This window comes from Brienomyrus brachyistius, chromosome 5 (genome assembly GCF_023856365.1).
Source record: "Brienomyrus brachyistius isolate T26 chromosome 5, BBRACH_0.4, whole genome shotgun sequence".
NCBI classification, from domain to species: domain Eukaryota; kingdom Metazoa; phylum Chordata; class Actinopteri; order Osteoglossiformes; family Mormyridae; genus Brienomyrus; species Brienomyrus brachyistius.
In genome coordinates, this window is record NC_064537.1 from 8919982 (window position 1) to 9205631 (window position 285650).

The window sequence follows — 285650 nt, forward strand, 5'->3', positions numbered from 1 at the left end:
AATTACCTAGTCTACAGACTAACTGATGTACTTTTTAAACCCACACCTGAGATAAAGACAATAAAAAGAAAATAGCATATTAATTTTAGGAAGTGCCCTGCAGGTGGCGCACATCACCTCAGATGACACCAGTGTCCGCCAGTCCTGGAGTCCACGCTCTCATTCAGCGGGAGACCCTTCTCTGTTAAGCGGCACAGTTTCAGCCAAACAGCACCTCTATAAATACATTGTGGGCAATCTAGGCTGGGGCTTCAGGACAGGTGAGAATGAAATCCACTGAGACTCTGCGAATAGCTTGACAAATTGGCCCTCTGTTCTTCACGTTCAGGCTGCATCCCTCCGCCCACAATCCCTCCCTCTGTTCTCACTTCTTTCACCCTTTGTTACAAATAACTATGGGGAAATTCATAAAAAGAAATCTTTGGCGGGATACACTAAGTATTTAAAGTCAAGTGTTTGGTGGACGGCTGCAGAAGGGATCGGCTGACGGATTCGTGACGTTTGCTGTTCACTGCTCCTACTCTTCTGAATGGAGGAAGGAAAGTGTATGCTCTGCATGTTCGAAGGAGGCAGAGAGCAAACTAGATATTCCAGAAACTCACCAGCTACCTAAGCAACTGCCTCCATATTCACCATTCAAAACTGAAGTAATTTCCGTCTGCTACTCTCTCCTTCATCTTTGTAGCAACCGTGTTAACATCTGTTGCATGTTATTGCAAAATCACTGGTCTTAGATGATTTCTTTTAAAATAATGTACGTTGCAGTATTGCTACTTTCAAATGCGTTTCTACGTTGTTTGGTAGCACACCAGCATTACCTTGCAACGTAAATATTCTCTGCTCGCAGTAATCTAAAATCAAACTACACGTATCCCAGTTCAGAGGGTGTTGATACGAATAGAGGTCGATGCACAAGTGACACCTAGCGACCATACATGGCAGTAGCAGTTTAGGGGCACTAAATCACTGGCATCGAACGTATCGCATGGACGCAGCTTTTTTTTTTTTTTTTCGCTGCTACCAATTAAAAAGGTGCCAGCCTTTATGGCGTCATGTCAGGTATCGCGTGACCAGCTCTCTACCTGTTTTAACGGGCAAGCAGCAAGACCATACATTTGAAGAAATTCACACGCAGTTCATACCTATAATTATCAGGCTAAATTACATGATTCATAGAAACTTTCCTTTAGAATTCCGTCCAATGTATCCCGTGATGTTCATATCCTTATGAAGAAATTAAAAATAAAAAGGAATCCCTATTTTTCATCCATCCATCAATCCTATTAATCATGCATCGTTGTATAACATTACAATTAATGGAGAAATTAATAAACACCATATAAGTGTAAATTGTATGCTTAATGCTCTATTGTCTAAATACTACAACTCAAAATTGAAATGTTCTCAGAGAAATTATGCAATCAGTGAGGTGATAAAGAATGCATCGCTCCTTCAAGAAGAATGCAACAGATATCTCATCAAAGTAACCTTCCAGAGTTCAGATGCCCTGAAAATATTTTCCTAAATAATTCAGATAACTATTGTACTCTTTAATAACCAAACCTCCCAGTAGGATCTACATATTACCTAACATTGGCTTTACTGGCCAGGAATGGGTGAACTTTTCTGAATAGACTTTGGTTCTGAAGGGAGTTAAATGCATCCCATGATCCTATCTGTCTGGTTGTTGATGGACTAGATTACTGTACTTCCTTACCAGCCAGACTTATATATATGTGCTATGAACATCTTTTTGCCCTTACATGGAGTCACTATCCTTATCGCCATGAACTAGCTGCTCCCAGGTGACAAAAAAAAAAAAAAAAACATTCTAAGGCCTTGATTCTGCCCTGTCGGTGGTTCATGCTCTTGATGACTGCAGGATAATTCACTAGAACATGCTAGAATCAGGCCATCTCCAATCTTGGAGTGTTCCTGTACATCTCATCTAAAGAGCTCCACTGTATATGACCAGAAGAGACAAAATATCGGATGTAGCTTTTTATCAGCACCAGAGTTTTGGAAATATTTCTTTGTATGTTTCTAAATGTGTATTTAGGCTCCCAGGCTGGGGAAAATGTTGTCTAAGAAATGCACATGTTCTCAAACCTCATGACATTAACACTTCCATCCATCTGTCATCCATCCATCTGTCTTCCACCCATCCATCCATCCATCCATCCATCCATCCATCCATCTATCCAATTTCCATAACCAAGTACCAAACAGAGTCTTACAATGAGCTTGAAGCATATCGCAATAAACACAGTGAAAATTCAGAAGAGGCACACAATCAACTTAAAACACGACAGGCAATTTAGAGACAAATTCACTTAAATGCTCATCTTTGAACTGCAGGAGGAAACTGGAATAATTTAAGAAAACCCCTGTAAACATAGGCAGAACATACACACTCCACAGATGGACCGGGGCTCAGAAATCAGCATGAGGGACATACTATGACCTTATAATAAACTCAAAATCATTCCTTCTTAAATACTATTTGTGCACAATTCACACGGATAAAATAATTGTTCTCATGGACTTTATCTAATAACATAAGGACAGGAAGCTGGATGTTAGGAGATAATATCCTGCATTGGGGACAAACGGTATGTCTTTTGCCTTGAAACATTGTCAGTGATGCTCTGGAGGTGACCGGAGCAGTTTGCCACGCACAGAAAGCATTTTGTCATGTGAACTATGCATTGGAAAAAAAAGTCATAACATTTTTATTATTTGATACCACGTTTTATACAGAATGTGGAAATTTCATATTATTAATGAGTAGACCTGTTCACTCTTTCCTGTGCACATTTACATCCCCGAGTGAAATTATTAATTTGACGACAGCTACAGTCTCATAAAATGAAGACAAAACATTCCGGTTAACTTAATTTGTGGGTCTGGGGTCATTATTGGGAGAAAGGACTGGGCTGAAGAAGCTTCTTTAGGCAGAGCCTAAAGGTCTCCTTCTCTCCGTCGCCATCATTCAGCTGGAAGCCGGCCACTGCGCCCCAGTCCCGGCAGCCAGCAGCCCCACAGCGCTGCCAGAACAGTGGGCCGATTCTCCGCTATCCCCTTTAAGGGGGTTTAAAGGCGAGCAGCGACTCCGATTTCTTTCGGCCAACTTTTTTTTATATAAATATAGCGATGAGGAAGCCAGACTGAACCGCGACCGCCAGCCACGTCACCCACCTACTTCGGATACTTCTAGTTGTTTTTTTAATAATATAACTGGAAGGAAAGGAGCAGACTTTCTATAAAGGATGCATGCATGTTTTTCAACACCGAGTTAAGAGAAAATAACAATTGCCGCATGTTAATGAGAACTCGGAAAAATAGTTTAGAAAAACCTGATTAACTTTGGGGTCATAAATTTATTCAGGCTAAAGATTAAGAAAGTTCTACGGAACTGTGCATAGTGTTTTAAATCGTATTCGTTTTTACCGCGACTTTGGTAGATCATCCTGAAAAGCCGAGGCGTCTTGTTGGTTAGAGTTTTTAGAAGGAAAAATCTCCTGAAAACTACTTTGCTGGCTTTGCACAAAATGAATATTTTTCGTCTTTTGGGGGACGTGTCCCATCTTGTGGCAATCATCATATTGTTCCTTAAAATCTGGAGGTCTAAGTCCTGTGCAGGTATGTATAATTTGTTAGTCTGCCTTTCTGTTTGATGAGACCCCAACAGCCACATACCGAAAAGTTTTGTTAGCTGAGATGTGCTTTTGAATCTTTTTGTTGACAGTCTTTGACTGGTGACGTAAATGTTCAAGGTTTTTAGACTCCGTTTGTTTTATTTTACTGCAATTTTAACTATGCACTTTGTTGTTACGCTGAATCGAGTTAACAGGATTGCATACGTTTCTCTTTAGCACTGATGAGCTGTTAATGCATTTGCGCTATTTAAAAAAACTCAATTAATTCATGTGATGAAATTCGGTCACACTACTTCTCCTCCTCCTCCCCCCCCCCCCCCCTACAATACCCGTCTGTGCATTGATTAGTTCTTCACTTCCACGTTTGAACTCTAATCAGACGGAAAGTAGTGTACCATTAGTTTACTTGCCAATGTTCCTCATATTTATGCTTCCAGTCGTTTTATTTCGAAACTTTACATTAACTTCCTTTATCTGGATCCATTCATTCAACGGTCTTACGTCCATTTTTTTTCCCTTCGAATACTTTCAGTCACAATCCCGGGTCTTTAAACACATTTGCAATAACCAATCAGTTATCTATGCACGGCAAATTGCACACTCTGTCAAGCTGACCATACCAGTTACTGGATTTCCTTATGTCCGTAGGTATTTCTGGAAAAAGCCAGATGCTGTTCGCTTTGGTCTTTACCACTAGGTACCTGGACCTGTTCACCAGCTTCATTTCAATCTACAACACGGTCATGAAGGTGAGGAACCTAGAATGTCTAAGAGCTTGCCCCCTCTGCAATAAGGTACCTTAAATAATAATAAAATAATAAAATAAGGTACCTTATTTTTTTTTTGCATGTTCTCATGCTATATAATAGTTCTGTTGAGGCACTTTGCACCCTGCATTTTGGCTTTTGCAGGCCTCACCTGCTTAGGTGTTCTGCAGAATAAAGACATACAATTACGCTGATTGCCATTTCTTTATCACCCACAGTGTCATTTTGTGTGTGTGTGTCTGCGTGTGTGTGGATTAAGTTCACATTACATCGTGGGGACCAAATGTCCCCTTACAATGTCATAAAACTTATTATTTTGACGTTGTGGGACCATTTTTCGGGTCCCCACCGATATCTGTGAAAGCAATCGAGAAAGTAAAAATGCCAATAGTCTTTGTATTTTGTCTGGTTACTTTTGATTAAAGTTAGGGTTGGGTAGAGGTTGAGGTCATCATGTTGGTATTAGAGTTTCCCCCCATAGAAATGAATGGAGAGTCCCCACAAAGATATAATTACAAACCTGTGTGTGTTTAAAATTCTGCTATCTGGGAAGTTCTCCCGCCGATCCTGATGAATACAGTAGTTTGCTAATTCTATGCAGTTTTATCCAGTTGTAATCCGTTAACTCTGGGGGGGAAAATGTAGAGATGAATTTCAGGTACGTCATGCACAGAATGATTATGAAAGAGTAGTAAGGATAATACTAAAGGAAGTAATATTTTAAAAGGAGAACAAAATCAAACGATTTTGTTAATATCTGGCCCATGGAGCTATATTTACCAGCCCATGCGATCATTAAAATCATTTAAAAACAATGAAATTAAAATGATACTTATGGGATCATTGACTTGTGCCATAATAAACTCCACCATGTTCTTCACCACAGGTGGTGTTTCTGATTTTGGCGTATGCCACTGTGTACCTTATCTACATGCGCTTCCGGAGCTCCTATGACTCTGAGAACGACTCATTCCGCGTGGAGTTCCTCCTCATTCCTGTGGCTGGCCTTTCATTCCTGGAGAACTATGACTTCGCGCCATTGGAGGTAGAGGAGTTGTTGTCCGTCACCTGTGAAGAGAGAAACTGTCTGCCCTCCCTTTAATAGATCTGATGTGTCCTTTCTGTCTCGGCTGATCTGGAATCAGCGGAAACTGTCACTTCAGTCTCTTTGGGCATTTCTGAATACCAAGAACGCAAAGATCGTACTTGTGGTCTTGGTAAGACTAGTTTTGCCAACTTGTCTTCCAAGAACGAACTTGTAGTGCAATGAGTCATGGGATTAGTCTTGTTCGGCGAGGATGCAAACGATGTATCTTTGATATCTGGGGCAAGGCAAAGACAACATCTGTGGATTTTTACCGTCCTCTGTACTTCTGTTCTTGAGTATTTGAACTGGTCTTCGGCAATGGAAGATGAAGTAAAACAGGTACATGAGAACACAAGTACGGTCAATTATGCATATTGAGAAACAGCCCATCATTCATTTCCATTGCATGTTCACTTTTCCTCTTCCTTTGTTCCTTGTTGCCCCACACTCCCGTATGCATAACATATGCTTCATGTAGTCTTTCTGGTGCGTAGATCCTGTGGACCTTCTCCATCTACCTGGAGTCGGTGGCAATCCTGCCTCAGCTCTTCATGATCACTAAGACTGGAGAGGCAGAGTCCATCACCACGCACTACTTGTTCTTCCTGGGCCTTTACCGTGCCCTCTACCTTGCCAACTGGGTATGGCGATACCACACGGAGGGCTTCTTCGACCAGATTGCCGTGGTGTCCGGTGTGGTGCAGACCATCTTCTACTGTGACTTCTTCTACCTTTACGTTACTAAGGGTGAGTGTCCAACAGGGGAAGCGTGGAGGATGTTATGTCAGTTCTGTATTGTTGCAGTTGGTGTGGAGACTGTGGTCTGCTTTTCTCCCATGTTTTCTTCTTGTCTCTCTCTCCCCCCCCTCATCTTTTGCAGTGCTGAGGGGCAGTAAAAAGATGACTCTTCCCATGCCAGTCTGAGCACCACCGGAAGACACTCCCCCACCCTTTCCCCAATCCTCAAATTACCTCCATCTCAATCAAGTATCACACACTTCCACATAGAGAGAACATTGTTGTACTCCTCTTAAATACTAAGGCGATTTGAGCAAATAAGAGGTTTCCTTTAAATGTTTTGATCGATGAGCAAAAGTGAGAGGATCTTTATTATAATACTCCTAAGGTGCGAAAGAATTCACGTCAATACTTTGAACCTGGTTTGATGCTAGTTCGGAACTTTTGTGCATATTTAAATCTGGAAACTTGGTACTCTACACTTTTGTCAGGTAAAATCTGCCATATAAGTGTATTGTAGGTGTTCAATGAAATCCCATGGGTAACATTGTATTGTTGAATGTTGTCATCCTGTTTAACATTTAATGTTGCGTGTCTGAGCAGAATAGATAAGCATAAGCAGTATACAATGTAATAAAAATGAGCCCTCATCTTTTGCAATGGTGCTGCAGGCCAAATTATCGGTATAAACTCCAAGTAGCTATACATGTGTAACAAAGTAAACTCGATGAATACAGTGTTCATGAGCATATGAATTAAATATGCCCTGTCTTCTTTAGTGCAATATATATTGTCCAAAGTAACATACAGCTGAGTAGAGAGCAGGATTTGTCAGGGTCCCTGGTGCAATTGGTGAAATAACTGCTGTAATGGGAGTAGAACAGACAGTATTTACCTACAAGGAGCACATGCCTATCTATCTGGTCAAATATTGCTTTGGTCAATTACTCTTTTTGTCTCATTTTTCTTGTTTAATATTGTTTTGGGCTTGTGATCATAGTTTAAAGCCGTTTTGATATAAGAAGATATCATTTTTATGTTGAACATCCTCAGAGTTTTAATAGAAAAAAATTCTGATGACTTAACAGTGTTTACTGACTTACACATAGTAAGCGATATGTAGTAAATGTGTGACATGCGAGACTGAAATGCGTATGGAAAAATGTCATTGTTTTGTCCTTGACCATATAACTCCATACATTCTGGTTTAGGAGATATCGGTTGGGATCGTGCCTCGTGTGAACCTTTACTGATCTGCACACATTTGTAGATTCAATTTTTAAAACGTGACTGGCCAATTTTTTGTTTTTGTGAAATTAGCAGAAATAAAGGAATGCAAGGGAAAGACCAGGTTGTGATGTATCCCAGCTTTCTGAAATCCTCTATAGGGCAGGGTCCAATTCCCCCCCCCCCCCATGCCCCTTACCTGAGTAAACAATGGGAAGATGGATCATATTTTCTTACAACACCTGAGAATTAGCTATTTTGCTTACTTTACAATGAGCAGGTTTGTAATCTTTTATATATTTTATTACATAAATTCCAGTCGGGAAAGTAGAAAATCAGTGTCTAGCATAGTCCAGCATATGTTGAGTATTTTTCACTTAGATGCATATGCATCAAGGTGGCCTGCAATTGACACTGTTAGGTTTTATAACATGTCACCCATAAGCATGATGGTCACTTTATATAAAGTTCAGTTTTACTGGGTACAGTTGGTGTTCATGCCGTCCCCTACTGGAGGTCGGGTGCTGCTTCACTTTTGTTTCTCGTCACGTGACTCAGTCCATTTTTATCTCATCTGTCCGAAGTGTGAATCTTGTGAATCATTTTCCCAGTGATTGTTTCGTTCTGGCTAATTTAGCCAGTGTTGTTCTTGACGAGTACTTTGTACATCTTCAGCCTTTCAAGAGCAATTCTTCCTTAGATAAAATGTAAAAAACACTATTGAATATCAGGCTATAAGCAATATGTAGTAATACAATAAAAAGAAACAAGATTTTTATTCTTTTCTCAATGTTATTGTTATTGGGTGGCTAGAAAACACAGCTTTGGTTCCCAAACCTTGAGGTAAAACCCTTTCCCAGAAATACATGCTGTCTGTAATCAAAATGCAGTTAAGACCAAATTGAGAATTTTGCTATGACAGCAGCAGGCGGCTGTAACATACTGGACTTTACTTATGATTAATCAAACCACTGCTTACAAAAAAATGAAATGATGGAATGGTCATAAAAAACTGTGACTATTGCAGGGAACTTACTACATTTGTGAGGATTGTGATAACTTTGTGGAACTTTATATTTCTAAACCAGTACATCTCACATTCTGTTAGTTCTGTTCTCAGAAAACACCCACATTTTTTTTTTTGTAAATTACTGCCAATGAGAAGTGCAATAAAGATGGCTTTTTACAAAAAAAAATCTGCCTTTGAAACCCTTAGTTTCATAGTCTTGTAGCGAACAAATGTTGCACTTACACTGAAGTGTGAAGACAGAACAATATATTTTTAAATCTGAACAAGAAGTGAACTGAACATAGGCCCAAAAGTCATGAACTGTACAATATGAATTTTGAGGAAACACAAAATGACAAAATATATGTACATTTTATTCGGCTTATGTAAAAAAAAGTATCGTTTGTTTGTATACATTTCTGTACAAGGAGTTTGTATAAAACGAACCTTCCATTCAACCTCTCAGCCAGTGCAAGTGTCCACCAATGGCCACGCGGTATTTTATTTTTTCATAAGGAAATGTCTCCTACCAGTGGTTTCATCGAGACATTGCAGATATGAAGATGAAACCTATTTTACCATAAAATGCTAATTACAACAGTTCTTATTTTGCTAGAGTTGTATTATTTTAATATTTTGTACTGCGGGCTCTTTTATGTTGGGGTACTGTAATCCTTGGTTTTCGTTTATGTAACGCTAAACCTGTATGAAAATCTTTGTTAATTGTGTAAAACTGATACATGAAGCATAAATGAGGGTTACAGGTGTCCCAAATTGTTTGGTAATTGTATATAAATATATTTATAAACAGTAGATGTAGTGGATTCCTATAGCTATATAGGCGTTTAATCAGTATTTCTGGTAATACATTAAAGTCTCTCAGAAAAGTTATCGCCCACAATTTGAGCAAAATCGACACACTTATGTCAGGCTTAGTAGCAAACGATTTTTGTGGAATATAAATTTATTTACAATAATTCTCTCCCTCCCTCCGGTCAACTGGAACTCAAAGAGTAAATGTGTTTAATAAATAATACTCCAGTAATAACACGAGATACGAAAATGTTTTTATTACATTAGATTTACTTAATTATGCAACGTATTAGCCTCCAATTTAAGGGGCAGGAAGAAAAGAAAAGGTTTTGTAACTAGAGTAAACCACTAAATCCAAGTTAGAGTCTAGCTGAAAGGTCGTGCGCGCCTACCTCACCTGTAGGATAGTAACTTTATGGTTAATGCAAACATTATAAACATGCTGTTTAAGTTAGATTAAATACATAATTTAATTGCCTCCTAAAGCAAGACGTTATTTCCACAGCACAACAGACACTTGTCGAAGTCCGGCCGGCTACTTTCACGGCAAGCGAGTCAGGGTGAGCTAAAAAAAGTGCGGAAGTGACATCATATTTTCCGGCCGTATTCCGTAGACCGCTCAGTTAACCGGTTAAAAAAGTCCCATGATCCTTATAAACCTCGATTACAAGTTTACAAGTTACAACACGATGGTGCCCGGCTACGACTAATGAACATCACCCTTTTTTGGTGAGACCGAAAAACACTCCTGCAAGCTTCTGATCAATGACGTCCAGTCGGACCACGCTACTGGGGGTGCGTCGATTGGCCAGTGGCACCTGGGCTCATGACAACAACTGTCAGGTTTCATCCAATCCCCAGCCTCCCTGGTTTCCATGCACTGTTTGTGAATTACGTCATAAGCAGAGAATTAAGATCGTATCTGTCAATGGAACCTACAACACTGTCAGTCGCCACCTTGAGGCAGATTTGCAACATCTCTTCATTCCCTGTCTGGTTTCACACTTCTACAAAACACAAAGAATGTATAGGTACACCCGCCCCACGTAATGTACTTTCTACAAATTTTGTATTGCTCAACTTTGCATCAGCTCACGACAAAGTAAAATGGACAAAAAGCAGTACTTATCATCAATGGAGAACATGGACCCTGCGTTATCGGAGCTCGCAGAGGAATTTTCTCTGGGCGATATCGATGGTGAGTGTTATTCGCTGTGCAGTTATCGTAAATGACCAAATATCTAAGTTGCCGGTAGTCTGAACGATGCTACCACACGCTTTATCCAGCAAAATACATTCAGTGCTTATTTTAAAATTCGTTGCAATGTTAAATCATTCTAAGGAATACCATTTGTCATAAAAGTTGCATTATACTCAAAAAATACAACGGATCTTCTGTCTTTATACTTATACAAATTTCAGCATTTGTCTTTCATGCACAAATGTAATAAAGTGGTTCTAATATGTGTCAGGGCAAATATTAAGATGCACCTTTGCGTTTGTGCTTTTGAAGTATTTTAAATGTATTTTGCTTTAAAATAAATTCCAGTCTAGCACAGCACTATGATTTACCGAGTGCATAGAGTATACTTATCTGGGTCACACTTTTTAACATCTGAATACTGTGTTCCTAATAATGTGCATTTGAGAACCGGGTGTCACCGGTGGGGAATTTCACGAGTAGAAATCGCGTGGCGAACAGGAATAACAACTTTAGATCAAATATTGTATTTTTCTTCCTCATTTTTGCGAAGGGTATTCATGGGATGCAATTATAAAGTGTTTGACCTTTAAAGTTTCTAGATTAAGGGGATTTAACCGCTGTCAAATTTTGAAATAATGACTTAAAAAGTAGTTGCATTCATTAGTGACTCCAGCAAAGTGATTCAGAAAAGAGAAAATTAAGGAGAATCTGATATCCATTCATTTTCTATCCTCCCTGTAAACTTAATCCTGGAATAATAACTCGTATAATAACGATTCACAATAACACAGAGAAAACAATATTGTTTTGAGTTTACAATCTATCATTTTTGTTGGTTTATTTCGAGGGTCACAGAATTGTGTTTAACTTGTACTCTGCACTCGCTTTCATAACTTTCGTAGGTTATTTTATATGCGCCCCGTGCTCAAATTTTCGGTGTCACCGTTAGAGCGGGTTTGGATCCGACTGCACTCTTGCCAACATGGTGTGAAGTCTCCATGTTCTCATGATGTTTGCACGGCCTCCTCTGTCCTCTCAGATTTCCTCCTACAATTCTAAGAATTGCAGGTTAATTCAGGTGTTGCCTGTTACCTGCCCTCTGTGTGGGTGGGAATGTCTCTCGATTTCTTACACCCCACTTAGGGTGTATTTCACTTAAATGCAGGGTTTAAGGTTGACTCTGAAGTGATGAATACTGATAAAATCCTGTGTCTTTGCGCTGCCCATTCTTCCCGATAGCAGTCGGACTGTGTTGCACAGTGCTAAATGGGAGCATATGTAAATTTTACTGCGATAAGCACCCAGTTAACTCCTGCAAGGTGTGGCAGGGTGTAAAAAAATCCAAAAGTCTTTTTAAAATTAAAAGTTTAAAAATACATAGAGTAACAAGTATACCCTTTAACCTAGCTCTGCAAATAAATAAAAGCCACATTTACCAGATTCACTGTTGGTACTGAACTTCTATCAATATTACCTTGAGGTGTATCACCAACCCCTATATGATACAAGGCTGTCGGGTGGTTGATGTTTCAGTTCATATGATTCTGTCTTTATTGTATAGATAATACATTTTAGCTGTTTTGATGGCTGTTTTGAACCCTCTCCTACGTTACATTACCTGTAGCTTCGACAATGTCACACACAAACATCCTCTAGTGTAAACAGTGGGTCATGTTAGTCAAGATAAGACCTTGTTGCATCCCCATCTCCGATGTTTGGTTTTGACCTTGCTCCAGTACCCTTGACGCGCCGATTACCCAACTTCTATCAGTGGGACTCGGTGGGGTTAAGTAGAAAACCCACGAGATCCCAGCATTGGCCAAACAGCTCTCCTTTATATCCCCACATGCTACCTTGAGTAGAGAGGGAAGAAGGAAAATCGATAAGCAGGAGAATATCTGCAGGGCTGTAACCTGACAGGAATGTACAGCTGCTGGAGTCAGAATCGCCACTCATGGGAGTTGCCCGGTACGCCTGCATTTATGTTTTGTATATGGGGATTTTAAGGCACTCCCATAATTCCACCCTCCCCCACACCCACACTATGCAGGAAACCCTTTCCAAGGCTAAACTTCAGAATCAACCAACTCAAAACTCACAAGATATAATCTGTATGAAGACGAGAAACACACCCTCTGCATAAGAATTCCTCAGAGGCCCAACAGACTAATGGCCGAGGTTGTAGAAGCACAATGGTACCATCAGGGACATGCGCCAAGATTGCCGGCTTTTACATCATCACCAATGAGGAACCCTGAGGAAAGTTCCTGAACCCACCTGTGTATTGCATTTTTACTATATAATGCTGAAAATCAGGCTGTTGAGCTGTACAATCACCTTCTGTGTTTTTCTTTTTTGTTAATAATTATTTTGGCATTATTCTGACTCAATGAAAAACGATTGTAAAATTGATCAAATATTGCCCGTATGTTTGACTTGGAGCCTGCAGCTGGAAGTAGGTCAATGTGAAACTCTTATGGAACTCTTTCCTCCTTCTTCCTGACTTTTGCAGTGGTGTCGGTGTAACAGAATTCTGCGGAGGTTGCATAAAGACCTGTCTTTCCTCATTTCTTTACAGTGACCTCGACAGGGTTATAAACCCTGTCTTTTCTCACTGGTGGCCATTGTCTTTTCTCAGCGATAGTCTATGATAATGTCCCAGACTTGGCACTGAGTTCATCATTTCAAGGCTACTGCACCTTTCATTAGGTTAATGGATACTCCGGTATGCCAAGATCTACAGGAAGGTAACTTAATTATCAGTGGAATGATACATTGGGTGTTTGCATAATGTGATCAGTACACGTTGTTTTTCTCTCAACTATAATAGCAGGGATCGCATAAAACGGACAAATAAAACTACTAGCCAAAATGAGTCCTAACTGCAATGTTTTCAGAGTATAATAAATTGGACAAAATAACATACTGTAATGAAAATATTATGTTTAATTGGAACTGAGGGTATTTTCTTTTTTGGTCCATTTTAATGGGAATTATTGGAATGTTTGTGTTCAGAAGCTTCCAGAAGGCTCCAGCAGTTCCCACAGCCCAGTTGCAATATTTTATTTACTGGCAAAATCACATATATATATTTTTGAATTCTATGAAGAGAATATTATTACAATGAGAAAAACATAAAATAATATTTTACTGAATGTTTAGCCGGGGCGGCATGGTGGTGCAGTGGTTAGCACTGTTGCCTCGCACCTCTGGGAGCTGGGTTCGAGTCTCCACCTGGGTCACATGTGTGCGGAGTTTGCATGTTCTCCCCATGTCATCGTGGGGTTTCCTCTGGGTACTCCGGTTTCCCCCCACAGTCCAAAAACATATTGAAGCTAATTGGAGTAGCTAAATTGCCCATAGGTACGCGTGTGTGAGTGAATGGTGTGTGAGTGTCCCCTGTGATGGGCTGTCCCCCCATCCTGGGTTGTTCCCTTCCTCGTGCCCATTGCTTCCAGGATAGGCTATGGACCCCCTGCGACCCAGTAGGATAAGCGGTTTGGAATGGATGAATGTTCAGCCTGCGATGGGTTGGCGCCCCATCCTGGGTTATTCTGTTATGGGATATTCTCTGGACCCCGACAATGCTGCACAGGACAAGTGGGTATAGGATAAATAGGTTGGTTGGATAAATAGATGGATGGATGAAGACATAGATGAATGAATCTTTAGCATCCAGTAAAGGTCTGAATTGCCACATTGTGTTAAAATGGATTCTTTTCTTGCTGTCAAGTTACTCAGCTTACATTTTGTCCCCCCACCCCTGGTTCCCTGGCTCCCATAATAATATGTTATTTGTACAATAAAGGTGATGCCACAAAGACATGCATTACTCTGCAAAATATTGTCAGTTTATTTACTGTAAAAAGAATGTGTAACACCACAGCGGGCTACACTGGGACAAAATTAGTCTCATGCTGTTTTTTTTAACAAGACCCCTGGGAGGTGCGGTGTCTGTGTACACAAATGGTCTCCTTGTTTTCAGCTATACATAAGTGCTACTCATTGCCTTCTCTCATTTACGGTCACCACGGTTACACTGTCCAGCTGTTTCTCCTAAGCTTACTGTCACTGATGCTCACTGTTTGAAGTTCACTTGTAATTCTGTCGCTACACTTTAAGTAACCATGCTAAGGAAGAATGCTATGTTAAAATGATATTGCTTAGAATTCAGTTTGTAATTTGGATGAATATGAAAACGTTGAACAGTTAGGGAGGTGGCATGGTGGTGCAGTGGTTAGCGCTGTTGCCTCACACCTGTGGGACCCGGGTTTGAGTCTCCGCCTGGGTCACATGTGTGTGGAGTTTGCATGTTCTCCCATGTCATTGTGGGGTTTACTCCGGTTTCCCCCCACAGTCCAAAAACATGCTGAGGCTAATTGGACTTGCTAAATTGCCCATAGGTGTGCATGTGTGAGTGAATGGTGTGTGAGTGTGCCCTGCGATGGGCTGGCCCCCCATCCTGGGTTGTTCCCTGCCTCGTGCCCATTGCTTCTGGGATAGGCTCCGGACCCCCCGTGACCCAGTAGGATAAGCGGTTTGGAAAATGGATGGATGGATGGATGGATGAACAGCTAGGGGCAGGACAAGAATGATAATTAAAGACCAGGAAAAAAGCCTGAAGTGCCCTCTTCAGGTTGACTGACTGTCAGGGTTTATTTTACAGAGATGCTTCAGTTTGTCAGCAACCAAGTAGGAGACTTCCCTGACATCTTTGAAGATCAGTATCTCAGAGGCTCTGCTAAGAATGGGGGAGCAGATGCTCCACAGCCAGCCACCCCTGCTCCTCCTCCAGCCGCTCCTCCGCCCAGCCTCACAGTGACCACCGTCCAGTGCCTCAACCCTCCCCAAGCCCCCGTCCAGGTCGTGGCCCCCAAGCCGCTGCCGGTGCGGCCCTCTCCTGTCCTCCACCCACGGCCTCAGTCCATCCTGCGCCTGCAGCCTCAGCAGATCCACAAGGTGGCGCTCCAGACACAGACAGTCCCGACTCACAGCCCAGGGTTTGCTGTGCAAACGCAGCCTGTGCCACTTCAGGGCCACGCCCAGGCTCAGACGGTGATGTTTGCCCCCAGCCTGACCACGGCCTCCCAGCCCCAGTTCATCCAGAACTCTGTTGTCTACCACCAGAGTCCCACTCCTGGTTTCCAAGGTGGGCAGATATTTGTGCTTAATCAAATGAGCCGTGTATGAATTGGGGATTCATGCATCCATCCGTTTGCCCTAGACAGGGTTACGTGGGGCGTACCCTGGACAGGATGCCAGCCCAAATATATGAATAAACTAATATACTAGCTCATATTTTGACTACCAATGGCTAGAAGATCATCACGTTTATGACGTGCTCCAGGGTCGTGTTGGGCTATAGCGCCCCTCTCCCACAACCCTGACCCGGAATAGTAAGGAAGATGGATGGATCAGTGGATGGATGGATGGAAGAAGAAATCTTGGTCTGAGAGAGATGTAATTTGTTGGGTCACACCTTAGCTTGTAGGCAAGAGCTTCTTTAATTAAGACTGCTCAACTTTCAAGTGTTTAATTACCATGGAGAAGGGTTTAGGTGAGATACATTTTCCCAACACTACTTAGGTCCACTTACATCACGATCCTGTCACTGAGAAAAACTTCTTTCCCAATAATTGAAATGTTACCATGAAATTTATCTCAGTTCAAGAATGACCATGGTTTGATGAGCATAAATGACATAACCCATGTGCCACGACCACCCCAGCGATCAGCGATGTGAACTAAAATGGATCGTTTATGGAGTTGAATATCACCAACATTTCTGATTTAACAATGCATCGTCTCAAAACAGTCGTTGACGTTTTTTTTTTTAGGCTTTTCTGGTAGATTGTAGTTTATTTTGCTACTTGTTGAAATGTCCTGTATATTTTTGATAAACATATATTTATGTATATCATCATAAAATCTTAAATTTATTTTTAAAATGTTCACACTAATTAGTTCTTTTCATTTTCGCTGAAGTTCTACAGCCACAGGTGCAGAACATCGTTGCATCACCACAGGTGCAGCAAATGGCATTCCAGCATCAGGGAGTCCTGACTCCGGGCGCTCCGACCATCCAGACTGTGACCTCAGCTCAGCCGGTGCTACACGCGGTACCACAGCACATACAGCAGCTCCCGGTCAGTCAGACACGATCTTCTCTAAGGCTCAGCTGTAATTTCAAGTGTCAAAATTGTTGATGTTGATGTTGCTCTATAAAATGTTTCATAGCAAATTCCACGTGCCTGAATCCAAATGTCAGAACCTCTAAATCAAGAAAGCAGAATGGAGTGTTTATATAAACTCCTTCGATGTGTTTTCTTCAGGTCCTGCTGCACCAGCCCCAAATAATAAAGACAGACTCTCTTGTTCTCACAACTCTGAAACCTGACGCAACACAGGTTTTACCCACCATGCATAACCCACCTGGTATCACTGCACTGACTACCCCCATCCAGACCACCTCCCTGCAAGTTCCGGTGAGTCATTTAACGTGCCGATTTAGACCCAAAAGGGAGATGAGGCTTTGAAATGAGCTGTCATTCATTGTCTGGTTTAATGCCACGGGAACCAGTAAATCCAGTAAGAACGGAATCAAACGGTCTGTGGTTTGCAAGAGTGCAGTAGTTCCACCCCTTACAGATTGTGACACCTCGCTCCACCCAGCACTACTAAGACCTGTGCATTACATTCTGTGTAAGAGCTGCAGCCTTGTCAGATTAATCACTTAGTCTGCTCACTTTATTAATTTTTTTATACCTATTTTCTCATTGGTGACCTTTTCAGGCATTCAAGGATACAATAGTTTTATTGTCATTTGTACAATGAGAAATAATTGCTTGCCTGCTTCCCTGCAGACATAAACAACATATAACAATAAAGTACAACAAATGACAGAATCCTGAACAATAACATACAATGTACATGCAATATGCAATATATGTGTGAATGGGGGCGTGTCCTGTGACACCCCAGCCTTGTGTCTGTGGCTTCTTTGTATAGGACAGGTGGATATAGAAAATGGATGGATGGATGAATGGATGCAGAAACACACGAGTAGGACAAGATGCCGAGGTTTAAAGTGACAGTGATTAATAAGTAATGTTGGTGATTAGATAATATACTGGAGGGGTCTGGATGTTGGGGGTCTTTCATTGTACATCTTATCTAGTCTTGATCCTTTTCACCAGATCTAAATCTAATTGTTTTCTTAAATTTATATTTATATGTAACCATCGTGGGGCGCCATGGTGGTGCAGTGGTTAACACTGTCACCTCATACCTCTGGGATCCGGGTTCAAGTCTCCGCCTGGGTTACATGCGTGTGGAGTTTGCATGTTCTCCCCATGTCGTTGTGGGGTTTCCTCCGGGTACTCCGGTTTCCCGCCACAATCAAAAAAGATGTTGAGTTACCATATTGCCGTAGGTGTTCATGGTGTATGATTGTGCCCTACAATGGGTTGATGCCCCTGCCTTGTGCCCATAGCATCTGGGATAGGCTCCAGACCCCCCACCACCCAGACTATGCTAAGCGGTTTCAGAAGATGGATGGATTTAACCATCTTTTTCTCCTGTCATTCCTTTTGTTCATTTAGACCCTAATGAGTAGCAATATCCTAACCACTCTACCGGTAGTGGTGGGCGGTGGAGACAAACAGATGTCACCAGTGATGTGCCAGGGTGGGAACATTGCCATGGCGACGCAAGACCAAGGATCTGGGCTGGGGGTGAGCCTAGGGTCAGGGGTCGTGATGGAGGGCGAGAGGAAGACCACGCACAACATCATTGAGAAGCGGTACCGCTCCTCAATTAACGACAAGATCATCGAGCTGAGAGACCTGGTTATGGGGAACGATGCCAAGGTGAGCAGGAAGAAGAATGCAAGGAGGGTGAAGTTTATTGAGCAGGAGCTGAGCATCGCTAAACAGACAGAGATGGAGTGGGGTCGTAGCTTGAGGTTGGGCGCAGCATGACCCACGACTGTACATAGTTATTCACATCACAGTCCTGTTCCTCTCGCTGTCTAGATGCACAAGTCGGGGGTCTTGCGGAAGTCCATCGATTACATTAAGTACCTTCAGCAAGTCAACCGTAAATTACGCCAGGAAAATATGACCCTCAAGATGGCCAAGCAGAAAAGCAGTGAGTTGTTTTCTGTTTTTAACACTTAAATACAGCCAGGGGACATATGTTCTTGTAGCAGGATAATACTTTGTTAATTTAATAACAGTTTAATGACTATTGATGTTATTCAGGGTATTCAGGACACTCCCACCCTCACTCTGGGCCATGTGAACCTGAGCACTGGGCCATGTGAACCTGAGCACTGGGCCATGTGAACCTGAGCACTGGGCCATGTGAACCTGAGCATTTTGTACTGACTGTCCCCCTCTCTACTCCAGAGTCAATAAGCCGGGTTGAGAATGTGCTGATGAAGCCAGAAAGGGTAACAATGTCCCCACCTTTCTCTGACTCGGACTCAAACTCCTCATGCCAGTTGTCCCCATACTGCGTTGACTCTGAGTCAGGGACTCCTCTGTCGGAGCACGATCTGGTGAGCATCGCATGACCCCCTTTGTGGTATTCCCTTCCACCCCCAATTCTGAGGCACGACACCTAAAATATAACCGAAATGACCTTGTGTTTCGCCCCCAAGGTGAAAAATGAGCCAGACTCGCCGGCCTCGCTGGCAGTGTTGGACCGCTCTCGCCTTCTCCTCTGCTGCCTCACCTTCCTCTGCCTGTCCCTCAATCCTCTCCCCTCACTCCTCAGATTTGGGGAGCAGGGTAGGGTGAGCTGGCCCTCATTAGGAGATGGGCACGGATCCTCTAGGGTGGTACTGAGTCATCCCGATCAAAACCCGACCTTCAGTAAGCCCTCACGCTCTCCATCAGACGTTACACTTAGAAGGCAATACCACGGGGCGTCGCCATTGGCCGTTTGAGTGAACAGATTCATTGCTCATCTTCCTTCATATTCTTGGCCAAAATACACAGTAGGTCTAATTTGATCCTCTTTCACTGTGCAGTGGAATTCCTGCTGTCAAACACTGTGCGTGTGAGTCATACCAATGTACTGCCTCGGCGATTCCATCTAACCCAACTAAGTAAAATAGAGCTTCATACACTTCCCTCTTACTTTGTAGCACCAGCTCAACAAGCAAACTTCCATCAATTCATCCATTCACTCATCCATCCATCCATCCACCCATCCATATACTGCCCACCGAGTCCAGCATCGTAGGGCCATATGGAAGCCACCTCCAGCTGAATGTTCTCACATCTCCCCTTCTTACTGCGTCGATGGGAAATGGGTTTTCTGTACTGTGTAGTTTTGAAAGCCCTTTCTGATGTGACACTTGTGGCTTGAGGCGTGTGCCAGCATCTGTCTCTGCCTGTCCCTCACAGCTGGCTGGCTCTGGAAACTCCTGCCCTGGGTGTGCATGTGGCTGCTGAGTGGCGTGGGAGCCGTCTGGGGCTGCGTCAGGGTGCTGTACCTCTGGGAGCCGGTCACCCCCCTGCACTCGCCCAAGTCCTTCTGCTTCTGGAGGCACCGCAAACAGGCCGACCTGCACTTGTACAGGGTAGGTAACACGTCTCCACATTTGCATTATTTTCTTCCCTGCGTTTAGTGTGTAGGGCAGCAGGGGGAGCGATAGTTAAGGAGTTTCTGGCCAACAGGCTGATTAAGACCGATGGAGTTGGAGGTCTTTGGATAAAAGCACATACTTAAAAACATGTAAAGATGGAGGATTTAATTGTGTATTACCTCAATCTTCCTGACCAGAATTGGTCTTATCCTCCAGACATGTAGTAAACTCAGAGTAATGTGGCTTTGTCTCTCCTCTCCCAGGGCAACTACTCCTCCGCAGAAGCCAGCTTACAGACCTGCCTGTCTCTCCTGTCCAGGACCCTTCCAACTAACCATCTTGACTTGACCTGTTCGCTCTGCTGGAATGTGATTCGCTACTGCCTGTTCTGGCCGCCCCCCTTACGTCAACTGGTTCTCTGGATTGGAGGGGACCGTGAGTGGGAGGAGTCTCAGACCAGCTTCAGGGACGCAGCTCTGGTGTATCACAGTCTCAGCCAGCTTCAGCTCACAGGTATGTTCATTTGAATAGTCCAGTTTGTTGTGATTGAGAGGTTTGAAATGACACGTATATGTTATATATTTAGACTTTGAAGCACTTTTCAGCTCCAGGTGCAATGTGTGCAGGATTGTCAGCTGTCATGCGTCTGGTATGACGCTTTCAGACTCCCACGCAAGAAATCTCGCTGCAAATATATATTATTCCATTATAAACCTAGCATTAGCTACATAAAAAGCACTGGGGTAGTTTGCAAACCATACAAACTATTTACAAGGTAATGAAACAATATAAATAAATAAAAATAAAACAAAACAAAAAAATCTCACACCAGCCAGCTGCCCACAGTTGGCAATCCTGTACAACAGAAATCCCCCCTTGTAGGCTTGAACTTACGACCATTGTTGTATAAAAATCATGAATAAGTTGGCTTCTCAATACCCCTTAAGAGTAGTAAATCGGACAGGTAAACCCTTGCTCTCTTTCTGTGAGTGTCTTTCTCCCTCTTTCTGAAAGGAATCCCCCCTTCCCACCCCCCACGTGATCTCTGTCTCTCTCTCCCTCCCTCCCCCTCTGGGCAGGCATGCTGCCCCAGCACGGTGCCTTGTGGGGACTCTGCCTGTCCCTCAACGCTGTGAATCTGAGTGAAGGTGCCCAGGGGAAGGTGTCTCCGGGCCAACAGGCAGAAATCTACGTCAACGCGGCCATCGCCCTCAAGGCCACACTGGGGCGCCGCTGCTCCTTTCTGCCTGTGAGCCCCTTCCTGTTTCATCACTTCCTGTCACTCGTTCTTCTTCTCTCCTTATACATTAAACCCATTGCCATGACAGTTGTGCTGACGTTAACGTCTAAGACCTGGCTGTGAGGTACTTTCATTGTACCTACAATATTGTAACAGTGGATTAAAGGATCAGTTAAATATAGACACAGTGAATCATGATGCTGTGTTTTGTACTTTATATTTACTTAAGTTCTCAAGTATCATCATGATTTAACCCTAAAATAATTCTAAAATCCATCCATCCCCAACCGGCTTGTTCACATTAAAGGAGAGGCATAGTTAGGTTTCACTGTTCTGTCTGTTTGATGTTCTCCCTCCGGGTCTTAGGCTTATATGCTGAGCCGTGCACAGAACACGGCCTGTCAGTCAGACTCCAGGCCCCACCCCGATTGGCTGCACTGGCTCTTCACGCCATTGGGAAGACAGTTCTTCCTGAGCTGTGATTGGTCCGTCAGCTCCAGCAGCCTGGAGGACATGTATACTTCTGAGAGAGGCCCAGGTGATTATAATCTGAGGACCGCTCTCTTGAAGGCCCGGCTGGAATCTCACCGCACCAGAATAACAGCAGTGGCTCCATAGCAATTTACTGGTAAAGATAACAAAGCCCATTGAAGAGCAAATTTCCAAAACTCCATAAGATCCGTGGATGGGATGAACTATTTCTGTGGTTTTAGTAAATTCTGGAGGTTGGATTAAATTTGTTTGCTGGATTACATGACGACTGAGTGAGTTTTGGTTCCCGATACTGTAACATGAAGAGGAAGCCTGACTTTAGGTCAAACACAACAAAAAATAGCTTGTGTGAGTTTTGGAAATTTGCTCTTCAATTTCTTTATAGTAAAAACTGGTGCTAGTTATTGTGAACTATTTAGCTTCTTAGCAGAGCCCACACACATCATAATGCGACACATTTACTCATTTGCACGGCAAGACTTTTGTCTGAAGTTAAGTTACATATCTGTAACTTATAGGTCTAATTTGTTTCCGGCTGATTCTGGTCAGTCACCTGACCTGTTCCCATCTGGCCTGTGGTTAGAGCTACGCTAACACTTAGCGCGTCTCCCATTCGTCACCCTCAGCGGACTCCATTTCCCAGCTGCACCGGTGTTTCTGTCAGAAGCTTCTGGAGCGAGCTGTGTGGGCGCTCATCCAGCCCCGCCCCCAAATGGCCGTGCAGGAGAATGACAGCGGGTAAGGTGGCAGAGTTAGACTGCCTGGCGCCTTGTTGCCACGTGTCCCGCATTCAACCTTCCCACCATGACCGTCTGTTTTTAAGGGAGACCTTCAATGCCTTGGAGCATCTTCAGCTGCTGGACAGCTGCACAGAGGAGACGCGCACATCCTCTCCAGCCGTCTCCTTCTCACCCGCAGGTACACAAGTTAATAGGCTGCCGGCATCCCTCTTAACGAGAATGAATGTATTGTTTGTGTTTTTGTCGTGAAATGTCTGTACATACGTCTTCTGATACTGACATCTTAAATTGCCTTTTATTCGGCACTTATTACACCACCACAGGTTTTTACCTCTTGTCCTTTTATTACATAAACTGTAGATTTTTTTATTCTCGTTAAGCATTTGAAAAGTTCAGCGAACAACTATAAATGAAAATGTAATTCAAATAAAACAAGTTACCTTTATAACATGGACAGAGTATGTAACAGTGCATGTCTGACATCCTATTAACTGGTTGTGTGGTGATGGCAGAGTCAAATTCTAGGCTGTCCTTTAACTTTAAATGCACTTGTTAACTTTGCAGTATTTAATGTCAGGGCAGTATTTAATGTCCCTTGCAGAAAGGATGCCTCGAATTTTAACTGCTATTATAACTTTTGCTAATAAAGGTACTCAAATGGTGAGCATACTAGAAGTTTATTTGTTAGCAAAGAATATTGGGTGCGTTTTTAGTAAATGTTGTAACTGTAAAAAGTGAGTAACATGCAAATGTAGAAAATCTCAATGTGCAAAAAAAGCTTTGACTGATAGTGTACATTTTGTCAAACCATGAAGTCATGCTTTGGTTCACCTGACTACATAGTTTATATAGATCTACTTGTTTCCCTGCTTAATTCAGTTGCAGACCCTGTGTGCAGGTGGTGGGTGGCTGTGCTGAAGGCGGCTTCCCATTGGCTGCAGGGTGACGATGTGGCCGCGAGCATGTCCCTAGCAGGTGCCGAGCGCATGCCCAGAGTGCTGCACGAGCTCAGGTGGGTTTCGGGTGCTGCCTGGACCTGCCGTTGCCCTGGCGATTTCCTTGAGCGCTGTGTGATCTTGCTCTTGTCCGTTGCAGCCATCCTTTACCCAAAGCCGTACTGCAGATGTGTAAGGCTGCACGGCTGAGCCTGACCGTGCCGAGGGGCAAGGGGGCCCTGGCGTGCCTGTCCCACTGTGATCAGGCCGGTGGGCATCTCTGGGCCGGCAGTTCCGTGTCTCTGATTCACACTGGCGACAGGCTCAGTAAGGTACCCATCATGCCTTGCTGCTGAAGCACCCTGGTCACATGATAACTGGGACATTCCCTCTCTAAGGTGCATCTTTGGGTACAGGGGTGAATTTTGGAGTTTCCAGGTGCCATGTTGACAGGGGGCAGTTACAGATAACGTGCACCTACACATTTATTTAAATGCTGAAAGTGCTTGCTGAAAGGGGGAGTGCATGCATGTGGTTTTGGCAGTGGGGGTGGCTGTGGTGCATTGTGGTTGCATTGCATGATTCTTGCGGCCCCAATGCAATGTATCTGCAGTGCAACACAGAGACCTCTCAAATGTCATTCTGAACTGCAGAGCTCCCCCTGCTGCCCCGGCTGACCCAAAGCACTGTGTGTGGCCGTTTGTCATGCTCCTTCTAGTTCCTGTCACAAAGGCCGCTTTGTATCTTTGGAAGGGGGTGGAGCTCCTGGTGTGTGACTTCCTGCTCACCCTGAGGACCATGGTGTGGCAGCGTGGCTGTGTTCCTGGTGGCGATCCAGACCCTGTTTCCTCCTACCAGCTTGCTGGCTTCCAGAGGGACCTCAGCTCAATGCGCCGACTGGGCCAGAGCTGCAAACAGGCACAGGGCAAGGTACTACCAGCCAGCAGGCACTGAACACGTCAGCCGCGTTCCTATCCAGCATGACGTTGTGCAAATACAAATACACCTGATAGTAGTCACTAAAGCTGGCGAATTATGCGAGCACGAATGCTTAGATAAGCTTTTTTTTTAATGAAGGTTGAAACCTTGCTCAGGGCAGCTTGCTATTAATTTGTCGTTTGATTCTTCTTTTCCGCAGCTGTTTCTGCACGAGACGACGGTGCGGCTGATGGCGGGGGCCAGTCCCATGCGCACTCACCGGCTACTGGACCACACCCTGAGGCGGGCTGCTCCCTCCTGCAGCTGCGGTGCAGGTCACCAACCGGAAACTCGCACGTGGGTCCATGTCACATGGGCCCATGAGTGGTTAAAATCACACGATGAACATGGTCTGCTTAACTGGCATCACCCAGATCTTCAATACACCATGTCATGAAAGCAACTAGTAAATGAGCAGGAGCAGATCAGGGCAGGAGAAATAGTAAATTAGAAAAAACTACTAATACACTAACAGGCTACTGAGGCTAATGTTATTCAAATCAACGGTCCTCAAGGGTGGAGCCCTGCTGATTTCCCAGCCTTCCTTTACCCGTGAGCCAGTGAAGGAGTGAAGCCTCTGGCCAATCAGAATCAGTAATTATTGAACTAACTGCCTGGGAGAACTGAAAACAAGGCCCGGATTTGGAATGCTGGGCACAACGTGAAGAGCCCTGGTACACATTAACAACAGCTTTCACTGAAAGACTGGCACGATCATAATACTGATGCTGGTTGGTCACTAACACACACACACGCACACAGGTGTAATCAAAATTAATTCCTATGGGGAAAACTCATAGATCATTGATCCCAAAAGTGATATCCATAAGTAAACAAAGAAAATACAGGACTTTTGGCATTTTTTGTTTTTTGGCTGCATTCACAGATCTTTGTGAGGACATTTGGTCCACACAATGTAATATAAACCTAGTCCACACACACTGCAGATGTATGCAGTATGTAAGCTGAGTTTTGTTGAACTGGTCTCTGCTGATATAGATGCTTGCAACTCGCCGTTCCTGCCTCCCTCTGATTGGTTCTTTGCAGCTGTCTCCGCCCCCTTAATCCTGCGTTTCTAACTCCCCACAGAGGGTGCCCTGGGTGAGCAGGAGAGGGCCCGTGCCATCCTACTGGCCTGCAGCCACCTACCTGTGCCACTGCTGCCCCCTCCAGGGCAGGGAGCGCGGCTCCTGGCGGAGGCCAAGCGCACATTGGAGCGCACGGGGGACCGGCGCTCCCTGCGCGACTGCCAGCGGGTGCTGCTGCGGCTGGGGGGGGGCACCGCCATGGCCGCCTCTTGACTTCTGCTTCAGAAGAACTTCCTCCTTCATGACACTGCAGGAAGTGTTGCACTCACGACACCATCAAACTCACTGTGCATATAGGCTTGTGAACACCCAAAGGACGGGTGGTGGTGGTGGTGGTAAACGGGTGGGGGGGGCACGGGGGAATGAGTAAAAATCATTGGGAGGTCAGAAGACTTCCATCGCCCTCCCAGTGGTCTCTGGGAGGCTCTCAGTTGCCCAGGCTTCCCCCCCCAAACACAGCTCAGATTCCTGCTCACAGTCCCAACTGATCATTCAAGTGTGACAAAGCAGTTTGTCCATTCTGGTCTGCAGCCACAGAAATTCAGCTCAACGAAATTTAATTCGGAGTAAAAAACTTCAGCTCAAAATTACTGCACTAAGCTGTCCGAGTCATTGCATTAACACATATCAAAGACATGGCATAACAGCCATGGATACTGAAGGCAGATTTATAAAGTTGGTAAGTTTAATTATATATGAAAATGCAGGAAAGTATTACAGGGGAAGAGAATGGATCACATCTGCACATGTCTGCCTGGATAATGTTCTGTAACCTTCTATGAATTACGGGTCTGCTGACCAAACCAAATGCACTTGAATGTCTCCATTTTGGTGTTGACCTTAGACACCCTCATTTAAATGATCATTTAAGGCCCGACAGTGTTTCAATCAAATGAGAAGGATGTTCTAAAAAATTAGGTGACAGTTGGAGCTTCGTGCAATGTGTAGTCTTCCTTTTTGTATCATTAAAGCAGATGTACCAGGCTGTATAGTTGTAGCAGAATATCATGGGGGGTTTTGCAGTTGTCATGTCCTTTTCTGTTTGATTTCTTGAATAGCTGAATTTGAAATTAGAATTAAGCACTTGGATTTGATACAAAGTGTAAAAGTACTTTTTTTATTATCCAATATATTTTGATTTTGGAAAGAGACGAAACGTTAGCTTTTCTGTGATTTTTAAAGACAAACGCTATACTTTTGTAAGCTGAGTGTAACCCACCTGCCAATCAGCAGTTTACTGGAGACAACATTATTTTGGTTTAGTGTTTGTGGCGGAGCACTGACACCTACAGGCAGAACTGCCACAGTGCAGTTGTGCTTCTTAAACCTGCCTCTGGTGGGCGCTGGCCTGTGCAGGGTTTGCAGCTCTTTTGTATATACAAGGTATGAGCAATAACAGCATGAAGAGCAGCACCTAAATGTCATATATTGGCATAATAATTACAACACATGCTTCAGTGCTCAGACACACTGAAAAACCAGGCAGTCACTGTAGCCACTAGGGGCAGGGTTGAGAATTACAGGGCTATAGAATCACAGGGCTCTGTTTTCAGTTTCCCTGTCTGTATGTAATTGTTTTGTGTCTGTCTTTTATTCTGATGTTATTATTTAAATTGTTTTTAAATAAAAACGGAAAAACTGGGTGACAGTTACCCTTTTCTCTCACAATCCCTGATTCTGGGGAGAGCAGTCTCAGTCATATGCGGCACGGTGCCAGTCTCAGTCATCTGCGGCACGGTGCCAGTCTCAGTCATCTGCGGCACGGTGCCAGTCTCAGTCATCTGCGGCACGGCGCCAGTCTCAGTCATCTGCTGCACAGCGCCAGTCTCAGTCATATGCGGCACGGTGCCAGTCTCAGTCATCTGCTGCACGGTGCCAGTCTCAGTCATCTACGGCACGGCGCCAGTCTCAGTCATATGCGGCACGGCGCCAGTCTCAGTCATATGGCACGGCACGGCGCCAACACGGCAGCTCTGAAACTGCAGAGGTAACATCCTCTCCTTCTTCTGGACACAGAAATCCTCCGTGTGTCATGTGATGATCCGATTGACCAGGCCAGGTTCACTGAGTTGTCTAAAAAGCTGACAGACTGAGAGCCCTGGGAAATAAACTGACATTTAGGGAGGTTTCGCAAAACAGAGAAAACATGAGAGAAGGGAAGGGGCAGAGCCTTTGTCATCGAGAGGCTGATTTCAGTTCCCATCTGGAATTCCCTTTAATTCTCTATTGTTTGTGCCCCTGTATCAGGTAACCAAGAAATCGGCAATTATACTTCAAGTATCAGAAGAGAAGCCATATTTTCTTTGCTATCCTATTATGGTTTATACTTCTACCCAGATCTAAGAATGCTTTATGCCAGTGTTTCCAAGCTCCGTACCCAAGAAACCTCAGACAGTGCACATTTTTATTCCCTCCCAGCTCCCGATATACCTGAACCACGTACTTGGTGTTTTTGATTGTCTGGGAGCTGGTAAGGAGCAAAAATGTGGATTGTCTGTGGGTCCCTGAGCACTGGGTTGGGAAAGCCTGCTTTATGGTATGCTAATGCTTAATGTAGTGCCAGTAAGTAGTTTGTATGTAAGCATATATTCCATCCATACATCATCCATTCATCCATCCTCCAACCACTAATCCCAATCAGAATTGTGAGCCCAGTACAGGATGCCAGTCCATCACATTTCTTCTATCTGCATGTCTTTGGACAACCGAAGGAAAGCGGAACACATATCAAACCTGACGCAGTCAGAACATGTTGATGAACTGACAAATTCAAGCTTGATTTGTAGATTTCTTTCCTAATATAATGTTTCCTCAAGAATAGAGGTTGTCCCAGAATCCGTATGCCAAGATGTCAGTCCACCTGAACCGCATGAGGACTTGTGGTAGGAAACCCGCAAGAGCATGAAGAGAACATGCTCTCCACACACAGAGCAGAAGATGAGAATCAAATCCATAACCCTGCATTTGTGAGACCACTACTGGGAAGTGGTCAGTCATCTGCTTTCTCCAAAGACATACAGCTAGACTAACCGGTGTCTCAAAAATTTCCCGTCGGGCATATGCGTCAGCCCTGGACTTTGGCGTCCCCCCACAGTGAATTTTGACGGCCCACATACCAGGAAAATACTTGGCATACCAGATGGCCCATCCAGTCCTGATTTTCACTAAAACAAAAGCATGTTTTTGCTTAATATTTAATTTGGCTCTCAGACAACAACTTCACTTCTTATTGGTGACGTATTGGCAACAGAATTAAGTTGGTAACAGAAAGATGAGATTTCACCAAAAACGAGATCCAAAATGAATTTGTCCCTGCTAGTGTGATGGTTATCTTGCCTTGCACTCAGCCGGTCATATTGCACCGTGACACATAAGACCACAGATGTAACGCTCCCCAAGTGCGCTGGAAGTGTGACTGAAATGAGATGAGGTGGGCAGGTCTTTGGTCTGATGCAGTTTCTTTTACATCCATCATACCTACACATTCCTATGGGTATGGAGGGGCTGCTGTGAAGTATAGTTAAAATACACGTGTTATGTTATTTTAAAATTATTTCTAAACTGTAAAATATACGGAGGCATTTGCCTTTTGACTCAGTTAGACTGACACAATACTTACAGTCATTTTATGATGTAATAGCGTGTTATAACCAATGACATAATCACAGCCTGGTTTAACTAGGCGGAAATAAATGAAGTTGTCAAAGGGGCGAATATTTACCCGTTACTGACTGTCTTTGAAAGCATGTCCTTCATCGCTGCACAAAACCCTCGAAGCAAACACAAAGCAGTACAGCACCTTGGCATGAGATTGGATGCTGCAGGTACGCTATTCGTCAAAACTTTTTGCACATATTGAGACTATCTACATTTGCACGTTACTCACGTATCATTCACTTAACATGCACTCAATATTTTTTGCTAACAAATAAATTTACAGTATGTCCACAGTTTGAGTACCTTTATTAGCAAGAAAATGTCACATCTTTCATTCATCAAAGTAACCTCCTCTAGCAGTTATAACAGCGGAGAAAATTCGAGGCATCCTTTCTGCAAGGGACATTAAATACTGGTCTGTCTCATGGGATGAAACACTTAACTAGTGTGTTTAAAGTTAAAGGAGAGCCTAGAATTTGACTCTGCCATCATCACATACCAAGAGGTCAGACATGCACTGTTACACACTCTGTCCATGTTAAAAAGGAAACTTGTTTTATTTGACTTATATTTTCATTTGTTTATATTGCATTGTTCACTCAACTTTCCGACGCTTAAGAAGAATAAAAATCTGCAGTGGTTAAAAACATGTGGTGTGCAATAACATGTGACTGGTAGTGTACATGGAGGTGAGCTGCGTATAAACATGACTGAGAGGTGCAGGAATTAGCCTGGCCTGTGAAAAGCCATCAAAGAAATTAGAAAGATAGTACAGAGGCAGCCTGAAATTGATATGGGTAACATTAGCAGCAAGGCTGTGAAGTGTTACCAGATGAGAGGGGTCAGGCCCTCAAGAAGTGGATCCAGCAAGTGTGTTTATAAACTATAGATGTTTGTTTGTCTCTGCCGAAAGAGTCGGGACTCACAAAAGGTGCATCCATGCAAAATACGTTTTTGTTTTATACCACAGGGTGCTCCACACAGGTGGAAGGAGGAGCAAACACAAGGTACGGGGGCAGGAATACGGCTCAAATTACTAATTAATGGAAAGATCCTTTACAAGCCTTTCAGCATATCTAGTAACAAAATGTACACATGTCTAATGCACTTCACCCTGGCTGGAACCGGAACGCATTCAATTCATTGAGTTCCTCATTCAACTGGGAATACGTTACTATGATCCACATACATTCTCATACATTAAAACGGGGTGTTTTATATTACGTATAACTTATTAAATTTGACAAACACTGCCGAACGCGCCGATTCGGTAACTTGTAGATGTCCATTATATATGTTTTTATTCCAGACAATTTAATGGCTAAATGCACAACATTTAATAGACGTGAAAAAGATACTGAGTACATTGTATGTTGCAATTGCATGTGAAAATGGAAAAACAAAAGGACGATGAAGGAAGGGGCAGGGGGGGAAAGGGTCGTCACTTTAACATAAAAGTGCAAGAGTGTTAAAATAATCATGACCGGCACCACGGCTTGGGTTGAGTTACAGAGCTGTAATCCCGATCGCCCGGCCGAGCGAGTGAGAGAAGGTGTGGACGGACGCCGAGGCTGAGAGGGCTTCGGACGGAGCGAGCTGCCCGACACACTGCTGCATTTCACTATGCTGACCCACAGTCACCACCGCACAGACCGCGTCTGGGTAGGTCTATACTGCTACATACCACAGGGCCTTCAAACAAGCTAAAGGGACAGTGTGCCTGTGTGTGTTTTAGGTGTGACGGTGCTTCTCAGTGTACATTGGTGCGGATGTTATTTTTTCGAATTCCATATTCCGAGAAGAGTGTTTTTCCTTTCTTTTTGGAGGATTACATTTGCTAGCTTTTTTTTCTGCGCAGAAATCATCATTGTTAAGCTAAGTGGTCATTGGTGAAGTTTTTTTAACAGCATTAATGAACAAATGATAGCAAGTCTGCCCTTAATGGTCATCGCTAGACGGTGCTTTTTGGCTAATTTGATTATGGACTTTATTCTTGCTCAGATGGGTCAGTATTATGTCTTTTAGGGGAGTTCTGAGCAGCCATGATGTCAGTAAGCAGCGGCTGGACCTTCCAAATATTCTGATATCTTACTGTATGCTTTGCACGAGGGACATCATCATCAAGGCAAGGTAAGGCCATTATAAGCATGTGCGTCTGTCCTGCGAAGAGCCTGGAATGGTCTCTTCCGCTGTGGCTTTTGTGTCTCTGTACATGCGACGCTTCTACAAGAGCTGGATGTAGACTTAAGGTTGTGTTGGGAGATGCTGCCAGCTCCTTCATGCAGCTTAAATCCACCAAGCTGCTTCCAGAAGAACATACAAAACACATTGCATGAATTCCCAGGCACTCTCTCACATTTTACGTGTCCGACTTCCTTCTTCTGCCGCCTCCATTACCGTCCAGTTTCCATGCTCCTCCAAACATCTCAGTGGACCACCATCCACTTCACCAGTTCTGCTCCTCTCTCGTATTCTCCCTACATCCCCTCTGCCTGGCCTCTTCTCACACTTCCATTCCCCAAGACTCCAGGTTAGCACCTAGGTTCTCGTACGATCAGACATGCAGGGAAGGCTGATCACCCTCTCTGCGTTCACCAGTAAATCACGCCATGACACGCCTGGATCCTGCCCCTTGCAAACCGTATCGTCAGAGCTGGATGGAAGAGAGCGGCAGCAGAGACAGTTTTGGTCGACACACAGGTTAGAGACAGATACTCTAACGGCGATACTCTAACCATGATTCTTTTCCAAGATTGTGATGCTTTTCGTATATTGTGCATGTAGGCAAGTAAATTCGTCAATAATAACCTGCAATACGGTCTTCGATAGCAATGTGGTCTTTACATTTTTATAGCCATAGTTAAAGCTTTTCTGAGCACCTCCTTTGCTTTTGGTCTTATTTACCTTTTGTTATCTGTAGGGTCTTTAGCAAACAGAGGACAAGAAGCTGGACTTCCTCTACGGAGGGCAGGAAGCTGTCAGTCTCTCCGGGAGAACAGCCCGTCACCCCCGTTCCGGCACTACGAAGTGGGCCGCCCCCTCCCTAGCACCAGGCTCCCAGAACCCAAGGCCTCCATCCCCTTCAGAAACTCGGAACTTGGCATGCCCTCAAAAAGGCGGGGCTCGGGTGTTGACCCATTTGGGAGGAGTCCCTCTCCACCCAAATACTCGCTGCACTCAAACTTCAGAGTAGGCCCCCAGGGGAGACAAGGCCCCCGTTCACCAAGCCCTTGCACGCTAATCCCCACCCCTTTCAAACAGGCAGAGTTGGGCGCCTCCCAACAGTGGTCTTTTGATGGCTTCTACCCAAAAGTACAAGTTCCCTCTCGCTCCTCATCTGGAATTTCAAAATCATCCCCCAGACACGGCTCCACTTTCTCACTATCCTCCTCTCCCTCTCGGAGCCCTTCCCCATTCAAACAGAACGGAATCCCATTCTCTAATTACACTCCTGCAGAAGAGAGAGAGGAACCCAGGAGCCCATCAAAGAGCTCAAATGGTCCAAAATTAGATTCTGAATATTTATGTAAAGATGTTGATACAACCATTGGGATGACTGCCTCATGCTCCTCTGCATTCAGTGAAACGAGCAGCAAAGCTGAGGTGGACAGCTCCTCTCGTTTCTCTGACCAAGATGACCAAAGTCATCCCAGCAGCCACAGGAACTGCAAGGCATCTGAGAATTCTCCATCACAGGCAAACTTCATAGCACTTACCTCCAGCCAGGATGCAAGTATCCTCAGACCAACATCGTTATCGGGATCCTGGATAGCTTCTGTTCACTCATACCACGGCACCACAGCATTCCAAACTTCCTCAAAACCTGGGCAACTTTTGGACACCAAACCCACCATTCAGCTGTCGAAGTCTCACACTGCTGTCATGGAAACGGATGACTGGGGTCAGGGTACAAGCAGCAATGAGAGAGGCCTAGAGCTGCGGAGCCCCTCCCCAGAGTATACACGGTCATCACACCAGAGCCCCTCCCCTCAGAGACAAAGGCATACTATCTCTCAAAGCTCCCTGGAGTCCGAATCCAGTCGCGCTTCCTCAGAGTCGGGTGTTGCATGCATGAAAATGGAAGATTATGTTGTAATGGCTGACATCCCCAAAACCAAGATCATATACCCGAGGGAAGCACTTTGGGAAAAGGGGAGGAGTCAAAGCCACAGTCCCATCAGGCCATATAAGTAAGGAGGAATAGCAAGTAAATTTTCATATAAGATGAAACAAATAAAATACTGCTAATAACCATTCAGTTAAATAAAACAGTACCTGCAAGTTATATTTGATTATTTGCCTACGTTTTTAGGCAAGAAATATGAGAGTATGCTACATTTATTAACTTAGAAAAGAAACCAGATTAACAATGTTTTGTAATGTTAAAATCCTTCTACCCTGTGGACTCTCGTTTGTCCACATTAAGAAATAGTTGCCAAGCAGAGTAACTGATGTAAGACAAACATATTCTAGTTTTTTCCATTTCCTCTGTTAGACAAAATACAAGTTAGTAAAAGTGTTGCTCATTTCCGTATTGGTCCATTGCAGTAAAAATATGAATGCTAATGCTGCAACTTATAAATGTACGATATACTGGCATATGGTGCACTGTATTACTTTATATGGTCATATGCAGTTAGTCTATATGTCAGTTATCTAACATCCTTTATTCTGCATCACTCTGCGTGGTGGTCAGGCAAATTTGCCCAACGGATGGCCATCAGGAGTGGGGCAACTCGGTGGAACGAGGTAGAGGAATGGAAAGAGGTAGGACTCGGCAGAAGAGGAAAGGCGGAGACAGTGAAAGAGTGCCTTGTGTCAGATCCACTGCTTCACTCAGTGCTCAGGTAAGCCCTGCTTCAAACTGTTTCAGGCGCAACATGCACATCAATTGGGTGCTTGGGAAATCTACTCTCCAGAAGTGTTTTCTGCAACGGTGCCCATTCTGCAAGAAAAGGCAATAAAAGCAAACACTGACTGAAATCAACATACATAATCTATTATGCATTCCATTTAATACATGTGCTTGTTCCTACATAGTTCCAGTATATTTTTACATTACTGCTTGGTTCTCAGATCAGTCCATCCATCCATCCATTTTCCAAACCGCTTATCCTACTGGGTCATGGGGGGTCCGGAGCCTATCCCGGAAGCAATGGGCACAAGGCACGGAACAACCCAGGATGGGGGGCCAGCCCATCGCAGGGCACACTCACACACCAGTCACTCACACATGCACACCTATGGGCAATTTAGCAACTCCAATTAGCCTCAGCATGTTTTTGGACCGTGGGGGGAAACCGGAGTACCCGGAGGAAACCCCACGACGACATGGGGAGAACATGCAAACTCCGCACACATGTAGCCCAGGCAGAGACTCAAACTCAGGTCCCAGAGGTGTGAGGCAACAGTGCTAACCACTGCACCACCATGCCGCCCCTTAGGGTATTTGGGTATTTCATCTGTCCTAGGAATTGATTGGTAGTGTTGGGAGAAATGAGGTTTCAAAATGCACAGTGAGTAGGATTACTATTTATATCGTTTTTGGGTTAGAATGGGCAACACAAAACAAGAATGCTGCTTTCGTCAGTAGTGGTTGGATTATGTTGGCTGTGACTTATTACAGGGTGACCACCGGGAGGAGACACTGACAGAGAGTGACACTGCCCGTCTGCAGATGGTTCCAGTGGAAAACCGACCAATGGAAAAGGCACGTTCGTCTGGGTTTGCCTACAAGTTCCACAATAGTTACTGCAGAACCTGTGCACTTTAAGCATGTGTCTGGGTGTCTGTTAATTCTTTCTTCGCTGTTATGTTTCCGTTACCTTCGTATACAATCTGTCTGGCCATGAATCTGCCTGTTAACTCTGAAAGGACTGAATCTGGGTGTTTTTTATTTATTTATTTTTTATTTTTTTACGGTAAACGTTTATCGTGGGTTGGGCTACATGATAGCCGTGTTCCTTATTCGTATGATCCTTTTCTGTAAGCATTCCTGCCGGTGCTGTCAGGGCTTGTACTCAGGATTCCTGACACCAACTCACGTCTAAGAACATGACAACTCGGGAAATAAAATTAAAAGCAGTGAGTGACTGCTTTACTAAGCAAAAGACTGGACTGAACTGAACAGCAAAATACCACTCCTTATCTTATGTATCTCAGTGTCTGCTGGGCTTGTGATCAGTGTGCATACATGGATTTACCTTCGCGCCGCCTTCTGCATGTGCTGGAACGCCCTTTACTCTCCGTTTATGGGCTTAATATCGCTACGTGCAATAGCCCTTGGTTCACTGCGAGGGCCTGCCTACTTCACCATGTGGAACCGCCCAGGAACTAGTCACTTGTCGGTGGCTGTAACTTCTCAGTAATTATGATATTGAAAATAGATGCATTTTAAACCAACCCATGATTTTTTTAAAATGCATGTAAAAGTCAAGGAAATCTAAATGTAAACGTTAGAAGTTAGGCTGTTATGTGGGCGCGACTCGCAGGGGCTATCACTTTGCTATATTAATTGAGATGACATATGCTAATCAATCTACAAGCTGAAGCCTGCGTTTCTCTTCTCTTTCGCCCCTTGGATCTGGGATCCGGTGACAAACATGACGGTGAGTGTTTACCTGTAATTTTAAACCGTGGAGTTTTCGTCACCATTAAGAACATGCTTTGCTAGTGAAGACTGCTGTTTAATTGACCAGTTTTTAAATTGTTGATGGGAAAACAAGTGTGTAGTTTGAGTAACATCGCAGCTGAAGCGTGTGACGGGTTTCTAGCATCTCACGCATACTTAACGATAACGATAGAAGCTCTAACGAAAAATAGCTTTTCACGGGTTTTTCTGTTAGAAAACGAAACCTTTATAACCTCTTTTCGGTGTTCGATGTATTTCAGTACAGGCTCTTCCTGATGTGACTTTGCTCTTTGACATTTTCATTATGAATTACCACTTTCGGTAGCATAATGTATAACTGACGTTGTCATGTAAACTTTCGATTTCATTTAATTCTTCTGTTTGTGTCGGATGTAGTCGATTATTCCATATGTACAACACATTTCTAGACACTTCAGAGGTTTTGGTCAATGTGTTTTCTCTACCTGGTTTAGGAGACTTTTTTTTTCCTCCTGTAAGAATAAAATATTGGCCGGTATAATAACTTGTTTTGATTAATCGTCGGCAGGTATTATCTCTCTTTCTGTAATCTCGGCTTCTTATTAACTACAGAGCTAGTTTTCCAACTTCCATTACAGCTATGCACCAATGAATATTAGACTTCAGACTTATTTATATAGGACATGTAAATTCAAGGTGAATGATCCACAGCTAAGAGGCAGTCTGATTTCTGGAGCATTCAAGCTTTAACTGAAATTAAACCGAGACTCCATGTGATCATCTAGTGTTCAGCCAGTGTGTGCATCATGGACGTCATTATTTAGAAGCATCATTTTTAAGAATATCATAGACAAAGACACATATGCAAATTCCACATTGAAACGCCTTGTAATGTTTATAATGCTGCAAGAGTAATTCCTCACAGAATTCGTTTTTAACGTTGGGTACGATTTGTTTGGGGCCCCTAGGTGTAATTTGAAATACATGGCTGTGTTTCATCCTTATGCTATAACTATGAGGACCTGTATCTCCGATGCATTCAAAAACGGAGCCAGTTAAACCAGATATTGTCACAATGGGAAACGATTCACTGGACAAAAGGGGGACGTTTGAACTTTTGTGTAACTACACTTAAGAGCATTTTCATTATTTCCTGTGTAGCTCTTGTTGCAATGTCCTTCAGTGTTCACCTAGATCGTTTTCAAGAATCCTACCGAAGGTCTGGCTCTCCTTCTGAATTCCAGTCACTTACTGGTCTGCAGCTTGCTTTTTGGATGATGTGCGGAAAAAGAGATTAACTAGAGCAGAAAAAAACTGAAATATTTGGTCTGCAATGTTTTTGTTGGTGAACGTGGATGAATGAAGCCCATTAAGCCGTCTCTCTCTGTGTCTGCTAGGGTATCTGCAGTGGCTGCGTATATCAGTCAACGTCTCTCGTTCCTCTGAGTGTCTGACGTGCTTCCTGGGGGTTGTGGCTTTAACATGTCAGCCTCGGTTTGCATGCATACAATATTAAAATTAGCTATGAAAATATACCCACATATTTTCAATTGCTTGCCATTTTAAGCTACTCTTGTGCACTTCACTATTTACTGATGTTAATGATGCATTGACATGTCACTTCTGTGACCTGAACCATGGTACCGACAGTAATCAGACACATGTACATAGATGTAGGAAATGCATACTGAGACCATTGTTAATGTGCTTCTGCTTTTTCAAAGCTAAGTGCTGAATAATGTTCTCCTATTTCCCTGACCATATTTCTGCAGCCTGATCTCCTTAACTTCAAGAAGGGATGGATGTCGAAGCTAGATGACGATGGAGAGGTACTCGGCCTTTCTGCTACTGCCGTTTTGCTCAGTTATTTTTAGAACGGACAAAACTCGCTCAAAGGCAGAGGTGGTAGTTGCAGAGTCCCTTGTTGCATCAGCAGGTTAGCTGATTCTTCCATTTGCCTGAGCAAGCCTGCCTGGATATTTGGCGGACTGGGGGTTACGCTGAAACATTTTAGCATCGTGACACACCATCAAGGAACTTCTTTCCACTGTTGTTTTTAAATGGGAGCTTAGAAGTGTCCCTGCACGCAGACTCTGTCCTGCACTTAGACACTTAAAGTTTCAAAGAGAGAAACACTAAAGTCACTTGGAGTTCCTGCAAGGATTGGGACAGCCCTTGTGTGCTCTTAATAAAATTTCTTTCTGATCATACTGGCTCATTTGCAGTCTCAGCTAGGATTGAGCAGGTCCTGGTCAGGTTTGCTGTGTCACATGGTGTCTGGTGTGTCTCCCCAGTGGCGGAAGCACTGGTTCGTGTTGACGGACGCCAGCCTGAGGTACTACAGGGATGCCAGAGCAGAGGAGGTGAGATGAGATGCCGATCGTTTTCCTGAACTTTCATCCTCACCGTGGTTCCGTACCATGGCTCCGGGTTAAAATTATTTTAATCAGATACTCGATTCTTTGCTGAGTGTTTGATTTGTAACTAAGACACGTTTACAATTAATAAAGAAATCAATCATTGTAAAAAATGTAAGCAGAAGAAGCCTTTTAGAAACTCACTCAGATTCACTCAAAATGTAAGTGCATGGTAAAAGAGAATGGTGTAACTAGAGTTATTTTTAACTCTTTAACCTAAAATTGCATATGGAGCCTGGGACTCACTCCCTTCACAAGCAGCCCTTTGATCCCTCTCTATCTCGCATGCCGTGACATGTGGCACGAGATAAACATCTCAGTTGAGCTGCATGTGTCAGTACTGATTTGCAGATAGTTTCACTGAGCGAAGTGACTGTGAGCTAAGCAGCGAGGCCAGGAAATGTCGTGGGAGGACATAGACAAATTTTACTGTTTAGGAGTGACGTATACCCAGACGAACACAAACTCCTGCTAATTTAAAATACTTGGAATGGTGTAAATTGCTAACACTCAGCTTTGCTACTAAGTCACTGAAGAGTGATGGTGTGTCTGTCATCTCTTTAATATCATGTCAGAAGGAAGATCTGGACGGGGAGATTGACCTGAGGTCCTGTGTGGAGGTGTCCGAGTTTGATGTGGAGAAGAACTATGGTTTTCAGATCCAGGTGGATAGTACTGGAATCTGTTTTGAATTTGAAGGCGTCCAGTAGTTGCTGTTATGTATGATCACAAAATGTTTCACCTCACTATTGGTGGTGAAAGGGAAGACAGAACCTTCAGATGTTCCTCAGAAGGTCGAAGCTTGTACTATTGTGTGTATATCTGGGATTATATCCTCACATGCTCTGTGGATGGAGTGTTTGTTTTGGAATGTTTGCTTTCAGGTTAGTGTTTATCTCAAATGCTGACTTGTAAGGTCCTGCTCGTCCACTCTTTCTCGTCACTTGCGCACAGACCCAGGGGGCTGCGTTCACCCTGTCTGCCATGACATCGGGGATCAGGAGGAACTGGCTGGAGGTTCTGAGGAAGAACGTCCTTCCCAGCAGCTCGCCCGACATCATGCAGTAAGTTCCTGCTGCTGTACTTGACTCTGTTCAGATAGAGTTTTACTTCACGCCTCTGGTGTGTCAGTTTAGACAGCTGCAGAACCAGCTCCCCGCAGTGGGGGGGGGGGGGAGGGGTGGGGGTGGGTATGCCTGACCCAGCTGGTCTTGAGCTTGGTCCACACCACAGCTGGGCAAATGCCAACCAGTCACAGAACTTTTCCATACCTGTGAACCGGAAGTAAGAAAAACTAAAATTTTAAGATGCACATTTTGGACTCCTCCACCAAAGCACCCCATGGTCCCACTCAGGTGCACCTTACAGCTGGAGTGTGGTCCGTGTAACAGTGTCATACGACAGCACTGACTTAACAAACCTGATTTCCTCTCAGACGCACACACCCACACACACGCTGCTGCTGATATGCTGTCTAAACCAGGTTTGCTGTAATTTGTACTGTGTTCTGGGCCTCATTCATTACTATTCTTCCTGTTTTCCAGGCTGTCAGACAGCAGGACTGACAAGATCCACACGTCTTGTCCCCTTTTGCCTGGTCAGCTTCCCTCTCAGCACGGTCACAGGGACTCAGGCTCTGAGGTCATGGCCCCCACCCCGCATCAGCTAGACTACGTGGAGCTTGCACCGGTGATGGACACACAAGCCCCCACAAAGCCCATCAGCACGCCCGAGACCAGAGAGGGCCTGGACAGGGAACAGGCCCGAAGACTGGAAGACAGGGCCCGGTGGTTCCAGGCTGGGGTTCCTGCCAAGGAGCCGCCACCTGGCAGCAGTCTGTGGGATGCTGTGCACCTGAAGAAGGGCACAGGCTCCGCCTCCAGCTTGGAAGAGACGCTTGAGAGGAAGTGGGTGGAGTTTGAAAGACTGCCCCTGCGAGAGATGAGGTCGCTGCCCCCAGTTGGATCCTGTGGTAGCCGGCCTGCCAATGAAGTGCTGTTGAAGGAGGTAGTAGGAATGGAGATATTGATAGCTGAGGTTATTTTGTTCTGCTGTTCTCCAGCTGTGCGTTAGCGATGTCACCCTCTGTCCTCTTCCAATCCCTATCAGGTGGCCTTGCTGAAGGCTCAGGTGGAGCAGCTACAGAAGGTGAGGTTTGCAAGAGAAGGTGGGAAGTGTGGTCTAGAGGCCCCCTGTGGCCGTAGCCTGGAGGCAATGGAGAAAGCGCACGGGGGGGCCCTGGAGGAGCTACAGAGGCGGCATGAACGGCAGGTGAGGGAGCTGGAAGTGGAGCGTGACCGGCTGCTTCGGGAAGAGGCCCAGGCCACGGTGCAGGGTGAGTGGGCGGGGATCCCCGTTTGGGTGGTGAGATGCCAGGCGATGCTGCAGCGGACTGGGCTACTAAGCGTTTACGTCACTACCATGGATCGACATAACTGATACTCACGTACACATTCTCGGTATAACGGATTAAATATTTTTTAATTTCTTGCCATAACAGAGCAAATGTGTATTCATATTATGTACATTTGCACTTTTATGACAAGAAATTTGATCTCATTTAATCCTTTATACCGTAAATGTATACTTACATTCTTGCATTTGCATTTTACGTATTTAGTAGACGTATTTAGTAGACACAAGTGAGTGGAGCACATTACAAACGTACGTGTTGTGGAGGAGTCGACTAGGCAGAACCTAATAAGGCAATTCGATGACCAAATTTGCAACATTAAGATTTGCAGACATTCAGAGGACATACAGAGGTATCAAGCTAGTGGAGGAATTCATGGAACAGATGGGTGTTGAGATGTTTCCAGAAGGTAGAGAGGGAGTCTGGTGACCGTACATGGTTCAGCAGCTCATTCCACCATCGAAGAACATCACAAGAGAACGATCCGGAGTGATACTTCTTGCAGGGTGGAGGGAGCTTCAAATAGCGTTGGTTTTCTGACCGAAGGGGCTGAGATAATAACCCCCCCCCCCCCAATTCACACCCCTAGCTATGGAGGTGCTGAAGACGGCCCTGAGGGTGGAGCTGGAGGAGGAAGTGGCGAGAGCGAGGCGGCTGGGTGGAGGGACGGCCGAGTTGCAGGCCATGCCGCAGACGCAGTGAGTCACGTGAGCTGTAGGTCACACGCACACACTGCTTCGGAGGTGCCAGTAGTGGGATTATGGGTAAGCGCTGTCATTTGTATACAAAGTAGGTCTGGCAAGCTGAGATGAAAGCAGCCGCCCAAACGGCACAGCTGACCCGCCGTGGGACACACATGGCGCACGTTTAAGCATCGCTGATCAAAAATCAGTCCCATTATTTCTCCGGATTTATCTTTTGCTGGAAGCCAAACGAAGTAGACATGTTGTGACTTTGTCTGGACTCCCGGACCCTCGTGTGCTCGGGTGCAATTCGGATGCGTTATCTGACTGTGAAGAAGCGAGTGCATGTGTGCATGTTTACAGCTCATTGGACAGCATGCATCCGGTGCAGGTTTTGCTGTTTTGGCCGCATGATCAAAGGTGATTCGTGAAATGCAGGCCCCGGGCATTAGGGATGTATGTAGAGTGCTGCTGATATGTTTAATTTTTGGTCAGTGCATAATTCTATATATATATATTTTATAGTGTGTATATGTCTTTATTCTAAATAGTAAAATAATGGCTGCAAAAATATTGGGGCGAAAAAGTGATGCTCATGTGGAAGAGATTTATTCAGGTTTTGAAAAACAAATTCCAATTGGACTGGTTGAATCGTGTGGTACCAGTTAAGATGGGAGATGGAACCATGGACAGTGTACTGGGAGACTGCATCTGCAAAAGTTCTTAATGGAAAAATGTTGTCGGTGGTTTTGGGCCTTTTTCATTTTGGGGCACTTGCATCCCTGAATTTTAGTTGTGGTCTAGCAGGATGTGTATGTTGAACAGTTTGCTTCCCTGCCTTGCAGTTATCTTATCGAGTATCTCGCTGCCGTCGCGTCTGAGTGTCACCGTCGAAAACCCGTTCCAGGTCTGAGCGGCAGGCCCAGCAGAGGGAGCTGGACAGCCTGTCCGAGCGGTACTCTCAGAAGTGCCTGGAGCTGAGGAGGGCGGAGGAGAGACACAGGGAGATGGAGAGAGAGGCGAGCCGAAAGGAGACGGAGCTGGAGCAGCTGAAGAAGGAGAATCGGGTGAGTGAGTAATTGTGGGTCTCTGTCAGCACCTGGCTGGCTGGAATACAGGTACATCGGAATGCTTCCTTTCACGTATCCCTTCATGCTCTCCTTTGAGACGTGTGTGTATACAATTGAGAGTGAAGCTTGGGGTCTGAGTGTAGGGTCAGGCAATTTATCTGATGCCCCTGCAGCAGGAGATTCAAGGCCTGGGTCCTTTCTGCCTGTGCACAGCTTGGTGACTGAGCTCGCCAAGCAGAACTCAGTGTTTGGACTGTGCCATTTCTCACGGCAGGGTTTGCTGCTGTACGTCGTTCTGCTGTAGATCGTAGAAACGTGGGAACGATGTATGTGATTATTTCCTCTCTGCCGTCTGTTTGCACCACTCTTTGTCTCTGACATTGACAGTTACTGTAGAATTTATCTGGGTGCCTGAGTTTGCTTCAGTCATTGTAGAACTTGGAAGTTTTAAAAATAAAAAGCAAGCTTTTTTTGCCAAGATAATGATTCCAGGGAAAGCTACCAAACAGAGAAAGCTTCCCTGTTAGCTGGTTTATCTTTCTTTGTCCTGTGAGTGACGTGTCTCCAGGCTCTGTTAACTAACATGGTGTCCACATGCCCCTTTGCTTGTTCAGTTTGACCTGCCCTGGTGTAAGTTCTTCTCTCGCTCTCTCTCTGTCTCTCTCTCTCTCTCTCACTCGCTCTTTCTTCACAGGATCTGCAGTCTCATATGATGAAGGAGATAAGCCACTTGCGCTCAAGCTCTGAGTGTGAGGGCTCAGACCGCGTCCTGCATGACGGCCACGAGTGCAGTTCCTGCGAGTTGGAGGTAAGGCAGAAACGATAAGGGAACACTGCTGCAATTGATCACTGTCACCACCTAGTGGTCGCTGCCTTTGAAATTTGAATCTTGTGATCGGCCGTCTACCTGGTTGTCGACCGTAGGTGTGCTTTCAGCTCGTCGGAGATTTACTTACACAAAACTGTTCTGAGGACAGAACAAAAAAAAATGATTGATTCTGAGAGATAACCAGTCAGATTGTAGAGGACGTGAGACCTAGACATCTGGGGTGCGTTTCCCAAAACCATAGTTGCTAACGTGGTTTGAACTATGCAAGTACGACGCAGGTGTTTCCCGAAACCACAGTTCGAACGAACATCCGAAAACACTGTCGTTAAGTTGTGTAGTTCGAACTACATTTCTCGAGTTGTCGTTAGAAGCTTAGTTCCAGGTAAGTAAATCAGCGATGGTGGAAAATGCAGTCTAAGAAGGGTGTAGTCATTGTGTAAGTAAGAAATGTAATAATCTTTAATACCTAGTATGGAATAATTTAGCTCTACGATCACATATAATGTGAAGTGGCCTGAAAATGTAGTTTGAAACGTAATTGTTGTGTGGGTCTCGGGTCATAAGAACGGTAACTGTCTGTGGTGAGTAAAAGGGAGAATTCTCAGACTGCAAAGTATTGTATTAGCACAGGGGTTTTTATCCAGAAAGGGCCGTTAGGTATGCAGCCTTTCGCTGCAAATCCCTACTTGGAGTAGTATGTAGAAGACTGATCGACTGAAGAGTTCGCACATATGGGTTTGAGCAACTGATCGAACGGTTATCCCAAAAAAACCTGCAAACACACCAGCCCTTTCTGGGTAAGATTGCTCGCCCCTGTAGTAGCATATACAGTTAGTGTGCTGCTCGGTAAAGGATGTTGTACCCAGTGGTCATTGTGCCATATGGCACACTTTGCCACATATAGTAAAAAAAAATAGAGAAATAAAAAAATTACTAAAAAAAAGAAAAGAATAAAACCCAAAAATTAATAATAATAAATCATTATCCCTTGTATATATACATGTATGTATTTGTAGCCCTATGCAGACCATTGGGTGTTGTGCGGTTTCTTCATTACACCCTTAACTTCAGAGGGACAACAATCACCTTAGAAGAGAGTGCAGCACTTTGATGAGGTTCTCCTTCATCACTGACAGGTGTCATTGTCATAATGGAAGAGTAGAATGACACTACAGCGGTCAGATAGGAATCCATGCGTTTGTACTGGGGAAATGCCACCTGTGACGTTTGGATATTACACACACCTGTCTATTCCAGTCAGCCACTAACATTCTGTACGTTGGACCAAGAATTTGTAAGTGTTCGTAGTGTGATTGAAACACAATGAACTGCAATCAACGTAATTACAGATGGAGCGTCTTTCACAAAATGCAGTCATAGCTAACAGTTCTTCTGTCTACCACGCCAAGAAGCGTCTCATTATTTTAGCACTATATATCGCTATTGTGTAAAATGTATGTGTGTATGTGATTATTATTTATTTATATATTACGCAGTTCGCGAGTTTTTGTACGCGACCGGCTGTGAAAGTTACACCATTCACATTATAAAGTTTGCTAGCTTTTGCTAACAACTCGCCGTGAGTCTGACCAATCAGCGCAGGAACCACTGTAGTTCGAACTACGGAAGTCCCAACTAACTAACGTAGTTCAAACTACTGTGGTACGACGGTTTTGGGAAACAGTCATACTTCGGATGTTGGTTAGTTTATACTACCATAGTACGATGTGTCGTCAATGCTAACTTCCGTCGTCGTTTAGGAAACGCATCCCTGCTTAGTTGGTCCCTCAGAACATTTTTGCGTAAGTAAAACTCCCGTGGGCTTGTTTTCAGGCAACGCCTATGTACCAGCCAACACTCGCTATTTTTCTTCTGGCAGGTGCTGCTCCGAGTGAAGGAGAACGAGGTCCAGTATCTGCATAAGGAGATCGGCTGCTTGAGGGACGAGCTGCTCTCCCTCAGCAAGGTTTGTAGATGATATTTATGAGGGTGCACCTTAGGGGAAACTCCCACACCTAAGCTGCTCAGCGTCTCCATCAGGCCTAAGGATGTATTATAGTAAGACTGAGGATAGCATCTATTTTTGTCCTGTTCTCCTTCTGGTAGGAAAAGCGCTTGGCGTACGAGCGGTGTAAGGAGGCCAATGTGGAGCTGAACGCGGCCAAGAGCCGCAGCGAGCGGGAGCTTGAGGCCCTGCGTGAGCACCTGAGGCTGGCGATGGCCGCCCTGCGGGAAGGCCAGGAGCTGGGGAACAGCATGTCCCACTGAGACGTTGCAGCCAGGTTGGAGAGGGAGGCTGGTCGGCCCAACCCCCTTACCCAACTCCCCCTAGGAGAGAGAAGCTCTGTGGCCATTGCCATTCTGACAGTCATGTTGGCTTGTCTTCAAAAAGCTTCATTTTTAGGGGCTCCAACGTGCTCAACGCTGCCCAATGCCGGTCAACCCAATAGGTAACATAGAGGGCGCTGGTTTAGCTAGCCAACTTCACTCTGTCTCGTACAGAGGGGGCTGCACTGGCAGTGAAGCTATTCTAGAGTGCCACGTTGGCTTTGGCCGGCACTGACACTGCCTGTGGTGACACGGAGATTGGCAGGAAGAGGAAGATACCAGGACACGTGATTCTGCAGCGAGGGAACGAGTTTCCTCCCCAAAGTACTGGCTCACTCTTTTGCATTTCCTGTTGCACATTTCAGAACTGGGCAGTATCTTTTCAGAGGGACAATAGAAGAACTTAAATGCTATACCACTGTAGTTGTGGCAAAATACTGGAGTATAAGGTCTATTTAAACAATTATCACCCCATTTCTCCCTTGGTACCCAAGGGCCCTATGAATGTGGATAAAAAAAGAATGGTGGTTTTCACTTACATTTTCTCATACTTCCTTTGAAATCTTGCATTTTCTTCTGTACTTCTACTTTTCACCTTCCCTTGTTTTGCAGTGTCTGCAGGCTATTTTTCTAGAATTTTTTTTCAGACTTCTTTAAGCATGTATGAATGTCACTGACTGGGTCATGGGCCAAAGTTGATTAAATCAGATGGCTGTCCACAGAGTTGCAGTGTTCAGAATTTCTGAGATTGCTGTATGTAAAAATTCACAAAAACTACAAATCCCCACTCTTGGGACTCCTTGGGCCAAACAGAGAAACACCCGCAAATGTTTTATGCTTGTTTATACTACATTTTGAATCTGTACATTGACATGCACCAATGTTAATTTTGCTCAAACACTCTGTCAGGAGGATCTAACTTTGAAAAACCTGGAAAATGCTTTTGTTTGAACACTCATTTTTCATGGTGCTGCAATATTTTTGTGTTTGGGAGTCAATGGGTCAGCGTTTCACCACTTGAGAATCAGATTTTGTAGCAAATACTGGATTATCTTCTGTTTATGATGCAGGCTGTGAAAATGTTACCATTTTAACTTCTAAAGAGCCACTTGTCACAAGATTAAGAAACTAATTAAAGTGTTTTAAATCATTTTAATGACAATTTGACATCAGACCTGTTTTTTTCAACGTTTTATTTTTCAACTGAGTTTTACTTTCTTGTGACCAATAATATATTAAGTTTTTTTTATATTCAATAAACTGGTGAATCATTTTTGCCACATGTTCAGTACGTTACAGTTGCTATATTTTGACACACCAATACAACAAATGTTAATAAACACTGATGATACTGCATTACTTTCTGTTCTTCTGTTAATAAATGTGAGGTGTGAATTCTGCTGGGTTTCTAAGACCTCTTTTTGGAGATACTAGAATTCTTCTGTGATTTGTTGACATTGATGTGCCCCTCAACCTGAAAGGGGAGAAGAAGAATCAAATGGTTATAGAGCCAGAAACACAAATACTGGTTCAGTGAAGTATTTTTGCGGCATGTTCAGATCAAATGGTGAAAATGAGGCTAGTGTACAGAATGTCAGCTTTAATTCAGGTTCCTATTTTTCTTTGCTGAACTATGTTGTGTGAAACACCCCTTAATTTCCACTGAGCATAAAGTGTTATTACATGCTGAATGTTCCGGTCCCATTTCAGTTACAACTGCTTAGCTCATACTTTAATCTGAATGTCTACCCTGGGTAATTTTAGTACTGAAATTCCAATTTCAGGTGCTTTGTCCATGGGCTACACTTAGAACCAGCTATCAACAAGAGTGCATTGTGCACACAGCTCTGCTGACTGGTGGCCCATAGAGCTCAGTGGTGAAGTTCCTGCCTGTCACTTTGTAGGTTAATTTGCATAAAACTATTTCTAACATACAAAATGGATCTGTAAGAGCTTTTGCCACTGTCTTTAAGGTGTTTTTTCTTTTATAGATTTACATGGCGGACTGAAAGAGTGTGGAACAGTCTAGAAAGAAAAGACATGCAACAATGTCCAATGGCGTTTTCATATTTTCAATAAAATGACCTGTAATCACGTTCTAACGAGTGATTTAACATTTTAAATAATGTTAAATTACTATGTATTATATATAATGTTAATTTATTGGGGGCAGTGTTTGGCTCTGGGTTACGGCACTATGATCAGAATCCAATGGTCAGTAGAGTGATTCACCATTGGGCCCGCGAGCCAATCCTTTATAGTGTCCCTTAAATAAATGTAACGAAATTTTACTATTTACTAATAAATGTCTTAAATGACGGTTTTATCAATAAAGTTGTACATCCATCCAATGGTTGATACAGAGAGTAGCCGATAGGTGTCCCCAAGTTAAATATTGTTGGGCGTATATGAAACTCATTACCGCATATTTTTAAAAACATGCTTAGATATTTACGATATGTGACCGCGAGAAAAATACAACTATACCCTACTAACGAGCGACGAAAAACTCACACAGAATTATGGGTACAATTTAACATAACGGCAGTCGAAAAACGTAAGAGAGGCAGTTCCAAATATTATTATACACAATAAGACAAAACAATTCGCATTTAATGTAATTAGCCAAAATGATGATTTAATTCAAATCAATATCTTTTTTAATAATATTTTTAATCTGAATAAGTGGGCCATCCATAGATCCACCCCTACATTCATCTCACTTCTAACCATACATCCTGGTCAAGGTCTTAGGGTAAAAATTACACATGTATTAAAACTTCTGTTTCACCAATATGTAAAATAACCAGAATATTTTTTTCATATGTTAATCTATCTGGACGAATGACTTGACTGGCACTAAGTTTGAATGGTTTTGGAGTAATGACCGATTCCTTTCGGGGGACTGACATACTTTCTGTCTAATAAAAAGCATTCGGCTCTGTCGCTAAAATAAAGAACCCAATAGCAGCAGCGGTTGTGGTTTTGTAGGAATGAATAAGACATGGTGGGACTTGTGAGTAATGCCTGATATTTTTAAAAAGGAAACTAGTTTTTTCCTAAACAATCTAGATCATAAATTATGAGACTCACCTTCAATGCTCCGGTCACTTTGACAGATATTTTACTTTTTAAAAATGTATGAAGGTGACTAATCTGTGATACAGGTGGTGGTTTGTGGATGCTTTGTCCCCATTTATACAATTTAATAAGTCCGCATGGCCTGGGTTTTGATATCACCCGATCTGTATGACGTCAGCAAAACCCTCCTCGATGTAAAGGCCAGGGCTATACATATGTTGACAATATCGTATTTAAAAATATTCAAAGGAATGCAGTGTTACCTGCAGAGCCAACGTCAGCTTACGTCAGAATCATAAAGGCTACAGGGAGTGTCGATAGCATTCATAAATCCAAGCAGTGGCAGCCCTGTAAAGTACGTGTTTGTTTGTTTTGGGGGGTGAGTACGCTAACACACACGCATTTAGGGGAGATGCAGAGAAATGACAACGCAAAATTTTACCGCATCAATATAAAGTTCGAATATAAGTTATACAGGAAGATTACTGTACCGCTTCGAGCAACGGAGCCCCATTCCACAATAGTCCCCGATCCCCCCCCCATCCATTTACCGCAACCTTTTTGCGCACATGTATGGCATCTACAAACCTTTGTCCAGGGTTTAATCATCGTCATCCTCGGGAACAAAGATGTCGTTTTCTTCAAGCATAATGGCAAAGTTCTTGCTTATCTGAGTTCCAATAAGTAGAAAAGGGACTACGACAATCATAATGCGAATCATTCCGAAGGGGATCTGCGAATTGCAAAACAAATAAAAAAATAAATCACATATAGTTATATCATACAGAAAGATCATTAGATATTAGCATTTAGACACAGAAAGGTGTATGAATATAATATGAACGCATGGCAAGATTTAATTTCACAATCAAGTACCTATGGGGTGAAATTACGGGAGGTGGCGGGATGGTTGTGCCCCCCAATAATCACCCTCCCCCCCCCGAAGTTCACACCAAAGCTACGCCCTTGTAAGTACCTGACTCTTGATTAGAGCTCATTCCACCTGAGACTTCCTGAATATGTACGTTTCACTGTTTATATTGCGTATCAGACTAAACGAGTGTTGTAAATTACAAATATATCGTTAAAACAATTCACATACTTGTAACGTTTACGGGGTTTTAATATAGGCCATAATGTTTTAAATATAAATTTGAATATAGATGTATTCTCAACTCATAGTGAACCAAAACCACAGATTTAACGAACAAGCCAGGCGCCGACTTCCACTGAGTTGAAAAAACTTCCTTCTATACCATCGGCGAAACATTTACAGCTATGAATAATTTAAATTACTATTATTTCCCGATAGCTGCTTAATGAATCCAGAATGGTCCCGTCATGAGAAATTGCCGCTTACTTATAATCTCCCCCAAACTTACTTTAGTCGGCTTAGGCAGAATGGCACCGGTCGACGTCGACACGGCGTTTCGAGACTGAATAAGACGCGATGTGTCCATAAACCTGCATGAAGTGCTACGTTTTAGGATTGCACTGTTTTTTAATGCATAAAACCTAAGAACTCCGGCGACTGCTGACGCCATCTTCCTGGTTTCAATGCCCCTCTAGTTTACACTTGAAGTTGGGACTCCTTGGTTTGCCTTGTAGGTGGGACTTTGACGTTAACGAGGCGTGTTTAAAGCTCGTTTTGAAAAAAAAGTACACGTTGCGTATCAAGTATTTGAAAGTAATACTGTAAGTCCAGAGTTTTACTGCAACAGGAAATACATGTTGATAAATAAACCAGCTGGATTTTTACAGTTTTTAAGTGTCCGTGTTATGTAACTTTTAATTACTTTTTAGTGAAATAATGAATAGCACTGCTGTGCATGGCACTGTTGCTCACTGGGTAGCACTCACACCTCCAGCTGGGGTACGAATCCCACCCTCACTCCATATGTGCAAAAATTACGTTAGTGATGAATGCCTGGATACCTGGCCCACTTAATATAATTCTGTATTTTTACCTAATATTCCCGGATAATTCATTGACGATTAGAATTTAGGGGAAATAATTAAATTAATCTAATTAAATGAATTCTGTAAACTTTAACTTCACGCATTGATGCTCATTAAATGGTTGGGGTCAGAATATCTCCATCCATCTATCTATCCACTCATCCACCTATCGATGTTACAACTGTTTATTCTGATTAGAGTCACTGAGGTGGCCAGAGCCAAGCCAGTGAGCACAGGGCACAAGATTGGGGTAGACAGACGGATAAATGAATTATTAACATCCTGGATGGCATGCCACTCCATCACAGGGCACACGAAATTAGGGAAACCACTTAGCTTAAGCGCTTGTCTGTGGATTGTCAGGGAAAACCGAAGTGACTGGATGAAGTCCACATGGCATGTTGGATTTATCAACAAAGAAATAGAAGAGGATTATAGAAGTCTGACGGAGATCGTGGTGTAAGAAAAGCTACCAGCAACAAAGCAGCAGGTGGTAGACATTGAAAATCTGAATAATATACAGTAGGTACCATTATTATTATGATAAAACCGTATGATGCATAATCACTGTGTTCATCAACACGTCTCTACCCTCCCACAATCTATACCCCCTCTGAATAGCAGAAGAGTCATCCATTACATGCATCCCTTTCTCTCAGCACTGAAACTTAGTGAGACACCAACACCAAGCTAAATTTGGTATGAGTTTGTAGGTTATTGAGGCTGTTGTGTGACTTAAACCACAAAAGAGAGCAGAGATTCTACCTGTTTGCATTTGCTGGGCATGAAAGCATAGAGAAAATCCATCACAAGTACGAGAAATACACACACACACACACACACATATACGTATATGTTGTTGAACAAAAACAAACGGTACTAATATTACTGGGATTTATACCCCGGCATGGAAACCCTAGTTACTCAGGCAGGCAAGGTTCAAGGTTCAGGGTTACTTAAATGTCACCAGCAGCTTGTCCATGGCCCTGGTGCAAACATATACTACACTTATCATTACAGTAACAGGGCATGCAAGGTGCAAACAGGCAGGAAATAAATGACGCAGAGATAATAAGTAAGTAGTGCTGGGATAATAAATAAAAAGTGCAGAGATGTAAACTATGAAATTTCATTATGAAATTGTGGTTTTAGGCTGTCCTGCCTGCTGCCTGCTGCCATCTATCAAATAGGCAGCCTCCAAAGTGCCTGAAGAAGGCGTGTTTATAAAAAAAGATACAAACAATTTTTTTGCTGATTCAATTTAAAGAAATGAATTTTCTTTCTGTATTTTTGGAAGAAATAAGTCCGAGAACATTTAGTCCTTGTTTACTGAGCACAATTATGAATCGCTATGTATCACATCAAAGGAATCATACATGTCCATTTTCCACCTGCTCCCCTTTGGTGGCTCTTATATGATGTGTAGCAGCTAACAAACAAAAGTAAACAAGAGGTTGTTTCACCTAAAACTAATACGGTACAAGATCCCCACAATCCTGATATCAAGCATTTCAGAAGCAATAAGCTTCCCATATGTCATGCGCCTAAATGATAAAAGGTACCTACTCACATACTTGTGACAGTTCTCACTGCTAGGGGTGTTTATGCGGAGGATACACCTAACGCCAGTGGACAGAATCGGTTCAGCACAAAAGCGCATGAGGACATATACTGCAAATAAACACTGAAGCAGTTTGATCTGGGCTCAGCTGATTAGCTCTAGTGACTCACTGGAGGCAAAAGCACCATCAGAATTCAATATACAAAACTGTAAAATAAATTAAATCTTTTATCAGTTACTGCTTCTTATTAGGGGGCCGCATGGTGGGGCAGTGGTTAGTACTCTCGCCTCACACCTCTGGGACCCGGGTTCGAGTCTTCGCCTGGGTCACATGTGTATGGAGTTTGCATGTTCTCCCCATGTCGTCGTGGGGTTTCCTCCGGGTACTCCGGTTTCCCCCCACAGTCCAAAAACATGCTGAGGCTAATTGGACTTGCTAAATTCAATATACAATTCAATATGTGAGTGACTGGTGTGTGAGTGTGCCCTGCGATGGGCCGGCCCCCCATCCTGGGTTGTTCCCTGCCTCATGCCCATTGCTTCCAGGACAACGACAACAACAACAAATTAATTTTTATATAGCGCATTATCACAACATTACATTGTCTCAAAGCGCTTTACAGTATCCTCACCCAAAGCCCCGAGTGAGTAAGCCATAGGCGACAGTGGCAAGGAAAAACTCCCTAGAAGGAAGAAACCTTGAGAGGGACCAGACTCAAAGGGGGAGCCCATCCTCCAGGGGCCGGCAGGGATAGTCAAATAGAGAGAGGAGAGCAAGGTAGATGATAAGCCAATGCCGAAGCCAAGTCTTCTTCCAATTGCCAGGCAACCAGAGGTAAGGCAGCGGGTCATACATGGAAGATCAGAACGGCGAGCTGGATGCAGGGACGTCACTGGTGGTGGTCGGGTGTGCTGGATATCTTGATAGATTGAGGTCTCCAGGCATCACCCCCCAGGAGGAGTAGGGGAAATAAAACGTACAATTAGGCATAGTAGAGGAGGCTATTGGCAGTGCTAAAAGCTAGGTGAGTACAATATGAAGTGCAATCTGCAAGCTCCGGCAGATATGGCTATGGCAGCATCAGTAGGAGGGAGAGGCAAGTGGGAATGCCGGCATGGGGAGTCCCTGAAATGTCAGCACTCCAGTTCCACAAGAGATTGCAAAGCTAGAGTGACAGTACTGACAATCCAGTTCATCCAAAGCCAATGGCACCGATCCCCACCCAGCTCTACACCTCACACTACAGGTCTGACTGGGAGTGAAGAGTTAGCTAGGGCTAGAACTAGTGTCCCTATACGCTAAACTAAACAGGTGTGTTTTTAGTCTGGACTTGAATATTGAGAGTGAACCTGAAACCCGCACATCCGGTGGAAGACCATTCCACAGCTGACGAGCTTTGTAGGAGAAAGCTCTGCAGCCTGCCGTAGCTCTTTCTACCCTAGGCACTAACAGATATCCCATGGCTTGAGAGCGAAGCAAGCGTGGAGGGTTGTATGTGGTCAGCAGTTCACTAAGGTATTCTGGTGTAAGGCCATTTAGTGCTTTATAAGTTAATAGCAGTATTTTATAGTCAATTCGAGACTTAACTGGCAGCCAATGAAGAGAGGATAAGACCGGTGTAATATGATCAAATTTTTTAGTGTTTGTTAGAACTCTGGCTGCAGCATTCTGTACCATCTGAAGTTTATGCAAGGATCCAGACGGGCAACCCGATAGGAGGGCATTACAGTAATCCAGTCTGGAACTTACGAAGGCATGTATTAGTTTTTCTGCATCATTAAGTGAGAGCATCTTACGAAGCTTGGCTATGTTCCGTAGATGATAAAATGCAGTTCTAGTAATACTTCTTATGTGAGCATCAAAGCATAGATCTGAATCGACAAGAACGCCAAGATTTCTAACTACCATGTTAGGTTGTGTAGGAAGGTTACCAACGTTGAGGTGGTGGAACTTATTTCTAGCAGCCTTGGGACCAATTACCAGAACTTCTATTTTTTCTGTGTTTAACATAAGGAAATTTTTTGCCATCCAGCACTGGATATCTAATAGACAGTCTTCTAACCGAGATAGCAGTGATATATCATCAGGGTTAACAGATATGTACAACTGTGTATCATCTGCATAACAATGAAACCCAATACCATGATTTCTAATAATGTTACCAAGAGGTATAGGGTAAACAGTAACGGGCCCAGGATTGATCCCTGTGGGACACCATATTCAACTTTAGTGGCCTTGGATGATTCATTGTTCACATGGGCATACTGATAGCGTTCAGACAAATATGAGCGGAACCAAGAAAGTGCTGTCCCTGTAATGCCAACTACACCTTCTAACTGGTCCAAGAGGATATTATGGTCCACAGTATCGAACGCTGCAGTTAAATCTAGCAATACCAACAGAGATACACAGCCACGGTCAGAAGCCACAAGTAAATCATTCATTACTTTGACTAGAGCAGTTTCTGTGCTATGGTTTGGTCTAAAGCCAGACTGATATAATTCATTGGCATTAGTTTTTTGTAGGAAAGAGGACAACTGATGAACTACAACCTTTTCCATGATCTTTGAAATGAAAGGAAGATTTGAGATAGGTCTATAGTTTCCTAAAACACTGGGTTCAAGATTTGGTTTCTTTAGGACGGGTCTGATAACAGCCATTTTAAAAGGTTTTGGAACATATCCAAGCCTAAGAGAAGAGTTTAACACATTTAACACGGTAGTGCCAATCTGTGGTGCAATTTCCTTGAAGAATTTTGTAGGAATTGGGTCTACAAGGCTAGTAGAGGATTTACAGGAGAAAATTAAGCTCAAAAGTTCTGAGTGTGTAATAGGAATGAATGATTCAAAGGTCTCATTATTGGTAGGCATAAGACTAGCAGGAGGCAGGCAGCCGTAAGTAGGTAAAGGTGTGCACTGTATAGTCTGTCTAATTGTAGTTATCTTACCATTAAAAAATGTAAGAAAGTCATCACTCTTAAGAGCTTGCGGGATTTGCAAGTTTAATGAGGAATTCTGTGTTATCCTAGCCACGGATTCAAATAGGAATTTAGGATTGGTTTTGTTCATGTCTATTAATCTGGAGAGATACACAGACCGAGCAGTTACTAGTGCTTGTCTGTATTTAGAGAGGCTCTCTTTCCAGGCAGATTTGAAAACTTCCAGTTTAGTTGAGCGCCATTTTCGCTCTAGCTTGCGTGATGCCTGTTTGAGTTCACGTGTATTATCAGAGTACCAGGGGGCAGGTTTGTTATTGCTATGCTTTATACTCCTAAGTGGAGCCACAAGATCTAGAGTGCTGCGAAGGGATTTTTCCATGTTTGAAGTTGCCTGTTCAAGTTCATTTACACACGATGCTTCAGATGTAAGGCTGAAGGACTGTGGAAGTTGTTTCATAAATGTTGTTGTAGTTAGTGCCTTAATAGAATGTCTGATTCTATACTTTGGAGTGGTGGTCAACAGGAGGCTATACTGGATTTCAAATGTTAACAAGTAACAAGGATAGGCTCCGAACCCCCCGCGACCCAGTAGGATAAGCAGTTTGGAAAATGGATGGATGGATGGATGGATGGGTGCTTCTTATTAACGCAACCCTTTTGCTATTCTACACAATACTATGCAGAATTCTTAAGCAGTCAAAGCAGATTACACTATATGGACTAAAGTATTGGGACACACCTCTTAATCATTGAATTTGGGTGTTTCCTTCAGACCCATTGCCACAGGTGTATAAAATCAAGCACTCAGCCATGAATGTCAGGTTTACGAACATCTGTAAAAGAATGGGTCGTTCTGAAGAGCTCAGTGAATTCAAGTATGGCACTGTCATGTGATTCCAACTTTGCAATAAATCAGTTTGTGAAATTTCTTCCCTGCTAGATATTCCACGGTCAAGTGGTATTACTGCAAAGTGGAAGCTTTTAGGGAGAGCAGAAACTCAGCTACAAACTGTTCCAAACTTCCTCTGTCTTTGGTGGTTGCCAGGAGAACGTTACCTGCTTCACTGCATTGTGCCAACTGTACAGTTTGGTGGAGGAGGGATAATGGTATGGGGTTGTTTTTCTGGGGTTGGGCTCGGCACAGCGGCCTTAGTTCCAGTGAAGGGACCTCATAATGCTTCAGCATACCAAGACATTTTAGACAATTCTATGCTTCCAACTATATGAGAACAATTTGGGGGAGGCCATTATCTGTTCCAGCATGACAGTGCCCCACTACACCATGGTCCATAAAGACATGGTTAAGTGAGTGTGGTGTGGAAGAACTTGACTGGCCCGCACAGAGCCCTGACCTCATCCCCATTGAACACCTTTGAGATGAACTAGAATGGAGATTACGAGCCAGGCCTTCGCATCCAGCATCAGTGCCTGACCTCACAAATGTTCTTCTGGATGAATTTACAAAAATTCCCACAGAAACACTCTAAAATCCTGTGGAAAGCTTTCCCAGAAGAGTGGCAACTGTTACAGCTGCAATGGGGGGCAACTCCATATTGATGCCTATGGATTTCGAAAGGGACATCATAAAAGGTCCTGTAGATGTAATGGCCAGGTGTCCCAATACTTTTGTCCATATAGTGTATGTTTATATATGAAGACATGATAGTGAAGACACAACAATAACATTGAGGCAATAATAATAATAAATGCCAATGGTGATGTAAATCGAAGGATTTTGAGAAAATATATTTGTGCTGAGGAAATTTCTTTGCAATAAAGTTATAGCCATGGATTAAATACATATTCAATTTCCTTATTTCACATGAGCATCCGGGCTACCGATTTTCAAGTATTTGATTCAGATTATTTTCAGTGGGCAATCATTACGTTTCTTAACCCCTTTTACGCTTTGCTTTGAAACGTGGCTTCCTATAATATTCGACGGCCATAGCCGCTGTGAATGAACCCTCTGTATAATGATAGCACCCTCCTATGCTGAGCACGCAAAGTGGTCCACAAGAGAGAGGATTGACACAACAGAAATGTCGTTAGCGTCGTTGCGGCAACGTCGCTCCCCACGGCGGAAGAGAGGCGATGACGTAATCGCTAGCAGCCAATCACAGCAGGGAATGGGGAGCACTTCCTTAAGTCACAGAAACAGCCGAGCGCGCTTGGTGAGAGGGAAGTGCAAGACCTGAAAGTGCATAAGAAAGAAAAAATATTTACATATAACAAAGATATAGGATGTACAAAAATTACTAGCGATCGAATGAGATTTATTGCTATCACTCCCAACCAACAAGGCATATATTTTCATTTCTAATAAATATAGTCTAGCTAACTTTCGATAAGAGTGTAGCTAGCGCGACGGATAGCCAGCGAAGTATCGCGCCACACCGCTGCTAGTTTCAGAAAAGGCGTCGTGTCGGGGGGTGAAAACAGCAAAAATAAGTGAGGGGGACACGTGCACCTGGTGAATGGTGCCGCATAACGCCGTTTACACCATCGCTAACCGAATCGGAGGGCTTGCGAAGTGAAATAAAAGTTGCTCCCCCCAGGCCTGTCGGGAGCGACTGACTGTCGTATGTATAGACAACCGGCGTGGGCTGTCTGTCAGAAAGAGGAAAGATGTCGGCTCAGGCGCAAATGCGAGCGATGCTGGACCAGCTAATGGGCACGAGCAGAGACGGTGAGTTCAAGGAAGCGAGAAATTAATAATAGTCAAGCTGATCGAAAGCCACCAGGGGAAATGGCTTAACTGCACTGCTATCTGTGCGGGGAAAGGAAACGCGCCTATTACCGGCCGCTCGATGGCAGTGATCGAGCTCTTCATTCTGCTTTTGAAAGCAGCATTTGATGGCTTTTTCAACTCGCTGCTTACGGTTTGCCTGCGAACGGTTGGGGTTTCATGTTTCTTTGTTAATTGGCAAACGGGCCGGTAAATTGAAACCGAAACCCGATGCGCTTCAGAGTTTCGGATAGGCAATCTTGCTGCTCGCTCCATTGAAAAATAACAGGGAAAAAAATATCTAGCTGTGATGCATAGCGGTGCTTTTAATCTTGCTTGCATGTGCTCATGTAACGAGTCGAAGTAGCTGCATTCAGTTAGGCCATTACCATATTTTACAGCCTTTATCTATTCATGTTATGAAGTAGATCTCCTCAGATACCGCAAAGTTTTACAGTATAACTTCATTTCACACAACGTTAACCATGACATTTATTTTCATTTTCTAGTCATTTATAAATCTGTTATTGTACTTTGACATTCATCGGTAATGTTCAGATGTAAATTTGACATATCTTGCACGGTTGGTCCTGTTTTGCCTTTCCTTGACTTAAATTCTTTTCCCTTAGGAGATAGCATGCGACAGAGGATCAAGTTTACAGATGAGAGAGTGTGTAAAAGTCACCTGCTGGACTCCTGCCCCCACGACATACTGTCAGGCACTGTGAGTTTCTGGCCCTTTTTCACTAATTGGGTTATGGGATGCATTTACATTTTACTTAGATTAGTGGCCGCAGTCATACCAGAGGATCCGCTATCGACGCCTGTATGTATAGCAGAGAATTCATAGCATACCATTGGCTCCGAGGTCATAGATGCATGAAGAGCAGAGGGAAATTGTAATGCTGTTTTCATACGTACTGAGATGCGCCGACGTTACAGCGCATGGACCTGGGGGAGTGTGTTAAGGTTCACGACCTGGCGCTCAGGGCTGACTACGAGATCGCCTCCAAGCAGCAGGAATACTTCTTTGAGCTTGACGTAAGTCCTGTGCCATCGTATGGCTTACGATTGATTGTGTGTGATGGAATCCCATGTCTGTGTTTCTGTGTGTATGTACATGTGTGTGTGTATCTGGCTGTCTATGGATATTGACAGTTCTGTTGAACCCCACCCTCCCCCTCCCACAAAGGCCGCAGAGCACCTGCAGTCCTTCATCGCGGACTGCGACAGGAGGACGGAGCTGGCGAAGAAGCGGCTGGCGGAGACGCAGGAGGAGATCAGCGCGGAGGTGGCCGCCAAGGTGCTCCTCTTCGCCTGCCGCGCTTTTTGCGGGAGAGAGCGGCCGAGGAAATAATGTTAATGACGGCGCCGAGCCGTTTCGGATCTCCGCTGTGTGTCGTCCTGATGCCCTCGTGCGCTTGCAGGCGGAGCGAGTGCACGAGCTGAACGAGGAGATCGGTAAACTGCTGGCCCGGGCAGAGCAGCTGGGAGGCGAGGGCAACGTGGAGGAGGCGCAGCAGGTCCTGGAGAAGGTGGAGAAGACCCGGGCCCTGAAGAGGGAGGCAGAGGTGAGATCCTGGGTTGCTGTGACCCAACGCTGTAGCATTTCATCTCGGTTTCTCCGCATTTTGCAGATGTTAACATTTGAACGAGACCTCCTTCAACACCTGAACTCTGGCTTTTTGTTCCAACACACTTCGTGTGTGTAGTCGTCGTAACTAACTGTCGGAACTGTTTGGAATTTCACCTGGTTTATATATGATAAAGAAATGATGTAACTTGTGCCCATCTAAGGTACAGTTTTTGATGAGAAAATTTGCTACGTTCTGTTCCTGTGCTCTACCATACAGGGTGACTGTTATTTGTTTGTTAGGATATATACAGGAACTCAATGCCGGCTTCCAGTTTCCAGCAGCAGAAACTCAGGGTGTGTGAGGTCTGCTCTGCCTACCTGGGTCTCCATGACAACGACCGCCGTCTGGCTGACCACTTCGGGGGGAAGCTTCACCTGGGCTTCATCGAGATCCGCGAGAAGCTGGAGAGGCTCAGGGTGAGAGTGCCAGTAAAACATCCATGCCATTCGTGCATGCCTGCCTGTAGTGTCCATCTTAATTGATTAACGGTGTGTTCACCATGAATCAATATGCAATCATAGCATGTGGGCTGTGCAGGCTGTAAAGAGATCAGACAAGATTACACTGGATCCCTAGGGGGCTCTGCTCCAACAGTTATATAATCCTTCACCTATCCCATGGAGTGTGTGAATATTTAAACATTTTTATTATGGTGCAATTTTGGTGACGTATATTTCTGTTGGTGTTATTCTTCCCATAGGGATTACGGCTCCCAAAAAGATGCACTTATTTGCTTGACGGATTTCCTTTTGAAAACCTTGTCTTGACAGAAAGTTCGAGAATATTTTTTTAAATTTGTTTTTATATCTATTGAGGTGGGTTGTGGGTCGCTCTATACTAGCGGTGTGGAAGTGAGAATCGATGAGTAAAATGGATAGAAATTCCATTCATAGACATTCTCACGTGGCGTATTCGCACATTCCTTCGTCTGTTTTGTAGTTTCTCCTTGTTTAGGATCAGCCAGGATTGAGAATTCTCTCCCCCTTCCCTTCTTTCCCGAAGAAAGTGGTTGCTGAGAAACAGGAGCGGATGCGAATGAGAAGGAGAGAGGAACGAGATCGGGAAGAGGAGAGAGAGAGGGAGTGGGAGATGGAGAGAGAGCGGGAACGTGAGAGGGAGCGTGAGAGAGAGAGAGACCGAGAAAGGGAGAGGCGGAGGTGAGAATTCAATACTGTTACGGTACTTATTTACTGTAAAGACTTGGTTCTACAGTACGTGGCCAGTCAGGGTACACTTGGATATTTATGACTTGCTGAAGACGATGGTTACTTATAAAGCAATTATCAGTTTTAAATATTTACTGCACAAATTGGTCAAATGTGTATGGAAATCTTAACTAAAACGATGGGATTCTCACTAATCCAATGTACTTAAAATGAGTGGTACTATTTTAGGTGATTCTAGCGAAATGAATTAAAAAAAAAAATACTATATAAAATATCCAAACTCCCCAGTGTTACCTATGCGTATTGATATTAACTTAAGGTGATATTTTATCTTTAAAGGACAATCCAAAACCCATTTATAGTTAGCCTGTTTGCCATGGTCTGGTGTAGCCCACTGGAATGCTATTTGCATAAGAGCACACGATTGGTCCTGTGTGCTTGTGACATTCTGATTGGTGGTTCACCCAATGGGACGCATGCTAACCGTTACCCAAACTCTTAATAGTTGGAGTAACACAGCACAGTAGAAAATTCGTTTTCATCTTTCATAATTCTTTTGATGTAAAACCGTAATTTACTACTTTATATAACTTTGTTTCTTGGTTGTAAGAATGGAACGTCACAAATGCAAGATTATTTCCACTGAAGCTGAAGTTGTGTTATGTAATAATTTATCATTGTCAAAAGGAATTTAACTCACAACCAGGTCGTAGAGGTGTTAGTGACGAATGTTTCGGTCGCCCTGGAATTGCATGATGAACTTTGCAGATACATTCAGATTGATTAAAAGATTATATTCCTGCCTTTGGATTTATGGCACAGTATGACAGAGTATTTGCAGTATTTGCTGCACTGATTTTTGCGTGCGTTGAACACTTTTATGAAATCCTGTGCCATGATTGGTAGCAGCGAATCCTTTGAGTGATTGATTTGTGATTTTACAAACGAGTAGCTCGCAATACTGTGAATATCTCACTTGGAAAAGATCACGGCCAACGAAGGCAAAAGTATACGAGACAAAAGGGGTTTGTTTCTGAAGAAGCTGTTCACGTTGGTCCACGTTCTGCTCATACAGCCTCATAGGTGACTTCAGAGCTGGAGGAGCTCATTTTTCAGATATTTACTGTTTTCATTTCTGAAATTTTACTCCTCATAATCAGTCCCAAAAAAGTTCCGTAGTGAGCATGTTTATTGTTTTAATTCTTTTTGAATTCGTCTGTATTACATCGTTGGTCTGTGTTTTGCAACCTGCTTTAAATGAACCTTTACCCTTTGTGTGTTGTTTTTTTTTCCCATCCCTCCCCAGAACAAGGTCAAGAAGCGGAGATCGATACAGGTAGCTGTGCGACATAATCTTAACGTAGACTTTGTGTTCATTGTATATCTTAGTGTTGAGATATGAAAAGTCCTGCTCTTGCAGGGATGGAGGGAGCTCATCAGCGCATCGCTCCCGGCGCCATCGCTCCTCTCGTTCGCGAGAGGAGGGGGCTGAGAAGGACAGAGAGAGGAGACATAGACATCGGGAGAGACATCGCTCACACTCTCATTCTCACAGGAGCAAGAAGAAAAGGTATTTCTGCTGGCGATTGTAGCTGCCAGTGCTTCAATAGAGAAATGCAAAATGGCCAAGCTTGTCCATTAATTCTGAAGGCTAGAGATGTTTATTCAAACATATTTTTGTGTGTTTTGTTGATTTTTTTTTTTATTCAAGCATAGTACCGAACTGGCAGTTTGGCAGTTACTGTCACTAGGAAAGGGCAATCGGTAGCTGACTTGTATTTACATCTCTCATCATCTTTTAGGTCTTCCAGAGACAGAGAGTCGCACCCCAGCGAGAGGGATCAGCCACAGTCATGGGAGAGAGCCAAAGATGGAGGATTCCGGGCAGGGGAGGGCTGGAGAGATGAAGAGCTGATGGAACGAGGGCAGTCAGTTTCACCTGAGATGGCGAGGGGAAAAGACTGTGCTCAGAGGAAGAGATCTGTGTCTCCGGAGAGAGACAGACACTCCAGCTCTGAAGAGAGAGAATCTGGGGAGATCTAGATGCAGACAGTGTGGACGAGAAGTTGCCAGATGGGGTGTTGTGTTGTACATACGGTATATATATAAATATAACAACAGGGAGGAGGAGTATAAATTTGATGAGAGGATGGGGGACACTGGGAGGTGGAGTTATGTAAGATGCTAGAGCCCAAATGGGGGGTGGGAGTTGGGGGTGGCAGGATGAGACCACACTGGAATTAGGGAGGGAGGGGGTGGTGTAGTGGGTTTGAGAGAGGAACTGATCCAGCTCTGTTAGGATGTGAGATTATCAACAATAAGGCAGGCAACAAAGGATTTTTTTTTTACTGAAAAGATTCTACGCAATGCCTGTTTATTTTTATTTTATCATTGCTGTTGGTTTTTTAAGATTACCTGTTCTGCTGATTCTTTTGACATGGTGACTGTGTATATGCATTTCAAAACATGGATTCCAAACCATTAAACCCCAGCTACAATTTCTCTGATGTGTACCCACACATCCCTTTGACACAGACAAATGCAAGCTTAATATTACATTGTCCGTGTATGTTAAATATGTATGCAGAATAAGGTACGTGTGGTTATGAATGCATTTTTCATTTCAACAAATAGTGACAAGCATTTGCGTAATGGGGAAAAAAACACAAGACTTTGTCCTGGTGCAGTACTTTTCAAGTGTCCGATTTATCTTTCTACAGTCCATACTGATTAAATAAAATTTTGGGTTCCACTAGATGATGGCTGTTTTATTTAATTCATGCTATTGTGCGTGCAAACGGACCACAGAAGTTTGAAAATGCCACATGTTGAAGGGAAAATGTGATGCATACAAATTTCATTTTCAATCAAAAGTTCTGTGCATGCGGTGTGAAAATATTAAGTTATATAAGACGGTAGGTGGTGGGTGTCTGTTCTACTTGACCTACTATACCAATAAAACGCCTGAAATGTATGCTGTCCCCTTGTGGTACAAATCGAGAACGGCATGCGAATATTTTAAATTATGAATTGACAAACGAGTTTTACACAACAGGTTATTTCAGTCAAGGAGAGCTACGCTTACCATAAAAATTAAACGCTCATCCAGTTTTTCCGCGCACCCATATAAAGATGATTGGATTACTATGAGAATGAAATAGCAGTATATTGGCAGACGACAGTTTAATACAGTGTTCATCAACTGTACTCACACGAACAAGACCAGATGAATACCGAGTGATACTTTCGAGACCTACTTCTGCTTTTAAAACATAAGAAGGGACGGGGCAGATCACGACCTACAAGGCATCTCGCAAAGTAGGCGAGTCACCTCAGACAGGGCGACCTGTACCCTTTCAAAAATTCTTCTCGCATAAGCCAGCGAGGACACGGGCGTCACCCCGCGTCGTTATTTTCCTTACTCATCAGTTTAAGGCATACCGGACATGTGGAGTAGGAGAGTACACGGTGCCGGCCATGTAGAAAACCATTCAGGGTGGGAGAGGCGCAATATTTCTATGCGATTGGTTTGTCTACTTAATTTTCAGTTGACACTAACATTTGAATGTAGTACATTCACCATTCTAATAAATTGTTATTATTGTATTAAACGCGACGGGGAAATGACAAAATTTATCATTTAAACACATTCAGAGCCCGCAAAGGCTTCTGGGCTTGCGGTGGGCGTGGAATGGAGATGGACTCAATTGGTGGCGATGTAGTTTTATGCAAATTTATAGTATTCATTTTGTTCTTGATGATATAAATAAGTTAAAGTATGGTTGTAAATGCGTTTTAGGTAACAGATAAAACAGTATGTTGGGACCAGTCTTTAAGGCAAAGTGAGAGCAGCTTAATATCTTTTGTTTTAATATTTTACGTGGTTATATGAAGTTTGGTCCATTACGACCGCCATCGCCGTCACTCCCTCCCTTTTTCGCGTCACAAGCTTTTCAGTCTGGTTAGAAAGGAGATGGCGGATCTGTCTTTGGACGAATTGATTCGCCGACGCGGATTAAACTCTAAATGGACCGACAGCAGGTATAAAATCTATATTGGTGTTTTTAGTTTGTGTACTAAACTTGAATATACGGTAGATAAAATTAAGTAAATTGGTTTGTTGGCTCTCTTAAAGAAAAGAATGGACTGGTTTAGTTTCCAACGCACGTAACACGGTAGGACAGGCCTACATTTCGCTTTCCTATTGGCCAATCTACGGATTCCGCTGATAAAACGCGTTTGTGATTGGTCACTATGGTAGTGGTTTACAGGCTCTCCTGTTCTATTTCGTCTATATTTTGGCAGTCCTTAAAAGCATTAATAAACTCCATCTGAAACAAACAACGTCTTATTAGATACCTTTAATCCGTCGTGGTATCAGACTACAGATACATGTAAGATTATAAACTGACTCGTTCTTCTATTCTTAATTTTTATATGTTTAGAATTACAACCGTGTTTGCTATCTGTTAGGATTGCAGCGCTGTATTTTGCTCGTTTGGTGTAACTTTTAAGATGTTTGCGAAACTATACGAATGTGGAATGTGGTTAAATTAATTTGTTTGAGATAACATTGTGTACATATGAGCCAGACGTATGTATTTGGGTGTAAGGATTCCATGTTGGCCTTAATACAATGTGTTCGTCCCAATCTTAAAATTTTCTTCCTAAACACGGGACGTTAGCCAGTAACATTTTGGGTTATCATTTTATACCAGACTTGGTATCAAAATACTCAGCATACATATGCACCAATTTAATAAAACTGCGAAAGAATTCTAATGTTCTTTATTTGCACGATGTGCATTGTGTGTGTTAATTAGCATATTTGTGGACGCTCTCGAGGTCTTTCTCGGACTGTTGACTAGCATGTGGACACCGTTGAATTCGTTTTCAGATACTGGGCATTAGTATTTGTCGTTAATGTAGTCTATATATAAGACGTATATGTACCGGAATTCATACCCAAGACTATACAAAACCCCGTTTTAAATGGCACTGATCTACCCTGAACCTAAAATCGTGATGTTTCTCACCAGGCCTGCATTTCGGCGGGGTGGCGGCACCGTCGGCAGGACGTTTGATGCCAGACAGAAAATTGGAGTCGCCGATATCAGACAGAGGATTGGTGGAATTAGAGGTAATCTGCTAACCCCGACACAAGTTTTGGGTATTTGTTTAGCATTTTTAAAGAAATTGTTAATTGGTTTCTTTTTGGCACTACAGAAAAGACTACGACAAATCATTGTATTTTGTTACATGGCTAGTATTCCCCATCTCGTCAAAGATTTTGTCTGCTTTTCCTAAAGTGTGGCTTTCTTTTGTTGCGTAAAGCTTGTGGCTTTGCAGCTGTGATAGGTACAGTAGTGGGTGGGCTTTGCTTTGCTGGGTGGGTAAGCTTTGCATAAGAACAGTACCTGCTCCACACTTCTCCAGGAACGTTGTTTGTGACCACCTTGCCGGAATATTCTTACTGCCCCAGTAAAATTTCACGTTTAACAACAAAGTAGTTTATCTGGCAGTGCATTAATTTAGACTGATAATATCGAGAATATAATGGATGTTTTCTCTACTCTGGAGTGTAGTGATATAAGAGGAAGATGTAGAGGTATAAGCACAAGTAGAAGCAAAGCGCGTGCATTCTGTGCGTCTGTGCACGCGCATGCATGCAGCCGCGCATGCGTCTGTGCGCAAAACAGAGTTCAGTTTTAGAATTGAGGGACAGTAACAAATCATGACGAAAGATTTGTTTTTATATGCATTTTTGCTTTTGCCGGTAGTTGCTTCAGTAGGAATATGGCCGTGGTGATAGTAAGTTAAGCAAGGGAAACAACATACTATAGCTCATTTCATATGTAGCAGGCTTTAAAAAAAAAAAAATCATGTGAGTAATGGGGGGTGGGGGCCTGTGACCCAGTGGTGCTTATGTCCTGTAATGCGACTGGCCAATTGTAATGTCTGGCTCTTTTTTTTTCCCCAGGCATGTCATATAGGTATTACTCTGATCTCACCCCCTGCCATGTTTGTCTTCCTGTCTCTCTCTAACCTTCCTGCTAAAAGATGCCCGCGAGAAGCTGGTCCAGAAGGACGCCCGCTTCCGCATCAGAGGGAGGGGGGCAGGAGGGGCCGTGCAGGATGCCAGGCAGATGATCAACTCTCGCAAGCAGCTGCAGCAGTCGCAGAGCGTAGCGCCGCTGCACTCGCAGTCGGCGCAGTCGCACGGCAACAGCATTGGCGCCAACTCGCATGCCACCCTCTCAGGCCTCGCTTCCCCGCAGGGGTTAACCAATAGGGTGCTAGGGTTGGAGCAGGGGGCAGGACCTAAGAAGGTGGTGGATGCACGGGATAGGCTCAGCCTGAAGAGGAGTGTAGCTGTAGCCTTGCCAACGGTTGGGTCTCCTTTACCTATCAAAATTACAAAGACCATCCAGGTAAGACAGCAGTAGTTATGGTTTCAGGAAAATACCGGTGCAGCAGTGTAATGACAAAATAGCAAAAATGCTTAAATGATTTATATGCCATCGATCTCAAATTATAATAATTTTCTTCCTTCCATGAAACTCTTGTGATTAATGTGCTGTCCATAGCAGCAAGCAGGAGTTCAGTGTAATTGTGTGCCGAGTCCCGAATTCTGTCTAAATGCCGCTACCCTCTCTGTCTGCCAGCAAAAGCCGGTGGGCATGACTAGCGGGGTCCGCATCAACATACCGAACCGGAACACCGAGGTGATACCAAAACCCCTTTTTTGGCACTATTTTGATTAAATGGCCAGTGCACAGTCTGTCATGTGGTGATTGTAATAATTATCATAGTTACAGTTATAACATTTTCGTCTAATAAAAATTCTAATTGTTACGACCTGGGCACGAGCTCTCCCCTAAACATGTGACTGGGGTACAGCTCTTATTGGACGATTGCTGCTCTGAGCTGACAGCCTCGGTTAATATTTTTTTTTACCTTGTTCAGTCTCCCTCGAGTGAGGATGACCTCATCCCCAGCAAGCACAGTTTCCTTCACACAAAGGTGAGTCGTGATTCATGTCATTGATGATGTGCGTTGTCTGTAAATCACATTCGTGTGCCACACATCAGTGCACTGTACTATCTCCGGGCACATTGCTTTGGCCAAAGTGCTTTGGTTAACAGATTGCAGTGTTGGTGATCCTCCCCCCTCCAACACACACACACACACACACCTTTTGAATGTCCTTCATGCAAAACTGCTTTATCTGTTAAACACGTTTTATTGTATTGTCATTTTTTTAACTCCCTTAAACCAAGATACCTTGTTACTAATCCTTTAAGAGTGAAGTTAAGCTAGAGACTTAAAAGCTAATCTTAAGTATCTTTAGATTTTTTTTAACTGTTTGTAATATTTCATTGTTTGTGGCTTCATAATATAATATAGCCAGACCTCTTACCTTCTTTGCCCCCCCCCCAGCCTGGAGCCATTAGTACTCCCTTCTCCCTGTCCACCCCCATCACCAAGGTTGTCCAGAATGACACCTACACTGCGCCGGCCTCACCCGCCACACCCCCCAGAGCCGCTCCTGCCCAGCAGGGCACACGCACGGCCCCCGCTGCCGTGCAGCCCGTGTCGCGCACTCTCGTCACTGGCCAGGGTCAGCAGGGGGCCGCCAGTGGGGGCTCCGCTGCACCGCCGGCTGCTGCGCAAGTAGGTGATGCGTTTTGAGTGCGTTTTGTCGATGTGCATAAATGCTGCTGGTGTTAGTCGCTGTTTGTGGGCTTAAATTCGGACGGTTGTTTACAGTATGCAAGAGTTTGGGCATCATTGGTCAAATTTCCTTGTTTTGTGTGTATCATTTCTAGCCGTACTTTGACGTGCATGTGTACCTTTGTCTTGTAAAAACAGAAGGATATTATCCTTGAGGAGTTATAAAGTGACATTTTGCTGGCCTGTTTTTGCTTTCTGAATGTTGCGTAGGGTGCTCGTTAAATCTGCCTGTAGTCCTCAAGCCGAAAGCTCACCCGTCGTGCTAAAGGCGTCTCTGATGTCGTTTTCTCTTGGCTTCCCTCCACGCAGCCTGCGTTCAGTCCTTTAGAAGGGACCAAGATGACGGTGAACAACCTGCACCCCCGTGTTACGGAGGAGGACATTGTGGTAGGATTGCCTTTCCCTCTGTCTGCCTGTATGTGGGGACGCCCACCTCGCGCTTTAGCCCAATCGTTGCATAACGCCAGTGTTGCTGGGTACAGTAGCCCATGTGGCAGCGTGGCCTGTGAGCGCGCATATTCATCCCCGGCACACCTGTACAGGAGCTGTTCTGCGTCTGCGGTGCCCTGAAGCGAGCCCGGCTCCTCAAGGTTGGCGTTGCTGAAGTGGTGTTTGTGCGCAAGGACGACGCCATTAATGCCTACAGGAAATACAACAACCGCTGCCTGGATGGTGAGGCGCTGTAGGCGGGGTCCGCTGCGGCCATTTTGATTGGTTGTTTTCAGGGTGATGTCAGATGGTACCCCTACAGACTGCTCGTTCCCTCCTGCATTACTGTATTTTGGGTAGTGCAACTTTAACATAGTTGCTCAAGCCTGTCTAATGTTGTACCGTCTCACTGTACTACTGTCAGGTATTTACAGTATTATATAGAAGAAATAGATTTTCACGGTTCCCTGTTACTGCCAGTTTGTCTTTATTATCTCGAATGTTTGGTTTGGTGTTTCTTATGGACTTGCACTGTTTTCATTCCACTGAAGCCGCATTGATTGGATAATTTGTACATTTTATGTAATTTGTCTCTTCAGGCCAGCCAATGAGGTGCAATCTACATATACAGGGAAACGTGATCACCTCAGACCAGCCAATTCTGCTGTGAGTCTCCCTCCATCTTCCTCTGTTAGTGTGAGGTCCTGCTAGAATTCTTTGCTGAACATCGAGAGCAAGGCAGGCGGCATAAGTGTTAAGGGTCCGGGTGCCTGACGTAAAGGCTGCAGGATTAGATCCCAGGGACGTTAACGCTGTGTTGTTAAAGCTGTTCAGGATGAATTGCTATGGGGGGGAAAAAAAAAACATATGTCTCATGTACTTGGTAGGAATGTTTTTGTTTCCAGAACTGCTTCAAAGGGCAGGCGGGTTGTGCTCCAAGATGCCTCTGTGCATAATGCTGATGACCTTTTCGCCTTCCTGCTAACTGGCTTTCTGGCTGATTTTCAGCCACAGACCAGATGCTTTTTTTTGTCTAGAGTTCACAGAGAATAATGTGATAGACACTGTAGTTTGTGGAAATCCCAGGAGGGTGACTGTGAGGGTGAGCGCCGCATTCAAAACCAAGATCAAACGGTCTCCGCTGTTCTAATGCTTAGTCAAACAATAACTGAATTCCTTGACACTGTTCAGATGCAGGCTCATGATTTTGAGAAGCTGCTTGCCTTAAGAAACAGGTGTCACCCCCAGTGCAATTTTAGCCCCCTACCCTACATGTCTAGCCTTTTTTGTGATTCTGTGGTGATGTGCTAAACACAGTTCACATTTATTTATTTATGTCTCTCTCTCTCTCTCTGTCTCTCTCTCTCTCTCTCTCTCTGTCTCTCTCCTAGGAGACTAAGCGATACTCCAGGAGGAGGTGGCCGGAAGGAAGGAGCTCGCGCCTCCCTCTCTCGCTCGGGCCGTAGCAACTCCTCTCAGCCCACACCGGAGGTGGATCCCCAAACCATCTTAAAGGCACTTTTCAAATCCTCGCCTCAGGTGGCCCCATCCAGCGATGCCACTGGCGCGCAGTCCGCCGCCTACCGCGTCAAGATCTGACGGAATCCATGGCTTCCAATGCAAGACAGACACGCACGCACACATATACATACACAAACAGACCAATGAACATGCATGCATCATGTGACACTCGTGTGACCGTCCATCACAGAATGGAAAAGGAAAAATCTCCGGTCTACATACTTTGTACATGTGCACTGCCTCACACACACTAAGCACAAAGATACTAATGCATACATACCCACTGAACAAATAAGGGTGTGACAAGAGAACAGTTTCTACTATTCTGCAAGGTTCAACTTACCTTTTTGAATGTAAGTTGCTTTGAATAAAAGCCAAATGTAATGCAGAACACGACCCCCTGATACAACACATCCATTCAAAAATGTAGGACTGGGTGACTTTAGACTTTGTACAACTCTTCATCAGAAAGAGTATCTCTGTAAGGTTTGTGTTTTTTTTTTTTCTCGTTTTGTTTTTTTAAGAAATGCTGCAGACATGGCTGAGGGATATTCTAAATGGAAATGTACGGTATTACTGAAATTTTTTTGAAACCACAAAACAACTATTTGAAAATGGCTGATGACACAATTTGCAGTCATATGCTTATTCCCCATGTTAGGTTCACTTGAGCGCGTTCCAAGTTGTTCATATTGAACATCCACCTCTTCCAAACCATACTACAACTCCAACCACACATCAGGGACTTGATGAATAAAATCTAACGGTAAAAACTTATTTTTGTTTCTGATGCTATGAGTGTACTCTGATCATTTTTTTTATCTACACAAATATTAATTTGTACAAGTCTCTCAATGCCCGTAAATACAATTCCTACCGTTGATGCAGAAATGATCCATCGTTCTCTGCCCCATTCTCTTCCATCGCTGTTAGTCGTCTGTTGTCTCTTCAGTGCCTCCTGCTGTGTCTCCAGGTTCGCAGGAGGGCTAACTGTTGCAGAGAAGCCATTTAGCTTTAGCATCATGGGGGGGGGGGACCTCTCAGCAGCCTGGCAGTTATTTTTCAGTTTCAAATTTCCACAGGTAAATTGTTTTTTTTTTTCTCTTTTGTTCCCTTTTGGTTACCGCTCTTACCCTCCATATGCTTAATTAGTCCCTGAGCTGTTCTGTCCTTGTCATTCATGCTGATGTGGTGCAGTCTGTACTGGTGAACCCATAATAAATATGTTGTAGATTTTCTTTTATTGTGCTGGTAGTTTTCATTCTTATCCTTAACTCCTGGATGCATCTCCTCCTCCATACTGGTTCAAATTCCAGGCAGAACCCCTCTTGTTATGCTTGGTTTTCTCTGGTTCTTGTTAAGGTCGTCTTGTTCTCTGTGCATCTAACAGGTGTATCTATATGTGCCTCCTTGTTTTTGGTATGACTTTGCGATAGAATGATCGCTTAGCAGGTAAACACTGTTCTGAAATGTGTGCCACCCGGCAAGTGCTTTTATCATTTAATGCGGGGCGATGCACAGACGTTTGTGCGAAAACACCCATGTATTCAGTGATTTGGAATTTAGATTCGTGAAATATGGTGCCGCGGTGGACTCCTAATTAGCGTGTGCTGTAAACACGTGCGTTGCAGGGCGCCTGCAGTTATGTCCCAATTCAGGGGCTGTATCCTTCGAAGGACGTGGATTGCGTAGCTTTTGTAGGCCGCGTCCTAAAAATCTGCGCGATGAATTTTGGGATAGGTTGGTTGATGAAGGATCCATCGAGTGGATTCTTTGCTGTTTGGAAAATGAAGGATGTGTTTCTAGGCCACGTTCGAAGAGCCTTCGAAATGGGACCTTGTGAACCTTGTTGTGCCACTGTGATGCATTTAGAAAGCTATGGTCCCTGAAATGGGATATGACGTTAGTTTTCTGTGGTTTTCTTTAGGTATTTTATTTTCTGTCCCTCTGACAGGTGTACAGTCGTGAAAAATAAAGTATACCCTTATTCAATTCAAAGGTTTTAAGTTTCAGGACATAAAAAAGATCATCTGGTACTCAGCAGATCTTAAAATACTACCTCAGATGAACAACACCACGTGACATATTACACTGTCATTATTTAACAAAGTCTAAGACAAAATGCTACTGCTAATCAGATGCACTTGATTAACTGATCATCAGCAAGTATGACCACATCTGTACAGGCAGACGTTTTGGCAGTTTGCCAGTCTGGAGCATTCTTGGTGTGTGTTAACACAATACCAAGAAGGAAAGACATCGGCAATGGTCTCGGAGAAGCAGTTGTTGCTGGGAAGGGTTATAAGGTAACTTCCAAACAAATTGTAGTCCATCATTCTTCAGGGAGAAAGATTATTCACAAAAGGAAAACATTCCAGACAGCCGCCAGTCTGCTTGGCAGTGGATGTGCAAGCAAATTCACCCTGGCAGACTGAAGAGAAATTGCAAAAAAACCCAAGAACTACATGTAGAACTACAGCCTTCAGCTAACACACTGAATGTTGAAGATTGAACAAATATGGCTTCTTCGGAAGAAAGTCAGGAGGAAGCCTCTGTATGGCAGCACAACCTCGGTTTGCAAAGTTGTGTCTGAACAAACCACAAGACTTCTGGAACTTTGTCCTTTGTACAGAGAAGACCAAAGTGGAGATGTTTGTCTATAATTCATAGTGCTACATGGTGGTGGAGGGATGATGATTTGGGCTTGTTTTGTACCTGGGCACCTTGCAGTGATTGTGTTGACCATGAACTCCACTGTATACCAAAGTATTACAGAGTCTAATGTGAGGCCATCTGTCTGGCAGGTAAAGTTTGGCCGAATTTGGGTCATGCAACAGGACAATGAGTCCAAGCACACCAGCAAATCTACAATAGAATGACTGAGTAAGAAAAGAATCAGGGTGTACCAATGGCCCAGTTGAAGTCCAGACCTCAGTTCAATTGAAATGCTGTGCATAAATGAATGCCCGCAACCTCAATGAACTGAAGCAACTTTGTACTGAAGAGTGGGCCAAAATTCCTCCACAACAATGTCAGAGACTGATGAAGTCATACAGAAAACGATTACTTTAAGTTATTGCTGCCAAAGGTGGTTCTACAAGCTATTGAATCACTTAGGGGTATACTTAGGTTTTCACACATGGCTTCTCCATTTTGACTCCGTTTTTTGTTAAATAAATAATGACACAGTGGAATTTCTTGTGTGTTGTTTTACACCTTAAGTTAGATGTAAAAATTTTTAGAAGCTGGTAAAGACCAGGTGCGTTTTAATTAGGCCTACATCCTGATATGTAAAACCACGGAACTGAAAGAGGATGTACTTTTTGTATGGCATTTTACAATTAAAAAAAACTTTAATTAGGTAAACAGAAATGGGGGCAGCGTGTGGCTCTGTGGGCTAAGCCAGTGTGCCTGTAATCAGAAGGTCACAGGTTCAAACCCAGCCTCTACATAGCTGTGGCCCTTAACCCCCAGCTCCCTGGGTGCCCCAACAGGTGGCTGCCCTTCGCAGACAGCTTACTCTGCAAAGAGCAAGTTGAGGGAGGCATAAAGAGAATTTCCCCACAGGGATCAATGAAGTATCAATTATCTTTCTTAGAAAAGTGTTCTGAAATGAGGAATTCAATGTGCCACACAACCTTAAATACATCTAGCCATATCCAGGGCTGGACTACAATTAAAAACCAGCCGTGGGCCTTTTTCTGGCCCACAAACTCATCGACCCACCAGGAAAATCCCAGGTACGCCAGATGGAGAGTCCAACCCCACTCATATCAGTGGGAATCATTCTTATGTGAGTTTATGGGTAGTGTGAGAATTTGATGGCTACTCATTTTAAAACCCAGAAAAATTAACACAGATTATAACAAAATTTTAACTTTATATTTACAAGGTTAGATTTAATGATTTAAGTACATTTCAAATTCAAATACTTGATTATTTTTATTATTTAAAATGGGACAATGCACGGACTACACTTCCCAGCGTTTATACATAGACACGCGTATATTCAGTCATTTAGAAGTTAATAATTTGGTCAAACATGGCGCTGCGATGGGCCCCAAATTAACGTGCGCTATAAACACGTGGTTTGCTGTGCGCCTATGAGTGCTTTAAGTCGAAATACTGGACTGGAAGACTCTGCTTTTGCGCGGTTGAGGGAAAGCTCGAGTATCTAGGGTGTCCCAATATTTATATGGCGAATGCGTGAGGACTGGACCGAGCTCTCTTCGACCCTAAACAGAAATCCGCTGTCGTCTCTGGCTTTGGCAAAGGGAATTACCCAGAAGTCTTCTGTCTTCAAGCCACCGACCTATCAGTGTATCCAGAGGACCTGGCCGGAAGAAAAATGAAATAAAAGAAAATGGCGGATAATACTCTGAAATGTAAGATATTTAACGCATTTTCTTGTTTCCGGTAAAAAAAAATAATGTCGCGTTAATGTAAAGCAACTCCCATTCCCATATTAATGCAGCGATTGAATTGAATGCGACTGACGTCCGCCAGTATTTGGGTTTGTGTGTCATATACAGTTGCGGGCTAGCAGTGTGAGTGTCCCAAGCCGTTAGTGGCACCAGTGGCAAGGGCGCGTGTGTGTCCCTAAGCATTGGAAAACGCCCTAGCTGGCCGGTCCACTTCGCGTTCTTGTATTTCGGAAAAATTGCGTTTGGAGCCGTGGGATTCGGTTTTAAGAAATACGGTTCACGTTAAATAAGACCAAAACTAAATAAAAACTGCCTCAAAAAATACTACCCAATTTTAAAGTAATTAAACTGAGCGCATCATTACTAAGGTCTCTGTAGAATACAGCTAATCACATTTACTTTACATCTGATTCAGTGTTCGTGGTCTTGTGTACATGCACAAACCCTGTCAAGTCGGGATAAACGTAATATTTGTAAACAACTTTTGATTCCTTTATTTTCTATGCTGTGTTTTAATTAAGAAAGTGAACTGTGTCCAAACAGCATTTTAAGTGGTTTTTACGCATTCAAGCGCTTTACAGTGGCTGCAGTAAATTTGATGAACCGAAATTCGGTTGGTACTAGTAATTAACGTAAAAAAAGTTTCTGTTTTCAACACAACCATCACTTGTGTTCAGTCCCTGTTTATGAATTACAGTGGCCTCATGCATTTGCTGGACCAGAGTAGAGTGGAGTTTGTGTCCATCGATAAAACAACCAGGGATGTGCTGGTTAGTGGTAGAAACGTGGTAGAAATTATAAAACAAATATTCAGCTTGCAGTCGCCATAACGGTCACTTGATGCCTAAATCCATCTGAAATGTGTGTAATTTCTCAGGCATATTTTGAATGAAAGATAAAAACCTAGTGACCTATAGTAAGTTAAGTGGATTATTCATAAAAAGGATCACAATATAAACTAAATCTTAACACTTTTATAAAATGTAAATGTATATTTGGACATCTTCATTGGGGTCATTGTGATTTTTAAGTGGTTCATTTTGTTTTTCGAACCTCACACAGGGACAGATGAACAGACGCTGCAACTGATCCAGCTGCGGATAGAAAACGAGCATCTTTTCACAGGGCACCGGAATGCGTCTGTGAACGGATTTGAGTAATGCTGCATAACATGCCTTCCTGTATTTTAACTGAACCATGAGTTGGGCAGGAAGTGATCCTTTACCAACAAATATTAGTGTGTCCTTTACTGCTGTGACAGTGTCAGGTGTCACCTGCGTGTAAACCTACGTCGTACAAATATGTGCATTTTCAATGTCTACGCAGTGAAATAATCAAGAAAATGGACTTGGAAGGGAAGATGACCGCCAAACAAGCTGCCAAAAAATGGGAAAACCTAAAGAAAAAGTACAAGGTATATTATCAGTTTCTAAAACCTTGCGATCCTTTAAATCAGAGCTAGATAAGACTTTACGCTATTAGTTGAATTCAAGTGAGCTCGTTTGTAAACTTACGTTATTTTTTTATTGGAGGCAGCAGGTGGCGCTGTTGCATTATAGTTCCAGGGTATTGGTATTTGGATCCTGTATGCAGTGTGTGGGGAGGTTGTATGTTGACTTGAGGGTCCGTGCCATGTGTTGGACTGGCATCTGGGGTTCCTGGGACAGCTCCCATTTGTTTTTGTTATATATGAATATTATTTTTTTTTGTTACTGTCAGGACCTGATGGCAGCCATGGCAGATCAGTGGCCGTTCTTCTCTGCCATGCATGCCGCTGTCTGCCAGAAGCCCGCCACACAACCTTTACATGTAATCGCCTCGTGCACCAGCACGGAGCAGGCCACGTTGCCCATGGCGACCTCCGACACAGACGACACGAAGGATCCCGGCGAATTCAGCGCGTGGACCTCCGCCACAACCACGGACAGCTGCGTGGCTGATGACAGCGTGGCGCAGAGCGAGCTGTCGTTCGCCGGTTCCATTGGGCAGAAGCGGAAGAGGAGCAGCCTGTTGGACTACCTGAAGAAAGAGTCCGAGCGGGAAGAAAAGCGGTTCAAAGATGCGGAAGCCAGAGAAGCAGCCAGACATGAAGAGAACCAGAGGCAGATGAGCAGATTGCTTTCTGCCTTTGAAAGAATGGTGGAAAAGATGTAGATTACACACTACACTACAGTACCAATATTGTTTTTACTTGTTTCCCAGCAGTGTGTTAAAATATCAGTCCTAAAATAGTTGCGTATTGATTGTTTGTAAACAAAGACAAAGAAATAGGTAAACCTTTGTTTAAGCCTAGATCCTCAGTTGAAACTGTGGGGTTTGTAAAAAAAATTGTTAGGTCTACATATAAAAATGGCGGCAAGCCTTATAACTGGTGACAGGACACTGGTCTTGTAGGACACAAACTAGCACGAGTAGTAGGGCTGAGTGGTACTGATCCTCCTCTTCCTAATAGAGAGGGCAGACGTCTTTACCTAGTAAATGAGGTGACTAAACCAAGCAGGTTCTAAGAAAAGGACTTCCACTGGAAAATGTCAGAATTGAGTCAGACAAACATTTAAGATGGCGTCATGTGGCTCATCATGTTAGGACTCTGTGCCCATGACTGGAAGGATGCTAGTTCAAATCCCATAGTCGTCAGAGTGGTTGTGTTGTTGGTCCCTTGGGTAAGGCCCTTAACCCCAAGTTCTCCGGGGACTGGCTGACCCCGCTTTATCACTTGTATGCCACTTTAGATAAAAGCATCTGTTAAACAACCGTTTAGGCAGAACAATTTAATCACATTTTTTGACACTTTTCATTTACTCATTTTCCGAAATATTTCCAAAGCAACTGCCTTTCAGTCTTGAACCAGAATAATTTCTGGAAAAACGTCGACATTTTGGTTAACAGTAATCATGATCCTGCAAGTGAACAGGAAGAGGAAGCGGAGCATGCACATCTGCTGCCAGACGGTCCCTTATGTGTGACCCGCTCCTCTCGTGGGCCTGAAGCTTTTCAGGAGGCGGTACCAAGTTCCTGGCTCTTTCACAGTCGTGCTCCGGCCTCAGAAAGTCCCCATTCATCAGGCAGACGTTGTGCAAGAAGGCACACGCTGTGATGACATCTGAGCAAAAGGCGGTGCTCACTTCCAGCGGCTTGGAAAACGTTAACCTCCAGCGGGCTCTCATCATGCCGAAGGCCTGCAGAACACCGGAGTGCGCCAGGGAGTGACTCTCGTTGAACTTTTGCTCAGCCCTCACCTCGGAGGCCATTTTGTACGGCGTGATCAGGCATATCGGTGTTACCAAACATGGGTATTCCTCTTCACCTAGAATAAAGTACTCTGGGGGCGGGTAGCTAGCATTTTGGTAAACGGGGCTATTTCGCAGCACGGTAGAGACATGCACAGACCCAGGGTAGCCAACGAAAATGTCCAGAAATTTGCCTTGGGAATCACATATCGCCTGCATTTGAACGGAGTGGAACTGCATGTGGTTAAAGTAATAGGCCTCGTTTTGTTTCGGAGGCTTTATCCGGAAGTGGCAGCCGTCGATGGCACCGACGGCTTTTCCAAAAGCCGAGTGACGGCCCACGTGTGCGAATCTGCCGGCGATGGCGTCTAGCTCCTCCGGGCTGGGCAGTGACACCACTTTGTGAAGGTTCTTCTTGATTTGCTGGGCCATTTTGTGCACTATGCGGTAGACCGTGCTCTTGGGCACGCTGAAGGTCTGCGCCGTCGCCCTGTACGACAGGCCGTGAGCCAGCCAGTATGCGAACACCAGCACCTCCAGATGGTGGGCCCAGCCATGGTCCTTTTCCTGATGAGTGACTTGCATCAGCTCATTCATGCTTCGCCGCCTCAGTCTGTAATGCATCCAGAGATCTTGCTCCGGGTCGAAATACACCTGCAGAACCGGAACGTTCCGGTTCAGCTTGGCATAGGAAACTGAGGGGTTTGCCTACAACAAGAACATTGTTACTCTTGATAAATATTTATAATCACCTACTTAAAGTTGGTTCTAAAACCAGAAACTAAAAAAAACATACTTATACTTACATTTTTAATGCCTGGACTCACTGCTACATCACATTTACGGCATTTGCCAGACGCCCTTAGCCACTTATATAAGTGCTTAGGAATCTCACCAGTGAATACATCCTGATACTGGTTCAATAGAACCCGACTTACTATCTATCTAAAAACCTCCCATCGCAAGTAATACATTTTTTTTAATGAATATAATCCTGGAAGGCCTAATCCAAGTACTCCCAAAAGAGGTGGGTTTTTAGTCATGGTTTGAAGACACAGCTTTCAAATGCCATGTCATAATTGGAATAACCATTTCAAAACCATTTTAAATGTGCTTTGTAAGGCTGCATGATATTACAATGGGATATATGAAATTGCTACAAGTAATGAAATACTGAAAAAGAAGATAAAATTACCTGAAATTATTATTGACAGTTTATCGATCCCTGTGAAGAAATACTCTTCATAGCTCCCCCTCCCCCACAGATACCCCCCCCCCCCCACCTGTGGCAGCGCCTAGGGAGCTGGAGGCTAAGGGCCTTGCTCAGGGACCCACAGGTGTGTTGAGGCTGGGCTTGATGCCGACCTTCAGGTCTCGGACACAGGTTTAGCCCACTGGGCCACATACCGAGCCCGTATAAGCTTAGCTTATAGCCAAGCAAAACTTAAGTACCAATAGAGTATCAAATAAACTGGTGGTGTTGCCGCAAGCTGTATCAACAGACCCAAAGCAGTGCCAGCAGCAGCGATGTGATTATCACACACGTGTACCTCAGTATGACGACACTAAAGCGATATATCGTGCAGCCCTACTGGTTTATTGCAGCAGTAGGAACCGGCACCCTGACCTGGTTGGCATGAAGCAGCTCCAAGAACCGCCTCCGCTTTCGCAGTCTGGCTAAACTTCTCAGTCTGGTTTTGTTCAGATGTTGGAACAAAAACAAGGCGAAGGCCACTGCAACAGGAAAACCGAGATTAGTCCAACAGCAGAAAACCCAGCGGACCCAGCGCTAAGTGGCGAAAACGTGACATAATGTGTAGCTACATGTACAACCTAAATTCAAAGGGTGATATGTAATCCAGTGTGCAGATCTGCAACCCTTATCGAGAAAAGCAGTCGGAAGAAAGATGGATGGAAGAGCATTGGGAGAATTGCTTACATTTACAGATAAAGTATAAACAGAGCAATTTATGCAGTAAATACGTTAGGCCTTATATTTAACTTCAGAATTAAACTGGCTTCCCATTACCTTACTCCTACTATCATTACTGTAACTAGCGCATCTATCAATTCCGATTGCGTTTTATTTTTCTATTCTACTTCCAACTGCTTGCATCAGTCAGGATCACTGGGGCGGCACAGATGATGAGTACACTCTGGAAGGGAAGCCAGTCAATTTCAGGGGGCTTGTACTATTTGGGAAATGTATAGACGTCCTTAACCTGCGGCACAAAATCTGCATAACGAGGTGAGACCGCTAGCCCTGGAGGCGTGAGACAAATATGCCACTTACGTTGGACACGTAACAAAAGTCAGATCATACCTTTCTCCATTGTGTTTTTTACCATATTTCCTCTTCGTAAAGACTTAGACTGTAAACACAGTACACGCGTCGGGCATTACAAATGACTCAGATGCGTCCCCAGTCAGGTTATGAATTAAACACTTGTAGAAAAAAATCATTATATTGCAATCTGCGCCCCATCTATTTTGAAGCCGTAAATGGGTGTCACCTTTTTCGCGTGAGCGTCCACGCGCAGCACACCAGAGTCAGGGTCGTCTTACGTCTCTGTGACGTAAGACGTATATTTCACGCACGTTCGAATATTGTTGGCGCGCTTTTCCTGCGCTTGACAACAAGAGCTCGCTGACCAACGGCTATTTAACAATATTAAGACGTTGTCCTTATGTCGCCTCAGTAGCCGGGTCGGTGGCTACCTATAATGTGTTTGTTTTTGTTGTCCTGATACATAGCAGACGGAATGTCTTCGATTAAACCGTTTTCTAAATTGCCGCAGCTGAACACTGCAAACGTACTGGTGAGTAGTACATTTTTACAGCGGTCGTTTATAAGTGTATAACAGAGGCGGCCAGTCTTATTCAGAAAAGACTGTTGTGTATTCGGATTTTCGGATCTGAAAAGTTGTCACTGACTTTAAATTAGTGACATAAAGGTTATCCTAAAAACTAGCCTACACCCTTGGCCCTTTGTGGATAAGATTTGTCACTCCGGTGTGTAACTATGCATAACAGTCTTATGTGTAACTGCTCACGAAAACAAATTGAGCTTATCTGAGGATAAACTCAGTCTTTGACATCGGCGGTGAAAGTAAAATGTTCGATCGAGTTTGTTTTTCCTGGAGATAAGATTGTATGTCTTCATAATACTGAATGATCTTGAATTGGTGTCTGAAGGCCACTGCGTTTCATTATACTCTTAATGCGATTGATCATAGCTGGTGGAGAACGAAGGAAAGCTTCAGAATGACTTGGCAGATGCTATTGTTCGGCAAGAAAGCAACATCAACGTTACAGTGTAGGTTTTTCTGTTTGTCTCCTTGCTTCTCATCCCTAAATTCAGTAACCCTGCATCCCTACACATCTTAGTGCTTTTGTCCAGGAGCCATACCAGTCCAAACTTTTCCCTTCGCTTTGTCGTTTTGTGCCCTTTCCATCCTCTGTAGTAACATCAGTCATTTGTCTTTAAACCTGAGTACTTTTATACCTGTTTTTTTAGGAGGCTGGCTCGAGGGCTGCCCCTACCGGCTGAGAACGAGGAGAATAGACCCCGAATCGACTTGGTTGTTTTCATAGTGCACCTCTTCTCTGAACACAGGTACTTGGTTTGCATGCAGAACAGTGTTGATTTTATTTTTATGTATTCTCTTATTTAATGCCAAGTGACTGCTGTCAATGTTAAAAGCTTTTAAAATGTCCAAGGAGTCTTGGTTAGGAGTGTCAGCCTATTGGCAATGAAATTCGGGTCATTTTCCAGCCAAAAACTTACATTAGTGTCAGAAGTAGGGCGAGATCCCGTGGGTAGTAGATGTAGAAGGGAAGTATGCTAGGGTTTCATGAAGCTAACCTGTGTTATGGCAGTCAAACCTACGGTCCTCACCAGAAGACACTTCAGCCTATTGTGCAGTTTTGGTTGCTGCCCTTTGTGTGAGAAACTAGAATTTGAGCCCCTCTGCTGTTCCTTAGTGAAAGTACAAGAGAATTAAGTAAACAGTATTTGCAGGGGTGAGCTCAGTCTGCCTCCAGTGAGTTTTTCAGGTGTCTTCTGAGTTGTGAAGGGTTAATTGCATAAGACAGAGCCTCAACCTGTCTTTGCAGGTATTGCATTTTTAACATAAGAATTCAAACCTTTCAGCCTTGTTTCAACGGAGAACTCTCTGAAGCAGTTAGACACTGGTTACTTTCTGGGCAAAGTCTGTTTCCTAGTGACTGGTGGTAAGTGATTTTTTGTTTAATTATTTGATTTCCTCCTGCCTTGTAAATATGAACAGTTTAATAGGTCTGAGATCTGTGCCCAGTCATTGGTTTAAATCCCCTGAGTCAGCAAACTAATCATATGAGCAAGGACCTTAACCCCATTTGATTCAGTGGCACCAGCTTCCCCTGCACTGTGACCTCATCGACATGCCCTCTGCTAAATACGTACCATGTGCTATTTGCACTAAATATGTAAATATTCATCCTTCTGCAGCAGGAACACAGAGGCTTGTGTTATTACTGTTCACTTGTTTTGTGCAATGAAAGACCTGCGATTTGTATACCTGCACATTCCCTGAAGTTATTATTATGGCACCTGGCCAATGGGTAGAATAACAGTTGCCCAAATGGGATTTGACCCCACAACCTCTCTGCTGTTTCAGTGAATTAACGACAAGCAGGTATTCTGAAGGTTTCTTCCTCTTTATGTGTCTTTGTACCTGTTAGCGCGTTGTGGATTAGTCCCTGATGAGCGACTGGTCTCCCTCAGGAAGCTGGCTGCTTCTCTGCACTGCCCCCTGCTGTTTGCTGAGCATCAGGTGTGTGTTTCTCTTCCCCGGCATGGCATTTCCTTACATAATCCGAACTGGATCGGGAAGACACACGATCCTTGTGTGAGGGTTGTGAGATTCATCTGTTAAATATGCAGCATATGATACATGTACTTTGGATCTGAATTCTGTGATAAGCTACAGATTCACCCTGTTCCATTAATGGAGATGAGTGGGTATTAAATTTAGTGTAATTATTATTGGTATGGATTAGTATAAAAAATAGTAGTGTGTGTTTAGTGGTGTTATTAGATCATAAATAGTGTTAAAAGCTAGGTATGTAAGCAAAGATTTTAGATTAGCTATGTTCTGAGTGCTGTAATGCTTTGCTAGCTTACAGCTGGGCATTTCTTAAAGGACAATGATTTTTTCCAATAAATCAGAGTAAGTGGTGAATTGTGTGTATGAAAAAGCGATTAACAGTACTATATCTCACTTTCTAGATATGGCTCCCCTTTGACCTACCTCTTAGATAAATTGCTTAAATTAATGAAATGAGATTTACCGTATTTCCTGAAGTCGTACCTGGGTCTTTTATTTACTGAAGCCGCAGAAGTAACTGGCCTTAATTAGAGGCAAGCTTGTATTAGAGGCAGGCCTTTATTTCGGATTCCCTCTGTTACTGCATTACGCTGTTAATACATATTCTATATATGAATGACCCATATGCCGCTATTGTGTCAGTTTGAACCCTGTTAAACACACTGGGTACATTTACTGGAAAAATTAATGTTACTCCAAACATAATCATTAATCGACATTCCTTTTTTACAACACAGTTAAACATCTAATAATAATCATATGTAGCTACAAGCAAAATCTGAGAAAGTAGGATCTTTCCTAAATTTAAACAGTTTACCCTGACAGACAACAAACATTCGGCATTTGTTTTATCAGATAAGACTTGTTCTGTGTTTATTAACATGCGTTTCATAAAACGCTCACACTGACTAAATGCAACTTGGATGCACATTTTTAAGACATCTGAACTCTAGGTGTCTCTCTTTCCTTCAAAACTTACGACGCTCTGATTACACTGATTACTAAGCTACAACAGGTCGATTCCACCTAGTCAATTCATTTTTAGCTTAAACCGTCAGATATCTTAAAATCTTAAACTTTAAGATCACTTTACAGCCCCATTCCCCCCTTATGATGGACCGCTATGCCATCTGGAATATCGGCACATTATTGCAACTTGGTGCTAAGTTAGCACATCTTTCCTTAACTGACCGCTACGTGGTCCTCTGCTACTGGCTTTACTGCCGGAGTTTTGGTGGCCCTTATCTCGGATGCATTCCAAAGACCTGCTAAAGACAGCCAAAACCGCAGATAACAGCAAACAGTCTGCAGACCCCATATATAGTGTGATATTTTTATTTATTCCCCCCCATGTATATACATATGGCAAAGTCTAATTGATAAATTACGCGCAGTAACACATTACCCATGTTACAGTAGTGATAAAGTACATTATTATACTGTACTGTATTGTCTCAAATGAAAGGGATTCTGACATTTTAGCTTAATTCTCAAGTGAAGATGGAGCAGTGAAAAAATGATAATGATAACAGACTAATGTAAATAATGAAACCGCAGATGCAGAGGGACTATAACTCATTCCCACGTCATATATATAGTATTTATGTCTTGAACGAGGCATCGTACATTTTGCTTGCGTAAGAGCAGCCATATGAATTAAGTTTAGTTATAACACTGGTGGCCAGTGAAAGTTAACAGCTTGACTGTCATCTTAAAGTTAGGAGAATTTAAGATTTTGGGAAGTTGGGGTGTAATATAGTGTCAGGATGGTACAGACGATATGCTGTTATGCCAATTGAGTCAACTAGGTGAGATCTGTCTGTCGTGACTTAGTTTGTAGCATAACCGATGAGATGTTAAATTTGTTTTGAGCTCACCCACTGACTCCAACAGCTGATTTTAACGGTTGCTAGTATCATTTAAATTATTTATAACTATTTATAATTAATAATTAAAATTTAAATTTCAATGATGTTTGTTTATTGAATAAAACACCCTCAATATAAATGTGCGTACAAATGTTTATCCCCCCCTGGCCTGTATTTGGGGCCCGGCCTTTATTTGTTCATGTGGACCACACCCCGGACTGTTATATGAAACTCTGTTTTTAATTGAATCCTAGTTTTTATCTGAGGAAATGCGATATTTGCCATTTTGTATGAGTACCGGTACATTGAAATTCCTCTTTTTTGCATGTCCCAGCTTGCTGTCCTTTTGAGAGACAGATAAGTTTGGGGCCTGTTTGTTGTCGGGGCATTTATCTGGTACTCCTGGAACTCTTATGATATGCATCTGTAAAGCATCTATCATATAACACGTATATCATATCACATCTTGTAGTGATACCTGGATTCTCCGAAGGCAATGCAGGTTATGTACTTTGCTGAAGGCCAAAACGGCATAGACTCTCCTTGTTCTTAAATGGCTGATCTTTATGTTTTCTCCTCCAGTTTCCACATTAATGCAGTGCAATTTTTCTCTCCCTTTCCCACTCCGGTCCTCCTCGTGCAGACGAGAGAAGGAGTGAGCACTGCTGCTCAGAGAGTGCTGAAAATACTGAGGGTGTCAGCAGGCTTGGTTCCCATGGTGACCGGCTTGTACCTCTCCAGTGTCAGCCGTTGCACTGTGCCCTTGGACTCAGATGGCAGCGTTCAGGACTGAGCCGGAGATTGACAGAGATGGTGGTCGTCTGGATCTCCGTGGCAGTTGGTTGACCAGCCATGCTGAAATATTGCTCTGAGTTTTTCAGTTTTCCTGTCCACTGGTCTCAGTAAACTTTTGACCTGCATTTATTGACTGCATGATGACCTGAATACCAGTTAAGGCTGCCTGCCATTTGGTTATATACAGTGCCCTCCATAATTATTGGCAACCCTTGTAAAGGTTTGTAAAAAGGATTTGAAATAATCCACCCTTCGGTGATGTAGCTTGATTTCACGCTGGGAATAATGAGGAAAATCCAACCTTCCATTGGTATAAATTTATTCAAAGAAAAACAAATCCTTCACCAAAAAATAATAATTTTTAACCAGAACACCTGCCACAATTATTGGCACCCTAGCAAAATATATTGAACACAATATAACTGAAGTGTTTCCCATGTTAATTGTATTCTTTGAGTTGACTGGGGTTTGTGGGGATCTTCAAGTTATAATCCATGACTTCCTGATTAATTGGGATACATATATGAGGTAAGGAGGAGGCCAAATTCCCTTGGTCATCCATGAAAATTGGAAAGGTAAGAGAACACACAAGCCAAAGGAGGGAGGAGTGTGTTGACCTTCATCAGTCAGGGAATTGGTAAAAAAAATAAAAAATAGCTACTTGCCTGAAATGCCCATTTCTACTGTTATAATAAAATGTGAGCATCAACTGGAACTGTTACAAACCTACCTGGAAGAGGACCCATGTTTACTTTGCCCCCAAATCCACGAAGTTCATTGTTGGTGAATTAGAAGAAAAAGTAAAATCTTGGGGTTGCCACGTCTCCAAAACCACCATCCGACACCACTTTCGCGCTAACAGATTATTTGGGAGGCATGCCAGAAAGAAGTCTTTTCTTTCAGTTAACCACAAACTTAAGCACCTGGAGTTTGCGAGATGCTACTACAACTTTGAAAGGAACCATGTTCTATGGTGTGATGAAACAAAAATGTAGCATTTTGGCAATAAACATTCAAGGTGGGTTTTGTGTAAAAAGATGGTTGGCTATAATGAAAATAACCTTATCCCAATTGTAAACTATGGTGGAGGTTCTGTGATGATGTTGCCTGTTTTTCCTCTAAAGGCCCTGGAAACCTTGTGAGGGTATATGTTGTTATGGATTCCATGAAATACATGGACGTTTTATTTCAAAATTTTACTGCCTCTGCCGGGAAACTAAAACGGGACCATCATTGGATCTTCCAGAAGGACGGTGATCCTAAACACATGCCTAAATAACATAGAAAAGGTTAGCTGACCACAGAATCAAGCTTCTGTCATGGCCATCTCAGACCCCTGACCTGAAAAAAAATAGAGTTGAAAAGGAGAGTGGAGGAGAGGACCTAGGACCCTGGGTTACCTGGAGAGTTTCTGTGAAGTGGAATGGTCTCAGGTGCTTTGCTCTCCACACTAATAAAATGTTATACGACTCTGAGTGCTGGTATACTGGCAAAGGGAGGCAAAGTATTAAATGCTGGGGTGCCAATAATTGTGGCACGTGTGTTTATTTATTGAAAAATATTTCTTGATGAAGGATTTGTTTTTCTTTGATGAAAATTTGATGTTTTTCTTTCTCTCTTTTTACACATCTTTACAAAGGGTGCCGATAACGGCGGAGGACACAGTATTACTCTTATATACTGTACATGTAAATAACAGGCATGTCAGATTCAGCCCCTGACTAAAATTACTCCCATTTCTTTTCAATGTGTTCACGTCTGTGGTCTAGATAGAAGTTGGTTATTTTTGCGGTTTGTACCTGCTCCCTGCTTGAGCTGTAAATATTTTATTTTGTTTGAATTTTAAATTGTGGTTTCAAATAAATTTTCCATCATCCCTTTTAAAAGCCACATCTAAAAAAGGCAAATGTTATTTTCATTGTGTCAACACCAGGTGGTGCAGTCAGTCACCTTTTTATTTCAAATGAATTTTTTTATTTGTTATACGAAGTTTTTCTTTTCCCTCTTTATCTGTACCACTTTTTGTTGTATTGTCGGTTGTAGTTTATGCTTCGGTCTCCTTTACAGGAGTGCAATAGCAGTTTAACCCAAAGGGCGACCACCTCCATACTTGTTGGGCTTGTAAAAACCACCTTCCTCGTTTCTATAACCCATTTTTCCTGTTACTCTCTGGACAGAGAATTTGGAAAATATTGGTTATGGCAAATTCTCCCGAGCGAAATGAGTGGCAGAGTGGCTCCTGCCGCCTCCCAATCTCTGACCTTGCTGAAGTAACCTTCACATTGCCCTTGGATCTTACCGGGGTCTATCCTGTTGCCAAATCTGGTTCCAAAGTGCACACGGCCGTTTACTGAGGGAAGCTGCATGCGCGGTGACACGTACTTGCAGAACAGTTACTGTGCCTGGTTTATGTAAAGCAACTTTATAAATGTATGTGAATAAACTGAATATTTGTGTGATTAAACTGTACGTCTGTCTGACTAAATCTTGCAGCAATATTTTAGTAGTATATATTTTTTGGTTTAATATTTAAATATATATTAATTACTTATATTCATCTGTGGGGTTGCAACTGGATATATAAATTAAATTAATAGTTAACGGTAAGAAAAATCTAGAACATGACGTTCCTTAAGATTCCAGCTCAAAAACAAATGGTGAATAAAATATATATATATTTTTTTTTTTTTTGACGTGGCCCTATATATGTTTAAAGTTGGTCAAGGGTAAGTAGTAGTTTTCTTCTGGTGGCCTTTTAATCAGCAACCGCTTTGGGCCGGAGTCCAGCATGTTTCGAGCCTAAATCATTCAGTATGTGCCTACTGACCAGCTGTTTGGCGCGAAGAGGGAGCGCTGTGCTGCTCCGCTGTCTGCACGTACCACATGGCGTCAGCCCTGTCGGAGGCTGGGAGTGTCGTGGGTGACGGAAACAGTGGCGTGTTAGCGCACGCGAGTTTGCAGATAGCTGAACGTGCACATCAGGGCGGTGGTGGTGGTGGACAGGGGGGTGCAGGAGAAGTTTGAAAATCTGAACCGGGGATTTGAATTGTTACGACTGTAAGTGAGAATTTAGCTTCCGGCCTTTCTGTGAAGGTGATCCAACTCCCTCCAAGAAATATATGTTTTTTTTTTCTTTATTGTACATTTTCCAACTTCTCTTTGTTATAGTCAAATTTATGATCAACCGAAGCTTATTAGATGATGCCATGAATTTGAACTGCTGGGAAGCCCATTTCACAAAAACCGCAGAAGTATGAAACTGGAAACTCCCTTCAGAATCTCAAGTTTTCCAAGTTTTTATTTCTTCTGTTTGTTTGTTTTTGATGTGCATGATCGTTTGTTTTTGAGAGAAAGAAAAGGGCTGAAGAGATGTGGATAGCACTTAAATCAAAGGGCTTCATGGGTCTGTCCATGTGCTTTTGCACGTTCAGCTGTGGCCTGCAGGGACTCCCCAAGTCCCTCGTTTCCTGCCATTTGCCTCGCAATGAGTAATGAGCTTCACAGCTGGATGGGGTCTGCACGGGGGCTGCACGGAAGACGATAATGCAGACCTGTGCAAACATTGCGCTGCATCCTGCCGCCAGTGTAGAAGGGTGGAAAAGGATCTAAGACTGTGACCAAGGAGATGCATGTTCAATCCCCATGGGGAAAGCTTCTATTGTTGGACCATAAATAGATTTCAGTAAAGATCCTGCAGTATTTGCTGAAGAAAAAATTAAGTAAGAAACCGTAGATGCCGGCTTTCTTTCTTAACTCCCTGGAGAATAAGGAAGCAAAATGGTTGCTTCATATATTTTTTTTTTTATAAAAAAGGGCAAGTTTTGGGCTGGCATGGGCCTCTTTTCAAATATGTGTAACTAAAAACCAGTTAATTTGGCATGTTTCGATGCGTGCAATTTCAACGCTCCTCAAAGCTGATCTTCTGTCCTTTGCCCCTGAATGGTCAGCTGAGAAACACAGACAGGGTCTGTCTGCAGGCTTTTGCTATTTGTCATGCCCACAGTGACAGACCCCGACAATCCTATTAATACACCGACACCCTGGCACAGCTGAATACCGACATCAGCGACATCCATGAAACGCGGCGTTTCAGGGCTACTTTGAGTTTGCATGAGCTTGCCTTTGAACTGAATTAACCCATGCGCTGAAATATGAGGAAATATTCTTTGTATTTTGAAACCTGTTATATTTTTCGGTGTGAAAATTTGCCACGGCACACAATACAGCCCTGGATTGTTTTGAGTAAAGCAGATTGTATGTCTAGGCTGCATTATAATTGGGATTTTGCGGCTTGAATGCTGTGAAAGGCACTGTTACTCAAAACTAGCTTACAGTCACGAGTGGACACAGGTGCGTCACATGGTCTAATATAAATTTGCATGGTATGGAGCAGAAAGTACGGAGCAGTTTGGCATTCTAGCTGATGTGTGCTGTGTCACGTCCGCATATACAGATAAAAGGGCCATGGAGATGAAGGGGGGGGGGGGGGCGGGGGTTGGGTTGGGAGATGCTGGGTTTAGATCTGGAATGCATAAAACAGTCCTAAAGGGAGCAGGGTGCAGGCACTACAGAGAGAGGGAGTTAGAGACAAGGCGGGAATGTGTAGAAGAGGTCAGGACTTTCCAAGAAACCCTTCAGATCAGTGCATTCAATTAGCCAGTAAATCCAGTCTGACTTTTTTAACCAGTGCGAGGGGAGCTTTCTGCGTTTTGTTTACTGCAGCGCCGCAAGTGTTTGTAAGCATTTTCCGCCATTACTCATTTCCAGCGGTAGTGCCAAAAAAGTAGTTTAAAGTAAGGAGGTTGCTGGCAGGGAGGAGATTTAGACAAGTTGACCAGTGGCTGACCTGCTTGTGGGAGGGGCCAGGCGGGCCTTAAGAATGGAGGGCAAGCAAGGTGACGGCCAGAATAGACCCCACACTGTGCGACAGATGGACAATTCCGGATGTTCCAGAGGCAGAGCTCTGGAATGGTGCCTTACCACTAATGCTACAAAGCAGATGAGGTCACCAAATACTTCCCCTCTACTTTGTCCAACTGTCATAGCTGTTCCATGGTGGAACCAGTCAGAATATATCACCTGCACGGGTTGCTATCTTCCTGACGATGTAAGAGTTGATTACGTTCTTTGGAAGAGTTTGTTTTTCAGTTAAGATGCTTATGTCAGTAGGGTATAATCAGACAATCAGATGATACCAGAATAAGGTGATGGGACAATATGATGGAAAGTGAGATGAAGAGTATTGAGTGTCAGAACCACATCAGCTTTGAAGTGATATTAAGGGATCATGGGTATAAATGTGATCAAATGAAATTTATAGCTAGATCCTGATGAAGGGCAGCAGACGTTCAGTGTTATCTGCTCTTATGTTTCATTATGGCAGTTTTATGTTGTGATCATACATGAAAAATGTATGAGTATAAAGAACCATGAATTAGGTAATGATTTCAGTAGTATAGACTCTGCAACAACGTCTCACCTAAATGTGCAAATGATGAGACAAGAACGAGGCAGTTCTCTAAAAGTACCTCTCAAAAGTTCTTGCAGACACCGAGATTCTCTACATTCTCTACAGTTACTCACGTAACATTTACTAAAAACACACTCAGTATTCTTCGCTAACAAATACATTTAAAGTATGTTCGCAATTTGAGTATCTTTTTCAGGAAGAAAAGGTCGTATCTTTCATAAATCAAAGTAAGCTCTGCAAGATATAACAGCTGAGAAAATCCGAAGGCATCCTTTCTGCGAGGGAGATTAAACACTGCTCTGTTTCATGGGATGAAACAGTCAACTAGTGCGTTTAAAGTTAAAGGAGAGCCCAGAATTCCACTCTGCCTTCATCACACAACCAGGTAACAGGATGTCAGACAAGGAAACTTGTTTTATTCGACTTATGTTTTCATTTATAGCTGTTCACTAGATTTTTCAAAGTTTATCAAGAATAAGAAATCTGCAGTTTATGAAATAAATGGAAACATGGTATCCCTAACCCTAACCCTGAGGTGTGCATAAACCTTTGCCTGGTAGTGCAGTCTGCACCAACCTCTCACCTAAATGCAAATGATGACAAAAAAGTAAAAAAAAAAAAAATTCATAAATACTTCTTAATGATGGTTATTATGCATAAATCAGAAAAGAAATTCCCATCATCTTTCCGTGTCACATAAAACCCCAGTTTTCTTTAGTAATACAGAAATAAAACAAACTGGAAAGATCTGTTATTCACTTTATTTCCCAAATACAAGACTCCATCATTACAAATATTTTCAGTTCAATTCAGAACAGCATCTGCCTTATGTTCCTACAAAAGCCTCTTTATAAGAGCTGCCTTCTCTGTAAGCCATGTCACCTGGACTCTTGCATGTGTTTGGTGACAAGCGTTCCTTTGGTCCTGCATCTCATACCCCCCACTTAGGCTGCTCAGACTTTTAGGGGGTCCTGAAGCCTTTTCCAAGCAGCGTACAGTAGACTGGGGTACACCCTGGATGGGATACAAGCCCAACATACATAGGGCGGAGGAGGGAATGAACTCCTATCCTTGCAGGTGTTGAGCAACTGTTAGGTAACAGTTCGAGCTGATGTGCCAAATATGAATTTGAGAAAAGAAAAGGCGTGATCATGAGGGTTGGTTGCAGTGCGCTCTCACGTTCGACTCTCTGGTGTCTTGTGGGAGTCCCAGCCTCATGACAGCGGTGTCTGTGCGGATAGAGAAATACTGCAGCTGGATGCAAATGGCGCAGTGGGTGGCGTGCTGGACAAGTACACAAAAACTCATTTCTGTGCCTGCATCCAGTGCTGTGCGTTGTGATGTTGTGCATTCGATAAATAAACTTTATTTTGATTTGATTCGATCTTCACACAAGTATGCAAAAACATTGTGCAATGCACTGGCTTCCTTACCCATCTGTCCTGCCTCAGTTGTGTAACACAACTATGCAACGGCATAATACTCAAAATGAAATAAATATATCTATAAATAAATAAGTAAATAAAGAAATATTTCAACAATTAAATGCATCCTTTTATTTTTATATAATTCAATAAAAAAGTATTATATTTCATAATGACGTTTGTCTTCTGCGTATAATCTTTAAAATGTATTTCGTAATAACTTTGTGGTTTTCATTAGGCAGACATTATTATAAAATATTATTTTCCATAATACAAATGTGACTAAATAATTCAGACTATGGAGTTCAGCTTTTCACACTGATGTATTTCTAAATGACAGGTTTTCTGAACTACTCCGCTTTCCCCCCACAGTCCAAAAACATTCTGAGGTTAATTGGAGTTAGCAAATTGCTCACAGGCGTGCGTGTGTGAGTGAATGGTGTGTGATTGTGTCCAGCGATGGGCTGGCCCCCCATCCTGGGTTGTTCCCTGCCTCGTGCCCATTGCTTCCGGGATAGGCTCCGGACACCCCATCACCCAGTAGGACAAGCGGTTTAGTAAATGGATGGGTGGATGGACATCATACTACCATACTACCATGCCATACTACCATACCATACTACCATACTACCTCATACTGCAATTTTTGCACATTAAGCTATTACACTTCAAAGTATTTATTTTCTGTTTTTCCTGTTATATTGATATATTGGTTAGACAGCAACGTAAGAATTTCATCGCACAGAGAAATGCTCTTTCTACCGTACATATGACAATAAACGTTTTGACTCTTGAGTCTTGAATTATTTTTTTGATGTTGTAGGGGAAAAAATGCCTTGCTGTTCACGAGGCAGTTTACTACACAGTGACCCATTTTGCACTGACATGCCTTCTGACATAGATCATATATCGAATTCCGTGGATATATAAGCAAAACATATCATATTGGGTTTAGTCAGTAGCACATCATCAGCTCATGACTGCAATACATGGAAGGTCAAAAGGCTCAGTAATATTGTGCGCCATGTGCTCTGAAATGTGCAGAGTTGACCGCATATGCTCCAACGAAGCTTAAAACATATGCAAGTTTTAGAAACATCGCTGGCTGAAGTCTTTGAAGACGGGCATTTTTACAGTGTCTAGGGGGTTAAAATGCCGCATCGAAACACATTCTCTCTCACGGTTTATACCCCGATGCCATTCCATATATCTGATATATCTGTAATGCAACTAGTTCTGACTTCAGTCACGTTGAAAACATGTAGGGAGCACTTGATCCAGTCACAAGCTTGATCATTGATCAAGAGATTAACAGTGCACCATCACTGTGAAAGAAGCATTATGAAATGAAAAGCTGGTTCGAAAAACCGTCGTTCGGAAATACATCAGAGTGAAAAGTTGAACTTCATTGTGAAATAGAATTTGAATTATTTTATGTAGTCACATTTGCATTATGTAAAATAATATTTTTTAATAATGACTGTCTAATGAGAATCACATCATTAATGACAATACAATTTAAAGAATATATAGAAGACACATGTTATTATGAAATATATCATTTATTGAATTATTTAAAAATAAAAGGACATGTTTAATTTATTAGTGAAATATATATTTATTGATTTATTTACATAGATATACACTATCAGTCTTTGCACACCACAGGCTTTTACCATGTTTTTATTTATTTCATAAACTGCAGATGTATTTAATCTCCCTTGCAGAAAGAATGCGGCAAATTTTCTTTACTGTTATGACTTATTATTTTCATAAATGAAAGATATAACCTTTTCTTGCCAATGAAGTGAAATAGTGAACATTTACATTGTAAAGGACTGTACATTTATTTGCTAGCAAAGAATATCAAGTGTATTTTTAGTAAATGGTAAGTGAGTAACATGTAAATGTAGAAAATCTCATTGTGTACAAAAACTTTTGACTGGTTGTGTGTACTGTATTTATATATTTCATTTTGAGTACTATGGAGATCCATACATGACAAGCATCTAAACCTTTTGTACTAAATTGTTTTAAAACTCAGTAGCTCCTTCCTGCTAAGTCCATTCCTTCCTGGCCTGCCCATGCTTTCCTGCCTTGCCCTGCCTCTCCATTCCTTCCTGTCCTGTCTGTCTCGTGCTCCCAAACACCCCACGCTAGCAGTCCTTACACAAGAAAACGCTTTGTGGAGAGACACACCCTTCAAGCCTGGAGCTGCATTGTAAAAAGTCTCAGATCTCAGATGCGTCACTAGTTCCAGAACATACTGTATATCATCAGCTGTTGCGCTCTCATGTTGAAGTTACTCTGGTTCGTCTATAACCAGTCTTGCCAGTCACTCAAAACTAAAATAGTCAATCTGGACACCCATGCCACAAAAGTCCTTTATAGCAGTATGAAAAAGGACCATTACTTTTTGACTATGAAGCCAAACTGCATGTCCCATACGCATACAGTGCGAGTGTACTCCAGTGCACACTGCATGCTGCAGTGTTATAAAGTTATGATGTTGTTATCGTTCAATCGCTATTTAATGCTATTTACCGTATTTATCTTGTCTTCGTTGTCACCAAAATTTACTCTACGGTCTGCAAGAAGCGTGCAAGTAGGAATTTCATGCCACCAATGCAAACATGATCATACCAGCCCTTCTTACCTCACATTTTAATATTAATAATAATGCAAGTAAAAACATAACATTAAAGACAATACATTTAAGTCATTTACATATTCAAGTAAAATGCATGCTGTTTGTTATTATTCTTATAGTTTTTATTTGCAGTGGCGGTAACAGCAGGATTCATCATTATCACTGACATCAGCAAGCTTTTATCTAGTCTCAGTGTCTCTACCTGCATAAGACCTGTCGTTTGCGAGTTGCTGCTGTGCACCAAGTCACGTCCACAGCCTGCACAGCGGTAGGAGGAGACTCAGGTTGGGTTTCATGTGCCCCGAGCCATTGAAATGGCTGAAAGGACAGGTGATGCCTTCACCGTGCTGAGGGAGTCTACACTTTCCAAGGAGCGAAATCGTCCACTGAAGTGGCTTAGATCACTTTACAGCCAGGGCGTGGGAGTCTGCCATGGGCACCTTTTGTGCGGTTTTAGTATTTAAGAGTTTAGCATTAAATAACTGCCTGAAATCAGGAGGGGAGCGGCACTGGATATAAGCAAATTAAATGGGGGGGGGGGGGGGGGATTAAAAGTAAAAGGCCGGTATTTAAACCCCTCATGGACGAGATGGGACAAGTATCAAAAATAAAGAGCAAGGAAGGTGAGAACCAGAATAGACCTCACACAATCTGACAGATGGGGAATGCTCAGTGTACGAGGGCCAGGCCAGCAGAATCCAGGTCTAGGTTGTCTGAATGGTGATTTATACTTATGTCATGGAGCAAATGCGGCTCCTACCCACTCACTCTTCATTTTATCTGTCGCCGGTAGCTGTGCCTCGTCGTTGTATTCAAGGCTCCCGCTCAGACAATACTTCTTATATGAGACATGGGGTGCGCTGATAATACCTTAAGTGTCACTTGAACTCGAATGGCCCCCCAATGGTGTCAGGGCCTGCTTCCTACGATACAGAACTCACGTATCGCTTTTAAAATTCTGGGACAGGAGCAGACTGGGTCTGCTCAGACGAGCAGATTCACATGGGAAACCCTACCCTGTTTCTGAATCTTCTCGGAATTCCTGTTGGCCGACGGCTGTATCCGTCTGCCGACAGGCTCAAGTTCCTACGTGCGCATACTGTCAGTGCACTTCCTGTAAACAGCCTCATTGTTTACTCTGTGGTGAAATGGCTTCATGTCATGGGCCTCAGATGAGACCATCAGTAAATAACAAACGAGAGGCGCCGATGTGAAGGAGTAAAGACTGACACAGTTTTGCAAATGATGTATATAATTTCCCTTTAATTGTGATCCTCAGAACACAGAAAAAAACAAGTTGATTCTTTATGAAAACAGCAATCAAGCTTACATAGCTAAAATCAAGAGGAAAGATTGCGTTAGAATAGTGAAAGTAATAAACTGTTGTCTATATAAGGCCCCTTTAGAAATGTGAAAGCAAGTCATGTCTCCGTTCAGACCCTCTCTCTTTCCCCGCTGAGTCTTTCACCCGGAATCATAGCTACTAGTATTAAACATGTTCTTACCAGCTCTTAGTTAATAGCCTTGCAGTACAGTTACCATATAATGTGGTGCCTGAGTCATTTACCATTTATGTCTATTAGACGATTAAATGCTATTGTAAGTTGCTATTAATTTTCACAAAGTCTGCAATTCTGTTTACGGTGGGGTTTTTCCTCTTTAACCCTGGAAACCGACTTCCTTGTAGACAGCGTCTATATCCGCAATGACCACTCCCATCACGTTCCGCAGGGCTGTCTGTCCTGCCGCGTCCATCCCGGCTTTCTCAGCCATCACCTTCGCGAGGACCTCGGTGATCAGCTGAAACGGACCAGCAGAGAGAGAGGTCAGTGAGGGAAACACACAAACACACCAGCTCACTGGACATGACCTTCACTGTCAGCACAATGGAGACGATTATAATCGGAGGTGGAGAGAGTACAAATCCAGACCAAGATTTTGTTTCAACCAACCAATTGAGTATAAAGAGTCACAGACACAGAGGACTCAACTGGTTGGTAGAAACAAAATCTTGGTCTGGATTTGTACTTTGGACCTGAAATCGCCACCTCTGATTATAATCTTTGTGCCATTCTTGAGTCAAGTTCCCAATCTCTTTCTGCTGTGTAAGATGAGTATAAAGAGAATATAACTAAGCTACGAATGTCTATTGGGATAAAAGTTGTTTAGAATTGGATTTTAAATAATCCTGTGCTACTGTGAGAGAAGTACCGCTTGTGTATGATCTCCCACCTTGAAGTTGTTGAGAGCAATTTTGTGTGTCTTGGCATGGTTGGTTGCCAGTGGCTTGAGGATTGGGCCGTGATTCCCCCTGGCATTCAAAATCTCCGCCAACTTCTTCAGCACAGTCTCGCCGTGGGCCGCCACTGCTGCATTGCCGGCCAGTTCGCTTTGCGGAATCCCGACAAACTTAGGGAACAGCTTCTGTGTGTCGGGATACTCCTTGAACAGACTGGAGGGAGATTTACAATCTTATCAGCTCATTTGTTGGTTATCTCTTTGTAAATGGCAGTCATAGGCAATAAAACACCAGGCCAGGTAATATTTACTGATGAATTCCCACGTCTCCGTGAATAATAACGTTATGGGGGGGCGGGTGACGGAGGTATTAATGCCGTTTCTGGGAAGAAAAGCCTTCTTCAAGATAAAGGAATGAATGACCTCATCAGCTCCATGAAATATAATGGTGCTTAAACGGGTTTGTTCTATTTAAAACACACTTTTCAGCCAAGAACAAAAATCCCCACTTAAGATCTACATGGAAACATTCTCACTCATGACAAATTTAATGCATGGAAGACAGATTGCTGAGGACCAGTGAAACATGATGACTGACCGGGTCAGAACCTCGCCGCCAACTCCTCTGTAGTCCTTCTCGACGGCGGGCCAGTACTTCAGAATCTGGTCAAAGTCAGACATCCTCTGAAACGAAGCAAAAGAGAACCGTCAGTGTGATTAGTGTTCGCTACTGACCCTCTGTCTGCAAGCGTCAGAAAAGCGTAGACTGGAGAGGTCAAACAAAAGATGGAAAATTACTTCCTTGAGAGGGCCATTTTTAATATTAATTATAATTAATTCTAATTCAATGACACCCCCCCCCCCACCAGGAACCATAAACAATAGTGAGGCTAAGTAGGTGGTAAGCTTGCTGAGGGTGTGTCTCTCACTAAAGGTTGATTGGGTAACACACGGTAATAGACAATGTCAGAGGCGAGTCAGCAGTCAACAGGGTCATTACGAAATATGACGGATTGAAGGCATGTGGGGACAGCGCACAGCTCTTCGGACCATGCTACGTAACGCCATGTGACATGGTGAGAACATTCAAACTCCACACTCATTCAGAGCTGAGGTGGGATTAACACTAAATCACTCTTCTGCATTATTTGTAGCCATTGAAATCAATTAGAATTAAAAAAAAGCAGCTATACCTAGAATATATCAGAGCAATACCACTATATCTATCTCATAATTCCTATAATTTTTTTTAGTTATTTAGTTAGTTTGTTAGCCTGCTCAATGGTATAACAATAGCAATCTGTGACCTTGACCTGCTATATAATATTCAGATAAGTATAAAAGAGTCTTTGTGGTTATTTATATCAGCTGCAGCTCTGACAGTCTGTACAGTGACCTTTCTGCAATGCTAATTATTTCGGGCTCGTTCTTTGAATGCTGACTGCAGTCAGCTGACCTCTAATGTTTGCCCGCTCAGTCAACGCTCGGGAAACTGAGGCGCCCCAGACGAGCTGCGCTAACAGACACGTCGCCTAGCCGCGATCTGGCTTCGCCTGGTTTCCCTTCACTCAGCACTCTAACCTTCACTTCACATTATCCTTACGGCGGGAGCTTTGCATCGCGACGGTAATGTCTGTAAATGCGTGTTTAAAAAATCCTTACTCATCATTGTTTTGCAAGTATTTGTATCTTGATAAAACGATTTCTTTTCCCCCCACACCGCACCAGCGACGTTGTGGTTAAAAGAGCAACTTTGCTGGTTTAAAAAAAAAAAGGCGGTTTAAAATTGCAACAGTTTTAAATTGCAATTTGCTACTGAACTCTATTGAGACTTCTAAACCTGAGATGCCTGGGTAAATGTCCATCTGAGTATAAAACATTTCCTCTTCTTTCAGCCCCCTCTTTCTCCGGGCAGGGGAATAATGCAATCGGATCCCCGTGAGTTTTACACAGAGCTACACTTTCGCTAATGGGTTTCTTCTTTGTGTTTCTTTCAAGCTCATCGTATCCTCTGTTTCGCTGGTCATCGTCTAGATAATGATTATAACGATTAAATGATTAATTCTTGCATTCGCCTAGGATCTTACATTGCTTAATCATTCATTATAATTAAGCAAATTAAAATGATCCTAATATTCAATTAAAAGTTCTTGGAAAGAGAGCCCCTCGCCTTTAACAATTGTTAAAGGATAACCTTTGAGAATCTTCGCCTGTTTGAATGTGTTTTTGGATGCATATTTAAGCCAGATACTGTCTATCGTTTAAATCAATGCAATCCCAGAAACCTTCCTAAGTGGTAACTCAGTGGCTAACCGTTACATCTCCATAATTGGGGGTTCAAATCCCTATCCCCCCGTTCTGTGTGTGAATCTTGCCTGTTATTGCTGTGCACAGTTGTGCGAGTATCCTCCTGCAATTCAAAGGCATGCATTTAAGCAAATTAGTGCCCTGTGATAAACTGGCATCTCATTCAGGGTGTGTCCCTACCTACCTTGTACCCTATGATGCCCAGAGGAGGCTCCAGGCCAACCCTGCAACGCTGCACTGAGTAAGTGGTTAGAAAACTTTTCTGTAGCATTTAAAAAGCGTGCAGCCGAATGCATGTCCTCGTTTGCTGAAATAGCTTGAACCAAACCACGAAAAATGCATTCACCAGTCAGCACCACAATAAGTCATGCACTTACTCAAAAAATCTACAATGAATCAATGGAAACATACCGTGCAAGATAATCAGGTGAAGTCCCGGGTTAAGTTGTTTGTGAATTGTTTAATGTCTCAGTGCAATGTTCCAACTCCCAAACCTTACCTTTTATACCCCTCAACTTGACTCATGAATTACGGCCCAACCATCAATCCCTCTCTCTCCCCCCCCTTTTCCTGTCTTAAGAATTAACTCCACCTCTTTTCCTCTCTCCCTGATACTATTACAGCATTGTTCCACACTTTTTTTATATATGCCATATACATTTTGTTCATCTTATTTTTTATTAGTTTTTTTTATTTAAACTAACAGGACTAGTTGCATTCAACTTAAGTGCGTCGACTCTTCCAAGCTGTACGTTTTGCTTGGAATAGGTTCGTGGTGTAAACATTTTGCCTTCGACTAAATAATTCATCACTGTACTTGCCTCATGTTCTTGGTCACAAGCTAACCAACACAGTGCAAAATGGTGAACTTTCCGTGTCTGACTGCTGACACATTCGACAAATGGCAAGTCGCGGCTCGTATGTGGCCAATGTCATTGGGGTGTGATTAGAGGTTATCGGTCCAAGGCGAGCCAGACTGCTAGCGTGACCAGGAGGGATTGTTGCCAAAGCATACAAATGAAAAAAAATTACAAAAATGGTCATAGATAGAGGGAAGATTGTGATGTCCTCGTTTGAGGAGAATGAGGGGGCAGCTTTCAATGGAAGCCTCTTCAGGTTTCCACAAGAGAGGTGAAACTCTATAAAAGGAATTTACCTCTCTATCTGGATCATTCCCTGGCCTCTCCTTTTGGCCTCACTCTCTTCTGTCTGTTGTTCACTTCGCCTCACTCTCTCACTTTGCCCAACTGCTGCACGAGTTTGCATGGCTTCAGCAGCTGCTTATTTTGTTCCAGTCTTGCTAACGCATTCGCTCACAGATAAGTTTAGTTCAAATACAATTTCCCTCTCGCCTTAGGTTCCAAATGAAAGCTCCAAATGTTAAATAAAATATATTGGTGTCGGCAGAGCCAAGGCAGTCGGTGCTCATAATGCTTTTAATTAATCCACATCTTTGGCAAAGCCATCAAACAAAGTGGATTATCCGGCTTCAGGGGATAAGCATGTATCTGAACAAGAAAGATCAAAGTGTAATTTAAAAAAGTAAAGAAAAACACTTTTCTGCTCGTTTTTTTTACAGGAACACTGCAAAACGTTTTTAGTGCAACGGAAAAGTGTATGGTGCATAGTTTATTTTTTGAAGTAACTTAATTTATTCATTTATCTTTATTAATTTATTAAGTGGTATAGAATTCCTCTCTCACTGACTGTGCTCTTTTGAAACGGACACCAAGTTCCTACACTGGGCATTGTGTTCATTGAGGGGACAAGAATGTCATCACTAAAACGCATGACGGGCCAGTCTCATTTCCCTCAAAAAATTATACTTTTTCATCCAATACCACTCGCAGCAAATAATTTATCTGCAAAGTAAATCATTGCCATTAACGGTTAAACATTGAAGGTGGCTTTTTGCATCACATGACTGGTCATGGACTGTATATATCTTAGGGACCCTTCATCCCAGGGGAGGCTAAACAAAAATATCAGACGCAAAGCCTTTCCACCACGACAATGTAAGGAAGGGAAGGGTGTGGGGAGATGATAGGGATAAACAGATAGGAAGATAACAGCAGTCCAACGGCATCTAGACAGAGGATCTCAGACAGTCTTTCAGCCTATGCAAAGGGAAAAGGCCACCGACCAAAGATAGCCTTTGGCACTACCCAGAAAAACAGACTCTCGGCAATCTCGTTAATCACAACTTTGTTGATGGGAACTTAATGATACAGCCGAGGTATGCCACTTCGAGTTGGTATCTAAGTGTATATACAATTATTCCAGAGAGCCCCATCGCAAATACTCAAAATGTGCGTGGATTTAGCAGTTTCACTGAAATCATTTACATGGGAAATACCTTAGCACTATTTCTGTAAAGTATATATGCTGGGACATTTATGAACGATTAAAAAGCCCCCGTGCCTGGAGGACCCCTCATACTCTCAGTCAGTCACGTACAGAGGCGCGCACCCAGTCCATTCCAAATGTAATTGAGAATGGAATTATTTTTTTTAATACAGTGCGCTTCCCCCTGGTGGCCATTATGGTGAAACACATCTGAGGCGCATGCAGAAATTCTAGGCAATGCTCTGACGTCCCCTGCTGGCCTCATCCAGAAATTACAGATGATAGCAAATGCTACCTGTTTGATTTGGAAGGCATACGTGTGATTTCAAACCGTGACCTGATATTAGAGCCTTCAAGTTGAACATGTGTCAGTAGAGAAGGATCGGCTTCATCATGGTTAGTGTAGTTCAGTATAAAGATACTCAGAGATGCAAGGTCAAATACGACATCTGTAAATGAAATTTCATTCGTAATTTGTAATGCCTCCATTTTCAATGTAACTGTTTTCTTGGCAAATGTAAGGCAGGTAGGTGTGTAATCTAATATCAAAGCAGTAATATTTTAATATTAGATGTATATACTTAAAATTATATGGTGGAATATAGCTCAGCAGGTTAGGACTGTCAAATGAAGGTCACTGCTTTAGATCTGCTACCTTGGGCCCTTAACCCCAGCTGCTCCAGAAATACTATCTGACCTTGTTCTCTAATCCTCACTTGTACATTGTTTTGGACAAAAGCATCTGTAATATAAATTTTATGTAAATAAAGACCAAGGACTCACAAATCAGGGCCTTGATTTAAACATGCAGTACGAATAACTAATGGAGTTTAGCTTTGACTTGGTAGCTTGTTCACGTTATTTGTTTGAACTCTACCTATGGAAAACGTTGTCATCTCTGTGCCTTCATTTAGGCACTGCTACCTTGTTCGTTAAAATATTCATATTGAAATAGTCATGCAGTCTTATTATTCTTGTTCCCTTGAAGGTCGTTTAAAAAATGAAAGTTATTTAAAAAATGCAGAGGTGATTGTAGGGACTCAGGGGGGCCCCTAACGCCCTCTCCCCGGGTATGGTAAAATGTATTATATTTTACTGTGAAATGTAAATTTAATAATATCAACAAGGAGAATTTAATAAGCACAAAACCTTTATTTTCACTGTGAAAAAAGAACGCACAAAGCAGATTTGTCGATGCAATGTCCTTTGTAATCGGCCTTCCTCGGGGGCCCCGTCATACCTCGGGGCCCGAGGCCATTGCCTGCTCTGCCTATCCTGTCGCTGCAACTCTAAAAACACCGATTAATACTATTCATGGGACAGGGTTTGTCTATTATTATAAACTTGGTTGTTGTTTTTTTTCTTTAGCAAAAGTTGTTTCATTTTTGCCTGGGATTGGTTTTCCCGTGTGTCAATCAACCCGTTTTACTTCAGCGGGGCTCTGATTGGTCGGGTTGCTGTCACGAGGGATATTTACCGGAAGAAAGATCAGGTAAAGTCTCGAAGGTTGTATCTTGGGGAAATCGGGCGATTGCATAGAATAATAGGGTTTAAAGAAGTTAATCTGAAAGCGGAATGCGCTGTTTTCCCTGATGACACGTAAGCCTTTTGAGCGACCTAAAGAGCGCCATTGTTTATTTCAGTCTCTGTCGTTCCCGGTTTGTTACAGAAGTTTGACATTAAAACACGTTCAATCGGCTTTTCCAGTACCGCAGGAATCGCGGTGGATGTCGTTGACCGTACATGCTTATTAGACTAGGTTCAGTATTAACGCGTAGTGTGCCTCTCTCTCACTTCACTTTTCCCAGGCTGCAAAGGATGATTGCGAGCCTAAGAAGTGTTCGACACTTTTCTACAACAGCGATTATGAAGCAAGTTGGTGAGGAGATGTCATACACATGCTCGGTCCGATAAGAGTGGCAGAATGACTGTCATAGCAGCGCGTCTACCATATCTTCGACTACCACCAGCCACATTTAGAAATACTTTTCTTTTACCATTTTATACCATTAGTTATAAGAAATAGGTAACGCGAAAGAATTGACGTAATGAAGTTTCCTTCTGTTATATTATCATTATTATTGTTGTCGGTGATGATGATATGGCGTACCTCTGTATGCGTGGAGTTTTCACGTTTTCCCCGTGTTTGCCAGTGTTTCCTCCCATGGTGCAAACATACCACTTTGCAGTTAGGCGATCCCTGTGATGGACTGGTGTCCTTACCATGGCCCTGTACTGTATTAGTAGTTATAGAAGATTCAATACAACTTATTTTTATATAGCGCCTTTCACAACAGTTGCCCCAAGGCACTTTATATGGGTGTTTTGTGGTACATCACAGCATCATTAAGACAACGGTGGGTTCTTACTGCTACTATTAATAGGGCTCCAAGCACATAGTGCTGCAACCCTATAATAATAATAATAATATAACCAAAATGATTTTAGGACAACAAATGGTTAATGTTGTGGTATTCCACCTACGCAGATAAATGCATCTCCCTGTGTACAAGTTTCCACAGGTTGAAGTCAATGAGAAAACAGTCATCTTGACAATAGTTAAATTTACCTACCAAACTGAGTGCATTTCCCCCCTTATTCCCTTCCTGGACCCCTTTGTTTATTAATGAAATGAGATCAGGACCTTTTCATGAAAAACATCCAGCTATTCACATCCATCAGTGTTATTTTTCCCTCTTTTTCTTAATGTAACAGTTTCAGAGCTACATGTGTCGGTGCCATGGGGAGAAATAAGGGGCCAAGCTTGGGGTCCTGATCATGGCCGTCCAGTACTGTGCCTGCATGGCTGGGCAGACAATGCTGGGTCATTCAACACCCTAATTCCATTTCTACCAAGAGGTTCAACTAATTATTATTATTATTTATTATGATTTGTATTAGTGGTGGTAGTAATAGAAAGGACAGTTTATAACAAAAAATGATTTCTGTGCGACTACTACTATAATTACATAACATGAAATTTACCAGAGAACATAGTTTTAATGATAGAAACTTTAAAAAAAAAAAACCGTCAGGCTGCTTTTGCTCTAGTTGTGATGCCAAGGTTGTGATGGGGGGGGGGGGGGGACTGTGGGCGCAGTACTATGTCCGCTTTATGCCATGCGCCTGTGCTGCTCCCTCTTCCCCATCAGACTGGAAGTGTGTGGCCGTGGATTTGGTCGGCCATGGACTGTCCAGCCACAGGCCGGCAGGAGTCTTCTACACCTTCCCCGCGTACGTGTACGACGTGCGGCAGGTCGTCGAAGGTACGAGTCACCCCCCCCCCAACCCTTTGGTATGATGTGGAATCGGTGCTGCTTATTTAGGGGTAACTTCTGTGGATCCCAATGTCATTTCAGCTCTGCAGTGGAAACGCTTCTCCATAATTGGACACAGCATGGGTAAGTGTTTACAGTGTGTTAATGTAAACCAGAATGCCCCCCCCCCAGCTGTTTCTCCTCACCCTTGTCTTTTTTTGTCTTTGAATGTTGGTTCCATGGCTTCTGTTGCCCTCTCTCCATCTTTGGAGCATCTCAATTAATCATTTCCTTTTATTTTACAGGAGGCAACATTGCTGGTTTGGTGAGACTTTCCTTTGGTCGCTCTCTGCCATCTGTCATGGTTGATTATACCTTTTGATATTCCACTTATTGAATCAAGGCAACAAGTAGCATGTCTGAATATTTCCTGTGTGCTGGGTTTATAATTATTAACGGTTACAGCCCTTAGTCATGCTGGGGCCACTTGGCCAGCATGGAAGCTACTGGGAGGTCCGTTGTGTGCAAAATTAACCCCAGCTGCTTGCTCTGAGCTTGACGGGATTGAATGTGTTTAATTGCAGTTCAGCGCGTTATATCCCGAGATGGTGGAATCTGTCGTGTTCCTGGACTCGTTCGGCTTCCTCCCTACTGAGATGGTATGGCTGTGGTGACCCTTATTGTGGGAATCATGGGTATTGACATCTTTCCTGAATCTCCAATGTTATATCTCAGATGTTCTCTCTCTCTCTCTAGAAAGAGATGGCAGGACTCGCAAGAAAAGGGATCGAGGAGATGATTGAGTTTGAAAAAAAGAAAGATGAGAAGAGAGAACGGCTTTACACTTATGAGAAAGCAGTAGAAAGGTTATTTCTGACCTTCTAATTGGGTGACGTAAGCTAGGCGCGTTGGCGGTCTCTCGGCACAGAGCTGAGCTTCACTTGAATAAATCCACCCTGAGAGTTTCCTCTGTAAAGTATGTTTGAAATTCTCAAGACTTTTATCATCAGTGTCCCATTAAGTCATTAAATTTCAGCCCGTAGTCTAGTTCTGTTTTAGTAGTGTTGCCTTCTCACTCTTTGCTGCTTTACATCTCAATGGTAAAATGATGCCGACTAAAACTTATACTGTCTCTATCTCAGGTTGATGACAGCCAATCCGTCTTTGTCTGAGAAATCTGTTCACGTCCTTTTGGAGAGAGGCAGCGCGCAAGTTGACGGAGGTCAGCCCCAATCCTTCTTCTCTTCTCTCCCTTAATACATTGACTTGTTTCCTTTAATGGCTTTCAGCAACGCTCAAATGAGTCTAAAACCGGTGCTTAGGGATGCTGTTACATCTGAATTGCTTCTGCTTTTCCTGCCCTTCAAGGGGGACGTGGGGCATCTCAAAGGTTTATGGCTGAAAACAGGACTTCCATATACAACGAATGATGTCATTACATAAGGTGCAAGACATAGCTTGTATTGTTTAAATTGAACTGAGTTGTATTGTCTCCTGTGATGGACTAGCATCCAGTGTGCGGCATCTCTGTCCTTGTGCCTTTTGCTCCCCGCAATAGGCTGCAGTCTCGCCATGATTTTGTATTGGATGTGGTGATAGAGGATAGATTTGCATTGCTTTCCAAAGTTGGTTAAGCGGTGACGATGGTATAAGGACAACGTGATAACAATTTGGATAAGCGATAAATGAAGATGGATTTGTATTTCTTTATAAAGTTAGATAAGCGGTAATGATAGTATAATTACGACAATATAAGAACGATATAATGATGATATAATAACGTTTTGGATAAGTGGTAATGATAGTATAATTATGGCAATATAAGAACGATATGATGACGATATAATAACGTTTTGGATAAGCGGTAATGGATTTGCATTGCTTTACAAAGTTGACTGTAGAGTAGAGGGTTTCTCTGCTGTACTTGATTTGGCCAGTCTGGGAGCTTAAATTTAATCCACTTTAAATATATATTTAATGTAGAAAAACACAAGCATTTGTAAAATATGCATTTTTTAATTTCCCTCCCTGGCCCCATTCACAAGTCAGTGCATCATGGGATAAGGGATAGACGACGCCAACCTTGGTATCAAAAACAAACAAACCGTGACTGAAGGGTCCAGTGTGACAGAAGATCATCCAGGGCGTACAAACAGTACAGGTGTAATGCTGGAAAGTGGAGTACTGACTGTCACTGGTGGCCAGTGTATTAAATAAATAATCCTTTCTGTCCTGTCGGCTCTTCTTTTAGACATGAGGAGGCCTGAAAGTATTGAATGGCATTTATGAAATGGATCACTGCTTCCACCTGCTGGCTAATTAATAAAACAATTCAAAATATTGCATTGCACACTGGCTGACTTGTAAATGAAGTCAAATGGCAGTAAAATGAACAGAAACTAAAAATATGGACTCCGTTGAAGGGAAAGGAGACAATTCTTTATGAACAGTAAGGACATTTCAGCTGAATTAGCTAAAAAGGTAAAAAGGGGTTTGACCAATTCAGAGAAATAAGGAAACCGTTGGTTGCACTGGTTTTGCCGGTTTAGAGACACATTTTATATTCCTGTAGCGCCCTCTATTGACTGATCGGCATCAAATCTGTAAGGCCCTTCCCCAGTAACTGTCCTACAGTACATATGTTTGATGCTCATTGGCCAAAGTACGCATGAGATATGGCTGTTTGATAGCAGTGGGCGTGGCACAGGTACGGTCTGGATTTGCCTGGTGGCCGCACCTTACTGAAAGGTTAAGATTTTTTTAATAATCATTTTCAAGGACACTCTGATTTGAATGGTCCCAGAATTACATAGGGTGGGTGAGAATCCTAGAATGAGTTTGAAAAAATTGTTTTCAAATAGGCAATAATTGAGGTAACCCAAGTTCTATAGGTTGTTTGATTTGGCATACCATCTGGAATACTCCTCGCAACAAATCTCAACTATAAGCTGGACGTTTCAAGAGAAATAGGCAGAAATGCTAAATTTGTCACTGTAGCACCCCCTTTTGGCAGACTTGGACCAGGATGGACTGAGGGTCTGTAGAGTAATGGATCCTCCAGTTTTGGTTCAGATTGGTTATTGTTAAGCCTGTCAAATGGATGCTTGATTTTGATTGGCTGGTGGTGGCCAGCATTTATGACTTCTGACTTTTGTAGTATGTCTCTGACCTCAGCCTTGGGCCTAGTACAAATCTCCAAAATTTCACTTGGATTGGCCAAGGAGGTCAGGAGATATTGGCAGCAGGTAGTTGTAGCATCCCATATTGATGAAATGCAGCCAACCTTTCACTGTGTCCCCAAAACAGTGCTGGGAGATAGGATTTCAAATTTGGTTAACATAGGTCAAGGCATACCCGAGTTATAGCTGTCTGACCAAAATAGGCCGGATTAAGGTAGAGTTTGAATGTGGCTAATAGCCATGTGGTAGACAAGTGTCAGTCTTTTTAAATATTATTACATTGCTCAGGTCAGGGGTCTGAATGGTCAGATGAAGTTGGACTGGTAGGCAAGAGTAGGTTTTTCAAGTCATGCAAATTAGCCAAAAATCTTCCAGGCGGAAGTTAATAGTTTCACTGGCAGATTTGTAAGGAATGGCTGCCTGTATCTGCAGAAAAACAGAATTTGACTCTAGGACTAACTGGTCAGGAGATATCGGCCGAAACGCACGGTCACTGTCTGACTTGGGTCGGATGGTCTGAGTAGTGGGTAGGAATTTACATCTTCCTACCAAGTCTGGTCAGTCTAGGTCTTACGGTTTAGGCTGCCCATTTTGTTTTAGGGGAGAAAAATAATAACAAATCCTACCAAATGTAATAGTGACCTAGACGCTATAGACCCCAATAAAGCAAATAAAGGAAGGACAGTACACAATTTCAATGAATAAGTTTAGCTAAGTTGGATCATTGAGCTCATGAGGTCTTAGGCTGGCAGTCAAACCTACTAATGGTCACCATGGTACGGCATTAAATACCCCCTCTCTTTCCCTATAGGTGTGGTTTTCAACAGAGATTTTAGAATCAACTTGGTGAGTGTTGGCTGTATTTCCTCCCCTGAATGCTGGAGTCTGCAGGTTATAGTCCAATATTCACTCCATCATGTCTAATACAAGTTATGTTGATGTCATTCTCTGTCTTTCTCTCACTTTTCCTCTCCGTCAGACGAACATTGTGCGCCTCAGCTTAGAGCAGAGCCTGGAGCTGCAATCCAGAATACAGGCTAAAGTTCTTGTTGTCCTGTAAGTCCTTCTTCCTGCTGTGGCAGGGCGGGGGGTGGGGGGCGCACTGTTTCCCTGTGTAATCTGGGAAATGGAGTTTCTGGGCATCACATGGGCTATAAGCGCCATTGATACAGAGTTGTGTATTTTCTGTTTATATAAATCATTGGAATATAGAAAATTTGTCAGTTTTGTTTCACGTATTCGACGAGAAAGTGCTTCTCCCATTACTTGAATGGTTTTCAACTGCTGTAAGACGTGCATCAGAGGAGCAGTAAAGTTTGTTTTTTGAGCGTATAAATAATGGAGTTGGATGTTGGGAGCCAGACGGTTGTTTTACCGTGATTTGTAACCTATGTAAGAGTCTTCCGTCAATCATTTTTTAGGAGTGCTTAATTGTATTAGATTTCTAAGCATAAAGAACGAAATTCCAGTGTAAGATGGACCATGAATAAGGGCTGTTTCCTGTCTCCATTCTCTAGGTGATGGATTTGCAGCCTTTGGAGGTTTTTTGTGAATAATTGCGTTAAGTAATGGGTCACAAATGTGCCGTCAATCATTCGTTTGAAAGCTGTTTTGTGCAGTAAAAATAGTTGTTCCTGTAATTGCTCTTTAATGATTACTTTAATGATCGAGCAATGAAATTCCGTGATTTTGTCTCAGCGCACGTTGACCAGATTCATGATTTTGTCACTTGTGCCACTCAAGAGTTATTTATAACAGCTGCTGTCTCCAGTGATGTGGCTTCTGTTAATGTTTTTCCGACCTCGACTGATTAGTGTGAACTGGGAAAAATATTTCTTTGTGATTTAGGCATGGTTCCACATCACTTCATGTTACAGTCATTAATGAAACCGCATTATTACAGTAAGGAAAACATCAGTTAGTCTAGGTGTTTATTAGCATAAGTATTTATGAGCTTGTTATTTCTATATGTACTTTGATGTTACACATTCAGTTTTGTAGATGTAGAAGTTCTCACTGTTATTAGTGTTGTCAGAAAGTAAAAACAAAGGTTTCAACTGGCAGGGGAAAATAGACTGGAATTCACCATTTTCTTAGGTCTTATGCTTAGGAATTAGCTAGTTTTTCCACATTTTGGGAATGAAGAGATTTTTAAAGCACCTTCTCTCCAGGGCAGAGGATGGACTTATGAAAATACCGTCTAATCCAGAGCAGAAGAGGTACTTCTCTACCCTGCTGGATGGCTTTAAAGGCCTCGGGGTAAGTGTCCACACCGACATGCACAGCTAGGGGAACACGACACACACACACACAAAGACACATGTCCATTCATTTCTGTGGGCATAACCCTAATCCCAAGAATGACACGTTTAACCCCTACCCAGCCTTAACCTTAACCACAAGTGACCAAACAAAATATAAGATTTTTGGCATTTTAGTTTTTTGATCGCAGTCACAGAGTTTTATAAAGTTGAATTTTGCCTTCTGGGGCCTGAAAAAATGGGTCCCTGCAATGTCAAATAACAGGTTTCTATTACATTGGGGGGGACATTTGGTCATAACAATGGAGTACATACATCACACACACACACACACACACACACACACACTTGGACAAGCACAACTGCACACAAAAAGGCAAGAACAGACAAGGGACACAACCAAAGTATTGCCTACTGACAGTGACACAGGCCTACTGACACAGGCCTATTGACAAAGGCACATGCAACATAGCGACAGCCCAGCTAAGACAGATCACAGTCAGTTAGGGGACTGATAGCTAGTTTGTAAATAGATCATCTTCACTCTTCCTTTCTCTCCTCCCGTGAGCGTATCAGCCACCCGGAATAAACGACATACCTCTCCTCTGCAGGGCCGCGTGTTGACGGTGCCAGGGAACCATCATGTTCATCTGAATGACCCCGAAACCGTGGCCTCCATCATCACCGATTTCCTGGAGGGCGGAGCCTCAGACTTGGCTGCTAAACTGTAAGAGTCAGGACCTCAGTCGCTGGCACAGACATCATTCTACTTCAGATGCACAAAGGTCCATTAACACACTGGTTCATCACTGGGGATCTTCCCCACCGACCCACACCTAACTTCAAGGACTGGATCCACAAAACCATGTCAGAATTAACAGCAAAAAAATCTGGAACTCTGGGATTGTCGTTGTGTTTTTATAAAGACGCATTAATTTTGAAGGGGCTTTTCTAAAATGATTGTCTAGCTGGGGTGGGGGGGGCGAGTGAAACTGCACACGCATGCATACACACTTAGTGAATCACTGTGCTGCTGCCGCAGACTAAAATGTTTTAACATTAACTGACATATTTCAGGTATCGGTGCATTTATGTGGTACCAATTTTGGGAGTTGCGAAAATTACTATTGTGAAAATTTTAATGTTTAACATCTTGAGTCAAGGCGAAGATGAAATCTGTTTTAAGATGTTATATTAATATATATAGAGACAGTATTTATTGATCATGTGTGGCATTGTACCTCTCCGTTGTGCCTCTCAGCGTGTCAGGCTGCCGATGTTGTGGCAAAGGAAATAAAATCCCACCAAACTCACAAACGTTTGCGGGTGACTCTTTGCTCCCTCCCATTAAGATTTTGGCTGATCCTGAGCTGGTCGATTTGGCACAGACCTGGTCGAGTGCTTCTGGTAACCATGGATACACATGTGGCAAGTGCACAGGTTTTCCTTGTGCCTTTTACCAGCATCCCCCCCCCCCCCAACAAACCGAACATCTGCAGTGGGCAGGGTAGGTGTGAGCTTTCCCACCTCGGCTTGGCACAGCAGTACCTCCCCCATGTGATCTGGGATTACTCGCGTGTCCGTTACAGTGTGAACTCCCCCCTTTGAGGGCTGGACAATTCGCCGTCATTTAACTTTGCTTACTGGAGCGATGAACTCCTTCATCTGCGGAAATTATCAATTGAACTGGAAGCGAATCACACTGGGCACCTGACCCTATTTCTTTGCGAGGGCTTTTGACAGAAGCGGTTATATAAATTTTTCTCTCCCCTCTGGGCTCAACATCACCAGGCTGGTCTCCATGGCAACATCTCACCCACCCCTCCCCACTCCCCCCCCCCTACTTCCAAATATGACGTCATAAGGCAGAGCAAGCCAAAACGGCTGCAGACTGTCACACGTCAGGGAAATCTCCCTTTGAGTAGTAGTTCTGTAATCTTACGTTGAGGAATCAACGTTGCACTTTGAGTCGCTCACCTCCGATACCTTTCGGTTACGATAAGAACGAGGAGGCGAGGCAGCCGAGATCCCCGGTAAGTGAGCGTGTGTGTGCGTACTTGTGCAAACCTCTCATTCACAGTGTTATTGGCATGTCTGTGTCGCTGTGGACTGAATGAAGCGCACATCTTTGGGGGTCGCTGAAAACCATCCCCATTACCCCTAACGAGTCTGCCCAAAGCGTTAATCATTAGCATCAGTGTTAGGATGCTGTTCCCTCTATAGGGACCAATGTTTATGTGAATCAGCACTGAATCTGTCCAAAGTAATGTATTCTCTTACTGATGCAGATGAGCTAATTTGAAATGTTAATGTAAGCATTTCTGTTTTGCACCTCTAGGACTTCTCCGCAAATCTAGAGCAGCTCTACTCCATTCCAGCAGGTAACGAAACGTGTCCTTAGATGGTTTTCATTCAGATGCCTTTTAACATTTAATGCCCTCTGTGGATCCTCTGAGTTGAATTAGCGCGCTACTTGGCTAGACATGTAGAGTATGTCTGTTTGTTTAGGTGACGATATGCAGGTCACTCTTGGAATGATCTTGTTACTGTCTGTCCTGGAGGACTGTCAACCTCCTCCTCGTTAATTATTGGTTTTCTGTTTTAAGATTTTTTGTCATTAAATTCCTTTGTTCGGAGCAGAATCACCAGCAAGTGGTTGAGAGCATGATTATATGGGACAGTCAAAGAAGTCATCAATCCTCCTGATTCATCATGTCATTCATCACATGCGTTTACAGTGTAGCTACCAAACATTTACAGCCTGGTGCATGTATGGGTCAAACGGTGTTTTTACATAGCAAAATTGTGTAATGAAAATAGGAATCTTCATTGCTGCGGCAGTGAATTTAGGTGATGGTTTGCATTTTTAGATCATTATTATATTATTATCTGTAATTTTTCTAGTTTTTATGGCTGCATTGATAATGTACAGTCTCTGTGGCAATAATAGTACAGGGATAACTGTGATTTAACAGTTAATTATAATGACTCAAACAGAATTGTATGTTATTTAGAACAGAGGCAGGTAGAGGTGATTTAATAGGATATGTAGTGTAAAAATAGGGGACTCTGTGACCCCCTGAATGTGGAAGCACTTAATCCTCACTCTATTTAGATTAAAACATTTCTCTCTGGATACTGATAATGTTCTAGCTTGCTGAGGTTGAAGCCTTTATTGTCTCCCCGGTACAGTATGAATTCCCCCATTTTGTCTCACTTTGAATTCTTCCATTCCATGTTCGGCACTTAACTGTCCGTTCCAATTATCTTCCAGCTACTCCCCGGAAACATGCCTTGGCTGTTCCCCTCTACCTGCTTGTGTCAGTCCTAGTTCTGGCGGGGTTTGGAGCTTGCCTGTACTTCCTCGAACCAGGACTGCAGGACGCACACAAGTGGAATGCCCAGGCACCGCATAGACGCCCCCTGGTGGCCAATGATGAAAACTACAGCAAAGATGATGATAGTGTTCTGATATAATAGTAAAGGAAAATTTCACACACTGTATTACAATAAATATACTTGATGTTTAATAAAAATTTAAGGAAGAATCCCATAGTGGTATTTTTCCTATAGTTTTCCAATAGATTCATATAACACCAACTAAGGTAGAAGGGGGATTTAAAACATCATCCTAAAATAATATGTAGGAGTGCTCTTATTAAAAACAAGAGCACTTGTGCCAATCATGTTATGCAAAAGTGAAATTTGTGATAAATATGTGTTTATATATTTTTCAATAGACTAGAAAAACTGTAATTTATGTTATTTCAACAACTGCATAGGGTTAGCAATGCTAACACAGTTTGTCTCCTCTGTAACAAAGCTTTCTAGATGAGTAATGCAACACACAGCCATGTACATTGGAAGTTAATGCTGTGTTCTTCCAAAATTTTACTTTTGACTTTGTATTAAAAGATACTGCGAGATTTATGTATTTCAAAGTGGAAAAAGTGTCCTGGATCACAATGTTGTACTAAAGCTGAAGACACGATGCAGATATATGAATAAAATTCCAAATTATTTTATCACCAACACAAGTATGCCTGTTTTAAGCATAATGTTGCTTATCTGAAGTGGAATTGTTGCTTTTCCGGTGAAGACTTGTCCCACGTTAGGTTTTACACAAATTTCATGCCCTTTCTGATTACGCTTTCAGGCAAATCCTCTGTACTGTTTCTGTGCTCTTGGGACACCCTAAAGATCACAGAAGGAATTTAAATCTGTTAGCGCTGTGATCAAATTTGGTAAAGCGATCCTTCAATGAAGACGAAGGACGAGTGCATACAAGGACCACAGATACATATACCAGAGGTCGTCCTAAAATTAACTCTGTATATCAAACCAGTAGCAGTTGCTATGACAGTTGCTCCAATAAAGTCTAAACAAAGATAGTCTAACCCCTAGTTGTTGAAGTTAATGGATATATATGGAACCTGGAAGAGTTGGACCAGTAACGCTTGCTATGAAGGTCCCTCAAGCAGAAACTAAATGCAAGTAATCTACCCCTAGTTGTTGAGGTCAATGGATATATGTGGAAACAGAGAGGGGAGTGGTACTGTTCAGTGCTGGAGTCTAAGTTAGGTGACTGTATAGATTTGTGTAATTGTCCTTCCACCAAATCTTTGTTTCCCCCTGTTTTCTTCAACATTAAGCCTTATCCCAAGGGAAGTGTTCCAGATGCCTGTACTGTGAGCTGTGTAGTACAGTTTTTCCCATTGCATTTATTTAGCAGACACTTATTAAAGCGGGGTCAGTCAGTCCCCGAAGCATCTGGGGTTAGGGGCCCAATAGTGACATCACTGCTGGCCAGGGGATTTGAACCAGCAACCTTCTGATCATGAACTTTACACCGCAGAGCTGCACACCACCAAATCTGCAATTTCCAAGCAGTTTCAAGATGTCCTTTATTATGTTGTTTTGCGTTGTACCATCTATTTGTTAAAGTTCAAACCTTTACAAAAGCATATTTACTGATCACATTACTATTTTTGTAAAACTTTTCCTGAGATGATATTCTGTCCTTTAACAGCTTTCTACAAAAAATACCCACTGCCCATATCCTTATTTTTTTTTAACTTCTTCCTTATCTGTTATCGCTTACGTCCCCAAACTGCTTCTTGCCATCGCTCAGTGTCCCTGATGAAGAGACCCAGTGCCAGTGGGCAGGGAGATGAGCGTGGGTGACTCCAACAGAGCAGCCATAGATCAGAAAAATGGAGGGAATGCACTGGGAGCCCACTGCTTCCTTATGTTCACTGTCCTTTTACTCATTTGCTTCTCCATTTAATAGGAACAACAGACAGACGCGGAACCCCAGGTTAGTCATATATATTTTTGTTTTATCATTTACAGAGCTCATTTTCAAAGGTGACATTTTCTAAATGTGTGTGGAACCTGAGGTGTGGTTGTAGTAGAGAAAATGGGCCAAAAAGGCATCACTAATCCATCCAGGCATCTTCCAACCACTTATTCCAGTCAGGGTTGCAGTGTCTCCTATCCCGAGCATCACTAGCTCAAGGCTGGGATAGCCCCTGGACGGATTAATAATATATCTCGCAATTACATTTGAAGTACAAAGTATATTTTGTCTTCCGACACTTAACTTCTTCCTTTACACTTTTTATTCCTTCACTCTGATGATGTGGCATGTGTTTTTGCAGTCAGCATAAATACATTTGCGTTACCTAATATGTGATTTATGTAACGGTGGTGCAATGTGTCCCACTGTCCTCTTTACTAACTTCTTCTGCAGTGCACATGTCTCAAAAAAAAATCCATTATTCTTTGGCTTTCAGTCTGTTTTATTATGTCTCATCCATTCATTTTTAATGTCATGCTTTGTTTATTGTTTCATATCCATTTCTCCCTGCTCATTTTCATGTCGAAGTCACCCTACAATGAACAGTGACATTTTAGAACGCACAGGAACCCCTTCACCCCCAGTTCCTGCCCTCTCCAGTCCCCTTGGGTCACCTCTGTGTTTGCCTCAGCTTCTTCCGCTGTCTTCTCCTGTCATCAAAAAGAGGCCCATTCAGATCACTTCCTTCGACAGCAAGGGTCTCCCATTGCAGACGTCGAATAAGCCGCCGTCAGTCACCGTGAGGTATGTGCCCCACCGCAACAGCCAATCATCATCGGCACACAAAATATTCATGTATTTTATTTTATTTGAGTTTTGCTTGTGTTTTTTTTCCTTATTGCTTTTTTCCCCCCTAGCAAAAAGCCCACTCCATCCATTTCCATTGCATCTGAACCCTTATCATTTATTTCCCGTCCGTTGGTTTCAAAGCCAAGCGCGAGGCTTTCAAAACCAACTTGGGGGATGACTAGATCAAGGCAGACAAGCAAATCTCCTGACCTGCCTGGTCCAGCTTCCCCTCTGGATCGTGATGTTGGAAGGAAAAAGATTAATGCACCTGTCACATGTAAACCCAAAGCAAACTCCGGCACGGTGATAGGTCAGAAAAGGCTGCCCTCAACGGACAGGAGCCAAGAGCCGATATTAAGTCTGCTTCCATTTCATATGAATCGGGGCCCTACAAATCTTACTCACACCGAAAGGGGCCGAGGGGGGCAAAGGTCCGGGCATCTTTACAAATCTCCTGGCCAAAGGACAGTGAAGAACCAAACTGCTACGGCCAACTTTACCAAACCATGGCCTAAAGAGAATATGCAGGGTTCCAACAAGATCATCCCTAAATATTTATGCCATAATCAAAAATATACAAAGGGAATGAATGCCTGGCAAAACAGAGCTCAGGATTCTGGGTTATATGGAGCAGAGTTTGAATTAAAGAAAAGTACTTCTAAATCCAGCTTCGGCATCTCACCTACCCAAAGGGAGTGTTCGAAAGAGCCAGACCCTGGCAGGTTGAAGAACAAGGACCGACACTCATTTTTGAGGTTTCAAGGGCTCAGAACTTCAGCCAGTAAAGGACATGATTTAAATCTGGCTTATTCTCTGTTTAATGAACAGAAAATTGCACTGGAGTGCCCTGTTACCAGTGAAATCCTAAAGAACGCACCACAGGAAAAGAATATTCCAGACAGACCTCTGCCCCCACCCCCTCATAACTTCAAAGTCTACCTCAATCCTCCTGAGCCTGAATCCTTACAAGGAAATAATGGAAAACAGGGATCTGATCTAACCGCTCATTACGACCAGCACAGACATATCAACAATGCAGACAATTCGAGAAACGTCAAGCTGCTCAATCGCAGTGCCAAAGGCAACACACCGACTTGCACTGATAACACAGAATTCTGCACAGAAAGGCAGCAATACGGGGAAGTGTGCCGAACTCGAACTCCTTGCCTTCCTCCATCGAAGCTGGGATCTCTTCCCACCTCCAGTAAAATGCTTTCGCTATCGAGAAAAAAGCCGGAATCTTTCAAGAACCAACTGTGTCAGTTTTCTAGCCAGAGTAACAATCTCAGGCATGGACTTCAGTCCCCAGATATTGTGAAAGAAGACGAGGGTGAAATTACTGTCTCTAGAACAGGTAATATGAATGTACGTAACTATAGTGAGAATCAGCTAAAACAAGCATATCCAATCAGCATGTGCCCCACTGTGGTTCGTCAAGATGATCTCTGCGATGTTTTACACACAGCCGCTGCTTCTGAGCTGCCTTGGAGGCAGACATACACCGAGCTGAATCCAAGACCTTCAAAACGTCTGACAGACCTGAGAGACTCTAACCTACATTTAAGATCAATTCCTGCTGGCATTAAAAACAGTACACAGGCATCCCAACCCAAAACTGGCCCACAGGACTCGGGGGGAGGGAAAAGCTCAGTAATTGATATGTTGTCCCCCAACAAATTGCCAAATCCATCAAATAATCTGAAGACCGATTTATGCAGCTGCCTTGGGAATGAACCAATAAACATCACAAAAGTGGGCCTACAGCCTGGGGTCAGACAAGAGTCTCCTTTTATACCATATGCTCAGAAAGCAGGCCTCAAGAAGAAAGAAGAATGGGATAATGACTGTAACACCTTTCTAAAGCGTGGACTGACCTTATCTTCATTGGTGCTTTTAAGCACCCGTGAAGACCCCAAGCACTCTTCTGAATGTACCGTAACAGGTGAGTGCAGGAAACTGTGATGCAAATAGCTAAAATTTATTGAAAATATATTTATTGCTTAATGCTATATGAGCCAGAGGCCATGGAATGGAGGACTGGATGCAGACGCAAAGATTGTCGAAGGTAGTCGCATCCAAACATTTAAGCACATGACTGTAGATGAACGAGATGACCAGGCTGCCCGTGTCTTATCACCTTGGCTCCAGGCAGACAGAAACAGGGGGAGATAAAAGAGAGATGAGGGACAGGAAGTGAAGGAGGGAGGAGGAGCAAGTCAGAGACACTCAGAGGGAACTACAGACTAGACACTCGAATGTCGATGTAGGTCGCGCTCAGCAAACTGTACACTACCGGCGAACAACAACCTTGTAAGTAGTAAACAATTTCTCTTTTAGGGTCACTATACTGTACTTAGCAATATTTACAGACAAAATAATTTGAGCAAAATGACCTGATCGCTGTTCTAATCTAATTAATTTAAAACTAAATTAACGAGCACACACACACACACACACACACACACACACACACACACAATCCAAACCATAATAAAAGAAACCAATAATATTATTTTTTGATCGGGGCTTAGGAACTCGGGGTGGACTGGGGGGACGTGTACCCCCCAACATTTAATTTCATCCCCCCTAATAAAAAGACCTTTTTATGAAAATTATAAAGTTGTTCACCCCCCCCTAAACATCAAACTCTCTACCACGCCGTTGTCAGTGAAGCGCTTATAGATTTATCGCAAATTTAAACGGACCGTAGACTCGTTAACGACAAATAAGCCTGATGTGTTTAGCGGAGAGGTGAAATTGTTTTGAACATGCGCGCTGCATCCGTCGGTCCTCTCTCCTCTCGTTGCTTTGACAACCAGAAAAAGGGGGCGGGGGGTTAGTGGGTGGAGGCTTGTCGACTGATCAGAGAAAGAGAAGAGAAAAGGTGGCTGATCACATGACACTCATCGTACATCCTCTATCCATCTGTATTAGACATCACCCGTATATTTGTTATTTTTGGGCAACAGGAAACACACGTTCCTTTTTTGTAACGGTTTTGGATTAAGCGCTCATAACGAACAATTGGTAAGTCGCCAAGCAGTGAAAAACATTGTTAGCAATGTAGCCGACAGATTAATACTCTGAAGTGCATTGTTTTATTTCAGTTATCAGACAGGACAATAGATGGCAAAAAAATACAGTTTGGGAGGGTTTACGGGGGACGCGGTGCATAATGCATGAATGTAGACTGGTATGAATCAAAATAAGTGTCCGTTGTGCACATGCAGTGTGGAATTTGTCAACATGTGATGTGTTGTGTTATTAACAGGGATTCATTGTCAAAAGAAACCCTTAATATCGAAAATCAATCAAGAGTTATTTGGAGTAACGGGTCAGAATACCGAAAAGGTGCGGACAGCATAAGGCGAGGAAGGCAGTCCATAAAACGCTGCATATACAATATGGGCTAGAATGAGACGTGGACGATACCTGAAGGACATTTCTCTGCGATAAAATAAATCAGAAATGTCACTGAACTATAAACTAGCGTCGCGTTATACAGATTAACGATAATAACAAGGTGGTACGTAAAATCATGGGATTGCTGCTTGGTCGCTGAAAATTGCCTAAACATTCAATCACCACCGCATTTGGCGTGAAGTGCATTTTTAAGTATGATATGAATCCCTTACCGTTTATATGTATCTGCACATGTATTTGCGTTTATGTAATCCCGTTTTCATGTGACGTGTGGACGTGAGACATTGATAAACCGTAAATCAAAACACTGTATCCAGCAAGAACTTTTTCTTCAGTTAATCATATTGCTTTTTTGCGGTGTATCGTTTGGGAATCGTGCTGATGTGTCTAGCTAATGCCCGATTATAGTTTCTGATCACCCACTCCACCCATTTTACCTGCAGACATGTCTGAAATTGTGCCCCCAGAAGTCAGACCCAAACCTGTAGTCCCTGCTAAACCTACCGGGATCTCCTCAGTCCATGGCCCTCAGGGGTCGGGGGTCGGGGGTCAGGGGGCAGGTGGAGGGTCGACGCTCTTGGGATACATTGGGATTGATACCATCATTGAACAAATGAGGAAGAAAACCATGAAGACTGGCTTTGACTTCAACATCATGGTAGTGGGTGAGAAAGATTTATTGCAAAAATTCTATATGACACTCTGGAGTTAATGCTTTAGTGTTTTTTAAGCCAGTAAGTGTATATTGAATCTGTAGGTGTTTTAGATTAAGCATTTAGACATTATATATAATTATAATATTCTTATGTTTGTCATTCTATCAAGGATTCAGCATTACATTTATATATGATGGGTTTTTGTGACTTATATAATTCATTTTTTAAACTGCCTGGTCAATTACATTGAAAGTAAATCATAATTATGTTAATTTGGTTTGATCTTAAATAAGCAACATACCTCCAGCATAACAAGGGGTGTAATTGTTAAGGACATGTGATTCAGGGGCCATAACGGACTCCACTGCTGCTTTGTACCTGAATTACACCCTCTGAGAAACCCGGCTGTACAAACTGAAAGGCATTCAGGAGCAGCAGCTGATGTCTTAATCCTTTCTACTTGCCTCTAGGCACCAGTGGCCTGGGAAAGTCCACCTTGGTGAATACGCTGTTCAAATCTCAGGTCAGCAGAAGGAGCACAGGGTGGAGTCGTGACGAGAAGATCCCCAGGACTGTGGAGATCAAAGCCGTGTCCCATGGTAAGGAAAGGGTTTAGACATAGGTGCCAGAGAAAACCCTGTGGGAGCAGTTACTGCAAAGATGAAGAAAGTGCAGAGGTTTGGGGCCTTGACTTACACTCAGTAGGTTGCATGTTCACATCCCAAAATGTGCTTGTGGCCTGAAGGTGTTTTCCATGACCCATTTTAATAATAGCATCAACTTAATCTTATATCGTTATGAACGCAACACGCAGGCTGCCGCAGCAGTAAAGATCTTCGACTCTCAGTTGTCAATAATTCATGTGTGTGGCTCAGCAGGTTAGGACATTGTGCCCATAACTGGAAGGTTACCGGTTTAAATCCTGCTGTTGACTGAATGATGTCACCATTACGCCCCCAAACAAGACCTGTAACCCCCAGTCGCCCCAGGGACTGTCTGCCCCCACCTCCTCAATCTTATGTCGCTCTGGATAAAAGTATCTGCTAAATAAATGTGATTTTATACTGCCTTGATTTACATATTTTATATAATAAATTTCTAAGTAAATTGTCTATTCCCAAATTTGTAGAGCCATACGAATTCTTAATCAATGGGCTTGGGATTCAAGAGCCTTGAAATTGGGAATTTGGGATTCGAGACCCTTGAATTCGGGAATTTGGGATTCGAGACCCTTGAATTCGGGAATTTGGGATTCGAGACCCTTGAATTTCCTCTCTGAGTTGCCTTTCCGAAGGACACGGTATCGGCGCAGTAGGGCTTCTCACACGTGTATCGCACATGTTCCGTGTGCTGAATCTGTGTTGACTCTCTTGTAAAGCTTTTCTATAAAATGTAAATCGGATTGCTTTGTCTGAGCTTGAAAGTTAGATTCTATCAGGTTTATATTTAGTGTTGTAAAAGCTCTTCAGAAGACTGTCTATAACATATTTAAGTTTCATAGAATGATCTGACTTGTGGACTTGTCTGTAAATACGTACAGTACGATGCTGTATATTTATTTGGGGTTTTTAAGATTGGCTGCAGCTTCAGTTTTGATAATCAGTTTCAGGTACTTTACCTTCCGGAATTCAACAGTCCTGACTGAAGCCTGTGGAAGCTGCAGCCGGGTCTTCTGAATATGTACCAACGTTGAATATCAGGCCTCATAACAGGCCTAGTGATTTCAGCAAAGTCCGCCTCTACAATGCTCTTACCATGGTACAGTTTTGGCCACAGTTCTTCTTCAGCCTTCCGCAATATGGCACTGAGATTCTGCTGCCTGGGCTCCACAGGCCCCTGTCACATGGCCAAGTGTGACTCCTGTAGCTCACGGTTACTTTAGGCCCTGAAACCCTAGAGGACACCTTGTTAGCCATTTTAAAAGTCCAGCGTTTAGCATTCCCTCCTATTCTGTATCGGAGGCCCAAGTGTGGGGATATCAAACAGAAAACTCAGGCCACATGGTTTGACCCCAGAGCCTGGCTCAATGCTGAAGGCTGTCAGAGCTGATCAGGACTTTCGCCATTTACCCTGGGCATCTGTAAGAGCTGATTGTGAGAGTCTGAGTAGTTTCCCACAGTAATTCTATCCTCTACTGTTGTGCCATTCTGGGACTGCAAAGCAAAACTGAACTTTAGTGTTTTTGTTTGCTGGCAGCTGTAAAGTGTAAAGTGAGAAGTTCAGAAAACAGTCTGAGAAGCTTGTATGTCACCCACTCAAATGCGTAGCTGACATTAGTGGTTATGTCTCTGTTCTCGGCTGCCTGAGCTGGCTTGCAAAATGGTCTTAAGCAGCTCTTTCCTGGTGCTAATCTGCGCTTTTTTGATTTCATGCAGTGATTCTGCTCAAAAACACTGTTTCCTTTTACGCGTCCATCAGTGTTTCTGAGACTGGTCCAATAAACCGTTCACGTTTTTGCTCCCTTCCAAAATGGCAGGGAGCTGGGAGGGAGCAAAAACATGAACCGTCTGAGGGTCCCTGGGGACTGAGTTGGGAAACACCGATTGACATCATTCTACAGACCATACTGGTGCTTTGTTTTCCTCAACGAGGCCTTTTCATCCTAACTGAGATCTTACAGATACAATGTGGAGCCTAAATGGCACTTGATGTGATCTTGGAGTGGAGTAGAATGATGATGGACTTATCAGCTACCTCAGTTTTATTTACCTCACAACTCAATTGTCCATTTGACAAATAAAAAGGCTGTTTGGAGGAATTCCAGGAATTGTTCCCCTGTGTTCGTTCCTCCTCGAGTCTGCGAGTGCAGTGAAGGTTTTCTTCAGCTTTCGCCTATCCACTGTAAAGTTTTCATACATGTCCAAATTACTTTATATCATCTATACCCCTGTTTTCAGGTAACTTTTCTCTTTTTTCATATCCATTCCAAATGTAATATAGAACTAAAAAGTCTAGCAGAAGGAGGTCATTTGTCTTTTAAACATTTAAAGTGAATTCCTGTTCATATTTACAAAAACCACCCCTAACGCTTATTACTTTGACTTGTCTGGGCTATTGACCTTTGACCTTTGCTAGATCTGGCTCCCACCTATATTGATGTCCTTCTGTCAGCTGCTACCTTGCTGCCTACACTGCATTCAACTTGCTCGAATAACTAAGCAATGGCTGTGGTCAGTGTAAACATGCTATTCCTCTTCAGGATGAGTGACTCTTAACTCAATTTGAGTTGCCTCCTGCCGCAGACAGGCTCTCATAAGGCTCTCACAGGGTTTAAACTGGATAATTTGGGAATGTTTATGGGCAATTATTATATATTTATATGCAATATATTATGAATATGGGGCGGCATGGTGGTGCAGTGATTAGCACTGTTGCCTCACACCTCTGTGACCCGGGTTCGAGTCTCCGCCTGGGTCACATGTGTGTGGAGTTTGCATGTTCTCCCCATGTCGTCGTGGGGTTTCCTCCGGGTACTCCGGTTTCCACCCACAGTCCAAAGACATGCTGAGGCTGATTGGACTTGCTAAATTGCCCATAGGTGTGTATGTGTGAGTGAATGGTGTGTGAGTGAATGGTGTGTGAGTGAATGGTGTGTGAGTGTGCCCTGCGATGGGCTGGCCCCCCATCCTGGGTTGTTCCCTGCCTCGTGCCCATTGCTTCCGGGATAGGCTCCGGACCCCCCGCGACCCAGTAGGATAAGCGGTTTGGAAAATGGATGGATGGATATTATGAATAATTACATATATTATTAGACTTAATATAATACAATTTTAATCTTCCAGTCATCGAAGAGGGTGGAGTGAAGATGAAGTTGACAGTAATTGACACTCCTGGATTTGGAGACCAGATCAACAATGAAAACTGGTAATAGTGCATTTCTTTGAGAGTGAGAATAATGTCACACATATGCATATGGTCACACAAACTGGATTATGGGTAAAATAAGGTAACCATTAATCCATGAGTTTCCCTGTGGGATATTTTACTGAATCTGTAGCTCAGTATATAATGAATCATTGAGCGCTGAATGTATTAATGCAGAGTGTGTGAGTAGATTTATCAGTTTATTTTTAACTGCAGTTCTCTCACTGTTCCTTCACCCCGCAGCTGGGATCCCATTGCAAAGTACATCAATGAGCAATATGAAAAATTTCTGAAGGAGGAGGTTAATATTGCTCGCAAGAAGCGCATTCCAGACACCAGAGTGCACTGCTGCCTCTACTTCATCTCCCCTACTGGACATTCGTAAGTGTAAACTAAATGCATCTTCTTAAATTGGCTTTTTATTAATCCAAACAAGCCTCAGTAGGAGACCTTCCCTTTATGACATCACTGTGAGCTCACATTTAGATGATGACATCACAGATATGTCTATTCAGTCTACACCTGCGGGAAAGTCATTATGTGGGAAATGCATGCAAAATATATTACAGCATGGTTGGTTGATAAAGGCAAATACAGCATACAGGAGGAAGTAAAAACTTCCCTCTCCTCACAGAGTTTTGTAGAAAACTCTTGGTCTTTGGGACACTGTAAGAGCAGCAGACATTTGAACAGGACCCCAAATATACGTAGTAGAATGAAAGAACTTAACAGTTGTTTTAAAGGTTACCAGTTATACATCCAGGAGGACTTCTGAGTAGCATTGCTGTTGTCATGAGGTGCTATCACGTTGGTGTTCACACCTGGCAGCTGTCTAGATAGAATAGAATTTAGTGATCAATTGTCATTGTTGACACACCACAGCACACAGCGCACAACAACGAAATGTGTCCTCTGCATTTAACCCATATGTGACAACGTGACATAGCAGGGGTGCAGCTAATTCAGCCCCGGGGAGCAGGGCTTGGGGGCGGTACCTTGCTCAGGGTACCTCAGTGGTGCCTTGCTGGTCGGGGACTCGAACCAGCAATCTTTCAATTTCAAGTGCACTTCCCTAACCATTAAGCCACCAATGTCCTGCATTCCTCCAGAACGCGCCATTTCCTATCTGGCTATACAGGCTTCCCAGTGGCGTGTTCATTGCTGTAATGCTCCCTGTGGTTTGGTTGTCCTCTTCCTCTGTTACCTTAAAGTTTGCCTTAATGCATTATGGTCTTTTCCAATGTGCAGTTTTCTCGCAATATGCTCAAAATAGGATAGTCTAGTCATTGTGTTTCAAGTGAAAGTCCAGGCTTGATTTAATCAAGAATACACTTGTTTACTTTGCATTGCACAGTAGTCTTGAGAGTCTGTGATAGCACTAGAGTTTAAGGTCATCAAAGGTACCCATTTCTTCACAATCATGCTTTCACAGTTATATACAGTTATATAAATTAGTCAAATTTTAAGTTCCATCCATCCATCCATTTTCCAAACCACTTATCCTACTGGGTTGCGGGGCGTCCGGAGCCTATCCCGGAAGCATTGGGCACGAGGCAGGGAACAACCCAGGACGGGGGGGCCAGCCCATCGCAGGGCACACTCACACACCATCCACTCACACATGCACACCTACGGGCAATTTAGCAACTCCAATTAGCCTCAGCTAATGGGGGGGGGGAACCAGAGTACCCGGGGGAAACCCCACGACGACATGGGGAGAACATGCAAACTCCACACACATGTAACTCGAACCTGGGTCGACTCGAACCCGGGTCCCAGAGGTGTGAGGCAACAGTGCTGACCACTGCACCATATTTTCAAAATAGCCACAATATGTGCATCTTCAGGCTTTGTTGGCACCTCATGTTGCCTGACTGTACAGGCTTCAGCATCCACATCGTTGCAGAGGTGTGACACTGCGGCTCTTTCAGTTGAGCTTTCTGTAATGTCCGTATCAGTGGCTGTTGAGTTTTGGCATCATCCTGTCATCTTCTGACTTGTCATTGATTGGTTCTCGTTCATTCTCACTTACCTCTAGCCTGCGGCAGCTGGACACAGAGTTCATGAAGAATTTGAGTCGCATGGTGAACATCATCCCGGTCATTGCCAAGTCCGACACGCTGACAGTGGAGGAGAAGATTGAATTCAAACAGAGGGTTAGGCAGCCAATGAGAAGTCAGAAATACTAATGTATCGATTTATTGTTAAATATATCTGACATGTTCATAGCTCGTGACATAACTGATAATACAACAAATGTCTTCTTTTAATAGGTAAGGAAGGAACTAGAAATATCTGGCATCGAGTTTTACCCCCAGAAAGAGTTTGATGAAGACATGGAGGACAAGAGCGACAATGATAAGATCAGGGTAATTAAAAAAATCTTTTCTTTGAGTGAATTTATGAATTTTCTTTAGTTCTCTTAATTTAGCATCTTCTCTGTAAAATTTCCCCAGTGTCAAGTAATTTCTTCCCATGCTATTCTGTTGTAGAGCACTACTGCGTTACTTTACCTGACCAGATATATGACTAGCTTTTCGTTCACTTGGCAGGAGGCCATGCCCTTCGCCGTGGTGGGCAGTGATAAGGAATACCAGGTTAATGGCAAACGAGTCCTGGGCAGGAAGACCCCCTGGGGGGTGGTTGAAGGTCAGTTCTTAACAAGGTTTTTTTTTTCTCTCTAACTTATCTGCGCAAATTCTATAATGTTTGGGTCTGAGAAGAGCATTTCTGATGTCTGAATGACAGAATTAGGATGTCTTTGTACTTTATTCCCACTCTGGATTAAGTACTTTATGTGTAAGATATAAAAATCTTTCATGTGAAAATATAGAAATGCAGTATATTTTTTGGGTAGGGCTGAATTCTTGCTGCTAATGTGTTATTTTTCGATTTGGATTGTGATATTATTATGATACACATGACTATATATGACACTAAAGTTGCTCTTTTGCACAAAATATCCTCAAATTCTGGGTGTGTATTACAGCTGATTTTGTGATCACTTTCAGTTTCCAGCTGATTGCAGTAGACGGCATTTTCCTGTTTCCTTTCATTATTAGTGGTTATTTACTTAAGCAATACCCACACTGTGCAGTTATTCTATTGGTGCTCAGATGAAAATGACCATGCAAAGAAGTCCAGTTAGTCAACCAGTTGTGTATCAAACAATTTCAACATTGCATTAAGGTCACAGAGAATTTAGTCACCAAAATGTCCCTAAAAAAATTATATAAATGCTTATAGTAATTATTATATTGTACTGTCTCAAAATACATATTGAGGTTCCGTTATCCTGGTACCTAAATAGCTTCTGAACAGGGAATACATATTGTTAAATGTTGACAGGAGTGTAAATTTCCTTCTTGGTAAGGCTTGTAGTCTTGTATAAAGGGTGCATGCACTACAAAACCGTTTCTTTAGCAACTTTCTACTGTCATGACAGTCATTACAAGGAACCGTTAATAAGACAGATAATCAGATATATACAGATATCGCACATATGAAGAATGCCTTTCTCAGAAAACACTTCATTGATATATCATTTCATCGATGACAACGATACTGAGCAAAATCTTTTAAAAGTTTAAAGAGATCTTTCCTTGTCGTGATTCAGGATAAGTCTAGTTATTCCAATACTTTATCACTTCATTTTGAGATGAGTTAACTGCTTAATTGACGAAAAGCCGTATGTGAGTGCCTGTATCTCTGTGTGTATGTCTTTAAAAAGGAGGGAGCACAAGATGTACAGAGGGCAAGTGAAGCTTCATTTCAATCATCAGCTCAGTCAATAAATAATCACAGCATTAATAGGGTTGTGTCACCATAGAATTCCCTGTTAAAGTGTTTATCCTTAGTCATGTGGAAATCAAATGATCGCCACACGAATCACGCAGCTTTCCTCTGTTTATTTGTAACCTTTTTACTTCTGAACTTACAGTACTTTTGCTGTGTATTTATAGTAGTAATTCATTATCGCTTTCTTTTGTTTTGCAGTTGAAAATCCAATTCACTGTGAATTTTCCCAATTGCGAGACTTCTTGATCAGGTGAGCTGAGGAAAAAATAATATTTACAAAAATGTTTCCAAATTCTCATTCAGGTTAAATATTTATCTAGTGCGCAAAGGTCTGATGGGGAACCAAACCATGTAAGATGGCAGTGGAGCATTGAATAACAAGATTTCATTCAGACTTCTGCATTGGAGGGACCAATAAGGGGTGAGGATGGGTGATTTAAGTGTTTTACTGATGTCTTTGTTGTTGCAGGTCTCACCTGCAAGACCTCAAAGAAGTGACTCACAATATCCACTATGAAACATATCGTGCCAAGAGGCTCAATGATAACGGAGGCCTTCACCCCATCTCTACTGCCCCCCCTGGTGACACACAGGAGAGCAACTTGTGAGTGAGGGTGGCAGAGAGCATGTAGTGCTGAGATACAGAAACGGTGATAGAAGTTTGTATTGTCATGCCATCACTGCATGCTTGGAGGGTCTCATACCACTTAAATGTTCTGTACCTATATTTTTACTACAATACACAATCTCTCCTCTCACAACCTTGCCAAATGCACATGAACTGACCTCTTAACCAAGGGAGACAGATTATAAATCTGTAAAAAAGGGACCATAGACGCTTCTCTACTTACGAATGAGATATGCTCCGAACGGCCGTTCGTAACTTGAAATGTTCGTAAGTCATTATTCAGCATCAGTTTAAGGGTATACTCAAGTACTAAGTACAAGGATGCTGGGAGTACGTACGTCACGCTGCTGTGCGGCGGGAGTAGCGGCCAGAAAAAAAAACTGATATTGCGGACAGGAAACGGGAGCCCAACGAACACAATTTGGACTTACAGTCCTCTTCGTTCGTATGTCAGAAAGTTTGTAAGTTGAAAGTTCGTAAGTAGAGTAGCGTCTGTACTTGGTCACATATTTATATTAACTAAATGTAATTTTCCTCAGTCAATTGAAATTTAACCTAACTCTCTTTAGTAAGCCATGGAAAAACTAAAAATATATAGATTTTTAAGTCTTCCATTACTTACTTCAAGCCTACTGCAGTATAATTATTCCAGTAAGTTTGTGAAGTATATTACTAATTTGTCAGTTAACTGAATGCACAAAAGAAATCTCAGAGCTTGTGTTACACTGCGCACAACAAAAGTTAATTCAGTAATAACAGTGTTGAAATAAGAAAACTGCTCATTTGTGTACAGATCACAATAGTAAGTACTTGAATAAAAATATTCTGATCTCTGTATATTTACGGGAAATTTTGTTTAAGGTCAGCCCTGAAAGAATTCTTTCACAAAATAAGGTTTTTCTCCTAAGAATTTGTACAATCAAGTTATATGTATATATGAGAGTGAGTGTAAATTGTGTCTTTTGTGTCTGAGAAGTACTTCGTATTGTAACAGGTAGTTGTATAATTTATTTTGTCAAAAGTGTAATAGTAGTTTTTTTGGACAATGGTACAGGATGGTATTGATGGTAATACAAGTTTGGGGAAATTGTACTTCATAGCTAGATTGTCTGTATGTGTGCATGCAAGAATGTCAATGAATTGTTTCATTTTTACTATTATTATTTTGTACATATTATATATTACCACCAACAGATTTTTATGAATCAATTTAATGATTTGTAATCTTTCATTCTTATCAATACATAATTGGTTTATATGAACATTTTAATAATTGCATTACCTCTGTATCACACCATCTATATATTATATATTATTATTATATCAATATCTTAAGGTAGATGTAAGATAGGAATTTCATGTTTTTTACCTTTTGTTTGTTACATGTCATACCAGATCGATACTGTTGTAATTTACTGCATTGTGATTTCAGTGTTACATTTTCTTTATATATTGAAACATAATTTTTCCATTAATTTTCTTCCTCTTTTTATCAACCCAATTGTCCTATACTTGCCAAATACCACGTGCTAAATGAAAACCAAGAACTACACGGATAAAAAGTATGTTTTGCGTGTGAATGGTATTGCTATTGTTGCCATTAATGTTGGTATGATTATGATTTTTGTAAATTAAAAATAAATCTTGCGCCTCTTTAATGACCTATGCTGTTTGAGAAACTGCTTAATTGTGCTATTACTGTAGGTATAGGGCAACTTCTGTGATTACACTCTTTAACAATTAATGTGAAGTGTCTTATATAGATATAAGATCTGAGATCAGTTATATTGATGCCTTTTAATATGATTGCAATAAAAAAAACCAGCCGCGCAGGAGCTACAGCAATTTGAACTGTTGAGCAACGTGATGACGTAGCGGATTGCACAGAGAAGAGGCTTCAGGAAGGAGTGCGGTGCAGTTTTAGCGATAGGTTTTTACCACATTATTTAATCGAGAACATGACGCTCAATAGAAATCACTCTCCAAATGGTGGTATTTTAATTAATAACGGCGAAAGGTAGGTTATAGTAGTAATTCGTACCGGTTATTTATATCGTATGTGTAACTACTTTGGTATTTATAGTTAGCCAAAAGCCTAATAAGTCGCATAATTAATAGTAGATTGACAAAAATAAGTAATTTGGTTTAAATCTTCCCCTTGCCCGGTTTGGTTAATACGGAATTACAGTTTGCTGGCTATTTTGGGTGTAAACGAGCAATAAGGAGTCTCATGCGAATAAGTTCACATCAGCTAGTTTTTGCTCTTATTTAGTGTAGTATTTGTTTGCACATTAACTTTCTCTTCCAAGTATATTAATTAAACTATTTCGTTTGTTGTCTTAAATTTGATGGAATTGCTTTGTATTGTAATTGGCCTAAATAAGACCTTACTTTCAACAAATACCTTACTGGTGGTTTAACGACTTGTTTTTGTTCATGCCTTCCATCTATTGGTTCTTTGAATTCTGTCAATCTGATGTTATTTGTTAGTCTATTGGCTGTTCTGGTTTACGTCTCTCTAATCGTCTTTGTATTGGTTCAAATTATTCCCGGCCGTGGCTGAACATGCGGAAACGCCTAGTCACTGACTTACGGTTAGTTTTGAGTTAACAAATTAGGTCAAAAATTAAGGGCCGTGGTGGAGTAAACTGATCTGACATCAGTTTTGACGAATGGAAAGTAACTGGAATATCTGATTAATAAATAAACACGTCAATGACTAATGTCATGAGACAGAGCTAGCCCAAACATTATTGCATTGTTTTATTTATTTTTAATTCAGACTTTGTCCTTAATTTAAGAGTTTTTTGGTATTAGTTAGAATTCGGCAGTACGATCGAAACTGACATTTCATATACGCAAGCAGATGTGTGTGTGTGTTTTTATATAATATTGTCCATACTTAAACCTTTAGTGGGCCAAATGGTATCTTTCCTAGGTATACTGCCCGGTTGTACAGCCTCAGCTAGCATGCACAGGGGCATTATTTTCCGTTATCATACTAAGGGAGGGCTGCCAGCTCTCACGCATCTGGCGTGACTCTCACGCGGGCACGCAAGACATCTTACGGCAAATCTATATTATTCCATTGTAAACCTAGAATTAGCTACACCAAACGCATTGGGGCAGTTTGCAAACCCTGTAGACTCTGTACAAGGTAATAAAACTCTTACATACATGTAAATGTGTGTGCAGACTTGTCTCAAAATGAAAATTACACTCCAGCCAGCTGACCCAACCTGGCAACCTTGACTAAGGTTGACCTACAAAAGGGAGCCCATACTGGGGATTTGCCTCCAAATCGGTGTTAGTTTAATGTAATTGTGTAATTAATTGCATAATTTAATTAGGTAATGAATATGTATTTAATATTACATGATTTGAATCATGTTTTATCTTGTATGTATTGTAAATAATACAGTTCAATTTGAAAACAAGCCAGACATCAGCATGCTGTGAAGATCCTTTGAGAGTATTGGATACGAACTAGATCCAGAGCTTTTCGGTTGTAGCTATATGGGGTCCAGTTTTTTTAATGATGTACGAGATGTGGAAATACATACTGCCTACTGTACACATATTTAAGGTTATTGTTATGAGACGGCCAAGAGATTTGAGGCTGGGAACTGTGGCTTTAGCCGAAGGTGTCATGAAGGTGGTGGCCTGGCGCTCTGCTGGCAGCTGACCTTATCTCGTCTGCATGCATCAACACCAGCTGATGGCGGTTTTAAGTTCCTCTGGAATGTGGGTTACTGTGGCTGTGTTAGTGACGGCTCACAGCCTTCTGATTCTAAAGATGCTGTCATCAAGTCCAAAGTCCACAGTGACCCCTGTCATGTGTCTCCTTGACTTATCTTTTCTCTCATGCGGACTGAATATTTAAGGCCAACCCGCAATAAATCTCTGTTGACAGTGCCAGTTACTTTTAGCAGGTCCACAAATGCGAAACCAAGTCCCTGTTGCATCCAGTGGCCTTCTTGGACCCGTCGATGGACTAATGTCGTCACGTTACACATTGTGAATCTCGAATTAAAAAGCTTGGATACTGAGGAAACGAAACCCTTGAGCAAGACTGGCTAGCGACCATTGTCAATTCTGAGTCCCTGCTGTATTGTGGGGGGACAAAGACAGATCCATCAAGTAACTGAGTTAAATCCGTCCTCTCGTGCAGCCCTGCATGATGTCATATATTGTACATATAGGCCGCCGCCCATTTTTTCAATATTGACTGTATACAGTCTTTGTTTTTAAGTATATCCATTCTTTGAAATAGTCGGCTCCAAATTTTTTTCCCCTCAGTCTGTAGTTTAGATGAGAACTGAGCTCCCCCGACATTTTTTTTTTTTTAAAAAGCAAAGTCTGGGAAAATATTGGGTGGGACAAACGCTGTTGTTTTGAATATTGCGTGAGCTGTGTCCCGCCCGGCTCCCCATGAGTAATGCCTATGCCTGGTGATAAAGCAGAAGTCGCGAGTTCAAAACCCAGGACTGGCAAAGTACTAGACTGGTTGTTATCGACCACTGATGGTTGAAAATCCTTTATACTTCTTTGACAATCAGTCGATAGGTTGACAGTGAACAGCGGCGGAGTCGCATTAGTAAGCTGACATGTTTTTTGCAAGATGTTTTTAAAAATGAATGTTTAGAGCCTTTCACATTTGACTGAGCAGTGCTGTCTGACACCATTCACCAGCGTAGCCATCAAAGATGCTAAAAACATGATTTAATGCAGCGCATATGCATTGAATTTTAAAAAATGCATTTTTGGTGCATGTCCAGTTAAATGATGGGAAAACAAATCAGTCATCTTTTTCATAATTTTAATGATGGCCATTTGGGATATTATGGGGAAACCTGTACCTTCAACGACAGCAATCAGCAGGGCCTGTAACACGTTAGGGTTAGCAGTGGTTTAGTGCGATTAGTAAGAAGGAGTTAAATATTATTTTTTTAGGAGTCTGCTCATGGGATTGCAGTGAAGACTCTATGAAGACGACCTACCAAAGTTCATTACAGTTGTGGCTGATTGACAGATCCATCAAGTAACTGAGTTAAATCCGTGGGATGATGGGATTTTCTGTTACACAAATGATGTGTCACTTGTGAAGGCCGTGGCTGTGTCTCTGTGCCTATGAAACGGTTTCTCTTGCTTTTGGCCCACTAGAGACCAGCTGAGAGAGGCTTCCTGAAAGTCTGACTCATTTTCCCACCACCTTATCAGCTGCAGTAGGGAGACGGGAACGCGCTGCTCCGGGTACAACTACAGCCGTTGTGCAGGCTTTCCCATAAGCATAACCCTAGCTCTGGTGTGGTTACTGCTGATGACCGTGCAGCACCAATGCTGGATTTATGGAAGTCTGTATGACGGCAAAATGGCAGAGATGAAAGTCATGGGGATTCAGACCACCTGAGTCTCTCTGTTGCCGTGCCATCTTAGTTCTGTTTGTGTACGTGTGTTTCTCAGCGTGCTGAGGGAGTATAAGAATGTGGAGCTGTCCTTCAGTGATGTGACCGGCAGGGGGGAGTTGTTGAGGGGCACCAGGAAGGGCACCGCCTACTTGACTCCATACAGGGTAACTGAGCTCGCACCTCACTGTCGTTTTTGCATTGCTGTGCTTGAGGGTCCGTTCGCGTTACCCATCATGCCTCTCTTCCTCACTTAGATGGTCTTCGTTTCCCACAATGCCAAGGACAGCTTGGTCTCTGTGATGTTCCCCTATTATCTGATGAAGGGCTGCAGCATCGAACAGCCTGTCTTTGGTGCAAACTTCATCAAAGGCACCATCTCGGCTGAGCCTGGGGGTATGCTTCTCTTCCTGCTGCCGTTGCTGGCTGCCTGCATTTCTGAAATGCATTCCCTGTAGCGCTGATACTGTTTCACATCAGCCCATACAAGATTGTTATGTAATACTTATCCTGCATGCCAGTTAAGTCGGAGGTTGGAATTTCTAAGGTGAAAAATAAAACGAGTTGGACGCCAGATGTAAACAATCAGTATGGCTCGCTGCCATGGTATAATTTTACAATATAATAAATCTATGTACGAAATAATATTAATAATTATCTTATTAGTTTATGAATTGTAAATCGAGAATAGTATACAGTAGTGTAAGCATAACACTGAAAGGTTGATTAATTAAAAATTGGCAGCCTGAAATTTTAATGTCTGTATAGGCTAGAACTAGCTGTAGACAGCTACCATATAGCTAAACAGCAATATTTGGAATTAGTTTTGACATCGATCTACATACATAATTGGTTTTGTTTTGCCTAATGTTTTTATTGTAAGGTTAGACAGGGAAAGTCACTCTATAAGGCCTTTGCTTTGATTGCCACTGTGGAGTTTGCCATGTTGTCTGACATCACAACACCCGCCATCTTGGTGAATTCGGGGTACGTGATGTTGGTCCGAGTTTCCCAGTTGGTGCTCCGGCTTCACCATTCCATAGTACTTTTTCAGGTAGGATGTAGGATGCTTTCAAGTTCAGAAATCCAATGTGTGTGGAATGCAACGTTAGTCAACGGTATAAAATAAGTAGTGAAGTCGCTTTCCATATTCATTCACAACATGCGATAATAGTGCGTACTATGTTCCGACCTGTGCAGATTTAATACTTTGCCCATTGCCCCTTATAGAGAAACCCTTTCTTTTCTCCCATCTCTGTCTGAAGGTGGCTGGGAGGGACATGCCGCTTTTAAGCTGGTCTTCCCTAGTGGAGGCGCCATAGAATTTGGCCAGCAGCTCTTCAAGCTGGCCTCCAACGGTAAGAATGCGGTTGGCCCCATCTGCTGCAGGTCATATCGCGGTGTCTCACTAGGTGTTTCTCAATATGCGTTCTTGACCGTACTCGCGTTCCCGTTTTACGTTGTCGCCCATTGCCCAACACCAGTTCCAATACTCGAGAACAAAAGTACGGCGGACGGTAAAAATCCCCAGATGATGCCCCTCCCCCAATTTCAAGGATACATCGGTTGCATCCACGCCGAATCCCATGATTCTTTGCGACTCAAGTTTATTCTTGGGAGGCGAGTTAGCAAGACCGGTCTTACCAAGCCCACAAGTAGGAACTTTGCAGTCTTGGTATTGAGAAACACCCTCTGTACTGCATGAGTGTCTGCTGGCGGGACCTTCCTTTGTATTTAATAAGCTGTAGCTTTTGTGTTTGGTGTAATTCTGCCGTCTTTTCCGTATTTTGTTTCGCTCAGCCTCACGTGCGCCGCCTGTGCCCAGTGGAGGTGCTTCCTTTGGCTACCCCTCTCCTGGAGGCATGAATAATTATGGGCCTGCTGTTCCTGCGCCTGCTCCTGCTCCACCCCCAGCCCCATACAATTATCCCCAGAATTACCCCTATGTGCAGCCACCCCCGAGCAATGGTTACTATCCAGGTGCACCTCAGCCGCCTGCTGGAATGGGGTATCCCTGCCCACCAGCTTCTGCAGGTCAGGATCTGCTTCCTGGAACAGCTAAGAATGGATAGGAATCTTACCTTTGTCAAATATTACTTGGCGCATTAAGCACTTCATTTTTGTTGTTACTCCAGAACCACTAGATGGATGTTCCTTTTACACTCGAGTCCAGTCTCTTAGTTACACCTGCTTGTTAGCACAGCCTGATCCGGCACGCTGAATACACATGGAACACAGATAGGGTCAAGAGGTTCAGTTACTATTCACTTTAACATTGGAATAATAAAATAAATAGATGCTTGATCTGAGTGATTTTGTGTGATCGTTGGTGCCAGACGTGGTTCCAGAATCAGAAACTGCCACTTTCCTGGAGGTTTTATACAGCAGCTAGAATTTACATGGAACGGCTCGATGGACGAAAAAACAGTCCCACTAATGGCATTTCTGTGGCTGAAAATACCGTGAAAATACCGTTTTAATGAGAGTGGTCCGAAGAGAATGGGTTAGGGTCATTAAAGCTAATTGGAAGACTGCAGTAATAAAAATGTCAGCTCAGTATAACAATAGTGTGTAAAAAGACCCGCTCTGAATACACCACTCATTTACACTTGAAGTGGTTCTGGAGGTAACCACGGTTCCTGCCTGGTGTTACTAGTAGTACCTAATGTAGTATATAGTATAGTATCTGAGCATATATTTGCAGATGATTAAATTCTGTCATAATAAGACTTCTCTTGTTCTTTTGCTTTTGGTTGCAGGGGTATACCCAGTTGTCCCAGCAGTCCCCAGTGCCCCCCCTGCCCCCAGTGCCCCTCCCTACATGCCGCCTCCTCCACCATACCCTGGACCTCCCCAGGGCTGGCCAGCTCCCTACCCAGGTAAGGGAGCGCATCCCGGATCTCCATGTCTGTCACATTGCATAACCATTCTTCTGAGAGGGAGTGTCAGCTGAAGGGAAATTGTGAAATGAAAATCGAGCTGTTATGGGGGGGGGAAGAAAAGCAGGAATTCATGCTAATTAAGGCTTTTCATTTCAATTGCGGTTTTAGTCTTTGTTTTTAAACATAGTCATTCTTGGAAAATGCTCAGTCATTGTTATTCACAATTATGTTTTTTTTTTTAATTTTCAAAATAATGAGTGGAGGTTTGTCGCTCAGTGGGTGAAGAATTTGTGCCTGTGATTGGATGGTCACGGATTCGAATCTGGGGCTGGCAGATTTATGCCGATGTTGGACCCGTAAGCAGGGGTCCTCAACCCCCAGCTCCATGGGTGCTGCATGCTGGCTAACAGACAGTTTATTCATCCCCATGGAAACTATCTTCTATTCTATTCTATTCTATTCTATTCTATTCTATTCTATTCTATTCTATTCTATTCTAATTCTTCTCTATTCTGTTCTAATTCTACTCTATTCTAATTCTACTCTGTTCTATTCTGTTATAATTCTACTCTATTCCGTTCTGTTCTATTCTAATGTTTCAAGCAAGTTTCCCAATTTGTAAGCCAGGAATTTTGGTTATTTTGACTATGTAAACATAAAGTACAGATATGGTAGCAGTAGATACTGTATGGTTAATGTGTCTCTGTGTCACAGTGCAGAAAATTCAATTTTTTAATGGTTTGTTTAGGTCACATCACACAGATTTTTAAACACCATTTATTGTTGGTATAATGGAATGAATTTATGTTACAGCCGGACCTGCACAGAGGTGTGGAGAAGACTGTGCTCTCTCTCTCTCTCACACACACACACATATACACACGCACACATTCCCTTGCTCTGGTTCTGTTAAATACAAGCAACTAAATTTAGCATCACCTGACTTGTTTTCATTGGTCAGCATTCTGAAGTTAAGGCCGTGCAGAATAAATGTCTAGATAAGTGGTTTTGCCTGCAGATGCGCTCTGTGACATACCAGCAGCAACTGATTCAGTCCAGCCTTGTCTGTCTGCAGCGGCTAATCAACACGATCATTTAATGATTGAGGACAGCTCAATATAACAAGCTATGTATATGTTAGAAAATTGGTATTAGCCATTTGAATAAGTTATACAGTTGAACAGCTGCTCCTTATGAAAAATATTCCATATTAAAATAGGAATAATCTCTGTACATTAGCTCTCATTATATTCTTCTTATTTTTGTTTGAGCTGTACCTTTTAACGGATGATTTTAATTCTTCAAAATTCCTTTTCCAAATATTTTGCTGCAGTTGGTTATAAAGTCACCGTGATGTGGTATCTGTTACCTGGTTACCGAAGGTTTATGGGTAGTTCAGATGTCAGTAGAGACGCATCATATATTGGTTAGTATATCGGTGTCAGGCAATACTAAAAGAGTGGAGATGATTGTATCGGATGATCAGCCATTTTCCATAGAAGAGATGAAGGTTTTCACTTACCACTCACATGTTTCTAATTCACAATCTGGCCTGCAGATTGACCTTCCATTTTCAGCAGATGAATAGATGATGTAATGTGATGTTGTAATTCCACTAAAATATTATGCACCGGCAATCCACCCCCCCCCCAGTTTGTCAGTGGCTCAAAATTAGTATCAATGATATTAGACAAAATTATATTGGTTTTCGGTCAAATTTTACCATATTGGTGCACCATTAGTTATCAGTTTTGTTTGCCATGTAGGAAAACTATTGCATCACTGAATTTCCTGTCCCTTCCTGTTCTTGCTTCATTAAAATGCACTTCCTATTTTCTGTGTCATGGCTCCTAAATTACTGTTTGTAGTATTAATTTTGAATATTACATGGGTAAAGTGGATATTACAAACAATATTATTGCTATTCTTTGCTTGCGTCATTCGGCAAAAGCATGCGATGCATTCAGTGCCGCATTTCCACCGTCTGGTGTTTTCAGGTCCCGTGCCAGCGGACGCGGCAGGCAATGCGTTCTATATCCCCAATAACCCTCACAATGCATACATGCCCGTGGTAAGTGACCCCCTCCCTTCAGCCCAGAGCATTTTGTTTTGATTTGCCTGGCCCCCCAAAGTAAGACATGCTGACCTTCCCTTTCCTTCCCCAGGAACAGCCTCCCCCCTATGCCCCATACGCCCCCTATCAGGACAAGAAGAACAACTGAGACCATTGAAAAGAAGCAATGTTCCTTAAGTAAGGTGTCTCTGACCGACCCCCAGCTGGTAGCACTCATGTACAATGATGTGCTTTTAACCAGGCCTTCTGTGCTGTCATACATATCAGAATACAGTCACCATTGATGTACCAAAAACCAAAATCATGGATTTTGGAAGAAACCAAAAACCATGTGACATTTGATGAAAATTAACCCCCAGCTGTTTCCTGTTGTGTAATAATATAAAATAATCGATTGGCCCTTTTTAGACAAATACTTTTTTTTGTGCAATCCTGTGAATTTTTTGCTGGGATTTTCGGTTTAGCCATTAAGAATGAGGAAATGATCAAGCCGAAAGAAATCTTGTATGGGTATTAATTACAGAATTGAAATACTCATTAAAATACTTTTTTACAAAGTATGTATAACTAAAACACCGTATTGGTTCTTAGTAAGTGATAACGTTATTTTGAAGTGAGATTACTAACTATATGCACATGGTATATAAATGCTATCAGTAGCCATTCTCAGAATAGTTTGTTTGCCGTCATTGTCATTTATTTGTTCATTTTCATTATTAGTGTGGTAAATGTTACTGACCAAACGCTTCCCCCCTCAGTTGTGTTAATGCATCTATTGAATTGTTACTCATTCTTACTGTCACAGCCTAGAGACGTAGAACAAGTTGCAAGGAATCCTCAATGTTATATAATACTAAGTCAGTCATGAGAGGTTAACGTGACCATATTTTTTTCCTTTTACTTGATGTGACATTAAGTTATGGTTTTTTGTTACATTCATACGGTGTTTAGTACCGTTTGATTTGTCTGCAAGTTACTAACTGCATTCGTTTTGTTTTTTGTTTGCATGTTTGTGTCATGTGGTTTTCTTATTATTAGTACAATAGTAAAACTATTGATAAATTGAGTAGAATATAATAGTGATATTTAATTAATCCCCATAGGGAAATCCTCTTTTCACCATCTTGCCCTCCCGAGACATGCAGACACATGTTGGTTGAGCACAAGCTTGGGGGTGACATTGCAGGGGCAGGCAGTGTACAGCACCCCCGGAGCTTAGTGTTAAGTGCCTTGTGCAGCAATGCTTGGCATCAGTCTTCCAGCACTGGGATTTAAACCGACAACCTACCGTTCATGGGCACAGACTCCTAACCTGCTGAGCCACGCATCACCCCTAAGGGTATACCTAAGGATAAACCAACTCCACATTCTTTTTAATAGCATCTAGAAGTGTTTTGTGTTTGGCTATAGACCAGCATAAATTGATTTAACATTTCTGTCCAAATTTTAAGGGTGTTGTTGAATATGCATTCGTTTATATTCCAAAAGAAGTTAATCCTTGTTGGAATATTTCAAAATTAGTTATACTCTACTAAAGCATTTCAAGATGTTATTTGAGGTGTGCTCAAAGATAAATTTAGCTCTAGTCGCTACGGACATTTCACTTGTAAGTCTGTGTTGGCATTGCACTGTTCGCCTGGATACTGATTGAAAGACTGCTTAACCGATCAGTGAGAGACAAATAGCTAAACCGCAACAACAAAGTGATTGTGAGACATGAATAAATTAGAATCTGGAGCCATTTGGTTTACCGGAGACCACAAGGTATTCAAATAACTCTGGATTTCCGAACATAATACATTTAAAATATTCTGTAGTGATGACAAGGAACCCATTTTTGAAAGATGCACATACGGTCAATCATATGAAATGTGCTATATGTCTGACAATTTTTTATGAATATGGAACAATTTTCCGTGCATACAGATGGCAGTTTGTGTGCACACAGTCGCTTGGTGCTGTTCCGGCTCTCACGATGCTCTTGCCGGTTTCCAAGGCTTTCGGTATCTTAAATCAGTACCACAGCATGATTTCATCATTTTGACTGTGGATTCTTTTCCCCTTTTCCTTTAATTACAACCCAATTGCTATTCTTTCATCACGGGTTAAAGTTCATGTGAACACATTGACTATGTGACTGTACCTGGACAGACCACGTTTATGCTGTGCATCAGGTAGCTACACTCTGCTCACTATCCAAATTTGTCATAATTTTAAAGACACATATTCTGTCCTTTGGCTCGGTTCATTCGGACTAGGAAGATGTATTTCGGTCTTGAAACCCTGGACAGGCAAGTCATTAATGAGTCAGAGTAGCATGGATTGTGATACCATGGCAGTAACAATTAACAGCTATTAATGCACTCCGCCTTTAAGCTTATTTAAGGTTTTAAGTGGTCATGGAATGTTTTTGCACAGGGGAATTGTTTGTATTAGGATGGACAAGCGTAAATGTATCAGTAGTGTTTCAATATTGTTCCTAATTTGTATCTATGTTAAAAATATTGTAAATAAATACCTCTGAACCATTATGTGTTTTCTTCTTCTTTCAAAAACAGCCCTACATGGACCGCATCCTTTGATCTGTGTTGTCATGGCAACTTATCAAGTTCTCAAATGATGCATTCAGGTTCTATGCCACCTGCTCCCTGAGCTACATGGGGAGACCCTGTACACTGAAATCTGGATCATACACAATGGAGGCGTCATATTTCCATGTCAACGCGATATTTATGTCATCGCATTAAAAGTTTTTTAATATGGAAGAGTAATAAAGTACATTCTGCAATCAACTTAATACAAGTATGTAGCCTTACATTTTTTCCCCTATAATATTGGTTTGATAATTGATAACATTTAAGATTCCTTTCATACCCTTTACATTATCAGATCTGTCGATGAGGGTGACTTTTTCCATTGTAATTTAAGCAATACCAATACCCTAGCCGAGGCTGAACTGCACTCATGAGGATTATGTTTAATTATTGGCAGCGATAAGAGGTTATTAGTCCCAGCAGATCAAGTGCTAAACTTCACAACAACTTACATATTGATCTTATGATGACATCCATTTATACAGGAAGATTATTTAGTTGAACTATGACTTACAGTAAGGGGCGTAATCAAGAACCTTTTCCGGTTTAATAAATCTTATTTATAGTGGCCCAATGCTGCTCCCTCAGTGCTCCTCTTTTATAAACCACACCTCGTTACGTCTGCCGTAGGGTTTCACCGGGGGGTCGTAACCGCAGCAGAAGTACTTGTCCTTCTGGAATGTGGTGCCTTCACCGAGCATTTGGGTCAAGCGGGCAGCCTCTGTGCAGTACTCCTTCTCGTGAGCGTACCCTCCAAACCTCCTGGTTATTAAGAAAAAACAATGGAGATAGCAGGTCACTAACATAGATGCTGGCGGTCATCAGCAGCAGCGTCGGACGCAGCCCACGGGGGGGCGATATAAACGCAGAGGCACTTACGCCACGTATACAGTCAAGGCCTCTCTATCTTCGAATTGGATGCTGCTGTCAGTTGGGGTGGGAGGATTCTCCTGGTAACGTTCGGGAAGGCGTAGCCCAACGACAACGCGATCCTGCAGTGTGCCATCGTCTTTGGGATAGACCGTTATGCAAACAGGTGCGGTCATTCCCATTCCTTCTCCTGAAGCAAAGGGAGGGAGCAGGTACACGGTAAGGCGAGGATGACATCGTTCCAAAAAATCAAACAATTAGAAGGCAATTATCTTTCTTTTGAATGACAGTAAAGGATGAGACACACTTCTGTCATTACTGAGTTACACATAGGCGACGCCCAGTCTCACTCTCACCTTTGTCATTGCTACCCCCAACATACAGAAGCATCTTCTTCATACACTCCCCTGTGGACTGGTCAAAAGGCTTGCCCTCGCTGGTCAAGGTGGCATAACGAGCGGCTTTGTACTTCCGGATCTCATAGGTGCCCTCTTCCTGGCGAGGAAAGAGTGTCCCCACTGCGTTTAATGCGAGCCAGAATATTTCACCGAAGAGTCAAATTAGCATGGCTATGAATATAGTGGATGTTGCTTAAAACTGCCCATGGAGAATGATTAGGCAGACAATAAAGACTTTTGTATATTATTATTATTATTATTATTATTATTGTTGTAAAATATTGGCATTGTTTAGAAACATTCCAGCTGCATTAACCCATCCTTATAATCCATGTCAGTGTAACATGTGTAAGGACAGGTTAATTGTTTTTGTACAACCTTACACCCAGACAAATGACAATATTGCACAAGAGCTCTGTAAACAGAAAATGTGAACGTAAGCTGGGACAACCTTTGCTTTAAATGAATCAGCAACAATCTTATTTGCAAAATAGCATATGCTTTTATGTTCAAACAAACAGACCAATAAATTAGTCTGTATATTTAGTATTGTGGTGATAATGGAGAGAGGACAATGTACCTCTAATATCCCTGACCACAATTCATGCTGAACTCTAGTGATTTGGTGAAACGTGATAAAAAGAGGATGTGGAATTCTCTTGACTATAGTCGTGCATGAAATCAGAGTCCGTAAAATTCACATGATTCTCACATCTAACTTGTTCTCTGCTTATGTAACTACAGACCAGGGGTGGATATTATTGAGGCCATGCTGGAAAATTGTGATCTCTTGGGAAACATAAATACATACAGGCTTACTGTGTATTATCAATAAACAAATGAAAGCGTGATTTAGTTCAATTCCAAGACTTGCAAAACAAAACCTGCAGTCGGCTTAGAAACCTGTGGATTACAGTAAGAAACCTGTTCCACCGATACTGGATATGAAGTCTAAAATACCACATTGTATGCTAGTGAGGTAGTTAGCTTTAAACGAATACCTAAACAGATTTTTATCTGTTTTAATAGAGGGTACAGATCAATTTTGTTTAAACTAGTGCCCGATCACTTTTTTTTTTTTGGTATGCCGAGGGAACCTTCCCCCAGTCGAGCACCTGCCAGTCTAATAGTCTCTGCGCAGCCTGTTAAATTGTATTTGTTCCTGTGCAAATGTATGCTTGCTACCCAGATAAACACACACAGATCACTATATTATACCACGTTTAAGACAAAACCTATATGGATGTAGACAGAAGTCTCAAATGAAACTGTGAGACAGGAGACTGAATACGAACTGAGGTCATGTGATCTCAGCATGATCATATGATAGTCACTCGGTAATCACATATTTTGTAAAAAGTGATAGAACAACGTTATAAGTTCATCCAGACTAATTGTATGCAGATTTTGAAAGACAAGGTATGTGAAAATACAAATATACCGGTGGCTTATTTCATGGCTCAATCGGAACTCATCACACAACCAAAACACACTAGTGCAGTCTCAGAGTCTGGTTTAAACAATGGACTATAGCAGCGTTACCGAAAAAAATTCGGTTGACTCCCAAGTTTCACATATGGCCTAAACTGGCTTCATATTTATATTTAAAGGAAAATCACGCATCAAACAAGATTCGCAAATTTCATCAAATTAACAGTTTTCGAAGTGATTTTATGATTTGATTTGATTTTTGTGTGCGAGCGTACTATTAGGTTGACGGTATAATCAGTGGTGGTGAAAAACTTAATTTGTTACACACAGAACAAGTGCCGACAATATATATATTTATTTATATGTGTGTTTTATGCGAAACAGCTTGATTGTGTACTTCTCAAAAAATAAATAAAGCGATAAAAACAACAATATCGGCGTTTCATACCTTGGTCTCGTTACTGAGAACATCGTATTTGCTTTCCTCGGTTGTTCCGAAAATGGAGTTTTTGATTATTCCGAACATCTTGCCGCCACTTAATCGCGCTGCTGGCTGTCACGGATGGCGCTGCAGTCGCGCTCGACACTGGACGAAAACTCAAATATCTCACGCAGACTAACGTCGCTTGAAACTCTATTTCGCAATTCGCGTCGCTCCGTTTGTTTAGTCTTTCCCCGTGCACTGTTTTTCTGGCTTGCCTCTTTCAGCTGTACTTATCTTTGCAGAACAGCAAAAAAACGCCTTTCTCGCCGCACCCCTATTTCCTTGTGAATTGTGTCATTTTGCTTTTCTTGTCCCATTGTTTCTGCGTTAAAACCTCGAGGTCAACCCGTATCTCATCAAAAGCTAACTATATACGGGAATTTTCGAAATAATTTTTTTTAGCGGATTATGACAATTTGTGATCCCTGCAACCCTAAAAAGTCACTGTTTATGTCATTCAGATGTCTATTAAGATGTCAACGTCGGAGTCAACATAGATAAGGAAAAGAACTGTCAACTCAGTGTAACTGTTAGGTTGACATGTCATACCTTGTACGCTGTTCCACATGATGTTACAGGTGATTATAGTATCGTCTCTTCACACCTCAAAAACTGAGGGTTGCTATCTATGGCTGGGGAGTTTGAACAGTCCCCTATGTTGTGTGGGTACACTCTTGGAGATCTGTTTTCCCCTTTTAATCCAAAGATATACAGATAATTGGATCAATAAATGGCCTATTGTGTAAGTAGGAACATGCTGATCATTATAAGCAGTTAGAAGATGAATTGATGTTTGAACAGCTGCACAAACAGCCAGATCAAATTTGGGCTTTTGTCTGTGGTAGAGAGAGAAATGAAGCCGATATTTTTATTCTGAGTGGGTGGTCAATTAGTAACATCTTAATTGTGATAGGACACAGCTTTATATGTCTGTTTTACATGCATTAATTAATTAGATACTGTAATCCCATACAGGTTAAGCAATTAGCAATGTAAGAAGGATGGACATGTTAATTGGAAGAGTTTTTGTGCTATTTAGATATTTTTAAAACAGACAGGAGTCTTCCTCGTTGTCCATTAATTCTTTTTTATCTATTTCAGTTGGATTTCTGTACTTCAATTAATGAGTTGTATGAAAATATCTGTGCGGTATGTGCTGAGTAATAGTATCATTTGATGCACTGGAAATCACAATATTAAAGGAGTCTGAGATGCGAGGATTTGGGTTAGTGGTTAAAGGCCTGTATTCTAGATCCCTACAGAGGAATCCTGTTGTGCAGTTGGTGAAGATTTAAAACTGCACAATAGTAACACTGAATGTGAAGCAGGCTGCTTATGAATAGGGGACTGCTCAACTATGCAAATTAATCATTTAAAGAAATAGAGGTCGTTGCCCGATAGTTGTTTTTTTAATTACCTTTCCCTCACAAGAATGACTAAAAAAAACCGAAGGGAGTCTATGGGAGAAAGAAAAAAAAAACAACTGCCACATTAATTTTTTTGGTCATGCAGATCGTTATAATGTAATAGCTACGCTTAGAGATACATACAATATGTATCTCAATATGCAATATATAATTTACGAAATCCATTCAGGTGCTGTTTCCAACTTGAATGTGCAAACTGTTCTTTAAATTCCATGCCCAGTACTAGCATTTACTCAGTATGAGATTTATCGTATAAGATGTAATGATTGCTCAAGCTCGCACAATGGCGAAGTGCTTAGCACTTTGTAGTGGTTTCCCCTTTGCCCCCTTGTTGTGAGGGTTTCTCCTGGGTGCCCTAATTTTCTCCTTCAGTACATAAACGCCACAGACAGGCATTCAAGTGAAACAGTGGTCATAAATTGCCTGTAACATGTGATTCTGCAAGTCTATGCATATGCATTGGAGTGTCCTGACTGGTAACTCATCCGATGTGTCCTGTGTTTTGTGGGATATGCGTCAGGCCACCGGTTAACATCTACTGGAAACTATGGAGAAAAAAAAAATTACATTTATTTTACATAGCAGACACTTTTGTCCAAAGCGACTAGCGGATTACAAACATACATTGCCAAAGTCAAGATGTATCAATATAAGAGCCATTTTTAAGCAAGTTATTGAAATTGGGTGTCTTGCTTTCGGCTACAAAGTGAGGATTTCGGCCTTTTTTATGGCAAGTTTATCAGCATAAAAAGCACACTGAACATTTAAAGAGTCTTAGCGGACCATTTTCAAATCGATGTTTTGTGGATGTGTAACCAAACGCAGAGCAGTGGAATAAAACACTTTGTTCCCAGAGAGGGACTTGTTGAAATCGGCTGCAATGGAAAGCATTAACCACCAGGTGGAGATTTAACATTACATTTGTCGTTCTTTTCAAACGTAATCACATGACGGTACTCTAATCTTCTACTATTCTCGACATTAAGCTATGGATTAAAATAATTTTGTGCGCTGTTGAAGCCTGTATGTTTCTCCGTTGTTTATTTAGATATCAAGACATTTATGTTGTATTATCTTAGTAGAACACAAAACGTGAGTGTTTATAATAGCATGATAGTAATACTCGACATAATCGTAGTTTTAGGATTCAGATTTACCCATTTCAGGATTATAATCTTTATGTAAATATATCAATTTTAAAGGAGAATCATGTAATCAATGGAAAATGGTGAAACATAAAACGTATAAGCTTTATTTATACTTGCAAATTTTGGGATTTTCAAAAATAACCGTCTGACATTTTAAGGGGGCTATTAAATGTCACGTGCTTTAGGCCTTATTTTCAGGATTATAAATAGTATTGTTGATGTCTATATCATTCTGGTAAAAAAAAAAAAAAAAAAAAAAACATCACCAAAATGAATTCTAAAATGGGTCCATGTCTCCAAGAACATTAGGGCATTTGATGTCCGGCAATCTTCCCACCTCCCCTCGCCAACTGCTGCCGCCGATGCCACAATAAACGCACAAACAATTGGAGTAAAGTTGTATATGCAGTTCATTGTTTAATATTATACAATAACGCTCTAAATAAATAAATACCGTTATTAAAAAAATACATAATTAGGGCTGCGAATCAATAGAAAAATTAATCACACTAATTAATCACACACTTTTATGTGATTAATCGCACCTAACATTAAAACTCATAAATATTTATTCAATAAATCCACAAATTAATGTAAGATTAAGACAACGGGGAGTATATATATGGGTCATATCCACACAAACTCATTACCGTAACATGCCAATTTTCTGTAATTGTTCAAATTAGATTGAAGACAGACTCAAGTTGTACAACTTCTTTGTTTAAATTGTTTGATTTCAAATGTTAGATAGTAAATAAGTTTTCTTATAATTTATTGCTGTAATAAACAGAAGTATTTAACCAAATTCAGGGCAAGAGTTATGGAGATTAATAAATGTCACTAACCAAAAAATCTTATCATATAACTTGATTGTTTATTGTGGGTTACGTGCGATAAAATTGAAATGTTTAAAGACATTTTATCTAGTTTTTTATTAGATTTTTTTTGGCTGCGTATTCAGGGGGAAATGTTAGAGCTCGCAAGGACTTGTGTAGGCACCAGAATCGCATCTTCCACATGCCTAAAGCACTCTCTGCAGCCGTGTGTGTTCTTTGGGGTGTGGCGTTATACCTCCCCTCAGCCACGGTTTGGGGATTCAATACTGGAATCGGCAGATATTGGCTGGTAACCAGCCACCAGCAAACACACCATCCTTTGCCATCTGACTCACTCCAAAGCTGGAGCAGATTTTACAATGTCTGTAAAATGTCCTTAATGGTTGCATATCATCTGGACATTTAGGCCTAGTGGCAAGAACTCTTCTCGACAGGCGCAGGTGGGATTCAAGAAGCAGCGAGGTTGAATAGGGTAGAGCGTCGCATCCACTGCAGCTACAATAACAGGTACGCCAATTTGTTGACCTTGGACCCCCAGAGGTTTTTTTTTCTCTTCCTACTTGTAAGTTTGTGATTCCTCTTCTCCGTTGTCTTCTGTCTTTCTTCTTTCTTTATTCAATTTCTTTCTTTCCTTCTTTCCCGTTCTGTATCTCCCTCTACTTATGTTGTATGTATCACAATACAACCCTGTAAAGCGCTTTGGGACAACTTTGTTGTGAAAGGCGCTATATAAAAATAAATTGAACTGAATTGAATTGAACAATTCTCTGCCTTTGCTGGTGGTGTGGAGTTATTCACCTTCCCAGTTCAAAGGACGTGACTGAACACATTGCAAGTTTGATTGGTTTGCTCATTACGCAGCCTAACAGGATTGTTCAGAATTTATGAATTGTGCCCCATTCTATTAACGAATTGGAATTTGAATTAAATTGCCCACGTCCTATAAGTTGAATTGAAATGACAGTAGGAAGAATTTAATTAATTTCAATTCAGTGCATTTCCATGCAATCGCACAACACAAGAATGGGTTCTTCAACAAAGAATATGTTCAAGCAAAACATAAATAATAACATAATAGATTTACTTTCAAGATGGTAGATGTACTATATTGCCTTTATATAAACTTAGCACAAAAAGTAAGGAAATTTGTGTTTGGTAGATTATTTCTTTGTTGTGGCAGGGCTTCTTGGCAATAAATCTTATACCGTTGGAAAGCCTGTTTATATCCCTTTTAAATGGTGCCACATTTCTAAGGAAAATGCAGCCTATTTTAATACGCATTTTATTTGTGCTCTCTGTCGTTTTCCATGATAGGGTTGTGATATGGTTACTTGTATGACTGCATGAAGTGCTCTTCTACCGTGGTGCACAAAATGATAATTAAATTATTTATTGTATAACAGTGATATGCACAGATGTTTTAGTACTGTCGCCTCACGCCTCTGGGAGTTCCCACCATGGCTCCATGTGTGTGGAGTTTGCATGTTCTCCCCATGCCGGTTTCCCCCCGCAGTCCAAAAACATGCTGAGGCTAATTGGAGTTGCTAAATTGCCCGTAGGTGTTCATGTGTGAGTGAATGGTGTGTGAGTGTGCCCTGCGATGGGCTGGCCCCCCATCCTGGGTTGTTCCCTGCCTCGTGCCCATAGCTTCTGGGATAGGCTCTGGACCCCCCACCACCCTGAATAGGTTAAGCGGTTTCAGAAACTAGATGGATGGATGGATAATATTAATAATAAAATAACACGTTATGATTTTAAAATTAACGTTATACATTAAAGCAATAAATTCCCCAACCCTAAAATAAATACAAATAGCCAATAAATACATCAACCATAATAATGTATTTTGAATAACTCTTGCTTTGAAGTCATACTGCGTTGTTATTTCGTTGGTCATCTTAACTTTATTTGAGGTAATTTATATACCCCAATGGAAGAAACATTTTTAACAGAATTTCCATTTTTACACTGAATATATACTCCATATATAGACTATAAGATCTTTTATGATTGTATTGCAACATGATTGTATGTAAGATTAATTACCTAGGTGTGCAGTTAATCTTGATTCTAAAAAAACTAACCGCTTGATTAACAATAAGCTTGACTGTGCCACCTTTGGGATGAACTACAATAGAGACAGCGAGCCAGACCTTCACATCCAACATCCATGCCAGACCACACAAATACTCTTCTGGATGAATGGACAAAAATTCCCACAGACACACTCTTGTGGAAAGCTTTCCCAGAAGAGGGGCAACTGTTATAGCTGCAAAGGGGGGACCAACTCCATAATGATGGATTTAGAATGGGACATCATAGAAGGTCCTGTAGATGTAATGGCCAGACGCCCCGATATTTTTTTCCATATAGTGTAAAAGGCCCTCAAAGGCCTGGCACCTGCCTCCCTAACAGGACCAGTTCAAGTTTACATGCCACATCGTACATCAGATCATAGAATGCATTGTCATTTCACTTATAAATAACAATAAATAACAGTTGATTTCAGGCATTCAGGCATAGACCCCTGAGTCAGGGTCAGCACCCGTTTGTCCAAGTCTTTCGTGTCTTCTCCCTGTTTGGCCAGCAGGTGTCGCTGGTCATCCTGTCCTCCTCATTGTCAGTCTTTAGTGTGTTTGCCCTGCTCCCCAGATGGCTCAATGAGTTGAGTGTGTGGCTACCTATAATCCACTCAGTTGTGTGTTAAAATCCTGCCTCCGCTGTTTTTGTATTATTTAGATTTTGTTCCCTAGTGTTTCATTTGTATCAGTTTTTCTAGTTCCTGTGTTTTGTGACTTCGGTATTGGTTTTCTGCTATGTGCCCATGGTTGTCTTTCAGCTTCTGATTGACTGAACACACCTGATCCAGGTAATCAGCAGTGTGTAGGGCAGGGACAGCTGGGAAACAAGCAGGGCAGTGGGTCCCGAGGGCCGACTTTGAGAACCACTGATATAGATAAATACTTGTCTTATAGTATATTTATGTTATCAAGTTGACTTTCTTGTGCACTACATTTTATTGTTGCACTATATTTGTGTTCAGTTGCAATACACTTTTATTCATTCAGGCAATTTCAGCATTTAATTGTCAATTATAAACATTGATATAATATGTTTATACATGTAAATGACTTGCATTAAACTTGTATTAAATTAGTAAAAAAAGGATTATACGCTTAGGGCTTGAGATTTGACTCGAGACATTGGTTTGTTGATGAGAAATGCAACATTAACTACAGTCAGAGGACAGAATGAGGCATCAGACTAGTAGAGGAATTCCTGGAACAGATGGGCTGTGAGGCATTTCTTGAAGGTGGACAAAGAATCTGATAACTGAGTGTGGTTTGCAAACTTTTTCCAGCATGGGAAACTCGCATGACAAACCTTTGGAGTGACACTTGTCGCGTGGCGGAAGAAGATTCTCCAAACCACATTAGCTTGCTGACCTTGAAGAAGACAGGTGCCTTCTCATTGATGGACCTGAAGACTAGCACCAAGGAGTTAAACTTGAAGCAAGCACCTATAGGGAGCCTATGGAGACATTTAGGCTGATTGAATACCAGACGTGCTGCCGCATTTTGAGCCACCTGCAGCGATCTGACAGCACAAGCTGGTAAACCTGCAATTTGAGTTGCTGTAATCTAGTTACGAGAGAACTAGTGCCTGGACTAGTAGTTGAGCTGCATATTCAGACGGAAAAGGCCAGAAATCAGCAAGATCAGGAGAATGCCATTACATGCTCAGTAAAGAATAGCAGGTGGTCTGTCATTGCCCCAAGGTTCCCAGTGGACCTAGGAGGCAACGTCAATGATCAAGCTGATCAGTGAAGCAATGATGGATGGTATGGCTGGCAGGGAAGAGTTAAGCTCCTATAATTTCACTGCTGTCACACATTTCACATGGGATAGGGAAGAGCTAGCTATTTTCTTTGATCATCCGCCCGTTTCCACTTCAGCTTTTATTGAACATCATTATTTGAATATTATTTTATTAGCTAATCTCTGTGTGGGTGAAACTGCGCGCTCTCTGTCTTCTAATGCACCCCTGCCTTTTTTTCCTCTTTGACTTATTTATTGACCTTTTCTGTCATATTTCACAACCATGTGTCTGGAAAAAGTCAATATTCTCTACTACATTGTTCATGGTTATTTGCATAAAATCACATTACAAGTAACATTTTAGGCTACGAGTCTCTTCTTTTGACCTTCCTGCCAGCTGAAGCAAAAATGAAAAGGACCCATTAGTCCTTGACAATAACTGCCCACATAAGACACACAAGGTGAACTTCTTGCAAGATGGAGTTAGTGGTTTATTAGAACAAGTTTGACTTCAGCCAACAACCAGTACGGTAACATGGAGGGCAAGAGCAAGACTTGTAATCAAAGTTCAGGCGAGGGTCATTTCCTTAGGCGGAAGGGTGAATGTATAGGTGGGGCAGGCAGAATCGAAGTCAAGAGGTTAGCAAGGTAATCGACAAACAAATCCAAAACATAATCTGAGAGGCAAAAACTGAAAGCAAGGAAATAAGACTGAAAACCAGAGATCAAGCACAACAAAAATGCTTAACTGCAGGAGGTAAACCAAACTGACAATATCGCAACGAGCAGACAGAACAGGCCACTATAGAATAAAATATAAGGTCCAACAGGTACACCTGATTTAACAAAGTTATAACAGACGCTAGAACAGCTGGTAGTTTCTAGAACAGGCAGACAGGAGCAAGGAATTCTAGGTAATATAGTCTACTCACTAAGACCGATACCAGACCATACCCCATCTCCTAGGAATTCTACATCTGTGCTAAGGCCTTATGAAGGATAAACCGAGATGGTACCCATGACCTCTCTTCACTACTGTATTTTTCCCAGTCCACCAGCTACTGGACCCCTCTGCCTCACTTTCTGACATCCAACTATTTCCTGACAGTAGGCCTCTATTGTCTCGCTACCATCAATGAGCTTAGGAGAAGGTGAGTCTACTGATGAATGGCAACTGTAGAGAAGGGGCTTCACTTTCAAGATATGGAACTTTAGGTGCATCCAATGCATTGTGGCTGGTAGGCAGAGGTGAACAGTAACTGGCTTATAACCTTGGAAATGGGAAAGGGTCTGATGATGATGCTCTGACCCAAGTGCTGCTGGGTCAGGTGAGTGTGCAAGGGATGCAAATCCCAGTGTAAGAGAGGTCCTGGTGGAGCCTTGGGATAATCAGGTTGAGTTAGTCATTCTGTTATAGACGGGTCTGGTGAAGAGAGACAATTCACGTTGTGGCCTCAACAAACAAGGAACTTAAAAGAACAAAAGAAATCAAAGGAACTACAAGGGGGCTAAAACAAAGCAGGTAAAGCAACAAAAACTAAAGCAGAGAGCAAAAAAGGAACAAGAATGGAGCAACACAGGAACAACAATAACATAACCGATCGGATCACAACTTAGTGCAAATTTTCCCAGTGTACAAACCTTTAGTGCGCAGGGAACCAACAGCCCCCTGCATAGTGAAAAGATGATCTGTTGAGGCTGAAGAGGCTCTAAAAGACTGTTTTGGCTCTACTATGTGGGATGTGCTCTGTGAGGACGAGGAGGAGGACATTGACAGTCTGGTGCACCGTATAACGGACTATATCAACTTTTGTGTAGATATTGCCGTTCCCTCCAGGACTGTTAGGTGTTTCTCTAACAACAAACCATAGATCACTCCAGACATTAAGACTCTCCTTAAAAAGAAAAAGAGAGCCTTTAGGTCAGGAGACAAGGATGAGCTGAAGAGTGTTCAGAGAGAGCTGAGGAGGGCGATCAGAGGAGGGAAAGTCATCTACAAAAGGAAGATGGAGGATCAGCTGCAGCTAAATAATGTAGGTGGAATCTGGAGGGGTCTGAAAACAATGTCAGGCCACAAAGAGCGCAGTTCCCAACCAGTAAGGGACAGTAAGTGGGCGAATGAACTGAATCACTTCTTTAACAGGTTTGATTCATCATCTGCCCCTCACCATGTCCTGCCCTTTGTTCCTCAGTCACATTCATCCGAGCCTTCTAGCCACTGCCCCCCCTCCCCCGCCTTATCATCACTTCACACCTTTACCACATTCCCTGCATACTGTCTCTCACCCCAAGCTACTACTGCCACTACTCAGCAACTTTGCCCCGACTTGTATCTCAGTAAAGACAAGGTAAGGTGTGAACTCAGAAGGATCAAAGTAAGGAAGGCGACGGGTCCAGATGGTATTAGCTCAGGAGTTCTGAAATCCTGTGCAGAACAATTGTGTGGGATAGTTGCGTATATATTCAACCTGAGCTTGAAGCTAGGGAAGGTACCACAGCTATGGAAAACATCTTGTGTGATACCAGTACCTAAGACATCGCAGCCTAAAGACCTCAACAGCTACAGGCCGGTGGCGCTCACATCTCACCTGATGAAGACCCTGGAGCGGTTGGTCCTGGTCCACCTTCGACCCCTAGTGAGCCCTTCACTGGACCCACTTCAGTTTGCCTACCAGCCTGGCATTGGGGTAGATGATGCGATTATTCATCTCCTACACAGATCCCTCTCTCACCTGGAAAAGCCTGGGAGCACTGTGAGAATCATGTTTTTTGATTTCTCCAGTGCCTTCAACGCCATCATACCCACAAGACTGAGGAACACGTTACTGTACACAGGAGTGGGCCCCCACCTCACCTCCTGGATCATGGACTATCTAACGAATCGACCGCAATATGTGAAGATACTGGACTGTGTGTCTGACACAGTCATGTGCAGTACAGGGGCCCCACAGGGAACAGTCCTGGCCCCATTTCTCTTCACTATATACACTGCGGACTTCTCACACAACTCGACCAACTGTTTTCTGCAAAAATTCTCTGATGACTCCGCAATTGTTGGCCTCATTGCTAATGAGGATGACAAGGAGTACAGAGAAATGACCCAAGACTTTGTGGAATAGTGCCAACTGAACAACCTCCATATCAATGCTGGAAAGACCAAAGAACTGGTAGTGGATTTTCGGAGGCACAAACGTCCTCCATCCACACCAATCATCATCCAGGGGATGGACATTCAGATTGTTGACTCCTACAAGTATCTGGGTGTTCATCTGAACAACAATCTGGACTGGACCCACAATACAAATGCCATTTACAGTAAAGGTCAGAGCAGATTGTATCTGCTACGCAGACTGAGGTCCTTTGGAGTGCAAGGGCCACTCCTGAAGACCTTTTATGATTCTGTGGTGGCGTCAGTCATCTTCTATGGTGTGGTCTGCTGGGGCAGCAGCATCTCTACTGGGGAGAGGAGAAAACTGAACAGGCTGATTAAAAAAGCCAGCTCTGTCTTGGGAGGTCCTCTTGACTCAGTGGAGGTGGTGAGCGACAGGAGAATGTTGGCTAAGCTACATTCAACAAACAACAACAAATTTATTTTTATATAGCGCATTATCACAACATTACATTGTCTCAAAGCGCTTTACAGTATCCTCACCCAAAGCCCCCAGTGAGTAAGCCATAGGCGACAGTGGCAAGGAAAAACTCCCTAGAAGGAAGAAACCTTGAGAGGGACCAGACTCAAAGGGGAAGCCCATCCTCCAGGGGCCGGCAGGGATAGTCAAATAGAGAGAGGAGAGCAAGGAAGATAAGCCAATGCCGAAGCCGAGTCTTCTTCCAATTGCCAGGCAACCAGAGGTAAGGCAGCGGGTCATACATGGAAGATCAGAACGGCGAGCTGGATGCAGGGACGTCACTGGTGGTGGTCGGGTGTGCTGGATATCTTGATAGATTGAGGTCTCCAGGCATCACCCCCCAGGAGGAGTAGGGGAAATAAAATGTACAATTAGGCATAGTAGAGGAGGCTATTGGCAGTGCTAAAAGCTAGGTGAGTACAATATGAAGTGCAACATTCCCTGTTGGAGGACATCTCCCACCCCTTACAGGACACACTATCAGTACTGAGCAGCTCCATCAGCGACAGACTGGTGCATCCAAGGTGTGCGACAGAGAGATACCGCAGGTCTTTTCTTCCATCTGCCATCAGACTTCACAACAAACACTAAGGCACATACCATCTTGTATTGTATTGTATATATTGTATTGTATTTTATTTATATTTCTTATTTCTATTGTTTGATACTTGATGATTTATTTTTTCCTGCATTATGCTTATTTCTGCTGCACTGTCCACTTTGCTGCTGTATAACGCAAATTTCCCACCCGTGGGACTAATAAAGGCAATCTTAATCTTAATCTTAACAGCAACAAACCCAGGGCAACAACAGTTACAAACACAAAATGACCAACAGGGGAACAAGGACAAGCATATGTAAATATACACTATATTGCCAAAAGTATTGGGACACCCCTCCAAATCATTGAATTCAGGTGTTCCAATCACTTCTATAGCCACAGGTATGTAAAATCAAGCATCTAGGCATGCAGACTGCTTCTACAAACGTTTGAGAATGAATGGATCGCTCTAAGAAATTCAGTCAATTCAAGTGTGGTACTGTGATAGGATACCACCTGGGCAAGAAGTACATCCGTGAAATTTCCTTGCTACTAAACATTCCATGGTCACCGGTTAGTGGTTTTATAACAAAGTGGAAGCATTTGGGAACAACAGCAACTCAGCCACGTAGTGGTAGTCCAAGTAAAATCACAGAGCAGGGACAACAGATGCTGAACGGTGTGCAGAAGCTGCCAACTCTCTGCAGAATCAACAGCTACAGATCTCAAGAGCAGTGTGTAGACAATTTCATGGAATGGGTTTCCATGGCTGAGCAACTGCATCCAAGCCTTGCATCACCAAGTGCAATGCAAAGCATTGGATGTAGTGGTATAAAGCATGCCGCCACTGGAATCTTGAGTTTTGGTTTGCCGTTTGCCAGGAGAAGGGTACTTGCCTGACTGCATTGTGCCAAGTGTAATGTTTCGTTGAGGGGGGATTATGATGTGGAACTGTTTTTCAGAGGTTTGGTCCCTTAGTTCCAGTAAAAGGAACTCTTAATGCTGCAGCATTTGAAGCCATTTTGGACAATTTCATGCTCTCAATTTTGTGGGAACAATTTGGGGATGGCCCCTTCCTGTTCCAACATGACTGCATTCAGCAGTGCACAAATCAAGGTTCAGTGAGTCTGGTGTGGAGGAACTTGACTGGCCTGCACAGAGCCCTGACCTCAACCCAATAGAACATCTTCAGGATGATTTAGAGCAGAGACTGAGAACCAGATGTTCTCGTCCAACATCAGTGCCTGACCTCACAAATGCTCTCCTGGAAGAATGGTCAAAAATTCTGATAAACACACTCCTGTACCTTGTGGACAGCCTTCCCAGAATAGCTGAAGTCGTTATAGCTACAAAGGGTGAGCCAACTCCATGTTAAAGTCTATGAATTAAGAATCCATATGTGTGTAAAGGCGGGTGTCCCAATATTTTTAGCGATTTTTACTGAACCAGTACAATTACTAGGAACAAACACAGGTGAGGGGAATCAACAGATAAAGAGTCAATCACCAAGGGAGACTGGATTAGTCTGGCTGAACAATAATACAACCAAAGAACAGAGAACACCAATGAGGAACTGTAACAGAAACACACACCCACTTACCACAAAAACATAAATGTTTGAATAATAACTAGTTAAACAACAGTTATAACTAGTTGAACAATAGAAGGGGAAGCCTGGATAACACATCCACCTGCTCAGCTCATAAAGCCTTGCAGCAGCACTAAGGAAAAAGAATGGTAAGGAGTTAACACCAAACAGGTTGGCCAGCGGCACCTGCCAACCAAACGGGGAACTTGTGTAAGCGAGGACAGGACTGGACAGGACAGGACGAGGGACTGATCCTGACATAGTTCGCACAATGCAGTCAGGCAGGTAACGTTCCCCTGGCATCTGTCAAACCCAGACTTGTCCATCAGACTGCCAGAAGTGCGATTTGTCACTCCACAGAACACGTTTTCACTGCTCCAGTGGTGGTGTGCTCTGTCCGACACTTGGCATCACATTTAGTGATGCGAGACTTGCATGCAGCTGGTCGTCTATGGAAGCCACAGGTTTTTGTGCTGGGGTTAATGCCAGATGAAGTCTGAAACTCTGTAGTTACTGAGTTAGCAGAGAGTTGGTGACTTTTACATACTATGCCCTGCTCTGTTACTTTATGTGGTCTGCCACTTCATGGCGTCATTTTTGTTGTCGCTAAACACTTCCACTTTGCAATAACACCACCTATAGTTGACCGTGGAATATCCAGCAGGGAAGAAATTTCGCAAACTGACTGGCATCCTATAACAGTAGTTAACTTGAATTCACTGAGCTCTCAAGAACGACCCATTCTTTCACATGTTTGTAAATCTGACTGCATCTAACTAGGTGCTTGATTTTATACGCCTGTGGCGATGGGTCTGAATGAAACACCTGAATTCAATGATTAAGAGGTGTGTCCCAATACTTTTGTCCATATAGTATGTATCACATTAATGACACTTTATTCTAAAGGAATTAGCATTTTTCAGCTTGAACAAACGGTTTATATTCACGCAGTCTTTTCCAAACGTCACAAGCATAATATCAATGTAACTAAAGGTCCTTGGAGTTGATCAGAATGTCATCCAGATAGATGAAGACAAGAAGGTTTAAGCAGGTCATGAAGTACATCATTGATTATACTGTGGAAAGCAGCTGGTGTGTTTGTTAGCCCAAAAAGCATGACCAAGTATTCATAGTGCTCACTAGATGTGTTGCAAGCAGTTTTTGATTCACCCGCCTGAGGGATGTGAACCAGATGGTAAGCGTTTCTAAGATCCAACTTAAATAATCCTATGCCCCCTGTAACAGCTGACATACAGATGACAACAGTGTCAACAGGTAAGAGTTCTTGAGTGTTATGTCATTCAATCTTAGTAACATGGTTGAAGAGACCCATACTTCTTAACAACCAAGAAGAATCCTACCCCCACCGATGAAGAGGAAGGTTAGATGAGTCCCAATGCCAGACACTCATTGTTGCATTTCTCCATGGCCTCCTGCTCATGTTCCATCAGGTAATACGACCATCCCTTTGGGGGAGATGTTCCCAGGAACAATTCAATGGTACAAACATAGTGGCAGTAAGGAGGTAGTGAGGTGCTGAAAACTTCCCTCAGTTTATGGTACTCCTCCAGGACTGAAGACAGATCAGGTATTTCCTCCATCACCATTCCACCAGCTAGTCCTCCATTATGCGCTGCCACCATGCAGGACCCTGAACAATAACTGATCCACTCTAAAACCTAACCAATCTGCTAGTCAATGTAAGGGTTATGTTTCCTAAGACACAGGCAATTCTGGGTAATGTAGTGCACAAGGACCGATCTCTGACTGTAAGCCTGTTTTTATTAAATAAGTCAGAGGTGCCCAATGCATCGATCGCGATCTACTGGTGGATCGCAAAGGTAGAATGGGTAGATCGCATGGCATAAATAAATAGAGGATGGATGACACGTTCAACCATGCCAGCTGCTGCCAAACTCCAGCAAGCGACCGAGTCACCTCCAATTTTTTTCTACTAAACTTAAGAAAGGGTATAAAAATGAATGGGGGAGCTGGACCAAGTAAGAAGCCAAAAACCTGCCACTTCCATACAGAATGGGAGGAGGAGTTTTTTCACAATGTCATATTCGTGGTGCATTTGCTTCATCTGTCAGTCTACCGTTGATATTCCAAAGAAGCGGCATTTTCAGACTGTTCATAAAAACTACGGCATTAACTTCCCTCCGAAAAACAAGCTGAGAAGTAGAAAGGTGAAGGAACTAAAATCTCAGTTCAATCAAAAATGCTTTATTTATCCCAAAGGGAAATTATTATTATTATTATTATTATTAATAATAATAATAATAGAATACTCAGTATATCTATAAATAAATATATGTTTTACATTTTTATAGTAGGTAGATCATTTTGACTTGGTCATTTATAAGTAGCTTGCAAGCTGAAAAAGTATGGACACCCCTGAAATGCAGTAAATTAACCCAAACACATTAAGGATTCTGCTCCATGGAGACTATACCACATATGATACTACGACCTAGTAGCAGTTACACAACCCCTGTGGCTAAATTTGTGGTTCTTAAGCACCTGCCAAACGTGTTCCTCTACTGTAGATTCAAAGGTACTATGATAACCCCCATTTTCTCACTTAATGCAACGAGGGAAGATCCATGCTTGGATGTCATGTTGTAAAAGCTGTACATCTAAAGTTCAAGATCAAGTGGTCCTCTACATTGCTCCTTCTCCACATACAATGACAAGATGGCCATACATGTCAATGGCACCAATGGTTTGGTGCTCCTTCCGTTTTGCCTGAATTTTGGTGTAAATTGCTGTCAAACACAAATCATTTACATGAAAGAACTCCTCAATATATGAATCATGGTTACATTACATTACATTTTGTTCCTCTTTTTTCTTCAAATTCTAGTTCTTTGGAATTCTTTAGTCAAAGGTGCTGCCATTCTATCTTGAGCACTGAAACACAGCAGAAGTAAATGCACTGGGGTTTTGATGTGATTTTGGTGCATGGAACCATGTACTCCATGTTTATTGTAGTTGATCAACAAGGTTTCGCTGAGCAGATAGCTGGCATTGAATGGAACAATCCATGGAAGATTCCCTGCTTATCGTCACAGGGGACGTTAACATTTAAGCAAGGACAAATGCATCACATGTGTTACCGGGAAAAGGAAAACACTTGACCTTTACTACACCATAATCCACAATAAATTCTGCATACTATTAACCCCTTTGCAACTCTGAAACATTTTAACTGCACCACGGTCCACGTCCTCCTGAAATGCAGGCAGAAACTTTTTTCATAAGAAACAAAAATTTGAACGATTGTTCCTTTTTATGATTATTAAGTACGTTTTTAAAATCACTTAAAAAGTACCACTGCTCCTTGTGTATGACTGCTGCATGTGCATTTCAATAATTTTCATCCTTGCAGTTTAAATAACCTACAGATGTGTTTGTCAGAAATTTATTTTTGAAAACTTTTTTTGCTTTATAAATATCCCAGTGTTTCTTACCAAAAGTACTATGCCTGGTGCAGTGGAAAAGCCCCCAACATGTCCTGATACAACTGCCAAGGCTGTCGTGTCCAGAGTGGAACGATGGACCAGGAAAGCTAGACAAAATTACAGAGTTGTTTTGGCAGATTGGAAGGTTCTGAGTGTGGCAACCAGCAACTTAAATGAATACACAGACGCTTTGACGTCAGCATTCTTGAAGACAGCTTTATTTCCATAGGGTTCCAGGTTATTTACAACAAGAACAAGTTGAGAAGAACTCATGCACCTTCATAAGGCACCTGAGTAAGTCTATAGGAGAACAGATCTTAAACACTTCAAGACTTCAAGTAAAAGCAAGAGAAAGGAATCAGAGCAGTGAAGCAACGGTAGGCTAATGACCCAAACAGAATCTACTGTACATTTTACTAGTCTAATACTAACCCAGAACGTTCCGTCCCTATTGCTCAAAAACCTAGAAAGTACCAGGTCCAAATTCAGTCTTTCCTGCCTTGCTGAAACACCGTGCATATCAGCTGGCACCGGTGTTCAGAAATATTGTCAATAAAACTTAGTACTGCGCCCATCTTCTTCAAATACACCATTTCCTAATACTCAAAAAGCCAAGAATACATAAAATTTGAAAGACTTGTGGTTACCTACCTCAAAATAATTGTAAACCCTTTGGTGGACACCTTTGAATTTGAATAGATATTCATGACCCACACGACAACATGTGATCGACCATTTATTTTACTTACATCTGTACTTCTGCAACTCTCCTCTTACTGGCTTTCTCACATACGGTGCCTGAAGATTTTATTGGACTAAAACATCAAAGCACTATCTGGTTTTAAAACTTATATATTTTTTATTTAAAGAATTTATTTTAAAAACATCCTGCATTGTTTTCCTGGAACAAAAACATCAAACATTCTTCTACAAAAGCCATAAACTGAAAGAACTGGCAGAAAATAATCACGTAGGTTTTGAGGACAATGGATCAGACTGTCACCAGTCAATAATGCAATAACATAGCCAGACCTTAATATATTCAGACTAAGAATAAATCAGTTTGTAAAGATGCAAAACAATGACAAGACAAATAAAAAATAATACTAGCAAAAAGCCCTTAATAACTCTGGTTGTAAAGTATAAGGCCACCATTACTAAAAATATATTTTTTATAATTTTCTTTTATTTTTACAGGCAAATTGCAATAAAAAGAATATACTGAACATGACCTGTGGATTAGCTGGCAGCAGGGTAGTGGTATAGAAAGGTCGTGTGCATTATTATAATGGTTTCTGAAAGTAGTCTAGCTTCAAGAAAAAATATGCCAAACAACGGCTTCCCTTTAGAGAATCTAAATTATCTGTGAATATGTACCATCCATCCATCCGTCAATCCTTCATCCATCCATCATCCATCCTTCATCCATCCATCCATCCATCCATCCATCCATCCAATTCCCTTAAGCCAGTAGAACTGTTGTCTCACACTTGCATGGCTGAGGGCTCGCGTTCCACCTGACTCTGTGTGTGCAGTCTACATGTTCTCCCTGTGCTACAATGAATTCCCCCACCCCGAGTACTCCACTTTCCTCCCCCCAGCACCAAATATAGTTAAGTGAACTGGCACCTCTGAAAATGGATGGATGGACAAATCTCTGAATGATAAATCTCTAATAGCCCATTTGATTACTTTCAGAAACTGAGTTGCTGCAGTTGTTATGTTGCTCCTTGCTGCAGTTTGACTTTACTCAGACTCACATAGCTTGCTTACAGAAGTCCAGAATATGAAATATTGTCTGCAGTGATTCAGCTAGCAAGTTAGATTACTTCCAGGACTGTTTTGAGATAAAAAAGGAAACCAGAAAATGCATTTTAAATTACCTGTTCCGTATAATGACCGGTATAAACCAACAAGTTAGTAACCTTCTTGTTGCTTCTGCTGGATGTTGTCATTCGCATCTTAGGACCCTCTCTCCTCACTAGCGCCCCCTGGGGGGCAGCAATCGCACCGCAGTAGACTGCCAACGAGAAGCCGAGTAACGTGGGAGGGGGGTAAATGCGCAGGCGCATTGGCGCCTCTTCGAATTGTTACCACGTGGTTAACTCGAGGCTGGCGGGAACATGTTATCTCGCAATCCAGAGTTAAAGAACAAGGAGACATAAGAGAAACCACCGTTAGGACGTTCTCAGATAACATTATTGAAAAAAAATTGGTGAGGAGCGTTAGTTGGTACAACGACCTTGTAGAAGATTTTGAAAGTTGCAAGAAACTGTTTGCGTTTTAGATCCTGTTAAATACATTTTTAAATCGCCTTTATTTTAAAAAATATTATCGACATTGAATTATAGCTTTAATTTAAAGACTAGAGGCAAAAAGCAGGACCACTCTATCAAGTGAAATTGCAAATTGTCATCCAAATTCGCGTTGGAGGAGTGTTGGCTTCAAGTGGGCGTGTAAGGTGAGATACTGGTGCTTTGTTCATGCTGATTCCTCTCTCAGCCATTCACTGACTTTTGATCGTGAAGTTTTAAATTACAACCGACGACTTCGACAATTTCTCCTATTATGGTTCTGGGCAAAAAGTTACGTGTTATGGCGGATACCGACCATAGCTTATTCCTGTTAGAGGATGATTATTGGCATTGTTTATTTGATAATTAAAAAACGGTAAAATGCATGATTGATTTTGATATCCCTTTAATGCTCCGTTAATGAATCACATCTATGTGAAATTTAAATTGTAATTGGAGCAACGGCCTGCAACCAAAAATGGACAACTACTTGCAGGAAAAAAGCTATTATTGTGAATGTGATAAAGTCACGAAAAGTATATAAGAAAACAAATTTTGGACATGGCAAATTTAATTAAACCTGTCAAGTCACACTCTTTATGGCTGTGGTGTGAAATGAATGAGTGCTCTGGACAATGGGTGTCTCAGTTTTTTTACCTGGTATCCCGGGGAATGTAACCCTCCACTGCCCCTACCTTATCATTAGGGCATTTTGTTTCATACGTTCTGTAGGCTGCTACCCTGTAGGTTTAGTTTAATTTTGAAAAAAATCCCATTCATCAAACAGAAGTTCACTGGAATCAGGGTTTGAGCAATTGGTAGCAAGCTGTTTATGAAGACCGTAAGTTCAGATAAACACTTGAATACTGCTGGCATTATGTAGCTATATAGGTCATGATCCCCTGCACCGATCACCTTACTGTTGGCTTTTTAAACATGTGTATTACCTAATGGCTGTTATCTGTTAGAACCTTTAATAGGTGCTTTCTCGCCGAAGCTCATGAGCCCGCTTCATGGTTCCGAGTTTCTGGACCGTCTCGACCTATAACTTTTGTAAAATTTTCCCACCGCACAACATGAACTGTGACTTCTATGCTAAATAAGCATGAAAGACGCAAACCACTCGTAGGTTCAACTTAAAAAAACGCAATTCCATACCAAACTATACCACCACCCCATTACGATGGAACTACTCGTTTTGAAACGAGACACAGCCGTTCATTTATATTTTATTTATACAACTCTGATCAGATCCATATTTCGTTTGCTACAGAATAAAACATGATACAACATTATTCCGCTAATAAGCGCTGGCAAGTTTTACCGTCGCCATCGGCGATATTAGACAGAAAAATACCGGTGAAATTTTCCGATACAGAAATGTGGAGACGAAAGCAAATAGCTATTAATGCATTTACTGTAATTGAGGTACACAAATAATTTCACCTGCTCAATTTTGCTCCAATACTATCTCATTCCCGTATAACTTCCAGGTTAGAGCCGGTGCTTGTGGTCAACCAATCAGCAGATTGGTAGCTATAAGCCTCATCTAAGTAGCTCGTGGTCGAACGAAAAGTACCTAGGGGCTCATTTATAAAGGCTTCGCACTAACGAAATGTGCTTACGAATGTTTCGCGGTTATGTGCACGAAAATTTAGAGATTCATAAAGGAACAACACTCATAAAACATACCCTGAAAATATTTGCAGATTTACGAATGGTCCAGAGTAGTCCTTACAAACGTTTTGGAGGAAACGCAAAAAAGCGACTTTTCGAATTCAAATAAAAATGTCCATCAAGTGGCATTTACAGTTTAACGCTTGGTGAAATGGCCATTAATTACAGAAGCATTTATATCTAATACACAACTATCATTAAGCTTTTTTAATGAATGACTTTTTATGCCCAGAGTGACCATATTTAGGTTTTCAATAAAGAGGGCACTGGGAGCAAAATGGCAGCATATGGCAGACAGACACCCTCAGTGGGTGGAAGGTTGGTGTTTAAGTAATTGGTGGCACTATGACAATTTGAATTTTTAAGCTGTGCAGGATGTCTTACTGTTCACAAGCAAGCTGCTGCTCTGACTCTTGGCTGTTGCTGTGGTGCTGAGGGTAACGATTGGGATGCAGTTTGACCCATGTTTGTGTTGAGTGTACGTGACTGAGCAATGGTGGCATGTAAGAAGGTGGCACCAGAAGAGGAAGGTTAAAAAAAATGCAAAAACGTGTAGAATGAACGACTGTCGAAAGCAAAAGCCAAATCCCGGACATTACGATTTTGGAAATGCTAGCAGGACATATGTTTTAGGCCCCAAAAAGAGGATGTGTGGTCACCATATAAACATCAATAGTATAGGCACCGATGTGTGCACCTTCATGCACAGTAATGTAATACGTATAATACAGCTGTTTGTAAGCAGCATCATCATGACATAACTAGCTTTGGTGGGGAATGCTGTGTGACTATATATATATATGAAGAGAATGAGTATTTAGAGATCACAATGATTGCTTTTCCAATGATGATTTGTGGCTTAGTTGTCTTAGACTGCCAGGAGCCATTATGATGGAATTGTGTAATTGCTGAGTCATCTTCAAAGAAAGAGTAAAAACCTACCTATTTTAGAAGTACTTGGATTTACACTTCCAGGATTATACTTTTATTTTTTTTATTGTATTACTTGCCAACAGTTGCCAAGAGTTTTTTTTTTTTTTTTTTTTTTTTTTTAGAGTAATAGTATTATTCTCAGGTAGGTTCACTTGAACCTGTATCAGAATGCATTCACTGATGAGACTTCTAAGCACTCACTCTGTCTACGGACATTTGCCAAATGTAAATGTAAATTGGCCCCAGCTTTTAAATAACAATCAGTTTTGACTTGGAAAAACAGAAGTAATACAGGAACTTGGCTTTAATTATGCAGAACTTGGAGGCAATAATGTATTTAGTGCTGAAAGGAAGAGAAAATTCAATTACCATGTTCATGGTTAAAAAATCAAATTAGTTGTCTAACCTTAGCTAAACATAGTTTGTGTCTTCCTAACTGCCATATCCAGCTGTTGTTTTCTTTCCTAGAATTCAAAGCTACTGCCAAAGTCAGAAAACATTCATAAAATAAGGAGAAAAGGAGTTGCTTAACCTGGTCTGTGCTTGTAGGGGTATGATATTAAATCGTGACCGATTTAAAATGTATCCATGATTTGCCTTTCTGGAGAGATCATTAGTATCGCACTACAGTGCACATTCTATCAGTTGCAGTTCTATGGCTCATACACGCATCTAAAGCTGTTTTGTCAGCCAAATCCTTTTTGACACACCAATAAACCAGCAATAGCAAACAGTAACTAGTACCTTGGATTTCTTCCTGTCTCCCTTTCGTGTCTGGGTAGTTTATTGTAGTTTCACTGTTGTATCTCGTTGGCTAGTGTTTGGCAGATTATCATAAGCTTTGATGAGTCTGTATCTGTTTCTGAGAGAGAATTTTCTGTGCATGCAGCATTAGCCTCGGGTAGCTAGCCAGAAGCAGACAGGTTACCACAAGGCAAAGTAAACTTATCAAATTGAAGGAAAAAAGACTTACAATAGTTTTAAAATTTTCCGTATGTTGTCATGTATTAAAAGACCCAAAATGAACACTAAGCAGACTACTTAATTACTGCAACTTATTTATTTAAACCGCATTTGTATAAGAGTGATTATGTCCCCAGCTTTTTGATCCATATAAGCAGTTGGTCGCTACGACCGTGATCACTATAAGCGGGTTCTACTGTAATTTACGCCATCTGCTGTTGTATAATGACATTTAAATTCTAACCCTTGAAAATAAGGCAACCCCAGTTTTTTTAGATGTGTGTTTTGGGGAAGAAACACTTATATTTGCACTAGTATATAAAAGGATAATGACAAGTATATCATGATACTGTGGTTCACGTGTGCATATTGAGGGATGTACCAAGCGTTTCTATACAACACCATGTATCATTATCCCCCTAGTAATTTATAGTGGTAAGGTGTCAAGTCAGATGGTAACATGACAAACCTTTTTAACCACCTCAAACAAAAACACCTGAAGGAGTATGCTATTATTTTTTTGTTTCAGGTTTTGTTACCTTTTAAGGTTACATTTTTTTTAAATAAGGGAATTAGATGCTCCTCTACTTACGAACTTTCTGACATACGAACGAAGAGGACTGTAAGTCCAAATTGTTCATTGGGCTCCTGTTTCCTGTCCGTAACATCAATTTTTTTTTTTTTTTTTGCGTGCCAGTTCAGCTTGGTACGACTTCTGGCCGCTACTCCCGCTGCACAGCAGCGTAGCGTGCATACTCCCAGCATCCTAGTTCTTTGTACTTGCATATACCTTTTAAAATGATGTTGAATAACGACTTAAACATTTCAAGTTATGAACGGCCGTTCAGAACATTTCTCATTCGTAAGTAGAGGAACATCTGTAGTTTGGTTATACTGTTTAGTAACTTGCAAAAATGTCTTGGGAAAACTAACCTGAAAAATAATTGCAATACGATCGTGATCCTGTCTGAAACAACTCGTATATTTTTACCATATCAACCACTGTTACATGCTTGTACAATATCCACAGTATCCTCAATAACCATAATTCCAGAGAATGTGTCTCTGTATTTCTGCGGAACTTCATGGTACCCTTCTCATGATAGCAGAACACACAGAACAAGAGGTGGAATAGCAAGGGGAGATTGTTCTCTCCATTGGATAAAAACATAAAATAGCCTAAAATTGTAAGACTTTAGCTTACAACACTTGGATTTTTGGCTATAGGAACATAACGATGGGAACTGGCTGACAGATCAGGGATATCCCAGGCCATTATTCCTGTAGTTTATGGTTGGTATTAACTGACTGTCAAGACAGTATATGATGTTTCCCAAGTGTAGATATACAGGAAACATTACAATGCATTTTTCAGAAATATCCTGCTTTCCTAATTCCCAACAGTGCTATTTTATATATAATACACTACATGGACATAAGTATTGGGACACCTGGCCATTACATCTACAGGAACATCCCATTCTAAATCCATAGGCATCAATATGGAGTTTAGTCCTTTTTTGGAGGTATTCCATTCTACAGGTAAGGCTTTCCTCAAGTTTACGGAGTATGTCTGAGATTTTTTGCCTGTTCGTCCAGAAGATAATTTGTGAGGTCATGCACTGATGTTGGTTATGAAGGCATGGCTCCCAATCTTCATTCTAGTTCATGAAGGTGTTTCATGGGCTGGAGGTCAGGGCTCTGTGAGAGTTCTTCCACACCAAACTGACCCAACCAAGTCTTTATGGACCTTGCATTATGCGCTGGGGCACAGTCATGCTCGAAGAGAAAAGGGTCTTCCCCAAACTGTTCCCTCAATGTTGAAAGTAAAATGTCTTGGGATGCTGAAGCACTAAGAGTTCCCTTCACTGGAAGTATGGGGCCTAGCCCAAACTTTACAGGTGACGTAATGCAGTCAGGCAGATAACGTTCTCTTGGGATCCGCCAAACCCAGACTTGTCCATCAGATTGCCAGACAGAGAAGAATCAGAATCAGAATGGACTTTATTGCCAAATGTTGAGCAGGTTTACAACATCAGGAAATTGCTGCGGTGTTCAGTGCGATATTATGCAATACTTAAACAGAGGGAGACAGTCAGTTAGATAAATAAATAAACTCAAGTGCAATATTATGGGCAGTACTTAAATAAACATAGAGTAAAAAAAGTTCCTTTGCTGAGCAGATTGATATATTTACAAGAGTGCAGGTGAAGTAGAACCGGAGCGACGAACACGAAACAGGGTCATGTGTTTGGCTTAGAGAGAGTGGTGGCAACAGACTTGTGCATATTGTTCATGAGACCAACAGCAGAGGGGAAGAAACTGTTCCTATGGCGAGAGGTTCTGGTCCGAATGGACCGGAGCCTCCTGCCTGAGGGGAGCAGGTCAAACAGCTTGTGTCCAGGGTGCGAAGGGTCGGCTGTGATGCGAGCTGCACGCCCCAGTGTCCTGGAGGTGTACAGGTCCTGCAGAGATGTGAGTTTGCAGCCAATCACCTTCTCAGCAGAGCGCACAACACGCTGCAGTCTCTGTTTGTCCTTGGTGGTGGCCCCAGCGTACCACACAGTGATGGAGGAGGTGAGGATGGACTCAATGATTGCAGTGTAGAACTGCACCATTGTCCGTGTTGGCAGGTTGAATTTCTTCAGCTGCCTCAGGAAGTACATCCTCTGCTGGGCCTTCTTTATGACGGATGTGATGGTGGGCTCCCACTTGAGGTCCTGGGTGATGGTGGTCCCCAGGAAGTGGAATGAGTCCACAGTGGTGATGGGGGTGTCAGACAGGATGATGGGGGGAGAGGGGCTGTGTGCTTCCTAAAGTCCGCAATAATCTCCACTGTCTTCTGGGCGTTCAGCACCAGGTTGTTGCGGCTGCACCAGGACACCAGACGTTCAACCTCCGTCCTGTAGGCAGACTTATCACCGTCCGAGATGAGACCGATTACAGAGGTGTCGTCTGCAAACTTAATTAGCTTGACAGACTGGTGGTTGAAGGTGCAGCAGTTCGTGTACAGGGAGAAGAGCAGAGGAGAAAGAACACAGCCCTGAGGGGTGCCAGTGCTGATGGTCCGGGAGTCCGAGACATTCTTCCCCAGCCTCACATGCTGCTTCCTATCTGTCAGGAAGTCAGTGATCCACCAGCAGATAGGATCAGGCACATTCATCTGGGAAAGCTTGTCTTGGAGAAGGTCTGGAAGGATGGTATTGAAGGCAGAGCTGAAGTCCACAAACAGGATCCTGGCGTAGGTTCCTGGGGAGTCCAGGTGCTGCAGGATGAGGTGTAGGGCCATGTTGATTGCATCATCTGTTGGCTCTGTAAGCAAACTGCAGGGGGTCCAGGAGGGGGGCTGTGAGGGATTTGATGTAGGGGAGGACAAGACGCTCAAAAGACTTCATGACCACAGATGTCAGAGCTACAGGTCTGTAGTCATTTAGTCCAGTGATCCTTGGCTTCTTGGGGACAGGGACTATGGTGGAGGACTTGAAGCAGGCAGGCACGTGACATGCCTGCAGTGAGGAGTTGAAAATGTCAGAAAACACTGGGGCCAGCTCGTTTGCACAGTGTCTGAGAGTGGCAGGAGACACACCGTCTGGGCCAGGAGCTTTCTGAGCATTCAGTCTCTTAAACTGCCTCCTCACATCTGCTTCATGAATATGAAGGGTTGTGGTGGGAGAAGGTGGTGTGAGGTCCTCACAGGTGTGGGGTGAGGAGGGGGGTGCTGTGGGTGATGTCTTTGATGGAGGTGATAGCTCTGTGGTGGGGGGAGCGGGGAAGGTGGGGTGATGGGTGACCATAGTGTCTCTATTGTTGGGGCTGGTGGAGGTGTGAAGGCTGTTTGATGGCTCATCAAAACGACAGTAGAAGTCGTTGAGGGTGTTGGCCAAGAGCAAGTCGTCAGTGGAGTGGGGGGTTCTAGGTTTGTAGTTTAAAATTTTTCTAAACCCTTTCCACACAGAGGCCGAGAAGCATGGATTTGTCACTCCACGGAACATGTTTCCACTGCTCCAGAGTCCAGTAGCGGTGTGCTTTACACCACTCCATCTGACGCTTCACATTGTGCTGGGTAAAGTTAGGCTTGCGTACAGCTATTCAACCATGGAAGCCCATTCCACAAATCCCCCTGGTGCACAGTTTATGTGCTGGGGTTAATGCCTGAAGAAGTTTGGAACTGAGTCAACAGACCGTTAGTGACTTTTATGCACTATGTGCCTCAGCGCGCTCTACCCCTGTTCTGTTACTTTACATGGTTTGCTACTTTGTGGCTGCGTTTCTGTTCCTAAATCCTTCCACTTTACGATAATATCACTTGCAGTTGACCATGGAATAAAATTGGAAGAAATTTCGCAAACTGACTGACATCATGTAACAGTACCATGCTTGAACTTACTGAGCTCTTTGGTATTGGCATCGAACCATACCTATGAGACGAATTGGGTGTCGGCCACATGTGACTGATCCAAGTCCAATACTTACTTATGTAGTTTTCAGCAGTCTGACAAAAGAGCTCCTATTTCTTGTTAAATTGATGTGTGCAATCAATCGCACAACAGCTCTGTCTCATTTTACTTGTGCCTCCTGTGATGTCATTCATACCCTTTGCCGCAGTAGGAGCGCAAGAACATCGAGTAAGTGGGGGATGGTCTGGAAGTATTTTATGCTTTTAACAACAACTCGCACAGCAATTTGCAATCTTTTTGTTTAGTGAAAAAACCCACTAAATACAGTGCACGCAATTGTGTGAGACAACGCGAGTAATATGAAAAAGCAATGGATGATTTGGGAGTTGCTAACTTGGGCTGTTGTGTGCACTGTCTACATTTTGTGATACATGAGGGGCTGTTATCATAGCAAAGTGTAAATGACACTATTGCCAGTGGGAGAAGAATTGTGGGTCATTTTAAGCATTTGCGTTTTGTCAGCCACTTGTGTATCCTCTCCTGGAAGATATTCATATTGAACTGCAAATATGTCAAACATGCTTAAAACAAGATCTACAAATGAGGTGGGAACTGCACTTTATGTATATTAACAGTATCCTAATTAAAGCTTTTTTTGGCAATTTTTTTAAATTTGTATTTACTAGTTAAAAATATGGAATATACCAAGCAAAAATATATATTTATTGGATTAAAGTAAAAAGAGCTCTTGTATCTGAATCGGTGTTGGCAGTCGTATCAGAATTGGATCGGAACTGAAAAAATGTGGATTGACCCATCCCTAGCAAAAAGTGTAATTTAATGTTTTTCATGTTTTTTCTAAGTTCCGCAACAAAAGGAAGATTGAGCCTGAGAGATCCAGACATTATTCCATTACACTAAAACAGGACTGCCCGTATGCCTTGTCATTTGGCCATAGTGGTGGAGTCCTGATAGTTGTTGTGTTGGTTTAGTAGACCAGGGAAATTCTGCTGTGAAAGAATCGGAGAACACAACCACAACTAGGTGTGGGATTTGGCAGAGACCTCTTGAATCGATATGATATTGATATTTGTCTGCAAGTTTGATATGTGCCACGGTATTTGGATAATTTTTGTTGAACACTTCAGGTCCACAAGTAAAGACAAGGTTTACAACAGAACACATATTTTGGTTTGGAATGCACGATGAAGGTTTTTTCTTGCAATTTCTTAACCCAGGCAAAACCTGAATTTTTAGGGGTATACCTAGTGCTGTTACAAAAACCAAAATTTCAAACTTTGATTCAATACCAGGAGATGTATTGAGAGTCAGTACCATTTTCGATATTCAACACAGTATAATGTAACTCAATTGCAATTGGAATAATTTTTATTTTCAATAAAAACAAACTTTTCAAACTGAAGTCACTATCTAAAAAAAGTTTGTGCCCGAATGATGAACATTATTTCACATGCCCTCATGAAATTGTGTGGAGCCGAACGCAACCCACAGATAAAAATAAAAAAAAAAAATTTGCAAGGGTTAAATAAAAATAATTACAGTTAAGACTGTGCTTTTAACGTGGAAATGTTTAGCGAACTACAAAAAAATGTGTTAACCCGTAGGGGATAAAAATGCATGCCAACATCTCTACTTCAACCATAATTCAGAGATGAGACCTATCTCTCAAAACCCATTGTATTGCAGCTAAATTTATGATGTTTGCCCTCTTAATATTCAATATTGTATGGTGGCGCAACTTGCACACAGATTTATATATGTCATGTGGTTTGTCTTTATTTGGTACAATGTCGAAGTATTTCCAGACAGCACACTGGCTACAATCATTAAGTAAGCGCAGTGGCGAAAGCTCGGACACTTCTGAACTAGTCATCTTGGTAACACCCTGTGTGTGAGACTGCACTTGGGTCTAGGCATGGGCATTGATAGCTTACGAACCTCAGTGTTTAGATTGAGCAAGAAGTGCGGGCTGTAGAATTGATGCCATGATAAATTAGTATTGAAGCTGTTATATACATGGTAGAGTCAATACTTCTGGTACTTTTGAATAATTTTGACTAAGTGTAATGATTCTCCAAATCCATGGTTCGGTTCAGGCCTCAGTTTTTACTGGATTTTATTAATCACCAACATGTTGGGGCATTTTTGAAGAGGGTTATGTTCCGCCTTGAGCTAATGATACTAGCCTATCTTTTACTGCAGATAGCATCACACAACCATGATTGGACCAAAGCAGTCATGTGATGCATGCAGTTAGAAGACAAATAGGTGTAATGTGTAATATTTACAAAATATACTGCTTGGCCTCACTTACAATAAGGTTGTGGTTTACGTGTTATAGTGTTAACTGTGAGGTGAAAAATGATTTTTGTAAGCTGGTAACATTAGTAATATATCAAAAGCTCAATAAAATGCACCTGCAATAGGATGGGGTTGGGGAAGTATTGAGGTTCCATCTTACAGAACAACTACATGAGATTGTGAATGTTTGCGTCGCAGTTTCGATCTTGGTTTCAAAACTGTTGCATCATTGCTAAATTTGGAAAACATTATGCTAGTTTTGGCTGTGAGTTGGCTACACCTAGTTGTAGAGAGTTCAAAAACCTTCCCACGTCTCTTAAATCAGTACTTTTGGAACATTTCGCTTCCCTAATAGATCACGCCAATGCTAGAAAAAGTACTTGATAAAACCAAGACCAAGATATGCTGCTGGAATCAGGTGTTACATGCGAATTCAATTTAGATGATGATATCCGAGTGGATATATGACTGGACCAAGGCAGAAAAAGCCTCTGCAAGTTAGTTTCCCCATATCATTTTAAGGTGCTTTTGTCAGAAATATCCGATTGGGTAGAAAAAAAAATAAACACCACTATAATGTTGGTTATCACTACAGGTATGCCACCATACTTTGCAGTAGAGAACATTATTACAGTGCAAATGAGTGTCTCGCATTTTGTTATTCAGTTATATTGACAGACACATTGCCTTGGTGTAGCAGTGTTTCTATACAGGTTTCCCCCACTATCCGAAAGTAAATTTCCTATGAGACCTTTCGTAATGCAAAATGAAGAGTGGAAGCAATATTGCTGTTGTGAGAACACCATAAAATGTACTTGCACAAACCTAAACTGCCTACCTACTACATACCTGCATTATATTCTATAGCATAAATAACGATAAGTACTGTAAATACATAAACTATGTACTATAACTGTACTTTATATACTTTTATATGACTAGCAGCAAAATAGGTTTGTTTAAATCGGCATCACCACTAGGAATGGGGCGGGAAATCGATTCTGTTACAAATTGTGATTCTTCAAAACCGCGGTTTTAATATCACTGTGACTTAAAATATCTCAACTCCAGAAGCTCGAAAAATACAGTGATAGAGACAGTAATACACACAGTAATAGAATAAAACACAAGAATTGCAGATGTAGAGGGTGTGTCTATGGATGCTGTGCAATGGTCAATTTCTTGAACCTGTACAGGTTAAAGCTTCTGTGTGAAACATTTAACTATTACAACTGCAAGTGTATCAAACGCGCTCTTTGCACCCTTTTTAAACTCCTCCCTCTGGTTTCACCTCACCCTATGTCTTGTACTCTCATTGGCTGTAGCCCTTCACCACATGTATTGCTGTTCAGAACACTTTTTACACTACAGGATCTGGAGTTGCTGACAGGTCCAATTATTTAGCCTGCTACATATCTGACGGGCGTCTGCGATGCATCGGCGACCCTTAATTCAAAGACATGACTGAACAGCGAGTGAGCACCGTTTTTGCTTGCTTCAAGGGCTTTTGTTGCTGTTCTCCAAAGACTTTCCGGAAGCAGGAAATCTGAAAATAATCGTGTAGTGTGAACATTAGCAAATATTTTTTTGCAAAGCCTGGTCTGAATTTCCTGGCAAAAGCACACTCGGGTGATGTCGTCTAGCCTCCTGAGACCCAGAAGAAAAAAGGTGTTTAGGGTTTTTTTTAAATTTTTTTAAGATAATTCAAGTATTGTAGCTGAAAGAAACATCCATCCATCCATTTTCCAAACCGCTTATCCTACTGGGTCGCGGGGGGTCCGGAGCCTATCCCGGAAGCAATGGGCACGAGGCAGGGAACAACCCAGCATGGGGGGTCAGCCCATCACAGGGCACACTCACACACCAGTCACTCACACATGCACACCTACGGGCAATTTAGCAAGTCCAATTAGCCTCTGCATGTCTTTGCTGAAAGAAACATATTTCTGCAAAAAAAAATTCAAAACTGTTTATTTTTTAGCATCTGTCCTTGTAGTGGGCATCGTGTTTTGTTTGATTGCAGAATGTAAAGATTTAATTGTTTTAATTTGTGTGGATTTCTGATAAAATTTCTTTTCAACATTTCATGAACGTTGAAAACGGATGAAGGAAACGCATCTGAACACAAACATTTTAACAAATAACATGTCATGGTCAAGCTTTTAGACTAAACTACATTCTGCACACTTAAGTCACCTAAAGTTCGGATGTTAGGTCACATTGCACATGGAGCTAACAACAGATGACGCTCGATATTACAGAAAGCAGTTTTTTTTTGTCTTTGACACACAAAAACATGTTACATTTAAACATTTGACAAATGTTTTCCCTTTGCATCCCTCTCTCCTGCACCATGATGCATGTGCTGCCTCCATCATCTTTGGCAAATAGAGTGCTGTGTATTTTTTGACATCATCATTGGACTGTGGTTCAACAGGTCTCTAATTCAGTGCTCATGTCATCATCATTGATGACCAGTTTATCAGCCTGTTGTCCTGGACCACCCTGTGCCTGAGCAATCATTTCTTCAGCCAGTAGCAGCTTGAACTCAAAATACTGCAGCCTCTCCTTCTCTGCTCTCCCAGAGACCTGGCAGTCTGACTTGTGCATGATCCAGCTGTTTGTTGCAGTCTGGTCAGAGAGATGCTCCATTTTCTTGTGCAACTTGACATTGGGCATAAGCTGATCATGAGGATGCACAAATCAACTCCACCCATGTTTTTGTTGTTATCTGCCTCAACAGCAGGTCTAGGCAAAGGAACATGGTGCTTCTCTCTCTCCATCTCATGCAGCTCTCCTGGGGCTCTATCCTTTGGACACTTGATGCCATTAGAACCTACTTATTGCCCTGCCACTTCGTCACAGCAACCTCTGATGGTTTTCTTACAACCATGTTGGATGTACCTCTTGTTTTTGGAGCTTGGCGTTGTCTGACATCTTTGACTTGCAGAGATATTTATCACAATGGACTCTGTTCCCAAGAGTCCATTTTCTTTTGGCATATTCAGTATGTTGACAGAGGTGAAATACCTGTCAAAGTACAGGTGCGTTCCCCTTGGAAGAGACTGTGCCATCCAAGCGACTGCATTCCCTCCAATTCCCAGCTGCTGGTCACTAAATGTATTCAGAACCTTGTAAACCTCAAAATCCACCACCAGGCCATCGGGACTGGCAAGCACAAATGTTCTCAGTCTTGTGGGATTTCATTTCTCTGGCACAAACTGCGTACAGGACCTCGGCCTATGAAGGGAATCATCTGCTGATCTGCACAGACCTTCCTTGGTCTCGACAGATTAAAGCTGCTTTGTACTCAGTTTAAGAGAGGTCTCATCTTCCCGAGGGCCTTGTTGTTCTTTTCCTCAGACATCAAGATCATTTGTTACTTTGCACTGCCTAATCTCAAAAAATCTGTTTAGATTCATTGAACTGGCTATAACTGGGATCCTCGTCTTTGCTGCCCAGTACATCCGGATCGATCCTATGGTATGAAATTGGTCACTTGCGTCCCTTGTTGCCCTAAAATGTGGCGTCACTAGAAAGCCTATGATGTCCTCTTGACAGTACAGTAGGACTCAAACAAATTGCGTAAATGGTGCTTCACTTAAAGGTCCCAGACTCATGTCCCCCACAGAGGACAGAAATTAATTGCTGAGTTTTCGGAGGCTAGAATGAGCTAGCATGTTGGATGTGTTCCCAGAAAAATATCCGAGTTCGGAATGACAGAGGTGACAGGTATTCTTATTCTTATCAGCTGCTCGCTCTCTCTCTGGTGTTGCTGTAATTTATTGGGAAACCAAAATCTTCCCAATGTACTGACTTAAGTGGGGGGTGGGTGGGGGAGGGGGTTCAGCTCTCTAGCACTAGATCTCAAAGCCACAATTACCATAATGTTTTCCATGTTGAACATCAGATGTCGTTGTTTCTCTTCTGTACGGAAATTGCACCGCACCTTGATCCCATACTCCTGTCTGTGACTGTTTCCTATATAGAATTTTTCCCAAACTTTGGATTTAAACTGAGTTTTGGCAAAAGCTTTAAATGTTTTCTCATTCATGGTATAACTGGGCCAGACTTGTGCATGTCAGATCCTTAACAAAATCCAGCCATGTGCAACTGGGGAGAAATGTGACGAACATAATTATTAGTAAACCCTGTTTAATATTTAAAATCCAATTTTTAATTATCATGGTGATATAGAAGTTGCTGCTTCGAAGAAACATTATTTGTAACTGAATCATTTATTTATTTATTTTCCCCGAACCATGACCTTTGCTCCAGCGAAAGCTCAGTTGCTAATTGATAACGAAGTAAGGAGCGCAGGGTTGGGGTAAATCCCAAAATTGCTTTGGTAAATTTCCAGCTTTATAGGTTGAGTATTGCCTGTGGAAAAAGCTGTTTGAGGTTTAAATTGGGTGGAAATGAAATGGTAGAATAAATCCATTCAATTGTGGAGCCTTCACTTTCAGATCGAAGTAAAGGTTCAGTAATGGTTGACTTTCATTTGTTTGTATTTGGCTGTTCTGCCATGTTTGATATACTAAATCAGGGCACGATGTCATTGCCTCTTTCCGCTAATCATATTTATTCCCTCGTAATGGAAATTTTGTTGCAATCTACAGTATTATAAATTTTACGAAACTTCATGATAAATTGCATTTCTGGAAAATAATTTTACACCTGACTAACCAACACTTTAATTTAAAATTTAAATTCAAATTCATTTTCAAAACCATAAGATTAGTTGACAATCGCTGCATTCAAAATACTGTTAATGTGACTATGAGCCACTCAAATCACACACACACACTATGGGAACAGTTCCGTTCAAATGGGAAGACCTGGAAGTGGCTGAGATCATATTTTTTCCTGTGACACGATAAGGCATTAAGTAGCTTATAATATGGGAGGCAGATATATTACTTAAGTTGAATCCAGAGTACACATTTTAGTGGATTTAGAATAGATGTCATGCCAGTACAAAATCTTAGTTCCGAAGGTGACCAGAAGAAGAACCCTAGTGTCCATAAGTAGGGTTGATGCCGTGGACTATTAATGTTCATACAGATTTATGTACCAAACACCATAAATGGAAACTAGCTGGAGGCCAGTTTCAGAACACATACGGGTAAGGTTTTCTAACGACCTTTTTTAATTTAAAAGGTCACTTTCCAGAATGCAACCTATTAATTCGATTAGAGTATGTGTAGTCTCTTAGACTCTTTCACTGTTACTGCACGTTGGAAAATACAGAAGAATGGAGTGCATTGGCACGAACAGAAATAGGTTTTGTGCAGTCTGCCTTTGTTACAAAAGGCCATGGCACACAGGGTCCGGTTCTCTGCGGAAAAAGTAGAGCAAATGGAAACGTAACTGTGTGGTACGGCACAGGCACAGCTGAAGACGTTCGCAGCGTTGACAGCATTAGCGCTGTATTAATGTAATGTGGGGCTGTGTCTGGTATAGCATTACTGCCAAGTGTCTCTGTTTCTGCCTCACGTGGCCGTGAGCAAGAGTGGGGGAAGGAAGGGTAGGGCAGAGGCGGCGGGGAGCCGAGTGGGGGATGGGACTGGAGGAGGAGCTTTAAAGACTCTCACTCCTACCTCCCTTCCTTTTTTCTCGTTAGCTGTTTTTCTTCAATATTCTCTCCTTTTTCACCTTTATAAAACGAGGGTCACAAAATAAATCAAAATGTCTGCATAATGAATATAAGGTTATTTTTACCTATATATTTTGAAATACTTGTGCATTAGCACACTTGTAGAAATTGCATTAGCAGACATGTAATTACATTCGTAGCTATATTTTGATCTTTCACTATAAAGGTTTTTTTTTTAAATAATTTTTGCTGTCTTGTCATGCCAGCAATTTTGTTAGCTAGAGAAACAAAAGATTGCTATTTTTTTTTCCTCTAAGCATTTCTGTTCTAATTTTGGTCTTTCGGTGTGTTATTACCGTGTATTAATTTCGTGAGGATTCGTATGGCATTGAATTCTTATGCTACGTGGTATTTCTTGCATATTTTATTTTTGTTTCGGTGCTGATATTTTGATGTAATTCTTCTTGTTTGTGCTGCAAGTTAGCTTTCGCTCCTATGCTTTTGGGTTGTGAGAATCAGTGAACCTTACAGAGCTAAGGTCTACGATGGATTTTAATCCAAGTGGGAATTTAGTTTTTTTAAGGAAAACATGGCCTGACTTGTTTGAGCCTTTTTGAACTTTTCCAACTTAGAATGTTGTCTTGTTTTTTGTTCGATAAAATTTGGTAGTTTTTAAATTGATTCAGCTGGAGTTCTGAAATGACAACAATAAAGTGATTTACTCCTAGTGGTCGAATGTATATTTTTTGTATCGAGTTGCTCAAATAGGAAAATGTATAACGAAATAAATTTATAGTAAGATTGGAGTTAAATTTATAACTACTGTTAACTATTAGTATTATTTACTATTTAGTGACTAAAGCTTTGGTCAATGTCTGATAGCTTATCTGATTTAAAATGTATAGTATGGCTTGCTTTGGATATCATCGGTTAATAACAGAAATATTATTTGCCGTCACTGCCTTTTGGGGTGGGTGGAGCCAAGAGTTGCTGTTGTAGGAAGTATTGCTTTTCCAGACGAATTCGCAGTAGGCCTGTGTTACAGCAAACCTTTTGACATTTATGTATTCTTGACTCTGGCAGTGGTTGATTCCAGAGTGACTTGGTTTTCAGAGGTGCTCTTGCTCTGCTGAAAACCTTTTGGTAAAAAAAAAAAAAACCGCTTGTCGTGTGCAGCTTTTGCTTCTTCCTGGTGTGTGAAGTGCACAGCTATCATGGGGGGAGAGACTGCACATCATTTCAGCGATGAAAATGTCTGGGATCGCTGAGCTAAATGAGCCACCTTTCCTTCCAAGACAGTGATTTTTCAGTCAATCTTTTTGGGCTTGAACAGTTTGCCTGTTTTTTATTTTTAATTTTTTTTTTTCTCCTAAGTGGAGATTTTATATGGGGCCTATCATATGACGATCTAGCATTGCCATTTGATTTAGCTATGTCTCTAACTTGTATAATAAATGACATGGATATTTTTTTATGTAATGTTGAGGTTTATTTTCAGTTCTGGCTTGTTTTCATTAAAATTCAGCCTAATGTGGCAAGAATGTTGTGCGATAATGAGAATCAGCATGAGATTTTAACTACCTAAATCACTAGCAGTTAAAATGAATTTGATGGAGCTGCATGTTATTTTACCATTTGCTTTTACAAAAAAGTCCCCAGCTACCAAACTGATTATCTTCAGAATAAGCTGCAATTGTCAAAGTGCCAATGTTTTCCCGCGAGTTATGAATAAATAACTTAATATGCCTGTATTGTTTCACATAAGCTAGTGTGTCTCATAACTGAATCTCATCATGCTGGGTGCTTGGAGGGCACAAAAAATATGGTTAAAAAGGCATTACTGCAAGAACTTGTTACCTATGTTTTTGTAGCTATGAAATTCCTCGCTGTCATTTGTTAATTAGCTGCTCTGAAAGTGTCTCGGTCAAGTACTCGGGCAGTCTCTGTATTCAGTTGTATTCATTATGGTATGTGGCTGGCAAGCAGATCAAATGCTGCTAGAGATCATTAAAATGCAGGCCTGACCCTGCCTTACCATGTTTACTTGTATACTGTTAAGTCATCTTTCGTAGTTCACAAATAGCACCTTGAACTAAACGGTAAACTGAAAAATATACAGCCTGGCTTAAAACTGGTGACATTCCTTAATGAGAAAGATTACATAAATGTTGATTCCCTTAACATAGATGCAAACTTACCAAATCTGTCTAATGCCAAATTCTCTTGTGTTTTTTATGTATGTTAATATTATAATACTTCGCATAAGCAGACTTAATGACGTAATGAATGTTTGATTCTCCTTTTATTGATGTTAAAGAAAAAAATCCCTGACAGAAGTCATTGTCAGATGAATATTCTGATCTTTAGCTAGCTTAAGAAGAAACTGTGACATAATGGAAACCATAATGAGATGAAATTCTAAATTAGAATGTTTAATTTCCGTTTAACCCAACATAGTCTAGACTAATAGTGTACAACTGGTTGACATATCCTTAGACCATTGAACTGTAGACATAACTGATGCATCTTCAATTTTTTTTACATGATTGGCCTTGTTTTTAAGCCATTTTTGCTAATGTGTTGGTACTAAAGGCGTAATTTGTAAATATGTATATTTTCTGGTCTAAGCTAAAGAATTTTCGCAATCACTTTTCACGCTGAAGCCTGTGTCCTCCAGTCCATAATATCGGGGGAACATGCGCTAGTTTTCACTCTCACACACGTCGTACGCGGTCACCTACAGACGCAGCCTGATGACACACGCACGCACTCTCATTTTCTCGCCTTTCTGTTCGCATTTCTTGCGTCCCTTTGATTACGCTTCTCCCTCCCCCTCTTTGTTTTACAAGCTGTTGCAACACAGTCTGACTGTTTCCTCTGACTGTAATGTCTCATCTTCCCTCGCTTTTTTTTTTTTTCTCTCTCCTCTTTGTGCTGTGGCTGTAGCTGTGGCTTCTTCCCTCCCATTTTCCCTCCCCCTTTCAGAGCAGGGAGGGAGAGAGGGGGGAGGGGAGCGGAGCGGAGCAGAGCGGGGGGGGAGGAGGAGCCAGTGAGCGAGACAGTGGTGTGCTTTCTATTCCCAGCTCTCCTTGCAGTGCACGAGATGCACCGCAGCACTGTAGCTTGGCCTAGCTGCCATTGACCTCTTTTAGACTTTCTCCAGGTAGATGTTACCAAACTTATATTATATTTGTTTCTTGCATATGTTATGAGGAACATAGGCATATACAGGCTTTGATTTCAGAGTTTTGTATTGGTTTAAACTGAGTGTACAGGTTTTAGGTATGAATACTTGTTTTATGGGCTAACGTACTTTCAGTCGAAACAGAGTACAAGACAAATATGGACCCTTATTTTTGTCTCCCTGTAAGAGTAACCCTTAAAATTAATTTTGATTTAACCAAACTTTTATTGTATTTGGGTCAAAATGCTCTGAAGATGAAAACTGAGAACTGCTTAATACTGTCAACTGGTAATCTGTAATTACAGTTAGTTATAGTTGTAACAGGAAAGTTTTACATAATGCAATTGCTTTTCTTTTTGTGAGTCCTGGTGTGGAGCCATCTATAGGCCAGTGGTGGAACTCCAGGCAAAGCAGCAGACATTTTAGGTTCATTGGAAGGTGGTTTCAAGGGAAAGAAACACACAAAATGGCTGACCTGGAGACGGATGTGCTGTGCTTTTTTTAATTCATATTTGTTTTGTGCATTAAATATGAATTAATTATTCTTGTAAAAAATCCCTTGTCATAATTCTTGTGCAGTCAGGTATTATGTTTGTTTAATTAATTTGTTCATATGATAAATTTTGTATTCCCTAATCATGTAGTGAGAAATGCGAGCAACAAGAATCAATCGAAATAGAATCCATGAATATTAAATAATCAATAAGGTGAATTATGGTTGAGTTTAAATTTAAAATGAGATTTTTTTTTTTTACTTGAACAGTAACCAAAAATCATATGCAATGCTCAGTAGTTTCTCTTAAGACAACCATTTAGCTGGACTAAAGCTGGTTATTTGCAGTGATCTGTAAAAGTGCTGTATTTGCATTAGGTTAAGGTTTGCTTATGCAAAATTGTTGTGCAGACTCCACCCATCACACTTCTAATAAGCTCCTCCTCCACTGGTTTTTGCTCCCCTTACTTCTGGTCTATGGTTTACCTGTCCTCCTAACTCTATTTGCCATATCATCCCCTGTTTCCCTCTCCCATCCATCTCTGTGCCGGTCATGTGCAGTACTTCTTGTCGAGTGGCACTAGCGTGCAGAATGGATTTAGCTGTGCCCTGTGAGTGTCAATGAATTTCAGCCTGCTGTTCTAGCGATGATGATTAGTGGGGCATGTGGGAGGAACACTGCTCTGCTTTTCATTGCGAGCCATTTTGAATTGCAGCGAACACGAACGGTCAGGCCCGAGTCCGTCTTTAAAAGTAGCACAGCCCTTCATTTGACCTTAAATGCAGGTCAGTACAAGTTAAACTCACAGTAAAACATACAAGACAAAAGGGGATATATATAATAAAATATATACACAGTATCTGTGTCACCTGACTTGAATTTTCATTCGCATTTTTTGTGATCTGATGTGGGTGTGTCCATTTAATGTGTGTTTTTTTGTGTGTGTTCGTCTGTGTTGTTACTCTGTCATTTACACACAGTGGAACAGATGGCACTCAGGTGACCCTTTATTCACACAGGTGGGTAAAGCTGGAAGGCAGCAGGTAGCATGGCGGACTTCTTACCTGAAGGTTCTCTGATTAAGTCCCAGTGGGATCCTACCGTATGGTTCCCAAGCAGAGTCCTTAACCTGAATCCCTCGAATCAGCTTTATAAAAGGGTAAAAGCTGCATGCTTTGGGTGGAGACGCCAGCTTAGCTAGAGAATGTAATTACAGCAGTAGGCTCTCTTTCTTCAAAGAGCATGTGTGTGATATGGAGAAAATGGGGCTGAGGTGAAGCATGGAGATGGAGGAAGGTGGGAAATGGGGTGATGGGTAAAAAGAAAAAAGCAGGCTGTCCTGTGAATTAGTAAACACTTGAACTGTGAATTGAGAAATGTATCTAATTAGAAGTAACTGATGATTCAGAGGTATATCAGGGTATATACATTGTGTTTGAAATTGTGGCCTGTTGGTATACTTTACATTTGCCTTTTAATTGTAGTTCATTCCCTGTGTATGTTTTCTGTTTAAATGATTAATTGGGGCATGACAGACAATCGTTCTTCCAGGAGATGGCAGGGGAGAGAGAGTTTGGAGAAGGAACGGAGGAGGGTATTCAGAATACTCTATCTGCAAAAGAAATGCAGCATATATTTTTCAGTTACCAAATAACTCAAAACTAAAAGTCCTACGTAAGTCCTGTAATGAAGAAGCATGTTTTTGCTGGTGTATCTTAAAGCTGCAACAAAATAATATGAGGGCTGACAGGCGGTGCTTACAGGCATGAATCATCACATGTGTCTCAAATGTAGAATCTCCAAGCTGAAAAAGGGAAAGACGACCCAGTTAATTTGGTGTCTGGCTGTAGCGTGTTTGTAACATGAGACAGCTGGTGGGAGGTGCTTATTTAGTCTCTCCCTCGTGCGCATTCCCCACCCCCCCCCTTTCCTCTCCCTCTAAGCCCTGCCCCCAACTGCCTTGCTGCTTTGTGCGGGAGAGAGGAAGAGAGGGGGAGAGTTAGTCTGACTGTTGGCTGCTGAGAGCGAAGGCGCGCTGACGGAGAGAGGCCTTGTGTTGTAGACCTTGGCGACACCATTTCTGCGTGTGTGACTACATCACCCTCACGTTGATGGTACTTAGTCAGCTGACTCACTGAGCAGAACATACAGGCACAACGTGAAGCTAGCAAAACGCTACGAAAGAAAGACAAAAGCGGATAATTCTCGCTTACTGGCGATTCGCAGCAGAACGGTGAGTTTTATGTATTTTCTGCTTAATGTATATTAATAAAATTACGAATTTTTTTGACTGGTACAACATCGTTCTGTGTTCTCGCGCTGTGAGGTATGAACTGACATGTATTTTAGTAAATAAATTTATATATATATATATATGTATGTCTGGACACTATGAATTGATTCATTTTTTTTTTCTCCTTGAATTGTTTTTCCCTGGGGAATTTGCTATGGGAATAAAGGTGTGAAGAGAATGTTAGAAGAGTTTTTGTTTGTTTGTGTTTCTATGGTGGCCTGCTTGAAGATCAGTGGTTCGCCCATGGGTCCTAAGGTTCTCAAGTCTAGTTTGTTTCATATGGTTATTGGTTAATAAGAAACTATTTACGCTTATTACGCTATCACTATTGTCCTAGACTATCTATTCTGTATACCTTCCATTTGTGCAATTCACCTATTTAAACTTTATTTTTCTTTTTTTTGAGATTATAAATTCTTAATTTGCCAGTCTATAATGGTCAACATTCCATGCTTCATGTTGGTCATCTATCACAATAGTAAGTTTTGTGAAAATGGCACTTGAGAGGACAGCATGTTGTTATGCCTACAGTCACTCTGTAAGCTGATTGGTTTACAGCCTGGTGTATTCTGGAAACCATGGGACCCAGACTACAGCAATCCCGGTCTTCCTTATTGTCCTATGAGCTGTTTTAACTGTAACTGTTTTTCCCTCTTGGTGCACATCAAGCTTCACTTCCTTTTGGTATGTTTACAACTGTAAAGTTGGTAGATTCTGATGTATGCTTCAGGTAAATTCAGCTGATATTCATTTAGTGGAGAAAAACTATACAAATTTTTCTTGATGACAATAAAATCCTTTTCTGACAATGAGGACAGTATTATGGGTTCTTCACATCCGACAGCAGATCAGTGCCTTTGGACCTAAATGCTCTTCAACTTTTTTTCTACTCCCAGGAATCATCACCTAGAGATAGCCATGATAGCTAAATGTTGCAAACATATACAGTGCCTTGAACATTTGGTATATTTAAGCTTCAAATATACCCTGATTAGCCTCATGCCCATTGCTTCCGGGATAGGCTCCGGACCCCCCGCGACCTAGTAGGATAAGCGGTTTGGAAAATGGATGGATGGATATACCCTGATTATGGTGGAGATACTTGCATGCTGGTATTCTCTGTCTTGCGTGAACCACTGGAAGATCAGCATTTGATCATCGCTTGCCTGGTTCTTCTGCTCTACTTTAATGACCTTCCTTGACATTTTATTCGCTATTTAATTATTTTACACTTGATGCGTGATACTTGTCTTGGTTTTTACCACTGGTTTCTGTGTATACAGAAACTGTTTATTGTCCAGTTATTTTTAAATGTCTACTTTAAGCATGATGGATTCAAGGGCCTACTGAGAATCACCCCTCCCTCTGATAGGCTTGCGCACACATTTAACCCACAATGCCTGGGTGTGGGGGTGGGGGAGGGTTTAGGAACCTGAGGCTTTGTGAAGCATTGCCACTGGATGCAGTGCACACTGCATGACTCATCTAAATGCCAATCCAAAACTGAGATCTCTGCATTTTTCTCATTCCGGTTGTCGTGGTAACTGCTGACATCTGCACTGCTGTTCCAGTGGGTTTGGAATGTAGGGGCACAGGTGCTGACATGTTCCACTGCATTTATTTATGTCATATATCATTTTGGCCCCACTGGCAACTAACTGCTTTATTATACAAGACATGTTTGTGGCTTTGCTCTACCTGATGCAGTTTCTTCTTTCATTACTGAAATCTGTATGCCCAGCAGTATGTGTGGCGTAGGATTTAGTCTAAGTTCTGTATTACGGGGGGTACAGTAACGGGTTATTTGTGGCCATAAATGTTCCTTGACCACTACACTCACTACTGAGCGAGATTTAGTCGGATAATTAAATGAAGTCCTGCTCAGATGGACTTTGATACAGGCTCTGGTATGTCGCTTATCATAGATCACACCAGGTGAAATTTCCAAGCATTTTCAAACCATTTATAGTACATCTTGCCTTTTATAGATGTGAAAAATAAGAAGCTTGGTTTTGTTAGCATTTACAAAGCGCCCGCCTTTGGTGGGTTGACATTCACTGCAAGTTATCTAACATTTTTTTATTTTAAAATATCTACCTTATGGGGTTACTTTAATGCACTCTTTATAAGGAGGCATTTTCAATGGTGTTGCAGAATGACACTACTTTCCTTTCTGTTGTGGAGCAAGAAGTTTGTCTTTTTTCCTGCACAATCCTTTTACCAAATTTCATGAAATGGCTGAGCCTATGGATGGGCTGCCTGCTAGACACATGAGTGTTTCTCGCTGGTTAGTTACCAGTTTGTAGGTAATAGTCTTCTGTCTTTCTGCTTGTTACTTAGAATCAAATTATCTGTATAGGCAGTGTTGTGGATTAATCAGTTATGAGCTGGCATAAGAGCAGGGATTGCAAAAGAACTCTAACGGAATAGCTACAGTTGTGGTTGTTGACACAAGGGATCCTGGGAAATGTCTGTCCTCCCCTCGAGGATTGATGATCACTTCACATCAATCCATTTCCTTTAAGGATCAGACTCAAGTATTAAAAAATCAACAACAAATCCTGGGGTCCTATGAATAGCTTCAGTAAACACACGAAACGCTCCCTTTCACGAAATGAGCCTAGAATGAGACAGAGTATGAATTAACCCACAAAAGTGGGCAACTTTGAGCATTTTTTTTGTATTGAAATAACTAAATGTTATAGTCTACATATTGTTTTGGCTATATTTCTGCCATAACAGTTGTGGGTGAGGGAACAAACCAGTTGCGCAGAACCACAACGCTAAACAAAACGTTACTCTGGTCTTCACACTTCTCCAGTGAACTATAGTCAGCTTGTCTTGCCAGTGGCTGAGCCCCTCAGTGCAGCGCGCAGCTGCTGGGGATCAAGCCTGGCTGCCTTCAGCTGTGCTGGTGGCCATTTTGAGTCTCTGCAGGGAATGAGTCCAGGTGCCGTCAGCCAGCAAGAACGGGGGTGGGGGATGGGCACTGCTGTGGTTGAGCACTGAAATGGCAGTGCGGAGAAACCTTTCACTGCTAACCTTCTGTGTGCATGCGCATACTTATATTTGAAACATTTAATCAAAGAGGCAGACAAGGAGATAAAATGGAGATTCAATCATTTAACGAAATGCAGTATTAGAGATAACAACCAAGTACTAATCTTTTAGAGGGGTGTTGGGACGCTACGAAAATCACGCAAACATTTTCCCACCTTATTGGTCTGCTTCTTGATCCCTTCTTAAATGATATTTTCAAGATCCTCTAGTTGTAGTAAATGGTATCTCTTCTTAGTGGATTCAGGCTGATGTTTCGCTTGCTATCGCACTGCACTGGGTGACCAATGCATGCCAGGAATGTAGGCCTGAGTGTTTGTCCCGTTACAACACTTCTGTGTTTTCTGTAGTTGGTATGTTTAATTCATCCATTTCTGTGCAATTCTAGAGGTGATGCATATGGAATCCCTCCCTAGTCACACTAATGAGAAAATAAAATTAGTTTATAATTATGCTGTATCACTGGTAACGTTGCTTGAGAGAGTAACAGGGTGATTGGCACAGGGCTATTTATATCAACCGCAAAACTGCAACTGCAGTATTTTCTAGCTGCAATGCACCAGCGATGCCACTGCAGTTATAACTGTTAGGCCTGTTTTTTTAAAAAAAAAACTGGCAATTATGACTTCTATGAAAGAGTGAACAAAATCGTGCAAACGAAGAAGGAAGCTTGTAATGTGCACAGCCAGAAAATCGCTTGTTTGCATAGCATAACTGGCCACAAGCACTTTTGGTCATATTCTCAGCTACTGGTTTCTGTGCTTTGTTTTTTAAAATGAATTCCTTTTTGAGGAACAATCACAGAAAAGGCAGATATGGAGGAATAAAATCTCTTAATGTATTGTGTTAAGAATTCCTGGCTAGCTATCTGAATAGTAATGCACACTTCCTGGCTGTTTCCCACGTCGTTCAGCAATTTTTATTTTCAATTTTTCTTGCATGGTCAAGAAGTTGACCTCATTTGTGTGTTGTCAGAATTTGAAAGAGATGCACCTCTTCATGTTTGAGGTCACCTTTGAGTATAGAAGTACTGTATAATGTCTTTTATTGTACACTACTAGCCAAACTATATTCCTGGCAGTAGGGTTTGTATTTATATATTTAAAAACCGGTTTAAAAACCCAATAATTTAACATTAACTGAAAAATATTTTGTGTAATGAATTACAGCCAATACCTCTCAACACAATGTAAGGATTTAATCTTTTGTAAGTAGTGTGGTGGTTTCCTTCCTGTGGCCTGCAGTAGTTTTTTCCTTTTTATCAGGTCCTTAGTAAAATGACTGTTAGTGCATTGTTTTTTCTTTATTGGTTATTTTACATAAAGATATGGGCATGTCTTCTGACGTTTTTTATTGCCTGTTATGTTTCTTATTTAGGGAAAATTTCAATAATAGTTGAGTCATTTTGCAAGTTATACTTTTTTTAATTTTGTTGGCTTTTTATTTAAGCCTGAGATTGAGAAATGAATACAGGAGAGTACTTCGAGAAAATTACACTGCAGTCCCCCCTCCCCCTCTCAAAAATGTGAGTAATGCAGCAGGCTTAGACAGGACTGAACCAGATTAAACCGGTTTACTTACCCTTGCTTCCTGATTGGCTGACAGACACAATAAACAGACTGGTAGTTCTTAGTGTTCAGGAGCAGCTCTGAAACCTTAGTATAATAGAATCTCTCTTATTGTGTTGTGTGTGCTTCAGCCACCTGTTTTCCAAATCAGATTGGTTACAGTTGCATATGATATCAATATAGGATCAGGAAAGACAGTGGCATTATGCATGCAGACCATGGATATAATGTCATTAATAATACCTCTCAACTATTGTTGAATTATAACTTCTAACATGAAGTGAATAGGGAATTCAGAATCCTATAGTATGTTTGATGATTTTTCTTTAATTTGGGTAAAGAAAACCTGCAAGAATATTAGGTTATGCTTGCAATTATCGTGAACTGGAAATGTTTTTAATATAACTTTAATTGCACTGCTTCTACTATGTGGGGGGTGTAATCTGTAACAGGCTCTGAGAAAGATGAAGCATATTTTTTAATTTCTCTTCAACAAGCTTAATTTAAAAGGACAGAATTGTTTCTTCTTAAATGGCTAACGATAAAAGTAGATTTAAAGCTATTGGCATCCCATGTAGGATATATCCTGGCCATGAACCATGTTGTCTGGGTTAGACTCCTGGGCCCCACAGACCCTGACCAGGATGCGGTTTGGAAAAGGGTGTATTTCTAGATTTTTAAGGTATGAGGACGGCAGAATTGGGAGTACTGTCAGAGAGTCACCTGTGACTGCTACCACATGCAGGAGTATTCCCTTACTAAATTTCATGCAGAAAACCAGCTGGTCTATGATTTCGTGTTGAATTCATGATTCTGAAATGGGCAAAACCATCGAGTGAAAAGGCCTAGGCTCTACATTTTGTGGAAGGGCAGTGCAATTCTTGCCTTGAAGAATGTCATCAAAATTGGCAGATGATACAGTCCATGACTTCTTTTATGCTTTCCTAAAATAGCTGCTGTATTTTAATTGATTATTTGGTTTTGTTTAGACATGTAGATGGCCTTATCACAAATTTTGACTTCCAAGCATTTACGATATCCATAAATTAGAGATTAAGACATTCATTTGCTGTATTTGTAGACTAAACAAGACTGGATTGTATGAAGTCCTACTCCCCTCTGACAGTGTGGCTTGCCTCAAATTGGTACAGTCCATGTTTAGCATTTCCCACCCACTGTTGACTGTTGGTGTATGGGCGTTTGGAACTGTTGGTTGCTTGAGTGTCAGTTCTTTGTAAGGATTTGGTTTCCACATATGTTTGTAAACAAAGGAGGCTGCTTGTCAACTTGTAATTTTAAATAAGCTGTAAGTCCATGTATATTCATTCAAATGTGCATGGACTTATATTTTGGTTTCATCCTAAATTCAACAATGGGCATGTCCTCCTTTATGGACTATTGAACTGACTTTTTTTGTTGATACTTTTTTTACAGTCTGTATTTGTCCATGTCTGTGTGTGTGATTATTAAAACTTCTGCATTGCTCCTTTTTGGTACAGTCTTGTCCTTTTTGTGTGTCCCCCCTCCCCCGCAACACCTCCTTTCTCTACGCATTTGTCATGTTTCTTCGCTTACACTAGTCACGCTTCAATTATTTTTTTTTTTGCTGAAAGTTGAGAACGAATGACTCAGAGGAGCATGCTTACGCAGACTGCAAAACTCCCTGTCAATTACCTATTTGCTTAGGAAATTTTACAAACATTTGTATCATGTTTTGCTTTTAAGTCAAGAAAACTGATCATTATTCTGCCTATGTAAAGCAGTGATCTTAATTTGTTTCCGAGAGTTAATGTTTTTACGTAAATATCAAATTTGTTGACCTTCTAATGTTTTCAGCATATCTCTTAATTTTAAAATCTTGTGTTAATTTTATATAATTTTGCGTTTTGACTATTTAATGTGAAAATAAAACCCTTATGGATGTACAGAACTCACGGAAATAAGCAGCATTGAGAATTTGCGGTTATGTTATCTGCAATGATATGTTAATTGGAGACAAAGTGAAGGGTCTGATACTGAAAATCGTAATCATTTGTAATCTGTGAATTTTGGATAATTATATGACTGTCTTTGAACAATACCGTATATTCATTTGAATTCTGCTGTGGGTTGTAACTAGACTTCTAAGCTAGAACATAGTTTATAACAGAAATGTTGTTGGTTTTTCATTATTCTTGTTTGAGATTAAATAGGACAATTCATTAAGATATCATGCATATATACATGTAAAATTCTGGATTGTTTTATTTTAGTTTGTATTGACCAGAACAGATAGGCATCTACCTTTAGGCATTTACCTTTTAGCAGCTGTGGGAGAGAAACCTTGAAGTCTTTGCCATAGGACTGGAGTCTTAACTAGGAAACAACAGCCTTTTTAAAAATCATTATCAGTGTACTTCCTGCCTTGCCTGCTTTGGATTTGTTCTGGTTTCAAAGTGCAGTGATTTTAGCTACACACCATAATGAAGTTACTTTTAGGATCCATATGTCAGGATTCAGGATCTTCAATTCTTGTTTTGGTTTCCTTGGAACCAAGATCCACTTTAAAGCGAATGTATGAAAACAGTATGAAACAAACAGGAAAAAAGGCTAGATTTTGTGTTGTTGACTATTGGGCTTGTTTGTTTTTTGTTGGGCTTCTCTGTTTGTAGAGATACTGGAATTGGTTGGGAAGGGAAGAGTGAGATTTATTTCCTTCCATGAGCATTAACTTCTTAGCATTTTTAAAAAATATCCCACAACTAACTATCTGGATATTGGATATAACTTAAGGAATAGAATGTATCTTGCATAGGAAGCATCCTGGAATGACTTTCATGGATTGCTGGATATTTATATTATACACACGTTATATACCGAAATATTAAACAAGGAGTTGAATTCATTCAAATCTCATTTTGAGTTATTTTTAAAACCAAGTTTTACCAGTTTACCAAAGCTTGGTTTGACATATGGGACTTGCTTATTAAAACTTTGTTGACATTGGTTTGTGCTGGTTGAGGCAAATGTCCTTTGCCATCAGCATCTAGCAACACCAGTCTGTGTGTTACGTAAACTCCATTTGGAAGAGGAAAAAAAATAGTTGGTCAGTCACAAAATCAGGTTGACTGGTTGCCGGAGGTTATATAGCAGGGTTGCCAGATACGGTTCCTAATGGATTGTGTTAAGGTCTCTCTCTGCTGGCTATCATTTACACCAATTCTGCTAGCTTAATCATTAATAACTGGAAATATGTTTTTTTTAGTTTTGCGTAATGAAGTAATCCAAGTGTTCCAGAAGTACAGGGAAACTGAAATGTGGTGTTAAAGTGACTCCTATTCCTCATGCTTTCTCAAAAACTTGCGTGCTTGATTTGGCTATGTTTTTAAATGAGGTTAGGTTTGTTTCACGCTGATTTAGGCCTTGGTGTGAGAGCAATTTAATTGGAAAATACTGCTTTCACAGCTTTAGCAGTCTTGTCATCGCTGCCATCACACTATGACACCGCAGAATAATTCCTGAGCGAAACTATGTTTGATGGTGGATTAGCATTTATCATTTGAGACAAGGGAGCGGCGTTTAGGCTTTGCCGTTATGCTGGGATAGTTACATCAGACATTTGATTTCATGTTTGTGATTACAATAAGGTGGGGTTTATAAGCAGCTACAGGAGAAATGTCTGGAAAAAAGGCTACAGGAGTAGTAGCTGCATCATGCTGAAGTGTTGTGCCGAGGGGAGCTGATGGGGCTGGCTGTTTTGGAACATCTCTTGGTGCTGGAGAACTGATTTAATGCCACAGAATTAATTTAATTGCTGGAGATCTCATTGTTGGCAACTATGAAAGCAATGCAGCATGCTCTTGATGGAAAAAAAACAGAAGGCAGAAAAGCACCATTTTTATCCATCATCCGTCCATCCATCTATCCTTTTTCTGTACTCCTTTGTCCTATGCTGGTTCGCAGGCGACTGGATCTTATTCTGGAAGCTACAGCCCAAGGCAGGGAATAACCCTGGATGAGGTGCCATCTAGGGCTGAGCGATATAAACGATATATCGACTTATCATAAAACGTTTAAACGATGAAATGAAAATCTTCAGTAAAATATCGATAAGGAGCACCGTATATTATCATATCATCAGCCTACCACTTTACAGAATCACAATTCCGACTAATTTTATGGTAATCTTTTAAGAACAGACAACCTATGCCCAAATGCACGGCAAGGTTGAGATGGCAAAGCATGTCACATGCTACTGTTTTGGAATCATCAAAGAAGAGATGTTCTTCCTTAGAGGAAACTTTGGTGGCGAAAGTAATGGTTCAGCTACGACAACATCTTTTAAAAAAGGAGATATTTTGGGCAAACTAGGGTGATGGGATAATCCATGTCAAGGAGGACTCTTTTGAGCCAGGACAGGATATGTAAGCTACCATTTCAATTAAAAGGGCCTGGATTTCACTTAAGCACAGAGTTCTTGCTGAGAACTGATTGGTCGGTTCAATAATCATGCATGTGTCAGGAATGTTAATTTGAAACAGCTGAGAGTCTTTCCGTCAAGGAAATAAGTCAAAGCACAGGAACCAATTTAGCGAAGCACATAAACCTTTCAGTTTTAAAGTATTTTGTGAAACCTGAAGTAACTGTGTCCTCCCTGATATGGATTTATCTGTTCGCCCTAAGGTAAGCAGGTGCTGTATACTAATAACCCCACCAAAAACTTGTGCCAACTAAAACTGGAGAAACTACAAACTTATTTCACCAGTCTAAGCACTGCCATTAGGGATGGGCCGATCCGCATTTGTTCAGCTCTGATCCGATTCACAGCTGCAATACTGATATAAATTCTGATACGAGCTCTTTTTACTTTAATATTTTAATGTAATAAATGTATATAATTATGTGTTATTTTTAAACCAACACAGATTCAATTGTTTTTACGCTGCAAAAGGGTATGCTCATGACGTCACAGCAGGTGGATGTCACTGCGCTCGCACCCACCAAGTAGCAAAAATCTGAGAGGCAGCTGGGAAAAAGCTGTCATGCGATTGACTGTACAAATAGTTCATATTTCATGTTAAATCTATCTTTTTAGAGACTGACAAAATCTAAATAAGTAAGCATCAGACACGAATCTGTCAGTTTAAGTCAAGGGAGCTGATGCTACCGTTATATAACACCTAGAACATTGTGTGCAGGTTAGGTCACCATACCTTAAGGAGGACATTGCTGCCTTGGAAAAGGTTCGACGTAGTGCGACGAGAATGATTCCTGGTCTTAGAGGAATGTCTTATGAGGAGAGGTTAGCTGAGCTGAATCTGTTTAGCCTCGAGCAAAGGAGACTAAAGGGGGACATGATCCAGGTGTATAAAATTCTAACAGGACTAAAAATGCTGTTTGCCAAATGGCTACTTCAATATTAGTTTAAATACTAGAACTCATGGCCACAAGTGGAAATTAGTGGGGGAACATTTTAAAATGAATTTGAGGAAGCATTTCTTTACACAGTGTGTAGTTCGAGTATGGAATAGTCCTGTTAGTGCAGTGTAAGCTAAAACCCTGGGTTCCTTTAAATCCAAGCTAGATAAGAGTTTAACAGTTCTGAGCTATTAGTTAAGTTCTCCCCAAATGAGCTTCATGGGCCGAATGGCCTCCTCTTGTTTGTACATTTATTTTTCTTACGTTCAATACTTGATACGTTAAATAGGTGTGGATTGGCGCTGATACCATCCACACATTGGATCGGTGCATCTCTAATTGAATGCCAATAGAAGATGTATAATGCAAGCTCTTAAAGTCAGACGTCATTCATTAGTGTTTCCACTTTCAAACTGAGAATGGGACAAATTGCAACCCATATTGGTGAGCAAGTGAGGAAAAAATCCAGCAACAATCCGTACCGTCTGCATTTCCTAGTGTTACAGCTTATGAGTTTATTTTTCCATGATTTATTTAAATTAGATGTAAGTTTAAAGTTTGTTCAAATAGTCATATTTTTTATGTTCTGAATCTGTTAAAGGTGAATGCTTAGGGGATTTCAAGCAAAATGGAACCTTTGAAGAAAAGAAATACCTTGACTTGTGATAGTTATTGATCTTGACTGATATGAAAACAATTATCACGATAAAAAAAAAAAAAAAAAAAAAATATATATATATATATATATATATATAATTTTACCTTTTGCGGCCATTCATCACATTTATCAAAATCCAGCAAGCCAGTAATATTTCAATGGGTACTAAAATATTAGCTATGTAGATCTGCGTCACCCATTAGAGCTGTCATGATTACTCAAATTCACCGTGCCTTCTTGATTACTCCGCATTATGGCAGAAGGAAGACTGAGCATAGCAGATCAGGGTCCAAGTAAAGAGCGAAGGTCCCAGTTCTGTGGGAGCACTTCACATTAAAAGTGAATGAAAATGCAGTCATCGTAGAACTCACAGAAAATATAAGAGCATGACTTCAATGCAACAGCATCTTTAAAGAAGACATTCACAGACCCAATAATGCAAGGTTAGCCATAGACAACTGCAAGCTATGTGCTCTTCAGCCTCTTGCAGTAGCCTGGCCATCCTTTGTCGTCATTTTGACATATATTTAGTTTAATTTACGTTCGACAATTCCAGTAATTGTCACTAAAATGAAGTCTAATTGTCGCTTAGTCTTGTTTTTTTTTATGAATGTGTTCAGTTTGAAAGATATTGAAATGATGTTGGAACAAGGTCTCGTTATTTCAAATTTTTGCAATAAATATTGTGATGGTTATGAAAGGGAAGAAATATATAGTTAATGTATCAATAGTGTCTGTCAAATGACTTGGTGGTGTTGCCAAGCATTGCGCCAACAGACAGAAAGCAGTGCTGACAAGTTACTTGCTTTTGCTCAATATGGTCTCAAAATATTTCCATAGAGCTGGAGGCAATTGTCTTTTGGTAACCACTTTGCTTTTCTCCTTCTCAATCATTTTTGTTAACATGGTACATTTGTGAGAAATTTATCAGTGAGTGAGTCAAACAGCAAGGATGAGTGTGATTCTGATTGATCTGAAGAGAGCATGCAAATGCATTGGCAGTAAAATTTCGACTTTATTTTACTCATGTACTAATGGTGAAATAGAACAAACATTAAAACCTTAAGTTTTTTTTGTCTCCTGTGCCATGATAAAGATGTTTTGGCATAACATTGATGGTCTTAAATCAGCTGACTCGTAGTTCTTTTGATGTGACAATCTTGTGCAAAAGCTGCACTGTCGATATTCACAGTGCACATTATGCAGACCTGGTGTTGAGGACAGCGCATTGATGCACCGGGTAGCACTTTGTGTGTGTGCAGTTTGTATGTTCTACACGCGTGTGTGGATTTATGCTAGATTCTTCGGATTCCTCCCACAGCCCAAAAACATGCAACTGAAGTGATTTGGGCTGCTGTCACATCCTGGGCGGGTTCTTGCTCTGACCAATTGCAATATATATTGATTTTGATTTATATATGTATATATTATATATAAACGATACTTGATTAGTTATCAAATTAATCTGTAGATTACTCAATTTTATATAATTGGTAGTGACAGTTCTGACTTTCAGAATTCAGAGAGCTTACTCAGTCTTCAGTATACCTTCTCATATTATCACTGTGTTTTATATACTTAATAAATTTTCTTTCTATGAAACTTGCGCAATCCCTCTTGTTCAGTGCATTTTTCATCTATTCCTGAAATCACTGATACCGATGTGTAGCAGTTTAGCAGATGTGGCACGCTGGGGGAAAGAATGTTATTTGAAATTCTATTAATATTTTTGTAAGTTTATTTTTGCCCTGAAAGCTTCTGGTAAGTGGAAATTTATGCAGACTTTAACTGGAAGGAGTGTCAAATTACAACTCATCTTGTAGGATCTAGAAATGCGTTTAATGGCAAATGGAAATATCTATCAGAATGTTGAGTATGTGATCTTGTTCTTTACCTTTGAGTAATAGAGTAACATCAACTTCTTTTCTGTCAGTTATTCAGTTGAGAAATCCCCCCCCATTCTTTGTCGTAAATGGTACAGTCAATGCTCAGCTGCAATTTTCCACTCAGTCTGTTTTACAAAGAGGGGGATGGGTATGCACAAGACTGTGCTTGTGTGTTTTAATAAAGGTGTTCTTTACTATGTTGTAACAAAGTTAGGGGGGGTTGGTGTGTGTGTGTGTGTGTGTGTGTGTGTGTGTGTGTGTGTGTTTGGCAGCACTTGTGGTAAGTTAGCAGTAAGTCTGGTATTCAGTGTGATAAAGGCTTGAAATTTGTCCATTTGTGTGTGTTGACACTATTTTGTGTCTGCTTGGGAGTTGGACCAAATTCTGCTGTGAGTGTCGGATTGTGAACACGCAAGCAGGTATATAAGATTTTCTGCGTAGCTCTCTGCATAGTACGAATGAATCTTTCTTGGAAGATGTGCTTGTTTTACTTCCAGAACGTTTTGGATGGCTTCATCTTGGATTATTCAGAATGGTCTCCCACCAAACAATATTTGGTACAACCCTATTTAAGTCACGCTCTCCAGCCAAAGTTCCTTTGTTCACCACAAGGCTTTTTGCACTTATTTCTCCACTTGTCCAACTGACAATGAAAATCTCAAAGTTCTATATACTTACCGACAGCAGTCAATGGTCCTTACTGCACCTACCATTATATACAGCTCTGTGCATGGTGTCATGCAAAAAATGTGGTATTTATCTAAATTATATGATCAAATGATGATTGTATTATGATCTGTTTTCTGTTGGGGAATGTCGAAAGACTGGATGTTATTTTCCAATTTGCTGTGCAACATTTTCCTTATGTCGTATGATTTAAAGTTAATATATATTTATTTCTTAAGGAATCTTAAGTAAAAATTAGACATGCTTTTTTGTGCTTTTAATTTAAATGAAAGTTTTTTTCTAATTGAGCTAGATGGAATTATGGGTGATTGACTACTCCGGTCTGAAAGTAAATGCATGTTCCCTTTTGTACAGTCATAAGAGTACTTTGGACTTTACTTGTACTTTTTTGTTGGAGATGTAGAATGACCGAGAGTTTGCGTGTGATTTTTGGGTAATGTTCAGTGGTATTCTATTTTGCTTGAGTTGTAAAAGGCAGTGGTAGAAAGTTCATTAGTTGGAGCTGCGTACTTCTTAAATGGTAGCTGGCAAAATAACTGTAAGTTTCAAACTGAGTTAGGGAGACCAAACAAAATGAACAAAAGCTTCGCTTCCTTCCTGAAACGAGCTACATCAGAAATATTGTTTTTTGGTTCCGCATTTGCCTGTGATCAAATAAAGTAAATGGTCTCGAATGGTTAATGTTATAGATTAGAACAGCGACCTCCAACCTTTCTTACAGTAAGAGCTACTTTCCCAAAGAGAGTAGTCTGGGGAGCTACCGAGCTGTGGGGTCCCCCTCAGTAAGCGCTGCTAAGTGGGGGTGGGGTGTTGTCGAGATGACTGAATTATTGTCGCAGTCCATTAGGAATATCTTAGACTGACCTGTCGAGCGCAATCCAACAGTTGACAGCTACTGAGTTGGAAGAGAGGAGAATGTAGTCTGGATGATTGATCTGGTCAACTTTGGCTGAAAGATTGCATGTCAGCAGGATAAGATATTTCGGGTTCGAGGAGCAGTTGCTGTTTGAGCCGATGTCTCCATTTTTGAACTGATCTGTATTTTCACTTGCAACAACTTATTTATATTTTAATACCGATGGTCCTTGAAAGTGCTTGGCCTCTCATGACATAGCGATCTTCACTTCTGTCCCTCCCTTCCCCCCCCCACACACACACACACACACTACTTTGAAGGAGAAAACCTGAGACAAATGTGCTGGAGGCTCCTGCCTTACATTAGCTCTGTGCTCGGAATCACAATCACTATGCGCCTCGCCTTTTGGTTCTCAGTTAGCTAGTATGTCCCATTTATCAGCACAGCAGGCTTTGTACTGCAGTAGCTATGCTACGTATTCCTTGCTGCGCTCCCTGAATGCGTTTTGGTCACCCCCCCCCCCCCCCCCCCCATGTACAATGATAAATAGAGCCACCAGTACAGTATAATGACCTACTTTACCAGTGGATATAAGTACAGGTGAGTTTGATTAATAATTTAGTTAAGATTAAAGATGTTTTATAAACCAGGTGCAGCAATTGCATTTGAACAACTACTAGTTCATTCACACCCAGTATGAATAACCCACTGTGTGTGTTTGTGTGTGTGTCTGTTTGCAGTGCACTCGGCATATAGTTATTTTGAATGATTTAATGTTAATGCAAAATGATTTCTTAAGAATTCTTAAGCAAAAACAACTATGCATATTAATATATGTATATACATATTTATACAGTAGAATGTTAGATCCTTTAATATGTGTGGGGAGGTGGCTGACGATGGGTAAGGACTGTGCTCCCCCTCAACCTTGCTGTGGTACTTTGGTTGGCTGTATTACAAGACAAAACGAATCCAATTCCACATTCAAAGTGACACTCGGGCTCTTTTGTATTTATTTATTTTTGCTCGTTTTATTAGGTATTCCTTAATAGTGCTTCTGTTGATATCTTCGTGGGTGAGATGCAGTAACACTGGGTTCGAGAGCCAGGAAATTAAGGGAAACTGCACAGAGGGAACTGCTGTCTGGGGTTTGTGGACTCGGATGATCCTGCTGCATGGCTCTACTCAAAGTATATTTATTTCTTATAGTTCATCCGTTTTTGCAGCCATGCCTTTTGCTGAATACAGGTTAAGTGCTTTGCTGAAGTCTAAGGCTCATAGCTCGACATCATTTTTGTTACGAGTGTAGGTCTACATTTTGCTGTTCGCTATTGCTTAAAATAGGCGTGATGATTTTTGAGTTTTTCCAGGGGTGGCTTATAGAAGAGTGCAGTTCCCTGTTTCACTTAGTCCTATTTTTAACCAAAAAAATACTGTGCATTATCGATTTAAATTCAGAAAAGGAGAGACCATTTTCGCATTCAATAGATTTGCTACTTATGAATCAGAACTGCATTTTATCCTCCCTCCTCCTGGCTCACAGTGGATGTCTTGCTGTAATTCTCACTTGTCTCTTGCAGTTTTGGTCCTTCGAGATTTGGCTACCTGTAGGTGTTCTTCAAAAATTCCAGATTTATTCCAGACTAGATTCCAGTCTTGTTTCTAATGGAGCTAAATCAGAGAGTGATACTGGGCAGTGTCTCATGTTAAGTCCTTTAATTTCTCACCAATCCAGTTTGATAACCTGAGTTTAATTAGAGCAGTTTTGCATGACATCGTCTCAAGTCGGATTTTGATGGCAGGTTTTTGTTTGCTATTCCAATGACTATTGCACACCACACTATTACACACCTGTGCTAATGCCTCTATGTCCTGTGGAGACGCAAGTGGTATAGCTAGCTAAACTATGAAGTGCTAACAATATCCGAAACAAGACTGCTCAACTTGTGTCTTGTAAGACGCAACATAACGCAAATTTTCTGGTTTATCTACAAAAGCTCTCTGGGGAGTTAAACCAATCAGATCGATTTCATTTAAGGGAATTTTGTGTTTGGCTTAAGCAGGGCCCTCAAGATGCCGTTGCCATCTCGGACTACAGCCGACGAGCTCTGGGCTAGAGAACATTACGTAATATCTGCCCTTTGTTGCTGGGCGAATTTTGCAGCTAGCCCCTCTGATTTGCTGGGTGGAAATAACCAATGAGAGCACAGGGGAATGTATAAGAAGGAGGAGTTGTGAGCTGTAGGTGTGGCTGTTCTGCAATGCTTTCATATGTATTTAGCAGGGTTTTGAGTTCATGAGGCTTATTGATGGATAATTGTACATTTTATTCAGACATGCAGCTGAACAAGAGTATAAATTTGTTTTTTCCCTAACCTGCTTCATATTCTCCGACTAACCATGACTCTCTTTAAACTTGATTCTGATCTCGAGTAATTGAAATACATTTTTTGTATGCTTTCTTACTAAATTAACTCCCTTATGTAGGGCTAATAAATTTTCAGATAGTGTGTTCTAGGGCGGGTTTGAAAGAGAAGCTTCTAGAAAGGCCCAATGTACATTAAATGTATTTTGACTCCCCCTGGTGTTGGCAATCTAAAATTACATCAGTTTATTTATAATATATATATATATATATATATATATATATATATATATATATATATATATATATATATATATATATATATATATATATATATATATATATAAAATAAATAATCTCTCTCTCTCTCTCTTTTGGCTTATAAATTGATCACCAAAACAACTGAATTCGGTTCTGTGCATAGTGCTGCCTTATCGTGTACATTCTGGTTACATGGTATTACAGATGACCTGCTTTCTCCTTTCGACCAGGTGAAAAAAATGGAAGTTGCAGTAGCAGAGGAGCCCCAAAAGAAAGTGTTTCGAGCTCGAAAAACGATGAAAATCAGTGATCGGCAGCAGCTGGAATTCTTGCATAATTCCCTTCCTTCCTCTTCGACTGTTACTACAAGCAGCACCTCCCATCCCTCACCTCCTCTGGTGAATGGGAACCATAGAGGGGAAGATCACCCAGACTCCGAGAAAGATGGACAGAGTCCCACCGACAGCGGCCAAAAGACGAGTCATGTTGCCTTCCCCACGTCTCGCTCCCCCTCTCCCCTAGCACTCTCGCTCTCTCTGTCCCCCTCCCCACCCTGCCGTTCTTCAGAGACGAAGGCCCCGTCTCCCTCGACCTCAACTCCACCACGGTCACCAAAAGGTGGAGAGAAAGAGGAGCAGCATAAGGAGGCGTCCGCTGTTAGCGAAAATGGAAAGAGAGTTGAGAAGACTGAAAAGGAGGAGCTAAAGAAGGAAGTAGAAGTGGCTACATCACTTAACAAAAAGAAGGTTTGTTGATGTCATTAATAGGGGGGGGGGTGAAAGCAGTTGGTTAGAATGACTTGCCGGGAGGGGCTTTGTAAATTTGTACTTTAGTAAGGTTACCTAATTATGAAATTGACTTCCCCAATACTGTTCATTTCAGAATGGCCATACCAAGCCTGGTAAACCATCTAAGGGTCCTTATGTAGGCCTCACAGATTCAACTCGGAAGACACGAGAGAAACAAACCACAAAGGACAAAAAATTGTCCAAGAAGCCCATGGCTACCGAACCCCCCTTGGCAACAGATCCTCTTGAAGATGATAAAACTACCGGCCTCCCTTTGAACACCCCCTCACCATCTTCATCTCACACACCTGAGCCTGATCAGGAGGTGAAGGAGGGATTTCTGGTCCTTAGTGAAGAGGATGAAAACCAAGCAGAAAGGGATGAAACCAAAGAGAAGGAAGCGACTGAAGAACAACAAAAAGTGGAGGAAATGAAGGTGGAGACTGAGACGAGTGGCTCAGGACAGAGTAGTGCTGCTCCCCATGTTTCCACCTCCTCTCCTACACCGTTGACTTCAGGTATATAGAAGAGGAGTTCGTGTCACTCAGTGGTTCATTTGTTTACCCTTTGAATATTTGATTTAAGTGTTGTAAGTGAGGCTAGGTCTAAGTACGTACTGCCTGCTTGTTGCCCATTTTCTTGATTTTTGAAAAGCTTAGATCTTCGTCAGAGTCTATCAGAATCTGTGTGGTGCGAAACAATACTTGCAAGTAGATCCTTGCCTGTTCATCTATATAATGTTGCATGTCACACACAACTTCTAGAACTCTTGTATCTCTTGAATTAGTATAACCTCAATAGTCTGCCTGCTTGTAACTCAGTCACACACCATCATTCGACCGGCAGGTGAGGACTGTGAAGGAGTCCGGGTAGGATTGAAGCGCGTCTTGTCCAAAGGCACGTCAACAGATGGAAAGCTGGATGTGGTAGAAAGAGGAGGCAAGAGGCAGAAGGTTGATGGCGAAGAACTTGAGGCCCAGCTGGAGCTGAAAATCAGCGCAGATGCCGGCCGCCGACTAAAGCTTGAGAAGGTGTGTGTACGATTAGTGGAGTTTCTTTCTTCTATTGTGTTCATTTGTATTCCAGTGAACCGAAATGCACTGTATAATTCTGCTCCACCCATATCTTTGCTGAAGCGGTTTCCTCCTCCTGTATGCAGGTGGTGCAGCAGCTCGTAGAGGAACAGCTTCGAGTCTTGCAGCTCACTGTTTTTGACAGAAGCCTGCAGGAGCTCAGGGAGAGGGTAGAGAAGATGGACTGTGTCACGAAGCATCAGCACACTCTCAACACACTGCAGGTATCTGCAAACATCTTGCTAGCACTAACAGCGCCCTGCCACCCTATGCAGTCTGCCAGTTAAAGCCGTCATACAAGCCATTACTGTATCGTCAAGAGGTTTTACACGTAAAAAATTTGTTCTGTAACTGACCATTCACTATGTCAAATGTGCCTTGAACAGAAAATTAGCTGTTTCTGCACTGAAATATTTCTTAACACTTTTTTCTAATTTGGACTGCTGTGCCAAGAAAATACATTTGCCTTTGTTTGATGATTTTTTATTATTTTTTTTTAGGCCAAAATTGCTCGACTGGCCAAGAAATTTGGAGCTGCCAATCAAACCAAAGAGAGCGTCAAAAAACCTGAGGTGAGTCTGTGAGGAAAGCGACCTATCAGCAGGGTGTCAGCCCAGTATTTTGTACTAATCTCTAATGTGCTAATGTTTTCTCATTTAAAATTTGTATTTTGAAGAATCGCTCCGATAGACAAGTGAGACAAGCAATATAGCATCAACTGCATGTTTTATTTGAAATGGTAAAAAGGAAATGCCGTCCAAAAGCTGATCAGCAAAATTAGTAGGAAGTATTTTCTAGAAAAAAATATTAAAATATGTATATATAGTGTATGCCAAACCTTTGTGTAGGAAAGCTATGGGCTGGGTGTTGAAATGTTAGTTTATGTTCTATTTGCAGATGGGCAAGATCTTGTTTAAAAATTTGGTTCTTTCAGTTTAAGGAATCAGCACATTACATACAGATTTTTTCAGTCTTAGTTTTAGTTTTCATTTAAGTTCTTAAAATGTCTTGGCTTGCTGGGTAGTGAAGCCTGTGACACGCCAATAACTGAATTCCCTGGAAGGGGAATAGATGTGGTGCTGGGACCAGTTAATTGCTGCAGACAAAAATTATTTGGCAGCTCTTTTTCAGACTTTTTCAGCAGAAACATTGTATGGATGAGGATCTAGGACTGATCAAATTTTGAGATAAATCACACCGTAATTAAAGCTGTGCTACTTGGGGGTACCTAAGAGTAGGCAGCCATAAACCTTTTTTAGTACAATAACTCAAAGTATTTTTGGGATCTTTTTCAAACTTTGCAGACACATTTTGAGACACACACACTAAAAACTGAAGTAATACCACACAAGGGAAGAGCAGCTGCAGATCACACTTTGTCTTGTGAACACAAGAACTCAAGAAATAGGACTCTTTTTTTTTTTTTTTTTTTTTTTTTTTTTTACAGTTTTACAAAAACATGAAATAGATGGGAAAAAATGCATTTTCAAATTTTTTTCCCCCGTTATCCATCCTAAACGCAAAATATTTTATTTGACATGTTTAATTTATTTTCCTTTTGCAGACCCGTTTGTCTGAAACGGTGTACAAGTGAGGAGAGTTTTGTTAGAGCTAGCTCATTAGGTATAGGCAAATCTAGTACGCACCATTCGGAATTACGTAACAGAAATTGCATGCATTTTTGAATAAATTGTATAAAGAGTTCTATACTGACGAAGCTTTAGAAGTAAAAAGCAATACATGGCACATTTTCCCTTTGAACAAAATGAGGCTCGTCCAAGGAACAACACAGCAGAGATGCTGCCTCTCAATAAAAAGGAAACTTGCGTAAAGTGTAAATGAATTAAGTAAATTATCAGAGTTATCATGAGAATCGCAATACAGCAGTACTTACGACTATTATTAGACATCCCATCTTATGGATATCGATTTGGGGTTGCCAACTTTGGTGAGCTGGCTAGCGTGAGATTTTCAATTTGAGAAAAGTCTTTACGTGCATTTACTTGTATGTAACAGTTTTATTAATTATTTGTCTGTAGGGTTTTGCAAACTACCTCAGTCTATAATATAGATTTGCCGTAAGGTTTCTCGTGTGAGTGTGAGAGTCGCGCCAAATGTGAGAGAAGTTGACAACCCTGTCATCGGGTAGGGCGGGTGTGCTGGCCAATGTGAGGGGAGGTGACAAAATTTGCTGACCGGGACTAGAGGGTGGTAATAGTTGGGGTGAGGTTGCAGAGTTAAAACTTCTTGCCGGTTAATTTTACCGCCACTGAATAGCGGAATGACAGATTTCTGTATGTTTCACTACTTTGTCTATCATATGTCTCAATGGATGTCAGCCTACTCAGTATATCTTGATCAAAAACTCAGTTTCTTTGTTTTTTTTTTAAAAACCTTACTTGGTTTTAAAACATTGAGCAAATAAATTTACTACTGTAAAACTCGTAATATTCAGACTAAGCATTTTCGGATGATTTGGTAGCTCTCGTGTTTCCTTACTTTAATAGTATGATAAACATTTCTGTTTTAGTCAAATCATTGATTCTTAAAACAGGTTTTCTCTACTGAAGAAGACGCTGCAGTGCCAGATTGCACCATGCCTTATGAGCTTCGTGCGAATTGTGATTAGTTTTTATGTCACATCACCACCTAGTGGTGAATTAAAATTAAACAGTCATTTGGGGAGGCTTAATATTGCCATTTTAGGTGGTCAGTGAATAGCTGAAAATGTCCAAATCTGCCTCAAATAAGGAAATTAGAAAATATGTTAATGTTATTTAATGGGACTAAAATAATCTAAAGTGATTTCCTTATGCCTTTGCTGTTAATTTGTCATATGTTTGATAGGACTGAATACTGTCCAAAACATGTGTCTGTCTACAGATGAAAACAGGGGCCTACGTACAAAGGGGGTAATTGTCATGTGGTGTAAAAAAAACGATATCTCACGAAGGGAAGTCAGTCATTCTGTTAGATGATCTGTGATTTGTCATGCTTTTATTTTAGGTCTCATCCACTGCCCCCACTGCTTCCACTCCGTCCGTTTCCACATCAAGTGCCACTCCCGTGTCACGGTAAGTGTGCAGATTTGAAAGATTTTTTTTCTTAAAGCCATTTCTTATGGTTGTTCAACAAAGCAGGTACACTTAAGATGTGATCTAAGCATAATACCTGCATCCATGTTCTACTGCAAGAAATTGGCTTGCATCTGTTAGTCCAATATTATCCTATACAGGTATCTGTCAATTCACATTAGGACCGGGACCACTGGACGCAAGTCAATTTGGGCGTATTTTGATAGTTATAGGGGAGAGGAAAGGCATACAGTAAAGTACAGTACTGCAATATCCATACAGTACTAGGGCTGGGCAATTAATCAAATTAATACAAAATGTTAATACTTTTCCCTGTCTGTGTTCATGTACCGTCCCCTTAAAAACATGCTACCACATGTGTTGTCACGTGACCTGCCCTGTCCAGTCTGTGAATGCTGCATTCAAGTCCTACTCGGATCTGACTAGGTAGTTGGGAAATCATAATTACGATACAATGCGTGTTCAAGTGGAGGAAAAAGGAGACGATAAGAAAGCTACGCTTTTTTTTTTTTTTGCTGTATTGCTTATTCCTCCAACACTAAAATGCATTCGCAATGTTAATTGAAATTCTTCTAATTATTCAGCGGGTAGCAGCTACATATCAGAAAAAAACCTGTCAAATTTATTTCACGATGCACCATTTAATAACCATCTCCTCAACATTCAGAGTTCTGCAGTGACATGGTATGTAAAATTTACTACCTAATTCGCCTTCTACAGTAGAGCCATCTATTGCCTCCGCCATGATTGTTGTAATGAGATGCTCCCAACTTGGGAACTCGGGGCTTAAAGAAAATCCCGAGTTTCCCCCTGGTAAATACGATTTTGTAATGTACTTCGTGTGCTCTCATCTTGTATTCACGATATTTCCGACATTGTTTGAACACATTATGGCTTTAGTGAAGATGACATTGAACAAAAAGAGGTCAGATGTAAACACTGCGGAAAAACTGTTTTAGCTGCCAAAGGTAATACAACCAATCAGTTACAGCACTAGTAATGTTTAAAATATAGTGATCCCTGCTATATCGTGGTTCAGCTATCACGCCCCCGCTATATCGCGGATTTTTCCGTGACACATCACAGTTCTCTACATATCGCGTATCTTGCTTGTGCTCTGATTGTTGTGAGCAAACTTTTTGTGAACTTTTTTGTGAACTACGATGGCTCCCAAGCGTCCTGCGTCTTCTAAGCTTTCTGGTAATAGTGAGCCTAAGCGTCAGAGGAAGACCTTGACCATTTTTACATATTCCATTACGTATACAGAGACGGTGACAGATTGAGAGGTGTGTGTATTATTATTATTATTATTATTATTATTATTATTATGTTACTAATATCCTTAGTCCAACATCCACATATTATATGTGTTTACAAAGAGTGTTTTAATAAGTTTACATATGTTTAAAGTGTGTTGGAGGGGTATTTTAAGGCTTAAACTATAAAAAATGTTTATATGGTCTTTCTATATCGCAGATTTTCGCCTTTTGCTGATGGGTCTGGAACGTAACTTCTGCGATAGGCGGGGGATCACTGTACATTGTGAACCACTTATAGTGATCATGGTTATAGGATCTGCTCATATGAATCAAAAAGCTTGGGATAGAATTATTCCTGTACAACTGTTTAAATAATTTGTGTATAGTAATCAAGTGCTCTGTATACAGTGTTCATTTTAGGTCTTTATACAAAACAAAAATTATGGTAATTTTTAATTATATTTTTTCTTTTTCTTTCCTACTTTGGCTTGCGGTAACCCATCTGTTTCTTGCTAGCTACCTGAGGCTAATTCTGTTTGCACAGAAAACATGACGGCAAAAATCAAGTAATTTTCTCTCAGTTACGGGTATAGACTCATCAGCATTTATGAAACTGCCAAAAATCAACCAATGAGATGCAGCAGTGAAACTACAATAAGCTATATTTTCTCTACAGTACTATACTGTATCATAGTGTGTGTATTACATTATTATATGTGTTATAGTGAATTATACACAGTTGAGTAATTTAATTTGTGCAGTACTGTAATTTGAAAAGCGTTTGAAACAGCTGTACTGTATTTTGAGTCAAAATTCAGTAAATGACGACGCTGTCCGTTTTATTACCTTATTTTCGTGTAGTAAATATACACATGTCAATTACATGGTAATCTGCCTGAGACACAGAAGAAAAAAAATTGGCTATAATGATCATCCGCTTATAGTGATCAATTTCACCCAAAGAAGTGATCACTGTAATTGGTTTATTTTGTTTGCTAGAAATGCAAACTATTTATTGTAAGTATTTAACAAATAACCCCAAATGGGTTATATGTGTGTTTCCTTCAATTATTTAAAAATCATAGACATACAGTCTTTCATTAGAAAAAATATCCCAGCTTTAATAGTTGAGCATATTTTACAGTACAAATCTTGTCAATGAAATATGAGGGCAAAAAAGCAAAAACAAGGCAATTGTTCATAAATCGTAATCGAGGTTCAATTTATCACGATATTGATTTGAGGCCATATCGCCCAGCCCTACAGAGTATCCTGCAGCAAATAATGTAAATATAAAATCACAACACTTCATAATAAAAAGAGATTGCACTACGAAATCAAAAGGTGCACAGTAGAACACTGGGAGGTGCGAAAGAAGATGTGGCGCAACGTTTTATTGTACAGTAAATTTATTTTTATGTAATAGCACAGTATCGGTACTGTATCTGTTTCATATCTGCTTATTGTAGCTTGTCCATCACACGTACCTTATATGCATACTGTGTTACAGGTTAGATATGGACTGTGGGTCATTACATGACTGGCAGGGATGCCCATTATTTTATTAAAAATAAGCAGTGATACAGTATGCAAGCGTTTAAGAAAATATATATTTATTAGGTACCCCAAAACAAACAAAAATCTATAGTCCCATTGCTGACCCTGAATCCTGTATATTATCTGTTGCTGATATCTAGTATTTCTCCTTCATAACTAGTCAGCTTTCATGCTCATGCTCTGTATCATGATACAGAACTTTTGCACATGACAAACCATTGACAGGTGTCAAACCCCTGGCCTGCAGGACCTTTTGCACTGAAGTGAATGCATCAATTTGAAATATCATTCATTACAGTTTTGAAAGTAAAAAAAAAATGCTATTCTTAACTTTTCCACATGAGGGGGCACAGCAGCACAGAAGGAATGTAATATTTAGAGGCGATATCTGATTCATAATGCTGAGAAACAGAATTGCTTGCAGAGTCAACTCAGTGGACAACAGAATTGAATTGTTTAATCATAGTCAGGAGACCAGTGGTGATGCTTTGAAGCCGAGCTACGTAAATGGTAGTGAAATGGAAAACATAAATGACTTTGTGAGGGCATTCATGCTCAGTGCTGCAAGAAATGTGTTGCCCCATGAAGCGTCCGGCTTTGGCCAGCATAAACCTGACGGGAAGAGTGGATGCACATAGGATCTCGGATCTCGCCTATTTTCATCTGTGGTGTTTATTCATTCCCACGTACCTATACTGACTCACGGCTGAATTCGCATGGAACAGCAGCCGCCTCCCCGGAAATGAGACTGAACTAATAGATTGCAAGGAAACTTTTGTTTGTTTTGAAATGTTCTGGAGTGAGTCAACTGTGGTCATTTACAAAAGTTTAGTTTTTTTTTGTATCTAAATACTCATTTAATGGGTAATGAGATGTGAATTTTTGTGTGTGTGCATGTCTGTGACATCATAGTCTGATTATGTGTAGATTTCAAATACATGGCAAATATGTTAATTTGCAGACAAAATTGCTGCTAACAAAAATTGGCCCTTGTGTTAGCCAGAATGCAAATGTAGACAACCCAGTTTGTTATGGTAATAAACTAATGTCCTCTTTTTGCCCTTGCTTTTGTTAACAGTATTTCCACTGTGTCCGTGTGTGTATTATATACATCTCCTATAGTGTGGCTGTATGTTTAAAAAATTGTTCCATAGAGGACTATTTTTCCCTTGTCTGATTTTCACACAGCGAATTTGGTCATATTTTTCTGTGGCTTGTAGTGTATAGTTTGAGTGTAGGGGGGAATCACACAATTTTGATGCTGTTTTGACTGCAAGTTAATCAAACACACCTGTCCTTTTTGTAAATAATCATGCCAGATTGTGGCTGGACTTGCCCAATATAAATTATATTTCCTACCAGTGTAAACTTTTCAGCATGCGGTTTTTAAAGAGACAGTCCCATTCCCCAATCGAGATAAATGTCTGAAGACCTCCTGAACATGTCAGGTTGTGAAACTGGAGTGTCGCTGAAGCACCATAGGAGCCGTGTTGTTCAAATGAGAATAGCTCGTTCCTTCCAGAAGTGTGTTTTTTTCTTCTTCTCCCAAAACAAACATTTGACTGCACGTTGTAAGATTATGCAGTGTGTCAATTAACAGGCCCGAGAAAAAAAAAGATCTGCAGACCTCTCTCGCTTCCAGTGATGTTAATGTATTATTCCTCCATCAGAAAGTCTCTAGGCAACAATTGAATATGTGCTGGAGTAGCGAAGTGGAAATGACTGCTGACTAAGAACATGAATGCCCATCTCAGGTTTCCCAGAAACTATATGTGATCCTCAAGCTTTCTGGAACAGTGTTCTGCAGATGAGTCATCATGTTACCATGGCCAGCATGAGTCTGGCAGTGTCTGGCGAAACTCTCACGCCTCATTCCATACTAAGAATGATTAGAGCAGGCTTGGGCAGTTATTTGGCATGGAGGGACAAATCCAGGCTTCACCATGTGAAAGTCCATTTTTCTAATGATTATTTTCAAGTACCATGGAAGCTGCAATAGACAACTTGCTACATTTTACTATATATTTATTAACTAATGTAATTCAGTTAAAGATTTCTGGGAGTTATCCATCATCACAGATAAAACTTAACCCTTTTTAAATGGTCTTATCAGCCAGTAAAGATGACAACACAGGCTGGATATAGACCCACCCGGCTTTGGCCAGGTCTGGATTAGAGAATATTCTGCTGCATTTGGAACTAATTTTCCATTAAGGCATGATTAATCACTTTCTTCTGTACCAGAAACGATCCTCCCCTGACTTGAAGTCGAAGCACAGCTGGGTCATGTAGCAAGGGAACAATCAGAACACATTAGCAAGTCTGTATCTGAGGTTTTGCACTATTCCAAGTTTAGGCTTAAAAAGACGGCAGAAACCTGAAAATGGTTGTGTAGGGCAGGCTGTGTGGAATAGCCTGAACACTGCACATTACTGAATGTCATCTTTGATTGCCTGTCAAACTTATATCACGGGTCGTCAATTTGGAGAGTCTTTTTTTCTGCCAGGAATAAAAATGAGTCAAGATTTATTTATTTTTTTCTTCCTATGGCTAAACAACAAGAAATCGCTTAGATAAAAATACGTGTGACAATATCAACAATCCTTTGTAATGCCTTCCTATTAACTGCACCTTCATAATTACTTCAACATTCATTATGCGTTGTTTGAACATTCGTAATGCATTCATAGAACATTAATAGGCAGCTTGTAAGTGTAGTATCCTAACATCTTAACAGCTTTAATATACATTAACAACAAACATATGATGACGAGCATTATCATGTTTGTCATTAATATATATTAAAGCTGTTGAGGTATGTTTTGCTTCGGTGTTGAGGTATACTTCTGTGCTGCCCATTTTTGTCAGTTGAGACATTTTCCTAATAGCATTTTTGCTGAAGTTGCTTTTCGATAAACATTCGAATAGAGCATTTATCCGAAGGACCTGATATTGACTCTGATACAATATGAATCTACGGCTCAAAAAAAAAATCCAACAATTAAAATCCAGTCAAGAAGGCAGAGCAAGCAGGAAAAGAAGAGACCTAAAAGAAACGTTCTGGGCACCGCCGAGCCAGGAAGCCTGTCCAAGCAGATGCTTGGCTCATGCTCAAAAGTGGCGGGAAAGCAGTTCAGGCAGTCGGCAACCACTGTTGAGAAGCTGTTGAGCCGCCCTGAAGCGTTTTTATTGCGGCCTTGGGGGGGGGTCACGAGCTACAGGGCCACGTGGTCCCGCCCCATGCGTGTGAAGTTCACAGCGTATTCGGGAGTGCAAGCCAGAGCGAGGGCACAGGATAAGCCCTGTTGTCTGCAGTCGAGCGGCAGGCTTTTATACCGCCGCCGAGTATCAGAGCTCCGTTTTGCCAAAGGCCATTTCCACCAATGGGCTTTGATCTTGGTCTCGGCACTCTCCTGCGCTGGCTCTGTGCGGCGAATACCTTTCTCTGCTTTTGTTCAGAGCATATCCATTATCTGACATTCTCTTAAATTTTGATGGAGATGTTTATTGTTTAAGGAAGGTCAGCAGCATTCTAGTGCAACGGTTTGGACGACATTGAGGTAGACGGGAAGTAAATGTCTGATGGCCTACAGGTTAAATCTCACCGAGGGGGTGCTGCTGTTGTACTATTAGTGGTTTACTGAAAAAACAGCGAGACAAGTACAGTTAGTTACTTGTGCATAACTAATGAAACTGTCTTCGTCCTCTTTATACAGTTGGGCTTTGGTGGTAAAATCCAGCTGTTGTCTTCATTATAATTAATAAATGTACATATTAAATTCTGCTCCTTCCCATAATTTTAATTCCATCCCTTTCTGCCAGCAGCCCAAGCAGGACAACTGCGGAGTCCAGACAGGCAGCTCCGAATCAGCCTGTGAATTCTGTCAGCTCCACAGGTGAGTGAGTCTGCCCTCGTACGCTCTCTGCCTGCCAGTTTCCCCTTCATGCTGCTTTTCCCCTCCCTATAGCTGCAGGTTTTTTTTAATAGGGCGTTCTTAAAATGCGTGTGCTGAAAATCCTTTTCATCAAAAGGGAAATTACTATAATTCAATTAAACCTACATTAATGAGGTAGGAACTCTTTGAAGCTGATCTCTGGCGGCTGACATACAATACGCCTACAAGAGTGTGGCCTAAAACCAGTTGACTAGTTTTTGTATTATAGCCAAGAGAGAGAACAAATTTTAAGAAAGGGAGGTGGTGCAAACAGAGAGGGGGAGATTTTCTGAAGGAGCAATGGGCCTTCCCAGAATGCATTGCGACAGTGAGGTCATCTTGTTCTAAGCATCTCCAGCCTCCTGTCACCTATTGGCCATTTTAACTCTGCAGCATCTTCCAAGGCGTGCCATTGGTCATCCTTGCGGCTTTTTAAGTCATGCTCAGGCTTGCGCAGGCCACACCAACTGCTACACGCTGCCGCTGATCGACAAATTGTTTCATTTTTATTATTTCTGTTTCATTTTCTAAGAAAATCCCAGACTTACAAATAACTGTTTGCTTATCAGTATGGCCAATACAATTCGAAATCTGAGGAACCCGCATGTTTAGCTTAAGTTTGCAAAAAAAAATTCTACATATGAATCCTCAGATGGAGATTTGTCTAGAGCAGGGGTGGCCAATCACTGCAACTGCCTAATTGACACTAATTAGTGGACTGATTGGCTGAAGAGTCCTGACACCTGGGTTTGAACAGTTGACCTAAAGGTTACCCCAAAAACCAGCACACAGCCTGGTCCTTTGTGGATATGATTGGCCACCCCTGGTCTAGAAGAGCGTCATTTGTTTTGTAGGAGTTGACGACAAACTTAAAACTCGATTTATCACTCTGTAAGGATTGTAGTATTTACAGAACCAATGGTAATGATTCTCCCCTTGTAGATGCCTGGCAAGAGATAATGGTGTAATGGTTTGCTTTGCTCCATGCTGCCCCCTGGTGGCAGGTCTAGAAATGTCCCTACAACATGCATTTGCTTTTGGATTTAATTTCTCTTCTAAATGGTCCTAAGCAGACCTTGTTCGAGAGAGTCGTACACTTTTTAAATCCATGATTTTTCTCACCCCTAGCCTGTCTAAATGAGTCCAAGTCCCTCTCAACCACACACCTACTCGTCTCCAGTGCAACAGTTCCAGCACCTGTCGTCTCACTCATCACAACATCGGCACCCTCCAGCGCTGCTCCATCTGCCTCTAACTCGGCAACCATCACTTCCCAAAACCAGCCTGGAGCACTGATGCTGAAAGCCGCTCCAGCAAGCGGGATCATACCCCAAAGTACCCCTGGATCTGCACCCCAAGCAGTTCCCCTGCAGCCCCTGCTCATACAACTCCCCCTGACAGTCACTAATGCCCAGGGCGGGACCATGGTGGCCAACCACAGCACTGGTGTAGAACTCTTCCCTGTCACGTCCCTGGCAGCGGTGAGCACCAGCAAAACAAAGACGACCACGACTTTCATTCTCCAGAAGGCTGCCCCGCTCACCTCTGTGCCGCCCCTGACCCCGATACCGTCCATCGCAGTGGCCCGGGCCGTTCCGCCCGGGGGGAGTGGAATCGTGAGCACGCCAGCCTCTGGTGTGTCCGTCTCCTCCGCGCGCGCGCCTACACAGGCCATCTCCGTGGTGGGGGTGACCTCGTCGTCGTTTGCGTCCTCTGGGCCAGCCGCCACCGGAGGTCAGTCTACTGGGTCAGCTGCTTCGGGGCCGACGATGGCCTCAAAAACAGGTACGCATATGCGACGATGTTAAATGGTGCTGAAATTTAGGGCCAGACTCTGTACTTGTTTTTAATACACCAGGTAACACATTTAAGCAGTTGTCGGCGCCCCATTTCCCCATTACTTGAAGGACAACATTAAAAATATTGTAGTTTTATTAGTAGTTTTATTGTTGTGAGCCATCAGTTGATCATTTCAGTCAACATTTACCTGAAAAGCTTATTTTTCTTTATTATTTCTTTATTGAACGCCTTCAGCCGCACTCCCTTAAACCCCCTTTTCTCACCTGGAATAAACCCTTTGTCCTCTTAAAAGATTATTGTAATTATTATAGTCCTATAATATTGTTTGTGTGCAGTGACTTGACGTCAGACAGAAACCCACAGCCATACATTGTGAGGTAAAATCAGGGTTAAGGACACATTAAGTTTCTAGCTCACACCAGGGCAAAAGCCAAAAAAGGTTTTACGCTCAAATCTATAAAGAGATTGAAAATAACACTTAAAAATTATTCCCTGTTGACATGATGAAATGTAAGTTTGTGAAGCACTGCTTTTTTTTCATGCTTTCACGGTTATATTTCGGAAGGATAAACATTTAAAAAATGTTTAAAAAAAAATAATAACTGTGCCCCACTTGGTGCCACCTGCTGGTGTGGTGGGTGGTTGTTGGATGACTGCATCACTTATCCCAGTATTTTTTAATTAAAATATTGCATATTCTTTTTTTTTCTTTAGATATTGCAGCTTAAGCTTGACATTTATGAGGGAAGAAAAAGACATTATGAAGGGGTGGAACTGTAATAAGTCAGAGTTACCAGTAATATAGCAGGTCTTTAAATCAGATTAAAGCAGAACGCACAGGCCTGCCAAGTGTGCTTAAAACCACTTGTTTTCCTATAGGGCATGAAGGAAAGGAGGTTAAATTCTTTAAATCATTTGGCTGGTGTTGGACCTTTTTTTTCTATTAAAAAATTTTGTTAAATGTTTTGCTTTTCAGGAGCTTTGAGGTCTGGAAATATAAGGCCCTGTCAAGACTGTCTTAAGAGAAACTTTGTAGTTGTGGGCTGGAATCAACATTTCTATGAGAGTATATGTCATATGAGACCATACAAAAGGGGGGAATCACATCGAAGGGGCGCACTGGGGTCTCTCTCTGGCACCCTGGGGTCTCTCTCTGGCGCCCTGGGGTCTCTCTCTGGCGCCCTGGGGTCTCTCTCTGGCGCCCTGGGGTCTCTCTCTGGCGCCCTGGGGTCTCTCTCTGCGGCGCCCTGGGGTCTCTCTCTGCGGCGCCCTGGGGTCTCTCTCTGGCACCCTGGGGTCTCATCCTGGTGCCTCTGCAGTGCAGAATGTCTTCATACATCTTTGTTTCTCTCCACCAGATAATCAGCCCTCCAGCTCCAGCGCAAAGACACCTATTCAGGTAAGGGTCAATTCAATTGGTCAGGCTTCCTTTGCCATCCTTGGGTGTCGCCCTTTCATGTTTTGAAAGATTTTGTAAGCATGGGCACTAATGGGCTTATAGACGTGCCACTGCTAAGCCAACATTACGACCTCATAGCTCAGGGTACGGAAATCACCACTCTGGTGTCAACAAGTGTAGATCACCGCAACAGAGTGCAGTGAGTACCCACGAGAGCAACTTAATCCCCAGGGTCACCCTCTCCCTCATCTTCACCTTAAAGCTCCAAGGAAGAAATGTTTATGGCAAGTAGAATCCATCCATCTGCCATAATTGCTTAACCAGTAGAAGGTCAGAGTGAGTCTGTCACGGGAGACTTCTGACAAGGTGGGTAGAAGCCAGAGGAAGCCTTCATGTAAACAGAGAACTTGCAACCTGCCAAACTAAAATAGTGGTTTAACGTGCTCAACATGAACAGGTTCTGAGAAGCTACCTAGACCGCTTGTGATGTGAACGGAGAATTCAGGCGTTACACTGAAACTTTGATCCGACTGCAGTGAGCAAGAACACCGCACTGACAGAAATCTCATTAAATTTCCGAAGGCAAAAGGAGCGACTGAGCTCTCTCTAGATGAATATGTAGATAGAGTAATGGCAGCAGTGTGGAGTTTGATTCTTTCAACAGTCGAATAGGGAAAAATTATTGCTGCTTCGAGTGGAGTACCTTGCTAGATGAGGGTCAGTTAGCCTGTTACTGTCTCTATTAGCCCATTTGGGACAGTTTTGTGGCAAAGACCCATAATGGGTAGATGATCTAGCTCAGTGTTTTTACTGGGAGCAAAAACATGACTGTCGAAGTCCTGTATGACGGGGTTGAAAAACGCTGCTCTAGCCAAGTGCGTTTGTCATAGCAGATCGAATGAATGAGTCCATTGTTCCAAACATCGCTTTGGATAAGGAACCAGAATAGCTAACCTAACCCTGAGGTATGAGAACATGCACCTTTACGGCATCTATCCTCACTCTAAGGACGTGCAGCATGGATTTTTGGAGCATGGGAAGGTATCCCATTTAAAATTAATCTTTTATTTTTGATGGCTGTCTGCCTTTCTTTGACGGAGCCTATGACAGCGTGTGAGGTCAGGGCGGTGTAAGGATCCAGGTGACAGACAGGAACAGGGGTCCTTGGAATAGAAGACCTCTGCAGGTTTAGATGGATGGGTCTAACTGGGTGAAATGAAGCACTTGCTTTGGTGCTGAACTCTGAGGTCAAGCAGGTCCTGGGACCCGTGTCACTCTATTCTGGGTTACTGAGCATGAAACTAAATGACGCACATTACCGCACCTTGCCGAGAACGTGGGACAGGTGGAACGAATCAGTATGAATGACCCTATTCACCTGACTCCCCCTCCAGAGACTCTAGGGGCCACTTGCCCCCCAGCACTGTAGTTTTCTGAGCATATGTTTGAAATTAGTGGGAGCCAGGACACTAAAGGACATGAGCCAGGGAAGGCAGACGGACAATGGCGCTGCTGCTGACAGGGTCAGGCGGTCGGGGGGCCTTTGCGGTCTGTAGTCGCCAACATCTTGTGCTGCGCGCAATACTTCAGACATGACCACTGTCCAACCAGCCTTCTGCAGTGACCTCTGTCTGCATGAAAACCACTGGCATGTAGCCGCCGTCATCAGTGACCAGGAACCGCAACTGCTTAGGGCGTTTCCCCATGTCAGGTTATCCCTTTACGTTCTTCATATTGCAGGCAAAGGCACTTCTTAAGCAGAGGAATGTTGCACGGGCTTTGGCATCATGGTCTCTGCTCTCTTGAGTTAATTTCCTTCTGTAAAAGGAAATCAGGCTTCGCCTTAGAACCCTAAGCATCTAGGTGAAGTTCACGTGAAATGGGCTTTCTGAGGCTTCCTGCAGCATCCAAGGAGGAATTAAAAAAAAAAATTTTTTTTTGCTTTTTAGTTCTTTGGACTTCGTAGAGTGCTGTCACTGCATTTTCTTGCAGTGAAATAACACTGTACCACATGGAGTGCAAAAGGAAAGGGGCTGGTGGGGATGTAGGATATGGGGCTCATCTGATGAGGGTTTGGAGCTACCTGAGATGTACCTCTGGGCGGGCTCCACAGTCACTGGCCATTATCTGACTCCCCTTACACTTCATACTCAGTCTGTAGGCACTGTTCAGTGGAAGATTTTTTAGTCACCAAAATCTAGGTTAATATATGTTGGAATAAAGAGCTTTTTTTATGAAGATATTCCTTTTCTCCTGTACATATAAACAGAACAAGCTATTTTTTTCCAAATTCCTGTCCAGGGAGTGATATATTTAATAAAACAAAGAGCACATTCTTGTGTAGACTTCTTGTGGTGAGTGGGGCTGTTATTTTTTTTGTAGTAATTGTGTTAAACTCTTGCCCTGTATATTTTTATTTTAATATAAGGCACATTGAATTGTAGGACGAATGTCACTCGGCCTGGTACTTGAATATAGTCACTCAGTGCTTGTGCCCTACTTGGATGTGGTCTGCAACCACATCCTGCTTCGCATTTACCTCTTTCTGTGCTGCCTGATGGTTTGATGGAGGTATATACTCTGACCTCGACCCATTTGGTTTAATCTCGGTTTGACTCTCTTGTAGGCATCTCGCACCAACAGCTCGGGGGCAGTGATAGACCTGACCGAGGACGACGATGATGTACAAGGTGAGAAAGAGCACGTGGAGTGTTTCTTTGCTGCTCTCTAATGTCCACTGTCTCAGATTCTTAATTTTTAATATTTTTTTAAACCTCCTCTGTATAGTGACGGGGGTGCAGAAGGGTGCTGTTCCATCCAGCCCAGCTGTGTCGTCGTCCTCATCATCCTCATCTTCCTTCTCGGTTTCTCAGCGACCAGTCGGGGCTCCTCCCCCACTCATCAGTGCCAACAACATGCACGCCTCCCCCACTGGTAGGCCTCGCCCTGTGGCACCATCCTCTTACCCCCCCCCATGCTGAGTGTCCCTGAACACTGTGCCCCATATCATGAACCAAGGTTCACCTCCACCCCCAAGGAGGACACCAGATGCATTTAAGTTCCCCTCAGTAACTGGTTAGTTTGCTGTTTTAAGTGCATGTATAATATCAACATGCTCCAGATAAACACACAAATTAATCATTAACAAGCAGAAATGAACAAATTCCAAGTGAATCCAAACATAATCTGCTTTGCCTATATGAATTTGTACCCTGCCAGTCCCTCTGCGTGTGTGAATGTTGGTTTAAATTTATGGCCATGAGTTAAAATAAATATTAACATTTTCCATTCAAGCATTTTGGGAAAGAATACAAAGGAATTAACAGGGGAAAAGGCATCTACTGCTCCTTTCTCTTCTTTACATGCTTATGGTTTGACATTAGTCTAACACGCGGGCGGCCAGTCTTACCCGCGAAGGGCCGGTGTGTGTGCAGGTTTCTGGGGTAACCTTTAGGTCAGCTGTTCACACCCAGGTGTGAGGACTCTTCAGCCAATCAGTCCTCTAATTACTGACCTAATTAGGGAGTTGCAGCGAAAACCTGCACTGCTTACCTTTGCGGGTAAGATTGCCCATCCCTGATCTAACACGTTTTACCTTTCTGCCTCTCTCTTTAGGGGGTTTGCTGCGCTCCTCTCCTCAGACGGGCCAGCTTTCTGTAGGGGGCTCGCAGGTGGCTGTTCTCCAGCGCACCCTACAGGTCAGCCTGCTGCACTGCAGCTAAAATTTTATACAAATACTTGCATAAAAGGTTTCATCTGTATCTATGGAAACCACTTTAGCAGCTTACAGTTTTTCATTCCTTAATTTAATATATTATCCCCTGTTGCGCACACGTTGTTGTTGTTATCGTCATTATCATCATCATTATTATTATCGTGATTATTATTGCCAATCATGCTGATATAGCCCTTTTCCTCCATACTAATAATTCCTTTTACGCCTTTTTTTTTGCTAAAGGCTCGCCTTGGTAACGCCAGCTCCACGGCAGCCCCCTCCCCTGTGAGCAGCTCTAACCCGCAGCCCTGCCCCCTGCCCCCCTTGCCGTCGCCGCCCCCGCTGCTGGCCCGCCTGCCTCCTGAGGCCCTGCACACCTCTCCTCCGCAGCAGCCGCAGCTGAAGCTGGCGCGCGTGCAGAGCCAGAACGGCATCGTGTTGTCGTGGTGCGTGGCCGAGACGGACCGCAGCTGTGCCGCGGTGGACAGCTACCACCTGTACGCCTACCACCAGGACGGGGCCGCCCTGGCCGGCGGGCTGTCCCCGGCCTCGCACTGGAAGAAGATCGGCGAGGTGAAGGCGCTGCCCCTACCCATGGCCTGCACGCTCACCCAGTTCGTCTCCGGCTCCACGTACTACTTCGCTGTCCGCGCCCGAGACGTCTATGGCCGCTTCGGCCCGTTCTGCGACCCCCAGTGCACCGACGTCATTGGTTCTTCTTCGTCCAGCTAAATGACTCTATGGGAGCATCAGGGAGGAGTTTCTGTGCCTGGATGTTGGGGGGGTTTGGGGGTTTCTTTAATAATTCAAGGCAAAGACATGCAGGACAGTCAAAGGGCATTCTGCAGGTTCGTTTGGTATCCGACTACACGTTGGTCACCCGGAACCATTCAGGAAGTGTTGAGGGGGTCCCAGTGTGCCGCTCTGAAATTCGCACGCAGTGAACGCGTCTTAATTCCATTCAGTCACCGATGCAGTTTCGCTTGTCTCCTATGTTTTATAAATAAATGTTTTGAACATTTGTAAAAAGCATTACCGGGATTGCACAGAAATGCTCCACTACAGTATGTTCTAATTAGAAACTAAATGTATAAAGGTGTTAATTTTTTTATTTTTTGTCTGGTAACCAGACTTTATAGGACTGAAAATGAAAATAAAGATATTTAAAGAATACAGTTCTTGTTTTTTTTTGTGTAACCATTTAGCGTGATTGTACTTTAAAAAAATGTTTAATCAAGTAATTATCAGATCAGCAAATTTTCCACCCGTCTAGGTCTGGGAGGGTGGGGTAGATTATGCAAAACTGAGATTTAAATCCCCCACTTTCAAGGTGGGAGGCAACAGTGCTACAGTACCAACTTATCAGAATCTCCAAATAAACAGAAATGGAGCTAGCCGCGCTGCAGAACATAAGTATGTACTGCATAACACTGACCAACACATTGAATTAACCCCAGCACATAATCTGTGTTGGGGGCTTCATGAAATGGGCCTTCCCTGGCCGAGCAGCTGCATGCAAGCCTCAGATCACCATGTGCAGTGTGAAGCGTGGGATGGAGTGTAAAGCACGCCACCACTGGACTCTGGACCAGTGGAAATGTGTTCTGTGGAGTGACGAATCATGCTTCTCTGTGTGGCAGTCAGATGGAAGAATCTAGGTTTAGCGAATGCCAGGAGAACGATGCCTACCTGACTGCATGGTGTCACCTGTGAAGCGGGGGAAGATGGATAATGTCATGGGGTTTCTCAGGGATTGATCTAGGCTCCTTAGTTCCAGTGAAGGGAACTCAATGCTATAGCGTACCAAGACATTTTGGACAATCCTGTGCTTCCAACTTTGTGGGAACAGTTTGGGGATTGAAGGCCGTGTTCTGTTCCAGCATGACTGTGCCCCAGTGCACAAAGCAAGGTCCGTAAAGACATGGTTGGGAGTGTTTGGTGTGGAAGAACTTGACTGGCTCACACAGAGCCCTGACCTCAACCCCATCGAACACCTTTGGGATGAACTAGAACAGAGACTGTGAGCCAGACCTTCATGTCAAACATCAGTGCCTGACCTCACAAACACTCTTCTGCACGAATCGGCCGAAATTCTCACAGACACACTCTTGCGGAAAGCCTTCCCAGAAGAGTGGTGGCCGTTAGCGCTGCGTAGGAAGGACCAGCTCCATAGTCATGCCTACATATTTAGAATGGGATGTCATATAAGATCCTGTAGTTGTAATGGCCAGGTGTCCCAATACTTTTGTGCGTATGGTGTTGGCTACCGCAACATAAAAAGTGGAAATATGAGAATCAAAATGGATGACATTGTATTGACCAACAGGTGCTTTAAACAGATTTAAACATCAAACAGCATAATTTGGGTATTAGATCACTGTGGCCACCCTTCCCGTTTAAATTTCCCATTTCAAAACAGATTTCCAAATGCATTTTTTATTATTTTTTTTCACGAATTATTCACAATTGTATGACTTTACCTAAATTCCCTGTTACTTGAGAGTTTTAGGCTAAGTGCCTGTCTGCGAGGTTAAAAATGTCCTCCTTTCATTCTGATCTGCATCATGTTAGGATTAAGTGTGAATCTTGGGCCCCTATTCCGCCGCATGTGTTCCGCTTCACTTCAGGAAACGTGAGGAGGACCCAGTGAATCCGGCCACATCTGCAAACGTAAGAGGAAGGAATGACATCGTCCGCAGTCTGACTTTCCACCATAATATCACACCATGCTGACAGCTATGTGATTAAGCTCTGAATCCACCCAGAGAACGATATGCATGCCGAGTGTATTAAAGCTCTCCAGGACCGGGCGTAATTATGTGAGGATGTCGAGATCAAACACACGCTTGGCTCACCGGCCACAGTGACTCATGCCGGGTTCACGAGGCTCCAGTTCAAAACTAAACCTGGGAAGTGACTCATATAATTGATAAAAAGCTTTGAAAGAAAATAAAGATGAAAAGTCCCGGAAAGCCAATGAGCACGTAATGAGCGTAAATCCTTTAACGTTATTGTGATGATTCCTGAATGTTGTTTTTATTTTATAGTATGTATCATTTAGTTACGAGTCACTGTCAGACTTCTCAGTGACACATTTTAATCACATTTGGCCAAAGAGTAAAAAAAAAAAAAAAAAAATCCTTAGGATTTCAATTTTAATCAGGTTAAATTTAGGATTTCTTGAAGTGAATCTTAAGTTGGCGGCTTTGGTAAAACTCCAGCCATTAACCGTGAGTTAACACATTGGCAGATCCTAGACCAGTCATGTGTACACACACAGCAGAAGACAAAGGGATGGCATTTTGCCCATTTTGTTATATAATGTCCCAGTCTTATTTTTTCTACACTGGATTGTTTTAATAACTTAATAGTATATAAGTGCCAGTGGTATTTGAAAGACATTTACAACCTACAACATATAGGCTGTGGGCGCAGTTGAGTGGGAGTGCGTGCTGTTAAAGGGGATCATTATTTTCTGTTTAGTTTAGTCTTGGACACCCTCCAGTGTTAGCTTCAGTGCCCCATGCACACTGCACAGAAGTTAACCAGAATCTGCCAATGTGTTGTGGAAATCCACCCAAATCCATTAAAATCTCTGGAATTATCTAAAAACCCGACTTAAAGATTCTTCTCGTCGCCTAGAAGACATGGGGGGGGGGTCTGGGCCCAGTTTACCTACCCAGTTTGGAGCATCTTCTCAGGTTGCTGGACGCTGCTTTCTTTGCCGCTCCTGTAATGAATAAGAGAGCAGTTGTGGTAAATCCTTCAGCCTGTTAACTAACAGTTTGACAACGTCATGCCACCTCACAGTATTTTCACATAGAATTAAGAGCCGCTATTTTAGCTCACTGTATCTAATGTCACCTGCCTGGGTGCCTCTGGACGTGAACCTCAACTGAATGGAAGCTGGTAAACCTGGAAAATGGACCAAGCCATATATGAGACACCGCTCACTACCCTAACGACAAAACACAGTCACATTTCACTCTTAATTCTAGCTAGACCAAAGCCTATACCATTATATCTGAATTTTGTAAGGTTACTTTGCCCAGGGGACATGGGCAGACAGTCAAACTTGTACCTACAACATCTACAGAGTGTCCATCCCTGGCTTAATCCACTGTGCTGCTGATTATTCTCTTCTTGACAAACTATGCAAAAAAAATTACAGTTTGACTGCACAGATTTTAAGTTAACAAAAAATGTATCTGGAAATAAATAATTTTCCACAAAGTTGAAGGCAAAGGCCACTTTTTTTCCTGGTAGATGTGAAGAACAGATCTATAAGCATGTCTTTTGTGCCTCTAGACTACAGTTGTGGGGAAAAAAGTAGGTCAGACTTACTTTGTATAATTTTAGAGGGTTTTCAAACCCCCGTTTATAATCTGTGTGTCCTTGAAGCCCAAGTGTTGGAAGGATTTCTGTGCCAGTTCGCTTCTACCCTTTCCATGGTACAAATGGCTGGCTTTCGTCACAGCCTGCTGTGCCTGTATTATTGCATTATTATTTTTTTCGGCCTAACAGATGCTTTCATCCAAAACAGCTGGCACTGTTCACAACTCTCCCCTTTTCCAATCTCCATGTGCACTGAAGCACTTTCAGGAGAAGCACCTTGATCAAGGGTACGACTATGGCTCCTCTCCAGGCAATTTCGATTTCAGTCCTCCTCATCGCCAGTCCGGCTTCTTAACTGCTACGCCACCTGCTGGCCTGATGGCGCCGGTAGGAATTATGCTGTTAAAGCTGCCAGTATCCATGGGGACCTCCTACAGTGCACCTGAAGATGACCTGTGTGTAGCTGTAATGACTCAGTGCCTGGAGCCGATTTCAGAAAGGATGAGCCTGTACTCAGGGACCCACAGCAAGTCCATAATTTTGCTCCCTACCGTGGATTGTCTGGCAGGAAGCTGGGAGGGAGCAAAACCATGGACTGTCTGTGGGTGCCCTATCTGCCATGCACTGTTGTCCAGTTTTCCTTCTGCCTTTGTAATCAATCTAATGTTTGTACCACAATTCGCTTATTCGTTTAAAGAGTCCTGCCCCTCATCATTATTCGCGTGTGGATTGTTTATCAAAAACTTTCTTTTGCTGGAAACGTTCCTTCTCCAGCTGCCCGATGGAACGCAGACCTGGAATCACACATTATTATAATGTCTGTAATTTGCATATTTCTTTTCTTCTGCTCTCCTCGTTCTCGCTCTCTTCTTCTCTGCCTCTGCTCGGTAGATGTTAGTCTCTCCGTTCTTTCATCTTGGCTTCTCCTCCTCGCCTGCGGCTCATTTAAGCTGTTGTTATGATACCGGCCGCATGGGGACGGAATAACACAAGTTTAACTCGGGGTGCCTGACAGCGCAGCCACATGGGTAATGATTGAGCTCTTTGTACCGCTCTCCACAGCCACCGCGAGGTGTTGTTACTACAATTATGGACGTATAATATCAAATAATGAATATCACACGATAAACATTTGAACTGCAATTAACCGATTACTGTTTTATGCTTTGATTGTAGCAGCTTAGTGGCAAATGTAGGTATTAGTTTGTTTCATGCTGAAACCATCAACAAGTGCTGCAACATTTCTGCTATTGTGATTTTCTTTTCCTGTTTGCAGAGGTTGATGAGTAGCACTTTATCCGATTCTGTCTTCCTTGTATTTGTGCTCAGATTTACAAAAATGGAAATCTTCTCCAGATGAGATGCAGCAAGAGCCGCGTGCCAAGCCAGCCAGCATGGAGAGAGCGGCAAAAGCCAGAAGGGCGAGCAGAGGCTGGAACGGGGGCTACGGAAATGGGGACCAGTGAACATGCAGACGGAAATCGGTGGGGGGTACGGACAGGCCATGCACAGAGGATCGGTGAAGGAACATGTGTTATATGATGTCATAACCGACAGGACACAACTCCGGGGGTGGGGGGTAATGCTAACAAATGACGCTCTGTGCTACTACGAGACATAATCAGCGAGGAAAGATGAGCAACAGCCAATCGAGAATTTGCTCTGCATTCCTCCTGCTGCCACTCCCGTTCACCTGATATAATAACTAACCCTTTCCACCAGTTCATATTTCTCTTCAGAATGGCATGTTGCGTTTTCCTTGCACTTCCTCAGTCAATGCAGCACTATATTGTCCTAAATGTTGTTCTAATGGACGAGAAGTTATGCAGTATTTTCTCTGCTATTGGGAAACGTCGTTGGCTTCTTCCCGTTATTTACCGATCCCTAACGACAACACTGAAAATGAATCCAAAGATTATTAATTAAAGCAAATAAATGAATGCCGGTAATTTTACTTAGAATTGAGGATTACCTACAACTAGTAAAATGTACACACGGTGTGTAAAATGACATTTTACACTAAAGACATGTGCCCAGATACATCTCTTTTTACAGCAGGGGGAGCCGTTCACTTTTAATTCTTAATAAAAGCTTGTTCCTTGACATTTGTTGCAAAAAGCCCCCCCTTCCCCATACACACGCATACTAATAGTGTGGAACGGCCCACCTCCCGGCCACCCTCTCCCCTGCTTTTCGGGCGAGGGAGGGAGAGGAAGGAGCGAGGCAGCGCGATTTCAGTCGGCGTCCTTTCGCGCTCGGCAGAGAGTAGCGCTGCTGCGACAGGCGACGGTGCCCGGCGCCCTGCGCACCTGCTAGCCTCGGTGACGCTGCAAACACTCTCCACACTCCAGCTGCCTCTATAGCGCCTCATTGCTGCTACAGCGAATGGCTGTTTATTATTTTTATTCCGGATACTATCTTCTTTGATAGATAAAAGAAGGCAGAAGAGAAACAAGGGAGAGGGGAAATCACTGATGACCCCCCTCCCTCAAAAATAAGAAGGAAACACGGAAGCTTCTGGAGTATTCATTTTTTTCTTTAGATTTTTGTTCTTCTTTTTCCTCATCGTGGTGCTGGGAGGTGCTTCATCTTTCCATTTACTCGCGATCTCCCTCCTCTGCCTGCTCATCTATTTCTCTATCTACCTAGTCAACAATTTCTACTATGTATGAGTGACAAATGGGGAGGACGATATAGAAAGGGGGGAGAGTTTTTTTTTGGGGGGGGGGTTGTCTTTCATTTTCCCTTTTCATCCTTTTTTCTGTATCTGTCCCGCTTAATCCTTCTCTCCATCTCTTCATTCCCTCTCTATATTCACCCCCTCCCCATTTCATTGCCCTCTCCTCTTTCCCTTCCCTCAGTCCCTCAGAGCCTCTTCTCCAAAAGTCTGATTCATTTAAAGATTAACTTTTTTGGCAGATAATTTTAAAGAGATCTTTTTCTAAAAAATACGCCTCCTCATCAATGATTTTATTTTTTCCTTTTCCTTTTCTTCTCCCTCCACCTTACGCATCCCTGTGTTGGGGGATTCTGTAATGTATTTATAGGTAGGTTTGACGATTGTTTAGTGTTTGTCTATCTGTCGGTCTGTGTGTGTGTGTTTGTGTGTGCGTTACGTATACACGAAACACGCATTAACACACACACGCACACACACACACACGCACACATAAACACACACACACACACACACACGGCTTTACCGTAGCTCCCTCCACGCCACTTCTCAGCCCCGTACCTTGCTCCTCCTGTCAGTCTTCATTCACGTTTCTTTGTAACTTGCTGGATAAGTTGCACATCTTTCGATTTTTTGTCTACCTTTCCCACTCTACGAGAAATCCAATTACTCCATTTCTCAACCCACAAAAACGAAAAGCACAACTCCTCCACCTCTCTGTCCATCATGCCTTTAGGTTGCTTTGTTGTTTTATCTTGAGTCTTTTTAGTCTTTTGTTTCTACATTTGCTTACCGGAGGTTTGCGTTCGCAATTAATTTCCATGTTTTGATAATGTTATAGCCAACAGATAAAGACTTTTCCGCACTTTTTGGTTGATCACCTTTATTAAATAGTCCTGACGAGCGGTTGTGTACACCCCCTCACTACGGCAGCCCTACGGCAGGTCTTTATCTTTTTCCCGCTATTCTACTGGTCTGTCACCTGTGCGTTTTTCCTCTCTTGTTTCTCCTTTTTACTCTATCGCTGCCCCCTCTGTGTTTCGCATTGTTTGGCATAATAACTGTCATTAATTAAAACCATTTCCCGTTATTTAATTATTTTAACCCGCCCGTTCGTTCTCTTGGCATTTCCCGAATTGCTGTCATTAATTCATTAATTCATTCATTTTAAGACAATTTATTTATTCATTTGTATTTGCGTTAAAGAGTCCTCGTCCCCAGGCACCTGTTTTGCGTTCGATTTTCTATTTAGAAATTTGTGTATGTCGAATTATCCAGAGAAAAATATCCGGCAAGGACTGGGTGGGAGGGTGGAGAGTGAAGGGCAGAAAATGAACAGCGAGGAGACCCGAAACTTGTATCAGCAGCTGTCAGTCCGTGCGCCGCCACGAGCCAAAGTGAGCGGCAGGTAGGCAGATAGATGCCTCCAGTTCACCGCTTTCTCTCGCTTTCGTTCGCCCATCCTTCACAGCCGAGCCATTAAACGCTCTCATAAACCGCGACTGAGAGGGGACTGACAGTTCTCATTTTTGGATCAACTTTGCCGTAATAAATTTGTTTCGGATTTAGTTTTCCAAGGATTTGCTCTTGAGTTGGATCCAACTTAAAACACATAATTTAACATAGTGATTACAAAGCATAATGTAATTCAGGATTTTTTTGTGGTATTTTTTTCCCTTGTGGACTAAACAAATTTGAATACTTTTTTCATATATTGATTTTGAACGAAATTCTGTCATCCGGGATTAAGGACCACATGTTTTTTTCTTTAATATTAACAGGCTATTCTTACCGATGTTATGCTTACTTTCTAATTACAAATATTAAAGCCGAATTACTAATCTGTGAAAGGAGAGGGTGTTTAGGTGAGTATGGCACTGTTCTGACACCTGCTCATTTTCTCTTCATCCAGTTAATTCTGCCAGTTTTTAAAACGAGTACATTTTTTATTACAGTGGAGTATTCCGTATGACATTTGAGAGCATCCAAATTCTGGCATTTAGTGCACGTATTGGTAATGCCAAAATACCTGTGTGTGTATATACGTGTGTGTGCATTGCTGGAGGTGTCGGTGTCTGTCAGTGGGCTGCTGTGAGGTTGAAGTGGAAGATTTTTATTTATTTATCTTTTATTCCATTGTAATGTCGGCCGCATATTTGTCTCAGTCGATCTCCACCTTTCACGAACACCTCGTTTCTCTTGATCCCGAGCCCCATCCTGTATGTGCTTCCCGTGTGATGTCATCCGTGGACTGGAACGTCTGCCGTCACTCATCCATTTTCCCGTCTTACATACAGCGCTGTCGTGTAAAAAAATGCAAGCGAAGCCTCAGCCCCCCCCCCCCTTCTTTCCTCCCTTATGCGCTTGTGTTTCCGTGCGCACGCTTGGCCCCGTGGCACGTCCACCACCGAGCGCATTACCGCGTCGGTATCCGTGACGCCCTCACGGCGGCGTTCCTGTTATCAGTCTGTCTGGCCATGCGTGAGGATCTCCTGACTCCTGGCCCAGGTTCCCGCTGCGATAAGCGCTAGGGTGCTAACTGGGGCAGCCCGTCCTGCGCACTGGACCGTGTGCGCCACAACTGGTGCACCAGTTTGTCTAGGCTGGGTTCTGGATCTCGTGACCTTGACCAGTACCCTGGAACGCCGTGTGTCATACATGAGCCTCAGAGGCGTTTTCTAACTGCAAACACAGAAAACTGAGCTTTTTCTGCGTATGCTAATGCTACAGGAGTCACTTTGGCGTTTCTCGCGAAATTTCTTTTCATTGCTGAATCCTCCCCAATCTGCACTTTTATTCCTCAAAAAAAATAGCAGAAATGGATTCAGGAGGAAGAATTGGAAACATATTCTTGCGCAGGTGATATCAACATTTACACAAAACTGATAGGATTTGAAAATGTTTTCTTTAAGCACACACATTCTGCTCATCCGTCTATATTTTTTGTCCATAGTGTTCCGACAGATACGGCTCCTGTATTCTCAGGCGTAGTGTGGGGCCAAATTTTCCCAACAGCAGCTTCAATGTAAACTTCTAAAGGTCAGTAAGAAGCCTCCATAGTGTAAAACCAGGCTTTAACAACGGCCCCAGTTTACTGACTGATAAAAAAAAAGTGAACAAGAATTTTATACTATGTCAATATCCATTTATTTCTTCCTGGCTTTGTCTTTGTGATGCCTGGCTCAAAATGAAACGAGTGTATTATGTTACAGAATCATAGAAACGTCATTATATAAACAGCTATCTCTGTACAATTTGTAACCCTTTAGTAGCTTCTCATAGTTTGCCCATGTTTGATTATTATCTGTGTGTCTTATTTTTGACCATTCTGTGTGTGTTTCTATCTATATACTGTATATGGGTGTGTGTGTTTTTATCTATATACTGTATATGGGTGTGTGTGTGTGTTTCTATCTATATACTGTATATGGCTGTGTGTGTGTGTTTCTATCTATATACTGTATATGGGTGTGTGTGTGTGTTTCTATCTATATACTGTATATGGGTGTGTGTGTGTTTCTATCTATATACTGTATATGGGTGTGTGTGTTTCTATCTGTATACTGTATATGGGTGTGGGTGTGTGTGTGTGTTTCTATCTATATACTGTATATGGCTGTGTGTGTTTCTATCTATATACTGTATGTGGGTGTGTGTGTGTGTTTCTATCTATATACTGTATATGGGTGTGTGTGTGTGTTTCTATCTATATACTGTATATGGGTGCGTGTGTTTCTATCTATACACTGTATATGGGTGTGTGTGTGTGTTTCTATCTATATACTGTATATGGGTGTGTGTGTTTCTATCTATATACTGTATATGGGTATGTGTGTGTGTTTCTATCTATATACTGTATATGGGTGCGTGTGTTTCTATCTATACACTGTATATGGGTGTGTGTGTGTGTTTCTATCTATATACTGTATATGGGTGTGTGTGTTTCTATCTATATACTGTATATGGGTGTGTGTGTGTGTTTCTATCTATATACTGTATATGGGTGCGTGTGTTTCTATCTATACACTGTATATGGGTGTGTGTGTGTGTTTCTATCTATATACTGTATATGGGTGTGTGTGTTTCTATCTATATACTGTATATGGGTGTGTGTGTGTTTCTATCTATATACTGTATATGGGTGTGTGTGTGTTTCTATCTATATACTGTATATGGGTGTGTGTGTGTGTGTGTGTGTGTGTGTGTTTATGTTTGTGTTTGCACTGTATTGTGAGAGTAAATGATATCACCGAATTCCAGTTCAAACACTTATTTGGGGTTAATTACTACAGCATACAAAATAATTAGTATTATGAATCTATTGACCTTGAATACATGTTTACTTATTAGTATACATCTTTAAATATCAACAATTAAATCTGACACAATAATGATTTCACTTGAGTCATTGTCGATCCTAGCAGGCAGAATATATGCATGCACCATCTATACTGTATGATGCACTTTCTAGATCATTTATGTTGTTGTTGGAGAAGTTGGTGAAATATGATTATATAAGTATGAGAATTTTCTGTACTTATGCATGAATGCAGATACATTTGCACGTATCAGTCTAGTGTGATGCATAATTCATCAGTTTGCCTTGTGTCTCACAGACCTTCAAACTCTCCCCTGCTTCTCGGGTTGGAGAAGCTTGTACGTGGGGTTACGTTCGCATGTGAATGTCAATGAATGCAAGCAGGAATTATTTAGAGTGTTATATTATCTATGTGGACAGTAGGGAATGTCATATTTAAGCTGGACATTGTGGTTAGTTCTACTGAAGAGTGTTATGGACAGAAAGTGATAGACTGTGTACACAGAGCCCCATCGTGAAAGGTGGTGATGGCGGACATTCAAATTATGAAACACGCAAGCATCAGGTTTGCTCGAGGGCCATGCAGCTGTAGATCCAGGCCTCGGACGTTTCTCTTTGGCTCTTCTCTCTGCACGTCGTGATATGTGACTGGGCTCCCCCGATTCGTGCCTTTGAATCTCACCCCCTCCCTCACCCCCCCCCCCCCCCATTCTTCCCTCTCCCACAGTCCTACAAACGCCAGCAGGCGAAATCAGGCTGCCAGACAGGAGGAGATGACTAAATAGGAAGGAGGAGAAGAGAGCGGACCGGCGTCTCCGTCTCGCTGGCGGTGTCACACGCTACTCGGAAAGACGGAATGGAATAAAGGGGGTGCGCCCAAAAAAGCAAGCCAAGCGATGAAAGGATTATGACCTGGACGAAAGGCAGATGAAGGGAGCTACTCATCTCTCCTTTCTCCATTGATCATCCTCCCCTTTTCTATGTTTTTTGTGTATAGATACTTGTATCTTTCTTTTTTTTGGTCATATATTTTTGTCATAAGGAAAGAGAGGACAAAGCCCGCAGAAAGGACAACGGAATTCTCACAGTTGAAATATATCATTACTACCCAACGTGTTAGCGGTATTAGATTATTAATAACTTTGATATTACATGTATTCTTCACAAACAGATTTCATGTCAAGCTTTCTCTTCACTCACCGCTCTTCCTCGCTTGAAACGTGACAAAGCCCATCAGCCCTGTAACTTTGCTTCTGTGAGATAAAAAGATTTAAACTTTCGTGGACTACACAATTATTTCTGTCCTTTTGATCACCGAAGTTTTCAAATGTTTGCCTTCATCAAAGATAAAGTTTTAACGTCATTGAATTACTTTGACGTTTTTTGAAAATATGTGCTCTAATTTAGCTGTCCGTACATTTATTACTGACAGCACTCGTTTTCACATTCTATTTACCTGAATCTTTAACGCAACTATTTTTAAGGGACGTCTGTGGTTTTTGTTCCTTTTATTGTAAACTATTATGAAATATCATCTAAACATTAATCTAGACCCACATTTCAGCTGCTTATAGAAACTTCCGGTTAATTTTTTTTTACCAGATCTAAGTGTTTAAAGTGACCTTTTAAAGCCATTTGAGTGCAGACAGAAATCCCACATTTTCATTCGTCTGTTCCGCACATCAACATCCTCCTCACGCTCTCCACTGCGTGCCCCCCCCCCCAGTCCTTCATCCTCTTCTTCCTCCATCACTATTTGTTTGACTTCACCAGTTCATCCAATACCTTAGGCTATGAGAGGTAGAGGGAAGGACCAGGTCATTCCAACATGCCAATTCTGAGAAGCAGGGAGGAGATTTGCGCTGGACATGAACAAGGTAAGATACTCCCCCCCCACTGCCCCCTCCCCCGACTCCTGCTTTTCCTTAATGCTTTTGTTCACCTTGTCTGATTGTGTTAGTTAGTGCTTGTAAGATTCTCTCATCTCTCTATCACCCATCCTACACATTGTCACTTACAGTCCAGAAAAAAAATGCCTTAATTACTTTCACTTTATATAGCCGTAGTAGCATTTAATGTAGCGTTTATTCACTGGTCAATTTGCTGTTATTTTCTGCTTCTGCTGGCGAGCTCCACACATCCATCCATCGTCCAGCTGCTTGTCCAGGACATGACTGGGGAAACATGTATCTATCCCAATCAGAATAAAGGGACAAGTGACTGCACTGCAGGCCATAAGTATGCTGTGAGAAAAAGGACAATGAATGAAAATGGAGAGAGAACCAATAGAGATGTGACTTGATTTATGGTATTCAGAGAGTGGGCTGCAGTTACTGAGAATGTTTCATGTATGTATCAGCGTATGTGATTCTTGAGCATCTTTGGCAATTGGTTCTTTCTTGGTGACACTACATACAGAGCTTGTTTCCTATTGGACCCGTGCTATAGCAGCAACGCCATTCGCTGTCACGTTTAAAGGTGCGGTACGGAGATACGAGCTCTTTGGCTAACTTTGACCTATTTTGCGTCCAGCCGGGAAGCTTGTGGCGAGCGACGTAGCTGCACCTGATGTCATTGTCGGGCTGATAGTCCTTCCCGCTCACTGCTGGGTATTTGAGTCGTTTCCATCGACGCGGAGTTAAGGGTGCCGCTGATTACTTTACAAAGCGTCTTTCTTGCTGCTTGCTTTTGGTTTGTTTTTAATCAGGAGTTGCGGGTGCGCAAGCGTGAGAGTTAATTTAAAAGTGTAGCACAAGCAGCAGCACGAGGGATGATTATCAGGACTCATCTGTCAAATGATGACGCTAATGAATTCCGTCACGAAGCCCAGAAGCTGCCAGCTTCTGCTCTGTGAGCCATCCGCACCTCAGGGCACCTGCTTGCACTTAAACGATACTATCTGGACCTGCTCTACACTCTAAATGCAAATGTTTTGTTTCCTTTTTGTCACCTGCGTTCTCTCTTTCATTTATACTCTTTTCATCCCTCTATTCTGAACTGCCTGCCTACCTCCTGGCTCTACCCTTCCTTAGATCTATTCACCTCTTCCTGTTCTCTGTCCAGTGCTCTCTTTTCTTCGTTTCCTTTTTCCTTTCATTGCCATTCCATTCTTTCACTACTTGGCACCTTGACTTGTTCCCTTCTTCTTTCTTCTCTCTCTTGCAGTCCTTCTCCTGCCCCCAGTCTCTCTCTCTCTCTCTCTCTCTCTCTCTCTCTCTCTTCAGTTACCAGCTGTACTATTTATACCTGTAGACACTTCTGGGCTGACCAGTAGCCTCCCTTGAATAAAAATTCTCCCTTTCTTTTGCGTCTCGCACTCTCTCTCATCCCTTTCTCACTCTTTCTGCCTCACCGTCCTGCACTCTTTCCTCCTCGCTTGCCACCCTCGCACTCTCGACTTTGAATACACACTTCCCATCTTCAACTCCGAGCACCATCAGTCGGGTGTGACAGTCTCTGGTAAAAATGAAGTAAGTGCACGCTGATGAAGAAGGATTGACTTCTGTAGGTCTAATGCACTTCTAATGCACCAGTCCGTTACACCTGGCTAATAACCATAATAAGTGTTTCTGCATGTCTCTTTTTCAGAGGTAGAAAGTTCAGGTCCAGAAAGTAAAAATCCAGACCAAAATTTTGTTTCAACCAACCAGAGAGTCCTCTGTGAATGTCACTCTTCATGCTCAGCTGGTTGGTTGAAACAAAATCTTGGTCTGGATTTTTACTTTCTGGACCTGAACTTTCTACCTCTGATCTTTTTCATGATATATTCCTACCCATGAGCTTGGCCATAGATTCTACAGTAGAATCTATTCATATAGAGTTACAACCCTAATAAATATATTTAAATACATGAATAACATACTTGCAGGACAATTTCCTTTTAATTTTCTGCACTCATTCACTTCATTACTGTTATATGACCAAAGGGTCACGCAGTGGAATTTCAGAAAGGCGTCTCTGAAAGATTTGCTGTCATAGTCATGGCAATAAAACATGTTTTGTATTATCAAATGTTTGGCACATAATACAGGAAGAGGAGTGGTGACAGATTTAGAGACTAGAACAGGGAATGAAGGGAAAGAACTGTTTTCGAGAGAGGACAAGTGAAGAAGGCTTGATATTAGAAAAGGATGAAGAGAATTTAATCTGTAAGCCTAGATCCTGGGAACTAGCAGGGCACAGGAAGAAGGGTGGTTAATGTTGAAAAGCATGCTTTGGAGTGTGTAGTCGGGCAGAAGGAGTGTGTTTTTCCGTATGCACGACACAAATGTGTCAGGTGACGGAAATGTCCTGGGTGTAGACTGCTCTACACACTGAGTGAGTGTATTTATGTTGGTGTAACGATCCAGTGTTGTTTCTCCATTGGTTAGATGATAGAGCAATGACATCACCGGGATAACACTACGTTGACTTCATTTATATCCAGATTCAGCCTCCCTGACCTGATCTTACCCTGGATCTCTCTGAGTTAAATTAGTCACCTGACTACATAATGTTCCATGATTTCCGCCTTTTTTAGAAACTAATGTGGACCAGATAATGCTTAGTAGGTGACACCTTGGCAGTGACTTTCTGCAGTTTCTGCAGTTCCTTTTAAAATGTCCTTTTTCTTGTCTTTTGGGTCCTTTTCAGATACTGGCTAATCCGGCGTCACTCTGGTTTTCTCCCCCGCGCATCGCCCCCTGCCACGCTTCGCGCTCCTCACTTCCTAGACTCGATTCTGACTCGCTTCAGTCCCGCGCCCTGTTATTTCATTGCTTTCGAATAAGTCTGCTTCTGCCTCGGTGTCGCGCTCGGCGATTTTGTTTCCCTCCATTTCTGTCCTACCACATAAAAAAACTGAAGCCGCCGCCTGTGTTTCCCTCTTCTGAGATGCTCTCGGCGTTAATATGTAGAGTTTAGGAGGAGTGACAGCTTGCTTGCCCTCTGCGTCTCCCTAATAATCTCCGCTCCCCCACTCATTTCTCAAGACTCTCTCCTCTCAAGCACTTATTGCTCCGGAGCCTGATTCACTCCCGTACGTTTAAAAACGAACGGATTGTGTTTTTACACCTTAATGTAGCTACGTTTAAGTATGAACCCAGGCGGAAAACCGGTTTTTCATGCATTCGTATAACTTTCCAGCTTGGATAAAGATGACTTAATTCATTTATTTATTTTTAAATCCCGAACACATAACGCTAGTAACGTTTCAGTATCAATCTTACAGTTGGCGTTAACTGAGAACAGATTGGTAATTAATTAACCATGACCGGAGAGGATGAGGGAGGGGAAGAAAAAGGCAGGAGGGGTATATTATGGATGACGGTGGTGGGGAGCGGCTGCATGCAAGGGGCAATCCGTAGCAAAGTCACCTGTGGGGAAATCCCCGCTGCTCAAAAATGAGCCACATTTAAAGGCAAGACAGTTAGGGGGTCGTTTCCGTTGACTGTCCGAGACGTTACTGTTTGTGCTTGTGTGTTTGTTTACCCTGTGCAGTATGTGTATGCAGAGCGCACTGCGTTTAGTATAATAGTGTTTAATTATGCACATACCATATGTTAGCATGTGTCCATTATCGGCAATGATATTGCAATATCTGCTCACGCAAGTACAGTATAATGGTAGAAGTTAGGCTGTTCGTACAATGTGTTGGTGTGAATTCCTTGCAACACATTTAAAACAACGAACCAGCGGGTGTGCTGTTCGTGTTAAATGTGTTAAGTTAGCATAGCGCACGGACACCTGAGCTGATACAGTATCACATGAAAGGGTACAACATGTAAGGCAATATTAGCCGAATCAGAATTACATGGAAAGGTTTTGCCAGCTGAATTTTCATGGTATGTCGAGTATAGCAGGCAGGGCCTTGCGTGGAGACTAGGAATACAGTATGATGTAAGGCAAGTGGTGGAAAACTGTGACAGGTGCAATGCCTATCTACCTCTTTAGGGGGCAACAGTACGAGGCAGCCATTGGTGTCGATGTGAAAGAACTGATCGTCTGACCCAAATAACAGACATCATATAAACTAGAGGGCTATCATGCCAAGAGGCAGATGCTCAACCCAGTCCCCTTCTGTCAACAATCAGACACACCAACAGGATGCGAGTTATACCAGCAGCTTTCGAAAAGGAGCAAGCTAAGAGGTTTAAATCATGATGATCAATGAAGGTATTATGGGAAAAGGGCCTTGCTTGCTCTGAAGGGTCTGTAAGTGTCCATAGGTGCCATAATTTACCATTTGGCTCAATACAGATTTGTATTCAGCCACCTTGCTGTGTACCGCAAGCGGTGGACACCTGGGGGAGAGATGATGGTCCGCTTTCGAGGGCCAGGTGAGCGGCAGCTGTGACACATGCGTTTGTGAGAGCCGGCATCTGTCAGTTAGCACATGGCTTGCCTGTCTGGGGAAATGAACTATGGGCAGTCGGATCACAAGGGCGACAGAAGTGCAGACGTTTGCACAGGTCTTGAAGTGCCAGACTGTACACTCTGCGTGTTTGTGTTTGTATATACCAAGCCAACTGCAAGACAGGACTGTGCTTCTCTAGGGAGGAACTAAACCACAAATAAAGAAAATATCAAATGTTGAAAAATGTATAATAAAAATACATACATCTATAAAATAATAATTAAAATAATATATCTTAATTAAAAAAAAAAAACAGTGATTTGCCTGAGCTCCTCCCCTGAATCTATGTTAATTAATGTTGAGGCCCTCATGAATCCAAACCTTAAAGAAACATATTTGTTTTACTATAACAGATAAGATAAGATTCCCAGGACTGTTTATCATTTTTAAATAAATGATTGTAGAGTATTCTAACACAAACCCTTAGTATTTTTACAATTTCTAGACGAGATTCGATCGCAAATATCTACGGCAATGTTTAATTTACATTTACGTTTTGGTCGCGCGTATGCACCCATTCAGACATTAGTGCGTGTCGCATCATAATCTTCGACTGAACTTTTAGTCACAGAAATTTACATCAGTTGACATTTTATTAGTTGTAGCTCTGCAGTATACTTCGGTGTTGGGCTTTCATTTCGGTGGACAGTCTTCATAATCCAAAAGAAGCCACGATTCATATCTCTAAAATCAGCTCTGCTTCCAGTATATTTTTGAATGGCCTGGAATGGATGCAGCCCATGGCAACCGCTTCTGAGGCTTGTGTCAGGAGCGCCCGCTGTGATAATGTAAGAAAGAAACACTTTGAGCCAAGATCTTTGTTAAAGAAGAAAGAAACAAACGGATCAAGTGCGCAAACGCTCGAAACGCGTGGTCCTGTGAAGCCGCTGTAACGCAGCGGCAGCTTTCCATGTGTTACAACGAGTTTAATCAATTTGCAGATGTCCTGTTTCTTAATTCATACATTCTGCATGAGGTCAACACTGCGAAAAAAAATGTGATGTAAAAAACACGACATGGGGGGAATCCTTCTTTCGTTATGGGGATTGTTACTACGTCAGCTACCTAAAAAGAGTAAGAACGTTCTAACTTTTCCGTTGTCTCTACTCAAACTATAGTCAATGCTCTCACAGTTTTTATTGTATTGAAAACCAGTTAGGCTTAAAGTGTCAAGACAACAATTTCGGAAAACCAGATTTCTCAGTTCCCTGGTCGCTTAATCGACAAATGCAAGAAACGGTAACCCAAAGACAAAAAAAAAAAAAACACAAGGACATTTAAATTCTTTTTTTTATTATTGTACTTTCATGCGTTTAACGTGTGAGAAATTTGTATTTCATAAGTAACTTTAGAACATTAAGCCACTGTATTTCCTTATAATGTCTTTTATGGAACGGTAAGATTTAACGTGAATTTCACAAATTTGTCTTCGGATTACAGTCGCAGGCAAAGTGTAAGAAAAAGTTGGTCTTTCTAAGTTGTAGCTTTGGGCCACGTTAAGTTGATTTCACGTCCCTTCGCGGATAGCAAACATATTAGGTCTGGTTGATAGGTATTAAATCGTCCATTCACGTATGACATAACTATTTTACTGCTGTTTATTGGAAATGTATATAGTTCACATAGAAATATATTAGCAGAAATAGAGTTAGCACTTGTGTGTTACTTAACGTAAATTAGCATTTTATAACGCATTGGCGCTTAGCGTTTTGACAGGTCTCTCGCTTCTGCTAAATTCTGGTTAATTGAGCGTCGGTACCGTGCTGACGGCAGCCTGTTCCGTGACAGTACAAAGGCGCGGTGTCATCACACAGAAGAATAAAAAATGAAGCGAAACCAGGTTATTTATATATTTTACACGTTTCGTAACACAAAATTCCAATATGCAATTATGTAAAGAAACAACACAATTTAATACACGCGTTTTGTAATTTTATTACTATTAATATAATTCTGCGACAACCACACAGTCACCAATGACATTCTGATTTTTGGTGAAATTCTGTATTTTCTTGCTAATGATTCGGTTTAATTGCGAACAAACGAATAGGCCCAAATAAATCCTGCTATGTCATCTAAATGCCACGTCATCTAGATATCACAGGATTGGTTTATTGAAAGCGGGTGTTGATTGATGGGTCGTTGATGTAGGTCAGAGGGTCGTTGGGCTAAAGGTCATTGGGTAAATTGATAAAACAGGCGCCAGTCGGTAGTGCTCGTGACCGCGTGTCCGTTTTAATAGTATGATGGTAATTTCCGTGGTACCCTCGAGACCACGGCTTGATTGCCGTATTAAATTTAACTATATGTTTGGGGGAAATTGTACTTTCCCTGACTGTGTACTTCAATATATACGCGAATATACTTAATGTGTTTTACAGAATTATAGTACACATGGCGAACGTAAGAGCTTTGTAATTATTGGATGATTTTTTAAGTATTACTGTAATTACTATGACCTGTACTCATGTTCGGAGTAGTTGGGAGTTTCCGACATTATGACGAAATTAAGTGATTAAATCAAAGAGCAGCTCTTCATTAAAAGACGTAGGCCTGTATATCAAGGGCCTAAGTTTGTTTTCGATACTGGACCAAACCAACCCCGGCCTCTCTTAACACACCCCATACTCCCAAAATACTGAAGGGACGTGTCCGCACCTAAGAATACGCCCATGCAGTATATTAAATTTATTTGTCAGAAAAATTGTAACTTATATGATGATGTCGCCAAGTGATCCATACTCATTTAGCTTGATGGCAGCTATTTCAAGACTAATGACGACGTTACAGGATTTGCCTCTGATGGTCGCTCGTAAACGTGCACCAATGAACTCTCTTAGGTGTCACAGGGGTGATTAAGAGTGCAATCTGTCTAAGGGGGGCTGGGTATTAAGCTTGAATTAAAGAAACCCGTCAAAGCAGCGTCTTTTCTAATCGGCAACCTAACTGTTCCAGCTTTAAGTACTCCCGTTGGTTAGGGTGAGTAATAGTGTGTATTTGCATGTGACGGTAATTATGTGTATTTATGCCACCGAAGAATTGTTTGTGTATAATATACATTAGAATCTTTTTCATGAATTTGAGCACCAACAGATATTGCATACAAATGTAATTGTTAAATACGTAACGCTATATATAGAGTAGTGTGTTGTAAATGGAATAATATGAAATTGTAATGTAGATTATTTTTACTTCCCCGCTGGTATGCTTTGAACTGAGTATTACAGTACATTGGATGAAGTTGCTGTGTCGTGAGCCATTTGCGCCCATAACACGCTTCGCGTATACCAGTGTTCAGGGTTTGAAACCGATGTCTCCTTTGAGGCGTTAAATCATTAATTTAACGTCATCAGCGATTTCATTTTCCATCCATTTTTTAGGTCTTTTTTTGTTGCTTTGTCAGCCCCACGAACGTTTCCATTTCCCCGTGTGTGTGTTTCTTGTAGGTAGCACAGTGGCTCAGTGGGTAGCTGAGCTTGGGGATCAAATCCTGGCTGAGCTGAACCGTTTGTCGCGTGCGTTCCTCCGCAGCGCAAAGACACAGAGATGCTAATTAAGCTGACTGCGTGTTTCCCATAACGTGTGAGCCTGTGTACATGTATACCCTGATAAATTGGCATCCCATTCAGGATGGGCCCTAACCCTGACCAGGATACAGTAAAAATCCCGTTATAGTGGACTCGCATATAACGGAATTTCGCTTATAAGGGACAGACGCTCTTAGCTGTAGTTTTGCTCGCCATAACGGACATGCAGGCTCCGCCTACAAGTCGCGTGGCGTGCCCGGTGATATCCAGAGCAGATACGTAGTCGGGATTATTAAGTGTCACTCTTCTGATCAGGTAAACTTGGATTACTACATGTAGAATATAATAATCTATATCAGAAGTGTGTCTGCTGGGATGTGGCATGAGTAAATGGTGTCCTGTAGTTGTGTTCTGGGCATACTCTAGCAACTCTGGATATAACGGGCTTTGGATATAACGGACTGTTTTGCCAGGTCCCTTGAAGTCCGTTATAACGGGATTTTACTGTAAGTGGTTGTAGGATGGATGGATGGATGGGTATTATTCTTGTCAGTACCCTTAGTTTTGTATATCCAGTTTAAATGTATCAATTCATATAATCAATAAATCCCAAATGTATGAATTCATATTCAGTGTCTGCCGTTATAATCTTCGGGTGCTTCATTGTGATAAATGGAAGATGTCCGTTATGTTCTTTATCTGTCAGAGCACCTCTCATGCAAGTCAATGCGGAGCAAAGGCAGCAATGTTTTAATATATGCTGGGTCGGTGCATTGTAACTCATTTTCGTGATACATTTTGAGTAACATTGGAAAGGTGATACCTAGATCTCAGGGTTCCTGTCACTGTAGACGTGTGTGTGTGTGTGTGTGTGTGTGTGTGTGTGTGTGTGTGTGTGTGTGTGTGTGTGAGTCATGGTGGCGTGAATCAGTCTGTGTGAAAGTGCACCCCAGAAGGTGTCTGTGCTGAATATTGTAGAGTGTACAAGGTGTCAGCGTGTATCAGTGTGTAAAGTGTACCGGCGTGTATCAACACTTTATTTGAATTGTTTCCATGGAAACCGGCCACTGTTAGAGATGTATGGATACTTTTATTGTCCTCTTGAGAATAAGGCTAGAATATTTCTACTTTTTTCGTTTGTATATTTATTAATTGCCATTCCCTCCTCTCTGTCATTCACCCTTTGCTGAAGCCCCCTTCTTTCTCCTCCTCTGCTCTGCCCCCCCTTGACTGTATTTTGAGTCTTTCCAACCCCGCCTCTTCGCCTTCTCTATCTTCTATCCCTCCTTCACATCCCCCTAACCCTTATCCCTGCTCTCTCTGGGGTGCCTTATTTTGCACATTGTTTCTTGCTGCCTTCTCTCTTTCTCCATCCTTTCTTTCCTCCATCTTCACTCCTCCCATCCTCCCCCAACCTTTCACCAGCTTGCCTTTTAGAAAAGTAAGCAAATGATAATTAGCATGTGGACCTGTAATTACAGCTGACAAACTTCTAGCAATTAATCGTCTTAAAGATGCGTCTTGTCATCACACTCGCAGTACACCTCCTTACTCTCTCCCTCTCTCCCCCCTCTCTTTGTCACCCCTTCGGTATGCATTTACTATATAGTTCTTATCCATCTTTCCGTTCTGTTCCATTGTCTGTCCATTGTTTGTTCTGTATGTTCCTCTACCTATAATATGTTCTCTCGCTCTGCGTTACCTTGGCTTGTAAATAGTTTAATATTTCACATGTGGGTTGGTCAAACGCCATCATGCTATGACTAAGCATACAAGCTGTCTGCCCCCCCCCCTCCCCTCCCAGTACGCCATCACTGTTAATGAGACAGGATATAGATAATCTCAAGCCATCCAAAGACTTTCTGAGGAGGGTGGAATGGAGAGAAGGAGACTTGGAGGTCAAGAGTGGATGTATGTGTGTTGGGGTCTGAAAGGCAAAGATGGGAACTAGTGAATCAGTTCATCAGTGGGTGACCAGACCTGCCAGTCAGTAGGATAAAAAGTCACCATAGCTATCTGGGAATTGGTAAGATTTCAGCCAGTGCTGATCTCTGCGACTGCTAAGACCTGCGACTGCTAAGACCTGCGACTGCTAAGACCTGTCCCACTGATGCTCTCTTGCGAAGCTGCTTCTTTACCCTCTCTGTACTTTGCATAACCTCATCCCCGAGTACCTCCCATTTATGACCCTCTGCTCATGAATAAGTACTTATATTGAAGTATTCCTTGATGCTGACCTTTTCTATCCCCCTCAGAAGATGTACAATTAGATCTTATTCCCCCTCAGTCACCTCAGCTTGAGACTAAAGAGGTTTATTTCTGACTTATACATATATATGGCTAGTGTGGTAATCAGTCTATCAGTCATTCTGTGGCCGGTCTCTGTTGTTCCCTTGCTCTCGTCCTTTCGCTCTGTCTGAGAGCTTTCCTGGGCCGCTCCTTGTGTGTGATATATAAGAGGACATTATTCCAGATATTTAGTCAGATTTTTTGCTTGCGTATGTATTCCGGCTTGCCGCTGTGCGTGTGGGTTTATGAGCTGCCCATGCAGTCTGTGCAGCAGATATTCATATGTGTTTTAACCCATCTCTCCTCCTCTTGTCTTTGTCACGTAGATTTTCTTACCATGTTCAATGAATGCGCCTCTACATCTCGTCAAGGGTTGTATGGATGGAGCTGACCATCCCTGTCTCCTCTCTCTCTCTTCTTCCTAGGGATTGCTTTTACACTCCTCCATCATGCCTTTCTGCCTCTCCGCTTCTCCTCCTCAAGACCGGCGTATCACCCCACTCTTCTCCCCCCCCGAAAGCGCCCCCTCTGCCCACAGGACGCCATTCCTGTCCCTCTCTGTAATTGTCCTCGTCCTGCTGCTGTTCCCAGTCTGCGAGTCCCGGCGAGGCGGAGGAGGCGGGGCCCGGCGGTGGCGACAGGGGCGGGGCCGTGATCATCCCACCTCATTACCCGCCGGTGGTGGCCCTCCCGCCCCCCTCCTCCAAGTTGTCCCACGCCTGAGCATCGCCGTGGTGCTGGTGGGCAACTCCAGCGAGCTGGCATTGGCCGAGAGCCGCGAGAAGGAGGACTTCCTGCACATGCCGCTGCCGCCCAACGTGGAGCTGGTCACCAGAACAGGACGGACCCCAAGAGCATCATCACGTGCATCTGTGACCTGATGACCAAGCACTGGCTGCAGGGCGTGGTGTTCGGCGACGACACCGACCAGGAGGCCATCGCCCAGATCCTGGACTTCATCTCGGCCCAGACGCACATCCCCATCCTGGGCATCCGTGGGGGCTCCTCCATGATCATGGTCGCCAAGGTACGGTCGGAGCCCGGGAGCTGCAGGTGTGACGCCTTGGAGATTTCGTGAGCTTTCGGCGGTGCTTTGAGGATGTATGCGAATGCCGTTTCTTGGGTGTCTGCCTGTGGCTGCTAGAGAGGGAGGGGCAGCTTGAAGTATGAGCGAGAGCTTTGGCCTTTGGAGTGGGAGGAAGGCCAAACAGAGACGGGGAGGGGGATGGAGCCAGTGTGAGTGTGGGCTGCATTAAGCTCATCAGTTTGTTACTTTATGGAATTTATAGACAAATCCGTAGTGGTGCCAGAGGGAGGGATATTTTTATTATTCTTTTGGTTAATTTGTTACTATTGGGGTGGAAACCGCATTGCCAATGTAAACCAACCAATAGGATTTTGAATCTGAGGCTCTGTCCTCCGACAAGTCCCGCCCCCTGGCCCTGTGTGGACTCTGCTGTTGCATACCTGAAATTAGTCTTTTTGTCTCACTGGTGCGACTGAGGCTCTCATTTTAACGCAAGCATTTCCCAGGGCCCCGCCCCAGACGGAGAGCTTGGAGCTTGTAATAGATTCCCCATCCTCCCACACCGCAGTCGTGTCCGGAATATTAGCCTCGCTAACCAAGAATGCCACGTGGCGGGGCTGGGGGAGGGGGGGGTTTTCGGCCACACATTTGTAAGTATGACATGGCGAGCACCCAGGGGAGCGAGTGTGTGGAATTTAATGCCACCCGACAGCCTGGAAAGGCAGGTACTCTGGCTGCCTCAGACCTAATAAAAAAACATTCAATTAGCGGAGGGTCAGCAAGTCCGAGGCATGTGGCACCTCGTAAATTACTTCATAAATCTCCCAGAAACAAGAAACTGGTGCATTGGTCCAGAATACTTAAGAGTCCGCTGTCGATGAGGACTCCTGGCTGTTAAAACTGTTAATTTTGTTAAAGTTTATTGTAATTGCAGTCGACTGTTGCATTTAGTCGATAAATTGGCGGCTTTATTCTGAGCAGAACTGTATGTAAGCGTGTCAGTTCAGGCTCTTCCTGGCAAACCGCTGCCCAGGAGAGTCCACGTCCTCAGCTGCTCTGCCCTCGGATAGCACACGCTAATACGGACGAGCTCGCAGAAACCCATTGGTGATTTGGAGCGTACTTCTGGGAAGGTGGGGCGAGGGGGGAGGGGTGTTCAGTAAGACAGTTCCGTGGGGGAATAAACGAGGAGAGGATGGATACTGAACGTGCCGATGCGTAGAGGAATCCACCGGAGCAGGAGAACGCGTGTCAGAGGGCTATGGCAAATGGATCTCTCTCTTCCCGCATCCATCTGAGGTGTCCTGACCTTCGGGAAGACTGGGAATGGTGAATCGCTGTGCGGAGGGTTAGCAGAGGAGGGAACGAAAGCCGGTAGGCCGCAGTTTTTTCACGGAGAGCACCGGGAAATGGAAGAAAGGCGAGTTGCGGTGGGAGCGAACAAGAGGGTTGAGGAAAATGCCAGGGGAGAAGTGGACTGAGCGTGAAATGGAACAAGCAAGCCTGAAAGAAACGGAGAGATGAAAAGTGAACTTGTAGAGGAAAAATTCTTTCCCTGTCTTCCCCTCGATGATCATCATCCTCTTGTCCCCCTCCTCTCTTTCTCTCTCCCTTTCTTCCTCCCTCCCTCTCTCACACAGCAGGCTGAATGCAGCTGATACTGTTGGCATGGCAACCCATTGCACGCGCAACTATATCTAAAACGGGGGGGGAGAAAGGGATGTATATTTTCTCCAGCTAAAGAGAATGAAAGTGAGTGGATGCCTGAGGTAGAGGAGGATGACAAAAAGGAGAGGAGCGGACACGCATGCTGTATCTGTGCGGCGCGAAAGACTGAAAAGCAGAGAGAAGGATGAATGGAGGGAACGGGAGGGTGGGCTCTTTGGACAAGAAACAGCTATTTGTTGGAACAATGGATACAGAAGATGTTGGAGAAGGGAGAGAATGTTTTAGTGTGAGATGGAGAAACATGGGAAATAAAATGAAGTGGAATGTAGACGGATGAGGGAGGAGATGGAGGGTAGTGATGGTGAGATTTTGCATGTGTCTGATGTCCCAGTGAGTTCACGCTCAGAACGCCCCCCCCCCCCCCCCCCGACTCCTGCTCACACCCCCTCCTAGACAGCAGGTGTAACTCCTCTCCGGCACTCCTGAGACGCTGCTTGTAGACATCCCATAATGACCCGGGAAGGGGGGGGCCCACTTCATCTCGGACGCCACCTGACATGCTCCCCTCTACAGTGCTCACTGGCGTCCCCGCTGGCACGTGGGAGTCACTGCAGGATTTATTTTCCGCACCCCTAGCCTGAAGAGCGCGATGCAGCGTTCAGGATCCGCAGCTAACTATCTGTATTTATTCATAATTATTCTCAAAGTAAAAGGCTGACAGGTTGCAGCCCTAACTCCCGCTGACATGATGTAAGCGAAATATAAATGCCTGTTTGTTTACTATGCTGTTTGAATTCAGATCGCTTTTTTAGCTTTGTTAAATAACATATATCTTCCAACCTCCTTTGCTGGGCAGGGAGCAGCACGGGGCCTTAGCTGGGCGGCGAAGGGCACAAGGCAGAGGTGCACCCTGCCTGGGATGCTAGTTCTTTGCAGGGCATGTATAAACACACACACAATGGGTAATTGAAAATGCTAATTAACCTAACTGCATGTCTTTGAACTGCGAGAGGAAGCTAGTGTACCCAGAGGAAGCCCCCGCAACACAGAGAGCATGCAAACACACACACACACACACACACAGAACAGAGCCACTACTCTAACCCTAACCCTCCAGATACCGAGGTAATAGCACTACCTGCTGAGCTGCCACTCTGCCCATTAATAACCTACTTCATCCATTTATTTGGTTAACCATCTCTTCCATAAATAGACAAATTTTGTTTTAAGGATTTTTGATTGCGGTTCATTCTGCTAGCAGCCGAGGACAGTGATTGGCTGAGAGCAGCATTACATCACTCTTCCCTCCTTGTGGCTTAACAGTGAAGTGTGTGAAAGTGGTAGTTTGGAAACTTCTTTGAAGGGGGGGGCCCCCCACCACCCACCAAATGAAAACAGGGCAGAGTTAGGGGGCCCGCTATCACAAATGTGTGATGTCATGCTTAAGAACCAGGGGGCGCTTCAACACCTTTATTTCCTCTTAAATTCTCGGCTTGTAATTGTTCTAGCGATTCCCATTTGAAACGAGCACTACCAGAATGTTCCGCCTTCATGTCGTTCTGGGATTCTACAGATTTGGTGCGCTGCACCTTAATGGCCTCATATCACGCTTTTACGTGCCGGGGAACGGTGGACGATTTAAAGGTGCAGCACGTTATGTTTTATAGGGCACTGGAGCGGGCTGGGGGGCTGTGCAGGTGTGCGAGGCACACCCGTGTGGGAAGAGAGGGGCACTCCCCCCCGGCATGCCACGTGGCACTGCTGCTCCCTAATAACCCCCACCCCCCCTCCTCCCAGCACAGAGACATTCTGCTGTCAGGACAGATTTCAGGCTAATGAATGAGGGTTGGGATAGATCCTTTTGCGGGAGCCCGAGGGGGGAGGGGGGTGCGGCAAGGCCGGAGCTCCGGGAATCTCAGAGGGATTTGGTCACGGGAGCCGGACGCTTCGCGCAGAGGTGGCCTTCCTGAATCCCTCCATGCCTCCCTCCCCGGCATCTATCCACTGCCAGCCAGCTGCGGTTTGTAATGTATTTTTTAACTTCTTAAATCTGTGCCCGAGTGGCTGGCCCTGGCCACCAGTCCGATGACTGTGCACGCGATGCCTCATTTTGTAACAGCGTTCCGAATTGTCATTCGCTCTATTATGGTGCGTTGTTCCGTCCCATAGATCAACATTCGCCATTATAGAACGCTTTTGCAATTAGGATACGTCCCAGAAGATAAAGGGATTAAAATAGAGCCAGAGTCTGTCCTGCGCCCCCCTCCCCTCACATTTATCTCTCTCTCTCATTCTCTCGCTTTCCTTTATTGTACAGCTCATACTAGTCACAGTTCTGCCGTCTATTACTCTGTCTTTCTTCCCCAACCTCAAAGGAATTAAAAAAGCGTAAATCTTTATTTGGAGTTCTGCCTTAAAAACCATGGAGGGGAGGGAACCTGCAGTTCTGAATGCGATTTTTCCTGCGCCGGGCTTATCCCCAAACCCATTTTGTTTGTTCCGTGTCCCGGAACCTGTCCCGCTTCTAAAACACTCCCCCGGTTCTTCTCGTCCTTTAGCCTGGTGTGAGCCTTTGCCCCCTTTCTCTGTCTTTGATCCCCCCCCCCCCCCCCCCCCCATCTCCAGCCGCTTTGGATGTGGGATTTGAAAGGCAGTGGCCTGCGCCTTGATATCGCATGTGGTCTGAAACTCGGTCTGATCAGCATGGAGGGAAGCAGCTGTATGAGAGAGTTACATCCCCTCCTGTGGTGGTACTGTGGGGAGAGGGTTGGGGGGGGGGGGCTGCTGCCTAAATCCATGTCTGCTGCGTGGGCCAAGCACTGAGCCAGAAGGCGCCCCCTCTGGTGTGAGTCACCCATCAGGAGTGAGCCGAGCGCCAGCCGTCCCCCTCTCCTCTCCTCTCCTCTCCTCTTCCCGACCCGCAGCTCCTTCTCCTCGTCCATCTTCCTTCTGACTCCTTCCTGCCCCTTGGCTCTCAGTCCTGATATCCTGCCATCCTGTGTCATCTTTGCCCCGTCTGGCCCTCTGCAGTTCCCCCCCCGCCCTGCCCCGCCCCATCCAACCTTGTCGTTCTCTCAGTTTCCTCCACGTCACCCAGCTGTCTCTGTTAGCTCGGGCTCTGCCCTCGTCTCCCCCCGCATGCGCCGGAAAGTGGCTCTTGCCCTCGGCTTCTGGACCTGCTGTCTCCCTTCTTGTCGTCTTTCTCTTTCACGGGCTGAGCCTCTTCACCTTTGCCCCTCTTCACCCGGCCAGGTGACTGATGGACAGGGGTGCTAAGCGCTGCCCTTCTGTCGAGGGGGGGTGGGATTAATGGAAAGAGGGAGAGAGATAGAGAGAGAGAGATATGAGGCGTTCAGTCCATTACTGGCAAGCTCAGCTGGGCATAGACAAAGGGCATCTGAGCGAGGGAGGACCGGCCGCTTGGGCACCTGCCTCTCAGGGTGCTGCATTCAGATTGAAATGGCCAGTATTACCATTACAGAAGGTGACTGGTCTGCAGTGAATTTTTAGCTGTCTTTTTTTTTTTTTTTGAACTGGGAAAGTGTGTCTAGCTAATCGGCTAATCTGCTTTGCCGACCCATTCATCCAGGCGACTCCTATGCCGGGGGAGATTCACCCCCACCCCCCCCCACCCCCACAGACCCCAGATGAAATGAAACAAGCTGTGATGAATTTAAACGCCGCAGTCCTGTGATCCCTACAATTGGCCACAAATGATCCCACCCTGTGTTACCAAAGCTGGCTCTTTCAAACTTGAACCGTCAACCACCCACCTTTTTAGACACATTTTGGGCTTGCAGGGTCAGCAAGTGCCTGGGGCAATTGGGGGGATAAGGGCCTCTGTCAGGGGCCCGACTGTGAAGCCTGGGATTTGAACTGGTGACCTTCTGGTCCAAGTCAAACGCAACCCTAATATATCAGGCATTGCTGATAGGTATAGCCCAACTCCACAGGCTGTCAGTGTTCAGCCATTGTTACACACGGGCGGGGGGGGGCACAGGCACACATGTGTGCATACATGTGATCATACACACGGCAGCCATGTTCGTTGGTTTGTGTGTTTTTTGTGATGAGACTTTATTGTCATTGTGTCAGAAATACAAAGAAATTTGTTTGGTAGCTCACAGCTCAGCAGCAAAGATGTATACATTCATATACCACATTAATATAAGTAAGATCGGGGAGAAGCTACTGTGAATGACTTCGGTGGGGGGTGTGAGAGGCCCCCCCGCACTGGTCTGGAATCTAGACTGTATCGTCTTGCCTGTAGAGACTGGGGTGAGAATACCAATGGGAGTCTCCGGAAATGGACATTTCCAACGAGCCGGAACGTGCCAGTGTCAATCACAGCCGTGCCTCGATTGCTGAGGGGGTGGTGGGGGGCTCGCTGCCCTTCCTGGGTCTGCTTTGGACCTGACCGCCGCTGAAACGGGACACTTGGCTGCTTCCACCTTCAGGAGCATCTGAGACAATCGAATGCCGATGTCAGAATGAGTGTCAGCCCTTCCAGGAGAAGCTGCTGCCTTTGGGTGGATTGTGTAATCCAGTGTGTCATGTGAGCGCATACATTTGTACACACACATGAACGTATAATGTGATGAAGTATGACAAACTCATATCCAAACCCCATCCTGCCATTGAGGATTTCTAAGGGCTTCTCATCAGCGTCGATGTCACCTAACAATCCCCCCCCCCCCCCCCCCCCCCACACCCACCCAAGCCTCCCTGAAGTTTAGAGTCAGACGTTCACAATGGCAGCAATCGAAAATTAAAATTCAAAGGGAGCACTGGTGTTCTGAAGTGGCCTGCATCGGCGGGGCTTTTAGAGTGGATGTAATATGTAAATGTGACTTTGGACGATGCAGCACTTGAGGGAGCCGGGGGTGGGGGTCGGCGGCAACATGACCATGTCATCAGAAAGCGACGGCCCGCTCTTAGGTTTGTGTGTGATATTTTCATTTTGCGACTCCCCAGCGCTGTCAGATTTCCATTATGGGCACCTTCGCCTAGCGCATCCAATAGGCACAGCTCTCCATGGGGCAAGAGGTGATACAAACCAGAGAGAGAGAGGGATTAAACCAACCATCCATCCATACATCCATACATCCGTAACTGCTTATGCAGTACAAGGTCAGAGTGGGCCTGTAGCCTTTCCCAAGAAGCACAGGCCGTAAGGCGGGGCACAGCCCCTGGATGGGATGTCGGTCAGACAGCAGCTGTCTGTCGAAGCCGCCCCCCCTATGCACGGAGCTGCACACGACCACAGGTGTGCAAATGGGTTTCTTGCAAGTGTGTTCTTCTGTTTGCATACAGAGCATCTGCGTGTCGCGGTTTTTTTTTTTTTTTTTACTCATTTTGGACTAATGGCATCTTTAGCAAGACCGTTTCGATGGAAACCACGTTGCTACGGAAACACAGCTTGTCTCTTTGAATTAGGAATTTCTCTCTCCCTCTTTCCTTCTCCCTTTCTGTCTGTCCAGTTTTTTTCCCCCCATCTGCCAATCTGATGACACGGTGCTAGTGTAGAAATGCAGAGGTGGACGAGGACATGTGGGGACACGCTTATGGGAGCAGAAAGGTTTTCCAGAACAAGGTGGAATAATGGGCAGACAGGAGTGGTGCTTTTACTAAAGGGCAACAGGACGTGGGAAAGGGCAATGAACAGAGCGAGGAGGTGAGCGCAGGAAAGAGGGGGGGGGGGGGAGATTGATTGTGTTCCCCTAAGTGCTTTTGGCATTATTGAAATTCTTCTGTCCTACCAATCATGCCGTTCTGAATAACACTTAGAAAGTAATGGACAGAATGATGGAAGGGGAAGGAGGGTAATGTGACAGGAGTGACGAAGGCAAAGGACCACGTGGGGAGGAACCAGGAGAAAAGAGAAGGCAAGAAGAACAGGAACCGGGAGGAAGGAAAAAGTGAGGAGAGCAGGAACCGGGAGGAAGGACCAGACAAGGGGGTGCAGGAACTCGGGAGGAAGGAGCTGGTGGGTAGAGCAGGAACCAGGAGGAAAGAACAGGTGGGGAGAGCAGGAAATGAGAGGAAGGAGAAGGCGAGCATAACAGGAACCTCCTTTTGCCTCCATAACCACTTCAGGGATAGAAGAGCTCAGAGACGCCACTCTGCACGCCATTGATTGTCAAAGTTGTAGTTTTCTAGTTGGATGTAATGACCCTAACTCATTCTCCTCTGACCTTTGGCATTAATAAGCTTTTCTCTGCCACAGAAATGCCAACGACTGGATGGTTTCTGTTCATCACACCATTTCTGTAAAATCTAGACCATGTAGTGTGTGAAAATCTGTGCTTGAGATGCTTGGACCGGCCATGTGTGGCGGCAACACCACCACGTTCAGAACCACTTACCTCCTTCGAATGCTTATCCACACAGCGACTGAACCTCAGCACTCCATCAGCATGCTGTATGTATTTGTTTTCTGCCACGTGATTGGCTGCTTGGGGTGCAGGTGCGCCTATTAAACTGGCCTCTGTGTTTATATGTAATCTCCCCGTGTCGCACACTGTGCATTCTGGGATTGGTCGAAAGCTCTTACAGGTTAAGCATTATGGTAGATGGATGGATATTTGTGTATTTTTTTCAGTTCTCCGAAATGCTCGCTGCCTCAGAGCAATTTTATTTCTTTGTTGTCTGAAGTCTAAAAATGGAAACTGTCTCCTTCCCTGCTCTCCCTGTCTGTCCGCATCCAGGGCCTGTCCTTGTCTACTTCTCTGTGTCTGTTCCTCCCTCTATCTCGGTCGCTTTCACCTCCCAGTGCTGGCAGGCCCCTATGCGAAAAATTCAGCGTACCAGAGCAGGGTCATGCCTGCTCCTACCACCTCGAGCTGAGGGGTGATTTCTAGCATTTTTTAAGGTAGGCGGGGGAGGGGGCATAAGAGGGGCTCTAAGTCATAGACAAGCCAATCGTATCGTTAGGCAGTGATATGTTTTGAATAGGTAAGTGACAGGAGAAGGGGACACTCAGCTTTCCACATGGGCCAGTGTCCGTGTGAACCCCAGAGCCTGTCCCTGGGGTCTGTCACACTTTCCCCGCTCACATTTCACACTATCTGCGGCTGAGGCACCTTCACAAGTTACCTGCCAGGACCAGCTCAAATCAGAGACGGTTTGGAGCTGACCCTTTAAGTGGATCAGTGTTCTTTTAAAGAAAAGAAGAAAAAAAAACACTTCCAGAAATATCCCCATTAGTAGAATTTATGTTCTCTAAAAGCTATAAAACTGTCACTGAATCGGTCCTGTGTGGAAGCAAATGACGTCTTTTTGTTTGTTCTGCACTTTTCCTACCCAGAATGCATCTGCATTTATGAACAGTACAGTTTCTCGAGGCACCGTCTCATCGTACACAGAAGCTGTTAGCGCCTGGCTTGTATTCATATCGTGTACGTGTCACAGTTATGTTTGTGTTAGTATATGCTGGAATATCTGGGGACACATGGGGGCCGGAGTGGTACCATGGCGTCAGTCACAGGTACCAGAATGGGCATAAGTTATGTAGGGGTTGTAAATCTCTCCAATAATCGAAACCAGCTAATGCAACCTTTTGGACCCCTTAAATGGGGTGGGTACCCCAACCTCCCCAATGCTCAACCCAAAGTTATGCCCTTGGGTGAGCACACATCACCCAGACCCCCCCCCCCCACCCCCAGTACCCTACAAGTGATGGTGTGGCTGATTTGATTTTAATTACAAACCCGATGTCTTGCGACACAGCGTCCCGGGCAGACGGAGTGGTGAAGGAGCAGGCGAGCAGGAGAAAGGATGAGGAGGGAGAGGGTAGGTGGCTGGGGAGGGGGTGTGACCAGCAGGATGAAGGTGAGGGGCACCGAGAGGAAGCTCTCTCCACTGCAGACCTCCTACACGTGGCCCAGGCCCTTGATTCCGCATTTGAATCTGAAAGACTGAGATCAGAGGAGCATCTCCACGTTTGTTCTCTAACACCCCCCCCTCTCTTTTTTTAAAGATGTCTGCATTTTGGAGTCTATCTTGTCATCACGGCCTGATCTCCTGCCAGCGCCGGTGGTGCTCTGGGGTGTGAGGTTGACTTGCTCAGTGACAGAGAGCAGGGGGTGTGGGCGGCCCTGGCAGAGGGCAGAGTGGAGCCGTGGCCAGATGCCGGCCAGTCGCCTCAGGTGGTACAAGACACACGCTGAGGTCTAAACCTCCCACAGCGTGGGGGGGAGGGGGGGGGGGTCATATGTAATGGGTTTGGCCACTTGCAGGTCTGACATCCATGGCCAAACCCAGGGGACATAGACTTCAATGCTCCTGCCGTGTTTTTCTGCTGTTAAGGTGAAGCAGTTCTGCATTGACCTCGTTGGGTCTCCGCTCTCCGAGTCTGAAGGAGAGTGATGCCCTGTATGTATTCGATTCCCTACTGAATCACCACCTCCTCCTCTGCCCGCTTGAACGCCACCTCCCTCTGTACTCCTGCATACAGTCAGCAATCCCAATCTCTCCCAGAGGTGCACTGGTGGTTTGCCATGCAGGGCATTTTTTCCGGTGGGCTGATTGCCTTTGGGGTAATTTGTCATACAACCTGCCCCACCCTCTTCAGAAAAAAGTGGTGACCCGCCCCCCCCCAAAAAAAAAAAAAAAAATGTATAATAATTAAACCCAGACACAAGATTTTCTCCCTTTGTGTCTGTTGGCATGCGCCCGTCTGTGTGCGTGTGCGTGAATGAGTGTGATTAAAGCGGCGCGTGGGATGCGGCCGGTCTGGGTTCCCTAGCAGCCAGTGGAAGCCGCTCAGTTAATGGGTCACGGGTTTAATGTTTCATTCTGCTTCGCTTGTGTCACATTCTGCCATCCGCTCCCTGCCAGCGCAGGAGTAGGCCAGTGGGCACATTCAGGCCACTTCCTGTTGGCCCACATCGCGAGGACGAAACCCCTTCAGCGATTAACCAGCCCTTCCACCGTCCGCGCTGCCTGTAACCGGAATAGCGGGAGCGTCCCTGGAACTGAGGGGGGGGAAGAGCCCAGTTTGACGCTGGGGGAGACTCGGGGAAAAGGGACTTTGTGTTGGATTGGAAAGCGGGCAAGGTGGGACATCGCAGAGCCTCTTAGTGAAGTTTGGAAAGTCAAGCCGGGGAAGTGGGGGTGTTGGAGAAGGGGGGGTGCTGGCTCACTGTCTCTCACGGCCGTGCGGTCTGTTACGCTTCGGTGCTGTCTGGGCCATGCCAAGAAAGCAGATTTGGGCAGGATTGTGGGGAGGGGGAGGGAGGAGGCAGAGTGGGTTCACAGTTGTCCTCTGTGGGGGCTGTTTGTGTGGCTCAAGGGGGTAGACAGGGGTCACACAGGCACTGAAACTGCCTGATCTGATCCCTGGGCACCCTCGGGGCTGCACATACTGCCCCCTAGGGGCAGAACTAGGGTGAATCGCTGCCCGCGTCTGCTTGCAGGAGGACGCCTGCATTCCAGCTCTGGCTCCGGATTGGCCGGCAGCCGTTGCTGAAAAGACCGCTGCCGACGCGCCGGGACTCAATCTGTCACCAAGTTCTGGTGCATGAGCGGCGGTCTGGAATTCGGCTGCTTGGCGTGCGGGAACACGGAAGCGCTCCGTGCCAAAGCGTGTCCCGCTTGGACGCTCGCGCGTGTTCACACATCACAGACATGTCGGAGGCACCCCTCTCCGCATGTGTTTTCATCTGGTTTGGTATTTCGATGCAGTGAAACAGTCGAGCCCCGTTTAAATACATTTAATCTCACCTGACATGTATGCGCAAGCAGTGAGACTCTTCCGGAGATTACCGTGCCCGAAGACGACGGCTTCATTAAGCGCATAATCAATCAAAATGAACATCAGCAGATCCGTGTCACTGGCGGTTCTATCTGACCACGTGACACGAAGACGACTGGAAAAAAGCACCAGCCCATCTTCTGAGGGTAGGACCTTGCCCGTTAGCTGCTTGAACCTGTAACCTTCTTTATGGAGCTACACCTCCCGCCCCAGTTCTGCTGTACATGGAGATCGGCTCTGGGGACCATTTCTCGTCGGAATGAGATCTCTGGCAGCCCACAGCGAGTTTCAGCCTCACGGGTACGAATTACATTAAGCCTCCATTAAAATCGCACAAAGAACTTCTAATTAATAAATAAAGGAGACTCTATTGCAAGTGCCGTTAACACCTGCTGCCCTGCTCCCCTCACACCTATCAATGATTACTTTTTAGTTGTTTAGTTGCTGGGACAATTCTATATACATTTTTTTTAATGGCGGGGGTCATAATTCATAATGATGGGCCACCTGGTGACTGGACACTCCAGGGGCCAGTCAGCAGCATCCGAGTCTCTATGACTCCGCCCCTTTTTAAATTTTTGTCTAAGACCGTAAGGGACTTTTGCCTTATTCTGGGTGGGGTGTTGCTAGGGGCAGGTTTCTGATAGCTGGGGGTGGTTTCGATTATCTCATCCTGGGCCTTTCCCCTCGAACCCACGCGCCTCCTCTTTCACCGATTATTTTTCTGTCTTCCTGTCACATTTTCCCCTCCGGAAAGAGTTCTTCATTCGAATCTGAATAGTGTCCAGGACAGAATTAGACAAAATACTTTAATCAAGACCGGGGTTTTTAAATTAAAGTTAAAAAAAGAAAAGGGGTGGGAGGGGGGCTGAATATAGTTAAAATAAGGTTGCTGCTAATTATATGATGGCTCGGCGACTGTAAGACGTAATTACATTCATGTGTATTAGATTAAAGACAAGAATAAAAAAATGCAATGATGAGGAAAATGGAAGCATCAGAGATGGAGGGAAGGAATGAGAAGGAGAAGAGTGGAAGGGGGGCGGAATTCCGGTAACTTCGCGCCGAAGGGTTTTCATTAAAAAAAAAAAAAAAAAAAAGGAATGTGAATGTTATTCAGCGCTCGGGATTGATCGAGAGTGCAGCTTCACAGCGTGTGTGACTGTGCGTGAAAACAAAAGGCTGTTTCGAAACCCCTCCCCCGGCAGGTGTGCGTGGCTGGCCGGTGTGTGCGTGAGCGTGGTGTTCCATGCGTCCGTTCCCGGGAATCGGCAGCCTTGCGCTGATCCCCAGCCGAGGCCCAGCTGATGTCTCCCCGCTCTACTCCTCCATCTCGGCGACTTCCTGCCATGTGGGCCGAGTGGCGAATCGGCTGGCATGTCGCTCCCCCTGCATACTTAATTAAGGACAGGCTTCCTGGCTCCGACGGGTACGTGCGCTTGGCATAGCATTCCAGGAGGTATTACTCAAATGCACTCGCTCCCGCGGCAGGGCGGCGACTCGGGGAAGGAGTCCACTCGTATGTACATAACTTGAGAGAACGCCATGCATCGCTCTGGCTGGCAAAATGTGCCAGAATGTTCCACCATCTGTATTGAGGCAGAGCCCTCCGCAGTGGTATACGGGATCAGTGGTGTGGGTCATTCAAAGGTCTTTGTGCTCCGTGATCATATGTGCTGGATGTTTGCTTATGTGTGAGGTTGTTTGTTGTGTTTGTGTATGTGTCATTTACAGAACAGTTTGTACGTGTCTGAGAGATTATTGCTATTTTTTGTATCTGTCAGTACAGCATGCGTGTCTGTGCGCTTCTGTGTGACTGTACTCCGTACTGTGTGTGTGTCTGTTCGGTTCATTATGTACTGTTGGCGTGTGTCTGTACAGTATGTGTTGGTGCAGACTACATTTCCGTTTATGTCCACCGTGCTCTGTGAGAGACACCATGCTCTGTGAGAGACACCGTACTCTGTGAGAGACACCGTACTCTGTGAGAGACACCGTGCTCTGTGAGAGACACCGTGCTCTGTGAGAGACACCGTACTCTGTGAGAGACACCGTACTCTGTGAGAGACACCATGCTCTGTGAGAGACACCGTACTCTGTGAGAGAGACTGTGTTCTGAGTGACACCTATTTGGAGAATGAATGAAAGAAGCAGTTAAAAGGCACATGTGTAATTGGCAAAGGGGCCGAGTCCACTATTGCAAAGGCTCTGTGTGCCTCAGTGTCCTCAGGCAGGAGAGGCCGGAGGGGAGAGAAGGGAAGAGATGGGCAAGGGAGGAGAAAGCGGAGGGGGAAGAGAGGAGAGGATGGAGAAGGGGGAGCGAGGAGAGGAGAGGATGGAGAGGCAGGATGGGAGAGGGGAAGAGGGGAGGAGACAGGAGAGGGGAGAGGAGAAAGGTGAGTGAGAAGAGGAGAAATGAGAAGAGAGAGTAGAGGGGGAAGAGAGAAGAGGGGAGAAAGCGAGTTGGCAGGGGAGGTGGAAGAGAGGAGAAATGAGGCAGGAGGGGAGAGAAGGGAGAGGAGAAAGATGAAGGAGAAGAGAGTGAGGAGAGGGGGAGAGAAGAGGGGAAAACGGAGAAGCGGCAATTGAGAGCAGAGAGTGGAGTGGCTGGGAGGAAGAGAGGAGAGGCAAGAGGACAAACATGCAAGAGGAGAGGGGGACAGGAGTAATAGGAGGGGAGGGCAGTGAAGGGGGCGAGAAGAGACTGCCTGATGCCTCCCTGTGCCCCGGGCCTCCTCCTTCGGCCCCGCGTTTTGCTCGCTCGGCCCCCTGACCCATTAAAAGTTAGGCAACAGGAAATGATGAAATAAACACACACACGAGCAAACACGGCTGGTAATTATCTTGACAATGAAGTGCGCGGGGGGGGGGGGCACTTGTTAGTGCTAATATTTATTTTTTTGAATGAATTACGAATCCGTGACTCTTTAGTGTGGTGAGGATTCACTGAATTGCCAAGCTGGGTACTATAGTACAATATCACCACTATTACAATGGGGGAGAGGAACCTGTGAATCTAATTATATCAGTATCTTGGCAGTAATTTCAATTTCTTAAATATAATAGAGAGGGGGAGAATGGAGTGGAGAGAGCAGGAGTAAGCCAATCAGGGAGAGCAGGAGGGTGGGGAGTGAGGGGCTGTGGAAAAAAATGAAAGCAGGGAGAAAGTGGGGTAATGCAGGGCAAAGAGCTGAAGATAGAAGGGAGGAAACAAGGTGAGAGGAGAAGAGGCTGGGGATAGCAAGGGCAAAGACACGTCCCCATCCTTTCCTTTGGTGCACACTTCATGAGCACAGCTGAACCGTGAGCCCGTTGATGGCGTCACCATGACCGGCGGCATGATCATCGATCCCGGATCGAAGTGTCAAATCGATGGCCCGCTTTCTGGAGGGAAGGGTGGAGCCTTTGATACGGAGGGAGACGCACGTCACCTGAACCGGGGAGATGCTCAGCACTGCTGTTTGGCAGCAAATAGTTTGTAGAGCGAGAGACACGGACACAAATCTCCCTCTTCCGCGTTCGTGACCAATTCATCCCATTTGAGGCTGAAATGGAAACACACAAAAGCCCAAAAGCCCTTCAATCACACAACACGTTACTTAAGTGCTTTTTTTGGTCTCTGTAGTCAGCCCAACTTCTTTCCTTTAATTTCAGGATGACAACTCCATGTTCTTCCAGTTTGGTCCCTCAATTGAACAGCAAGCCTCAGTCATTTTGAACATCATGGAAGAATATGACTGGAACATATTCTCCATCGTTACCACCTACTATCCTGGCTACCTGGACTTTGTTAACAAGGTACATTAAACTGGTCTCATCCACATAGCTGATGGTCTTTCTCACAATGAGATGGTTAAAAACTCAAGGCTTGCAATGTAAAGCAAGGAGGAGATGATTCCAATATGTTAGTGACTACAGTATAATATATGGTGGATCTCGGGATGGCCGTTTCTGGGGTCCTTAACAGACGAGGGAGGCTCGTAGAGCAGCGTTGACGTTCAGTAGCCCAGCTCTTGCCCACGGAGTGTGCTGTGCTCTCGCGCCAGATCCGCAGCACCATCGAGAACAGCTTCGTGGGCTGGGAGCTGGAGGAGGTGCTGCTGCTGGACATGTCGGTGGATGATGGAGATTCCAAGATCCAGAACCAGATGAAGAAGCTGCAGAGCCCCGTCATCCTGCTCTACTGCACCAAGGAGGAGTCCACCACCATCTTCGAGGTCGCCCACTCCGTGGGCCTCACGGGGTATGGCTACACCTGGATCGTGCCCTCGCTGGTGGCCGGGGATGCCGACAATGTTCCAGCAGTGTTTCCTACAGGTACGGCGGGCGGAGGGCTGTATGAGAGCAGGACGTAGTGTTGTAGTGCCTGGGTCAGCCTTTTGGGACACCAGTTAGCAACCAATTGCCATCACTTTTAATAGTTCTTCAACAGAGTCTCACAAGTGATATTGCACTCCATTACAAATACAATGGATACTGAAATTCTACAAAGACTTACTGATGTGTCGTAACTCACAATACTGAAGTGAAAAATATCCATCCATCTTCCAGTTGCTTATCCAGTACAGGGTTATGGGGGACCTGGAGCTTATCCCAGGAAGCACAGGCCACAAGTCACGCAGGTCCTTGGATGGAGTCCTGGTCCATCACAGGACGCACATACACACTGACCCTATGATGCACACTGTGGCGAATGTAGAGCTGCCAAATGGTTTAACTGCTTGTCCTTGGGCAGTGGAAGGAAGTCTCTAAAATGCATCGTTTCAAATTGTGCCTTACCACTTTATGCATGCATGCCCGCATCCATCCGTCCATCCATCTGTCTTCTAACCACTTTTCCGAGTCAAGGAGGGCACAAGGCCAGGGGGTGCCTTGGTTGGGATGGGGTCCTACATATGCAAGCACAGTCACCCATTCGAATATGACGGGCAGGTTGGAGGCGCCCCTTAGCTTAACTGTGTGTCTTCGGGCTGTGAGTGTGTCCCACGGAACCTGCAGGAAACCGCATGACAGGGAGAGAACATGCAATCTCCACACGCACGGAGTGGAGGAAGGAGTCACAAAGCCCCAAACCCGGAGGCGTGATGCAGCCGTGCTGCCCACTGAGCCGCCATGCTGCTGCGCGAAAACGAAGCAGCTCATTTTGCAGAAAAATAACAACTAAGATGCAGGTTTCTGCTTGTGGGTTCCGTTTGGTTGGCCGGAATATGTCAAAAACGGCAGCGTTTAATAGGGACGTTATGCTAGGATGTGGAGACGAGTCCCAAGCTGGTTCACATATTGTAATACCTATAAATTCCATGAATTGCATTCAGACAAATTCCAGGTACATCCAAACTGTTACCCTCAAGGGTGTTGTAATGTATCACAACACACCCATGTACACCATGATCCTATTGTGAAAGGCGCCGTATAAGGATGAATTGGAATTGGAATTGGAATTGGAATTGAATTGCCAGCATGGTCCTCCTGGCCCAGCTTGCTATGGAGAAAGCTCTGCCACTTATGCATTCCCCGCCTCTCTCTTTCCTCCTTGTGCCTTCAGGTCTCATCTCCGTCTCGTATGACGAATGGGACTATGGGCTGGAGGCCCGAGTTCGGGATGCGGTGGCAGTCATCGCCATGGCGACGTCCACCATGATGCTGGACAGGGGGCCCCACACTCTCCTAAAGTCCGAGTGCCACGGGGCCCCTGAGAAGAAGGGCTCCAACACGGGGAACCCCAATGAGGTGCTCAGGTAGGCCGACGACACATTTCCTCTGCTTCGCCGCTGTTTCCCAGCAACCCCTGCAGGGGCGTCCAGCGTCTCTGGGCACTTCAGAACATTTGGGCTTTTAATCGGCAAAGATCAAATAAGCAGATGTGTGTAACGCCGGGCCCCACTGCAGCATTTCGCTAAATGCTCATTTTATAGAAATGGTGCTGCTTTGCATTTGACTCGCATTTCAGGCAATTAGGGATCCTTTCTTGGCTGTTTTCCTCCATGTATTTCTGCTGCTCTCTTTCGAGAAAAAAGAGTTTACAATATATTTTGGGAAATGCGTCTTATTTTAGAAGCAGTTGTAATGAGTTTCAATCTCATTTAACATATTTTAGCTATTTCAAAACAGGCTTGTTTTTCGCCTCTATATTCTCTACTGTGAAACATTTAAATATCCCAATGATATTTGATCTTATTGGTGGTGGATTTTTTTTCTGTTAATTCAGTTTAACATTTTATTATCTGCTAATGATTGTGTAAGAAAGAAATACTTTACAAAACAGGGTACATTATGATTTTTTTTTGTTCCGCGGTTATATGATATATATAACTAAGGGAATTTGTCTGGAATCTCAAAAGACGATAAATGTGAAGCCTGTACATCCGTGTTTTTCTCTGCATCTTGCTGGGTTCTGTATAAAATTGAGGATGACTGTACCAGTTGGCTTTTTTCAAGCTCAGAGTAGTTAGGGCCAAGCTGACCTTATGTCCAGAATGTTCCGGAAATGCTGTTTATCCGCTTCCTCTTGTTGTTTTATATTTTTAGGGTATCTTAGGTCTCGCACCTATTGTAGCATCCCTAAGTTGTTTTGGAACTGGTTCTGTTCCGCCGTTTAAAGCCTTTTCCTCCTGTATTTCTCCCCGGGGTGCCTGACCCTTCAACTAAGTTTCGGAGATGAAAAGGTTTCCATGTTATTTTTAGGAATCGTCACCTTTCAGAGTCGGCCTCCTCGAGGCGTTAAATGGCTTCGGTGTATAATACAGCAATATGACCGGCTGTGGCTCTGTTCAATTGGACTCTTTCAGTGAGCTTTTAGGGTTTGTTCTAATGGCCTTTTTCACGTACTTAATGGAACTGGGAAAGAATGTCTGTCCTTTCTGTTTCGTCTCTCCTTTCTGTTTTTGCTTGCGGTCTTGCGGTTCTTATTGTTAGTCTTTCTATGCTGATAAAGGTGTCTTACAGCGAGAGATAGAGGTAATATCAGCATCCGGCCCTGCTCAGTCTTGGCAGTGCATGATATACATCCTCTCCATCTCTCTCTTTCAGTCTGCCGTCTCCCCATTAGTACAGTTTAATACCATGTTCTCACTCTGGTATTTTCCCCCCCCTGCCCACACCCTGTCTCCTCAACCTGTCCATCCCCATGTATCTCTGACACGTGGATGGGGGGCCGCACCTCTTCGTGCTTTCGGGGCGTAGGCCCCCGCTGTCTCCGCCTGTCCTCCCTGGGTGCTGCACGCCCCTGTCTCCATTTTCATGCACACTGTAAAATGCCACGACTGCGTTATTACTAACTGGCTTGAGTGTTTCTGTAATCGTAACTAATTAGCTCACCAGCTAAGGCCTTAAAATGCCCAATGAACGCTTTACTGTGTTTTTCACTATTCACAGACTAATGTACACAGAATGTTTGCGGCAAACCGTCCGTGTAACTGTGTGCGTGTGTCTGATCTGCCTGGTAATGCCCTGTGCTCCCCTTAATGAAAACGTTAATAGTGTGTTAAATGATGGGATTTATGTGTTACTCTGTATTCAGTACAGTCACAGATGTACGTAGCTGTATAAGTGTAGCATGCAAGGTACGATAGCGGCTGAGAAGATGAATGTATAATGGAAATAGATTTAGGACTATTTAGGGCTGAAATGAAGTATGTAACAGTTAGGGTAAATAGGTGCCCCATTCTTTGCTTATCCTTCTCCCTGTCTTTCTCTCCCCCCCCTCTCGGGTGATATTATTGTTCCCATGGCAACGTGGCAGATTGCTTGGAAATCGCCGTGGTTGTGGGTGCCATGGCAACACATTACATATGCTGCTGAGTGTCTTTCGGTCCTGAACATCAGTTCAGGGGGAGCGTGTGTACACGCGAACGTATACGTGGTATTACACTGCCCCAAAGGGGGCGGCGTGTTTGCTTTCAAACCTTATTTATGAGCTACGGGTGTCTCCCGACAGAAGCCGCTGACATTCCCGTCAGGATATTTGGGTGTGTTTGGAAGTTACACCGAATGGCTTTCATTTTTAAGCAGTCTAGATATGATACATACATATGAACAGAATACATCCATCCATCATCCAGCCACTCAACCGGCACGGAGTTGACATTGTAATCAGTATTTATTTTCCACTAATATTATGTGGCTTTTATGTGGGTCTGTGCAGAGGAGCAAAAACACTGGGAATCAGTATTTGAATTGTTTGCAGTTAACAGGACGGGACACTGGAATAGCAGACACTTTTTTCCACTCAGTCATTTCTATTTGCTTGTTTATTTCTTGTGCACGTAAATTTGAGGCAGTCCGTTGCTGTGGGTATAGCAACCTCGAGAGAGAGAGAGTGAGAGAGAGAGAGAGAAAGAGAGAGAGAAAAGGATGGAGAGAGAGAGAGCAGGGGGTTGAGGAGGAGGGAGGTGGATGAACTATGATTTTAGTTAATCTGACAGTAACATGCCCCTGCTGGGACACACACACACACACACACACACACACACATGTGATCGTATTCGGCAGCTGATGGACTCGCTCAGGCTCACGTACACCTGAAGCATTTTGTCCCCTGGATAATGTGGCCGCTAATGCAGGACTGTCACATTCCCAAGCCCAGCTTGTCATATCGATGGCAGAGGGAGGAAAAAAGAAAAAAAAAAAAAACATATATATGGCTGGAAAACTTGCGTCACTCTCTCTGGTGTCAGCAATCTTCCAGTGCTGCCGTCCTCCGTTGCTTTTGACAGAAGCTGCGTTTACGGCAGCGGAAAATGCACAGCCAGACTGCGAAGGACATATTTTAATTGCCATTGTGGGTATTGAATGAGCTTCTTGGGACGGGCCGTGGAGAAAAAAAAAAGGATATTATTTATTCAGAAGATGCTGTTATCCAGCCCAGCCTAAAGTTATGCATTTAAAGCAGGGTGTTTACCGAGCCATATCAGCTTAGACGCCTTCCCCGGCAAAACAAGGACACGTCGTCTCTAACCTTTTGGCTTGATGTCCACTTTCTTAATCAGGACTCTGCTTCAGCCCTCCAGCAACGCCTTCTGCAGTTTATCTCTATTTTCTTTGCGTACTTTAGTCCCGGATTCTTCTTGCTGTCTTCCCATGTTTTACTAAATTATCATTTAAAAGCGCTTGTTTCCCCTGAAGGTCAGGGAGGCGCAAATTAATTTTAAACATCGGAATATTTAACGATTATTCATGGAGGCTTTCCTGTGACATTGCGTCAGCCTTCCTGAAAAATCTATCCCCCCCCCCCCCCACACACACACACGTTCTAAGAAAGGGAACTGAAACACCCCAAAACTGTAAATGTTACGATGGTATCTCGCCCGGCATTGAACCTTCTCCACCCTCCATGAAGCCCTGTCTCGCTTTCTGATGTGCCGGCTGAGGTGCAGAAATGAGAGCTTCCACATTTTGGACATAAATCGGTAACTGCGAACTTTTAAATCACCCGCAGCGTATATATCGTGAATTGTGGCACAGAAATTGTGCATCTAAATGAGCAGACGTTGGATTTCGGCCACCTGAAGCACGGAGAGGTGGGGCTGATGCAGCGCCGTTACTTAGTGACTTCGGCGGACTCCTGAAGTGTGGGGCGTGGCGACGCTGCTATCGCGTGCGGGTCGGTGAGGCACCTCACCCTAGAGCGCCGACGGCAGCCTGGCAAAGCTCATCACCGTTACCGAGAGGCCGGCGAGCAGGAAGAGGCTGGGAGGCGAGACCCCTCCCGTCTGGAACTCGAGGCAGACAGCCAGCTGGAGCTTGTCTCGCCTTAACCGTCCACAAGCTTTAAGCCGTACCTGGGGGGGGGGGGGATGGGGGGGGAGGAGCCCCACCTCCAAAAGATAAATCAGCGCTGCCGTGTGCAAGTTTCTGCTCAAAGCCCGGCAATTAAACAAGTAATTAAATAAAATGAAAATGCCGCCGTAAGGCGACGTCGCGCCCAGCCGACTGAGCGGCAACGAGGCTGCATATAAATAACCGTGTCAAAGGCGCCGAGCCTGAAAGGTCGCGCAAGTATGAATAATGCTGCATGGCGTTATGTGATCTATAGGTGCTGCTGTACCCGGGCATGCATTGCATTATGTGCTCTCTGGGCGCACTGCTGTATCCCAGGCATGCATCGCTGCTTTACACTTGACCCTCTTTTCACGCCTGGATGTATGCTTCCTACGGCGATTTAGTTTACATGCCCTAATTGTGCATGCTGATGCTTCCTCGCCAGGGATTTAAACCTGCAAGCTACCGGTGTGTCCGGTACTTCATATACTGTCCCAACCCTCAGATTTTAATCAGCTGAACTGGTTGTGGTCACACAGATGCAAGAACCATTCTAGGACTTTTTAAGGTGGGGGCCATAATTCCTGCAGAGTGGCTATCCTTATCATTATGCTTTGAATGGGTGAATAACGACAGGGGAGGGGACCAGTCAGCTTTCAGCAGGGCCCAGTATCCCTGGGACCCCACCCTCATATATGCCAACGTGGAGAACCTGAACATTTTTCATTTGTATGGTTTATATATAGTCTGCTGAGTCTCCCTTTTATTACAGGGGGGGGGGGTTGAGAATCCCTTAAGGTAGTTATGCTGCATTGTGTATTTGAACAGTTCCGCATTTACACAAACGTAAAAGCGACGTTGGAAGTTTCTCCGGCCGAGTTCCCAGCTGTGCAGTGCGAGGTCTGAAGGTCTGTCTCTCTCCCAGGTATCTCATGAATGTGACTTATGATGGACGCAACCTGTCATTCAGTGAGGACGGCTATCAGATTTATCCAAAGCTGGTCATTATCCTTCTGGACAAGCAGAGGCAGTGGGATAGGGTGAGTCCCCCATTCCTCAGTGTTATAACTGACAGCAAGCCCTGGCTTGGCCTGCCCTCCTTCCCTTGTTTCTGTGTCTTTTTTTTGCTCTTGTTTGTCTCCTCGAGTTTGTCCCAGTGCCATCAAAACCCATCACAGGCCCATCATGAGCTCTTCGGGGCCCAGCCCTGTCTCGAATCCTGGGGGCCGTGTTTGGGCCAAGCCCCAGTCACGGAGCACCGGCTCCCTCCAGCCCTGACACACACACCCTAGCCGGGGCACCTGCCCCCATTCCGGCATGCTGCCTGTTTATCCACCCCCCCTCCCCCACCCCCCGACCTTTTTCGTGGATCCAGGTGGGAAAGTGGGAGAATGGCTCGTTGGCGATGAAGTACCACGTGTGGCCGCGCTTCGAGTTGTTCTCGGACGCCGGGGAGCATGCAGACGACCACCTGTCCATCGTTACGCTGGAGGAGGCGCCCTTTGTCATCGTGGAGGACGTGGACCCGCTGAGCGGCACCTGCATGAGGAACACGGTGCCCTGCCGGAAGCAGCTCAAAGGCCTGTGAGTATCACCCTGTGGACGAGGCCTATTACAGGGCACATGCACGCACACACATGTTTGTACTCATGTGTTTGTGGGGGCCGTCCAATCATTTCTGTGGGCAAAACCCTGATCCCAACAATGACGACCTTAACCCCCACCCAGCCCTAACCTTAACCCTAAGGAACCCAACAAAATACAAGTCTTTTGGCACTGAGGTCACCGTGTCTCGGCGCATGGTGCAGACATAAAGAAGGCATTGATTCATTGGCGCTTCCAAGACAACACAAGGGGTTTATTAACCAAATAAAGCACAGACCTAGAGTTCACCTACATGACCATATACAGTGACTCACTGGGGGGAAAAACGAAGGCAGGAACTTAAATAGACAAACCTAAACTGAGCTAACGAGGACCCAGGAATGAAGGATTAACAGGGCATCCAATCAAACAGAACAGAGTAATAAGCAACAGGTGTGACTAAAGAACAGGGATAATTACAGAACTAGGAAGGTTAACAGACAAACTAGAAAACATTAATCTAACACAAGGAATACAAGGCTAATTCCAGAATTCAATCAGAACCAGAACCAGAACCTAGCACAAGGAGGGTACGCTGCTGGTGGAAAATAACAAACACTATGAAAATCGTAATCCGAAACACTAAGGTCAACAAAAGTCAAACAAAATACCAAAATTAGATCGGGCAGCACTTAAGCTGGGTTCAAACCCACACCCAATGGGTTCTCAATCCCTACATGCTCAGCCCATTGAGCTATGCAGCTGTCCCGGAGTAGGGAGAAACACAGGAGGATAAAGGATTCATAGAGGAGGACAGGATAGCCAGCAACACCTACTGGCCAAACAGGGGAACGACACAAAGGGCAGGACTGGATGGGCACCAACCCTGACACACAGATTTTTATAAAACTGAAGTTATCCTTGTGGGGACTGAAAAAATGTCCTAACAAGGTAAAAAGTTACTAGTTTTTATCATATTGTGCGGAAATCTGGTCCCCACACTGTAATCATTACACAAAGGCACACACACACACATATTATGGACAATATAGACGTTATTTGTTGTCTTTTGATGTAACGCTTTATGTAAACCAAAGTACATGAAGGACACTCCCACAACACTGGGCAGAGACAGGAGTCAAACCCCCCACCTTGAAGGTGTGAGATGAGAGCACTACCCACTGAGCCACTGCACAACACCCCCTTAGCCATTTTTATTATTGTTATTCAATGCCACATGAATCTAACATTGCTGCGTGAGACTCCTTAGCTTCCTGTAACCACAAACTAGATTTACCCACAAGTAATCCGCTTGTTTTGGTTTCAGTCATACATCGATGCATGTGATGATCTTCAGGTAGTTAAGGGTTGGCATTGGCGGGGGGGGGGGGGATGTTTGTTATGAGAAGAGCTGAAATACAAGCTGAAATGAATATATTATTTGTTATTCGGTTCTCACGTGCAGTTTTTCTTTTTTGTTGCTTCTTTATTGAACTAGGAGATGCTTTGTGGCTGGAAGTGCTTCCTGTTTAATGTGGTGTCCTGTCTTTTGGTGGAAATTTAATTTAGTTACCTTCCCTGCACAATTTTCTTTGAGATAAAAATTTGCAGGTTAAAATATGTATAGGTATACAATAATAATAATAATAATAATAATAATAATAATAATAATAATAATAATAATAATAATAATAATAATAATAATAATGGGCATGGTGGTGCAGTGGTTAGCACTGTTGCCTCACACCTCTGGGACCCGGGTTCGAATCTCCGCCTGGGCCACATGTGTGTGGAGTTTGCATGTTCTCCCCATGTCGTCATGGGGTTTCCTCCGGGTACTCCGGTTTCCCCCCACAGTCCAAAAACATGCTAAGGCTAATTGGACTTGCTAAATTGCCCGTAGGAATGCATGTGAGAGTGAATGGTGTGTGAGTGTGCCCTGCGATGGGCTGGCCCCCCATCCTGGGTTGTTCCCAGCCTTGTGCCCATTGCTTCCGGGATAGGCTCCGGACCCCCCGCGACCCAATAGGATAAGCGGTTTGGAAAATGGATGGATGGATGGATAATAATAATGATAGTTATTGATGCTGATGATGCTTTTGTCACATTGTGGGGACGTCACAGCTATGGCAGTCTTAGTCCCTACCCAGCCCCAGCTTTAACCTTAAACAAAGCCTTTCGGCATTTTTAGCTTTTTGATGGCAGTCAAAGATTGTTTTAAAACTGAGGTTATCCTTGTGGAGACCGGAAATGGGGTCCCCACAAGATAAAACGTTACAGGTTTTTATCACATTGTGGGGAAATGTGGTCCCCACAATGTAATCATTACAAAAACACACACACACACAGAGTCACCCATTCACATATTATGGGCAATGATGACATCATCATTATCCCCCATCTTTCAGCTCTTTCGCCTTCAGTAGGGTGCGGGGGTCTGGAGTCTGTCCCAGTCAATGCGAGGCAGGGGTACACCATGGATGGGACGCTATTCCACCGGCGTGATAAAAATAACAGTAATTATGAACATCATCATAAACCGAATCTGTTTACGCTCAGCATTTTCTGCAAGGTTGCAGTTCAGGGAGAGTCGTTCCCACATCAACTTCCTGCTCTGATGGCTTCATTAGCTGCATAGATCACAGGGAAAATGTGCAGGCAACCAAGACCCAGATTCTCTGTGGACGTGTGTTATGGATGGTCGTAGGTACATGATTATGCCTGCCCGGGCATTCGCGACATGGCTGTCCTGCAGAGACGCAGCTTGGCTGTTCCGGCTGGAGCTCCTGTTCATGCTGACGCTCACCCTGTGAGCTGGGATGCGTAGGAATCATTAACGGCGCCCCCCGGTGGCTGAACAGGGCTGGTTACAGCCAAGCCCACCGTCGTCAATTCAGCCTGGAAACGGGGAGTGCCGCTGTCTCTGTTTTGCGTCAAGGTCTCCTCTCTCCAGGCTTGGGGGGGCTCTTTCAGACCTGCCCTCTGCCCCCCCCCCAGCCCCTGGTCCCCTCTTGCATGTACACTGTCTCCATCATGCAGGCTTAGCGGCACACCTGAAGTTGTCACCTTAGCGGTTACGGCTTTTCCGTTAGTTCTCCCTGGCCGTCTTGGTAACAGCAGTTGCATTGTGGGTACTGTGCTCAACCTTGCTGTTTACAGGAGCAGTTTAAGAAAAAGCACATTTTTTAGTGAAGCCAGGAGCAACACAATTTGCCATTTCTGTTCCATTGTACCGGGTTTACAGAAAGGTTTCTATGTTTATTTTCCCTGTCAGTCTTCCTCCATGTCTTGTCACCATTTCTTGTCGTTCGTTGCTGTAACTGCACCAGTGCCTCTTGCTGCCCCACTTTGTTCCCATGATCTCCACATAGTTTGGCACCACTTGCATATTTTATCTTCTACTTCTCTCTCCCCCCCCCACCCCCCCCCGTTTTATAACTCACCTCAATAAACCATTCTTATTGCAAACGTCCACCAGTCTCATATCTTGTAGATCCTTCTCTGTTCTTTGTCTTGCTGTCCCTATCCTTTTGACTCTTGCACTTAAACGTGGCCCCCCGTCTCTCAGCAATCAGACAGGGGGGGAAGCTGGCATCTACATCAAGCGTTGTTGCAAGGGCTTCTGCATCGACATCCTGAAGAAGATCGCCAAGTCAGTCAAGTTCACCTATGACCTCTACCTGGTGACCAATGGGAAGCATGGAAAGAAGATCAACGGTACTTGGAATGGCATGGTTGGGGAGGTTGGTTTTTTTCTTCTGGTATTTAAATCTCCCACAGTATCGCCCCCCCCCTCCCCCCATTTATCAGCTGATGGAAGGAATGTTTTTTTTTATTGCTATTAAAATCAAATAGTGGAAAAATCCTACTGAAACCTCCAAGATTAAGATGAGTAATTTAGATGTTCAGCTTCAGACACAAACGAATACGTGCTCGTTCTGGGGAGCAAAATCCTAAATTAGGATATTAATATAAATGAGTGTGACTTACATCACGCTGCAGAAACGGCCCTGCAGAAAATGGCTGAATGGAGTGAATCACTTTGCAGTCCGTGGTGATTAAATTAAACAGCAAAGTTAATATCCTGACGCTTCATTGGTCGGGCTGTTTTATCGTGAGATCAGAGTGGAGTAGGAAGTTTTGCCTGTCGTGTCGGAGGAGTGGCAAAATTAACACGCTCTTATCAAAATATAAGATATCGGACAATTTAATTCGAAGTGGGATTGACAGGGAATAGATAAGAGGCAGCTTTAGATAGAAAGGTAAGGAGCCTCTCAGTTTCGGTAGAGACTCTAAACTTAGACTCACCTAAATGTTCACAACTCAAGTCGGTCTGTCCTACTTTAGTTCAGGGCTGAAGGGCTCAGGTATTAACAGCTGAATATACCTGTAGATGGGGAGGGGGGGGGCTCTGTAGCTCTGTGGCTGCAGAAGAGTGGGGGCTGGAGTATCTATTTCCAGCCATTCTGACCTACTGCTGTAACCCACTTTCCCTTCCCCTGTTTCCTTATCCACAGTGTTGTGTCCACCTCTGTTTGTCAGTATTTGGAGACTAGTGGGTGACCTACCTCTTCCGCCTGACTTCCTCTCCCCCCCCTTCTCTCTCTCACTCACAGGTGGTGGTGAAAAATGCCCATATGGCGGTGGGCTCCCTCACCATCAATGAGGAGAGGTCAGAGGTCATCGACTTCTCTGTACCCTTCATCGAAACGGGTATCAGTGTCATGGTCTCCCGTAGCAACGGCACTGTGTCTCCCTCGGCCTTCCTGGGTGAGCCAGTCGCGCCCGTACATGTGCATACATACACACACACACACACACACACACACACACACACACATACATATACACAGACCCGTAATCATATCTTTGTGCGCACAGTCATTTCTATGGGAAAAATGCTAACCCTAACTATGGCAAACCCAAACCTTGACCATAAGTAACCAAGTAAAATACAAATCTTTTGGCAATCCTGGTTTTTTGATTGCAGTCATGGATTTTTAGAAAATTGGAAACTGGAAAACAAAAAAACAGGCCCCCACAAGGTAAAGTATACCTGAACCACACACACACACACACACACACACACACACACACACACACACACACAGTGTGCATTTCTTCAACCTGTCATTCTTTTCTTTTGTAGTACATTATGAGCTAAGACAAAGCTGGTCAATGTATTGACCCCCCCCCCCATCCCCCCCCCCCCCCCAGAGCCCTTCAGCGCTGATGTGTGGGTGATGATGTTCGTGATGCTGCTCATCGTGTCAGCCGTGGCCGTCTTTGTGTTCGAGTACTTCAGCCCGGTGGGGTACAATCGCTGTCTGGCAGATGGGAGAGGTGAGACGCACGATGAGGAGGCCGGGCTACCGGCCGCCACCCTCGTCAGCTGGAACACATTCACACGAAACCCCACGCACTCCGCGCCTGCCAGGGTGGGTGCGGGAGAGCCGGGGTGGGGGACACACACATGCTCACACACAGACGAGCACATACACGATGGGGGGGGGGGCAAAAGCAGGCTGACGTTAGCTTCAGAACATCTCAAATATTCTCATTCATCCGGTCCGTTGCATCCAAGTGAACCATTTCTGATTTTGGCTGGTTTTGATTTGACATAATTGTCGAACATCTTGCGTACGTTTCACTTTAATGATTCCTGTGATTGTGCCAGTGTGTAACGGGGACGGCCCATAGCCACAGCACCCCCTGTGTCCGGCATCAACTTGATAGATGAACTCTTTGGGCTTGTCGGGGATATTTTAAATGATGGGTGTAAGACTGAAAACCTCTGGCAAGCCGAGGCGGGTGACAGATTGCACTAATGAGCGACAGTTCAGCCAACATGAAGCCTCCCTGGTATGGAAAAGAAGTCAGAGCCCTGAAAATATTTCTTCACTTAATTAGAGGCAACCGAGTGGAAATGATCTCAGCCGAGTGTTTTGGAAAGCATTATCAATCCTTAAGCCGGCGATCATTACCTCTCGATATTCTTTGCGCCGCACTGTGTATCCCTTCCGCGTGAGATCGAGCACATTCTCGACCTGAATCCTGCTTTGCTTAATTTCCAGCAAGCGACGCTCCTGCCTGATCGTCTTGCTTTGTGATTAACAGAGATGAAGATGAGGGTTAAACACATGGGTAGTTTTTCGAAGCCTGTTTACTTTATAACTGCCTGTTGATCTCCCTGCGAAAAAAATGCAGCCTTTTTTATGCGGCTTCCGTAACATACATGTGAAATACTTTTGACTTAAGCTGTTATTTAATCACTGAAAATGACGGCAGCACCATCCGACAGCCCGCTGCCAATTTTCGCTCCCAGTGCTTCACATTCAGGTCCCACACCGTGTGACAGCCAACCTGGTGCACTGATGCAACCCCCCTTTTCTCATTCCCCTTCCTCTCTCCTCCAACCACCCCCTCCCCCAGAGCCTGGCGGTCCCTCCTTCACCATCGGCAAGGCCATCTGGCTGCTCTGGGGTCTGGTCTTCAACAACTCTGTCCCTGTGCAGAACCCCAAAGGCACCACCAGCAAGATAATGGTGTCCGTCTGGGCCTTCTTCGCCGTCATCTTCCTGGCCAGCTACACTGCCAATCTGGCTGCCTTCATGATCCAGGAGGAGTACGTGGACCAGGTCTCCGGGCTGAGCGATAAAAAGGTATGCCGCGTCTCGCTAACCCCGGTAGTGGTTGCCACCTGTCCCTGTCTGGGAGAAGCTACACCGACCTCTCTGCTCAGCCGCATGCTCTGCAGCCCCATGACTATACAAGTAGGCCTGTGACGCCTCTTTGGTTTCCCCGTCTGCTCCAAGCCGACAGTTGCTCCACCTTCATGTGTCCTCAGTTCCAAAGGCCCAACGACTTTTCCCCGCCGTTCCGCTTCGGCACGGTGCCCAATGGCAGCACAGAGAGGAATATCAGGAACAACTACAAAGAGATGCACAGCTACATGGTGAAGTTCCACCAGAAGAATGTGGACGAGGCTCTGCAGAGCTTGAAGAGTGGGTAAGGGTGCAGGTCCGGCCATGGAATAAGCTTTGTTTGGGTGCCTGTTATACATTGAGAAATGCAAGAAACTTGTATCTCATTGATGCCTTGTATCCCAAAGAGTATTTTAACATGCTACCTGGCAGAGCAAAGCAGATCAAAGTCTCTCTTAAGATCCATGAGCCATGGCCATTATTGGGCAGGTTGTCTACTGGTTAAGGATATGGGTCCATAAACCAAAAGGTTCACGTTTTGAACCATGGGAGACTGGTGTGTCCTTCAGCGAGGTACCTAACCTGCAGTTGCTCCATTAAAAGCGTTCATGGTGAGAAAATGCAAAATCATCTTGGCCAACTGAGATGACAATCCTATGACCATTATTGGTGCATTTGCCGAACCAAAGCCAAGCTTTGGAGTCCCTTTGAGATGAATCCACCCTCATTTCCGGCCTCGTTCCTCCCTCTCTGGTCAGCAAACTGGATGCTTTCATCTATGATGCGGCGGTGCTCAACTATATGGCCGGAAGAGACGAGGGCTGCAAACTGGTGACCATCGGCAGCGGCAAGGTCTTCGCCTCGACTGGATATGGTATCGCCATACAGAAAGACTCGGGCTGGAAGAGACAAGTTGACCTGGCCATACTTCAGCTCTTTGGAGATGGTATGGCTTGGAGTTACCTGTGTCTACCCTGTACCATTCAGCCTCTATTTGTGTTCCTGTTTTAACAGGCGTGCAATTGCTATGGATACTGATTAGAGGTGACAGGGTGACCTAACCATGCTGAGAAGGCCTGGGGGGGGATATATTGTGGATACATGCACACGATTGTGAAAATCTGCGCTTCAGTTCATTGCCGCTGTTCCCTTTATTAAATCCTCGGTGTCCATGCAGAGGGAAGCTAGTGAAACAGCTGTCTAAGTACAGCCCGTAGACTAGTAGGAAAATGGCTGGAGGTTAATTAGTGGTAATAATGACAGATTTAAAGAGAAGAATCTTTTTAATTTTGTTCAGGGCATGAAGGCAGGAATCATAATCCTGCAGGTTAAGGTACGTAATCCAGGAAAGGAAGATCGATGGAACGAAGCTGGGGGTATATGTCATGCTCTGTGCATAAATCATGACAGGTGTCAAAAGTTACAATCCCTTACGCTGTTCGACGTGGATTTGACTTAATGATACTGTGTGGTGTGATTTTTGACTTTAATGATCGAGTCTTCTCAAGCATTCTCAAGGTCGGCTGAGAAATTGTACACCAGCTTTACAGAAATTAGGAAAGGAAACTGCACTTCTGCAAAGTTATTTGTTTGTGTGTTTTAGTAAAATGAATAAATTTTATATGTGCCATTGCAGACCACTCTCATGTAGGTCGTGTTAATATGGTATAGTTAGTCTGTAATTAATAATCATTTTCCTTAGACATCTTCTGTCTTCCATAATTGCTTATCCAGTACAAGGTGGTGATGATGTTTACTTATGTGTACGCTTAAAATGTACTTCCACTTTACATTTAATATTATTTAACGTTAAAATATATTCTTCTGTTTAATGTCTGTTCATTGAGCATGGGAAAAATAATATTTCAAACAAATATTATAGCTGAACGGAATTCTGTATTGACTTGGAGACAATCCAATTTAAACAATTTAAACGGAACCTGCAATCTCCCAGAGGTAACTACTTGGAATTCCGTGCTCAACATATTTAAACTGAGCACAACATAACTGAAGGGAAGACTTCTCCGACTGGCTCTCACTTGAGTCAATGACATTTATTGAGTCAAGAAAATGGATAGTGAGCCAGCACTTAATATGCTAATACATAAGGATAATAGAGTATGGGTGACGTATGAGACAACAAAGGCATCCTGAGGATTCCTGACCTTTTTCAGGTGGGCCCAGTATCCTTATATTTGTCTGTGTCTGTGATATTGAATTATAGGTACAACATAAACACCGTTCTCTGTAAACGGTTTGTTCCTGATTAAGTACAAAAGCCCAGGGTATTGTACAGGAACTTAGGTTTTCATGTATAGCGCTGCCTTTTCTGGGAGCATCGATTTTTGTTTCGTTTCTGCTTACCGGGCGGTTTTCATTAACCATTTCGGTGCAAGACCTCCAGTCGAATTCCTATTAGAGACCATTAATAAGTAAAAAGGTTTAATTTAAAAAATTGTGAATTTGTTATAGGATTTCTATGTCGGAGGCCTGCTAAGTGTTGCTAGAGCAGGGGTCTCCAACTCCAGTCCTGGAGGGCTACCGTCCAGTAGGTTTTCTATCATACCTGGCTTCTGATGAGCCTCACCTGCTCTCAGGTAAATACCAGGAACAGGTGTGGCTCATCAGAACCCGGGTTTGATAGAAAACCTACTGGATAGTAGCTCTCCTGGACCGGAGTTGGAGACCCCTGGGCTAGAGCCTTTACGTTACGCTTCTGCCGCAACGTTACTCCGCTTAGTCAAGGCCACATTCCGGTTTGTTCTTTTTAGCTTGCGAATTTGCTCAGCAAACTTTGTATGTGTGTTTTTCCCTTAAGAGAAACTGGCTTTTCCTCCTCCTGGGCCCCATTCCGGTCTCTGGCTAGGCCAGGCCTGTTACAGATACGCAGTATAGATCACAAAGGACGCCTTCAGCATCGCAAGGCCCACTTTCCAAACTCCAAAGCAGCTGGACTACTTATACGGCCGCGTGGCTTCTGATGCAACAAAAGTAATTTCAGGGCTGTTTGGAGCCCATTGATCAGCATCAGAACAACGACCAGATGTAATGCTGTGGAGGATGTCTGGAGGTGTCCGGAAGCGATGGACCTGAGGTCAGAGTCTCTCCGGAATAAATGCAGGCCTCTGATCAAGAGCAGTGGTGTAGACTAGAAATGACAGGACGGGGAGAGGCGGGAGACCAGTCAGCCAGTGTAGAACGAGAGGATTCAGGAAGGAGTGCGTGAAGAGCTGCAGCGTGCTGACGAGGATGCAGGATTCAGCAGATGGCAGATAACAGAAACTGGCAGGTGTGATTTACTGATGTTGTGTTCGGAGGATGTGTTGTTGACATTTGATTGAAACTTTGGATCAGGGATTCTTAATCATAAGTGTTTGCTGGTTGGGTCCCAGCTGAACACTTAACCTTTCAGATTTATCTAAGGGATTTCATAAAGGAAGTGTGAATATCCAAATCATAGACTGTACAGGCTAGGATTAGGATCTGCGTGACTGGGGCCCAAAGGAAACTTACCGAGCCTGAATTTATGCCTCAGTTTCATACAATAGGTAACCTTACTCAAACTTAACCATATTAACCTAGAATGAAAATGTTTACATTACATTAACTGTATTTTCAGTTAACGGCACAGATTAAGTCAGTGACTTGATTTGTATTTTTCTGGTTTGTTTTTCAAGACGTGCCAGCTTTTTGTTTTATGAGAAAATGGTATTTGCACTTAAAAACGAAGATTGGATGTTCAGATGGTGTGCGGTAGTGCTTTGTTGATTGAGATGTAAAAGCTTTTTATTTGCTAGGCAGGCATTATATTTTGTGGTAAGGTACCATTAGTGTCATTATTTTTAAGGTTATTTACTTTTTTTATTTAATGTTTTTGTATTTTGTTTTCATTGACAATAAAGTTAATTAGCCCTGAACAATTGATTGGCGCAAATGGTGCAATATGACATAAAACCGTATGTCATCTAAGCTTCATCATATTTTTTTTTTGTGATTTAATCATGTTTCAATTGTTCCTAGTGCGTCAAGTAATCAAGTAAGAGCTTGATTAATCTAAATTGAGCTTAGGACTAATTTAGTATTTGTTTGTTTGGCAAATGATCAAATAATGAGAACATACTTAAGAAAAAAAAAAAGTCTGAAACTTTTCTGTTTTGTAATGATTAAGTAATCAGTGATTAATTGAAATAATGAACACAGGAAGCTATTACTAATTTTAATGGGAAGGATTTTATAAAACCAGTTGTCTATCTACTTTATTCAAATTACGGGCCTTGACTCGAATTCTCAACTGCGCATCTGATATTCATGTGATTTGAGTACCATGCAGTATATACTCCATGTTCACCGCAATGGCCCAGAATTTGGTTAGATAGGTACCGGTTCACGTCAGCCATCTGAATGTAGGTCAGCCTGTGGTTGTTTAGCTTGTCTTCAGTGGGCTCCGCTTGCAGATTTCAAAGTCATTCTGTCATGCGCTGACACAGACGCTTCCAGTTCGGCCTAGTTACCGGTAGCTGATGCACACTGGCAGCGATGGCGCGTTAAGCTCGACGCATACACACGCACAGTGGGAGCTTCTGAAAGACGTCACGTTGAGGCTCATTTTACCTTACACCCCTCGCTGCCTCCCGAAAAGGTGCCCAATGTTTATTCTGTATATTTCTTTCTAAGGGTTCCAACATGAGTGCCTTGTAGGGCCAACATGTATCCAAGGTTGCTTGCTCTGATAAACAGAACATAACCTTAATGGATCTGCTTTTTATTACAATGCGTTATTCTGGCAAATGCACAGATAGCTTTTTACTCTTTTAACTTGTTTTTCTTTTATTCTTCTCTCCTTATTACCCATCATGCTCCCTTTCATGTGACACACTTAATACCCCTTTCGCTCTCTATACTTTCATCTCCTTCCTCTCTACTCTTTCTCCCATTCCCGCAACCTTTTCCATCAACTTGTCCGCGTTCTCTCTTGCCTTCCTCCAATTGCATCCCGTCTCCCGCCCCCCCACCCTTCCTGGACCTTCTGCCACCTATGCTCAGGTGAGATGGAGGAGCTGGAGGCTCTGTGGCTGACGGGAATCTGTCACCACGAGAAGAACGAGGTGATGAGCAGCCAGCTGGACATCGACAACATGGCGGGGGTCTTCTACATGCTGGCGGCGGCCATGGTGCTCTCCCTCCTCACCTTCATCTGCGAGCACCTCTTCTATTGGCAGCTTCGCTTCTGCTTCATGGGCGTCTGCTCCGGCCGACCAGGCATGACTTTCTCCATTAGCAGGGTGAGTGTCCATGGAAACCCACAAGCCTGGCTGTTTCGCTGTTTTCCCACACAGCACTACGCGAGATTAAAGAGAACAGAAATTCCTTTGACAGACTCCAACGGATGACAAGGTCACATCAGATTACAGCTATTTTCAGTACTGAGACATTCGTAATTTTCTTTTTTTAGCCCTCATCACACTTTGGGTAGTTCCAAGCTAAAAACGAATCTAAAAATGGAGCTTCTTATAGCTCCGGTAAACAGAGTTTCTGCGCTATCCTCTCGCATTGCTCGCCACACCGTGGTGGAGAATAAGTGGTAATTGATAATGAATGTAATGTTGCAGAAATGTGTTTAAAGATTCACGCCGCAGCTGTCATGGATAATAACATGACTGTCGATTGTCACTCGCGTGGTTCTTGCATCATGAAATAATGCGTTAGCCTCAGCCCAGCAGAGGAATCCTGCATGTAAATGAATCCTTATCTCATCAGTCACCGCTCCAGGCTTTATGATAGCTAAAGAATATTGCTCTCAAATAAACTTCAGGGGAAGGCAAACTTTTGTTAATTTTTTTAAACTAAAAATAAAGCCTTGGGACATGCATTCATTATCTTGATTATCTGTTAGTAAACAAAACAAAAAACAATAGGTAATTCTTTTGTTTTCCTGTAGCGGTGAAATGATTCTATATACCACATGATACAAAGGCAGATGCAAACAAAAGTGCTAAAATAATCCATTATCGATGTTGATTATTAATTGATTATTAATGTTTTTTAATTTCCTTTCACAAAAACGAAACCCTGCTCACGTTTTATGGGAGGGGTGTGCGACTCAGCAGGTTGCTTGTGATCAGAAGAGTGCTGGTTTGAATCCCATGCTTGACGGAGTGATTACGTTGCCCTTAAACAAGGTCTGGCGCTGCTGGATAAATGGCCGACCCTGTGCACTGTCCACAAGCTTTGCTCTTGTGTCTGTAGCTAACACATGCTGAGGTACCTGTTCTCATACTTGTAGAAAGGGTGAATAATTCAGCGCTGAGGATAAGCCAATGAGACTGACCGACATCACCTAGGACGGCCAATGAGATTGACCGACGCATATAAAGGCAATGATCTGTGACCCTGACCAGGATAAGTGGCTAAAAGATAGAGGGATAGATAAAAGGGCAAGAGATGGGGTCAATGCAGGTCAGTGCCTTGCAGCAGGTCCTCTGGCTCAGTGAGCCGTGCAATAGGGCCTGCAATGATGAGGGACTGGTATCAGCCTCAGCCTCTCTCCCCCATCCTGATTTACTGTTTACCTCTACGTTTCATGGGATCATCATCATCATTAATAACCAGTCTGCAGTTTTTATTTCAACACCTCAAAAATGGAGGGAGCATCTAACAGCTCAGTTCTGTGGCACTGCGACTGTGTCTTATGTGTGCTACAATATCAGTCCATGCACTTGGACTGGCAAAAATGGAGGGAGCGTCTAACGGCTCAGTTCTGTGGCACTGCGACTGTGTCTTATGTGTGCTACAATATCAGTCCATGCACCTGGACTGTCAAAAACGAAAGCAAAAACTCGCTGGTGAAGACTAACTGCATTAACCTCGGTTATGCTGCGGGAATGTGTGACTCATCCAGTCGGTGCATGGGATCAAGTCATCAACATCCAGACTTACCACCTCACCACCCCACAATGTTAAGGTGGGTGGTGTTTCCCACACCTCCCACCCTCGTTGTTTTTAATATATAAGCTCGATGCAAATTAGGAAGAATCATTGCATCGAGATTACGGCTGTCCTTCTCATTAACCTCAACGTCCGCCATCTTAACACCGGCTGGGAGAGGAAATGGTCAGGTGTTTAGTGAACTACCCTCCAAAGTTTTTGGTTACAAATTGATTTTATGCTTCAGTAAAATGCTGAAATAATGTATTTGACCCAGAATGGTATTTTTTTGCAATGATGACCCTCCATACTCACACCGGTGGTTGGACAGAAGGAGACGACTGTGGCTGGGACATAAAAGTTATGAAAAAGAAGCTGCGATGCAGACTGGACTGTCAGAATAAAAAGATGCAAAAATAGACAGGGGAGTGTAAAATACCGGCATAAAGAAGTTCATGAGAAAATGGAGACTGTAAAAAAACTTTTACAGAGGTGCTGTTAAGCACTCGATTCCCAAAATAGAATCATTTGACTTTCCGCTTGTCTGTGCATATTTACCTACAGTTCTTCTCGAATGCTTCCAGTCTTGATTTTTTATTTTTTTTTTACCAGTCCCTTAGTCTCAGTATCTGTTTATTTCTGGTGGCTGTGGTACCTACATACTTGATTTTGTGTAAAGAAGCAATTTTAGGAGTAAAGAAGTTCACAGGAACATCTTTTGTAGTTGCAGTGTATTTGATGTACCTAAAATTAAAATGAAGAGGCAGGATTGCACGGAATAATTTTAAACCCATTGATTAAAATTATTGATTGGCAGTTAAAACCATGCCGTTACAGCATCTCTGTCATTATCAATCATTTCCCCAGGCCCCCACCTAAAACTCCAAGAGGTTTTCTAAAAAGCACTGTCAGTCTGAGTCCACGCTGTCAGTAGAATATATATTGTATTAATTAGCTTGTCTTGCTCAGTGCAGTACTTAATGTACCGCAGAGTGCGTCCCATTTGCTCGCTGAGTAAACATCTCTCTGTCTCATCTCTCCACCCCTCGTATAAAACAGGGCATCTACAGCTGCATCCACGGGGTCCAGATCGAGAAGTCCAAGTCACCCCTGAACTCACCCTCTTCTGCCATGAACAACACGCACTCCAACATCATGCGCCTGCTCCGCACGGCCAAGAACATGACTTCGCTCTCAGGGGCCAATGGCTCCCCGCACAGTGCGCTGGACTTCATCCGCCGCGAGTCGTCCGTCTACGATATCTCGGAGCACCGCCGCAGCCTGGCCGGACACTCGGACTGCAAGCCCCCCTACCTGCCCGAGGACAACATGTTCAGCGACTACATCGGCGAGGTGGAGAGGACGTTCGGGAATATGCCGTTGAAGGATAGCAACTTGTACCAGGATCACTACCTGCACCATCACCCGGGCTCGGGACCTGGGATGAACCTGGGCCTGACCGGCCCCCCTCCCAACAGACCACATAGCCTGGGGAGTGCCAGTTCGCTAGAAGGTGGTTTGTTTGACTGTGACAGCTTAGGAGGAGGGGTGGCGCCCATATTCACCACACAGCCCCGTGCCTCACTGACGCACAGGAACAACAGCAAATTCGACCTCATCGTAGGACACACCCCATCTACCGGTCAAGGGTTCAAGCAAGACATTTACGGGAAGTTTTCCTTCAAAGGTGGGGCGTCCAGCTCTGGTTTCATCGCCGGACATGACCGGTACTGCGGGGGAGGCGGTGGTGGCGGTGGTGAGGATGGCAACATCCGGTCGGATGTGTCGGACATCTCCACCCACACGGTCACCTATGGCAACCTGGAAGGGAACGCCAAGAGACGAAAGCAGTACCGAGACAGCTTGAAGAAGAGGCCCGCATCGGCGAAGTCCAGACGCGAGCTGGATGAGATCGAACTGGGGTACCGACGACGCACCCATCACCTGTCTCATCACCATTACCATGGGCCCGCGATACACCGACCGCCCTCCCCGCCCCTGCTGCCCCTGGAGCAGAACGCGCAAAGAGGGGGAGGGGGCCCTGCCAGCAACTGTTCATCGTACCTGTTCCGCGACAAAGAGAACCTGCGAGATTTCTACCTGGACCAGTTCCGCCCAAAAGAAGCAATACCCCAGTGGGAGCATGTGGATTTGACGGACGTGCCCGGTGGGGGCGGAGGAATCAGGCCTGCCGGTGTAGGTGGGGGCAACAGTGGAGGAGTCAGTGGTGGCGGTGGGACCAACTGCACAAGTCTGGTGGCGGTGGATGATTTCCTGAAAGGGAAAGGTAAGAAGGTAGAGGGTAAGAGCGGCACCCCCACTCCTGTACAGCAAACACAGGCATGCTGGGAAAAGAATGTGACTGGGATCGGGGGTGGGGGGCTGGCAGGGGGAGACTGGGAGTGTCGAAACTGCCACAGCTGTGGGACCAAACCGGTGCCTTTGCACAGCACTGGGGGGAGTGGGAGCTTCTCAGGGGGTGGAGGTCCGTGTGCTGGGGGAGGCGGCGGCGGGAACAGTGCTGTTTCCGGGCGGCCCAGTTCGGCGTGTGTGCGGTGTGACTCGTGCAAGAAGACCGGGAACTTGTATGACATCAGTGAAGACAACAACCCTCTTTTGGAACCGCTGGGAGGCAAGTACGAGGGTGGAAAGGGAGCACTGATGAGCAGCGGGGCGGGCGTCCAGTCGCAGACTCAGGTGCAGCGGCGCAAGCCGGGCTTGGGCGGCAAAGTGTTGCGGAGGCAGCACTCGTACGACACGTTCGTAGACTTGCAGAAGGAGGAGGCCAGCGCGATGGGGATGGGAGCCGGGGGTATGGGGCGCGGCATGGGAGGAATGCTGCCCCAGCCAAGGAGTGTGAGCTTGAAAGACAAAGACCGTTTCATGGAGGGTCCAAGTCCCTATGCCCACATGTTTGAGAGGCACGGGGGATCGGAGCGAGAGAGGGACCGGGACCGGGATCCGTTGTTTTTTGGTGACCGGGGAAAAAGTGGATCCTCCTTCGGGCTGTTTCGAAGTGGAGAAGGGGGTGGTTTCCATCGTCGGTCTTTTGGGGAGAGGGACAGCAGGGACAGAGAGAGGGGGGTGATGAGTGGTGACGGAGGTGGGGGACGTGGAGGAGGGATCGGGACGTACTCCCTGTCCAAGTCCCTCTACCCAGACAAAGTCAACCAAAACCCCTTCGTTCCAACCTTTGGCGATGACCAGTGTCTGTTACATGGTGCCAAACCGCACTACGTCAAAAAGCAACAGCATCAGCTCATGAGATCCAGAAGTGGAGAATGGAATGACTTGAGGAGCTCGATGGGAGCGACCTCCTTCTTGCCCACTTCTGCCACGGGAGGGGTGATGTCCAATATGCCCACCAGGCTCCCCAAGGAAGTCAGCTTGGGTGGAATTGGGGGACCTCTAGGGAACCACCATG

At 43.1% G+C, this 285650-nt stretch overlaps 17 protein-coding genes, 1 long non-coding RNA gene and 1 other non-coding gene across 33 annotated transcripts in view; 12 read left to right on the top strand and 7 right to left on the bottom strand.

Moving 5' to 3' along the window:
• The first annotated feature begins 3011 nt into the window (after positions 1–3011).
• On the top strand, positions 3012–8256 carry LOC125742537 (ER lumen protein-retaining receptor 3). Its single transcript, XM_049014642.1, has 5 exons — positions 3012–3642; positions 4308–4408; positions 5313–5471; positions 6008–6260; positions 6394–8256. The coding sequence occupies exons 1-5, from the start codon at positions 3552–3554 to the stop codon at positions 6435–6437; spliced, it is 648 nt and encodes a 215-aa protein (XP_048870599.1). The 5' UTR covers positions 3012–3551; the 3' UTR covers positions 6438–8256.
• A 1205-nt stretch (positions 8257–9461) lies between these two features.
• Positions 9462–27209, top strand: LOC125742510 (sterol regulatory element-binding protein 2-like). Of its 2 annotated transcripts, XM_049014582.1 has the most exons (19): positions 9467–10498; positions 15171–15653; positions 16490–16650; positions 16837–16989; positions 18106–18372; positions 18538–18652; positions 18913–19064; positions 19167–19380; positions 19918–20093; positions 20363–20612; positions 21179–21348; positions 21706–21877; positions 22458–22569; positions 22655–22749; positions 23451–23583; positions 23667–23838; positions 24260–24436; positions 24645–24759; positions 25574–27209. In XM_049014582.1, the coding sequence occupies exons 1-19, from the start codon at positions 10408–10410 to the stop codon at positions 25783–25785; spliced, it is 3420 nt and encodes a 1139-aa protein (XP_048870539.1). In that variant the 5' UTR covers positions 9467–10407; the 3' UTR covers positions 25786–27209. The 2 variants fall into 2 exon arrangements, with proteins under 2 accessions (XP_048870540.1, XP_048870539.1); XM_049014583.1 differs by lacking the exons at positions 23667–23838; positions 24645–24759; positions 25574–27209 and having other exon boundaries at positions 9462–10498; positions 24260–24430.
• Positions 27210–31239: 4030 nt separating this feature from the next.
• Positions 31240–46978, top strand: LOC125742516 (TRIO and F-actin-binding protein-like). Of its 2 annotated transcripts, XM_049014599.1 has the most exons (14): positions 32805–33419; positions 33926–34076; positions 34856–35837; positions 37612–37668; positions 38134–38202; positions 38832–38921; positions 39211–39320; positions 39801–40263; positions 40366–40591; positions 41259–41367; positions 42260–42419; positions 43117–43230; positions 45131–45217; positions 45358–46978. In XM_049014599.1, the coding sequence occupies exons 3-14, from the start codon at positions 35832–35834 to the stop codon at positions 45517–45519; spliced, it is 1653 nt and encodes a 550-aa protein (XP_048870556.1). In that variant the 5' UTR covers positions 32805–33419; positions 33926–34076; positions 34856–35831; the 3' UTR covers positions 45520–46978. The 2 variants fall into 2 exon arrangements, with proteins under 2 accessions (XP_048870555.1, XP_048870556.1); XM_049014598.1 differs by lacking the exons at positions 37612–37668; positions 38134–38202; positions 38832–38921; ... (6 more) ...; positions 45131–45217; positions 45358–46978 and adding exons at positions 31240–31359; positions 31828–31929 and having other exon boundaries at positions 32150–33419; positions 34856–35835.
• On the bottom strand, positions 46712–50277 carry LOC125742553 (essential MCU regulator, mitochondrial-like). The gene is made up of 3 exons (XM_049014659.1): positions 50043–50277; positions 49249–49393; positions 46712–47053 (listed from the first exon to the last, which is right to left on the bottom strand). The coding sequence occupies exons 1-2, from the start codon at positions 50202–50204 to the stop codon at positions 49262–49264; spliced, it is 294 nt and encodes a 97-aa protein (XP_048870616.1). The 5' UTR covers positions 50205–50277; the 3' UTR covers positions 46712–47053; positions 49249–49261.
• Positions 50278–51682: 1405 nt separating this feature from the next.
• On the bottom strand, positions 51683–57608 carry LOC125742326 (uncharacterized). Its single transcript, XM_049014232.1, has 2 exons — positions 57590–57608; positions 51683–54385 (listed from the first exon to the last, which is right to left on the bottom strand). Exons 1-2 carry the CDS (start codon positions 57606–57608, stop codon positions 53448–53450), a joined length of 957 nt encoding a protein of 318 aa, XP_048870189.1. The 3' UTR covers positions 51683–53447.
• On the top strand, positions 57269–63405 carry LOC125742526 (putative RNA-binding protein Luc7-like 1). The gene is made up of 10 exons (XM_049014621.1): positions 57269–57808; positions 58477–58571; positions 58790–58888; positions 59040–59150; positions 59275–59418; positions 59724–59900; positions 60487–60641; positions 61957–61986; positions 62071–62220; positions 62453–63405. Exons 1-10 carry the CDS (start codon positions 57748–57750, stop codon positions 62691–62693), a joined length of 1263 nt encoding a protein of 420 aa, XP_048870578.1. The 5' UTR covers positions 57269–57747; the 3' UTR covers positions 62694–63405.
• Positions 63406–63934: 529 nt separating this feature from the next.
• Positions 63935–64089, bottom strand: LOC125743198 (U12 minor spliceosomal RNA). The gene has a single exon (XR_007398309.1). It is a non-coding gene; the product is annotated as a U12 minor spliceosomal RNA (small nuclear RNA).
• Positions 64090–64435: 346 nt separating this feature from the next.
• Positions 64436–71572, top strand: LOC125742521 (polymerase delta-interacting protein 3-like). Of its 2 annotated transcripts, none has more exons than XM_049014607.1 (10): positions 64436–64691; positions 65690–65790; positions 66711–67081; positions 67316–67375; positions 67617–67673; positions 68091–68324; positions 68694–68771; positions 68927–69056; positions 69413–69479; positions 70205–71572. In XM_049014607.1, exons 1-10 carry the CDS (start codon positions 64624–64626, stop codon positions 70410–70412), a joined length of 1374 nt encoding a protein of 457 aa, XP_048870564.1. In that variant the 5' UTR covers positions 64436–64623; the 3' UTR covers positions 70413–71572. The 2 variants fall into 2 exon arrangements, with proteins under 2 accessions (XP_048870564.1, XP_048870565.1); XM_049014608.1 differs by lacking the exon at positions 64436–64691 and adding an exon at positions 64757–65044.
• Positions 71573–74358: 2786 nt separating this feature from the next.
• Positions 74359–77131, top strand: LOC125742540 (uncharacterized). Its single transcript, XM_049014644.1, has 4 exons — positions 74359–74719; positions 75821–75914; positions 76085–76172; positions 76478–77131. The coding sequence occupies exons 1-4, from the start codon at positions 74698–74700 to the stop codon at positions 76910–76912; spliced, it is 639 nt and encodes a 212-aa protein (XP_048870601.1). The 5' UTR covers positions 74359–74697; the 3' UTR covers positions 76913–77131.
• A 383-nt stretch (positions 77132–77514) lies between these two features.
• Positions 77515–80516, bottom strand: LOC125742529 (putative nuclease HARBI1). Of its 2 annotated transcripts, none has more exons than XM_049014626.1 (3): positions 80312–80516; positions 79616–79722; positions 77515–78642 (listed from the first exon to the last, which is right to left on the bottom strand). In XM_049014626.1, the coding sequence occupies exons 1-3, from the start codon at positions 80334–80336 to the stop codon at positions 77641–77643; spliced, it is 1134 nt and encodes a 377-aa protein (XP_048870583.1). In that variant the 5' UTR covers positions 80337–80516; the 3' UTR covers positions 77515–77640. The 2 variants fall into 2 exon arrangements, with proteins under 2 accessions (XP_048870583.1, XP_048870582.1); XM_049014625.1 differs by having other exon boundaries at positions 77515–78696.
• A 21-nt stretch (positions 80517–80537) lies between these two features.
• Positions 80538–87983, top strand: LOC125742545 (centromere protein M-like). The gene is made up of 6 exons (XM_049014650.1): positions 80538–80807; positions 81225–81304; positions 81506–81604; positions 82142–82221; positions 82711–82802; positions 85368–87983. The coding sequence occupies exons 1-6, from the start codon at positions 80751–80753 to the stop codon at positions 85515–85517; spliced, it is 558 nt and encodes a 185-aa protein (XP_048870607.1). The 5' UTR covers positions 80538–80750; the 3' UTR covers positions 85518–87983.
• Positions 87984–96297: 8314 nt separating this feature from the next.
• Positions 96298–100089, bottom strand: LOC125742550 (myoglobin-like). The gene is made up of 4 exons (XM_049014656.1): positions 100020–100089; positions 97900–97985; positions 97296–97515; positions 96298–96863 (listed from the first exon to the last, which is right to left on the bottom strand). The coding sequence occupies exons 2-4, from the start codon at positions 97980–97982 to the stop codon at positions 96723–96725; spliced, it is 444 nt and encodes a 147-aa protein (XP_048870613.1). The 5' UTR covers positions 97983–97985; positions 100020–100089; the 3' UTR covers positions 96298–96722.
• On the top strand, positions 98315–114688 carry serhl (serine hydrolase like). 8 transcript variants are annotated; one of them, XM_049014631.1, is made up of 15 exons: positions 98315–98377; positions 99197–99239; positions 104670–104813; positions 105107–105220; positions 105314–105355; positions 105517–105536; positions 105796–105870; positions 105968–106077; positions 106354–106433; positions 109202–109236; positions 109370–109446; positions 110562–110649; positions 111263–111378; positions 112990–113032; positions 113977–114688. In XM_049014631.1, the coding sequence occupies exons 1-14, from the start codon at positions 98375–98377 to the stop codon at positions 113006–113008; spliced, it is 966 nt and encodes a 321-aa protein (XP_048870588.1). In that variant the 5' UTR covers positions 98315–98374; the 3' UTR covers positions 113009–113032; positions 113977–114688. The 8 variants fall into 8 exon arrangements, 7 of the variants coding, with proteins under 7 accessions (XP_048870588.1, XP_048870587.1, XP_048870589.1 ...); XM_049014630.1 differs by lacking the exon at positions 99197–99239 and adding an exon at positions 103763–103833 and having other exon boundaries at positions 98353–98377; XM_049014632.1 differs by lacking the exon at positions 98315–98377 and adding an exon at positions 98426–98927.
• Positions 114689–117780: 3092 nt separating this feature from the next.
• Positions 117781–130847, top strand: septin3 (septin 3). 4 transcript variants are annotated; one of them, XM_049014594.1, is made up of 10 exons: positions 117787–118741; positions 120666–120887; positions 121349–121477; positions 124661–124742; positions 124986–125123; positions 126781–126898; positions 127016–127111; positions 127295–127391; positions 128739–128790; positions 129010–130847. In XM_049014594.1, the coding sequence occupies exons 1-10, from the start codon at positions 118009–118011 to the stop codon at positions 129146–129148; spliced, it is 1806 nt and encodes a 601-aa protein (XP_048870551.1). In that variant the 5' UTR covers positions 117787–118008; the 3' UTR covers positions 129149–130847. The 4 variants fall into 4 exon arrangements, with proteins under 4 accessions (XP_048870552.1, XP_048870551.1, XP_048870554.1 ...); XM_049014597.1 differs by lacking the exon at positions 117787–118741 and adding an exon at positions 118992–119109; XM_049014596.1 differs by lacking the exon at positions 117787–118741 and adding an exon at positions 119649–119826.
• LOC125742559 (uncharacterized) lies at positions 125319–126838 on the bottom strand. Its single transcript, XR_007398130.1, has 3 exons — positions 126775–126838; positions 125491–125574; positions 125319–125408 (listed from the first exon to the last, which is right to left on the bottom strand). It is a non-coding gene; the product is annotated as an uncharacterized LOC125742559 (long non-coding RNA).
• Positions 130848–131026: 179 nt separating the features above from the next.
• Positions 131027–142060, top strand: LOC125742535 (WW domain-binding protein 2-like). Its single transcript, XM_049014638.1, has 8 exons — positions 131027–131185; positions 134632–134740; positions 134831–134969; positions 135839–135931; positions 136374–136607; positions 137333–137452; positions 139453–139526; positions 139621–142060. Exons 1-8 carry the CDS (start codon positions 131127–131129, stop codon positions 139675–139677), a joined length of 885 nt encoding a protein of 294 aa, XP_048870595.1. The 5' UTR covers positions 131027–131126; the 3' UTR covers positions 139678–142060.
• Positions 142061–142239: 179 nt separating this feature from the next.
• LOC125742544 (heme-binding protein 1-like) lies at positions 142240–145557 on the bottom strand. The gene is made up of 4 exons (XM_049014649.1): positions 145271–145557; positions 143350–143488; positions 143003–143183; positions 142240–142885 (listed from the first exon to the last, which is right to left on the bottom strand). Exons 1-4 carry the CDS (start codon positions 145346–145348, stop codon positions 142708–142710), a joined length of 576 nt encoding a protein of 191 aa, XP_048870606.1. The 5' UTR covers positions 145349–145557; the 3' UTR covers positions 142240–142707.
• Positions 145558–200918: 55361 nt separating this feature from the next.
• LOC125742327 (activating transcription factor 7 interacting protein) lies at positions 200919–222439 on the top strand. Its single transcript, XM_049014233.1, has 14 exons — positions 200919–200922; positions 202850–203391; positions 203528–203951; positions 204280–204464; positions 204593–204730; positions 205007–205078; positions 207513–207580; positions 214240–214313; positions 215481–216137; positions 217511–217551; positions 220178–220241; positions 220339–220485; positions 221167–221249; positions 221510–222439. The coding sequence occupies exons 1-14, from the start codon at positions 200919–200921 to the stop codon at positions 221996–221998; spliced, it is 2988 nt and encodes a 995-aa protein (XP_048870190.1). The 3' UTR covers positions 221999–222439.
• A 6084-nt stretch (positions 222440–228523) lies between these two features.
• Positions 228524–285650, top strand: part of LOC125742508 (glutamate receptor ionotropic, NMDA 2B-like) — a 61597-nt gene continuing 4470 nt past the window's right edge. The window contains 20 exon segments of the mRNA XM_049014578.1: positions 228524–228648; positions 231232–231317; positions 233324–234473; positions 245232–245428; positions 245430–245521; positions 245524–245637; positions 245640–245833; positions 260910–261053; positions 261302–261572; positions 262801–262993; positions 267940–268054; positions 268390–268598; positions 272167–272341; positions 273215–273368; positions 273816–273941; positions 275031–275260; positions 275446–275606; positions 276061–276248; positions 280346–280584; positions 283286–285650. The exon segment at positions 283286–285650 is cut by the window's right edge and continues 4470 nt beyond it. Of these exon segments, the coding sequence (XP_048870535.1) occupies positions 234465–234473; positions 245232–245428; positions 245430–245521; positions 245524–245637; positions 245640–245833; positions 260910–261053; positions 261302–261572; positions 262801–262993; positions 267940–268054; positions 268390–268598; positions 272167–272341; positions 273215–273368; positions 273816–273941; positions 275031–275260; positions 275446–275606; positions 276061–276248; positions 280346–280584; positions 283286–285650 (5176 nt within the window). The 5' untranslated portion in view covers positions 228524–228648; positions 231232–231317; positions 233324–234464.

Coding starts and splice junctions, on each gene's coding strand:
- LOC125742550 (XM_049014656.1), bottom strand. CDS start 97,982: ATGTCTGACTTTGACCAGATTCTGAAGTACTGGCCCGCCGTCGAGAAG. Junction 97,516..97,899: donor GGCGGCGAGGTTCTGACCCG/GTCAGTCATCAT, acceptor ATCTCCCTCCAG/TCTGTTCAAGGAGTATCCCG. Junction 96,864..97,295: donor TTGCTCTCAACAACTTCAAG/GTGGGAGATCAT, acceptor GGTCCGTTTCAG/CTGATCACCGAGGTCCTCGC.
- LOC125742516 (XM_049014598.1), top strand. CDS start 31,839: ATGACACGCCTGGATCCTGCCCCTTGCAAACCGTATCGTCAGAGCTGG. Junction 31,930..32,149: donor CAGTTTTGGTCGACACACAG/GTTAGAGACAGA, acceptor TGTTATCTGTAG/GGTCTTTAGCAAACAGAGGA. Junction 34,077..34,855: donor CTGCTTCACTCAGTGCTCAG/GTAAGCCCTGCT, acceptor GACTTATTACAG/GGTGACCACCGGGAGGAGAC.
- LOC125742553 (XM_049014659.1), bottom strand. CDS start 50,204: ATGGCGTCAGCAGTCGCCGGAGTTCTTAGGTTTTATGCATTAAAAAAC. Junction 49,394..50,042: donor TTCTGCCTAAGCCGACTAAA/GTAAGTTTGGGG, acceptor TGCAATTCGCAG/ATCCCCTTCGGAATGATTCG.
- LOC125742510 (XM_049014582.1), top strand. CDS start 10,408: ATGGACAAAAAGCAGTACTTATCATCAATGGAGAACATGGACCCTGCG. Junction 18,373..18,537: donor TTATGGGGAACGATGCCAAG/GTGAGCAGGAAG, acceptor CTCGCTGTCTAG/ATGCACAAGTCGGGGGTCTT. Junction 19,065..19,166: donor CTCTGTCGGAGCACGATCTG/GTGAGCATCGCA, acceptor TTCGCCCCCAAG/GTGAAAAATGAGCCAGACTC.
- LOC125742540 (XM_049014644.1), top strand. CDS start 74,698: ATGGCGGATAATACTCTGAAAT. Junction 74,720..75,820: donor GGCGGATAATACTCTGAAAT/GTAAGATATTTA, acceptor AACCTCACACAG/GGACAGATGAACAGACGCTG. Junction 76,173..76,477: donor ACCTAAAGAAAAAGTACAAG/GTATATTATCAG, acceptor TGTTACTGTCAG/GACCTGATGGCAGCCATGGC.
- septin3 (XM_049014594.1), top strand. CDS start 118,009: ATGCTTTCGCTATCGAGAAAAAAGCCGGAATCTTTCAAGAACCAACTG. Junction 121,478..124,660: donor GATCAAAGCCGTGTCCCATG/GTAAGGAAAGGG, acceptor TTAATCTTCCAG/TCATCGAAGAGGGTGGAGTG. Junction 126,899..127,015: donor AGATTGAATTCAAACAGAGG/GTTAGGCAGCCA, acceptor TTCTTTTAATAG/GTAAGGAAGGAACTAGAAAT.
- LOC125742544 (XM_049014649.1), bottom strand. CDS start 145,348: ATGTTCGGAATAATCAAAAACTCCATTTTCGGAACAACCGAGGAAAGC. Junction 143,489..145,270: donor TTCTCAGTAACGAGACCAAG/GTATGAAACGCC, acceptor TTTCCTCGCCAG/GAAGAGGGCACCTATGAGAT. Junction 142,886..143,002: donor GCCTTGACTGTATACGTGGC/GTAAGTGCCTCT, acceptor CTTAATAACCAG/GAGGTTTGGAGGGTACGCTC.
- LOC125742521 (XM_049014607.1), top strand. CDS start 64,624: ATGGCGGATCTGTCTTTGGACGAATTGATTCGCCGACGCGGATTAAAC. Junction 67,674..68,090: donor ACAGTTTCCTTCACACAAAG/GTGAGTCGTGAT, acceptor CCCCCCCCCCAG/CCTGGAGCCATTAGTACTCC. Junction 68,772..68,926: donor TTACGGAGGAGGACATTGTG/GTAGGATTGCCT, acceptor ACACCTGTACAG/GAGCTGTTCTGCGTCTGCGG.
- LOC125742529 (XM_049014625.1), bottom strand. CDS start 80,336: ATGGTAAAAAACACAATGGAGAAAG. Junction 79,723..80,311: donor AAAAAACACAATGGAGAAAG/GTATGATCTGAC, acceptor TTCCTGTTGCAG/TGGCCTTCGCCTTGTTTTTG. Junction 78,697..79,615: donor AGCTGCTTCATGCCAACCAG/GTCAGGGTGCCG, acceptor TTCTTGTTGTAG/GCAAACCCCTCAGTTTCCTA.
- LOC125742526 (XM_049014621.1), top strand. CDS start 57,748: ATGTCGGCTCAGGCGCAAATGCGAGCGATGCTGGACCAGCTAATGGGC. Junction 57,809..58,476: donor AATGGGCACGAGCAGAGACG/GTGAGTTCAAGG, acceptor CTTTTCCCTTAG/GAGATAGCATGCGACAGAGG. Junction 61,987..62,070: donor AGAAGCGGAGATCGATACAG/GTAGCTGTGCGA, acceptor CTGCTCTTGCAG/GGATGGAGGGAGCTCATCAG.
- serhl (XM_049014630.1), top strand. CDS start 103,773: ATGATTGCGAGCCTAAGAAGTGTTCGACACTTTTCTACAACAGCGATT. Junction 105,537..105,795: donor GAGGCAACATTGCTGGTTTG/GTGAGACTTTCC, acceptor GTTTAATTGCAG/TTCAGCGCGTTATATCCCGA. Junction 109,447..110,561: donor GCTAAAGTTCTTGTTGTCCT/GTAAGTCCTTCT, acceptor CCTTCTCTCCAG/GGCAGAGGATGGACTTATGA.
- LOC125742327 (XM_049014233.1), top strand. Junction 204,731..205,006: donor ACACTCTCAACACACTGCAG/GTATCTGCAAAC, acceptor ATTTTTTTTTAG/GCCAAAATTGCTCGACTGGC. Junction 214,314..215,480: donor GAATTCTGTCAGCTCCACAG/GTGAGTGAGTCT, acceptor TCTCACCCCTAG/CCTGTCTAAATGAGTCCAAG.
- LOC125742537 (XM_049014642.1), top strand. CDS start 3,552: ATGAATATTTTTCGTCTTTTGGGGGACGTGTCCCATCTTGTGGCAATC. Junction 4,409..5,312: donor TCTACAACACGGTCATGAAG/GTGAGGAACCTA, acceptor TCTTCACCACAG/GTGGTGTTTCTGATTTTGGC. Junction 6,261..6,393: donor CTACCTTTACGTTACTAAGG/GTGAGTGTCCAA, acceptor CATCTTTTGCAG/TGCTGAGGGGCAGTAAAAAG.
- LOC125742535 (XM_049014638.1), top strand. CDS start 131,127: ATGACGCTCAATAGAAATCACTCTCCAAATGGTGGTATTTTAATTAAT. Junction 134,741..134,830: donor CCTACTTGACTCCATACAGG/GTAACTGAGCTC, acceptor TTCCTCACTTAG/ATGGTCTTCGTTTCCCACAA. Junction 137,453..139,452: donor CTGGCCAGCTCCCTACCCAG/GTAAGGGAGCGC, acceptor TGGTGTTTTCAG/GTCCCGTGCCAGCGGACGCG.
- LOC125742545 (XM_049014650.1), top strand. CDS start 80,751: ATGTCTTCGATTAAACCGTTTTCTAAATTGCCGCAGCTGAACACTGCA. Junction 80,808..81,224: donor TGAACACTGCAAACGTACTG/GTGAGTAGTACA, acceptor GATTGATCATAG/CTGGTGGAGAACGAAGGAAA. Junction 82,222..82,710: donor CTGTTTCCTAGTGACTGGTG/GTAAGTGATTTT, acceptor TGTACCTGTTAG/CGCGTTGTGGATTAGTCCCT.